This window comes from Barbus barbus (genome assembly GCF_936440315.1).
Source record: "Barbus barbus genome assembly, chromosome: 43".
NCBI lineage: Eukaryota > Metazoa > Chordata > Actinopteri > Cypriniformes > Cyprinidae > Barbus > Barbus barbus.
Genome location: NC_136721.1, coordinates 12,444,002 through 12,696,536, shown reverse-complemented (window position 1 = coordinate 12,696,536; position 252,535 = coordinate 12,444,002). Strand labels below are relative to the sequence as shown.

The 252,535-nt window shown below is 39.1% G+C and overlaps 1 protein-coding gene across 1 annotated transcript; it reads right to left on the bottom strand.

Annotated features, from left to right (window-relative positions):
* Positions 1–50,282: 50,282 nt before the first annotated feature.
* Positions 50,283–173,630, bottom strand: LOC306862838 (protein turtle homolog B-like; the record flags this gene model as incomplete). The annotated part of the gene is made up of 21 exons (XM_079405853.1): positions 50,283–50,497; positions 52,360–52,451; positions 55,446–57,089; positions 61,118–61,204; positions 73,456–73,501; positions 73,808–73,969; positions 75,143–75,227; positions 75,656–75,882; positions 76,939–77,114; positions 85,124–85,247; positions 86,884–87,034; positions 87,120–87,236; positions 87,342–87,482; positions 89,056–89,198; positions 95,082–95,227; positions 96,928–97,069; positions 100,064–100,181; positions 114,562–114,713; positions 130,958–131,104; positions 138,467–138,658; positions 173,567–173,630. The coding sequence occupies 21 exons, from the start codon at positions 173,628–173,630 to the stop codon at positions 50,283–50,285; spliced, it is 4,371 nt and encodes a 1,456-aa protein (XP_079261979.1).
* Between the last annotated feature and the right edge of the window lie 78,905 nt (positions 173,631–252,535).

The window sequence follows — 252,535 nt, the reverse complement described above, 5'->3', positions numbered from 1 at the left end:
AGATGAAAAAAAAAAAAAAAAAAAGCAAGACCCGACCAAAAACTCAACCTTTCATTGTCAATGAAAGCCATCTGTTTATTAGCATGGTTTATTCTGACAAGTTTTATGAGTAAAATCATTAGTTTCTCTAAAATCAAATACATTTTTGACCCCACAAGAGCCCCAATGTGGGTGACAAACCAAGCAGTCATAAATTTTCTTGCAAAATAAACAAAATAAATAAATAAATAAAATAAAAATAAAATCACAAAATTAACAATGAGAACAAATTTTGGTGTAATTGCATTTAGTTGTTACTGAACTTTGATTTGTTAACTTTTTTGGTGCTGATAAAAATCATATTCATGTATATACATAAAGGGTAATTATTAATAGCTTTTTTATGTTATATATTATACTTTTAATGTACAAGTATATTAAAAAGTGCCTCATGTCATCGGTCACGTGTTGGTTTCTGTTTAGTTCCTGTTTGCCCTTATTTGGTTTTCCTGTCATTAGTTAATCATTGTTTATTATATCCACTTGTTTTGTATTAATCATCTTGCTTGCTCCTTTGGTCCCATTCCTTTATAAGTCCTCAGTTCTCCCCTTTTCATAGTCTCTGCTTGATGTTAATAAATGGATTTAAGTGAGTTGATGCTACTTCGTTCTCCTGATCGTTTGTTCTTTCGTCTACAACCACAATCCGTAACATCATGAATGCCCCATTTTTTATTTTATATAAATCTCAGTTTTCATATATATCATGTATTAATATAATTTCCTACATTTAGAGATAATGTCACTTAAAGTGCAAACTCTAAAACTGGTGTTTCTCAGTGTGAGACACAATACTGGACAACACTGAAGAGACTGAAACTGATACAGCATATTCACACTCTTGCCATCACACTGAGATTTTGTGTCATGCTTTTAGCACAGTTTCAATTGAGATCCAATTATGATACAGTGATGCATCACAACTGAATCGTGACATATGTATTGCGATGTGTATTGTATTGTCATCTGTCATCTGCAAGAGTGCTACTGCTGCTGTACCGATATTAAAATCACGTTGATCCTCCCTTTTCAAACCCCTGGAGCCTTGCATTAGAGACACGCTGCTGTCCCTCTCCCAGCTGTGGCACTTTGGTGTTATCTGCACACCCCTGACATTTCATTGCACAAACACGCATGCACATCAGAATTTAATCTCCCATGTGCCTTATTTTCAACACTGTCCTTTTCAAGTTCGGTCACTGAGATCCACTCTGTAGTTGAAGCAAGCTCACTGTTATTAAGGGCTTAGGGTCTTACCTGTATTGTCCCAAAGTCAACATTTTCATAGTGGAAGTGGGCACATTCGGCTAACTTTGGAAAATGGCCCTTCGTGAATGAGAGCCTGAAAAGATCACATGGCACTGAGTTCAATATTCAGCTATTATAAACATGAGTGATGGACAAACAGCATTCTGCAGAAGCCGTAGTGGCTTTGGCTGTGTGAACGTTTGACACTTACTTTTTGACATTCTTCACTTTCATGCTGGCGGTGCTGCTGCAAGAGCGCATGAGAGGCTCAGAGCTCAGCTCTGGAATTTCTGCACTCCGAGCCTGAAAGAAAGATACACATGCTTCTTTTCAATGCATGATTGGGACGTGACAGTTTATGCCCCTAGACACAATCCAATAGCCCATCCATCGTCAAATGGCATAGTTATGGCTAGGGCTGCACAATAATTCAATATCAATATGTATCGCGATATAATTTTTTTCAATAGCGGTGATATGAATTTTAAACACATTTCCGATATTTCGATATACATTACCAGTGTTTCTCATACATTGATTTATTTGTGGCGTTTGACTTTGCTGAATTAACATGAGCACTACACGTTTCAAAATCAAAACGCGTCGTGGGTGTTTTATATGAATGTATCTCTGAAGGGAACCGACTGTCTTCAGAAAAGTTTCGATGACATTTTCATTTGATCTGATAAAGTCCCGTTCATGAATGGAGCTGCTTTGATTACAGTCATTACCGGGGAAACCACTAGTTCTACCGCTCTAACAGCGCCTCCTGCTGGCAGAGATTCAGATTGCATTTTCAAGAATAAGCCCGTCTCAAGCAACATGCTTTTTTTCTTTTTTTTTCTGCAGCAACTCAGAGCACTATTCCTACTTTTTATTCTGGCTGAAGCACATTTGTTTCAATCTATAAGCTACCATTAAAAAGTTTTTGAACAGTAAGTTAACTTTTTTGTTTTTTTTAAGAATTCTCATCTGTTCACCAAGCCTGCATTTATTTGATCCAAAGTACAGCAAAAACAGTAAAATTTTGAAATATTTTCACTATTTAAAATAACAGTTTTCTGATTGAATACATTTTAAAATGTAAATTTATTCCTGTAATCAAAACTAAATTTTCAGCATCATTACTCCAGTCTTCAGTGTCACATGATCCTTCAGAAATCACTCAATATGCTGATTTGCTGATGATCAATATTTAAAACAGTTGAGTACATATTTTTCAGGATTCTTTGAATAGAAAGAATCAGGATTCTTTATCTGAAATAAAAAGCTTTTGTTACATTTATACACTATTCCATTCAAAACCTTGGAGCCAGTATAATTTAATAAAATGTTTTAGGAACGAAATTATAGAAATTAATACATTCATTTAGCAAGGATGTATTAAATTGATCAAAATTGATTTATAAAAGACATTTATAATGTCACAAAAGATTTGTATTTCAGATAAATGCTGTTTTTCTGAACTTTCTATTCAAAGAAACCTGAAAAAAAATTCTACTTGGCTGTTTTCAACATAAATGTTTTTTGAGCAGTATATCAGAATATTAGAATGATTTCTCATGTGACTGGAGTAATTTTTTACTCTTTGAAAATCACAGGAATAAATTACATTTTAAAATAGAAAACAGTTATTTATAGCAAAAATTAACATTAAAAATCATACTGTTCAAAAACTTTTGACCGGTAATGTATGTTAGCCTATAGTTTGAAGTTAAAGATATTAATATTAATAAGGTGAGTCTGAGATGTTTATTTGACAGTGATTTCACATTTCTTGTTTGTATGAAGGCTAAATACAAATAAAAGGTGAACATTATTTGTGCGGTTGTTATTTTGTTTGTTTGTTTTTTTATAAAATATATAGTTTTATAGGAGGTTTCGTTGACTTGGCAAATGAATTTTTCATAAGTTTGTAGGTACAGACATTTGTTGCTGCCATTCTTAGCAGTTTTTATGAGGCTTTTCATATCGATATCGGAATTATATTGTATCGACCGAAATTAAGAAATATATCGTTAAAATTTTGGCCATATCGTCCAGCCCTAGTTATGGGCTGTTCATACCAGGGCCAATGTGACCAAAAAAACAACAACACAAAAGTAGTGTATAAAAGATGTACAAGGTATTTGTTTTTACCTTACTTAGCATTCAGAATGAAAATAAATATGCACAAGTATATATATACACACACACACATACATATACACACACAAAGAAAAACAAGACTAAAAAACTATTGAGAATACATTTAGAAAAAGTCACAAGTCACTTGATACAGTCGCAATAATAAAAAATATTTTTTGCAATTGTGAGGTACAAACTCATTATGAGCAGGGATGCGCAATATGTATCGTCTACAATAATATCATTCTAATTGTTTCTAAACACACTTGCCCATGCAGCAAAATTTGATCTAATCATTATCGCTAAAATACTGAAATATAATTTGTCAATAATATTGCACACCCCCAATTGTGAAACTAAATCACAATAAATAAAGAAAAAGATAAAAATAAAAAAGCTATGCATTCATAGATAATACATAATGTTTTGTTCGAAATATTATGTGAATGAATGATTTCAGTGTAAAATTGCAACTGAAAAAATTGTTCAACCACTTTTTTTTTTTTAATTCAGACTTTGTGAATAGCCTTTTACAATACCATAAAGAAAACTTATGCATTACATTAAAATGATAAATCTTTCTGTGGAAATAAGAGCTAAAGAGAAATCTCTCTCCCATACACAAAACCATTTTTTAAAGTTAACAGCACGGTATAACAAGAATATCATTTAACATCAGCAACTACCTGTAGACACCATAAAACAGATCTTCTAATGGAAGGAGAGAGAACGCTACAACTGGGTCAAAGACAGGTTAAACGAATATGCCAAGAAGCTGAGAGCCCCTGAACTGTGGTTTCACAAAGGCTAAGGCCTGTGCCCAGCCTCTAAATCATTTGACAGCTGGTACGCTTTTATAAAACTCTGTTGCCAGTCTCTTCAATGCCTAGCCAAACGAGATACGTGCAGTCATCTGGCAAGGCCAAACAAAATATGCCAGTGATTCCAAACGTCCATGAAAAATTAATAATGCTTTGAAAGTGTAGCTCTTAGCTGCCAGACATGGGCTTATTAAAAGTCTCTTGACCTTCAAATGAACGTGCGGCCGAGCAGACAGTTTCTGCTGGTGTAAAACATGGTGTGAAAACTCGACTGGGTCCGATCCAAATCTGGTTCGGTTTCATTATTCTCAACAGACAGTCTGTTGATCATCACATTCTCACTTCACTATAAGTGACAGTGAATCTAGGTCATGACAGTGAAGAGACGACAGCCACTGGAGCGCGATGACCTTGACTGTACAATTAACAATTAATAATTAATAGCCTGGTACACAATAGAACCAAACCAAACCAAACCAAACCAAAGAGCATTAAATTAATTTGTCATACGAGTGAGCCAATACATGGAGATTCCCTTGATATGTCCTCGCTAATCTGTTTGTGCTCAAAACAACATCAGCCAACAGTCAGGTTGCCATGGAGACAAGTTTTTTTTTTTAATCAGCACCACTGAATGCAAGTATGTCAGTGCTGGTGAAATAATCATGAATTGAAACTAATTCACTATTGAACAAAAGCTGGAGAAAGAATGTTACAGATGTTCAGAGCAGCTTAATACGGTCACGGCTCTCTGGAACACTATTCTACTGATAGGTCAATCAGAGGACTTTTGCAATCAAATATGTCACTGCGCATTATTGCAAAATAATGTAAAGTCAGATGATGCGTCACAGCTGCTTCATGTCGGGGTGTATTTTGCAGTAAAATAGAAAGTTATTTAAATTGTAGTAGGGCTGTCAAATCGATTAATCACAATTAAATCTCATATAAAATAAAGGTTTTTGTTTACACATACATACATATATATGTGTGTGTGTGTGCCCAATATATTTATATGTATATATAAATACACTTACATACCAGTATACATTTTTAAAATATTTATATATAATATTCACGTATGATATAATATATATGTATATATATATTACATATATTTCTTAAATATATATAATGTATGTGTGTGTACTTATATATACACAGTACACATATATTATGCAAGCATATTTGGATACGATCAATCGAAATGAATCGATTTGACAGCCATACATTTCACAATATTACTGTATTTTTGTTTCAAATAAATGCAGACTTGGTGAGCATAAGAGATTTCTAAAATATTCTTAAAAAATCCAATCCCAAGCTTTTGAAAGGTAGTGTATATTATTTCTGCATAATATTTTTGATTTATTGCTTTAACTGGAGACACCTTAGCTTTCAGTCCTCCATTATAGGTTTAATGTTTACCATAAATATAAATCTTAAGTCCCTCAAGGTAATTGTTACTAGTCACTGAATGAATCGTATTCTTCGCAGGATAATGACCAGATCTACATTATCCCTCTGACAAGACCATGTTACCACACACGCAGGTAATAATGGCTGACAGTCTACAGCAGCAGTATGGGTCTTACGTAAAAGAATCAAGCACTCACAAAAAAAAACCCCATCTTATCCTTCAGAAATGACAGTTGTGATATTGTGCCTATCGGACAGCATGCAGTCGATCTTTAATTTTCACACCTTGAGGGTGTGCTATTTGCCCTCTTTACTACTGGCTTTGTAAACGCAGGGTGTGGGAGGGAGTCTCTGAGTTTGTGCGAGACTGCGAGCAGTTGGCTCCTCACCATTGCGCTGATGGTTTCCTCCCAGTCAGGTCGCTCTCGGGGGTGGATGCTCCTGGCAAGCTCTGGCACAATATCGTCTTCTTCCGGGTGCCGTCCAGGCCTCAGGCCCCTGAGGCGAGGGAGAGAAAAGAGACAGGGTCAGTCTGATAGCCTGTGAAATATACAGATATATGCCTTTGAATATTATGACAGCGGAGCAGAGTGGAATATCAGACAGGCAGTGTGACAGCAAAAATGAGTCCTCAATGTAAGGCGGTGAATTAGAACATCCCATCCTTCACAGAGGTGTTAATGGCAGCATCATTTCAATTAGGCAAGATGTTGAAACTAATCACAGTGACACGAAAGGGAAAAATTATTATCTAGCATGCAGAGCAATGAATCAAAATGAGATCCTTACAACAGCATGCAAGGATATCTGCCAATTTATGGGGGGAATCTGCAGTTTTCTTTGGAAAAGTCTGCCGTCTAAAAAAGCTGATCATAATCATATTGCCTTTAATGGGTGATATAAAAGAAACTGAAGATATTATGTCCTTCCAACCCTGCTGAATGAGAGGGTGGGAGAGACAAAGTGGCAGCCTGGCTCATCTCACATGGGCAAAATGACAAACCACCACTGATCAGAGATGAAAAGCGCCGGGCGGTCAGTGGTACGTTACACTTTCCAAAGTGGGGGATGTTCTGACAAAACAAAATTGTTTCCATAAAAAGGCATGGAACGAATTACATAAAAGTTATACTATATGGATTAAACCAATCTTGATGACCTGGAAAATGGCTTTGAATGTTTATTTATCTGCTTTGAACAGAGACTCTCACGTTGGAGTATTATATGCGACCCTGCATCTTACAACACTCACATCCAGCAAATGTTACTAACTGTGAGAGAGAGCGTGCTAGTATTTTATTTTAACTATATTTTGCCATTTTGCAATAAACAAGAACTTGACACCACCACACAAATCTGAGCTAAATTAATGACACGGTTTGCATCCTTGTAAGACCTTTAATTATGCTGCTGATTTATGGAGCACAGCAAAAATGGTTCTCGCCATAAGGAATGTGCAGGGAAGGCACTTTTAAGATGATATGATGAGCAGGAGTGCTATTTAAAATGATTCTTGTTCATCTGAAATTGATTCAACTTCTGACAAAACGATCTTGAAGATGGCAAGAAATTAACAAAGAAGAACAGTCCTAGCAAAAGGACATTAGACTACGATGCAAAAAAGTCTTGTTTTCAAAGAAAATTATATCTAAACATCTTGAGAACCAAACCTGACAAGATTTACATTGAATATATATTAAATTAAGTTTACTTTATGCCATTGGTAAATAGTTTTTTCTTAAGCACAAACCAAACTAAATTCTGTCAGATTCCTGTTTAAATCAAGAAAAAGAATTGCCTGTGGGGTAAGAAAAATAAACTTAATTCAAAATGTATCCTCTGAAAGCAAGTCTTAACACTGCACAATTTTACTGTGCAAATTGATCCAGCTTATATCTGAACAGCAAGGCTGTTTAGATATAGGATTGTTACTGAAAATAAAGATCAAGTAATTTTGTGCAGTGTATGCTTCAAAACAGGTCTCTGTAGCACACGTGCATCTCCTCCCCCCTTGGTGTCAGTTTCAGGCTCACTTGAACAAAGATCCAACATTTCAAAGCGGAATAGAGGAGGCTGGGTTATCCATACGTTGCCGACCTCAAACTGTCATCTGCTCCATGCAGTTCTGACACAGCAGAGTTTGCATCCATAATTACCAGGATGGAGGATGTCCAGAAAGCAACAGCGTGCTGCATTATGACACTGTGCCAGGACTCTTCGCTGATCCAGGTGCAACCAACTGCAGTGCTTAATCAATAACATGATTAATCACATTTACTTGAACTACAACGCGCAGCAGCCACGGGCCTATGTATTTTGGTTAGTGAATCATTCATGGGGCAAGAGCGCTCAATGAGGCATGGTGTGATGGAGCGGGAGATTCCATCACGTACATGTGAAGATAAGCAAGGTTTTCTGGGGTGAGGTTAGCGAGATATGCTATAATGTTAATGACAGGCCCACACGGAATCTGCACCCGCAGAACTTCGCAGTAAGCTCTGAAGAAATCTACCACCCCCTGCGTGCTTAATATATTGTATAATATTTTTGCTAATCTGATTATGCTTTTAGCTGCATATATGAGCATTGTACTATCAGGTACTGGCAATCTGACACATTACACCAGCTACAGACAAAAAAAATGACTAAATAAAATAAATGACTAGGAAGCCACTGGCTCCTAAAATGAACAATTTGAAGCCAAATAACTAATTACAGATATGCTCTATAAAGAGGGTTGTTCAAAACCAATTAAGTTCAATTAGTAATAATAGCTACCTGTTGGATCTCACATGCTTAACCAATAACAACTTTTTTTAATTAAATTTTTTAACAGCATTAGTATGAACAAAATGAGTCTCGGTAATGGTTCTGAACAACAACTAACAACTATCAATGTAAGGTTTCAATTAATCTTTTTCCTCACTAAAAACAAGTTCCTAAGAAAAATAAATAAATAAATAAATAAAATGAATGAGATGATATCTGAGAAAACTGCATTTCTCCTGACTTCATTTGTTGAGCATTTTTATTTTTGTTGCATTTGTGACTAATTTAGTCACAGTTTGGAGACCTTCCATGAATAATTTTTTCCTGTCAAGATTTTAATTGCATATCAATTTAATTACAAAACTCAAATCCCCAGATTTCCCCTCAAAATCAGCATAAAAAAAAGACAGGGGGTATAGGCAAGATCCAATACAACTCTTAATCACATTGCTTTTCTCTGTATCTCCACTCACTAATTAATTAAAGGTGTGAAAAACACCTACTTAAAAACTGAATATGGTATCATTCTGGCCTAGTGGATCTTGAGGACATAATAAAATCTGAGTATGGATGGTTGTGTTTCAGTCACTGCAGGACAACAGAGATAATTGGGATGTTTCTTAGGTCAAGATGGAGTGGTCGCCATTGTGTTATGTCACAATACTCTGGCCTCATCACATCCCAATGGAAGTCATTAACTCCTGGGGGCCAGTGCAGGTCATGCTGGGCTTTCATAAATCATGAAAGCACCTCTATTCTGAGTCAGCATTTCATTAACACAGATTATATGTGGAAAAATATGGTGTATCAGAGCTGCTCCTATTCTAAAGATCCTGTCTAAGCGAGCTCCAGAGACTTCAAAATGTTGAAGCAGGTCTCACACTGTCTGCTGCACAGATTCCCCTAAGGCAACTTCCCCTAAAACAAATTACTGTAAAACATTTTCATTAGGTAGCTTGTTCTACCCTTGAGAGAAGCCATCAGGAGGATCCCACTCGAAAAAAAACTGAAGTTATTTCAAATCACACACATTTGGGCATTTTCGAGTGGGAATGATCAAAACAACATCCAGCCTTGGAGAGCTGGTCTAAACGAATGCTCACAGAGGACACCGGCCCTAAAGCTTGCTGTCCCCTGCAGGGTACTTTCAGAGAACTGTCAGAGAAGTAATGCCAGTCAAAGCAGCCCACACAGAGTAACACTTTCCTATTAAACTCACCAAAGATGAAATGTGTTTTTAACACAAGAGGCTGCTGGCACTGAAATCAACAGCACAGACCATATGCTTCTGCGACTGAAGAGGGATTTTGGAGAAATGAAATGATGGTCTGTTGGAGGACTGGCACATCACAATTAGACGAAGTATTCACGTTTACTTTCACATCTGGCTTTCAATCAATCTGTGGGTTCACCACACACCGACTAGGAGATTGCATTTAAAGAAATAGTTCTCCCCAAAATATTTTTTTGATTATTTACACCATTATATGCCTTTTTCCATTTGTCATACAATGAGTAAATTTTCATATGCTCACACAAAGCTATCATATAACTCCTATGCCATTGTTTCTGGTGATTTTGATCTATGAAAAAGAGATAAACATCATTCTTAAATATACCTTTGTATCACAGCATAAAGGCTTGTGATGACATGAGACTAGTTAATAATGACTGAATGATGTTAATTTTTGAGAGAACTACTAAATGCTTCACACACAGCCCTTGGTAGGGGCAAGTTCTGCAGGAATGCTTCGTCACTGTGAGGACGAACAAATTGTCAACTGACAGGAAAATGCACTCTGTCAGCATGCAATATTTCAGGAAGCCGAAAGCTCTTTGCTGTTTGCTCAGTCTTACCCAATCACTGACACAACAAGATTCTGGTCTAACACAGATGTATAAAAACAAATCTGTGTGGTGTGTCTAATAGAGCACTCACACTTATGTGTCTAAATAAATCACGTCTTCTGCACCACTATGAATCTACAGTACAACAACAAACAAAATTATATTTTATCCGAGTTGTGAATCAAAATCTGAATTGAATATGATGAAAAAAAAAGAAAACACACAAACACAGAACAATGGAATCATACAGAGGGACAATAAATTGACAATTTGTAAGGCAACTTGTAATCACATTGCCTTCACTGGCTGCAAGCAAAGCGAACATGCAGCATTACCACAGCAGTTTGACTGGTGAAAATACTAATAATTTAATGAGCCACAGGCTTAAATGAGTCTGACAAATTACTCACTGATTAATTTGTAGTTACAAATCACAAATCTCAAAAGTATTTTGATGGATAAAAAAACTAACTCAGATTTTATTGATCATATGTTACTATGAGTATATTTAGCATTTGCACTAGAAAAGAAAATATACTTCAAAACTCCCATTTAACCTGCAATCACTTCAGCAGTCGGGTGTTGAGCTGGGAGAATACGAGCCTTGCATCGAAACAGTGACCTAACGATTAAGGATCTAGACTGCTAACACAAAGGCAGTGGTTTAAAAATCCAAGTAGCCTGAGATCACAAACCCGTTTTATCACTTTAGTGCCCTTGAGTGAGGCACTAAACCCCCAAGTTGCTCTGAGCAAACTGGCCCTGCAATCAGCGCACAGTAAGCCGCTTTGGATAATAACCGTCTCGTAAATGACCACACGACAAACTGATCTACTTTAGAGGTCTCACACTGAAACCTAGACGCCATCAATTAGAACAGTAACAAAGTTTGGTCTTCAAAATGGAACTATTTCGTATTCTGTTCTGCACTTTTAACAGCAAACTACTTGCCTAGCTGGAGGCTATTCAATGTCAAGAGTCCTACTCTAGAGGCTGCTTATTTAAGATACGTATGCAGTGCAGTGGCAGGACAGAATAGTGAAGGATTGCAGAGCTCCGGGTCATCGCAGTATCGGGGACTGTGGAAGAAAAGCCTCAGCACAGCCAAAGCATTCCCCTAGTGACTATATGAATCATAAGCATGGGTGTGTATGAAAGTGACGACCACATTTGGAAAGCTTTTCACAACAGCTGAGAGAGAGCACGCTGCCTCCCCTTGTCCTTTTCCTCGCCTTCCTTCACTGATGTTGTGCTAATATCTAATATATGCTAAGCTGTGGCTGCCATGGCAACCCTTGGCATTCCAGATTTGGACTGTGTTCAAGTGAAGTCGAGGGCTAAAACGGCTGGACAATAATCCTCAAAACTCAGGACAATCACATAAAAGCCTGAAACTGTCAGTGGGAAGGTGATAGTTGAAGGATTTAGGGCAGAATTTCAGAGTGGACGCTAAAGCATGGAGGCTCTCGTGAGCACTGCCGATCGTGTGACTTGCGCTCAGAGCTCAGCCGTGAGTGTGGGTGGGTGGGAGTGTACTGGCACAGTAACGCTTTTTATTGGCTGCCACGGCTTTACTACTCAGAATCATGGATTTTCATACAGGCAGTGCACTCAGCACCATGTCAACTGACTTCAAAAATTGGGGTTTGATGATGGCAGGGATATATTTATGAGAGGAATGACATTATTCCTAAGTGATTAATGACCTCAAGTTGGGTATTTACTCATGCTAGCAGCTTGGTGATGTTGGATATATGAATGCATCTCTCTAAGAACCTTTAGCCTACATTGTTTCGGCTGCATCTGCCTGTACCTCCTAGCTCTTGCACTTCTGACATTACTTCTCGAGCCCCTGGAGAGGAATAGTATGTACGTGCCCAAGCCTTTGCTGCGCACACACACTGCACACTGAAATAACCTCTACACTTATGAATGAAACAGCAGGGAAGCAGAGGGCATGCTGAGGCAGGGACACACACAATCACACAGAAGCAAGAACGCGACATGTAGAAACAAACAGGTACCTTAAATGATTCAAATATCCCAGGTGATTTAGGGGTCTGATTAGGAAGGATGGTGAGTCTTACCTGTCAGAGATGTCATGACTTCCTGTGGCTCCAAGCAGTCCGAGAGCTGCACTTCCCACCACTGCAGCAGCCCCACTGCCAGCCTCCATGATACTGAATCACTGCAGGAGCAGCCTGCCAGAGAGAGAGAGAGAGAGAGAGAGAGAGAGAGAGAGAGAGAGAGAGAGAGAGAGAGAGAGGGAGGCAGGGAGGGAGAGAATAAGAGCGAGGGGGAGAGAATCAAAAAAAGATGTAGAGTCAGTACAGAGTTAGAAATGAGAGACGAAACAAGATGGACAGGGCGAATGTGAGAGCAAAACAAGCAGAAGACACAAAATGACAGAGATTGTGTGTCTCTAGAGGATCGTGGAAACCTGGGCAAAACTCTGATCTTCATACTCTATTGAGCACTTTTAGGATGATGCTTAGACTTTAGGAAAATGTTATTCATCTTCTTTCAAATGGTGACAGTGCATTCATTTACCTTGATCTGATAATACAATTTTTAAAAATCCAAGCAGATTAATTAGGTTGTTATTTGGTATTTGGTGAGATTATCACATCAGCTGATACCTGTACGCCGATTTTTAGTAGGCCACCCTTGTCTCTAAATATCAGCATTAGCTACTGAAGAACCTATCAGTCATTCAATAAAATCAATAAAAACATCCAGTGTAAGACTGTCTAATGTGCCCTCCTCTTGTGCAAAAGCAGGTACTTAGTGGAGGTTATTAAATCTTGGTAACAGTACAATTAAAGCCACCACCCAATCACAAACAAAGCTAATAATTGCAATGCAGGAAAACTCCCACCCCAAAGCTCTGTGTGGATTTAATTGCAGAGACAGGAGATAAATGACAGGCTGAACAAGAGAACATCCCTCATCCATTAAAAAAAAAAAAAAAAAAACCTAATCCCACACAGCCATCCTCCTTTAGTAGCCATCAACTACCACCATGCAGCTTCCTTTGTGTCCTTTGAAGCAGACAGGGAGAAATTTATGAAAGACTGGCAGGCAGAAAAACTGTAGGAAGCGCCGTACACCCACGCACGCTCAAAAAGCAGCTACATGTCAATAAGAGGGAACGGCTGTTGTGAGAGTTTGGCACTGGCAGAGAGGAACTTATGGAAAGTTTCCTTTCTAAACGATTCTGTCAGCGATGTCCACGAGTTGAGCAACTGGTTAATGTGACAGTTTAGACCAACTGTATCATACAAGGCAAGTGAAAAATGTAAGCCAAACCATTAAGGATGTCATATTCTAAAATCTATCAGTGCTATGACCAGACCAATCACACAATAGTTGTTTTGATCTCCATGCTGCCTACATAGGCAGCTTCCTTCCTTCCTTCTATAGAATCTCATAAATGACAGAATTGGAACAGCGCTCCTGTGAGCTGCAAAAAAGCCTGGCTGACACTTGTTTCCAGTTCTCTGACATTAGCATGTTGCTAAGCTAACAAAATGATACTTTAACACAAAAACACCATGGCATTTGCGTTAAATTATATTGCATTCAATGTTTACATTATCATCAACGTTTTTAGTGTAAACTAAAACAAAAATAATATATAGTACCAAGCTGAAATAAAATAAAATGCAAATATTAAAAGAAAAAAATTAAATGAAATTTAGAAATATTGCCTTGGCAACTATCTGACATAAGTTTAAGTTGAGGTACTAATTACGGCTGTAACAAATGATTATTTTGATTATGTTTTACTCTATTGATTATTTTTTTGAATAATCTATTAAATCTATTGATTTTTTTTTATGTAATCTATTTATTATTTTCTGATCAGTCCATTAAGCCTTACCAATAGTCTCAGTTAACCTACCAATAAATAACCATAACTTCTGCCATTAATCTCTCAATGTTTTATTTAAACATTTTCTCATAAAATACTCAATTTTAGCAGAGCTGACAGTGGGTTAAATAAATTAGTCCAATTGAGGTGCGAGTTTATCCATCATACATTTTAAAGAACCAGCAGCGACTTGCGAAATGCTTTGTATAAGTATAGACGGACTCGTACCCACGGTAGCTCTTTTTACATTTCGTCTGTAAATACAGTGAGGAAGATTGCAGCAGCCAAGGCGAGCTGACTGACGTTAAGTATGCTGCTCTTTGCAGAATTATCGGACTTCCGTCGTTCCGTCCGCGGGAGTTCACACTCCCGAGTCTAACTCGTGAAGTACGAACTACAGAGGATGCAAGGCCGAAATTTGCGTACTTGGTATTGAGAAACGCATGCAGACTTAACGTTACGTCACCAGACTATTTGCCTAATCTTCTTGGTACTTTAGACCGCAATGGAAACGCAGACAGCAACAGGTCTGGGGGAAAAAAAAGTTCCTGGGACATATTGTTCCATATATATAGGGTCGTGTTTGTTTTGGTGATTTCAAATATCAACATTGGCTTGCAGAAATCGCTTACCCTGCCTTTAAGCATACAGGCCATTAGCATCTGCTCCAGTGAGTCTTGTTTTGTGTTAAACAGGTCAGAGGATTAAGATTAACGTAAGCATTGCAAAGCATTGACGCATTAAATGACACTAAATGTCAAAAGCCATGTCAGTTAGAAAAGGTGCAGCACTCACTCTTGTAGAGATCAAAACTTATTTTTATTATCAAGGCCTTCATCAGGCCATCATTCATCATTCATTTCTCCACATAAAATTACTTAGATGACTTAAACTAACATTAAAACAATCTAGGGGTGTCCTTGACTAAGGATTGTCATAGTCGAATCAGAATTTTAGAATCTTGCCGATAGTTGACTGATAGTTGAATCATGTGCTTGGGGCGGGGCAAAATACACTACCAAGAGTTAAGTCAGACATTCCATAATTACTGACGTTAACACATAGGGAAAATGTGTAACGGACTCCTCGCAGATACAAATGGGGTAAATGTTTTGATTAAAAGATAGTTAACATTAAACGTCAGCAAAGCCCTAAGAATTCACAACATTTTTTTACAATAGTGCTATCGTTATAACATAGTTAATGTTCTGCATTTCTGTTTTGAGCTGCGCACGCTGAAGATGACCATAGAATGAAGCATTTGATAGCATGTTTATAATCAATGGGATTTAACTCATAGTTAAATAGATACTTAATCATAGATATTTAATTATATAATATAGAATACGCTTCGTTATTTATACAACATAATATTAATATTAAGACTTATAGGCTATTTTCACAAAATGCCCCGAAGGCATGAATGTGTCTGCGTGGCTTTTTCACAGTGTTTTATTACAATAATGTTCTCATTATAATGTTATGTATATGACAGTCCCAGTCATAAATATTATTGTTGTTTGTCCTGCTCGCGCTGTGCACTGAAGAGATAATCACCATACAATGAAACACTTTACTGCAGCGTAACTCAACCAAATGCATCTTATACGTGATAAACAATATATACACGATACACATATAAACCAGCTGAAATGTTTTGAAATCGCTTGTACCCTACATGATCGAAAAAAGCCAGTCTTTCACTGCCTGTGTCAGTTTGAGTCGTGTTAAAGATTTAAATTCCTTCCCGCCAAGATGCTCCTCTGTCAGTCACGGATTATGGAAAGTGAAACTTAAATCTACAGGGGTGTTTGGATTTATTCATGCACATTAAGATATTTATTTAAAGCTTCTTTCTTTTCAGCTTATCATAATATGGTGTATATTAACTTATTGGGAGAAAACCCTAAAACCCCCTAAAACAATCCAATTCAAAATATTAATAAACTAAATAATAGCACATAAATAATATTAAAATAGCAGTTTATAATTGCATTGGCATTGCTAGCACCAAGCTTACTTACAGGAATACTTAAGAAGAATTTAACAAAACATCTGCATTTCTCTAGACTCCTTTCCTCCTACTGAACTCATTGCAATGCAGTTTGGAATTGGCAAATCTGTGAAGGAAACATGCAACGCTGCCTTAGATTGTGGCCAAAATAAGGTATTTTCTATGAGCCCATTGTCTGTATTGATCCTATGCTGGCAGCTCACTGGGTTTATGAACAGAGCTGATGTCTGTTGTACAGCAAGCAGTGCGTCGGGCAGGTTCCATTCAGAGTGTTTGTGAACTCAGTGAAAGACCTTTTCTCTACCTCCCACCATTATGCAATGGAGAAAAACTCTTGACATTTACATTGCATCATGAAAATTATGTGATTTATTTACTCAAAATTCAAATTACTTTACAGCAACCTAATATGTGAGAAACCTGGAAACATTTCAACGCTTGTCATTGACAAATTAACTGCTCTCTGATCAGTTATCACAAAATGTTTACTCAACCATTCATTCATATTTTGTTAACATTTTGTTCTTGGAATAGGTCAAGGCCATGAGAGGCTATAGTTTTTGTTGTTTTGATTTCATGCTGAAAATTGTACTTACAAATTAATTAATCTGCACCACTCCATTTTCAGGCTAGCTGCCAGGGAAGATTTAAATCTTACGGGCTTTGCAACAGCAAAAGGAGAACAAATACATTTTAAACCCACTGTTCCAGACCCCCATAATGGAGCATCAGCTTTGTGAAGATCTGGATGAAACATGATCTCATTGACAGGCAGACAATCTGTCTGGTGTACGACGTGGTGGCCTGCACTAATGTGAAAAAGATGGGGATTTGTTTACATGGCATTACATCAGAGGGCAAGGCCCTGCCTCTGCAGAGCATTACCTCAACAATTGTAACACGAGGACCGTCAGAGAATCTATTAAAATATCCGAAGAGATGCACAGGCGTTTAAAACTGAGAAATGGAGGAGAAACATTATTCCTACAGCTGTCAGACAACATCTCAATGATACAAGATTCATATCTTCGTATTGTCTGCCGCTAGCAATAGTATGCATTACTTCTGAGAGAAAATAATGTATAAGCATTAAAAAAATATAATATATATTAAAACATGGGGAGATTATGGGATTTGATCATTAAACAACAGCCTGAGATACTTAAGATGTGGCAAACAAATAAATCAACAATGCACACTCCAAGGTGAACATCTGTGAACTGTTTGATAAATCTGTATAAGCACAGAGTGAGATCTGGGTGCACTGCAAAAAGTATTTTACTTATTCGGTAATATATCGTTTTCCACAAAAATAAATGCATTAATATTTAATGAAAAAATAATCTAACCATCTTTAAAACAGTTTACTTAAGTTTTTTCCAGAGAATTTATCTAGTTTCGTAGCATAAACCTACATTTAGTCAGATTTATGCTTAAAACAACAATAAAATATATTGGGGAAATTTTTTTTACTTAATTCCGCACACTCTTTAAAAGCAAGTCTTATTTTTATTCTTTTTTAAATTGCAGATCATTGTCTCTTTTAAGCATGTTTACATGTTTTCTCCAGAAAACAGGACAAAAATAATTAAGAGAACTGTTTTTGCAGTGCAGCCCTGCAGCATCTCTATATCTCAAGATATGAACACTTGCTTTGACTTTTTACATCGACAAAAGAGATGCTGATGAGCAAACTTGTACTTAGCAAATAGGTAATTACCGGAGGTTGCGTCGAAGAGAAGAGCAGCTCTATAAAACCAATGAAAAGACCAGAGATAAGAGTAAACAGCATCTAGTCCATGAGAAACACTGCCAGAGCTCTGATGAAGCCCTGCCTCACTGAATTATATGCCAGGAATACTGCATCTTTGAACGGATTTAAACAGGATTTTCATAGTCAGATCTTACATCTAAGAAAGAGACAATAAGAGAAAAATAAATAAATAACAATCCATATTACCTGGGCGTCTGTTATTTTGAGCATCGCTGACCCTGTGAAAAATGACTGCGCTATAGGTCAGATAAGAGTACAATTAAGGTGAATACATCAGTTCAGACTTCCCATCTCCAACCACTGCACCATGACCATTGAGAAAAACAACCACTCAGCCAACACCAAAAAGGCTTATTTTCAAGCCCAAAACTTGAGGAAATGTGAACAATTTATCATGTGGCAGATACAGTGTGATGCATTTTGGAAATCGTGCTATAATATCACTTTCCATGAGGGGTGACTCAGCATGTCCTTCCCCTTTCATTTGGAGTTCGGGGAACTTCTAAAAGCCCTGCCAGACTCAATACTGCGACCTGCCAAACTGCCTTCGCAAAGAGAAAATATGTGCAGTCACCCGAGTAAAAAAAGTGAGCGTTAGGTAAACAGCAGCATCAAGGTAAGACCTGTCAGCGTGTTACAATCTACAAGGGTATTTATCATGCTACTGTCACTTTAGCCTGGAAATTTTAGACCTAATACCTGTGTGAGAATAATTAGCATGCTTTGAAGCCTGTCCCGAGGGTATCGTTATTTGATGGCTGTTCGTGCTTAATTATACTGAGAAAACAAAAGGTACAGTTTGTACCGTTAACCAACTTGAACTTACTATATTTGGAAATTATCCCTCTCCCCACCCCCTAAATATAAAGCAACACAAGTCCAAATAACTAATGAAAAATCCCAGCCATGTTATTTCCCATGGATGTTCTCCTTAAAGCAGGATGAGGTTGTTTGAATGGTGTTTAGACAGTGCTGTGTTATTTAACCATTTCAAAACATACGTTATGGCTGAATGGGTATGTCGCCCCGCATCAGTCATCAGTAATCAATCGGGCCGAATCTTGGGAGAAAAGGTCAGTGCTGATGAATAGCCCAGGCTCTGCTTACATTGCTGGCTTACATGGAAAGTGGGCAGCAGTCTGAATGAATGGGAACAGGCAGAGACTGCTGGGTAGGGAGACTCTTGAGCCTGCAAACAAAAAAAACAAAACAAAAAAAAAAAAAAACTGTGGCTCAGTGGGCTCACAGAAAAGACTCTCCGCTCCAAACAATGCCGGCCGGAAACCTATGGCTTCAGCAGATCTGCTGTATAAATGCAGCAGAGTGGGGTCGTGGAGAGAACAGTCCACTGTCCCACAACGCGGCCCCTGTGTGGGCTACAGGTCACTATCAGGCCTAAGACTAAAAAAGCTGGGAAAATATATTCTGCAATTGTTTCATGCATGTGAAACTAATACTGTACAGTGCTGTTATCTGTATCAGCGATACACAGAATAGAAACTAAGATAATATTTCAATATAAAATTCTAGAGTTATTACAATTTAAATTACAATTTAATATTTTTATATTAAATTGAGACAACAGGAATAGTAGCTTGAGTTAGGATGCAAATTTCTGTTCATTATCAAAAACAGTAACATCTGTAAAATTTGTAACAACCTCACTTTTATAAGGTAGAATGTAATCATTCTGACTGTTTGAGTTTCATTAAAGTTAACCATTGGTGGCATAGCCTACATGTAACCACAGCTAAAACCACACATATAGCACCTCAATACCATGGTAAAAAAAAAAAAAATTAACTATGGTTTCTAGGTATCTGTATAAAAAAATAAGTCAAAATACATTTAGTATAAATACACAAATCCATGGTGATTGATGGTGATTTGTAGACTGAAAAGCGTTCTGACTGTATCATTGTGAACAGGGGAAGTCGTGGCCTAATGGTTAGAGAGTCGGACTTGTAATCCGAAGGTTGCGGGTTCGAGTCTCCAGCCGGCAGGAATTGTTGGTGGAGGGAGTGAATGTCCAGCGCCCTCTCCACCCTCAATACCACGACTGAGGTGCCCTTGAGCAAGGCACCGAACCCCCAACTGCTCCCCGGGCACTGCAGCATAAAATGGCTGCCCACTGCTCCGGGTGTGTGTTCACGGTGTGTGTGTGTTCACTGCTGTGTGTGTGCAGGTTGGATGGGTTAAATGCAGAGCACGAATTCCGAGTATGGGTCACCATACTTGGCTGAATGTCACTTCAGTGTTTCCTGTTTGTCAGCATTGTTTCATCTGGCTGTAAATTAGTTTAAATCACAGAGTCATTCGTTTTCTTTGCTAAATTCAAGCGCTTCACACTGGATATCACAGCGCTGTTTAGTGCTCGCATGACCGACACTTTTGAGCAAGTAAACACATTTGCTCTAATGAGCTTGTGCTGCGCTGCTGTTTGAACTTTGAACCGAGCGAATAAATGGTCCGTGTTAACGCTATTTTGTTTCCGCTTTTGGCGCATAAACATTGTATCGAACATTTATTGAACTTTTGTTATCGTTTTATCAAGGAAAATATTGTGATAATTATCGTTACCGTTTTATCGCCCAGCCCTATATTATAATATATTATATTAATGACCCCAAATGGGAGTACACCACAGTAACCATAGATTTTAACCCTCTGGGGTCAACAAACGTGCAAAAGTTTTGGTGCATTTTTTTGTAAGCCCCTAAAAGGAACTTTAATTACTCAGTGAGTTTTAATTGTACAGATAAGAGTAATACATCAATCGAATCTGTAAAGCATCTACTTTTATTTGTATACACTCATAATAACACAACTTTGTAATTTTATAAAATAAAGAAATCAAACAGGGTGTGCTCTGTCTTCTCCATCTCAGCGAACTGCATTTAGAAATGCATCAATAAAATGAACTGTAACTCAGCAAATACTCAACACAGAGACATGAGTTATATCTATAGAAAGCTTGAAGTGTCTCCTTTTAAATGAAGACATACTGAAAACAAATATTCTGTGATGAAGCAATCCATATGAAACAAACACGATGTTCAGTCTTTCCCGTCTAACTCATTATTTCTAATGCGATCCTGCCCCCTCGCGATCATATGTAAATAACCACGTGAGCCACGTGTACGTGGAGACGCCAAACATAAACAAAGAATGACGAGATCACCCATCGCGGCTACTGTTAGTTTCTGGAAGAAGACGCCCCGAGTAAAGGCTGGATTTCCCTCAAAAGAACAATATTTTATCCAGAAGAGAAGATCAATCTGACGAGTAAGTAATCTTTCTTTTTTGCATTAGTTAAAACCTGTTAACCCGCACCAGGACGCCGGCGCACTGAACGCTCTTTGTTTGCATGTGTCATTGTTTACGAATAGAATAAATGAAACGGGACAAAGTTAATCTTGACAAACTATATATAATTTTGAACATCTAAGCCTCAAGCTTTGATGATAGATCGCTGTTTTTCGATTGAAAACTTAAGGAATGTATTTGCTAAATTTGTGCAAGCAGTACACATCAAAACATGCAGAATAAAAATGCAGTACATACCAGATTCGTCTTAACAACGAGTCACAAACGCGTCCACTACTGAAATCCTGGTTTAGTTAGAAAGGCAAGGGTCCACAGAACAACATCGCATAGAGCACTTTTAGTCCAACGAAACAATAACGTTGTAATATGGTAATTCCTTTGTTATTGTGACAAACTTGAACACATTACCAGTTGGGTTTTTCCCAAACGACAACATGAATGCTATTTAGACCGTTTATTATTATAAATGCTGTTCACAAATAGATTATAATAAATGTACTAAACAATAATTAGTATCTCAGATATAAAATGTTTCTTTTTACGACAGTACAAAGAATGCGTGAGTCTATGGCTATATATATTAGGGCTGTCGCGATTCGTCAATTTTTAAAAATCGTTGACTTGCTCGCGTCGACTAACCAGCAAAATACCAGAAGTGGCGCATTTCACAGATGAGAATCCATAAAGCACATTATTAGACTATTTTCCAAAGCTGCATGATATATTAAACCCATTTTAAAAAATCATAATTAAGCATAATTGTGAATTCACAAAAGCTATGATTTAAATAATTATATGTGATGCAGTTCTAACACAGTATATGGGCTTTAATTATTTTACATGTGTGTAGGTTATCATTTACATGTGTAGAGCGTCTCAATCTCATCTCTGCATGTTATTGTGAGTTTGGGTTTATTATAACGTTCATCTGGGAACGCAAAATGTGCCATTTTATCAGATTTGTAAGGTAAATTTATAAATCTACACAAACACAGGAGAATACATCGCGATTTCAAAATAAAAGCTCAAACTCTTACTCTTGAGTTTACACGTTTTGATGTGTCTTATTTCTGTCTTAAAAAATGGCCAAATATTAAAGAACAAGCTGATTTTCACATAATATTGAAGCAAAAAATCTAGGCTACAAGATCCGGTTCTCAAAAGTCTTGTAAACAAATGTTCTGTATGTGTTTTATGGTCTTATTTCAGTGACTTCAAAATTTTTGTTTTTCACTAACCACGCATAAACATTGCTTTCTCAAAAACACAATCACGTACATAAATGCTGCTAACAAATTATTGCAGCCCAGTTGTTGCTGTTTACAGTGTTATTAGACTTTAGCCATTTACATTTTTATAAGCAACTGAAAAAAGCACAAATGTCGAAACTTCTCCAGGCCCCCAAAACACCCTCAGACCCCAGGGGGTTAATGCCAAAATAGGGTGAATAGGTAGCATTTTTACAGTTTTGGCATGGATTAAAACAAATTCTACACAAGAATGACACAATGTCTTGCAAAATGACGTTGTTGATTCAAACTGATCAATGCAGTGGTCTATTAAACGTCAAAGCTACATGCTTGCAAAAAATAATATGAGATTCAAAACAACAGGGGCGAAGCATTAAAAAAAAAAGACAAAAAAATGAGAATGCGAAATGACTCCGACTGAGCTGGGCACTGAGGCAAATTTTCTTTATGGCCTCTGCAGTGCTTCTGTGGAACGGTTTAGTGATTTCACTAATGTAGTTCATCACTACTTTCTGGAGCCAGGTTGAGAGCTAAATAAACTCTACAGAAGTTAAATGAGAAAATTCTGCCAGTCTGATGCAGTTTCACACTTCAGACTCCAAGGCTTGAAGGCCGAAACTCAGGAACCTTGTGGAGTGCTACAGAGAGAGATAAATGACACCAGTTAGACTGTTTATCAACTAGATAGAGAGCAAGCATATTACAATGGCCTTCGGAGGACTCTTAACTCAATGCAATAACTGATAATGAAGACTCCTTTGGGTTATTGTCCGTCTACTGGCCAGTTAGCATTGAGTGTCCTGTTTATCAAGCTTAGATGAATCCTAATCCTGAGTGGCTGTACATGTCACAGATTGTTTTGTTTCTGTTTCTGGTGTTGCGCTGCATATCCCCCTAAAATCACATTCATCCAAAATCCTGCTCCACATAACATCAAATATCTTTTGATTGGCTGTGACTATCAGCAGTATCATATTTGAACCAAGCGGCAACCTTCCTGTCTTTCTTGAAACCAACACGGAAGTGACTTGGGGTGTTTTCACACCTGTAGATCGATTGCTTTTAGGGCTGTGCGATTAATCGAAATCGAATTGAAATCGCAATTTGAGACATTGCGATTTGCTAAATCGCAAAGCCTGTGATGTAGACGCGATATTACTCGGTTCCAGAGCATATACATGACTGCCAGGCTTGAGTGGCAGTCTTACTAACCAATAGAGTGAGCGCACCTCCGTTCTCCCCAATCAGCACTGCTCTAGCCATCTGCGTAAACGCCCACCATTTAAAAAGGGTGAGATTGAAAGCTAGGCAAATTAAAACTAAAGAAAAACATATGTAACTTCAGCTTCGAAATGACAGACAACAAACAAAAAAGGTAATTTGCAAGAGCTGCGTCACGACACATATCAAGAGCTCATGTCACAGATACTATGTTCATGTTTTTATGCCGTTTATATGGTGTGAACATAGTCAATCAAAAGACCCGCTGGCCAACGGTGAACACAAACTGTGTGAGGGCTCCGCATGGATTAAAGTCTTTGTGAACTGTCTCGATCTCATCGTCATGCCTCTTACTTTGATTAATGAGGCAGAAATAACATGGCATGATAATCCTGTCAGTGCCATCCCGGTGCTAAACAGGAACAGCACCTCACACCTAAGCTGTTCCAGCAGAGATTCATAGGCCTGATAAGCATCCCTCTCTCATACTAAATGCAAAGAATTTTCTCCTCTCCATTCCAGCCCCAAAAAGAGAGACCGAGAGAAATCTAGGCCGTCAACCACCAGCATACGACATTAATATTCATGAAACAGAGACTGTGTGTTTCATCAGGGCCTCACTTTTATTTCACTGGCATCTTTGCTCAAAAAGACAGAATGATACACTGCCTCATTACATAGAGAAGTGAACCAAAAGCCTATTGCTTAAAGTATGTCTCCTTGCAAGCCCAAAACACAAAATCCTGCTCGGGCTCAGAGTCATCTGCAGCAAGGTTGATTTTGGGAAGTGAAGACCTCCATCATGTCTTTGTCATTTAGATGCAGTGCTGGAATGAAGGCACTAGTTGGCTTCAAATGCACAATCAGATCCATGCCCTGTGTCGCTGACATTAATTATCCCTCAGTGTGCAGGAAGAATAGGTTATGTCTGCATGCATGAATGCATCATTATGCTTAATCGCTTCATCAAATTGTGGCTAACCTCATTTTCGCTTCGACAGAAATTCAAGCTATGGCTATATTGAAAATAAACTTAATAATGAGCAAGCAAATACATACTTTTTCCTCCAGGAAGGGAAAATTTGAAGTAATAATTTCCCGAATGACCTTTCTTATGCATGCTGGTTCCAAATAAAGCTTTAAATAAAATTTCACAAACTACAAAGCAATATACTGTTACATGAAATGTAGGTAACTCGTTTGTTTCTGCTCGTTTATGCAAAGTGCAAGTTGGCGCTAATTGACAAGAATTTGCATACTAAAAGAAAGTGAACTGAAATGTTAAAGCAAAGGTATTCTCACATCCTTTAACACTGTTAAGGATCTTGCAAACCACAGCACTTTCCCTTTTGCAATGATGTCCAGGGATGACAGTGTTTAATGGCTTTGAATAGCAAAGTTGATCCTTGAATTCATCTTTTCAATTAACTACAACTACTGAGTCTCTCTGATATAGAGTGCACAAAGATCCACAGTGGTGTGAAGTTAGTAACTTCAACTTTTAAGATTACTTTTCAGTAAAAAAAGGTCAATAATTCTTTTCAGGTATACGAGCAGCTTATAAAATGTAGCTCCTACATCTCTGGATTTAATTGAGAACAACACCAGTCAGTACCTCAGGGTGCACATGTAGGAGCCGATTCTTCAGACTACTTGAATCGCCTAATTAGGACCCAGTAAAAATAGAAAAGCAGACTTTTGAAGAGCGCTGCATGTATAGAGGGGATAAAATTAGTGGCCCAACATCAGAGGAGTGAAATATGGCACCACTTGACTAACCAGTCTGTAACATGGAGACACCGGCTTGTCTCAAACCAATGAGAAGCAGTATGAAGCTACTGAAACAGAATGTCAAATAAGAAGCAGCTCTTTGCAGTGTGGGTTACCTGTTAAACCAATTACAAATTGCAGAATCGACTAATAAATATTCTGTAGACAAAAGTCTACAGAAAGCATGGGATGGCATACAATGGAAAAGACTACTCAAATGGAAATGAATTGGAGAGATGCATGGTTCCTGCATTGGCCAGAAGCTTCCACATTCTTATTTCAGCTGCACAATGACAGGATTTTCTCTCAGTGTTTGCACCATCTTTCTCATCAGACAGACCGGTTTGATCTCTTTTTCTAAAAACCCCTGACCCTAATTCAGTGAGTATGCATTCATGGAGTAATTCATAACGGAGCAGTGGAGGAAATAGGCCACCGCTCCGAAGACTGCAGCACATCTCAATGACAAGCCAGAGAGAGACAGTCTGGGTTTCAAATGGGCGAATGTCTGAGCCTAGAGCATGGACAAACAAAAATGTTATACAAATACACACAATAAAGTAGGGGTGGGCGATATGGGAAAAATATCATATCACGATTTTTTTTTTGAAATATCACGATTCACGATTTTATCACGATTCTTTGTCATGTTGGTTTTACAAGTTGTCTGAGCATTACAGCCAAACTAGAAAGACAAAGCCTTTCAAGGTAACAAAAAACAAACAAAAAGACATGGCAGATATTTAGGCCAAAGTGGGCGAAGATAAACATCTTCGTCATCATTTTATCTTTCTTATTAAAAAATAAGAACAAAGATACACATTACAAATACACATAATATACAAATAAAACAAACAGTGCTTTATTTTCAGGTACAATAGGTGTATTTAGCAGAGCATTCAATGAAATTGAATGAACAAATATAAAAATAAAACACTACATAGACTGATTCCTAAAGCAACGGTATTAAAGTTTTTCAGTCAAGAATAGTGAGTGAGTTTTCTCTGTGTTTTGTTGTTTTGTTAGCGTTAAATGAATAGTTCCCCCAAAAATAAATATTCTGTCATCTGTCAATTCTGTCATAATGTTTTATTTTTATACCATCATTTACTCAAAAGTTGTTTTAAACCTGAATGAGTTTCTTTCTTCTGCTGAACATAAATGCTATTTTGAAGAAGGTGGAAAACCAAACAGTTGCTGGTCGACTTCCATAGGATTTTTCTTTCCTGCTGGTTACCCTCATTCTTCAAAATATCTTATTTTGGGTTCAGCACAAGAAATTAATAGAGGTTTGGGACAACATGTGAGTGAGTAAATAATGACAGAAATTGAATTTTAGGGTGAACTATCCCTTAATGACAGTTGACAGCACGTTTAGTGTCCTGTCCCTTTAAGAGCTGCATGCACGCATCTAATATACAAGCACGTATCCGTTTCTCTCTTAACTATTTACTTTCATTTTAGAGATAACCAACTCAGTCTGTATGTAAACCTTGTATGTTTTGACAGTATTAGCGCAAAAAATAAGTTAGTTGAGTAATCAGGCGCTGTTAGACAGGCCTTTTAGTGCGCGTGCTTCAGGTGTATGCGCTCAGAAAAAGCGCACGTCAGACCAGCGCGCGAATTAAACATTTAACCAGCAAGGCTTGTGTGCAAATAATGTACTTTTGCGATCGCGAATAAGTGCAGTGTCCTGTCAGAGTAACTCTACTGCTGTATGTCATGTTGTACAGTATATAGAGACGGAGGCACCAGAACTGTATTTGATATAATGTGTGCTTTAGCACGATACTACGATATTTCTTCAAAAGCAGATCGTGGAGACATTTTTATCATCCACGATCAAAAATCGTCATATCGCACACCCCTACAATAAAGCATGAGGTGGGGGGGGAAACTGTTTTAGAGGATCACAGTTGAATAAAACAGATTTTTTTAAGCTCATACATATGCATTAGTTGCATTACCAGATATTAGTTTATCAACATGATTAATGTTTTGACTCCACAGCAATCGAAAACTTCAGCAGTAAGATGGAGTGTAATGCATGTTTAATTTTTGACAAACGCATACCAGAAATGCCAAAATATGATAAAACTCTCTTGATAAGTTCTTTCAGACAAAATAAATCTATGTTCAGTAACTCATTTGGCTCATCCGTAACCTTAAGCAAGATCCTCGTGTCCTTCTGTCTGACTACGAGACTCGCATTAGATAAAGGGACCTTGAAGATCCTGCTTCCAACCATTCCAGCTGCCCCACAATTTGACACTAAATCAATACCCCTGCACCCATGAGGAGAAATCTGATCTTCCCTTCTGGAGTCTCGAGGGAAGGAACATTACACCTGCCCATAATATCTAAATTCATCCTCTACCAACCAGCCAATGGGCACAGCCATGTGTTTGTAAATAACATTTAGCCATTCCAACTAGAAAGAGGCTGAAGATACAACAAACATGAACTCCACTTGACGCTTGTCAAAGAGTGAATTTACAGCTTAAAATGACAAAACTACATTTATTAGCACATTTCGTTCTACAATACGGGCAAGCCAGTAAATCTTTTCCCAAAAGATTCACTGCTTAAAAGCACAATGTGACTGTTTGATTGACAGGTTGTTTGACACATGGCTGAGGAAAGTCTGTGCCTCGGTAAGACAGCACAAGATATCGCACTGATATCAGAGGATGAATCTAAAATAAAAGGGAAACGCAGGCTGGTGACAGCACAGGTCATTTTCTTACAACAGAACTGGCTATTATGCACATTAGAACCTGAGCACAGTCGACCCTGGAGTCCTCGCAAACATCACATTCCTTGTTCAAAGCACTGTTTTGAAAGTTGGCAGCAGGACGTCCTACCGAGGGAAGTCTGAACCACTGATAATTCACTATAACTGGCACTGGGATCCTAACATTGAAAGAGTGAAATATTAAAGAAAAAAAAAAAAGTCCTAACCAGGAGTGATGTGACAAAGCAACAAGCAACAATCTCTACTATATAAATGTGATTTTTTTTTTTTGTCCCAACCATAAAAAGCAACAGGACATATCTATTTCTGCAATGTTGCTATAGTTAGCCCCACCCACCATGCATCTAATTGGTCCAAAATCCTGCTCCACATGTTGCTGTAATGGAATTTGGCTCTTTTTTTATTTTTGTCTTTTCCAAGTCATGACTATGAGACTCAGTATGTACTGCCAGTGTTTGAAAACAGAAACAATTTTATCTGAAACTAACTCTGAAATGATCAGCTGTCATTATGCAATATGAAAAGCTAAACCATTCCAACTCGCTGATTATGACTTCCCTTCCCCCCATCATTTGAGTATGTTGATTCCTGAATAAAATTAAATTTGTTGCACAAAGATTTGTTATTAATATTCCATCTTTATATTTACACAAGGTTCTGCTTTGTTTGCTTTTGCAAGCAAACAATTCCAAAAGCAGATTTTCATCCAGCATCAATAAATAAAGCCACAAACGAAAATCGCTGTTGTGAAAAGGCTCCACGGGATCCAGAAACAAGCAATACAGATCCTGTGTAATCACTCTGAAATACTACACATTTATCTCCAGAAGCTGGAAAAGATAGTAGGTTCCAAAGCATCTGAGAGAATGAACAAGCTGGCTCATTTCACTGGCTTGTTCCAAGAGTCACAAAGTCAATGTTCCTGACAAAATACCAGTGCTTTCCATTCTCTTTTGACCAGCAACATTTCTTGCCCTGTTTGAGTCTTTAAGTCTTTGCTTGACCTTTAGTTGGCAAGAGATTTCTTGAAAAAGGAAAAGAAATAACTGCCTTAGAAATACAGTTCAAACATTCGGCAGATAAAGCGGGAATAATCTGACATTAATTTACAGCAAACAGTATCTCTATGAAAGCTGTTGATTATGAATGTCTGATGAGCCAGTTCTTGACGGAAATGAACAGGAAGTCTTCTCTTTACAGTGTCGGTTTAAGTTCCAGGTTATTATTTGTATCCAGAGCTATGCAGATCAAACTGACATGCCCGCAGGGTCCAGGTGCGAGTCATGTCCAAGGACAGGTCATTGTTCATTAATTCAGAGCTGCATCTGAGAGCTGACAAATACCAGCATCTATACCTCCAAAAATAACTTTGCTTTGCAGATGGTTAGTCAAAATCACAAAAATATAAAAAAGCCCATAATAAAAAAACAATGACAAAGATATGCTTGCAACAGCAAGTAAGTAAAGCAGAGCTAAAATGTGTTTTCAGGTTGACCGTGCAGCATGATAGAGATCAGACCATCACTCGGCAGAAGTCTCGCAACACTTAGCCTACAAGAGACTTTTCCCTGACCTCCTCAGCGAGCAAGAAAAACACCACGAGATGGCCTTGAGATAGGCCTACTGTTGAACAAACTAGCAGCTTTCTATCTCCAATGTACATCAAAATATGGGAAACACATTTCACGGCCTTTGCAGTTTCGCAAAAGAAAAACACAACTTAGTGTGGGTGAGCATTCAAGTGAGGTTTGAGAAAGGCGTGGGACAAGAAGAAGAAAAAAAATGAGGACACTGCAAACCCTATCAATAAAGCTCTTGAGAAATGTCTGGAGGTCCTGCATCTATCAGGAATAGAATGAAATCAGTCTGATGCTCCTCACTCACCCCGGGCAGCTGGCTGGCAACGGCCACAATCACTCAGTGCCAGTGTCAAGTGCCAGCAGCTGATCAAAGAACATAGGGCAGCCTGTGGCATTAGGATGCACTCCAGAAGGAAAGTAAACTTTACTCAAGTGTACTTCAAGAGCAAAGAAAAGAGACTGCAAACAGCAAAAAAAAAAAATCTGTATTAAGACAGTATATTGGTCTTGCTTTCATAATATAGCAGAGTATGGCTGTGTTCCAAACCCTAGCGAGCTCCCTTGCTGTTTGCTGCCTACACTAGCAGCCTCCGAACTTAGCGACAAAATTGGAAGTCTCTACATAGGCAGTAGAGTTAGAAGTTAGTATACTGCTAAGCTAAAGACACATTAAACAAATACAGCATTTTTCACCTCGTCCACCATCTTTGATAAGTTAAGCTCAGCGCAGTGTATTCTAGGTTGTTACATGCATGCAACCTTCAAATTTGTCCAGAACAAGTTATCCTGGAACAACATTCATGTCATAATTACAAATACACTATATATGGTAAAGGTCAAAGGAAGAATTCTACCGTGGAATACCTGACACTTTAAACCAGAGTGGGCCAATGAGATTTAACTGATGGCTGTTATTGCCTGAATATGAATAATTAATACATTCAGTTTTTAATGATTAATTTATGAGTCTCAATCCATAGTATCACAGGTCTAGGCACTCAGGAAGCAGTTCACTGGTGTGGCGCAGAAAGCAGATGGTTTCTGCTTCTGTGACATTTATTTTGAAATTCAATCCAACAGTCTTGGGAAAAATAACAAGGGCTAATCAGCTTGATTAGAACGAAAATGCACAACTTACCTAACGAAGAACTTACAAGACTAATTTTGTTAAACAATGTCTTCAGAGTGAACCAAGAAATATTTATAAGGAATGGTGTTTTTAAAATGCAACGTTAGATGAAGGACAAAAAGGGCTTTGTGACAAATTTATGTCCAACAACAAAAATATAAGAGCAATCTTCTCTGTCAGACTGATAGATCTTGCAGTTTTAAAAGGGCTCAAGTCAGACGTGACCCAGAATATCCTGAATATGACAAAAACACCTCTGGCACTCGGAACTCAAACTAAACTCATAAAGTGTGGAAAAGGCCATTCGGCAAAGCAAGCCAGAACATTTCACCTTTAATGAAGCAGCTCCTAACAGATAGCAGATAATATCAGTGTTGGTCTAGGAGGTTCTTCGTTGTCTTCCAATCCTAAATTGCTCCGTGTGTCCCAATTCTGTCAGGCGTGGTTTCACTCAAGATTTACAAAGGTTTGGAAAAATCCTAGATCACAGCAAATGCTCTTTACTACATCACTCTAACTTAAACGATCACATTTTACAAACCCGATTCCAAAAAAGTTGGGACACTGTACAAATTGTGAATAAAAACAGAATGCAATGATGTGGAAGTTTCAAATTTCAATATTTTATTCAAAATACAACATAGATGACATATCAAATGTTTAAACTGAGAAAAATTATAATTTTAAGGGAAAAAGAAGTTTATTTTAAATTTCATGGCATCAACACATCTCAAAAAAGTTGGGACAAGGCCATGTTTACCATTGTGTGGCATCCCCTCTTCTTTTTATAACAGTCTGCAAACGTCTGGGGACTGAGGAGACAAGTTGCTCAAGTTTAGGAATAGGAATGTTGTCCCATTCTTGTCTAATACAGGCTTCTAGTTGCTCAACTGTCTTAGGTCTTCTTTGTCGCATCTTCCTCTTTATGATGCGCCAAATGTTTTCTATGGGTGAAAGATCTGGACTGCAGGCTGGCCATTTCAGTACCCGGATCCTCCTCCTACGCAGCCATGACGTTTTAATTGATGCAGTATGTGGTCTGGCATTGTCATGTTGAAAAATGCAAGGTCTTCCCTGAAAGAGACAACGTCTGGATGGGAGCATATGTTGTTCTAGAACTTGGATATACCTTTCAGCATTAATGGTGCCTTTCCAGATGTGTAAGCTGCCCATGCCACACGCACTCATGCAACCCCATACCATCAGAGATGCAGGCTTCTGAACTGAGCGCTGACAACAACTTGGGTTGTCCTTGTCCTCTTTAGTCCGGATGACATGGCGTCCCAATTTTCCAAAAAGAACTTCAAATTTTGATTCGTCTGACCACAGAACAGTTTTCCACTTTGCCACAGTCCATTTTAAATAAGCCTTGGCCCAGAGAAAACGCCTGCGCTTCTGGATCATGTTTAGATATGGCTTCTTTTTTGACCTATAGAGTTTTAGCTGGCAACGGCAAATGGCACGGTGGATTGTGTTCACGACAATGTTTTCTGGAAGTATTCCTGAGCCCACGTTGTGATTTCCATTACAGTAGCATTCCTGTATGTGATGCAGTGCCGTCTAAGGGCCCAAAGATCACGGGCATCCAGTATGGTTTTCCGGCCTTGACCCTTACGCACCGAGATTGTTCCAGATTCTCTGAATCTTTGGATGATATTATGCACTGTAGATGATGATAACTTCAAACTCTTTGCAATTTTTCTCTGAGAAACTCCTTTCTGATATTGCTCCACTATTTTTCGCTGCAGCATTGGGGGAATTGGTGATCCTCTTGCCATCTTGACTTCTGAGAGACACTGCCACTCTGAGAGGCTCTTTTTATACCCAATCATGTTGCCAATTGACCTAATAAGTTGCAAATTGGTCCTCCAGCTGTTCCTTATATGTACATTTAACTTTTCCGGCCTCTTATTGCTACCTGTCCCAACTTTTTTGGAATGTGTAGCTCTCATGAAATCCAAAATGAGCCAATATTTAGCATGACATTTCAAAATGTCTCACTTTCAACATTTGATATGTTATCTATATTCTATTGTGAATAAAATATAAGTTTATGAGATTTGTAAATTATTGCATTCCTTTTTTATTCGTAATTTGTACAGTGTCCCAACTTTTTTGGAATCGGGTTTGTAATTTAAAGTATTATTTACCCATTTCACTTGATGTGCTACTCTAAAAGGATTTCATATAACAGCAGCTCTGTGGAATATGATGAGTACTGACACAAAAGCTACAGTAAAATGACTATCCTTTATACATACATGCATGCACAGGTGTAACAGAGTTACACCTCTGAATGCTTTGAGTAAGTTACCAATTACCAGTGCAACAGTAAATACAATAAACTCAAATGCCTAGGTTGCCTAATAAGTTAAAACACTGCTCAAAGAATAATACAAACATTGTGTACACACATCACTTAAGCCCAGGATAATGAGAATGCCTTGAGTGCAGCTAGTCCGTTTTCAATTTAAACATTTACATATTTCAGCCAAGTTAGCTGTCATCAGCCCATTCATGACTCCTCAAACAGTTTAACACTTAGAGCATGACCTTGTTTGACCCAATCTTCACATCCCAATCCAATTAAAGGTGCAAGAGATTATCTAAAGCGGCGCATACTGTTTGAATTGAAGCCTCCCTGTTCAAATTACTCAGCAATCCTTCAGAAATGACCAGCGATTTGACAAAGGGTGAGAAACAAAATTTCAACATTTATTCCCAATGCCATCAGTCTCAACGTTTATTGGCGATCCTCATATAGGGAAGTCAGTAAGAATATCCTTCAGAAAGGTACTGGAACTATTTTTTTGGCTAACTGCTTGTTGCTTGAATCAAGTCTGACAAAAGCCAGCATGTTGTACGCTCTTAATTCTACAAACACTAAAAAGACAAAAAAAAAAAAAAAAACATGTATGCAGCTTCCATTTGCATTTCAGTCAAATTAGAGTTAACAGGAAGAATGAGCTGTCAGAACTGAGACTGAAGATTCTCCACAGATGAGTCATCCCTCAAATTGCTCTTTCCCACAGCTGGAGCATCAAGCCATACGCTTGCTGTGCTTTGGAAGGTTGCGCTGAATACGACAATCACAGAGGCAATTTATATCAATAGTGATTTCAGGAGCTGATCAAGGCACAAGATTGTTTGAATAAATTAAAGAAGGTGTTATCAATAGCAACAGGTCTAGTGACATGACAGAACGTAGAGTCTTCAGCAAACAGTCTCTGTGGCTTCTGTTTTCTACAAGAACCAATGAACCCAAAATATATGATAAACAAAAACCAAGTGCAATTTTAGCACAAACACTGTACTTTACACTACTTTAAAAATAAGCAGCTACATATTTTCTAAGAATTCATATTCATATACTAAGAATTGAAACTACATAAAAACCAATGTTGAAATAAATGACCTCAAATGCTTTCTTAAATAGTAAAACAGCTGCTAAACCAATAATTTCAAATTAAATTATATTGCTCAAAAGGGTTTGTGAGATCCCAGCAAGCACTGCTACATGAATACATTAAGCTGTAACTGCTACTGGATTGTTTTGCTGTTTGTTGTTTTGTCAAATTGTTATTTATTTGTTGTGTTATGATGTTAAGAGCTCATCTTTTTACATTTGCCAATTGTCACCATTTTTACGGTTTGTGTGTCAAGTGTTGAGGTCTATCAACATTCTTAAACTATCCCAGATATCTTTGCTTTGTAAAGTGACTGTGACTTCAAAAACAAAGATAGCATAGTTTACTTCACTTATTGTTTTATAAAACTATAACGCCATATTTATGGTTACCAAAATGATAAATCAGTTTATTATCTGCAAAAAGAAATCTACAGTTGCTTTGATTCATTTATTGGCTGAATGAAGCACTTGGCATTAAGTGAACAAACAAATTCAAACTGATAAAAAAAGCAGGGTTATTCGGGACAAATTTTAAGACAATTGAGGGAACCTAAAAAACCGAATACATCAGGTTCCATTTTTGTAGATACACTCAAAGAGAACTGTAATAAACTCTGCGAACATTCCCAAGGTATCAGAGTTTTGAGCAGGGGAGCTCCTTTGCACACCATGTTGCCAATTGAATACCTAATGAGAACTTCTTTTTGTCAAGGCTTCCTCATTATCCCCCATTGTAGGAATTCCCTGGCTGTTCTCCAACAACCTCTTTCAATGTGGGAATTGTTTATACGCAAAGAATCCATAAGGAATTCCAAAGCATCTCTACATAGTGCAGACCAATGGAGATGCTTTTCATGTTCCGTGCACACTCGCTTGCTCAGCTAGAGTGTGGAGGTCAGGGGACGAACCGATGTATGAGATTCCAGCAGTTAATGGACATGCAGCCTGGAATGACAAAGCCCTCATTCCTGCACAATGCGTCCTTAGCCCTCGGAGCTGGGGGTTAGAGTTCAGCCAAGGCTTTGTGTGTGGCAGCACTGATTGTCTGTGTACAATGAATCCTTTGATCGAATTGCAAACTTTTCAATTCGCTGAGAGGATGAGTTGAAGTATGGTTTCGTTTGCCAAATATATGAGGTTATGTAAGCAGTAACAACACTTCAGAACTTTTAGGAAAATACAGAATGCTGCTTTTTTCCAATTAATTGCATAATATTGATGGGTATATTGTACTTTGGAAAATAAATATAAACTACTGAGGTTGGTAAGATTTTTGTTTGATCAAAAACACAGTAAAACTATTATCTCTTTTATATTTGAAAATATAATTTATTCCTGTAATGGCAAAGCTGAATTTTTAGCAGCCATTACTGCAGAATTCTAATATGATGATTTGGTGAAATTTTGAATATTTCTTATTGTCAACATTGAAAACAGTTGTGCTGCTTAAAATATTTGTGAAAAGAAAGAACCCTGAGAAGCTCAAAAGAAATGCATTTATTCGAAATGTATGTGTGTGTGTGTGTGTACGCACAATGTACATGACTTTTAATCAATTTCCTTGCTAAGAAAAAAGTTAATTTCTTTCAAATTGAAGTAAAACATTTACTGAAATCCAAACTTTTAAATGGTAGTGTATTATTTAATATGAATTTTCCAAAAAAAGGGTAATTTTCACTATTATTTGGCATTACCACTACTAAGGACTGTAATATAGGCTAATAATTATATTACATTACACTCCATTACATTATAGTTAGAACAAACCCATTCGTCCTGAAAATCACTTCTTTGCAAAGGTTTGTAAAGGCAAAACATGATGAGTAGCACATAGCCGTCACACCAGTCAACTAAGGCTTTTACTTACACAAGCGTTTTGAGCTAAGCATCCACAGCTATTAATGAAACTGCTCTGCAAAGTGCTTAGAATGCTTCTCCCACCACATGGACAAAGTGTTTTAAAAGCTAAACAGGTAGACAGCATGTTTAACTTACTGACACAACGTATCTTTAGGGAGGAAAGGAGGAGATAATGATAAGGTTGAGTACAGTACACATTTCCCAGTAGTTAAAGGTGAGTGGTTCTTTGCACAGCGCATTGCTCGACGTCTTTTCCTCATGTTTTCTCAATGCCAGACTGATTTGTCTGTTTAGTTAAGCTGCAATGCGTCTGCCTAATTCAAACATCCTTCAGCTCTGAGGTTCTCCTAAACCCTCTCAAATAAGCAGCCCAATTACAGCACTCATATTCCCTGCCAAGATTACTCTATCTTCAGATACAGTATGCTTCTTCAAGTCCCTGTCAGAAAATTTTAAATCTGACCGTGACCGAGCAGAGAGCCCTGTACAATTAAAGCAGAACTAATTGGTTAGTTGTTACACAGCGAACAATATTTTTTAGTACAAAAAGGTCTGGCGTCTGGAACATATATTACTGTCTTCACTACAAAATCCAAATTTCTTATCCAAACTTCCACAACAATGTCAGAATACCCTAAATGGAATTTAAGCCTTGCAGAAGTGGGCTAACTTTGCATTAGCCTTGCTCTCTAAGACAACATGCCCATTCAACTGAAAATATCAATGAATTCCTATCTAAAAGAAACTACTGTTTGTTCCAGAGAGGTGGATCACATTAGTAAAGCCACCGAGAGGGAGGTTTGTATAATATCTACCTCCCCACAATGGCTGTCTGAACAGCACTGCCTAATGTCATACTGCTTTGCATGTGTTTGCATAGACTTACAAAGCAAACGCTGTTCTCATCCAGAGATTCAAGGCCATTAACTCAAATTTCAAATTTACATTATCAGCCACTAATGTACGTGAAGAGAGAGAAAAATATGAAGAAACACAGACGCTTTGATATTTCAATGGGAAGATTTAAATTCTTTCCTCATTTCGCAGAGCAGTGTGATAACCTGAAGGAATTCACCAAGTACACATGAAAAAATGCAAACCCCTCCACATAAGGAAAACAGATGGCTGCTGGAGAGAATCGAATGCTAATATTACAACACACCCCATATCATTCTGATGTGGCTGACACTGTATCATGAATCACATTTGTTTCATCACACTGTATCATGAATCACACAAATTAATCTTAAACCCTATTCGCACGGGATTAGTATTACCTGGTGACCTCCAGTCATTTGTAATAATTGCGGAGGTTGTCTGTGATCTTAATCCCGTGCGAATCGGCCATGTCTGTAATTTGTAAAGTAAAAATTCCCCCGCAAATGACCTACCATATTTCGCCGAACACTAAGGTCGAATATGTGATCATTTTAGTCCTATGCGAATCGGCATCTCTGTGATTTAGCCAGCATTTGGCAGGTCGTATCATTTTTCAAGGTTTTTGTTTCCTGTGCGCCTTTTTTATCCATCTTTCGCGAAGAATGGAGCTGCGATGGAGTGTTTGATAGTATTTTGGGTGCTGTCATATCGCTACACCATACAATTTGCAGAAAGAGAAAGCTGAAAAGGTTTAATGTGTAACAAATAAATCAAGCATAAAGCTTGAGATATTATTTTAACCTGGTGAAATGTAAATGACATTTACATTGGGCACAAAACTTTTTTAAATCCATCTAATTGGACCATAGAACGGGACTCTCAAAGCCTTGACATCCGGGTATCTGGGAGATAAGTCAGTAATTTCGAGTAAAATCACAGGCTTCACTTATCCCGTGCGAATGCACCACACGAAATTCAGATGTGGGGGGGTAATTTCAAAATCCCACATGGTCCCTAGATAATACTAATCCCGTGCGAATAGGGCTTTAGTCTACTGAGAGGGATTCTTTTCCATTTAAAATGGTCTGAGGATATTACGGAAAACCTAAACTTGCTGGATTTTATTCCGAGCATTCATTTTAGCTCATGACAAGCATTTATGAATGGCTGAATGTTAATCAAATGGGATCCTCTTCAGTCAAAAGACTAAATGACATCTGCAAATATTAAAAAAGAAAGGAGGGAGGAAACGTGAAGTCACAGGTATTAGAAAGCCAACATAAACTTGTAATAGCACACTTCCCATCTTCTACAGTGATGCATTGCTCCTAATACATAAACACCTAACAGGAAGACTAATCGCATGTCTGGATGGAAACGTACCAAACCTTTCCATTTCTCCAACAAGAGTAATACATGCAGAACATTTTGTAATGACCTTACAAATTTGTATTCATGCAGGGAGTGTCTTCAGTAGTTATGTAGGTCAGATATCAATATCTTATTCCACACTGCCTTTCTGAGTTAAAGAATAGATGAACTAATGAAATCAGACTTTGATCTCATGCCTTTTGGAAAAGAAATGCTTCAACAGTGCGTTACAAAAATGAATTCAATATGAGAGCTTTTCTATGAAGTGGCTGCTTTGGACCCAGTGGGTTTATACACAATAATAATTCAGTCAAATCACATCCAGGCAACGTGCAACCTGTGTACAAGCACATGATGCTTATCTTGCACCGTATCTTCAATTATACTGTCATTTCTGTGTTAAAAACTTAATGTATTATTGCTTGTTATCAAAGTTTAAGTGAATATATGACAATTTCAAAGAGTTGTGCATCAATGTTCTCCAAATAATTTATTTTAGAGTGGCATGAAATTTTCATGCTAGCTGATGCAGGAAATTTGAAAGATGAGAGGAAATATGAGCAGCATACAACCACTGTGCCAATCAATAACAGCTCGTTGATTTAGCAGCTATTCAAATCTTCATGACAACACATGGGACAAAAAATGCAATGGAAATGCAAATGCAACTTTTCAGACGTGTGTGTGTGTGTGTGTTCAGCACAAGAATGAAAGTCGTACATGTTTGGAACAACATGAATGTGAGTAAATGAAGAAATAAAGAGTTTCAGACCAGATTGGATGTGGCTGCCCTTAGTAAGACTGCAGAAAAATTAAATTAATGAAAGCTGTATCACAACACAGACTAGAGCCCAAGCTATACATATACATAATGCTGTAATTTTATCACCAAAATCAATATTTTGAACAGCACCAAGAGCACAGAGCTGCTTTAATATGCACACAGATGCCTCCAGCTGACTCTACAGGCTTAAGTCAAGTCTGGGAATCTTTCAGAGACTGTAATACAATTTAGGATTCACATCATTTTTCTAAAGCAAAGTGGCCAAGAGGAGAGCATTTTTCACTGTCTAGCACATGTATAACAATCAGAGTTCAGTTTAAAATATTGATTTGGGAGTGCAAACCCCTTCAGCGCAAAAGCCAGATCTGAATGTAAGGGCACACGTATTCTCTTTAAACTTGAGTCTGGCTGCAAGAAAGGAAATACTGAGAGAAAAAGTGTAAAGTGTATGTATATGTGTATATATATATATATATATATATATCTCTACTCATATATACATCTCTGTATGTATCTCTGATTAGTATAAATACATACAAAATTACAATAAATACAGCACTATAAAAATACAGAGCTGAGTTGAATGTAACTTACTCAAAACTAAAAACATTTTCTATATATTAATTTAGATATTTGTAAAAGAAATTTAAAAGCCTTTTAAATTTTAGGATGTGGGTCCCAGTCATCATGAGTGATCAGATTTGCTGGCGTCTAATAGATTGAAAACCCATGATCTATAGTAGACCAAAGAAAACAGTACACGTAAAACCTCAATTGCATGTTTTAATCTGCATCCTAAAAGAAAAATAAATAAATAAACCTCAATTGCAATTATCATTAAGAAAGACGAAACGTACGGTCTTTACGAAAGACAATTCGTTTTTTGACTCCGTTTCTTTGCATAACTCATCTTAACGGGTGATTTAACGACAGCATCTATCGAAGTTCTACTAAGTTTAAGCACCCTTAAAAGTAGGCTACAGAATAAACAGTCCATCTACCAGAGATCGTGAATATTACAACTTAATCGATTCCTACATCCAATGCACACCAGTATATTGACACGTAACAGAGCAAACTCCAGATAGAGCCACTCTGCAAACATTAGCTATTTAATGTACATCTATTTAGTGGAATTTATTATAGGAGAGCGCGCGCGCACACGCATATTCTAGCCGCTCCACTTTCCCCGCTCGTGCAGGCGTTTCACTGGCAAGTTATGAATAATAATAACGGTAACCAGCTATGATTTTGTACTTACCGGTTGTAGAATACTGTAAATAATCGAGAAAATTGATATTGGCGTGTCAGTGTGGCTCAGCACCGCTCTCTCCAGTGATCCTCCACGAAGACCGCAGCGAGCCAGCTGAGAAACCCGGTGCCAGAGAGTCGCATCGTGAAATTAAGAGATTTAAACGAAAAAGAGCAAAAAGTCCACACGAAACTGGATTGTGCTGCAGAGAACTGCACTTCGGAGAGATTAAATTATGAAGGTTCATTAAAAACCTCCTAGCGGGGAAGGGGTTTGTCGAGCTAGCTTTGCTGCTAGCTACAACCAACCAGCTGTTCGCGCGGCGTTCCTGAATAAACTTTACAAAAATATGACTGAATACGGAACTACATCTGTCACGTATCTGCCTTCCATTTTAATGTTTGCGAATTTATGAAGAGAGGTGTGCCGTCCACGCGTCCCGCCGCCACTTACCACGGGAGACTTCGGTTCAACATTCAAAAGCGTGAGCGCGCAGTGCTGTCCCATGCGCGTCACCGTGACCACATAAGTGCGATTGGCGCAGAAGTCCAGATGATATTATCAGGGCAGCAGCACTGTAGCAGTAATTATTTCCCTTTTTATGAGTATTTCTTGTTAGGGCTCGCTGTATGGCGTTTTAAGATCGTGAAATTGTAGTATTGTGCTTATTTTCTTAATCTCAGTCGGCCTCTGACTGTTACAGTAGGTAGCCTACTGATACATTAATTATGCAATACTTCATATAGCCTACATTGGCCCTATAGTGCAATATATGCAGTTAGTGTAAATCATGATTGTAATAGAAAAAATGATTTACACTAACACTATAGCAGTCTGTTATATCCACCGGCAACAAGGAGCAAAATTAACACACAAATCACTTATTTTTGAGTAGCTACTGGACTAAACAGGCAAGAAACCTGAAAGAAATATCAGATACATAAATAACGTGTTAAATATTTATTATAAATAATAGCAAATCTAGAATTCACTAAATGAATGAATAAATGAATTGGGTGTACACATTTTAGATCTGATCTTCAGCTCCACCTATTGAGCTGTCAGGCATACATTAAATGTTGCTGTTCTGTTTAACTGGTGTTGGTAATAATGTTACCAACTTAAAATAAGCAAAATTATGTATAAATCCCAAGCTATATCTTTATACTCTGACTGAGAGCGTATCATCTGTTTATGATGTTTTTGTCTGTCTTGTCCACTTGTTTTTGTTTTTTTTACCACAGCCTGTGAGTCGAGATACTCATAGTATTCAGGTATTCATAGTAACTTCAGTGAAAAATCTTTTTCAGAAATATCTGACAATGTTGACCAAAAGAAAGAAGACAGCCTTGAAATATAAGAGTTAAAATAAACATTGTTCTCCTGTCAGGACATAAAAATATTTCTTTAAAAGATTGCAGATTTATTCAGCTTAATATATATATGAAGTATTGAGTTATGATCTGAGAACAGTGCAGTGACTGTTAATTTCATAAAAATAAAGTGGAAAAAAAATAAATATTTTAATTTGTGTGATCACCTCATTAATTTCAGTCAATTTCTTTCACTACTGCCTTTTTGAAAACAAATTTAAAGGGTTAGTTCACCCAAAAATGAAAATGCTGTCATTATTTACTCACGCTAGTTGTTCCAAACCTGTAAGAGTGTTTTTCTTCTGTTGAACACAAAAGATATTTTGAAGAATGTAACCAAACAGTTGACGGTAGCCATTGACTTCCATAGTATTCTTTTGGGATCAACAAGGTTAGGACAACTTGGGAGTGAACTATCCCTTTAAAATCTATAACATTATATTAAAATAAAAACTATTTTAATATTACTATTATTGTTGACACTTTTTTTAAACACCAAAATATAACATAGTATAAAGAAAATGCGCAATAGTATCCCCCAGTCTTTTACATATATAAGCAAGCTCACACAAGTATACTGTCATTTTCTTGTCTCTTTTATTATATCAAAATACAAAACATTTTTGAAGCAGGGAAAAAATTACATGGGTCTAGCATCTGAAAATGTCAATGAGCTGTACCAGTACTGAGTGATGTGAACTGTTGAGGGTGAGGTCAGTATCTACCACTGTAGTCTTTTTTTTTTTAAATAGTTATTATTATAATTGTTTTCTTTATTTATATACTTGGCAGCTCCACGTGAATCTATTCTATCTGAACTATATATGTAAAATCTATAACCTTAGTCTTGATGAAAAAAGCAACTCTGATTCTCTTTTTTTAAACAAACACCACTGTGTCTGAGGTTGTGTAGCTGTTAGAGCTTTACATTTACTGGAAAATGAAAAACTGTAGCACTCAAAGTATTGATTGAAACTCATAATGTAAGGGCAATCATTACAGAAAGGTGCAATTAATAAGAGCACTGTACAAGAGAGGTAAACAGAGTTAACCCTATGGGTGCCGCTTCAAATTTCATTTATCTGAAACATGAAAGCACATCAAAACAATACAGCAAAGCTATTGAACAGCAGTGACAACAATGCAAATGAGATTAAATGATACAGAACCAAATGGATTAGCACATTCCTTAATGTGTTGTTCAGCAGATAATAACATTCATCCGGTAATATAGAATAAGAAATGACACTTTTGAAAAAGTAGTTCACCCCACAAAAAAATGTGTCCTTTATACACATCATAAGCAAAATGAATGATGACAATTTTATATGTTTGGGGGATGAACTATACATACATTATATATATATATATATATATATATATATATATATATATATATATATATATATATATATATAGCAAACCATTTGAAAACAAAATCTTTATTTAAAAAAACAACAACACACTATAAATCCTGGTATTGCCTCTCAGATTACAATTTGATGTTTAATTCATTTTAGTTTCTGTGCAGGCAAATGTTGAGTGTACAGCATATGGATTGAAACCCACATCAATGGACAGTAATGGAATATTAATGCCATTTAAATTGACTCTGAATGAGGTTGTATTGTGATGTGCAAATCTGCAAATAATTCTACAAATGAAATTTAAAGACACTGTGATGGTGCAAATGCATTACATCAGTACAACCTATGTTGAAGCTACCAAAAGGGTTAACATTGTCATTATTAACATCATTCTACCAAAAAAAAAAAAAAAAGCAAGGAAATGATAAAATAACAAATAAAGGCCCACGACAAAAATGCCTTTTGAAAAAAAAGAATAAAAAAAACAAAAACAGACCAAATTAAAACTGCCAAAACTATGTTGCACCGTATTCTAACCTCTTATCGTTTGTTTTCCTGACTGCCAAGTGTCTGGTTCCAGTATTTTCTAAATGCCAAAGCTCATCTCTAGTTTTTGGTAGCACATTCATGTAACAAAGTACTTTTTTCAGGTATTCATGTGTGGTTTCTTTCATTTACTCTGTAAATCTACAGGAAATATGGTGAGAAATATGAGGCGTAGAGTTATCTCTGGTCTGCACCACAAAATAGATCAGCAATAGCACCAAGTCATGATATGTTCAATGGTATGGCTGCTTACACACCACACTGAGGTCTCTAGAAAAGATTACGGTGATTGTTAGAATACATACCTACTACAAAAGCAGTTCGCATCATTTGCTATTTGCTAATGACCACACCTTGCTACCATGAGCATCTAACAGCAGAAAGAACATATACTGTATTTCTCCATAAACAAGACAGCTAAATTGGAACAAATCTTCTCGGTTTTTCTTGCAGTACAAAATTAAAGATTCCCCAATTCGCCTTTATTACGTAACTATAAATATCTGTTATTTATACATACAGTACACTGTCAAAATATTTCTACTGGTACAGTCTGTTGACTATAAGAATACAGAATACATACGTATATCTTGGACTGTGCTGCTATACATACTGCAGGTGCCACACAATCTACCCACACAACAGACCATCAAACGCCGTTTTAGTCAGCAGACACAAGATCTTGTGCTGACTGGTCAAACAGCACTGTAGCTGGACTACGTAACAAAAATAAAGAAATCAAATCCATCTCTGCAAGTATATTTGACTCGCAAAATTCAGTAACTGGTCATTTGTGAACCATTTTTTGATGCAAATTTCTGTTCTTTATGTGCTAAAGTAATGCTAATGAGAATACAGTTAATTTTACATAGATAAGATTCTCTAAAAATGAGCATGAAATAATATTCAGCACATGCTTCCTTTGGAAATGAGAATTGACATTGATAATGTGAGCAGAAATGCCACTTTAATATATGTTTTATCTCTCATTGTATATTGTGTTGTCACATTTTTCTTTATATTTTGTATTGCTTGAACCAGAGCTGTACTGTATGACAATGAAACATGGAAAAAATGGCAAAAAATAATAGATAACACCTACCACTTTGGTTTGCAATTCTAATAGCATGTGTAACTTTTAATGTTATTCCATATACTGTATATATATATATATATATATATATCTGAAGGCCTGCTACATATGTCCATAAACCACTGAGACAGACTGTAAAATGACTATGAGCACTCATCCATCAACAGCCACAGTGTACCACATACTCTCATTTACAAAAAATATATATTGCATGACTTGCATTTTTTACTTACACCTTGTGGTAGTTCTGGTATGTGTGTCTGTTGTGGAGCTGGTGTCCTGAAAATCCCTATTTGTTTCCTGCAGGCTCATGGTGCACTAAGTGCCACGTGAGGACATGACCGCCACACTCTCTCGTCCTCTACATTGTGCTGATTCCATGCTTTCTCCCTCTTGATCTGAGACTGTGTACCAAAACGATGAGCAGCATGATTATTCATATGCTTTTTGTATCCCTGATGTACTATAAGAGGTCATCTTTTGAGAGGTTAAGTTATAGGTTAGTTTGTTAACCCAGTGGCATCAATAATCAGAAAAGAGTTGTATATTTGTACATGGAACTGTCATAAAAACAAGGAAATGAATGAACACACAGTTTTAAGGGTTAAAGCGCTCTGAATTTCATCTGCTCAGACTGTTAAAACTGTATTAAAGGATGTGTTAGGTGTGCAATGCATTGTGTTTGCGTCACATTATTTTTTACAATTATTTTTGAAAGTGCACATGAATTCATGTCATTGCTCTATTCATCAAGCTATCATATATATGTTACTATTTATTTTAGGGTGGTGAAGAAAAGCTTGTTTTTAACCACTGTTAAGTGATGTCATTGTGATGTTAAAAACAAAAAGTCTGTCATCATTTACCCATCTCATGTTTTTTTACATTCTTCTGTGAAAGCAAAATATATATATTTTTTAAAATGCTTTCACAATGAAAGTCATTTTGGATTCTGCTGAACAGAAACATTCTTCAAAATACCTTTTTCTTTTTTTACTGGAACAACATGAAGGTGAGTAAATGACAGAATTATGCATCCATAAGTGGCAGTTTTTTGTGCAATGTTTGAAATGAAATAATAAATATAATCAACAATTATAATTAAATAATAATATTTCATTATATGATAAGTAAATAAATAATATTATCTTGTTGCACCCATATTATGATTGATCGGTTCAGTAGCATTCAGCAAAATCCCAAAATCATGCTAAAAAAGGTAATAAATACAAATCTATTCTTTTATTATGTAAACATGTATATAATAAAACAGGGTTAGACTCTCGAAAACTTCTCTAGATCTTCATAAATTTCATTTCAAACATTTTAGCTCTTTTTCTGGGACTGGAAGCAAACAGCTCCAATTTCGGCATAAATCAGCATCCAAACAGACTAAACAATCAACAGACCAGCTAAAACCGGTTTGCCTATGAGTAAAGCATCTTCCATTCCAAGATGAAGTAATATTCGGGCATTTGTACAGTATAATAATAAATAAACCAACTAATGCTTGAATGTATCTCTACCATGCTATACTGCTACTAAAAAGATAAAGGTTCATTTCAGAATCTCATCTTACACCGCCCATGAGTCGAATCGAGTTAGCATTAATTACCTCTCAAAATCCCCAAACAGCTCATTTATCCGGCCGCTCTAGAGTTAGCCAATCTGTTCAACGATTGATGCTACAGTAGCAGAAGTCCCCTGCAAAGCAGAATGTGAGCTAGACTGGTATCCAAAAAACGTTCACCGACAAAATAAACAAGTTGCAAATCCAGCGTGAGAGTGAATGCAAGTGGATTGAATCATTTACAACACGTAAATAGCTCTTTTGGCTCAAAAATGCTCTCATGCATTTCAACCCTCATGAAAAAGTAACATATTAAAAACTGAATCCAAAATATGACAATATGTTTTATATTAATATATTCTGTTGCGTGCATATATTGGCCAATTTATTCAAAATTACTAAAATTTTATAATACATTGTGCAATATATGCTATTATATTATATACAGTGTTTTTTATTACATATTACAGTACATTCCTAGCATTTTGGATATTCATTTCGATATTTTTCTCTTGTATGAAGGCTTTAAATAAAAAAAGGAACACAATATTTAGGTAATTAAATAGTTGTATATTTTTTTTAGAAAGCACCATATTTGACAATTTCCCAGTGAAATGGATCAAAAATACTTAGGATAAGCACATCTCCCGAGAGAACGAGATGATCAGTCGCCTCTATATCTACCTAAGACAGTGTGTTTTGACACACACAAATAGAATACCTAACTTTAGCAAGTAGGTCTCATCTAATCTGGTTACTTGATTTACAAATAAAACTAAATTACAAGTATGAACAATCAAGTCTTTGCTCAAAATGTAAAGCCATTCACACGACATTCAAATAACGGCTCAATCACGGTTCGGGAATCTGAGCAGGTCTCACGGCGCAACGCTAAATAAAACGTGTCGAGCTCAGAATCGCTAAAAGCTTAAAATGGTGTCTGACTCTTTGACAATCAATCCCCTGATCTAAATCAACACCTTCCACAAAGATTGACCTTTTCTGATGCCTAAAAGGTGCAAAGGAGCACTTGATGCGCTGGTCTGTCATGTATAAGCTAACGTTACATCCAAACAAATGAATAAAATCTTCACCACACGGCAGCTGCAACAACAAGTAGCTTCTCCAACCGACATGTATGCTTCCCAGCTCACAACTCACGCTCGCTAATATTTAACGCTCCGAGGCTAGTCAAGTATGAATGTCAATATCATTGATGACCCTCATACGATCACATTAGCAAAATTTGGGCGAAATTTCTTGTCTATCGTCAATAGTGAAACAATGTATGAAGAACAGCTCACGCAGAAGTCTCTTTCAAACCAAACAGCTTTTTGTTGGTCAACGCGTCAAATCTGTGAAATCTAATGTGGGGAAATGCGAAATTACCAAATGTGTAAATTTATTTTAAAATTACTGCATTTTGCCTTGTGAAAACTCGCCTAAAAACATTAAATGTGACCGCAGCTTAACAGAAAGCTACTTGGTTTGAAAGTAACTTCAAATATGGCAACACTATTGATAATAGACAACAAAACATTTTTGTGCACAAAATTTTGTTGAAATGTGACGGCACCTATAAGCAGCAGCCATTATCTGCTGGAAGATCAAATTAATGATGTATTATTAACAGAGTTCAGTCTGAAAACTTTTTATAGCACCTTATGTAGGCTGTTAAAATGCCTTTAATGTGGCGATTGGCCATTGGGAGGGGCTTAGCCATGAACCACGCACCCATAACTCCTTTAACCTGCCATCTGGAGGTCAAGGGTTCACCTTTACTTGCGTTTCGATTTGAATTTGTTTTCCAGGCTGAAGAAACAGTACAATTATCAGCCATTTGCAGTTTTAGACATTTTTCAAATGTACAAGCTGACTGCACATCTGTACAAGTGATAAGACACAGAACATGCCACCTCTCGTCTGACGGCCATTACATCCCCCTTGGACAATGGCTAGCATGCTAAAATGTACATTTGCCCAGGTATGTCTGTTCAGACAGTGAAAATACATGTCTTTCTGTAGAAAAGAAGCACCGTTGGATGATAGAAACACAATAAAAACCTTTGGCCGCTGGGAATGACCCTCTCATCCCAAAGAGATTTTCCCCAAGGGTCTTCACAGAGGAGAGAGACAGGCGCTGGGTTGTCATTTCTGGTTTAACCAAAAAACAAAAAGGCTCGAAAATGGCCTACAAAGGCAGTAGAATTCTTTTTTTGTCACTTAAACGAAAAGAACTAAATAAAACAAACACAAGACGAATAAGCATTAAGGAGCCCTATTGAGGCCAATGTATGCCTTTTTATGTAAGGGGGCATCGCATGTTGATGACAAAAATACTATAGTTTATTATGGCACAAAATCCTATCCTCCTCACAGTACAGTACACTTTATAGTTTTATTGATTAAGGAAGCTGTAGTATTTTTGGCATTACTATAGTACTTTCTGAATAGAGCTTGATAACTGCGAGAAGTGAGGTTGGCGTAAACAAAAACTGTCACTCACAGTAGTCACCAAGGTTTTGCTTCAGTGCAAGTTTGTGTTCAAAAAGTGTAGAAGGATATAGCAGCTTCTGTACGTATGTTTATCAAAAATGGCATTGGAATGAAATGTTCCCTTATTCAAATGGTTGTCATTGCTATTCAAGCCTGCGTCTCTGCCTGTACTGTAGTTTTAACAGATGAATTGTTGTGCTTTGTAGAAAAGTGTTTCCATTTTCTCCTCAAATGTGGAGAAGAAGTATTAGTATTAGTGTGTGAGTAGACAATGCTTGCAACATCTCAAATGCACACATAATCATGCGTAATACCATCACTAACAGCCACGGTGCTGATATATGTTAAAAATTAATATGCTACCATTTAAAAAAAATGTGGCGTCAGTAAGATTTTTTAAAGGAAATCAATACTTTTATTTAGCATGGATACATTTAAAATGATCAAAAGTGACAGGTATTTATTATGTTACAAAAAACATCTAATTTAAATAAATGCTGTTCTTTTTATGATCAAAACAATTGAGCAGTGCAATTGTTTTCAACAATAAGAAATGTTTCTTAAGCACCAAATCAACATACTAAAATGATTTCTGAAAGATCATGTGACACTAAAGACTCCAGCAATGGCTGCTGAAAATTCAGCTTTGCAATTGCAGGAATAAATTGCATAATAAAATATACTAAAATAAAAACTAAATAATATTTTTGTTTTTACTGTATTTTTTATTAAATAAATGCAGTCTTGGTAAGCATAAGAGATTACTTTCAAAAACACTTGAAAATCATACTGACCTCAAACTTTTGAATGGTAGTGTACATTGCACTTTTCATGGATGGTTTGCTAATATGGAATGTCATATTTGAAAATATAAACAAATGTTTGGATTGTTAACGTCTACTGTGTTTGTCAGTATAGCAGCACTGAGATTGTGGTGTGTTTGAGGTATACCTGTGAAAACCCTGTGATCTGCTAGATATGGTTGAGGCTGTTGGCAGAATGAAACAGAGGCTTGACAGCTGTGCTCTTATCTGACGCACCATCTGATAAGAGTCACTAAATCCCAAAGATAAATTGAGGCATATAAGATATTCTTTTTAATCTGCTCAAGATGACAGATCCTTCCAAATTTGAGGTAAATGGACTAGAGCAAAACCTTGGAGCACAAGCATTTTCTTGTGATACATTGAGTGTAACGGAAAAGAGAAGAGGAGTAAACCATTGGAGGCAGGTGTGGACGTGAAGACGTTGGCTGGCTGAGCAAAGGTGGAAGGAGCTCAGAGTTTGAGGAGAGTGTGGCCTGTAAACTCTGGGACTTCAGAGGAGAATGGCGTGGTCTGGGTCTGCTGTGTCCATACTAGCCAAAATGGCTTTCTGGTCTTCTCGGGGCGGGCGGCGGTACAGCAGAGCGGAGAAACGGGCGTACGGGTCCTGGCGAGTCAACTTTTTCTTCTTCTTGCGGAGGTAGAGAGCTTCTTCTGGCTGGAGGACCTGAGAGGTGTGGGGCTGCTGGGTCTGAGAGGGGGGCACACCTGTACAGACAGAAAGACTGATGAGCACACGAGGACAGGTGTGCTAAAAGTAAGGCAAGAGGTGCTAAAGAAACCAACCAGTAGCAAAGAATTTCAGATCTCTCCGAGTGCCTTATATACACTATATTGCCAAAAGCATTGGGTCACCCCCTTCTAATGAACAGGTTTGAATACTTTAGTAATTTCCATGAGTACAAATCTTAATGTTTAAGCATATAATGATATTCTAGGGAATTGTGTGCTTCTAATTTTATAGTAACAGTTTGGACAGAACCCTTTTCTAGTCTAACATGACAGTGCCTCTGTGTATAAGGCAAGGTTCACAAAGACATGATTGATTGAGTCAGTGTGGAAGAACTTGACTGGTCTGCAGAAAGCAAAGTCCTAATCCCAGCTGAACTCCTCTGGTGTGACTTTAAATGCAGACCTTGAGCCAAAAACTCATCACCAAACACCATTACAATACCCATAAAATGAACTATTGCTGGAACTACCTGTGACGGAAGGAATCTGCTGGAACATTGAAAATGATCGACTGGCCCCCTCAAAGTCCGGACCTCAACCCCATTGAGCAAATTAGGGGCGAGTTGGAAAATAAACTGGACAGATCTATTGTACATTCAACGGAAAGCCTTTGTCTTGAGTTGCAGAAGGCATACCATTAGTGTTGAAGTTTTATTAGTGTTGCTGCTGTAATTGCTGCAAAAGGTGGACATACCAAATAATAAAGTTAAAAGTGGATGAAAACAGTACGACTCACTTCATCTGATATTTGTTGTGCTCAGAGCAACTATCTATGTTTAACTAACATTATGAAATGAAATCATGTTTTGGAGGCAAAAAAGGTAAATATTTTCAGATCTGTCAGGTGTTCTAACAATTTTGACCACCACTGTGTGTATATATATATATATATATATATATATATATATTTATATTTGAATTTCATCTATAACTTGGTAAAATGTTGTGTATCTAACCCTAACTATGAAGGTTAAAGAAAATATAGATCACATTACATTATTTTACGATAAACATTTTATCAATAAACAATCAAATACATTTTATATATACATATAAAAAAATTCATAAGCAAAACAATGGTATTGCTGTGTTAAGGACTGCTACTTGATAACAATGGAAAATCTAGGTTGAAACCAGTTGAAAACCACTGCATTAAAAAAAAGAAACAAAAAACTTCAACATTTTTAGATAATTAGAAAAAATTGCCAAGTATAAAGTCTTTGTGGTATTTCTTTGACACACTACACATAATGAAATGTTATAATGTGAGCATAAAGTATAGCATAAACTATCATGAGTCAGGATAAATGTAAATAAAAGTGGATAATTTTGTTAAAAAGCAGTATACAGCACAGATCGTTATCAGTACAGTGCCAGTGACCACTTGTATTCAAGGAAAGGTTTTTATAGTGTTAAAGGAAGCACAGAGAGCACTTCAATGTGGAGAACCATTGTTATGAAGAGTCTATCTCAACACCACCTTCTCACACCTCAGTGCCCTACAAAAATAAAATGCATAACTGACTTCTGAGGACAATGACCCTTTTCCCTTAATATATGATGCTCACACATAATAAATATGTTGACTTAATAAAAATGCACATAGACAGCATTTTAAGGCATATGTTACTGACAATGCTGCTCCAAAGCGACCCAACTCAGTCACTTACAATGTTCCATTTCAGTTAGCGTGCTTCTACAGAAGGTAGTATACAACAAAACAACTCACTAGGTTTTGGAACAGAGCTTACAGTATGTTTATGAGAAAATGGACCTTAATATTTTGTACAACAGGCGTATAGTTTATGAACTAAAGTAGCTTGTGAGTTGCTTCTCACCTGTCTTTCGTCTGGTTTTTTTCACTCGTTGATATCTCAGTGCTTCTATCCTCTCAGACCCTGCAGAGCCACTTGGTGCACCTCGACGTTTTCTGTGCAGGAAGCAAAGACAGGCAAAGCCATCACACAGGGGAAGGGTAGTGCGGTGGCTCGCCATGTATGTTAAACTGGTCATAGTAGTGACCACATGGCACTTTGCTTAAGTTACTGTTGCTAGTACAGGCCTACAGGCAACTCAGATTACCCATGAATCTCTTACACTCAAATGATCTTAACCAGGCATGGTCCAGTTTAGCATGATGCAAAACATTTATTTGAGTGGAAAGAGAGGTATACTTGTAATTTTCGGAGAGGAATTCCTGAAAAACTTTATTTATAACTGCAGGTTTTTCAGTAATTAGAGATCAAATCAACAATTAAACAGAAAAAAATAAGAATTTTGCTTTAAAATGTATACAATACCTCAATATGGCAACATTATGTATCTGTTTAAAGAGAAATTTTGAGAAATCATGACATAGATTGGGGTAATTATAATGGATGAGCATACTTAAATACATATTAGAATAATACTGTAAAGGTAATGTACTTTAAAATGTTACTTATGGAAACATTTATTTATAAAAACTTTATCAATCCATTCTCAGACATTTAAGTTTGTATGTACAGTCTTCCCATCCAAATACAGTATGGAGGCAATTCAACCGGCAGCCCGCATACTCTGCCCCACACACTCGCACGCTCGCACACACACACACACACACACACACACACACACACACAAACACACACACACACACAGCTCGCATGAGGCACAATAAAATAACAGAATAGCATTATAGAGGGGCCATCCTTCTGCTGAGGCTGCCGAGAGAAATTAAAGGCCATTAGTAGAGGGGAAAATCACAGCTCAGCGACAAAGCATTGTCAGAAATGTGCTCATAGACATGAATACTGTCTACAATGGGCTTCACCATGCTGACAGGGGGAGAGATGGCGGGAGGGGAAAATGGCTACTTGGGAACAGTCACATAATGAAAAATAAAACAAAGCACTTGGACAACAAATGTAACAAGAATTTAATCAGATATTTGTTGGTTTTTCAACTGAAGAGCAATATTTAGCAATGGCATGCATGGCAATTTGCACATGGAACAGAACTTTAAAGGGGAATACTCTGGAAAAGCACTTCATTGGGTGAAAGCAACAACTTAAAAAGGAGCATTTTCTGATGCCAATAGTGCTTTCCCCATTGTAAAGGAAGCGCAGGAACTGTTTTGGAAGAAAACTTGCTTCGCATGATTGTGAAATGTGTTCTGCAGTCCAAACAAGTGCAGTTTTATGCATACACTGCATGTACATTAGATCAACAATGATTATACAAAAAATGTAGCATTTTATCATACACGGTGTCTGTACAAGGCTCATGGTTTTTAAAACACTCTAATTGGTTTCAAGTAATAAAAAGCACCTACCTAAAATGGAGTAAAACATGCAACTCCTGCTTGAGACGATCCCTAACAAATGGTCACCTTGATTCAGGTTGAGTTCAAATTCCCAGCCACTGCAAGTAGTGTTTGTGTTGTCATTTAATATATAAACCTTCATTTAAAAGCACATTTATTTTATAAATAGCAAGTTTACCGGGAAGGTTACAATGAATCAAAACGTGAGGACTTTCTAAATGGCGGATTCTCATAAAATCAATATTAAAGCTCGGTTCTTGACATATTTTATTTTTATTGCGTCTCAAGCATGAGGTTGTGTTGATTAAATGAAATGTGCTGGGTTTCCTAATCAATAACTGGGAAACGTACATATGCATACTAAGAGCAGAATGCATATAGGATTCAAGACTGCAGAACTAAAAAATGTGGCTATCTGAAAATAAATATAAAAAAAAAAAAATCTGTAAACTTGGTAATAAACGAAAGGAAAGCAAGACCCAAAGACTTGTATTCCCCTTTAAAGGACGAGGTGAATAAAAGCCCCACCTGCTGCCCCCCCCTTTCAGACATGGATCCAACCCTTACCTATTGCGGTGTAGAGGACCTGGTCACAACAACGCTGCCCAGATAGCTGAGATCAATCAAAAACAAAGCAAGTAAGACTCGAGGAGTCATCAAAAATGACCAAATGCCCTATTTAAGATGATGGCGACATTGCAAAAAATGAGAGCAGACAGTCCCTGCAACACGATTCGCCCAACAAGCCTCCCCCTGGCAGTCAGAGCTGGGGTAACCTGGGTGACAGGAGGCAGGAGAGAGGGGGGAGTGTGGAAAAGGCAATCATGCGGTCAGGTTACTTTGGAACAGGAGAAGAGCCCTGTCCCTGTTGTGCCGGACACACCAACCTCAGCCTCCACATCATACATTCTGAGAGTCATCCTAAAAAGCCTGGAGTTAGTCAAAACGGTGGGCTTCATTTGGACTGGGATTGGTCAATTTTATTGCACATGTGGGGTTCCTCCTGTTGGGTGAAAGGCAGGGTAAAGCATGACGGTGGATGGAAAGGCTGAGATCCTGTGGTGGTGTACCTCTGATTCCAGGCTTTTTAGGGGCTTCGTTATTGCATTTTAAATCAACTTAAAATGTAACTTCTCCAGACACGTAGCCCTAAAAGGTCTGTCACCACGTCTGTGAAGCAAATAATTCATCTTGACTTGGAATCTGTTACCCCACAACCACATTTGGTTAAAGTCGCTCGCTTTTGATTGAAGACAAGTGCTTTAAAGTGCTTCACAGACCTTATGAATGAAATTGGATGTCTGACATGAAAAGCAGAATCAGTGGCATAGCACTATAGCACAACTTGTCTATGTAGAAAATGGCTTTGCATGGTTTTGAATTATGCGAGGCATTTGGTGTAGTGTATCTATGAAAGCATGAGTTCTAACATTACTAAAACCAGCTTAAGGCAAGCAGCAAACATAATTTTGCCCATGTGAGCAAACTGTAGCTTTAGACTAAAATCAAAAGTGTGGTTATTTCTGCACTGAGAAGACCCCTGAAGGGTCCTAGATGTTACACTTTGGCCAGATGGTACATGGTTGATCAATCCACATTCTGCAGGCCTAGTGCACCTACCCTGAAGCTGATAACTGGGGTGGAGAGGGTTCTGATGGAAGGATCTCCTCCTCAGTCCTCCTCTGGGTTGGCATCTGCCCGAAAATGTTGCTGCTTTCTAGAGGAGGTGAAGGGGACTGTGACGGATAGCTTGCTGCTGAGGTGGCAAATGCCATGTGGGATCGGTAGCTGGGACTTGCCCTTCGGCTGCCTTGGCCTTGAGCAGGAGAGGAGGAGGGGGAGGACCTTCTAGAGAAACTAGCTGAAGAAGGAGGTTGAAGGGTGATCTCAGACATCTCAGGAGGGATCGGGGGCTGGATGACACTGGGACGGGGCCTGGGGCGCACTACAATCTCCGGTGAGCCTTCGTGAGAGCTAATAGGGCTCTGAGTTAGAGGTGAGAGGCGGGATGGTTGGAGAACTACCATGCTGGGTTCCATCCTGCGGGGCTGCCTTGGGCTAAGCCTGGGTGTAAGCTCGTACCATCGCGTATCCAGGCTTCCGAACGAGCTTGGGCCAACCATGTGAGACACCGGGTCAGGGTAAGGCAATACCGGTACACCCATACCGTGGCTTGTGTGTCTTAGCTGCCCTAGACTCTGTGCCTCTTGCATAGGTAAACGCTTGGCTGGAAGGCCCTGAGGCTTGACCTTGCTGGGAGACTTGCCTGGGCGGATCTTTGGGGCCTCCAGCTGCAGGATACCAGGGTACGGAGATACTTGAAGGGTGGAGGGCTGGAGGGCACTTGGAGGAAGAACAAGAGGGGGAGGAAGGGGAGGTTCTGGATGAAGATGCAAAGGGTGTGGGGGTGGAAAAATAAAGTGAGGACGCTCAATTGTAGCAAAGGTAAAATCGGGTCGCTGCCAGATGTCTGGAGAGCGCGAGGTGGAGGGGTGAGCCAAGGGAAGGGTGTAGCCAGAGACTGCATAATGCTGAATATCTCCCTCACCGATTTCCTCCGGGATGGTGGGATGACCGAAAGGTCCCTCCAGGTGGTAAGGAGGAGAAGACATTACTGAGCTGAGAGGGCTGGTGTCTGGCATGTAGAAGGGAGGCGGAGGCTCAGGTTCCCCTGGACCTCCCAAGTAGCTGTAGAACTGGCCATGGGAAAAGGCTCGGAAGTGAGGAGCACCACGAATCTGCCCTGTAGCCTGGAGTCGACTGGTTTCCATGATAGTCATGCCTTCCATGGGCCTCTGGAAGCGGGGACTGTAGGCTGGGGGCTGCAAGTAAGACTCCTGGCTAGAAGAAATGGGCGAGATCTGATGGGGTCTGAGGGTAGCCATCATAGGCGGCATGGGCCCCGGATCATCATTCTCCTCATCTGACTGTCGAAATTCAGGGTACAGGTCAGACTCCTCCACGAAGGGGAAGCCCTCGATGCGCCTTGCCTTAACTGGAGTTTCCACATCCGTAGATTCCATGACAAAGCGCCCATCTGGGCCACGACTGATCAATTCAATTGGTGTGGTAGCCTCTGCCTCGTGCTTAGAGACGCTATATTTCTTGCTAATTATTGCTCTCTTGGTCTTCTTGTATAAAGACAGCTCCTTCTCCTTGGCAGGACTTTGAGGAAACTTCTTAGCTCGTAAACCATCCTCGGAGGACTCTGAAGGAGGTCCTATGGAGCGGACACTTTCTGGACTAACCTTTCCAGAAGATGATCTATAAAAGCGGGAAAGAAAAAGAAATAAGAATTAATAATGAATTACGTCATGGTAATTGTAGTTTCAGGTAAAACTATATCTTAGACAACTGGTTATAAATCTGATGTTGTTTATCACTCATCTTTATGCTCTTATTTGATGATACCTGTGATTCAAATATACTTATAATAAACCACCAACATACCAACACGCACTGTGAAAGATTCTTTGACAGTCTCGCACCCAAAGTATTTCAAGGTATCCTACACCCACACCTCTCAAAGTGACAGCTAAGGTGAGCATGACGTAAGCTAGGAAATCTAACAGTGCATATTCACGTCAGCAGCTGAAACTTGCTTATTTACTTGAAATGATTGCTATCATTGTTAGTAAGTAAATGAACTGTTTTCTGAAACTTTTCTGACATATATTTGAAAAATCTCTTAAGATAACCAGTTGTCCTTTCAGTGCAACATGCTCTTTTAGCATACACCAGAATGATTGCTGAAGTGGTTTGTTTACTTTAAAGCCATAATCACGTTAGCTAAACTTAACCTATGATATAGATTATTTGCCAGTTTATCTTTTTGACATCTTTATGCTACTTTACATATTAAAATCAAATCAGTTATCTTCAAATCAGTTTGAAATATCTAGGACACAGGACTAGAGAATAATTACACGATTATTTAAGGCCCTATAAAGTAGCACCCTGAAACCTAATAGAGATGACTACATATGATTACAATGAGTTTGATTGCTGGTTGTAATTTTCACAGTTTTTTTCTGGATATATCTTGTCATAACTCATCCTTGTTAAGGCCTTATACTCTCCAGTCACCACTTTTTGAATGTCACAGCTAATTCAGTTTTAACAGTATTGTTTTCTCAAGAAATGTGTTTAGTGTGTGTGTGTGTGTGGTAGACATCACAAATCCAAAAACATTAGTCCTCGTTAATCATAAATGGTGACATTGTCCAAGACATTCAGCTGAGAGTATTTATGTGACCAAACAACAAGAAATAACAAGCATAGTCCAGAAAAGAAGAGAGAAAATCAGGAAATGTTGGACCCATAATACTTTATTCAGTAACAAATATACATGTAATGGCTGAAGCTTTGTTTTTGCTGAATCATTACACCATGCACTTTCACTTGTAATGGCTGCGGTGACTGAGCTTGGTTTCCATGGCAACTGCCTATTGATGACCACCATTCAGATGCAATGACGTTATGCCTGCTCCAAGCAACAATACAGTGCACCATAAAGGAGGCTTTTCCCCAGCCAAGCAGAGGGAACACACAATACACACTCTTTAGCAAAAGAAAGCCCCCACCAAAGAAACTTCCCACAATTGTTCTCACAAATGTTTAGAGGCATAATACACAACACGTCTGTTAAGAGAATGAAAAGAAAACTAAACACACAGACAGGTTGGATCGGATATTGGCTCACTAGTCAACAAGGCTGTGCTTTCATTTTGCAAGAGTAAACATGTTTTGGATAAAAACATTGATAAAACATCAAAGATTCAGTGTGTTTTAGTTGCAATTATCCTTATCAGCTGATCATGTCAAGTCGTTGTCCTGCTAAATGTTGTGATGAAAGATAATGCCCTCAGGATTGCTGACAGGAAGATGGCATCAGACCTTATAGAGCCCACCAAAATAAACCTTTTCTGGCTTTACTTGGCTTTCCATTCTAATTTCTCCTACAACTTTATAATACAATCTTCAAACAGATTCTACGGCACATGGAAAATTCATGCAAACATGGTGTTGCTTTTTAGGTCACAAAATTCAAAATCTTCCTGGACTAATCAAGTTGAGCATTTAAGAATGATTGTCTGGCAATATACACTAATACCACAGTTAATACAGTTTTTGGCACAGAATATCTCATTAAAAGCTCGATCTACTGTTACCATTCACTGTAAAAGTGCTTACAAGTAACAACACAAAGTGCATAAGCTTCACAAAATACCAGAATTGTGCAATGTTTACTATTTATATAAGATAAATCCACTAACAAAACAATAAATAACAACAAAAAGTAATCTGAACGCAAGAACACTAGCTGCTGCACGTTAACCTCTGGTGTGCAAGGGTGTGTTGGTGACATACAGGCAGTGGTTCAGGTGCTTGGGAGGGAAAAATCTGAAACAAACATTATGGGGGTAGTTAAGACACATGAAAGAGAGTGAAAGCCACCCCTTGGCAATTTGTGCAGTGTTATTTAAACTACTGTAAATGTGTGGAAGCACAACATTTCACATGCAATGCATTATGTAGAATACAGCAACTAAAATATTTTAATATTATTACAAAACTGAAGCTATGATATATATATATATATATATAATTAGAATGATTAATTTATCATGAATGTTATTAGATAGATAGATAGATAGATAGATAGATAGATAGATAGATAGATAGATAGATAGATAGATAGATAGGCTACTACTAAAAACATGGACCTGTGGAGGAAAAAATATTTGGCAGACAGAGAGAAAAAGTAACAGATCACCCAGAGAGACCCATCAAGAGTGAGAGAAGAACTAAGAGTAAACTTGGGTGGCTTAACTAAATGAAGAAGTGACTGCATCACAAGAGAATCAAAACTCACATCCACACCTTCATCTTACAGCAAAGGTCTAGTCATGTAATGGGTGACTTGATGAGAGTTTGGGGAGCTGTATTAAAATTGATTCAGAGATGACTGTGTGTGAAATATATATATTTTTAAATTTCAGTAAAGGGATAAATTTGATTTAAAGTCTGGTTGCTTGCTTAATTTCATATAAAGCAAGCATTAGGAAAAGCCTTCATGACTAACTTGACCCGGTTCTGTGAGGAGGATTCCACAGCACTTAATGCACTGCCTCATAATCAAATTAAAGGTCCTATGTCGCCCTCTGCAGGACACATGGAAATAAACTAAGGCTTTAATCAAATTAAAGGTGCACACCAGGTTATTCACAACTTAAAGTCTATGGACTGCAAGTTTGGAACGCCCTCAGTCTCACAAACAATTCTGAGTCCCTTAATTTATAAAGGTAAATACACTTCCTAGTAGGCAAACAGGTTTATGTAGTATGTAGGCCTACGATATGATATTAAACTATTTTCTTCTTTTATTTTCAAAATGAATGTACAAAATTAATGTGATAATTTGTATTTTGTGAGGAAATTAAAAAGGAGGCAATAGAGATTCGCTATACACAGTAGTATATATAATTTCATATGAATTTCATGTGATCAAAGTTGGATATAATAAAGTGGTCAGAAAAAGTATGTGAAACCTTTGGAATCAGTTGGTTTTCTTCATTACTTGGTCATAGAATGTTATCTGATCTTCATCAAAGTCAAAAGTATTGACAATAATAATGTGCTTAGTGTGTGTGTTGTTAGCTTAAGCACACTGTGTTTGCCATTTTATGTCCAATTAATGCAGAAAACCAACCAATTCTAATGGGTTCACATATTTTTATAGAGAGACAGACAGACAGACAGAGAGCAGTGTGATAATACAGTTTTTTTTCATGTAACGATCCTTATACTTCTATTTTATTTAACCAATCAGAAGAATTATTTTTGTAATACATAACCAGTTGCTCCACTATGAGAATAATTGCCATCTTAAAATAAAGATGATAACTTCAAACAAAAAAACATTTACTTACACTCTTGTAGGTGTTTAAAAATAATACAAGCTTTACATTTCTGATGTGAAACCCTCTGGCACACTTTCCTGCTTCTATTATAAGTGTATTAATGTAAATGTTTCTTTATACAAACATTCACACACACTAAAATACAAATTAAGTTGAAAATAACCCAGAAAGCGCCTTTAATTTCACGGCCCTAAGTGTAAATATGTGAGTTGGCTGGATGCCAAAATGTGACAAAGTCTTAAGCTTCGGGTCCCCTGTGTGTATAGCGCATGGGTTCACAGCCTGCCAAAACAACCGTGCCCAGCAGCGCACATGGGGCGCATGCAACATAAGGCAGTGCACACTGCTGAACAAGGTGCAGGCACTCACAGAGGACTGGAGGGCGGAGGCCTGTAGCTGCTCCTTTCCTGGCCTTCCCAGTAGGGTTCTATGCCAGGTAGAGGGGTAAGAGGACTCCTGCGGCAGGAAACACAATAGAGATGGGAAGGATGGGGAGGGGAGGGGTCATGTTGGCAATTAACGAGGCTGCTTTCCATACAAACAACATAGCAGGAGAAAAAAAAAAACAGTGACATGGAGAGATAGAATTGAAGGAAAGAGGAAGGGAGAGTTTGAGGACATAAGAAAGGATAATGATCGAGGGCACTGGATTGTTCATTTATTAAATGACACAGTTTATCATCTTTCACTCATTTCAGGGCCTATGCATGCAGGGATGCTTGGATCCATGCAGCATCCTTGTTTTGATATATTAGTAGACATTCAGAGGTTTATTTGAGGTTCCTGACAAAAGCAGCTGATATACAGTGGAGTGCAAAGATCTGAGACTAAATGCTTCGGTCTGCAGTTTTGAAATAATTATATTCCCAATTTAGATTTTTTTTTTTACACAAACTTGTGGAGTTTGTTTTCCAGCATGATTTGATGTTCCAAATAACATCTTGTGCTTCAGTGGAAACTATGTTGATTATTACACAAATTAGCTTATTTATTGAAATAGTACAGAATGTTAAGCATTTCTCATTCATTTGACATTATTAACATTTCTTCATTTTATATGTTCAAAATCCTAAAACTAACTTCCTTCCTTCCTTCACAATGAATACCACATTTTCAGTGACATCAAACTTTTGCCTCCACTGTAAAATTTTGTCAAGCACAAGCCTACACTGTTAGAAATCGCTGTAGATTTAGCAGCACAGTACTGTAAAAACCTACAGTACAATACCACATTTATACAATACAGTAAAATACTGTAATTTATATTGCATTCTGGGTAATTTTGACTTGGCAGGAATATTTTACAGTATATTTTAGCGTTGCTGTAACCTTGCTGAAGCCTGACTGTAATACACGGGGCAATAATACAGGACTGCTGTAAATAGCGCACCACCTGACGTCACATCACAGACAACACAGCTGCTGCTGACCGGAGAGAAACGCAGAATGGAGGATTTATGCAAGTTCGGTAAATTAATTTGATTATCATGTTTTTATTATATAGTTTACATGGTTTTTAGTGTGGAATGAAACTGTTTAGCCGTGAAGGTTATAATCTCCTCCCTCAAAGCTGTAGTCGAAACTCCGTGAGTTAACTTGTGCGCTCTTTCACTCGCTGCTCTCCCGACATTTTCACATCTAGTGAATTAGATTATGGTTCATTTAGACCAAAACTAGAGTTGATGCTTGTTGGAATTGTGTCCCTTGTTTGTCCTGAACAGTTAAACTGCCTGCTGTTCTTCAGAAAAATCCTTCAGCTCCCACAGATTCTTTGGTTTTCCAGCATTTTTGTGTATTTGAACCCTTTCCAACAATGATTTTGAGATTCATCTTTTCACACTGAAGACAACTGACGGACTCGCAGCTATTACAGAAGGTTCAAATGCTCACTGATGCTCCAGAAGGAAAAACGATCCATTAAGAGAATTTATAAAACTTGAAAACTAAAAAGGTGAAATCTTTTGAACAGAATGAAGATGTTCATTTTTCTTATTTTACCTAAATGTCTTTTTTTTTTTTTTTTTTTTTCATTTAGTACTGCCCTTCAGAGGCTGCAGAAGATACTGTACTTACATGTTTCACAGAAGACAAAATAAGTAAAATTTACATTGATCTCCAAATTCCCCCCGTTCCCTTCCAGGAACTTCGAGCTGCGTCGAAACGCATATGGGAACGCCTTCAGCGTGACCAGGCTCTGAATATGATGTGTAATCAGTCAAACAAGGGCGAGGCGTCACGGGCGGGGTGACGTCACGACCAGGAAGCATATAAGCACGTGCGGCGGAGCCGGCTTCAGCTTTTTGTCATTCAGCGAAGCGCTCTGTGTGTGTCAGTCTTATTTACTGTTGTTTGTCCTAGTTTTAAGTGGAAAGCATTCAGTATCATGCCAAAGCCAAGGGCAAGCTCAGGGGTGAAGCTTTCAGACCATGTTTTGAGTCGTGTGTGCATCCTTGCCCTCACTATATCACGAGCGAGGACACACACGATTTGCGCGTGATCTGCCTGGGTGCGGAGCACGCAAAATCGGTCTCCGCACCCGGAGGGGTCTCTTCGAGAAGGGAGCCTTCGCGAGCTCCCCACGCGGTGCCGGTCCCGCTGCTGCCGAGGCAGAGCGGCGGCTGCAATCGTGGGGCTCGCAGGCTGATCTGGCTGGCGAGTGTGAGACGGGCATGTCCCTATCTCCTCCCGTATCAGCCAGATCTGGCGCCCCGTCTCTCGGTGTGGAAGCTGTCTCTTCCCCCGAGACGAGGGCTCAATGCTTCGTCTCTCTTCCTCTGAGGAGGTTGATGTGACAAGCGTTCACGAGGTTTCGCCGCCTCTGTCACCCCAATATGATATAACTATGAAAGCTTTGTAAGCTGCAGTGTTTGCACAAGCATAAAATGAATAAAGCCGGTCCCGCTTCTGCCTTTAAATCAGAGAAAAAAAAGGCAGAGCGGCGGCTGCGCTCGCGGGGCTTGCGGAGAGAAAAAAAAAGAGAAAAAGGTTGATCTGGCTGGCGAGTGTGAGACGGGCATGTCCCTATCTCCTCCCGCACCTGATCTGGCGCCCCGTCTCTCGGTTCGGAAGCGGTCTCTTCCCCCGAGACGAGGGCTTGACGCTGCGTCCTCCGAGGAGGTTGATGTGACGAGCGTTGACGAGGTTTCGCCGCCTCTCTCGCCCCAGAGAGCTACTTCTACACAGGAGCCTTCCGTTTTCCCCGATCTCCTCACCGAGGTGTCGAGATCGCGGGTGAAATCTTTTTGTCCCGGCCATTCATTCCCGCGGGAACTGAATGAGCGCGGGTATGCGGCGATGCCGCGGGTTGAACAGACGCTTGCGAGCTATCTGTCTCCCTCTACGCCATCGCCTTTGAAGGCTCCTGCTCTGCTTACAACATCTTTGGTGGGCAGAGGGTATGCGCTCTCTAAACTCAGGTGGCTGCTGGGCGGGCGCAGCCTCCTCCGCATACCAGCTCCTCGCGCAAAAGGTCCTGACGGGCGAGCCCCAGGACCGCGGAGGGCGACCCCTACTGGGGTGGAGTGGCTTGCACCGCGGCACTCGGTGACCACTTCCCCTCGGTGCCCTCCAGGGACTTGTCTGCTGACCCTGCCGCTGTTCCAGGGCACAGCCGGTCCCAGCGAGTATATTTCTCAGGTTTGTCCGCCCGGCAGCGCGGAGCCGAGAAACTCACCTCAGCCGCCAGATTACGCGTCTCATTCCGGTGCGCTGCTTCGAGACAGCGGTCTGGCTGCACCAGAGGTCAGTCTCGAGAGACTGATTCCCTTAGTAGAGCATTTGACAGCCTGGCAGCGGCTGCCGAATGTGTCTCCTTGGGTCCTGCAGACCGTAGCGAGAGGCTATCGTATTCAGTTCGGCGGGCCACCCCCGCCGTTCTGCGGGGTTGTTATGACTGCGGTCCGCCCCGGGCTGGCTCTGGTTTTGGAACAGGAAGTTGGTACTCTGCTGAGGAAGGAAGCCATCGAGTTGGTTCCTCGTCACGAGACCCAGTCCGGTTTCTACAGCCGGTACTTCATTGTTCCGAAGAAGGATGGAGGGCTGAGGCCCATACTGGATCTGCGTCTACTGAACCGCTCAGTCAGAAAGCTGAAGTTCAGGATGCTTACTATCAAGCAGGTCGTGACTCAAATCAGGTCCGAGGACTGGTTTGTCACGATAGATCTCAAAGACGCATATTTCCATGTTTCCATCCTTCCTTCTCACAGGAAGTTCCTGAGGTTCGCCTTTGGGGGCAAAGCGTACCAATATCGGGTTCTTCCCTTCGGCCTAGCACTTTCACCCCGCACTTTCACCAAGTGTGTGGATGCGGCACTGGCCCCGTTGCGGCTTCAGGGTATCCGCATACTCAATTATATCGACGATTGGTTGATCCTCGCTCAATCAGAGCGGTTGGCGGTTCGGCATCGAGATGTCGTTCTCGCCCACATGAAAGAACTGGGGTTGAGACTGAACGCCAAGAAAAGTGTGCTTTCTCCGGTTCTGAGAATCACTTATCTAGGCGTGGTGTGGGATTCGACCACGATGCAGGCACGATTGTCCCCTGCTCGGATCGAGTCGATCCTTACTACAGTCAGGAGAGTGCGAGAAGGCCAGTCACTCACTGTCAAGCAGTTTCAGAGACTGCTGGGGCTCATGGCAGCTGCGTCCAGCGTGATACCTTCTGGCCTGCTGTACATGAGACCCCTACAGTGGTGGCTCAAGACCAAGGGGGTCTCCCTGAGGGGAAACTCACTCCGCGCTGTCAAAGTGTCACGCCGTTGTGTCCGTGCCTTCGACATGTGGAGGAATCCTTGGTTCTTGTCCCAGGGCCCGGTGTTGGGAGCTCCTTGTCGCCGCGTCTCGCTAGCGACGGACGCTTCCCTCACCGGTTGGGGTGCGGTCATGAGTGGCCACCCTGCCCGCGGTCTGTGGAGAGGTTGCCACCTGACGTGGCATATCAATCGGCTAGAGATGTTAGCGGTGTTCCGTGCACTCAAGCACTTCCTCCCAGACCTGAGAGATCACCACGTGCTGGTGCGCACCGACAGCACGGCAGTGGTCTCTTACATCAACCACCAAGGAGGTCTGCGGTCGCGCCCCTTATACAAGCTGGCACACCAGATCCTTGTGTGGTCCCAGGGCAAGCTCTTATCTCTGAGAGCTATGCACATACCTGGGCATCTCAATGTGGGAGCAGACATCCTGTCGAGGCAGGGGCTGAGGCCCGGGGAATGGAGGCTTCACCCCGAGGTGGTGAAGCAGATTTGGGGTATTTTCGGCCAGGCCCAGGTGGACCTCTTTGCGACTCAAGAGTCAGCACAATGTCCTCTCTGGTTCTCGCTGACCCCTCCAGCTCCTCTGGGACTGGACGCTATGGTACAGACGTGGCCGAGGCTCCGTCTGTACGCCTTCCCCCCGATCGCTCTGCTCCCTGGAGTTCTGGCGAGAGTGCGCCGGGACGAGATCAGTCTACTGTTAGTAGCATCATTCTGGCCGGGCCGAGTATGGTTCTCGGACCTGATATCTCTCCTCGACGGCACTCCGTGGGAAGTGCCCGTCAGGAGGGACCTCCTCTCACAGGCCGGGGGCACCGAGGTGCACCCTCGCCCGGAGTGATGGAAGCTGTTGGTGTGACCCCTGAGGGGGCACAGCTCATAGCTTCCGGTCTGTCAACCGAGGTTGTCGAGACCATCCTCCAATCCAGAGCTCCCTCTACGAGGAAACTGTACGCCTTGAAGTGGAGGCTCTTCACTTCTTGGTGCGGGGACCGCCAGCTCGACCCAGTCAACTGCCCCGTTGGTGCAGTACTGGAGTTCCTGCAGGCCCGTTTCTCCGCAGGGGTAACCCATTACACTGTTAAGGTCTACGTGGCAGCTATTTCGTCATACCACGCCCTTACCGGTGGCCAGTCAGTGGGTAGACACCCCCTGGTTACACGTTTCCTCCGCGGTGCGCTGAGGCTGAGGCCTCCGGTACGATCTCGTCCCTACGTGGGATCTGGCTGTGGTTCTGGAGGCTCTGTGCAATGCACCTTTCGAGCCCATTCAGGAGATAACTGAGAGACTCCTCACTATCAAGACCGTTTTCTTATTGGCTATCACCTCTCTGAGGAGGGTGAGTGACCTTCAGGCCCTGACTACGGCCTCTATTCACTTTGCGCCCGGTTCGGCGAAAGTATTCCTCTACCCCCGCGTGGGGTATGTTCCGAAGGTCCCATCGGTCATTCCACAGCCGGTCGTACTGCAGGCCTTCTGTCCTCCTCCCTTCGGGGAGCCAGACCAGGAGAAGCACAACCGTATGTGTCCAGTGCGAGCACTAGACGCATACATCCACAGGTTCTCCCTGTGGAGAAAGTCGGACCAGCTGCCCGTGTGCTATGGTCCGCCTAAGAGGGGTCTTCCTGCTACGAAGCCCTCCTCTTAGTAGGTGGATTGTGGGTGCCATGGCTTTGGCATACGAGGCCTCTGAGCTCCCCCCGCCGGTGGGAGTCAGAGCGCACTCAACCCGAGGTGTGGCGGCCTCCAAGGCCTTCTGGGCAGGTGTTCCATGCAGGACATCTGCAACGCAGCTGGGTGGTCCACGCCCCTGACTTTCGTTAGGTTCTATGACCTCGACATCCGAGCCACTCCCGGCTCCTCTGTCCTTTCGTCCTGACACCAGGCAGGGACTTGTCAGTCTGGCGGCGTTGGTATCTCGTTCCCATATGCGTTTCGACGCAGCTCGAAGTTCCTGGAAGGGAACGTCTCAGGTTACGTATGTAACCATGGTTCCCTGAAGGGAACGAGACGCTGCGTCGCGTTGCCACACTTCCGGCATCCCTGCCAGCGCTTGCTTCATGACTTGAAGCTGAAGCCGGCTCCGCCGCACGTGCTTATATGCTTCCTGGTCGTGACGTCACCCCGCCCGTGACGCCTCGCCCTTGTTTGACTGATTACACATCATATTCAGAGCCTGGTCAGGCTGAAGGCGTTCCCATATGCGTTTCGACGCAGCGTCTCGTTCCCTTCAGGGAACCATGGTTACATAAGTAACCTGAGACGGTTCTTGATGCATGGTTTTTCCTTCTGGAGCATCAGTGAGCATTTGAACCTTCTGTAATAGTTGCATATGAGTCCCTCAATTGTCCTCGGTGTGAAAAGAAGGATCTCAAAATTTTACAGTCATTGTTGGAAAGGGTTCAAATACACAAAAATGCTGGAAAACCAAAGAATTTATGGGATATGAAGGATTTTTCTGTAGAAAAGCAGGCAGTTTAACTGTTCAGGACAAACAAGAGATTCATGAACAACTATCACTAAATTAAAAAACACAGCTGTGGACCATTCAGGTAACAGCACAGTATTAAGAATCAAGCGTATGTAAACTTTTGAATGGGTCATTTTTATAAATTGAACTATTATTTTCTCTTGTGGACTATATGTAAGCATCTTTTTATGTAGAATATCTTATTCAGGTCAATAAGAATATCTTCACCCTGCATGTCAACAGCTTAATTCAGTCCAAAATTATGTTTAAATGGAGGACTTCACAGTGAGTGTCAGTGGCCTGTTTGCCACCACCATGCCCTGCATTTAGGGATGACAGTTATGAGAAACTTGTTATTGTTTTTGCTAATTTTAAGATAAATTTAAGATAAATCAAGTTCTCTCTTAGGACATTGATTCCAAATCCAGCCCTCAAGATGCATGTGTTTATTTCATTTATATTCTTGCACACTTAAAATTCTTTCATAACTGTAAATTGTTGATGCACCATACTGAAATGTTTTGAAATGTTTTAATAAAAATACTTTTGTAAATATGTTTGGATTGTCTTTTGATTTGTAATGTTATTCTGAATTATAGTAGTATCACAATTTTACTAACTATATGTAAGTACTTTTCCAGCTACACAATAATAATTTCATCTTACTTGTTTTTTACATATTACCTATATATTACAAATACAACAATAATTGCAAATTATAGTAGAAACAAAATGACAAAGTACTGTAAAAATACAGTACAATACTGTTTTGTAGTTATACAGTACATTGTTCTACATGCTCTAAAGTTGCATTACAGTACATTGCTGTAAAAACAAAATACAGTAACTTGCTGGCAACCGTGCTGCCAGTAACTTACTGTGAAAATACAGGAACATTTTTAACAGTGTATGTAAAAAGAACTACAATTGCTCAAAGTATATTTTGTGAAAAATTGATGCCATAACAGTGTTTACCCTAGGGAATATTTTGTTTTGGGGGGGGGAGTAAAGGGGATTTAATATTACAATTAAAACATTGAAGACATTTTATGATAACTGCAGGGGAAACACTGCATAACAATACTGCAGATGAAAGCAGTTACATAACTAGCTAAAATACTCAATTCAATACTACAGCACAACCAAAAGAGATACCATATCCCAGCATATCATGAAATAAAGTGAACTGCAATAGCAGCATGTTTTTAAATGTCACGACTATGAAGTTTATGACTGACATTATACCATAGTTAACCCACTTAGTTTAAGATTACTGAAAGATGCATGTAGGAGGATCAAGTAATATAAATGTAATATGAGACATCACTAGTCTAAAAATATTATTATAGAGAAGCACTGTTACATGTTCTCTAGTCGCTTAAATTTCATCATTTGGGTTTCTGAAGCATTAGAGGACATCAGAGGATGCAAGTAAATTAGCTTCTTTTTGCTTCATTAAAGCAGTATGCAATACTGTGATAGGATAATACTTTAAATATTAGATTATGAAGAAATAATATGAATAATTACTATTGAATGTGTAAATATGAAAATCCCAGTCACCGATGTCCACTGTTATTAGCACTGGGAAGAAAGATAAACAACAGAGTTAGTGTAAAATGTAAGTTAAGGCAAGTCGAGATTGTTGCAGTGGTATACTGGAGAAATAAAGTAAAATACCCTCCCTGTTCTTCAGTAGTGTGTTAGTATACCATGGTAAATGCAAAATAAAAATATGAACGCATTGTAACAGGCATTCTTTGAAGCAGAGACAACACAGCATGCACATTTACCATGCTAGAGAACCCACAAATATTGTTGTTATCACCCAAACTCATTACAGTTCACCCCAAAAAAAATCTGTCATCTGGGCTTTTCATACTACATTAACTCTGGATTATCGTCTTTTTAAAAAACGGTTTTGACATTGGGTTAAGCTACTTGTCACACTAGTAATTTTGAAAGGCGATTAGCACTGCTTTTAATGGTAAGTTATGATTTACTGCTTAATGTTCAGGGAAAAAACTACTAATCATAAAAGACTCAATGCTTTAAATATTCATGTGCTTATAAGCAGTTTTAAGTTAATATTCACTGAAAAATTGTACATACAGTATCTATCAGTTTTGAGACACAAGAACAAATTTTGGGTGAACTGCAGTGACTGCAGATATTCTGTGTGTTTGGATTATAGCAAACAAAATCACTTTTAACACGACTGCACTTTAAATCACAGTTGTTGCATATCATTTACAGTGCTTGTACTGTACAAGCATGTTTTACACTCTCTTTTCAGTGTCTGATTGTTGCCATGGGAACTCAGAAGCAGCAGGTCACTTTAAATCAGTGTCTGTGCAGAAACCAATTACTATGAGGCTGAGCCTGACCCTAAACATACAATACTTTCTTTGCTAGGGTAGAAAGAGTCATCAAAACCATAAACATTCATAGACAGCAGGCCGAAACCACAGTCAATTTATCAAGGAGGAATACATGAATACATTTTTTTCCTACAATAACTTAAATTGCTAGTTAACAGCCAAAACACACAAGTTCAGTGGCAGAACAAATAGGAATAAACTTCAAATACCATTAATAAACAGTGTTGGGAAAAGTTACTTTTAAAAGTAATCTATTACAACAATATTGCGTTAAGGTCCTTACACACTGACTCTGAAATTTTCATATGCGTATCTTATTTTAATTTTTTTTCATATCTGTCATCCTTTCCTATGAAAATGCTTGCTACGGATGCAAAAATGCAGAAAATCAAACCTGATCCAAATTTTTTAATGACGGACGAAAGTTTCGGAGGCAGTGTGTAAACATGATTGATACAAAGTGAGGTTGTATTTATTTTTTAACGTGCAAAAATGTCGGTCTCAGTGTGCAATGACCTTAACTCCCTAAAAAAGTAACTAATTACGTTATTTTATGGAAAGTAATGTGTTACGTTACTTTTGAGTTACTTTTTAAATCAGGGCAGGGCTTGCTTGTTTGTTTTTAATATAAAAAGTTATTTTACATATGTAAAAGCCCCTTCACACCAAAAGTGAAATGAATATGCCTCAGGCTGAAAGAAATGTAAATTTACGTCAGTACAGTAGAGGGCGCAGCTCAAACAAATTCCATGAAGAATATGACACTGGAGAAGTAAGTTCAACACTATTCTGAAATAACAAAAATTAAACACTAATGTCTCATTTTTGCTTAGTAAGGTTGAATTGGAACATCGAAGTAGCAAAGATACTGGTTAATAAAATGGGATTAAATACATAAATTATATATTTTTATTTAATATATTTAATTATTGGTTTGTATAATATTCTGAGTTTGCATTTAACTGTTTTTATACATTTGGAGGAATACTGAATCTGTTTTTGTGCAGGTGAGATGAGTAAATCCACGTTCACATTTAGTCTAGAACTACAGTAACATCATGTTTACACACAGCACACACAACGCCTCTGCACTTACTCCCGATTTCTCTCAACATGTCAGTCAATACATGGGAAACAAAGTAACTGGCATTACTTATTTGAAAAAGTAACTCAGATATTTCCTTCTAAATTAAAAAGTAATGTGTTACTTTACTAGTTACATAAAAAAGTAATCTGATTACATAATGTGTTACTTGTAATGCATTACACCCATCACTGTTAATAAATGCTGTAATTCACCAACAAGGGATGCAGTTTTGAATTCAGCTCTCATTTGGTAATTAATAAAGTGGCAGATAGATAGATAGATAGATAGATAGATAGATAGATAGATAGATAGATAGATAGATAGATAGATAGATAGATAGATAGATAGATAGATAGATAGATAGATAGATAGATAGGATTCAGGTCAGGTGATTGACTTGGCCATTGCATAACAGTCCACTTCTTACCCTTTAAAAACTCTTTGGTTGCTTTTGCAGTATGCTTTGGGTCATTGTCCATCTGCACTGTGAAGCGCCGTCCAGTGAGTTCTGAAGTATTTGGCTGAATATGAGCAGATAATATTGCCCGAAACACTTCAGAATTCATCCTGCTGCTTTTGTCAGCAGTCACATCATCAATAAATACAAGAGAACCAGTTCCACTAGCAGCCATACATGCCCACACCATGACACTACCACCACCATGCTTCACTGATGAGGTGGTATGCTTAGGATCATGAGCAGTTCCTTTCCTTCTCCATACTCTTCTCTTCCCATCACTCTGGTACAAGTTGATCTTGGTCTCATCTGTCCATAGGATGTTGTTCCAGAACTGTGAAGGCTTTTTTAGATGTCGTTTGGCAAACTCTAATCGGGCCTTCCTGTTTTTGAGGCTCACCAATGGTTTACATCTTGTGGTGAACCCTCTGTATTCACTCTGGTGAAGTCTTCTCTTGATTGTTGACTTTGACACACATACACCTACCTCCTGGAGAGAGTTCTTGATCTGGCCAACTGTTGTGAAGGGCGTTTTCTTCAACAGGGAAAGAATTCTTCGGTCATCCACCACAGTTGTTTTCCGTGGTCTTCCGGGTCTTTTGGTGTTGTTGAGCTCACCGGTGCGTTCTTCTTTTTAAGAATGTTCCAAACAGTTGTTTTGGCCACGCCTAATGTTTTTGCTATCTCTCTGATGGGTTTGTTTTTTTTTTTCAGCCTAATGATGGCTTGCTTCACTGATAGGGACAGCTCTTTGGATCTCATCTTGACAGTTGACAGCAACAGATTCCAAATGCAAATAGCACACTTGAAATGAACTCTGGACCTTTTATCTGCTCATTGTAATTGGGATAATGAGGGAATAACACACACCTGGCCATGGAACAGCTGAGAAGCCAATTGTCCCATTACTTTTGGTCCCTTAACAAGTGGGAGGCACATATGCAAACTGTTGTAATTCCTACACCGTTCACCTGATTTGGATGTAAATACCCTCAAATTAAAGCTGACAGTCTGCAGTTAAAGCACATCTTGTTCGCTTCATTTGAAATCCATTGTGGTGGTGTAGAGAGCCAAAAATGTTAGAATTGTGTCGATGTCCCAATATTTATGGACCTGACTGTACATACATATATATTTTAATTCTAATTATACAGTAATTATTTTAGTTACAGAAACTGAGACCTGAAAATAAAACTAAGGCTAGGGAGCCTCTAAATATTGTTGTGGACAATAGGGGACCTTGGAGTCTAAAAGGTTGAGAGCCATTGATCTAAAGTGCAAATCAAGGCAAACACACAAGATAACTATTTAGAAACCCAGACTAATGAAAAAATGAAGAAACTGCTCTTTGATGAAATTAATTTAGACCGTCCAGTCCATGAACACACTACATCACCGGCCTATCACTGAGCAGTAATTAATGGCTCTTCTAATAGGATCTTTAAATGAGAGGGCGTGCCTGTCGGATGCCTTGATTTATGAAGCACACTCCACTATCTGTCTGAATAAACTGAGGTGCGAGGGGAGAAGGGGGAAGTTCTTAAAAGACATTACTTACGGAGTCTCCACGCTCTTTCTGCAGTGTGTTATAGACAGAGGGGGATCTGTTAAAGAGAAAACCAGATTAGAGATTTCAGACACGCATAAAAAAACTCATGACGAAAAGCATCCTGAAAGCGTTCTGCATCATCTGTTGTGTGATTGTAGCAACTGTCTGTTAGTTAAACCTCTTCAAACTGTAAGAGAGCAAAACTGTGCGAATGTCTTGAATGTTAAACATAATGGAAAGATTCTCAGTGTTTTCCAGAACTCCTTAGACAAAAAAATGAACAGTCTGTGGGGTAAGATGTGAAGGGCATGGGGTTGCATGAGAAAGAAGAGGGCATTCTGACCGCGAGGGCACCACTGACCTCGTCTCCGCTTGAGCTTACGCCGTCTCTGTTTGTTGACGAAGCAGGCCGCTAACGTACTGAAGAGGACGGCTGCTGCCAGGAAACAGATGGTGGCCACAATGCCTGCCACCACCGGCCGCGCCAGCCCCTCGTCTGGCACCTCAGGCAGCGGGAAGTAGTCTGAAAGATACAAACAAGCTCGCCTTCAGCACACACACAAGCGCTTTCATTCTTGGTGTGGGCTGTTTCAACAATAAACCACACAGCTCATTCCGAATGATTTAGTTAATAGGAGGGAAGATTTGAAAGACTGAAACAGAATGAAATAGTCACCATTCAAAATCACTGTGGGATGCTTTGAGAAATAAAAACAAAGCCTGAATGGCAGCCCCGTGTTTATTTTGACCAAGTAGTGATTGAATTCTGACTGCAGTGCATAAACTATCTATTTAGTAAATTCAATCATTCGGAGGTGACTGTCAATCACTGGAAAGTGGTAACAGAACAAGGACTGTCAATAAAACTGAAAATAAAATAAAATAAAAACCCTAACACTACCGTTACCATTAAACTGATAAGAAAGTGACAGTAAATTTGATATATGTTACATTTATATGTTACAAAAATTCTATTCTATTCTAGTTCAAATAAATACCGTTCTTTAGAACTTTCATGCAAGAATCCTGAAAAAAAGCATCAGTTTCTACAAAGTTATTAGGCAGCACAACTGTTTTCAAGATTGATAATAAGAAGAAATCAGCATATTAGAATGATTTCTGAAGGATCATGTGATGCTGAAATAATGGCTGCAGTCTTCATCTTCAGCTTTGCCATCACAGAAATATATTAAAATAGAGCAGTTATTTTAACTTGTAATAATATTTCATAATATTACTGTGAGAGACTTGTTGCACAAAGTCCAAAGTCTTCTTCCAAAATTTAACATACTTTCTTCGGACAATATTTATTCTTTGATTTAAATTTTCTGTGGTTTGAGACATTGAAACATTTGTACACAACTAGACTAATTATACAGTCACTGAAATAGAACTTTTAGAAAAAAACTTATATTAAAACAAAAGAGCATAATGCACCAATATTTCTAAAAATGGGCATGTTTTAATTCCCCCCAAAAAGATGTTCATTCAGGTAAACTGTGTGTGATTCATATTAAATCCAGCAGATGGCAGCAGAGTCTCATCAGACCATCACTATTTCAGAATCGACTCACTCCATTAATGCTTGTGTGGGCCTACACAAAAATGTCACAGTATAACATGATATTACGTGCAGTAAATCTCACAGTACATTTTCAAAACCCACATGGACTATAAAAATCCTCAGAGCACTGACCTGTGCTAGAGACTCCCACTACATTACTGGGCTCACTGACAAGGCCCTCCATAACCGCCGTCACTCTGAACTCATACCAGGCCTCCTGCAAAACAATGCAGACACATGTACAGGATGTTTCCTTTAAATAGATGACTAGAAAACTCAATCATTTTGAACTTTAGTTTCAGTAGATTAGAAAGCTGTAAGGAGTGTGAAGTAATTTGAATAAATTTGCATCTAAATGTGACAAATATCCAAAAATAAACATTAGAAATAGAGATATTGTTATCTTCTTAATCTTTCATTAGTGTAAAACCTTGAGGAAGATTTTCCCACCTTTTTGCTTTTTTCCCCCAAATATACACTTAATAAAATAAATGTCGACGAAATATTTATTGTTGGATGAATTATCCTTTTAGAGCTACAGCATTAAAACCTTAGTTTATAGTTTACGCTCAAACACTTTTTCAACAGCAGGAATGTCAATACAAGCCTTATGTCAATCTTTTGAAATGGTCATCACAGGCATACCTGAACCAAGTCTCTAGCCAATAGCTCTGTCTCTCCAGCAGGGATTGCATCATCAAGAACATCCCACCCCTCCCCGAGACGGAACTCCATGATGTAGTGATCAATTGGCGATGTGTGATTGGCTGGAGGGATCCATGTGAGTAGGACTCCATGCTGTGTCCGGTTGGCTGTGAGGCACCGTGGTGGGGTAAGCAGCACCAGTGGTTCAGGGGTACTTATAGGAAATACTAGAGGGAACAAAGCAAACCACTGGATCACAGGCTGATTTGATGCTCAAGAAACAGTTGTGCCCTTTATGGACAATTTTTACTCAAAATTAATATATATATATAATATATATATATATATATATATATATATATATATATATATATATATTCAAAATTACAAAAAACAAAAACAAAACAAAACAAAACAAAAACACAACAAAATTACTAAAACCTGACCTAAAATTGAAATTAATAAAATTATTACAATTTTAATAAAAAACTATAATAGTATCTCAGTTATACTAAAAACGTACTGTTCTATGTTCACTTTTGGTTAACTTGATTAATGTTTGCTGAATAAAAGTATTAATTTCTATAGTATAAATAGTATAGTATAAATCTAACAAAAAAAAATTTGAATCTACAGTTGAGATGTTTGCTGACCCCAAACATCTGAACTGTAGTGCTATATAAGTGATAAATTTGCTAGTATTACAGTACCATATCATTTATTATTATTATTTTAATCACTATATGCCAATTTTGGACACTTGATTATTTATGGGTATCTAATGCTCAGTTCAAAACAATCCTAAAAACACTAATAATTTTAACCTTAAATGTAAATTTCAAATAAAAAAAAATCTCAAAATCTCAAAATAAATATACACATTATAAACATTTACATATAAAGTTATGGTGCCTAAATTCACTTGTAGAATTTAAGTTATTTTAATGAGTTATTTTATTTTAAGTTCATTTAATTTAAGACTAGTTTTCAGTTTTTGGTGCATTCTTTCCCATTTATTTAGACAAAATAATATTTGAATACTATTTCATAGTATTTGTAATACTAATATCCATTTAGAAGTTGACAATACCATTAAAATTATCAGCTTATCAGTATCAGCCAGATCATGTATTTGGAGCTTATTCTAAAGTACTAAAAATTATTACAGGGATCAAAACTACTGTAATCCTTAAAATCTGCCATTCCCAACCCTACTATAAAATGCATTTCTGTCAGGCACAGATGATCTTGTCTTTGTAAGTTGTATTGTGCAGGTGGCCAACCTAGTGTGTTCACAGTGACGACCTCGCTGAACGGGCCTGTCCCCAGCTTGTTCTGGGCCAGGACACTGAATTGGTAGGCCGTCTCGGGCTCCAGGCCTTGCACCAGGAGCCAGTGCTGCCCGCTGGGCACAGGCATGGACAGCCAGTCATGCGGTCCTAACTGCTCCCTCTTCACCCTGCAGGAAGAGTCACATGCACAGATGGAGAGAGTTCAGCAAGGCACAAGCATACATGCACATACGCTCCGATAATGATTGCCATGTCGCTCACAATACTGATGAGAGCACTGCCTGCAGCTAGATGTAAAAAGACAGCTTGTTTGACTCAGTGTGAGTGCTCAGTGATATCCCATAACACAAAACTGTCTCACGGTTTCCCAGAGGAAATTATGAAGAATGCATTTTCGACCGCTGATCTTTACAAAAATATCCTCATAGATCTTCAGTGTGTCTTGTACACCCTACAGCCCTTTTCCCTGGATCTCCTGAGAATGACCTATGGCTTGAAATGAGTCTTGTGGACAATACATCTCCTATAGAAACCACCAGAATGGCTACAATGTTGTGGATAAGTGGAGTAGTGATTTTTATATGCTGATAATGTATTGTTTTTTTAACTACAGAAGCCCTGGACTGTCACATCATGTCCTGTTGCACATATTTATTGCAAGTTGTTTTGCATGCTCAAAACTTTGTGCAACTGCACCTACAGCCAGCATGCTTCATTCTGATAAACTGCTGCCTTAGGCATGCATGAAACGACTCCCACTGAACATCCTGACTAAATTCAAGCTGAATTTCTTCGACCTTCATAGTACACAAGTAAACGAGGACACCATGCATGCCCCCTTTCAGTACAGTATTATCATCCTCATGACACTTTATTTCCTCCATTTATTATATATTTATATTTTATTTAAAATAAACCGCCTATCCAAGGACGGACTATGGTGTCTTTGTTCACCATAAACTATAAGGGGTGACAACTGACATTTTTTTTTACTTTTTAATTGATCTTACTATTCAAACTATCAGTTTTAAAATATGAAAATCCATCATAAAAATAAGAATATCTGCTAAAAACGCTGATCAGCTAAACAAAAATGAAATAAATAATATGTATAATATACAAACTAATATAATAATAATAAATAATAAACATACAGTGCCCTCCATAAGTATTGGAACAGTAAAGACAAAATTGCTCTGTAGGCTGTGGAGTCAAGACATTTACAAATATGATTAAAAGATGAATATGAGACAAAACTACAGAATGTCACGTTTTATTATTGAATGATTCAACACAGATGTTTTACCTGCATTAAAGGCTGGGAAAAGCCTTTCAAAGGATGAGACCAAGAGTCTGGTGATGTCTATGGGTCACAGACTCACTGCTGTGATTGTGCGCAAGGGATCTGGAACTAAATAATAGCTTTTAATCTTTTATATCTGCCTTATGTTCAACTGTCCTAATACTTATGCTCACATCAATGAGTGGGATGAACTCTAAAAGTGCTGTTCTTTTTATTTGGTAAAACGTGTTGAAACGGCTAATAATAAAATGTGACATTCTGTAGTTTTGTCTCATATTCATCTTTTAATCATATTTGCAAATGTCTTGACTCCACAGCCAACAGAGCAATTTTGTCTTTACTGTTCCAATACTTATGGAGGGCACTGTATATATATATATATATATATATATATCAGAGCTGGGTAACGATTAATCATGATTAATCACATCCAAAATAAAAGTTCTTGTGTATTTGTACGTGTATGTTTATGTGTTTGTACTGTGTATATTTATTGTGTATATATAAATACACACACATGCATGTATATATTTAAGAAAAATAAGTTATGTTTATATTAAATATATATTATATAATATAAATCATATAAATATATACATGTGAATACATGTAAATATTTTCAAAAAATAAAATTAAATAAGTGTATATATATATATGTAGTTATACATTTATTTTAATATAATATTTATGACATTAGAAGTCTATGGAAGCCCGTTTCTGCCCCTGAATAAAAAAATTAATGTAATTGTGACTTATCTCACAATTCTGACTTTTTTTTCCTCACAATTACGAGTTTACATCTCACAATTCTGAATTATTTCTCAGAATTGCATACTATAAATTCGTAATTCTGACTTTTTCCCAGAATTACGTGATATAGACCCGCAGTTGAGAGTTATAAGTCAGAATTGCATGATATATAGCTGTATATCGCAATTCTGACCTTTTTCTCAGAATTGTGAGATATGAACGTGCAATTGTAAGTTATAAAATCCAATTCCGAGGGGAAAAAAGACTGATATGTTCTCAGAATTGCGACTTTTTATCTCACAATTCGGACTTGATAACTCGCAAATGCTTGAAATAAAGTCACAATTGCAAGATATAAACTCGCAGTTCTGAGGAAAAAAGTCAGAATTCTGAGTTTATATCATGCAATTCTGATTATTTATATCACCGAATTGTGACTATTTTTTTTACATTTGTGACCAAAAAAAAATTCAGAATTGTGAGATATAATGTCACATTCATTAGAAAAAAGTCAGATTTATTTCCAGCAATTCTGACTTTACATCTTGCTATTCTGACTTTATAATTCAAATTTGTGAGTTAATCATGCATTTCTGACTCTCAGAATTGTGAGTTTGTATCACGCCATTCTGAGAATAAATGTCAGAATTGCGAGGCGTAAATTTGCAATTGTGAGAAAAAAGCCTGAATTGTGAGATAAAAAGTCGCAATTACCTTTTTTATTTTTTATTCAGTGGCAGAAGCAGGCTTCCATAAATATAAAATGTATAACAAATGTTTAAATATTTTATAATATATGTAGTTACATCATTCTAATGCAAGAACCAAAAAGTTCAAAATGTCATCTCTCCCACAGATTGCTGTGCTAAACACCAGACATCCTTTGAGATATTGGAATTACACTGTGTTAGGAATATTAATGACTTTCAAAAAGAAAACAATAAGGAATCAGGTGTTTACGTCATTCGACACGTTCCTATTGGTGAGTCATAATATTCCATTGAGGTCTAATTGATCACTTCCTTCATGCCCTTATAGCTTGAGAGTTCACAGGCTCTTGAGATGTGTGTTATTCACAGCATCTCAGCGGTCGCTCGGCACCTCTCCTGCAATGCACAGGAAGTAGCAGGAACACGCCAACTATGTGCGTCAATGAGGCTGACGGGAGTTGTTTAATCTCACGTGGGTCACCTTTAAAGGCCATTCATACACAACCTTTAAAGCATGAGTCACACTGCCCAATGTTTCAAATGACACCTTTAGTCAGGTCTTGGCACAGGTCTCCGATCGCTGGCCACACATCAGGCCAGCGGATAATGATGATCTAAGAAGAAGTCGGAAGCAGAACGGTGAGGAAGGTCTGGCCCTTGGGTGAGGATTAACATGCTTTCATCCTTCATGGGGCTTCTATTCTTCTTTAGCTTTTGCATGTGTGGACTACTGCATTAGTGGGAGGACTCAAGTTAGTACTGGGTACAAACTGTGAAGAAATGCTGAGCGCATACTGACACGGTTCCATTATATGAGACACAAATCAGTCTTGGATGACAATGTGAAAAGCAAAAAATCACATTGAAACTAAATTCAATTCCAATCTGGGCTTGGAAATAAATACGATACATCTAATTTTTTGATGAGTTAACAGCCGGGTGAGAATTCATGTCAGTTTTTTAGTCTGAAACAACATATTCAATCTGAAGCAACATTTTTTGTATTATTTTTTATTCACCCTTAGCATGAAGAAGATGGAAAACAACAATGAAAAATATATATTAATATAATAATATGTGCCGTGATTCCTCTGTTCAGTTAAAACTGCTAGTTTGTATATATATATATTTATACACAGTCATGGCCAAAAATATCGGCACCCTTAGTAAATATAATGAAAGAAGGCTGTGAAAATTAATCTACATGGTAATCCTTTTGATCTTTTATTGAAAAATTCACAAAAATCTAACCTTTCTTTGGATAATAAGAATTTAAAATGGTGGGAAATATCATTATGAAATAAATGTCTCTTATGAGTAAAATATCTCTGAAGTATATTCCCATTCATATTCACAATTTTGAGCACTCCAGGGTGATTATGAACATGAAATTATCCAGCCATGGCTTCCTGTTTCACATAAATATGAATAGGACAGAAAACAAAGCCCAAATTCCCTTAATCATCCATCACAATGATAAAAACCAAAGAATATATTTCTGATGTGCAGCAAAAGATAATTTTTACTGCACATCAGCTTCACAAATTAGTTAAGTGGCTTTAAGAAAAGAGCTAGAGCAGGAGCACTCAGAGCTTCCCATTTACACCATCAGGGCAATAATTAAGAATTTCCAATCAACTTAAAATGTTAAAAAAACTGTATGGAAGAGGACATGTGTCTATATCGTCCTAATGCACGGTGAGGAGGAGAGTTTGAGAGGCTAAAGACTCTCGGACCAAAGCTGGAGAATTGCAGAAAATAGTTGAGGGTTCAGAAAACCTTAAAAATAATTGTCAAATAGCGCCTACATCACCACATGTTGTTTGGGAGGATTTCAAGAAAAATTCTCCTAGCTCATCCAAAAACAAACTCCAGCATATTCAGTTATCAGACACGACTGGAACTTCAAATGGGACTGGCTTCTATAGTCAGATGAAACAAAAAAATGAGCTTTTTAGCAGCAAACACTCAAGATGGGTTTGGTGAACACAGAGATAAAAAGTACCCCATGTCTACAATTAAATATACTGCTGTATTTTTTATGTTGTGTGCTGGAGGTCCTGGACATCTTGTTTAGACACATGGCATCATGGATTCTATTAAATACCAACAGATAAAAAATCAACAAGTGACTGATTCTGTTAAAAATCTTATAATGGGCCGTGTTTGGATCTTCCAACCGTACAATAATCCAAACACAAACCTCAAAAACAACACAAAAATGGGTCACTGAGCACAAAACCAAGCTTCTGCTATGGCCATTCCAGTCCTCTGACCTGAACCCTGTAGAAAATGAGTGAGGTGAACTGAAGAGGAGAACCGCCAACATGGAGCTGGGAATCTAAAGGGTCTGGAGTGATTCTGGATGAAGGAATGGTCTCTGATCTCGTCAGGTGTTCTTTAACCTCATCAGGCATTATAGGAGAAAATTTAGAGCTGTTAAACTGACAAATGGAGGTTTCAAAAAGTATTGAATAAAAGGGTGCCGTTAATTGTGGCCAATGTGTATTAGAGAAAAACATTTATTTCATAATGATACCCCCCCCCCCACATTTTAAATTCTTCTTATCCAATGAAAGGTTAGATTTTTGTGAATTTTTTAAATAAAAGATCAAAAGGATTAACAATGCAGATTAATTTTCACAGCCTTCTTTCATCATATTTACCAAGGGTGCCGGTATTTTTGGCCATTATTTTGTTTTTTTTTAATTAAATTAATACTTTTATCCAGGAAAAGATGCATTAAAAGCGAGAGTAAGGACTTACATTGTTACAAAATATTTCTGTTTCAAATCAATGCTGTTCTTTTGAACTTTCTATTCATCAAAGAATCCAGAAATATTAAGCCACAAAAATGTTATCCACAGAAATATTAAGCAGCGCAACTGCTTTCAACATTGATAATAACAAAAGTTTTATATATAAGTATAAAATCAGCAAATTAGAATGATTTCTGAAGGATCATGTGACACTGAAGCATAGAGTAATGGCTGAAGAAAAATCAGGCTTACCATAACAGGAATAAATAACATTTTGAAATGTATTAAAAATAAATAGTTATTTTTGATTGAAAATAATATTTAATTTTTTTTCCTGTTATACTTTATATTTAATCAAATAAATGCATTTTTGGTGATCACAGGAGACAAAAAAAAAAACTGACTGACCTGAAAACTTTTGAAGGGTAGTGTATATAGATCTATACTATCCTATAAGTATATAGACCTTCCTTTCCCAGGCCATGTAATCCTTACACTTTCCTCTACTTTTTTCTCCATATAACATCCATGTGTGTCTCTAAACGCTAAATTAAATTTCATGACTATTAATATCTCAAAAAGGAGTGAAATCTGTCTCCAGGGCTCGCAACGGGCTAAACCTGCTCATGCTACATTCCCATGAAACACTGCTGCCTTCTGTTACCTGGTGTGACATTGCAGAAATATGTTCTAAAATTAGTAAGTCCCAAGTAGTCACAGCTTTAAAAACATACGATTTAAATGTTGTTGTTCGTATCCACCGAAGCAGCAAACAGACAAAGGTTGTTGCGAAGCATGTGTCATTCTATAGGGGCAGGAGCACAGAAAGCTATAGAATGCTGATATTCCAGGTGAATATCGCAGAGGACAGCGCCACACAGGGAGCAGAATCACAGGGATGCAGAAGCGCTGGCATGGGCAGCAGAGAAATGAAGAGAGGCAGAAGAGACGACTGAACAAGGAGACGAATGTGCTGCTGATTAAGCCAGAAGCGAGAGTTTGCCGTTATGGATCAAGTCACTAACAAAAGTACCTCAGGAGCACCTCTTTAAATCCTGGATGTCACCTTACCGATGCAAGTAATGAAAACTTTTTCAATTATGATACTGTAAATACTTACTTGCAATAGTTGGTTCTCTGTGTACCGTTAAAATATCAAAAACTGTTTAGCACTGAACTGCGAGAAGGCACAAGACATTACATTAATCTTTACATTAATAAATACTTTTCATGCATAAGAATCATCAGAATATCTCAGGGCTTCATACTGTACTATATGTACAAACTACAGGTTCACATCTGAGAAGTTCTACTGTACTTCTAAACATTCTTTAGAAATGTCATTTGATGTTCTCTATATTGTCAGGATTAATATCTACAGTATGTTGCTTCCATAAAATTTTTTATCATCATTTACTTACACTCATGTTACTCCTTTCTATGCACACAAAAGACATTTCTAAGACATTTCTAAATGTGCTTCTGTTACAACGAAGAAAAGAAGTCATACAGGTTTGGAAGGACATGAGGGTGAGTAAATGACACTATTAGCATACATTAACATTTTATAACTATTAAAAATAGTTTTTGATCATTTAAATCAAGTTGAAATTAAATAAATATGACAAAAAAAACCTTACATTTCTTTTAAAAAACAACTTAGAAATATGTCCTTGGAAGCTAACTGAAATAAGTTGAAGTACTAAAATTACGAAACTTAAATTAAAAAATAAAAATAAGTTAAAGCTAAATAGAATGTTAAGAAAATATATAATAAAAATGACAAAAGCACATAACATAATTACTAGGACTTAAACTAAAACAAAAACTATATAGTAATATATAAACAATAAATTTAAATAAACTTTTATATATAATTTTTCTCACAGTATGAACAGGTCTGTGTGCATGAATGTATAAATAAAAATATAGAGCTGCCTTTATATTTTAGTAAAGGGGATCTTGACAGTTCTTGACTATAATAGTAAAAAAAACCTTACCCTAACATAAATGTGTTTTCCATAACAAATATTACAACCGATGGCATGCCACACTTAGCACCAGGCTGTTTCTTCTAAATCCCATAAATATGTCATTATTTTTAGTGTGCTGAAGTGTTTAAAAATCAGTCGAACTGCACACAACACCAAAATTGTCTTGTCAACTTAATAATGCAGCTCGACTCATAACGACTCTGTGGAGGGATTTTACTGCCTGATCATTCCATTTCAACTCTATCGTTATGAGCCAGATTAACACAGCCAACATGCTTGCTAACTGCAGAACCTTTGAACAAAAAACTCAAAGAAAACAGTGGGTCAGGATTACTCACAGAATGATTATCTAAGTTCAAGACTTTCCAGTATGAAGTTATTTGGAAGTTATGAACAAGACATACATCAAACTAGACTGTATTTTATTAATTATATGCCATATAAAGAGTCCTGACCCTGATATTATACACTTAACATTTAATTTTAACAATGTGTCCGACTCAATATTGGAGGGTCCTGCTGGCCATCTCACCCCTAAGGGAAAAGGTTTTGCCCCATCCCACCCATTGCCCCCAGATGTAGCAGCCTCACAGCAGCAGCAGAGCTCAGGTCAACAGTTAGGAAAAGAAGCAGAAAGCAAAGCATGCTGGGATGACTCACACATGGCCGTACCAGACTGAGAATGTCTGCTCAAAGCCACCGTCGTAACAGGGTTCCCACGAGACGTTGGCCGAGGTCGTCGAGACAGAAACGTGGACTTTGGCAGGGGCGTGTGGGCTTGTGCCTGTGGGAGGAGGACAACTCGTGTCACACTCAATATAAACACACACTTGTAAAAAGCTAGGCCACACGTATTTTATTTCCCTTAAACTTTGTCTGTAAAAAGCCCTCGGTCAAAGCGATTAGCTCATTTGTCTTAACACAAACACTAGCGCTAAAACAAACAAACAGACTCTGTGTGCATCATTTATCCTTTATCTCTTATTTAACTGTTAGCCTGTGGGGACGCTTTTGACAAAAATCCCTCTATACTAAGACACTGCAACATTTTTAGCAGTCCGCTCACAGCATATAATATCCCTCAGAGATCCAACCTACCAAAGGACTTGTGTACAGAGAGTTTTTTGAGAGGAATTCACTGAATAGCTAACAGTTTAGCCTAGCAACTGCTGCTTGGCTGCTAATCAGAAAGTTTCTTTAACTGACAAACAGTGCCCAATAGCACAGTGTACATGCCAAAAAAGCGGGCAGCAATATAAGGACTAAGCTGGCAGTGTTTGTTTACAGCTGCACTAGCCACTAATAGAAGAGACTATGAGGACGTTAGCCTTTGCGCTACTTTCCTTTATTGAATTTCTAAGCTATATCCTATAAGATTAGAGTGTAAGTCTGTGTATGAATATGCTTCAAAGTATTGAAGCAAGTAATCTTTACGCAAAAATTGAAGACCAGTTACTGTTAAAAATAAAACTATACATAAAAAAACACTAACTGAAATAGATGAAAAATAAAATAAATTCTTAGTGTTTAAAAAAATACTACATGAAAAACTACACCTAAAAAAAAATGAAAATTAGAAATTAAATGATATTTATACAGCTAAAGTTAAAGTTAAACAAAAAGCTTTAGCTATTATAGAGGATTCACTACACCCTTTGCACTGTCAGTTTCAGTTGTTGCCAAAGACAACCTTGGGCAGGTAAAAATGTGTATCAGATGTCATTTGTACCAACTGCAGTTAGAATTTTAAATGCTGAGATATGAATATTAATATGTATGCAGATATATGTACATGTGGGAATGTATATATGTGTATGCTAAAGTGAAATAAAGTGAAGTAAAGTGTATTGTATGGTATTTTATTCTGTCTTACATTTTAGAGCTGTTGTGTAAGTGTATTTTATTGTATTGGTCTTGTTATGATGTGTTGTGCAGCCAAAGACAAATTTCCACAAAAGGAAAGAAAGCAAACTAATAAAAATTACATAAGTACATAACCATATTACTAAAACTAAAACTTGCTAAAAAAATTAACTGAAAATATAAAAAATAACAGGCAATTCAAAATATTTATAATAGTATTAAAAAGCTAACAAATATATAATAAAATATACTAAAATAACACTGCAGCACAGAAATAATAATTAGTCAAAAAAGTATTTTACATCAGAGTAGAACTAGAAAATTGAAATTTCCTTGTCTTTTTAAATATTCCGTTTTGTTAGATTTTCCATGACTCTCAGAACCCTGAGTCAAAGATCACTGTTGTCCTGCAAAATATAAACTAAACTTTTTGTGCACTTTTAACGAAAATAACACTCTTTAATCTAATATGATCAAAATTCATCGCTGTATACCACTTTATCGCAAATCGTGTTTGTGCATCATGAAGTAGCGCCATTTGTCTCAACGCCTCCTACCGATTACTAGGAGGTGCGTGCTGGCAGTGATGCTCGTGGCGACATTGGAGGCGACACACTCCCACTCCCCGTGGTCCTCCTTGCTGAGAGATTTGAACTGTAAGCTGCCTCTCGGTAGGACGTTGTGCTTGCTTCTGCTGGGCTTCCCTACCTTCTCCAATAAAAGAAAACAGTTCTAGCAAACACGTCAGTTGGGTTGACAATGATACAGGATCCTGCTTAAGGATGCGGCTTACCTTTCTCCATGTAATGTTGGGGAATGGGTCTCCTTCTGCCTCACAGGGGATGACCAGCTCTCGACCAGCCTCCTGCCTGTACTCCCCTCCAGGAACCACCAGAAATTTGGGTGGGTCCTATCCACCGCCAAACACCATGTTATATTGATGCAAATAGATGATATCAAAAAGGTAAATAAGGAAAAGGAAGCTCAAATAAAACCTACAAGTTTCATTCTTTACCTTTAGCACCAGAGGGGCGGGAGGGGACTGTCCCATTGTACCGAGGCTATTGTAAGGCACGCAGGTGTAGGTGCCGAGAGAGTCCTCTGTCACCTCAGACACTCGAATGCTCCCATCTTCCATTTGGCTCCAGCCAGGGTACTGCAACAGAGAGAAACATCAGCACACACACAATCAGGGAAATTGTTTCCTGTTTCTCAAACAGTAGAGCATGACAACGTTTGATTCTCTACTGAACGAATTGAAAGAATGATTTTGTACACTACCATTCAAAAGTGTGTGGTCAGTAAGATAATAGTTTTTTTTTTTGAAGTCCTACGGCCACAAAAGCTACAACTAAGTATATTTAAAAATACTATTATAATTTAGAATTACTTGTAGATTTTAATATATTTCAGCCAAGAGATTCTTCATAAATCATTCTGATGTCCTGAATTGCTGCTCAAGAATCATTTTTAATTATTAGCAATGTTGAAAACAGTTAATTCTTAAACAGTTGCTGCTTAATATTTTTGTGGAAACTGTGATACAAAAATATTTTTTCAGGATTTTCTTTTTGATAATTAAGAAGTTCAAATGAGTAGAATTTATTTAAAATATAAACCTTAACATTATCAATGTTTTTACAGTCACTTTTGATCAACTGTTTGGGACCTTGATGAATTAGAGCAGTGCTTCCCAAACCTGTCCTGGAGGACCCCTATCCCTGCGCATTTTGTATGTCTCCCTTATCTAACACACTGATGAGTTGAATCAGGTGTGTCTGATAAGAGAAACATACAAAATGTGCAGGGCTAGTGGTCCTCCAGGACAGATTTGGGAAGCACTGAATTAGAGTATTCCTCTCAAAAAAACTTTTTGACCCCAAACGTTTGAATGGTGGAGTATTTTAAAAACGTAAATTGTTCTGTATAAAATTTTTATTAAAATTATACAATGTAAAAAAAGGCATTATGTAAGAAATTACATAAAGCGCAAATTTAATGATCGTAACTCATGCCTCTCTGAGAATGATATGCAATCAGTTTGAGGCTAATAGACACTGAATAAAATCACTTATGTATGAATGAACTAAAAAAGTGAAGGGGACATTTTATACACCACATCAGCTTGAATCATGATTATTAATTAGGTGATTAGCAATCACTAAATCGCATAATAAAATTGCTGAAAAGCAGATACAGTAAGTGGGTGTAAACCATAACCAACCAGCAAACTGTTTCTAGTAGTAGTAGTCTAAAGCTCATCATTTTACATAGCTGGCTACAATTATTTCTACGTACTGCATCCTACATTTTTAAAATCTTATGATTTTTTTCACAAAAAGTGTCTATCAAGCTTTTGAATTTATTAAAACCCTGTTATAATGGTTGCTATGCACCTTACAAGCCATACAACTATTGCATTGACTGAAATGAATGGAGTGGATTTGCTCTCAGCGCACATGATAAGCTTATATATTTTCAGCTGCATGGTCACTATCCTTAAAAGCCAACTGCACTGAGGAGGAACAGGGTTCGAGAATGAAACTGATATCCTGTTTCTTCGCTAAGGTCAGTTTTTCCCCATTTGGCTTTCTAGTTGAAGAAGAGCCAGTACTCTTTATCTGTGTGAGACTATGAGATCAGTGTGAACTGTGAATGAAACTCATCTCACACAGGCCCATGTGACAGCATCTGTGAAAAAACTGAGATCATTGTCCAGCTGGACTCACCTTCTCTATCCGCAGAGGCAGGTTGTCTTTTTTCCACTTCACTGAAGTGACAGGCGGGTTGGCATCCACCGGGCAGCGGATGTACCCCGGCAGTCCAATGGCCACGTAAATAACGGGCGGCATGTTTACCACACGGGCAGGGTCTATGAGACACAACAAGAGTAGAAAGAAATAATACAGCATAAATGCTGAGATGTTAGACATCTGAGTTAGACATGTAAGATTTTGTGCATTGTTAAACTGTCAGACAGAAAGAGCAGAGTTTGTACCGGATGTCTCTCTGAGTCATTAGTCTGGAACATTTAGCACAAATACTCTGAATAAGTCGACTATTGATGGAGAAGTACACTAAATGATGTTTTGCTCTCACATGCCTGAAGTGAGAGTCTGAAATCAGACAAAAAGGTCTGAACTAGCTCACATTGAGACTATTACTCAACTAATCATAGTACAGCACAGAAAGTGCCTTGAAAACACATGGGGAAAATAGCTACAATCAGCATAAAACTGAAATAAAAACTTAATTTTTATATTTTCTACAGAAAATGCGAGTTGTGTCTGCCCATGCAAAACTATCCACATCATAGGCAGTAGAAAAGACATCGGTAGGGTATTGTGGGATGATTTTAATTGAGAGAGCTCCCAAAAAATATCCCAAATCCCAATTAAATTTGTGTCAATAAATATGGTTTGCCATTTCAGTTGACTAAGCAGGCAGTGTTTAGTGTAAGAAAGTATTTACAAAGCAAACACGTCTAATGATATAAAACAATTTCAAGCTTTAGAGATGTATAATATTTTGTGACTACAATATTTATTACTGTACAACTGAAGTCTTAAATTGACTCATCGTTTAAAAGTTCAGGGTCAGTGAGATTTTCATATATATATATATATATATATATATATATATATATATATATATATATATATATATATATATATAGATAGAGTCATGGCCAAAAATATCGCCACCCTTGGTAAATATGATCAAAGAACGCTGTGAAAATTAATCTGCATTGTTAATCCTTTTGATCTTTTATTTAAAGAAAATAGAAATTCTTATCAGTAAAGTATCTCTGAAGTATATTTATATTTCAATTTTGAGCACTCCAGGGTGATTATGAACATGAAATTATCCAGCCATGGCTTCCTGTTTCACAGAAATATAAATAGGAGGTAAAACAAAGCCCAAATTCCTTTAATCATCATCACAATGAGAAAAACCAAAGAATATATTTCTGATGTGCAGCAAAAGATAACTGAGCTTCACAAATTAGTGAAGTGGCTTTAAGAAAATAGCTAGAACACTGAAAATTCCCATTTACACCATCAGGGCAATAATTAAGAATTTCCAATCAACATAAAATGTTAAAAAAACTGCCTGGAAGAGGACGTGTGTCTATATCGTCCTAATGCACGGCGAGGAGGAGAGTTTGAGAGGCTAAAGACTCTCGGACCACAGCTGGAGAATTGCAGAAAATAGTTGAGCCTCGGGGTCAGACAACCTTAAGAAAAATTGTCAAATAGCGCCTACATCACCACATGTTGTTTGGGAGGGTTTCAAGAAAAATTCTCCTAGCTCATCCAAAAACAAACTCCAGCATATTCAGTTATCAGACACGACTGGAACTTCAAATGGGACTGGCTTCTATGGTCAGATGAAACTAAAAAAATGAGCTTTTTAGCAGCAAACACTCAAGATGGGTTTGGTGAACACAGGAATAAAAAGTACCCCATGTCTACAATGAAATATAATGCTGTATTTTTGATGTTGTGTGCTGGAGGTCCTGGACATCTTGTTTAGACACATGGCATCATGGATTCTATCAAATACCAACAGATAGAAATCTTATAATGGGCCGTGTTTGGATCTTCCAACCGTACAATAATCCAAAAATAAACCTTAAAAACAACACAAAAATGGGTCACTAAGCACAAAACCAAGCTTCTGCTATGGCCATTCCAGTCCTCTGACCTGAACCCTATAACAAATGAGTGAGGTGAACTGAAGAGGAGAACCGCCAACATGGAGCTGGGAATCTAAAGGGTCTACAGAGATTCTGGATGAAGGAATGGTCTCTGATCTCGTCAGGTGTTCTTTAACCTCATCAGGCATTATAGGAGAAAACTCAGCTGTTAAACTGGCAAATGGAGGTTTCAAAATGTATTGAATAAAAGGGTGCCGTTAATTGTGGCCAATGTGTATTAGAGAAAAACATTTATTTCATAATGATACTTCCCCCCATTTTAAATTATTATTATCCAATGAAAGATTAGATTTTTGTGATTTTTTTAAATAAAAGATCAAAAGGATTAACAATGCAGATTAATTTTCACAGCCTTCTTTGATCATATTTACCAAGGGTGCCAGTATTTTTGGCCATGACTCAGCATCAGAGGAATTAAATTCATTTTAAAATACATGAAAATTACTTTTAACTGTACTTTTGATCAAATAAATTTTAATCAAATAAATCTTGGTGAGCATAAGCTAATAACCCACACCAAACATTTAAATGAAAAATTAAAACATAAATATAACAAATAAACACACCATAAATAACAAACACATTATTTGGTCAATAAACTGCATGTACAGAATTGTGCAATATCACAGGCAATGAAGGAAACATATATGCTAACTTCAAAAACCAACCAAATGTTGTGAAAAGCCACTATTAACTAGATTAACCAAAAATAAAAATTCTGTCATTAATTACTCACCCTTGTGTCGTTCCAAACCCGCAAGACCTTTGTTCATCTTCAGAACACAAATTAAGATATTTGTGACCCTGGACCACAAAACCAGTCTTAAGTCACTGGGGTATATTTGCAGCAATAGCCAAAAATACATTGTATGTGGGCCAAAATTATAATTTTTCTTTTATGCCAGAAATCATTAGGACATTAAGTAAAGATCATGTTCCATGAAGATATTTTGTAAATTTCCTACTGTAAATATATCAAAACTTAATTTTTGATTAGTAATATGCATTGCTAAGAACTTAATTTGGACAACTTTAAAGGCGATTTTCTCAATATTTAGATTCTTTTGTACCCTCAGATTCCAGATATTAAAATAGTTGTATCTCGGCCAAATATTATCCGATCCTAACAAACCATACATCAATGGAAAGCTTATTTATTCAGCTTTCATATGCTGTATAAATCTCAATTTAAAAAAAATTGACCCCTATGACTGGTTTTGTGGTCCAGGGTCACATTTTTGATGAAATCCGAGAGCTTTCTGACCCTACATAGACAGCAATGCAACTGACACGTTCAAGGCCCAGGAAAGGTAGTAAGGACATTGTTAAAATAGTCCATGTGGCATCAGTGGTTCAAGCTTAATTTTATGAAGCTACAAGAATTTTTGTGTGCACAAAAAGTATTCTCATAGCTTCATCCGTTGCCGTCTATGCAGGGTCTGAGAGCTCTTAGATTTCATCAAAAATATATTAATTTGTGTTCTGAAAATGAACAAAGGTCTTACGGGTTTGGAATGACATGAGGGTGAGTAATTAATGAATTAATTAATAAAATTAAATTAATTATTTTGTATCGCAAAGCATAAACAACAGTATTATTTCTGTTAACTTTTCCTTTCTTTATATTGTATAAACTACATCTAAAGCGAAGACTATCAATAATGCTGTAAAAGAGATTCAATTGCGTGTGACTCATAAATCACAGTCTCTCATTAGCGAAGACATCAGCCAACCGCAGCATCCTGGAGAACGAGAGGGAGCGCCTCTCGTTCTCCAGGGAGAGGGAGAAATGAACACTTTGAAGAAATACACTGCTCCATCTTAACGCTTAGCAAAGTGCCAGGGTCTATTTTTAGCACAAGTGGAGCTGAGGGACAGGACGATGGGAGGAGTGGACCAGACTTGAGAAAAGAACAGAAGAAAAGCGAATCATGAGGATGAAGCACATGACTGCAAATGAAAAGGAAGAAGAGGAGGAAAGAAAATAAAATAGGCAATGTCGATGCACAGAGCAGAGCTGCAATGCCATCAGCCGTCCAACAGGGGCGCCATCGCCCACACTTCCAGCCTGCCGGAGTGTCTGCAGGTGACGTCACTGCAGAGAAGAGGGTTTCCACACAGGATGATGTCATCCTTTTACAGTCCCCCTCCTTTTTTTCTCACTAACTGTCAAATACACGTTCTCTGCGCCTCTGCTTGCTACACACATGGGTGGCCAGAATACATGAGACTGTTTTAGAGGACAGGAGAAAATTTCTGCAGTCTGGGAATTCTGCTATGATGTAATCCCTTTCCGCCACTTCAACCGAGCCAAGTTGGTCCGACACAGGCTTCCTCCGAGCGAGGGAATCTGAAATGTCTGTTGCCTTGGATACCACAGCCACTTCTGCAGCATTCACTCCTGTCACTATTTACTGCAAATGCAACATGTTTGGGTTCTGTTGGTGTGTTTTTTAACAACGTCTAGAAAACCCATGTTCTTTGCATCAATCTATTGGTGTGAAGGATGTGAGCCATTACTGAGTGATCTGCTAGCTTATTGATTCAAGGTCACTGTTTTAATTCAGCTCCAGACTCTGGGGACAGAAGGCCATTCCAATCTCTCAGCTGCAAATAGAGAGCGTCAGCCTGCCCAACAGGGGCAGTTGAAGCTAATACGCCCTCATGCCCATGTATTGAGACAGAATATGCTGGGAGACTAAAGTAACCCTTTCATCAATTACAAAAGAGCACTGTTATACCACCGTTATTCTGCATACATGATCTCAAAAAGGCATAATCTGCTGGTGAAGGTTGTTACTTAATATTCACACTCAATCCAGTGAGACCAATGTCACAGATTCAGGATGAAGGAGAATTCCTCCTCTATTATGTCATGTACTGTATGATATTACATAATATAACAGGCAATTGGGAATTACTGCTTCATTTAAAAATAATTTGTTACAGTGAAAGGTTGTCATTGTATCAAAAGTAATACAGGATACCGCCGTTCAAGTTCAGGAAATCACCTTCACTGCCGTTAAAGTTTTAATTTTTTTTTTAATGGAGTCTCTTATGTTCAACAAGGCTGTATTTATTTAATCAAAATACAGAAAAAAACAGTAATATTATATATATATATATATATATGAATTATATTTCAAAGTATATTAAAATAGAAAACTGTTATTATAAATTGAAATATTTCACAAAATTACAGGGTTTTTCTTCTATATTTTTGATCAAATAGATACAGCCTTGATGAGCATAAGAAACGTCTTTTAAAAAAACATTAAAAACCTTACGGATCCCAAACTTTTGAACGGCAGTATATATCAGGAAGTCTTATATCACTGTTTATGCATTGGTGTTTAAACATCTGAGACCAGAATGAAAATCTGGGAATAAAAAGTCTAATTTGTAACGTATGTATGCATTTATTTAATTTATAGCAAACTGGAAGAAAATGTACATTATCATTAAATTATTGTTTCATTTAATTATTTAGTTATTTGTTGGCTTATTTGTTCAATTATTTATTTTTTCATTAATTTATTTTATTTTTTAAATGTATTCATTAATTCACAACAAATTGGAGGAAAATGTATGACACAATGATTACTTTAGTCTTTATTTACAACAAAGTGGAAGACTACTTCATTATGATTACCATGTCACTAATCAAATATAAGCACATTTGTGACACTGACCATGTTCACAAAAGGTCAGATGTTCTTAGTTTTAGAAGCACAAGATGTTTTGGATCAATCTTAAATCATGCTGGATAAAATACACGTTCATCATGTTCAACAAAACAGAAGCTTTTCAGATTTTTGAACTCCGCTGTATGATCAGCAGCATACTTCAATAAGAAGTAAAAATACCAAATGGATTCTATTCTGGTGGTTTCTCGCCTACATACTGCAGCTGTAGTTCAGCATCTGCACTGTGCAATGTGGTGAGAATTTTTAGGGGCATCAAAAAAGGACAAATGTTTTCAGATGAAAGACAAAGATGTAGTGTGTCTAGTTGTGTATCAGCAGACTGACTCACAATGCACGGTCAGGTACGCTGATGCAGAAGGTGGGCGCCCAAGGCTGTTACTCGGGCTGCAGGTGTATTTCCCAGCATCCTCAGGTTTCACCTGGGAGATGATGAGTGAACCGTCGATCAGAATACTCACTCTGCGCTTTAGATCACTGAAGAGAGAAAGAAAGATTGACAAAGAAGTAGTTGAATTAGCATCAATAGTATTGATGATTCCAACAGCCTACACTACTACATACACTACCGTTCAAAAGTTTGAGGTCAGTAAGATTTTTTTTTTAAAGAAATTAATACTTTTATTCAGCAAGGACTCATTAAATTGATGAAAAATCACAGTAAAGAGAATTATAATGTTACAAAAGATTTCTATTTCTATTAAATGCTGTTGCACTGTTCGTTATTTTGCATAAAATAAACACAACCTTGGTGAGCATAAAAGATGTCTAATACATTAAAATAATCTTACCAACTCCAAACCTTTGAACGGTAGTGAACAATATTTTTTAATGTTCCACTTACTTAAGCGACATGAAAATTTGTAAATACTGACTTTTTTTTTCTAAGTTATCCCTATAAATATGTATGCCTACGTGAATTCATTTAAAGCCAGAGAATAAAGCACAATTCAAAGCCTTGTGAATTACAGTATACTCTTTCAACAAGAACAGATGGAGTGTCCGAGGCAGAGATCAGAGAAAAAAAAACGCTCCAGTGGACAAAATGCCTATGTGGCCTCTATTCTTGCCTGTGCTTCCACCTGTCCTACTGCACAGAGCCTCAATTAGAAAAAAAAAAAAACATAATATCCTTTTTCTATAGAGTGTACAGGCCACGCATGAGGGCATCTTGGATGGCTTAGGGCACTGCTACTTCTAATCAGTGCTAGCGGAGCGTATGATGACACAAGCGCCATGTCGCTAGATATTCTTTTCATGGGGAGAGAAGGAGAAGCGTGAACCATGAGAATCTGTGAGGGTCTATATGGTGAAGTTGCGTTTGTCGTTTATCGTGATAATAGTGGGCACTCACCTAGTCTGACCCCTTTCCTATTCAAGCTCACTATAAAGGACAATAGATGAACACTACCATTCAAATATTTGGGGTTGGTAAGATTTTTTTATCAAATAAATTCAGCCCTGATTTTAGAATTTAAAAGAACTGTTTTTTAAGAAAGCACTTCTGTTTATTTCGGTCACAGAATTTAAAAATAAAAAAGGTAAAGGACTTTTTATCTCACAATTATGTTTTTTATTGCAGTTCTGGGTTTACATCTCACAATTTTTGTATTCTGTGGTGGAAACAAAAAAAATGAATCGAGATATAAACAGAATTTTAAAAAAGGTAAGAATTACAAGATGCAAACTCCGAATTCTGAGAAACAATGTCAGAATGGTCAGCTGAAAACAGTTGAAACAGATGAAAACAGTGCTGCTTAACATTTCTGTGTAAACTGTGATACAATTTTTTTCAGGATTCTTTCAAAAGAACAGAATTTACTTTTTTGTATCATTATAATATCTATAAAATATCTAAAAAATATATCTATAAAAAAAAAAATCTAACTGACGTCAAACTACTAAACAGTAGTGTAATATCAGTCGTGGTGGCATATTTAGTAGCATTTTGTGCACCTACGTATGACAACATTTCCGTTTTCTATGAAAATGTCACAAAAATGTTTAACCAAAGCCTAAAACAGTATCACAATGGCCATAGTCCCTAAAACTCACTGATGCCTCAATGATGATGATGAAACTACATGGACTGTGACAAACTCCACATGGACACAGGACAGGACACAGGACAGGACAGTGGGGGTATGGTACAGTAATGAACCCGATCATAACTTTACTTCTTGAAGAAGACGTTATCTTCCTCCCAGAACCAGGTGTACGTTAGGTTACCAGGATACGCCTCAGCCTGACAAGTGAAGAATGCATCCTGGGATATGTTTACGGTTATGTTCTCTGGCGGTGAGACAATAAATGGGGGTCCTGAAATAGAAAAGAGACACATAATAAATCAGCATTACATATCAGGATGTGTCACATCCTATTGAAGCATAAGCAATCTCAGTCCTCTTCAAGGTTAAAAACAATACCGGAGAAAAGATTTAATATAAGTGTTTCCAATCAAATATATTTTCATGTTGTTATTTGTATTCAACAGATCAATACATAATTTAAAGTCGTGTACACACTGAATAACGAATGATATCATACTGAATGAGTTAATATAGGTTTAAGGTACCACTCCGCTGTAACACACATATTTGGATCAGCCGTCTCATCTGAATATCATTGGCCAAGATGATAACAATTCTACCCAGTGTGAGAATCTGAAGCAGCCTACCCACAGATCTCACTCTACCGCCCACTGTGGGCATCACTTCAGCTGGCAGTGCCAGTGTAAAGAGAGGGCTCTTCTGTGGAGAAAGCCTGCAGAGAACTCCCCGTGCAGACACGGACTCTACAGATGCTCTCCGTCCTGCTCGACAGCACACACACATTACAGTACAAAAACAAACTCGCTAGACAGCCAACGTGTCTACAAAACTGTGTTTCTGCAACTTGGCACTTTATGTCTCAGCAGTTGATTTTTATTTAAACTAACAGAAAACTTTTTCTTTTTGTTAAGTGAAGATTAAACCTTTTGTTTAATAAGAATTTCTTATTAAAACAGAAATTCTTTCACTCATTTATTTTCTAGAGTTTAGAGTGTCCTGTCATTCTTGATCTGGTCCACAATGCTTCTTCTGGTAAAGAACCACCTACTCAAATGGGAACGGATCATATGATCAACGTAAAGTTACCAAAGGTTTTATGTTCATAGAAGAAAGTCTAATTTATATAATGCAATGTATCTCATAGGGGTGTAACATTACACATATTCGAAAATTTTCGGTACAGGTACCGAACTAATTTTTTTCAGGAAATTCAGACAGTGAATGCTGTTTTGGTGCTCTTTGATGTGGTGCGACAGCTTTATAAACACCTCAGTTCAAATGGCAGCGTGCGCTGTGAGTGAACACGATTATCCCTTCCTATTTACAACTAGATTTAACACAAAATAAACATGAATGAACATCTCACCCCTCATGTAATCACTCAATTAGTGTTTCAACTGCAGAAAGACGTCATTAAAACAGCTTGTAAACAAATCGTCACGTAGCATTTCATTTACCTCAGGCAAGTCATCAGTGTCTACAGCTCGTGATTTGCTAGAGAAATGAAGTCTAGTAAAGAGCATTTTTCGAAATATTAGACTATATACGTAATTATATTTTTCTTTACCTGTTAGTGATGTCTTAATTATTTAATGCATGTTTAAATAAATCTTTTATGAAACAAGTTATGACAGCCACTCTGTAAATTGTTATATTTCAACAACAAATAGAAATGATATATTTTAGAAGTTAATTTAAAAACGGCATTATAATTGAATTTATTTAAAGAAAGAGCAATTTGTTCAGTAAACTATTGTTTATTAAAAAAAAAATGTATTTTTTTTTTATTACAATTTTAATACAATTTTTATAATGAATGTTTAGTATATCCTAATAATGGGAACTTTCTAATAATTAATGTTTATTATTATTATTATTATTATTACTATGAGTTGTTAAGTCATTAAAATAAGAAGGTTTCTCTCTTTACTGTGAAAAAGTTTCTCATTATTACAAAAAGCTTCTCATTATTGTGAAATGTCAAGTCATTATTGACTAATTTGATGGTTAAGCGTTAGCTTAAAATAAACCAGACCTGTATGCATATTTAAATTTTCATATGGTTGCTTACTAGTAATTAGGATTGGAAGAGTCTATAAAACTAGGTGCATGTGTTTGTTCTGTATTCTGTTTGTAATGCGTGAGGATTTTATATGAATGGTTTGTTTACATTAGCTTTTTGGTACAGAGAGTTATTTATTTTATTATAATAATTTTGGTTATTTATACATGTAATGATTTTTTTTTAGAAAAGCCTTTCTAGGGACATGAGATGCAAATTAGCACCTGCTATAATCTCCATGTGCAGTGCATTTTTTCCAGTTTGTGACTGGAATCATGTTTATTGTATTGTCCCTATCCAAATACACGTATAAATAAATAAATAAATATTATGAGAATGTTTCTCATTATCATGAATTACAGAATTATTATATTTTAACTTAACTATGGCAGAAACAGGCTTCCATACCCCCTCATTAACACCAAATATTATACAGGATATAATTTAGCATTATTGTTATTAGAATTAAATGGCTACTATTACAATGATTCACTTTTGAAACATTCAATACAGTGGGTAAAAAAGAAATTCAAAAGAAGCCGAAAAATGGAATGTCATTTTATGACTGCAGTTTGATACTGGTTTGATTGGCATTTGATGGGAAGGGGGGCTTTATTGTTGTCTAGAATGCTCAAAAAGGTAAATAAAGAACACTATTGCACTGAAATCTAATTTTATCTTTTGACAGCTCTTATATTTGTTTTAAAATCTCTCCAAGTAAAGTATATTTAGGATTATGGGTAGGCTACAGACATGCAGCTGAGCGTTGGTTACATTTCTTTTTAATTAACACACAAAAAAATGTTAACAAATAGACAATAAAAGTTATAAATCTGTTGCGTTATTGGGTTACATGCTAACATGACATGCTAAAAGCAGCAGACGCTAAATAGATTAGGGATCCCAAATGGAAAAAGCTTCTTTGGCAGCAATGTGGTGAAAAATCTCTCTGACAGTGAACCCATTACTGCTTTATAGTGTACCAGACAGCCAACATATGGAGTCCAATTATCTCTGTAGCTCTACAGCATGGGTGCCATGCAGCATGCAGCTTTGCAAGCATGTGTGTCACATACATAGACACACAGAGGACTATTCAAACACACCACACAGCACTCCAACAATAGGATAGTGATATCATTCAGTTAATAGCAAACAATAAAGTCCTGTAGAAACAGTTTAGTGTAGTTATGGTGTTACCTTGGACGAGTAGGCGTGTGGTATGGATGGCCTCTCCCTGCTCGCTGTACGCTCGGCATGTGTACGCTCCCCTGTCCTCACGGCTGATGGAAACAATCGTCAGGCTGCCATCACTCACCTGTGAAGAGAGGTCACAGCATCACCTACTAAGAACCAAATTCTAAATAATCTCATTAAAGCAATAGTTCATCCAAAAATTACAATTCTGTCATTAATTACTCTCCCTCGTGTCGTTACAAACCCATAAGACCTTTGTTCATCTTCGGAACACAAATTAAGATATTTTTGATGAAATCCGAGAGCTCTCTAGCTCTGCATAGACAGCAACGTAACTGAATGTTCCCAGGCCCACAAACGTAGTAAGGAGGACAGCAGGGGAAATCTACCTACAGAGGAAGCATCTACATTTCTTATTTATATATTAGTTTTATTTACTTTACACAAATTATAAGTCATTTAAAATTATTTGTGGATAAACTAATTAATATTCATGAGCTAAGCCTTTTGTGCAACAAATGATCCCCACCCATATATTATTCTGATGTTTTCTTTTGTGAAGGCTTTTGTTTTTAGTAAAATACTAGGCCAGCCTGCTCCGTGTCTTGTCTTTATTCTGAAATGATATAAAACATGCAAGTCATAATTCATTAATAGGATCCTGTATGAACTCTGAAGCTCTTTCAAGCTGTGATGGTTAGCTTGCTGGCTCGGTTTCACAATCATCCTTTCGAGACAAAGCCGCACTTATAAGAGGAGAGCGTCTCTGCTTGTTTTTTGGCCTTGAATCGTGCACATGCTCTCAGAGAGTGAGCTGAATAATTGATTTACTCAGTACAAGAGTGTGTGTTTGGTGGCAGAGGGGCAGGTAAGGGGCGGGATGCTGATACTCACTATGCATGATTCATCAGTACAAGTTATTGCAAAAGAAAAAAAAAAAACAATGTTTGTCTTTGTAATTTTTCTTCAAAATGTAATAACTTGCTCCACCTTTGAAATAACTTTCTTCTTAGCTGACATCACTGGGCAATGAAATAATGCAGCCTTTTCTAAACTTTAACTGTTAGGTTATGGCAATAATACCAAATAACAATAAATAAATAAAAAAATTAAAAATAAATTTCTAGCATTCCCATTGATACAAGTCAAGAGGCTTAAGGGTCAAAAGGTCAGAAATCCTCCTCAAAAAAACAGTTCATTCTCATTTTCAGAATCATTTCTCATATTCTTGTTTTTGTCATGTCCAGTGTTATTTTCATAAAACAACTCATTCCAAAACATTTTTGTAAACTGAAATAAATGTCAAATGTCATAAATGAAAAACTAGAAATAAATGAAACTAACATTTACTGAAAAATTAAACAAAATAATTATCAAAAAGACTATTATTTTTATTATTATATACAAAAATAGTTATACTGAAGGAATTAGTAAACCATTTAAAAAAAGAAAAAAAAAGTTTGTGAAATTTTACAGAAAAAAGAAACGTCTTGGTTACATACATAATCCTCATTCCCTGATGGAGGGAGCAGAGACATTATGTCGTGACGACATTAGGGGATTCACCTGGGAGCCCCAATCACCTCTGATAAGAGAAAACGCCAATGAAATTGGCTAGTGGATTTTGCATACCTGAGCCACTCCCTGTGCATACGAGTATAAAAGGGCGACAGGTGCATCCACTCATCAGGTTTTCCGCTGAGGATCCAAGAACGTGTCCCTGGCAACCAGCGATGATTCAAGATTGTGGCATGGGGACATAACGTCTCCGTTCCCTCCATCAGGGAACGAGGGTTACGTACGTAACAGAGACGTTCCCTATCTGTCGGTCACTACGAGTTATGTTGTGACAACATTAGGGGTCTATGGAAAGCGCCACAACCTGAACCCCATCACAACCTTGTGGCATGCAGATGTTGACAGACAAATGCCATGCAAAAGGTCGCAACTTTCCCATCGCCCCAGCAAAAATTTGCTGACCTTGGTACCCGCAGGGACCACAGGTAAGTACATCGCTGCTGGAGATAGCCAAGTCACTGTTCCTTTCCCCAAGAATTTTTGAAGGGATTTCGACCTTCAAGAAAGAATGCTTCAAGTCTTTCCTATTAGTTATAACAGGTTGGCAGTAACGATAGGGAAGCGAGCCTTCTGGAGAAGTGCGCTACGGAGGCCACATCCTGCCCGAAGGGAGGTAACATGCGGAGACACTGATATGGACTGACCCAGCTTGGGGCAGTACTACATACAACTGGACTCAGGGGCAGATCCTACCTAGGCGTAGAGAGGAGAGCTGCCAGTAGAGCCCGACAGAGTACTCTGTCAAAGGGAAGAAAAGGGTTTACCGTGAGGGAAACCTTACTGTGGAAGAATACACATATGGGATTATCCGAAGAGAATCAAGCCATATGGACACCTAGTCCAGTACAAGGGCTGACCGGAGACCCGGGCAAGCTAACACCAGTACTGGGCCTGGCGTCAGGACTGCTCTGCCCAGTCTGACTGCCGAGGGTGCTGGAAGAACTCCACCAGGGTTCGTCATCCGGGGAACTTACTGGAGGAGGAAAAAGGCGCTCACATCCCCGGGTGGGGGGGAATGGCGCAGCAAGCATGACACCGGTCAGCTCTTCCCGCCACTTACCTGTTACCCAACACACGGGAAGAAACTGGCTCAACGCGGAGATTGTAAAATCTTGCAAACGTGTTCGGTGTCGCCCAGCCTGCAGCTTTACAGATGTCTGCCAAAGAGGCGTCGTGCACCAACGCATAGGAGGAGGCAACACTCCGTGTGGAGTGAGCCCTCACCCCGAGGGGGCACGGCTCACCTTGGGATTGGTACGCCAAGGCGATGGCATCCACTATCCAGTGGGCCAACCTCTGCTTGGAGACAGCCTTCCCTTTCTGCTGATCTCCATGGCAGACAAAGAGCTGCTCAGAGCTTATGAAGCTCCGGGTGCGGTCCACGTATATGCGCAGCGCTCTTACGGGACACAGCAACGCCAAGGCTGGGTCTGCCTCTTCCGAGGGCAGTGCTTGCAGGTTCACCACCTGATCGTGGAAGGGCGTGGTGGAAACCTTAGGCACGTATCCAGGCCGGGGTCTCAGGACAATGTAAGAGTAGGCCAGCCCGAACACAAGGCATTCTTCGCTTACTGAAAATGCTTGGAGGCCCCCGACCCTCTTGATGGAAGTGAGCGCGGTCAGGAGAGCTGTCTTAGCAGACAGGAACTTCAGCTTGACTGAGTCCAGCGGCTCAATGGGACCCCTCTGTAGTCCAGCGAGGACGATAGAGAGATAGATTTAACCTCCTGGCACCCCTCAGGAACCTCATGATGAGATTGTGCTTTCCCAGGGACAGGCTGTCCACTGCATCGTTATGAGCCGCAATAGCGACCACATACACTTTCAAGGTTGAGAGTGACGGCCTACGCTCCAACCTCACTGACGGCCTACGCTCCAACCTCACAACGCCACTCAAGTCTGCCGCGGGTGCCATATGGTGATGAGCCCCTGAGAAAGGAATGCACCAAGGAGGGGCTGTTGCGAGGAGCATGAGTTCCAGAAACCAGGTCCGGGTGGGCCAATACGCCGCAACCAACAGGACCTGCTCCTTGTCCTCCCTGACCTTGCACTTGCGCACTCTACTTGCGTAGAGCCCGAGGCCAGCTGTGAGCCAGTGCGTATGCGCCGGGGCCTCGGTCAGGGAGTAGTACAGCTGGCAGTGGGAGGACTCGCGGGAAGCGAACAGGTCTACCTGAGCTTCCCCGAATTGATTCCAAATCAACCGGATCGTCTCGGGATGGAGTTGCCACTCTCCGGGGAAGGTGAGCTGTCGTGAGAGCGCGTCGGCTGCATGATTGAGCTCCTCCGGAATGTGGATGGTGGGTGCACAGCGACTTGAGCTGTGTCTGACTCCAGAGGAGGAGATGGTGGGCGAGCTGTGACATGCAGTGTGATCATAGACCTCCCTGCCGGTTGATGTACGAAACAGCCGCAGTGTTGTCCGTATGGACCAAGACGTGCTTTCCAAACAGCAGTGGCCGGAACTGCAGCAAGGCTAGGTGCACTGCCAGCAGCTCTAGGCAGTCGATGTGCCAATGCAGTCGAGGCCCCGTCCAGAGCCCAGAGGCTGCCTTCCCGTTGCATGTAGTGCCCCAACCTGTGCTGGAGGCATCTGTTGTGACAACAACATGCCGGGACACTTATTCTAAGGGCCCGTAGAAAAGCAAGGTCCGACCAGGGGCTGAAAGAGTGGCAAAATTCAGCACAGTTCAGCACTGATTGGGCGTGAGACGCGCCATCATACTCACCGAGTCTAACTCCACACTGAGAAAAGAGATTCTCTGCACAGGGGAGAGCTTGCTCTTTTCCCAGTTGACCCGAAGCTCCAACTGGCTGAGGTGCTGCAGCACCAGGTCCCTGTGACCGCACAACTATTCTGGAGACCCGGCCAGAATGAGCCAGTCGTCGAGATAGTTGAGGATCCTGATGCCCACTTCCCGTAGCAGGTGTAAGTGCGCCCTCTGCGATCTTCGTGAAGACACGGGGTGACAGGGAGAGCCTGAAGAGGAGGACCCTGTACTGCCAAGCCTAACCCTCGAATTCAAACCGTAGGAATGGTCTGTGTCGAGGAAGGATCGAGACATGAAAGTAAGTGTCCTTCAGGTTGATTGCTGCAAACCAATCCGCTGGATGCTGGATGCATTTGATAATGTGGTTATCTTAAACGGAAGCTTGTGCAGGGCCGATTCAAGACTCGCATATCCAGGATTGGTCGAAGGCCACCGCCTTTCTTGGGTATGATGAAGTAGGGGCTGTAAAACCCCTGCCTCATCTCGGCTGGAGGGACCGGCTCAATTGCATCCTTTGCCAGAAGGACAGCAATCTCCTCGCGCAAGACATGTGCATCTCGGACTTCCACCGAAGTCTCGAGCAATGACACTGAACCTGGGAGGTCACCTGGCGAACTGAATGGCATAGCTGAGTCTAATTGTGCAAATGAGCCAGCGAGACGGGCGTCGCACACTGTCAGCCCGCGAACCCAGAGGATAAGGAAATTGCTCTTTTTTTGGGAAGGTGGGTACAGAAACAAAAAGAAACACAGGATTCTCCACCCGGCCCTCCTCCGGGGGTAGGAACGATGCTGTCCCCACCGTCTCCTGGGAAAGAGCAAAATTCCACATCTCCGGGTTGCCTGCGTAAGGGCCGCCTCGTCGTCTTCCTGGAGGACTTGGGGGCTGGCTGAGGCGCGGGGGACGCCGCACTCCTGCGAGAGGCTCGATGCCCCAGCCTAGATGCCGATTCGGCACGGGGCTGAGCGGCTCTGGAGGATGCAGGAGGGCATCCCTCGGGGCAGCGGTGGCTGACGGTGCATCACGCCGGGGCAGGATGTGCTGGATCGCCTCAGTCTGCTTCTGCACTGCCGAGAACTGCTGGGCAAAGCCCTCGACAGTGTCGCCGAACAGCCCCGCCTGAGAGATGGGAGCGTTGAGAAAGCGTGCTGTGTCGACGTCCTTCATCTCTGCCAGGTTGAGCCTGAGATGCGTTCTTGGACTACAATGGTGGACATCACCTTCCCGAGGGACCGCGCCGTGCACCGCAATCGCTCTCTCCACCTGGGGAATGTCCTCATACCCCCTGGCTGCCCCACCCTCGAGGGTAGTGGGGACTGAGGAGGCAGACGAGTGGCTTCTGGCCTTGAAAGGGGCCGTTCACGACATCGTCAGCTCCTCATGTACCTACGGGAAGAAAGGCACCGGGGCAGAGTGCGGTTGTGAGCCATGTCCCGCATCGATAAACCAATCATCCAGCCGCGAGAGCTCGGGACTGGGTGGTCTATTGACTTCCAGTCCGATCCCCGTAGCTGCCTGAGCAAGCGTGGCCGTCAGCTCCGGGTCCGTTCAGTAGTGGCGACCACACCCGAGGGGGGCAGCCCTGCCGAACTGTCATCCTCGGAGGACGAAAGCCCATCCCCTGATGCTGCGATCGACATCGCATCCTCGGGCGGCGCGCTAAATGAAATGCTGGCGGTTCCGCGGGACGGACCAGCGAAATCACCCGACAACCGGACACGACGATCACTGCGTGAGGAGTAAGATGTCTGTGGGGACGTACCTGGCGGAGAAGCTCTTACTGTGACCCTTAGATCTCCCAGAGCGCCAGAGCGGTCCTTTGCTTGAGTCAGAAAGACTGGGCCGGGTGGCAGCAGAGGGTGCCAATCTTTTCAGAAAAGAATGGCGAGATCGCAGCGCCGTCATGTTCATACGCCCACAACAGGCACATGAAACATCCACGAATGAGTCTTGCCCAGATTTTGTCCGTCATCCGCGGACAGGTAACGACCGCAACCAAGAGGATACGGATGGAACGGCATCTTGAAAATTACGCGAGCCATTCCATGATTTGCTCTTTTAGAATTTGCTCTTTCAGTTGAAGTGCCCAGGGGAATCGCTGCTGCGAGGGACTCCGCTGATCGCACCGTAACGCCAACCGGGAAAATAAAGAGGTGGAAAGGCTTTGTGGAGATCAGCACTCTTCTCATCCACTCGGCTCCGAATTAAAAATCTGATGAGTGGATGCACCTGTCGCCCTTTTATACCAGTATGCACGGGGAGTGGCTCAGGTATGCAAAATCCACTAGCCAATTTCATTGGCATTTTCTCTTATCATGTCGTCATGTCGACATAACTCGTAGTGACCGACAGATAGGGAACTTTCTTTAATAACATCCATTTAAAAAAAAAATTGTAAAATGTATTTAAAGTTAATAGTATATTCACTATAAGTCAGCAAGGTAAGGAAAAAAACCCTTTCCTCACTTTTGAATACAATTCGCTGCCAATCATAATCTCATGGGAAATACGTGACCGGATACAACTAGTCTTGGAACAGCATAACAGTTTTACTGCTCTCCGTAGACAGACCTGACAGGTAAGGGACTCGACAGAGCATCTTTTCTCCCCGGCCTGTCAGAACTGGATGGTTAACGATACATGAGGGTCACTTTACTGCTGCCGGCCGAGCAGGTGAAGAGTACTTTGAGAAAAAAAGTGCAAAAGTGGAGATAGATGACATAGATTCATGGTAAAGTAAAGGCTTCGCTGAGGGGGTTCTCTGATGAATTATTCAGCATTCCATCAGACGGGGTAATAGCAAGACCTACTAGCAAGCATCATCATCACAGTTCATGTGATATCAAGCATGTGTGACTTTCTCCTTAGAAGACTTTCACCTTGAGGCAAATATTTCTTGGATGTTAGACTTTAGCTTTTGATTTGAAAAATCCCAAAACATGTGCACTGCTAAGAGCCAGTTAAGTAATACTAAAACTATGAAAAATAGTTTTTGGTATTTAAATAAATAAAGCTGTAATAAAATAAAATGAATTAAAATAAAATAAATTCATTCAAAATAGTTCATTCAAAATATTGTCCGACCCGAGCCTGTCTTTTTTTCCCCCTTCTCCCAAAACAGCTTATATTGTTTCATCTATTAAAATACTTCAGTTTTGTATGAAATGGCAAAGTGATTGTATTTTGTTTCGTTATTTTATTAAGTTAATTTAGAAAAACGTTTGGAGCATTTTTTTATTTGTTAAATGTAAGTTTTTGTTTTTTTAACGTAACGACCAAGCGGCCAGCGGCAGACAGTGAGTTGATCATAGCCTATGTTTGATATATTTAGCCTTCTCAAATTATCACGACTTGTCTAAAACTAAATCTATAGTTATAAAACAGCTCCACAATGTTAGTTTAAAGGCTTAACCTAGGTTAATGTGCACTGATGCATATCCAGTCCTTTGTGCGAAGAGTGCAAGCTGAAGCGCACTTTACAGCAGGGTGTAAAGTGCTGAAGCGCACTTTACAGTACTAATTTCACTCGCGCCCCCCCTCAACCCCCCCCCCCCCCCCCCCCCCCCCCGAGCCCAAAGTGTGCGAACATCATTCACATATTGTTTGCTGCGATTCCAGTGAAGAAACACAAAACATATAACCAGCTTACCTGATTCAGTGTGATGGCTGAGCCTGTTTCTGAGATAACAACATGCCAATCCGTGGTTGGATTTCTGACATGACTAACCGTAAATCATTTTACACCATTCTCACTGTCACCTAACAGCGGGAGTCAGATTGCCCCCTAGCGGATGGCTGAAGATTTGAAAGCTCGTATTCATAAATCTTCAAGGCAATGTCTCTGAATTAATTGATGCTCGCGCCCCCCTTGACAGGTGCTGGCGCCCCCCACAGGTTGAAAACCCCTGCTTTACAGGACATGGACGCGCCAGAGCGATCACTTGCATTGGAAATATTTCAAATACGTTGTCATTTTTGCTCATAACGGTAAGAGTAATAGGCTTCATTGTTTGGAACTGTAAAGGGCCTACTTTTATTTGTGTGCACTCAAAATATCAACAAAGCATGCAATAAAGACATTAAATAAAGGGGAAAAAGCAGTTTCGGTTTTGAGCAGGAGCGCTTCTGAAAAACTCTAAAGGCGCATCCATGAGGAGACAGCGAGTCAGGATCATCATCGAATGCATGGATGATCCAAAATGCAGCTTTTCCCAAAGCATTGGAAACTTTTATTAGTAACCACGCCCCAAATTCTTCCTGATGCTCTGCATGGTCAACTGTCACCTGTATGCTAATGCGTGCGAATATGCGTTGCGAATAAGGCGATGTGTAATATTTATAATATAATCAGTATTTCATACAGTCGCCATGTGTGCTCTGCGCGTAATATGGGCACAGTTAAAGGAGAGAAGCTAAATGAGCCTGACCCGAGCCCGATCTGTAAAAAAAAAAAAAAAAAGGCCCGAGTCCGGTCTGAATGGACTCAGCAGGTCCCGACGGGCTTGCAGACCTCTAGTTCCTAGCCATATCAGCCTAGAAAATCGCAACTTTTCATTTTCCGTCGGTCTTAGTGCACGATGTAACTACAGAAGAGTCAAGTTTTAAGTAAGAAAATTATCGAAACTCTTTGGTCATTTTTGAGCGAGATGCTAATGGTCTAATCCGATTCAATGATCTATGCTAAGCTAAGCTAAAAGTGCTACCGCCAGACCCGGAGATCGGCTGAATGGATTCAAAAACGGTAAAACTCAACTGTTTATCTCTAGGGGAGTTGTAAAATGAGCCTATTTCCAAAAAAAGTGGAGTGTTCCTTTAACAGGAAAATGCTAACCAACCAAACCTTGACCCTTTGACATGAACATACACACTCTGCCGCTGAACATACATGCCTTCAGTCTACAAATGGGCAGCATGAGGTTAAGCGGCTAATTTATTCAACAAACGGCAGCAGCTTGAGACTCCGCTGTGGATCCCAGACTCCATAATTACGCTAATTACACAGACGGAGATGCATGGCCATGCTATGGCAGACCCAACAACAACACACATCTAATAAATCATAGCACACCACTTCAGAGTAAATAAAAAACTATTTCTATGATTTATATCTATTATTTAGCATTATTCAAAGACTCCATCCCACCTTCCATTTATAATTAACCCTGATATTAGATAAATTAATCTCTATTTAAGGAGTCACTTGAAATAAAAATGGTTAAATCTCTGAAATACAATCACATTATGGAAGTAAAGCAGGCTTTAAAATTCATGACTTAAAAGGAACATTATTCTGATTTGTTGTCAGTAAAACGATCATCGTGTATATTTGTCCAGTTTGTCCGATTTTAAATTTTTTGGCATCAAATCAAGTTTTAGACATTCTTCTATTTGCCTTCTCACTAGTTTGTTGGTTTGATGACTTATTACTCTTTCACAAAGACTTTTTGAAAATCTCTATAGGAAAAATGAATGGGAAAATGAAGTATCCTGAAAAACTGGGCCAGCTCTGTTGAACTTTATGGAAGTACATATGACAAAAATAGGTGTTGATTTAGGATGGGATTAAAAGAGGTAAATATGTATTAACCTACCAAAGAATTACACTTCAAACACATTCAGCAAAAACAATAACCAATTGTAAGCAGAACTTGTCTTCTTCCCTCTGTAAACAACATTAGAGATCTAGTCAGTCAAAACAATGCTCTATTTCGACTGAACAAAGAGCTCGCCATCATTCAAATTAACAAGCAACGAATACCGTTGTTCCTCTCCTGATGTTATCTCACCTTACTTCAAAAGTGTTCAATCACTAAACAAAGCTTGTCGCTGACAGGCTGTCATTTTTCTGCTGTGTGTGAGGAGATGGAGATCTCTCGATGGGCTCTTGTAAATCAATCTTTTTTCAGGCAGAGAACTGAGCCATCCGTTCCTGTAGGAATCGCTTTGCTTAGTCTTCAGTAAGCAGATGGTTTATATTCTGGAAGCATTTGATGGTTAGGTTCAGTATGTTTGGTTTGCCAGTTTTGATGAGCCACAATCAATGGATCGCTTGTGAGAAAAGAGCTTGTGTTTTTTTAGTCGCTGTTTTTGACAAGGGAATCTAAAAGTCTGTTTCATATCACAGGCGGCTCAATTGATGAAATATAAAAGATGTCACTCGAGTCGAGAAATTCCAGTAGTATTGAAATACTAGGATGATTTATTTGGTTGCTAATTACACAGCACTGTGAACATAATAGGCCCAAGGGACGCCTCTATGACACATAGTTAAAATGAGCACAGTTACGAGCACCGAGATGGACATTGGGCTAGTGCTAAATGACTAGGGAATATGACAGGGTTGAGGGGGTTAATTAGCTCTTCCTACAGGCCGTGTGATTACCGTGTTAAAACTGCTGCTTCATTTCTTCAGTCTAACAGAGGAAGTTTAAAACATACAGCAGGGAAACTGAAATTGCTTTGCTTAAAGGCACTTTTAGACAAAAGTATGGAAAACCATCTGAAATATGACTAATCCCGATTAGACTAATGACTAATTATTAGGGACAGTCTAAATGACCCTGGTGGCAATTTTAGAGGCAGTCCCTCAAACCCAATGCAGCTTCAAAGGGCTCTACACGAACCCAGCTGAGGAATAAGGGTCTTATCTAAATAATTGGTCATTTTCTTAAAAAAAAAAAAAAAACATTTATATACTTTTTAACCACAAATGCTCATCCTGCACTAGCTCTGCAACGCACATGCGCAACTTCACGCATTACATAATCACGTTGGAAAGGTCACGTGATTAGTTCTTCGTCTGTGTACTTCGGTTCAATAAGGAAGGGTACCCTTACCAAAAAGTAGTATACTTCAAGTTTATTTTATTAAGTACACTTAAAGTGCAAGTATATTTTTAAGTATACTAGCAAGTATACAAATATCAGTGTACTAGTAGTATACTTGTAAGTGTACTATTTCAATACACCTTGGGACTAAATTGGCCCACTTTCTAGTATATAAAAGTACACTTTTAAGCATACTTAAGTATAACAGTAGTAAACTTTGAGTAAACTAGTTTACATCAAAGTTTTTAGCTTGTACTGCAACTATACTAAATGTGAACTTATAGGTATACTGATAGTTTACTAATTAAATACTTGTAGTAGCATTTTTAGTACACTTTGAAGTATAGTCTCAGTAAACTACTAGTTAAGTAGTTTTATACTGCAAGTATACTCATAAGTTTTCTTTAAGTGAACTTTACATCATACTTTAAGCATACTACTATGTGTCTATTTAGGTATCAATTTGTATATATTTTGTCGTATGAATAGACCTATCTGAACATACATTTTGCTTGTAAACAAAAACATTTTATTCTAGTTTCATTCAGTCTTTTTTAAACACTTGAATGTGTGTAAGTTTTATAAATAAAAAATAAAGAAATAATATTGTGAACAAAAAGCTGAAAAAAGACTATGAATTGGTTATGATTCAGAATGATAATCAAAACGTAGATGGAGTCGATCAACACCCCAACTTGACAGTCATTACTACCTCTTCATTGGTCGACATTTTATTCCATAATGTTACTGTCAATCCTTGTCTTGTGTTTCCCCTCCTCTCGTGTCCCTATTTGGCCATCCTCGTTCCTTTCATGATTAGTTGATTTGTCCCAAGCCCTGCGTTTGATTAGCCCTCACCTGTTTCTGTTCTTCCCCGTTAATTTCCCTGTGTTTATAAGCCCTGTGTTTCCTAGCCCCTGTGTCCGGTCATCACGTCAGATGTGTTCGTCTCTCCCCATGATCCCTGTTTGTCTGCTGGATTCTAATAAAGAACCTTATAGGAACCTTCACGTCTCCGCACCTCCTTGTATCCCGAGAGGGAACGTGACAGTTACACAGTTTTGATGCTGTTTAAACACATGGAAGCATCTATTGTAAAAGTAGACAAAGTATACTGTCCTATTTTTTGTTTAAAAGAAGTATACTAATAGTGCACTTGAATAAACTTCTTTTTCATAAGGGTAGGGTGAAAAACTCGATCTCATTTTCCCCTCCAACTTCAAAATCGTCCGACATCGTTGTTTTACCTTTTTTTTGTAAAGGCCGTTTGATTTTCTTTGCACGTTGCATGAAGACGAGCTAGTGCAAGATGAGCATTTGTGGTTAAAAAGTACATAAATTTGTATTTTTCTTAGAAAACGACTACTCCTTTAAATCTGGTTATTTAAATTAATAATAATAATTAAATCAAACCTAAACAAAAATCTTTAAAACTGCAAGTGAGCGCTGCATGTGGCACTTTCTCTGCACGTCACTTGTTTGTAGTTTAAACACAGACGCAGCAATTGAATTGTACTGGTGGGCCACTGATAACCTCATGGAGGGCTGGATTTGGGACCGTGACAATGGTAGATGGGACAGAGGAAAGGAGGAAGAAGTAACGATAGAGGAAAAGAGATGACAAAGTGCCTTTGACCTGTCATTTCCACTGTCATCAAATATCCTGAGCCCTCACTGTGACAACTCCAATCCTGTATTTGTGCAGAGAAGGATATCAATCAAACACCACAGGAACTCTTCAGGATCCACAACACTATGTCTGTCACATACTAAAGTGTCACGATTTCACATATCACAGCAAAACCAAATATGCTTTAATACAAATACCAAAAACGCTAATTTAAAACCATGGCAAGTATTTCTCATTTAATTAAAAATGAATTTCTACAAGCTTTTACACAATATTTATTTGCTGCTCTACACAAACCCATAGCACACAGCCATATGAACATCTCTTCTAACACCTATATATCTCTAATATATAATCACTGAGAGACAGAGCTCAAACACAGTTAGACATGACTCAATGACTACATTGACACTAATGGATGCTGGACCACTGAAGCGCTGGTGTCTTCAACGTACACAATCACACACACAGACAGAACTGTCCCAGCTGAGAGGAAGTAAGTTGATAATAGCACAATGTTTTCTTCTCCCGGAGTCGATAGTACAAACATGTATCATTTTTTCATCTGTCAGAGCTCTGTATTCTGAACACAGTCTCTGTCTGTCATGTATAACTTCACTGTCCTGTTCGCTCAATTAGGTAACTGACTGACAGTGTGCTTTTTTGAGGCCAACCTTGGCTCTGGCTCATTACTAATGCTAGAAACCTTGACCTTAAGCTCTAAATTGGCTGCAATATCTCATGATGACTTGATGGAACATATAGCATTAGTAAATGCACTAATGATGGCGCCTGTATATTGTTTTAACAATTACAACAAATATCTCTGAGGTCAAATGAGTCTAAGGTCATGGTCTGATGTTACACAAACAAACTATAACATCTGCTTATCTTCATTTTTTTCTGCATTTATTAAATGGGACAAAACAAAAATCACGTGACACTGAAGACTGAAGTAGTGGCCACTGAAAATTCACAGTAATAAATTACATATAAAATACATTATAAAATTGCACTAATATTTCATAATAGTACTGTTTTTACAGTAATTTTCTTTCAATAAATGCAGATTTATCTAAAAAAAAAAAACAACATTAAAAAATCTTACTGACCCCAAACTTTGAACAAACTAAGCTGCAAAACATGGCCATTCCGAACCGTGAGCACATTCATTTAAACGGAGAGAGCAGTGTTGCCAGATCACACTAGAAAAATTGGTATAAAAAAAAAAAAGACTCAAATTAAGTGGCTTTCCACACCAAAAATAGACTAATGAATATGTATGCAAATAAAATGCTTAATTTCATTAATCTTATTGCAGCATAAATTTGCATAACATGTATGATGAAAAAAGCCACAGATAAAATGTCTTGCATGAAGTAACAAATGTAATTTAATTTAAATCTCTCACGACCGCATTCTGGAAATATCCTCTTTTTTCCCCCTCTTTTTTAGGAAAAATCCTTTTACTTTTTTTTTTACTTATAAGCACTTAAAAAAAAAAAAAAAAAAACCCAGAAAAAAACAAGGCCAAAATCATTTATTGTAAGGGAATAGGGCAACACAGCACATGACATATTTAGTATTAATTAACATGCACTGCCCCGATGAAGGTTCGATATTTTTTGTTTTTGCTTTTTTAACTAGACATCTGGGGGACAAACACTTAACATTCCTAGAGATGTGTTTGCTCACCTTATACTTGCTGCTGTCCTGTACGGGGTCTCCCTCCCTGAGCCAGCTGACTGAAGGTTTGGGATTCCCGAAGGCCGTGCAGCTCAGAGTGATGCTGCCCCCCTCTTTGGCCTCCACATACTGCGGTGGTGTATCCGTGAAAGTTGGGGGAGCTGCGACACAGAGAAACGATGTGAAAATGTCTGTTCTCCATTATTCCCTGAAATAAATCAGCCTGGCGATAACAAGACAGGTTCATTCAGAACAATATTATGTCCTGTGATATACAGTCAGGTCCATAAATATTGGGACATCGACACAATTCTAACATTTTTGGCTCTGTACACCACCACAATGGATTTCAAATTAAACGAACAAGATGTGCTTTAACTGCAGACTGTCAGCTTTAATTTGAGGGTATTTACAAAATCAGGTGAACGGTGTAGGAATTACAACAGTTTGCATATGTGCCTCCCACTTGTTAAGGGACCAAATGTAATGGGACAATTGGCTTCTCAGCTGTTTCATGGCCAGGTGTGTGTTATTCCCTCATTATCCCAATTACAATGAGCAGATAAAAAGTCCAGAGTTCATTTCAAGTGTGCTATTTGCATTTGGAATCTGTTGCTGTCAACTGTCAAGATAAGATCCAAAGAGCTGTCACTATCAGTGAGGCAAGCCATCATTAGGCTGAGAAAACAAAACAAACCCATCAGAGCGATAGCAAAAACATTAGGCGTGGCCAAAACAACTGTTTGGAACATTCTTAAAAAGAAGAACGTACCGGTGAGCTCAACAACACCAAAAGACCCGGAAGACCACGGAAAACAACTGTGGTGGATGACCGAAGAATTCTTTCCCTGGTGAAGAAAACACCCTTCACAACAGTTGGCCAGATCAAGAACACTCTCCAGGAGGTAGGTGTATGTGTGTCAAAGTCAACAATCAAGAGAAGACTTCACCAGAGTGAATACAGAGGGTTCACCACAAGATGTAAACCATTGGTGAGCCTCAAAAACAGGAAGGCCCGATTAGAGTTTGCCAAACGACATCTAAAAAAGCCTTCACAGTTCTGGAACAACATCCTATGGACAGATGAGACCAAGATCAACTTGTACCAGAGTGATGGGAAGAGAAGAGTATGGAGAAGGAAAGGAACTGCGCATGATCCTAAGCATACCACCTCATCAGGGAAGCGTGGTGGTAGTGTCATGGCGTGGGCATGTATGGCTGCCAGTGGAACTGGTTCTCTTGTATTTATTGATGATGTGACTGCTGACAAAAGCAGCAGGATGAATTCTGAAGTGTTTCGGGCAATATTATCTGCTCATATTCAGCCAAATGCTTCAGAACTCACTGGACGGCGCTTCACAGTGCAGATGGACAATGACCCAAAGCATACTGCAAAAGCAACCAAAGAGTTTTTGAAGGGAAAGAAGTGGACTGTTATGCAATGGCCAAGTCAATCACCTGACCTGAATCCGATTGAGCATGCATTTCACTTGCTGAAGACAAAACTGAAGGGAAAATGCCCCAAGAACAAGCAGGAACTGAAGACGGTTGCAGTAGAGGCCTGGCAGAGCATCACCAGGGATGAAACCCAGCGTCTGGTGATGTCTATGCGTTCCAGACTTCAGGCTGTAATTGACTGCAAAGGATTTGCAACCAAGTATTAAAAAGTGAAAGTTTGATTTATGATTATTATTCTGTCCCATTACTTTTGGTCCCTTAACAAGTGGGAGGCACATATGCAAACTGTTGTAATTCCTACACCGTTCACCTGATTTGGATGTAAATACCATCAAATTAAAGCTGACAGTCTGCAGTTAAAGCACATCTTGTTCGTTTAATTTGAAATCCATTGCGGTGGTGTATAGAGCCAAAAATGTTAGAATTGTGTCGATGTCCCAATATTTATGGACCTGACTGTACGTGTCTTTTACAGAACCTATTGAAGTATGACTCAAGCCTCATCACTAATGGGAGCCATAGGAGTTCAGAAAGCCATCGGAGCTGTTAGCTCATACCTGTGAATAAGAGGGACTCCTGGTCATAGTTCTGCCTCCTGCATACATATGTGCTCATTCATGAGCTCTTAGTATACAGTATATGAGCTCTCTGCCTGGCATCTCTCTCATTGTTAATAATTCTGCTCCTGCTTAATGGTCAGTTGATTTAGGAGCTAAAATTTCAATATCTAGCCTGGGGTGGCCATCATGTTCGAGCGCTGGACAGCACAGCACTGAATGACAGAACAAGTACAATTCAACAGTTCTTCACAGTTTTGCTAATTTTTTAATGTATTAAAGGTTTGAAATTAATTATTTGCCACAACTGCTAATGGTGGATGATCAGAGAACAGTTATGATTACTCTAAATGAATAAATAAAACCAAATAATTGCAAATAGATTAATAAAACGCACGGCAATAAAACACTTAGATTTTAATTCATTTGTGACCATTTACATCACAAAAAAACTTTGCATAAATATTAATTTTATTAAAATATTAAATATTCTTAAGGCATGCATTTTTATTGTAGTATATGAATATTTGTATTTAATATACAGCAAATGAATGGATCATTAAATATTATTATGTACTTTTTTTATAAACAAATCATATACAACAGTGAAATTCATAGCTGGACAGAAATATTTTATTGGAATTTGTTTATATATATATACACACACACACACACACACATACACACACACACACACACATGCATATTTTCTTTTATGGAATACCACTTAAAGAGTTTTTTATTATTGCACAATTTATTTAATATATCAATTTTAACATTACAAATAATTTAAACAATTATAAACATACACATACATTATAAAGCTCAGATAACAGGCTATCAGACATAAATATGGAGTAAAGCAAGCATAAAGTGGCACCATACCAATTTTTGTGAGATTGCCTGGTTACAGTGTGCAGCTCAACGTATCTCTTGTGTGTTATAACTTGAAATGGGTCTAGTTTTGTGACACACAAGGGGGAATTATGTTGTGCTGCATGATATGTTATTCAAAACTATCAAAATACTGGTGACTCGTTGCACAACTGGTCATATTTCTTATTGTGTCTCTTGAAATTAATTTGGTGGTTACTCAATTATTTCTAGGCACAATGATAGACGTTTGAGCAGAGGATGACAAAGGAACACTAGGGAGAAACATTTTTTGACTCAAACTTGTTCAAATATTTAAGACAGCACTGAGACAAGAGGGTCACACATTACCACAGAGATCACAGGAACATCTTGCTCTCAAGGAGCACAGAAGATATGGGTTTACTGATATCTCTGCACTTACAGAGACCTGGACTGAACCTTCTCAAGCCAAGCATCTATTATACATGACTCTAAATGTCAGGCTGTCTGTGAAACCACCTTGATCCAGCCTTCTTGATTTGAACTGGTCTGATTATAATACTAATTTCCATACCTTGTTTTTTTTAGCACTGCTTTATTAAAACTTAAGTGTTTTCAGTTTTTTGAAGGAACCCCCCAGATCTGATGGCACATGACCAGAGTGCTAAAGGCAACATTTCTGAGGCCAGCCGCTAAGACATCTGTGCAAAACACGCCTCCATCTGCTGCGAGTCTCCATTTACTGCCTTACACACTCTGACACACTGCTGACCTGTGATGTTGATTAAACATAAACACACACCCAAGAAATCCTGAAGGCACAAGCACTCTATAGGCTAATGAGGAGGATGTGTGCCTTACATGAAAAAAACAGCCTCATCTGTGATTGTCTCATGTTTCATAGTCACAGAGAGCAGCTAATTGATATGGGCGTCTAAGTTTGCCTTTGCTTTTCAATCTAAATTCCCATTAGTGGCTAAACATTCAGGTGAATCCACTTGACATTAGTTAAATGCCTGCCACAGCACACCAAATGGAGGGAGAGCAACTGCCCAACACCTGCTGTGTATACAAATCACTGAGAATATGTCTCACCAGACTGAAATGCCTTGCTCTACATATTACTGTGATTTAGCGAATAATTCAATATGTTTAAGATTATCATTCTGTCAATATGAAATTAGGCGACCTAGTGAATTTTGAAATGGTGTTTTATTTGGCCATCATGATTTGTTCCTAAAATATTGGAGCTCTAGGGCATGTTTATGTGTGACAAATTTTAAAGTGAAAAAAGACAGACAATGAAAAACTAAAAAGGAATGTAGGGGAAGACTTGTTTTATGAATGAGGAATTGATGGGATCATGAGAAGCGTATGTGGAGAATATTAGGTTTTTGCTTTTTTGTTTGTTTGTTTTGATTTTGTCATAAAACAATGCATTTTGTAAATTTTGTTTTTAGGGTCACTTCAGTAGCAAAAAATAAATAAAAAATGTGTGAATTGGTATTCAGTTCATTTGAAAACAAGATTCAACAATGAATTTGCATTATTTACAACATGACATTACCATTGAGACGTTTGGGGTAATCAAGGCTACATTTATTTGATCAAACATACAGTAAAATAATAATATCATGAAACTTATATTGCTTGTATTTCTTATTAATCATGCAATTCTAAATATTTTTTTTCTATTTTAATATATTTTAAAATGTATTTTTTTCCTGTGATGGCAAAGCTGAGTTTTCAGCAGTGATTCTAATATGCTGATTTGCTGCTCAAGACATTTTTCTAATTATTATCAATGTTGAAAACAGTTGTGCTACTTAATATTTTTGTCGAATCTGACAAAATCTTTACAGGATTCTTTAATGAATAAAAAATTCAAAAGAACAATTTATTTGAAACAGAAATCTTTTGTAATAATGTAAATGTTTTTACTGTTATTTCTGATTAACTGAATCTATCTCTGTTTTATATATATATATATATATATATATATATATATAATATATATAATACAATATCTTAAAAATAAGGCACAATGAACTGCATTATTTTGAAGGAGTTTTCCTTTGATTTTACCTGTATTTTTAATTTTGTACTGCATTGCATTGTGTTTTCAAATGAATGGAAATGTCCATAAAATTAAAGGATAATGCCCTGGTAGAAAATCACCTGTACATTTTTGTTTATTGGGGGGGATTTATTGCCCAGCTATAGTGTTAACACAACCAGTATGTAGTAATTCACAGTCCTGCTAGGCTTGAGAAACACTGAGTGGACAACAGAGCCCTTCAACAGGTTGTGTTTATCTGTGCGGCCATAACAGAAGCTATTTCTCCTGTGAATGAAGCACACAAGAGCCTCTCACTGAACCCCATTACAGCGTGAAGTTGTGTCTTCATAATTATGTCCTTTTATTATTTCAGCTAACACACAGGCAAACAGTGAGAGTCCTGGAATAGAGCTGTTGAATTTGCCAAACGATCACCTGCTCACCCTCTGCGCATACACACACACCTTTACGAAAAAACATGCACACACAAGTTTTGTCTTCGACGCTGCATAATAATCCCTCCGATATTTCCAGGGCTTCGAGGCAAGATGACATCATCTCTTTTGCAATCTCTTTTGAGTGTGCGTGTCAGCCGGCAGCCGGTGATAAAATCACAAGCTCTTATCACAGGCACAGATTGTGAGAAGAATTCAGCTATAATAAGGCTCTGTGGTTACACCGGCCACACAGGCAGATGTTTTAGTGCACACACACACACTAACAACACACGCATTGCACCAGTGAGAGCTAATTGGCAGGAGAAGCATGAAGAGCAGGCTGCGTGGAGCTAGTCCCACAGGTACATCTTCATCCTGCTCATCTTCTTCTCAGGATCCTGTACTGAGTCGAGCATCTGTGTGAATGCTGCCTGCTGGATTACACCTCATCAGATCAAAAGACCTGTTTACACACATGCAAATATACGTGAACCTCACCAGCTGTACACACCGGAATGAAGCTGTTAACTGTCACATATCTGAACCTCAGGGAGAACCCAAGCAATGTGAGAGTTTTGAATGTAGAAAGGTCTAAATAAGTTGGAATTTACACTTAGTATGAATCTACATGTCATACATTGAATAGAATTTCAGGATAATAAAATAAAATATATATATAAAAAAATCCAGAGTTCCACAAATAAAATGTTAAATATGTATTATTATTTATTCTGTATTATATACTGCTATTTTAAATGTGTCATATGATGCAATTTCAAGTTTTCCTTTCTCTTTGGAGTGTTTCAAGCTGATTATGCATAAATAAGATCCCTGAAGTTGCAAAGACTAAAGTCTCAAAACCAAAGAGATATTCTTTATCAAAGTTAAGACTCTGCCACACCCCCCTAAAACGGCTCATTCAAACACGCCCCCACATGTCTACGTCACGATGTGGAAATATTTGCGTAATGCCGCCCAAATGTTCACACAAAGAAAGAAGGCTTGGTTTCAGTAACCACAGTAGAGTTGATGCAGACATGACAGGGAGACGCTGTGTGTTTCTAGGCAAAAGCACTTTATTTGGCCTTCCGAAAGTAGATGCATTTAGGAATCATTAAGATTACTTACAACTAGGGCTGGGCGATATATTGCATGCGCATCTCGTCAGTAAAGCCGGTTCCTTGATTAGCGCTAAATCTCCATCAGCTGTTTTCAAATGAAGCGGCATTTAATACACGGAGGCGTAGTTCACTGACAAGCTACGTAATATCAATTTCATTATCGGTGTTCGGCCAATCACAATGCACTGTGCCAGTTGGCCAATGAGAGCAGACTGCGCTTGTCGGAAGGAGGGACTTTGTAGAAAATGACTGGTTTGAGAGAGGCGCGGCTTAGAGGGCCTACAATAATGTACAGTATTTGAAAAATAATGTGTTTTTTTAAACATTAAAGCATGTCAACATATTCTGTTACACCAAATACACAAAATAATGATCTTTAAAAAAGCTTCATATAGCCCCTTTAAATTATGTCCTTTTATTATTGCAGCTAGGAGCTATTTTTAATTTATTAATTTATAACCTATTTTTCATCTTAATAATTCACAATGGTACATTTCACAGGTCTAATCTGTTTTAATCTTTAAATTATCTTAACATCTTCCTTCTGCACTTGCATAGTGCTAACACTTGCTATGTGGCACTATCCGAAAATTCAACCAATGACATGTGTTTGGGGCGGGACTATCTGTTTGCCCAACCAATGGCAGATGGGAGTGTTCCGGAAACATCATTTAAATGAAATAAAAATTAAATATATTAAATATTTAAGTTATATTGTAAACTTTTAGTAAATAGAGGAAGATACTTGGTTATCACCACCTCTATCTATCTATCCATCTATCAAAATAAATACCTTTATCTGGGTAACATTAGTAGCAAACTGCCGAGTGTAACACTCAACCATTAATCGATCTGTGTTTAAAATGCATGCTACAGTCATGTGACCATGACAGGAAGCTGATTTTAATTCGGCGGCTGTTGCTGCTGTCAAGGTCACATGATCTACTCAAGTGAATCAATAGAGACATTCAATACAGCACTTCACCTCATTATTACATATTACGTCTATGCAGAAACACACAGACTCTGACAGACCTGTACCGTTAGATCATGCTGCTCATATGCTCCTTCAAAAATCATTTAAGCAGCTGAGGTGTTATTCACATAACAGATCCCTTTTTATGATTCATTTCTAATATTTAACAAAAGAAACACACTTGAACAAAAGCATAAAATTGTAATGGCTCAAACGAATGTAGTGTCTTTGTTAACGATGGAAGATAAGAGGCAATTCAAAGAGCCAATTATAGCTGCAGCAAAGCACTATTCCACAAAAGGAAACTGTCTTTTTTGTATTTGGGAGGTTATGTGAATGTAACCAAATTTTAAGTCTAGTCACATATGGAGGGCCCATCGGTGAGCAAACTTATTTTCTTATCTCTCAGACACTCTTGGTCAAACACAGATTAAATGTGAGCGATGCATACTGAGAAGCAGGCATGTGCACACATAGACATAAAAGGGGGCTTTTCCCCACCAAAAAGAAACATGATTACAAATGTGATATTGATTTTATAAAGCAGTTAAATAAACAAGAATTTAATATTAACACTGTTTTTGCTCTATTTCGCCAACAAATATAATTTCAATTTGCGTCTCTGAGCAACAGCTGTTTTGTTCCTGAATGAATCAACCGTTTAAATGATTCGGTTCAGTTGCAATGACTCACTTTTTAACAGTGACTTGCTGCCACCTACTGGCAGTTTTAATTTCACATTTAAAGTATCTATTCATTTGTTTTTTATCAGTATTCAATGTTTTATGTTTAAAATATCAAAACAATATTAATGCATTTGTAACTGCATGTTAAATGCATTCATGTCCTGCATTAAACAGTGTGTAAATGCATCTAAATGCCACTTCTAATGCAGCTTCTGTGTTTTCTCTGCATTGCAAAGATACTGATTTCACTTGCTTGGTAACAGCTTAAATGACAGCTCAAATTGACTGATTAAATTTAAGAATTTGACCGAAAATATGATGCACACTCATGCAGGGCTTTATAAAGGCAAAAATGCCCATAAAAGGTAAAACATCAATTTAAACTTATTGGAAAACATTAATTTCTACCACTGCTGTGAACTGATCACCACAGAATTTGCAGAATATAAAAACTTTAGGAGTCAGCTGTCCACGGTAGTCCTTAAGATATCAGCACAATAACACACTCAGCAAAATATTGTCTAATTATCGCTATCGATAAAATCCCAGAAAATATTGATGCATTTTTATGTCAATATCGCACACCCCTAATATATTTAGCGTTTTCTTTAGAAAATAATTAAATTAATATATGAGAAGTGCCCTTTTTTCCACTTGAGCCCCTGCCCCTCAAAATGTCTGTGCACGTCCCTGCTGAGAAGAGAGGAGCCTCACTGGAGGCTGGAAGGGGAAACTGAAAGCCTGGTGGATGAGGGGCATTTCAACAGAACCCAAAACGAATACAAACAAAGTACAGAGCATCACTGCTCTTTCTGCAAACCAAACCTGCTGTCCCTGCTGAAAAAAGCACTGACTCAATTGGCCCAGGAGGAGAACTGACCCTCATTTCCTGTTTCTCTGTCTCTGTTACTTCCTTGCACATCAAATGTCCAGATTTCGCTCACCTCACTGCTACAGGATGTAGATGTGTTTTATTCTCACATCTGCATATACATAGCTGTGATAAGTCTGATTCATTTAAGTGAATCAGTTTGTTCACTGCAGTAAATGATTCATGGTTCAAATAAAGGAATAGGATAAAGGAATAGTTCACACAGAAATTAAATTTAACTGAATATTTATTTATCGTCAGATGTAGATGAGATAGTTCCTTCACCAGAATTTGGACAAATTTGTCATTACATCATTAACCAATGGATCCTCTGCAGTAAATGGGTGCCATCAGAATAAGAGTTCAAGATGATAAAAACATCACAATAATCCACAAGTAATCCAGAACGACTCCAGTCCATCAATTAACATCTTATGAAGCAGAAATCAGCATGTTTGTAATAAACAAATCCATTCTTAAGACGGTTTTATGTTCAAATTGAGTCCTCTATGCATAATATTGCTTTCTCCAGTGAAAAAGTCATCTTGTGTGAATCAGGAGAAAAATATGCACAGTTCAACATACAATAGTAAATGATCCAAACTGTTCTAATCAAATATGTCAGTGGATTTTGATGTGAGAGAACAACAGAAAATGTACCTTTTCACTGAAAGAAGCATTATTATGGATTATGGACCCATATTTTGACCAGAAGTGACAGTTTAAAGTTAATACATGCTGAACAATGATGGATTTGTTTCTTTCAAAAACACAGCTTTTCACTTCACAAAATGTTAACTGATGGATTGCAGTCATGTGGATTACTTTGGATTGTTGATATGTTTTTATCAGCTGTTTGAACTCTCATTCTGACGGCACCCATTCACTGCAGAGGATTCATTAGTGAGCTAAATTTCTCCAAATCTGTTCTGATAAAGAAACAAACTCATCTACATCTTGAATGACCTGAGGGTTGGTAAATTGTCATCCAAAATTGTCCCTGCATCTTTTTTGAAGCAAAACATTTAGTTAAATACTGCTCGTCATCACTGTTACGTACAGTAAAAGAGTATGTTTTCTATTAGTGTGTAAGTGTGTGTTTCAAAGTAGCTTCGCACACACTGTCATACGCGGCTAATAAATACAGGTTGCATAAACCACTCCAGCTGTGAACTCTATTCAGGTTTATCTTTATTTATTCAGGTTTTAAGTAGAGTGAAATTTATCAAGTGGTTAATATGGTACAGGGCCATCAATAAAAAAATATATTATCTTGCTCGCATCGCAGTATACACTAACAAAGAAGCCTGAGGTAGAAATTTGTAATATAAAACCGCAGGGGCAAATTTCTCTCAGTTCATATTGTGTGTTTATGTGATGATGGTGCAACTGTGAAACATGAAAGAAGTCAGCAAAATGGAGCCGGTGAGGAGTTTAAAGGGAGATGGAGTGATACTCAAAGCTAATTAAGCACAAACATAAAAGCCAGAACAAGCCCCCAGACCGCTCTTCTGAAACACTAATCATAATGTAAAAATCCTCTTTATATCACGCTGATGGAGATCTGCAAGATGATCCAAAAGGCTCTAGAAACTACTGGCCCCTGGCTCCTGCATCTACTTCACGCATGCATGAGAGAATGACTCATGCAGATTTCAGGCTTTAATTCTCCTTTTTCATATTACAGACATATATAATCACCTTACACACTTTGATCTTCTTACACATGTAATCCTTGGCTTTTGTCCTCCTCGGTTATCTTGTGAATATCCTTCATGATGTATAGTGCACTATGGCACCATTCTTACCACTATGGCACCCGAGGGGTCGGCATGCTGTCAGCTTCATTTAAACCCAATGACAACACACCAAGGGCCATCCCTCAACTAAAACTGAACAACCAGGCCTGTCGGCTGCCTGTAGCTAAACCCACACTTCCCATTCCCATTAACAAACCAACAAACATGCTGCAGGTCAACAGACTGCCACAATCAGAGCTGCAAATATCAGTTCTACCAGTTCTAGAATTCTGTGCCTACCGCCATGCTATCGTTTAAAAATCTTTATCTCATGCCATGATGCCATCTGTGGTGTTTCTGAAGCATATGGCCTCGTGGCGCTGAGCATTCAGCACCCACATGAGATTGCAAGGCCATCGGGACCATGGACAGCTCCCTGGCCCACAGACATCAGCACAACGGACAGCTCCCTAACTCAACCCTGTAGTGATTCTGCTATAGGGTAAGTCTGACTCGTCACAGACCTGATAATGAGCCAATTAGAATGGCAGCATAAGCAACAGTACGCTTCACCCTGAAGATCAATGAAGCCTGACAGAAAACCTACAAAATTGCTGTGCTCGTTTGTCTCTGTGGCTTTATCTGGGTTTATGCTCTATTCGAAGGGGCTGCAACTTCATTCACTTAACAAGCTTTGTGGAAAAGAAGATTTGTAATGGCATTATCAAAATTGCAGTTCATCTAAGCCGATTGATATATAACGGTGCTTTTTTGAACTCTAACTTCTACGCTGTGGATGAATTCACCTGCTCGAAGAGGAATGAGCCTTTTATGTCACAAGTCTCTAAAACAACAATGCCCGCTCTTAATTAAACACAAAGATGTCTAGCAGGCAATTAGCACCTGTTTAAATGACAATGACTTCATCTTTCAGGCTGAACATAAGAGTCAGAGTAACATCAGCATGCTTATATCCTTTTGCTTTGCATTTCAGGCTACAGAGGAACACTGTGGATGCATTAAAAATAGAGCAGTCAGCCACTTGAAACACTTCAAAATATGGTTATTATTAATATAAATATAAACCATTAAGATGGATTATTAGCCTAACTTTTGGAAGGCTGACATGTCGTATTTAATCTTAAAAATTTCAACAGCAATTTTCAGGTGTGTTTATAATTATTATGCATGCAGTTTATAATTATTGTGCATGCATCTCATATTGAGACAATATTTGTACATTTAAAATAAACTAACAAACAAATAAATAAATAAATAATCACAGACATTTGGTCACATCCCAGAACCATTGAAAAGGAACTGATCTGCCACCAGCAATCATGAAAAGTCACAGCATGTGAGCGGAAATGCAATACGATTTTTGGACTGCCCTGAGACTAAGCAACAGACGTTCTCTCCTCATGCGGGTATCTCATTAAATCCCACTGGATTAGCGTTAGCTCACAGTCAGGATCAGGGTGAATAGCAGCTGTCATTCAAACTGAAAAAGGCGGGACTTGTATTGAGCATAAGAGCATGTATGTGAGGTCAAATCAGGGGTCACCAGCAGACACTGATCACAGAATGGGCTTCATAAAAGAGACGTTTAAGTGCACTTGATGAAAAATGTAAAAATTAACACCCTAGAAACCTTAAAATGTCTTTTGGATAAGGAAAAACCATTTACATTACCTGCGAAAATGTAACATTTATTTTTAATAGGGAACATTTAGGATTTTCTGTTTGGATTTCAATGAGAGTTTTGTGCTTCCTCTCTCTAACTTTGCAAGAAATTTAATCTGAAATCCAAAGGATTAGTGCTAGCCAGCAGTGGAGTGTAAATCTGCTGTAAGATCACAGAGAAACAGAGGATATCTAGTGCTGCTCTGTGCTGAAGTTTATTCTCTCCACACACACTCAGCACTGCAGAGGAGAGCAAGTTATTTAAAGAGCCAGACCACCTATTAGAGATCTTAGTTACTGTAAATAGTGCAGCAACAGAGATGTTAACAATACCAAAAGATATATTTAAAGAAATAACTTGCAAAAACATTGTCATAATTCCCTCATGCCATTACGAATCTATCAACACCCAATTACCAATACGCAGAATCAATGTATTTATTAATTAATTTAATTGTTCATTTAAATAAATATGCATAAATTAATTAATTAATTAATTAAAGAGTGTTTAAGAAAATTCATTTTATGTTGATTTTCATATGCTTATGGGAACATGTGGAGCAAAAACCTTTTTTGCTATGGCTGTGTGGGACGAAATGGGTCTGGGGCCTTAGCCTAAGATGTATGGATGACAGGGGGGTCCATAAGGGAATATTGGGCGGGAGATCCAGACCATTGGAGACGGGGGAGATGCATGTTTGTGACCTGAAAGGTTATTTGGGCCCTAAATCTAAAGGGAATAGGTTTTTACTGCATGATATAGTGGAATGTTATTTGTTTTCTCACCAAGTATGGTGCCCTGCGGTTTCTGATTGTGTTTGCCCCTGCCTGGATTATTGCTCGTGTACTTGGATGATCTCTCTTTGCCTTGCCTTGTTGGATACTGTTTGCCGATCAAAGACCCACGCTTGTCTAAGGAACACTCTTTGTCTTGCCTCGTCTATGTCTGTTTGCTGTGTATTTATGCTTGTTTATGACCACTCTTTTTAATAAAGCTTTGCAGATGGATCCACACACCTCACGCTCCTGTCACTCTGTTACAATCACAAAACAATTTAACATTATTATTATTATTACTGTTGTTGTTGTTGTTATAATTAATACTAAAATATTACATACAGTATATTTATAATGTATATTACGTATATATTATTGTAGTATAAATATTTATGTAAACATTTGAAAATAAATAGCAATTTTTTTTTACAAAAAAGATTATTTAAAAAAAGACAACGATTGGTTGAATCTTGATTCTGGAACAAATTTTAAACCTCTGTAAAACAACAACAACAATAATAATAATAATAATGTATTTAAAAAAAACACAAAATATACTGTAATATTTTGCCAGCACATTATCCATTCATTTTACAGACATTTCCGTTAACTCTAAAACATATAATACAGTACAAAATTCAAAATACAGGTAAAACAATGTTTAAAAGCTAAGAAAATAAATCAATATGGGAAATTCCTTCATATTAATACAGTACATAATACCCTATATTTTTTCCCAGTAGTGTTGCTTCTGAAGGCTTGAAATATAGTGCCACCTATTTCTTTCTTATGTTGTGTTTCACAGCAGAAAGATGATAAAGTGATACAGGTTTGACAACACGTGAGTAAATTAATTTTCATTTTTGCTCGAGTTACTGCTTAAAACACACAGATCAAAAGATGTGCACTCTAGTGTGTCGCTTCAACAAGCACCTGCATGAGTGAGCGCTCAACCCTGCTGCATTGATGAACCATTACATCACTTCCTCTCCCCCTGCTTAGCACTTTTGACATGTGCCTCACACCTCAAGTGACACAAGTGTGAGTGTGTGCAAAAATATCACAAAAACTGTAAAATAACAGCTCAGAGGCACACAGTGACAGCAGCTAACATAGAGCTAATTTCTTTCCTGAGAGCCACTCACTCACCGCGCTAACCGCCCCTTAAACGGTCCCAAACATGCCAGCACTCCACACAATACCCTTCAGAAAGCACTTCATCAGCTGGCCCCATGCATATATTCATAGAGATATGCTAGGCAAAAAGCTTTATGCTTGTGAAGGTTTTTTCACAAAAGAAAGCAGGAATTGCTAATGAGGGGCGAAGACCTGCCCATCACACAGATGAGATGCAAACATATTACAGTGCACCCTAAAGTACAGTTTAGTCTCTGATTGAACTGTGTAAAAGAGAATGGTATTGTGCGCTCTGAATACCATGCTGCTTTTCTCAGCTCTGGACAGATTGGTTGTGGTCTCATAGAAGAAGCACTGCTGATATTAGTGTGTTAGTCACATAGGGCCGCAAGGCACACAGTCACACACATGCACACGCAGCTGATAAACTGGCCTGTCAACACTCCAACTTGTGTGCTGAGCTGCTGGATTTGAGACTAGCAACAACACAAATGGATACACACATACACAATGTCACGGAGCGACATTGCAGCAGGAATGAGGGAGGACGAGAGCCCTTTCATCCTCTAAAAACTTGAGAGTCAAATAAAAAGATTCACAGAGCTGCGCATTTGGAAGGGTGATCTGATTCACAGCTGTTGTCTATTAGAAGAGGCTGAGCGTATATCACACAGCAATGAGCTGGAGTTAATGTGCTGTAACCGGTTTGGGGATTTGGGTGTCTGCTACCTAGGCAACGGAATCTAGAAGGCACAGTGACAGCGTTCACAGGAAGACTGACACTGTGTCGTATCAGGCATGATGCGGCAGCAACAGCCAATCAGAACAGTGCATGGGCGGGTTTTCTCTGTTTGATTGTTCCTCTGTGTTTCACACTTACAATACGCGGCACAATGTAAAACACACACTGGACTTTTCCCATTTAGACACTTCAAACAAATGACCAACACTTTTCAAGCAAAACATTACACATTTAAGAAGAACTATTTAAAATGACCTTCGGAACAGTTAAAAGTAATTGAAAAGCGGCTCTGATAAAGGAAGTTGCCATTCAATTTTTTTATGCATGCATGTATTTATGTATGGATGGATGGATGGACGTATTAATTTATGTATGTATTTATTTATTTATTTTTAAGAATTTTTTTTGTCTTTTAAGACTTATTTTTGGCTTTTTTGCCTATATTTTGATAGGATAGCAAGTATCTGACAGGAAGTGAAGTGGGATAGAGAGCAGGGACTGGATCAGGAAAGGTCCACGAGCTGGGACCCGAACTCGGGACACCCGTAGCACAATAGTGCTAAATGTCAGCATGCTTCCACAGGCTATCAGCGTTAGCAACTGTAATATTTAAAAAATATTGTAATATTTAAATGTGTAGTAAAAGCACAAATTTTTAGTCATGCATTAAATTGATCAAAAGTGACAGCAAAGATACATTTTTTTTTTTTACTTTCTATTAATCCAAGAATCTTACAAATAAAAAAAAAAAAAAAAAATCTACAATGGTTTCCACAAAAATATTAAGCAGCACAACTGTTTTCAATACTGACAATAATAAGAAATGCTTCTTAAGCACCAAATCAGTATATTAGAATGATTTCTGAAGGATCATGTGACACTGAGGACTGGAGTAATGATGCTGAAAATTCAGCTTTGCCACTACAGAAATAAATTACATTTTAAATTACATTCATATAGAAAACAGTTCTTTTAAATTGTAATCATTTTTCACAATAATACCATTTTTACTGTATTTTTGATCAAATAAATGTAACATTTTGTGCATAAGAGACTTACTGACCCCAGACTACTTCTGAGAAAAGCATCATTAGGGCTATGCCTCAGAATGTAAAATCAAATAGCCGACTTTCTGCCAAAAGACAGACTTGCAGCTAGTTAGGACAACTTTTTTTATCACAACACATCTGGTAAAGACACTTTCAGGATGTTCTGGCATGAACCTGACTTTCTCAGTCTGATCCAGGCTCATGTTCTTCAGGATAAAAACCAAAACTGACCCCTATAAATGACTATCAGAGACTCACCGTTGACTGTGAGGTGCACCCAGCTGCCGTTGTGAAAGGTGTGGTACTGTTGTTCCAGCATCAGGACCTTGCACTCGTACCAGCCCTGGTCTTCCGAGCGAACCCTCTCAATGCGTAGAGATGACTTGCCATGCAGGCTGGCTCGGCCTGTGGAGTTCAGAGACACACAAAAGATATGAGAGATGCTCTAACGGGATCTAAAACACCCGTCTACCACAAAACAGCAAGTAAACTGTTTAAATAACATTTGAGACTCAAATATTACTTAAAGGGACAGTTCACACAAAAATGAAAATTCTGTCATTAATTATTGTCACATCTGTCATTAATCACCCTCATGTTGTTCCAAACCCGTAAGACCATCGTTCATCTTCGAGTTGTATTGTATTGCTCTTAGGGGTGTGCGATATTGAAAAAAAAAAGATATCTCAATATTTTTGGGGATTTTTTTCGCTAACGTGGACAGCTGCAGTTTAAATAGATTTTTACCTTTTATGGGCAATTTTACCTTTAATAAAGCCATTGTTTTCTAAAAGTATGCATCTTTTGAGTCAAATTGTTACATTTAATCAGTCACTTAGAATAATAAGACATTTGGGCTGTTACCAAACAAATGAAACCAGTATCAACAAAATGAATCTTTGCAGAAGTTGCATCTGAAGTGGCATTTAGATGTATTTACACACTGTTTAATGCAGCTCAGAGGGACATGGAGTGCTTTAACCTGCATTATACTACGGGGCCGTTGAATGCTTGAATCTGATTGGCTGACGAACGTTCTGAGGTGTGCAAATATTTTCAGGGAAACGCACGGCGAACGTAGTTCCAGGCAGCTTTCTTGACCGCATTACAGTTCCATATCACTTCGCATCGTTGTCAGCGCTGCCCTGACGATTTTATCAGTTAGCCTAGTGTAGCAACTTAAAGGCTACACATGACATTTCTCACTAGCGAGGTAATAACAGCGCTGCATCTTAAAGCAGACTTACAGTTTAGAGACGGTGCTTCAGAACACTGTTGAGGGACACACAGAGGTAGCCTAATTCATACAAGCTCTCTCTCTCTCTCTCTCTCTCTCTTTGTTTCTCTTTCTCTGTGTCTCTGTCTCTCTCGCTCTCTTTCTAATAACTTCATTATTAACTGCATTAGTCTGCTATCAACGGCTCAAGCCTCCATTGCCAGCTTTAAAATGACGTTTTGGAACTAGCAAAAGAGTCGTTGGATGAGATGCGGAAGAAATAATCCTACTCACAATAGCGATTTAAGTAGAAAAACCGGACGAATCCCTTGAAATATATAATCTGATCGATGTCTTGAGGTGTGGCAACCGTAGTATAAGCGGAATAATTGACTCCGGACCGTTGAATTATTAGAAAAATAATGCACACCCGAGGTGGTGATGCGGCCACGACGCGAAGCGGAGTCGTCAATTATTCCTTACGTAACAAATGCATAATGTTTTGATGTTTTAAACATAAAACATTGAATACTGATATTTGAAATTATTTTAAAATGAACAGATATTTTGTATGTGAAATTAAAACCGGCAGTAGGTGGCAGCAAATCACTGTTAATAAATGGGTCATTGCGACTGAACCGAATCATTTAAAGGTTGATTCATTCAGGAACTAAACATCATCTTGTTGCTCAGATGCAAAAATGTTTGGAATTATTTTTTGTTGGCGAAATGGAGCAATAACAGGCAATATGGTGTCTAAATCGTAAGTGTCTTATTATTAACTTATTGTTTATTGAACTGTTGTATAAAATCAATATCACAAACATGCTTATTTTTGAACTAAAAACGGCACGCTTCGGGTAATTGTAACTATATATAATGATATATATATATATATATATATACACACACATTTTCTGCCCCCATATCTTGAATATTGTGATCATTTTTAATGCATTTTAATAGACTGAATCATGCAATGAAAGAAAACTCTAAATTTGTTTGGTTTTTGCAAAATACTTGTTAATGTCAAATTGCACATAGTTAAAACAACAATTACGATATTATCGCAGACAATATATATCGCACACCCCTAATTGCTCTGTTTCTTTCTTTCCCTGTCATTCTCTTCTTTGGTCTGCTCTCTCATAGGTTGCATGAGGCTGTGGTGTCGTCATATAATTGGTCGCTCTATTAAGCTGGAGTCTTTTAAGAACACTGCTTGCCAGCAGTCAGGGAGCTCTTTGTTGGTGCAAACACCAACGGGTTCGGAGCTCCTGGATACCTCCTTCGGCCTGTGGCCAAACTAATGTCTAACAAATGTTTTGTGGCTAAAGCTTAGTTCTCATTTTTGTTAAGGATACAGCACACTTTGTGAAATAGAGCGAAGGGGTGTCCTGCCCTTTTATTTTGTGTGAATTTGTTTGGGTTTTGTTTCTTGGTTAGGTAGTTAGGTAAGCTGGCTGTATTTTATTTTACAATGTGATCAGGTTATTTAATTTCTACTTTTTACGTTCTAGATTCGTTTTGTTTGTTATGTTTACCTGTGGCCACCCCGAAGAGATGCTCTCTATGTTCCACCAATAATCTTTGATAAACATCACAGTTTTGTTTATGTAATCAGTGTGCTTGTTTGGTCCCCGACTGGAGTGATTTCTTCTTCTTTTTTGGGAATCCATCACTACCAACTTATTTCTATTATGCCCTTATTGTACCATAGACCCGGGGCATAATACACGTTCAAGACCCAGAAAGGTAGTAAGGACATGGTTAAAATAGTACATGTGACATCAGTGGTTTAACTGTAATGTTACGAAGCTACAAGAATACTTTTTGTGCGCAAAGAAAACAAAAATAATAACTTTATTCAACAATTCTTCTGCTCCGCATCACCATCTGCCACCATTCATGAGAGTACCACGACGCATCTCGTAGCTTCATAATTTTATGGTTGAACCACTGATGTCACATGGACTATTTTAGCGATGTCCTGACTACATTTATGGGCCTGGGAACATTTCAGTTACATTGCTTGTCTATGCAGGGGCAGAAAGCTCTCGTATTTCATCCAAAAAATACCTTAATTTGTGGTCCGAAGATGAACGAAGGTCTTACAGGTTTGGAAAGGCACGAGGGTGAGTAATTAAATGACAGAATTGTCATTTTTGGGTGAACTATCCCTTTAATTTTCATTCCAAATACCATTTAAAATTATAATTAACAGATAATTGAAACATTTAATTTAATTTATTTTATCTAAATTGAATTTATTTAAAAAAAAATAATAATTTGTATTTATTAAAAATTATTTGTATACTTTATAATTTTTTTTTTTTAATTCACACCACTCTAAGCTGGTCTTTCCAGCAGCGACTTTTAAAAAATGCAAAAACTTTATGGTTTGGTACGTAAAACAAAAAAGCCGTAGGTCATTTACACATTTAATTCAAGTTAATTAAATCTAATTGTTTATCTTTGCTCTTGCAATAATGTACACAGCCCGGGTCCACAGCCGCATCACTCATGAATGTTATTTGGCGACAGCAGTGTCAGGTCCAGAGGCCGTGATGGCTGAAGTGAGAGCCGAAGTGGCCCACAGTAATTTCAGACACTCCCGTGAGCACATGGAGAAACACACATCTCTAACCGTGCCAGACATGGGCAAATCCATCATGACACTATGATATAGCTAGCAGGCTGTCTTCGAGGGTCAAGCAGAAAGGGGGGATTTATGCCTTTTTCTCTATATTCTGGCAACAGTGCTGGACAGATGGCAGGAAACAATATCAGCACAGGCAGAGGGATTGCAAGACCACAGCGTTAAAGGCTATTAAGGGCCTGTGTTTGTCCTCAAAAACCTTTTTTTCAATACAAATGGCATTGCCACGGACAATACACAGTCTGATAGGAATTTTTTATAGTCCCACAGAGTGAAAATAAAAATATTATGCAAATGTATTCAATAGTATAGTCAGGAAAATAAAATCTTGTGCATTAGTTAGACGATCAGAAAAAAAAGAAGTTTTTGTGTATAATTTGAGCTGAAGAACAATTATTTGTCTGAAATAATGTTACATTGACAAACAGTTTCAGACATTTGTGTCTTTCTTCATTCAAATAGAAAACAGCACTTTTGGAAATAGTACGTAATTGTGCCCACTGAACACCAAGGTTACACAATCAAAAAACTTCAGAACTATTCCTTATATACAGCAGCTTCTGTGAGGCCCTGCAGATCAATAACACTGAAGAACCAGAAGCAAAACGAGAGCGGTCAAACGCCTGGCCTATTTTTACAGCTGTGAGAGAGTGTTCATGGGAGCAAGAGAAAGAACGCTGATGTAGGGTAAAGAAGTGACACGCTGGAGGTCAATACAGTGAATCATGAAACTGCCTCTCCTACTTTCACATTCTTTTAATTTTTCCTCTTTCTCTCTCTCTCTCTAAAGGCACAGTTCAATCCTGTACGCAGAAGACAAAAGCAGACTTTTTTGAAGAATTTTGAAAAATTTGACCCCACTGACCTCCATATGGTCAAAAAAGAGGAAAAAAGTAAGTCATGCAGGTTTGGAACGACATGAGGGTGAGTAAATGATGCAGTGTTATTACAGTTAACTAAATTAACACTATTAAAAATAATTTCCATTCACTGAAATACAGCTGAATTAAAATAAAAATAAAACAAAAATACGACAAGACTTAAAAACATACTAAATAAATACATTTAGGTCGAAAGAACTTACAGTACTAAAACTAAAACTGAAATAAAAATAGCTAAATAGAAATATATATTAAAAAAATTTTTTACAAAAGCTAAAAATGACTAGGAATTCAACTGAAATTAAAAAGAAAATTATATAATAATATATAAATTAAAATTAAAATAATAATAATAAGGTAGTACAAAAATATAAAAAAATTAAATAAAATTAAATATTTCATACATTTGAATTAAATAGTCATGGTTTTGCGGTAAAGCTGTAATTAACGTGATTCAGACATGCTTCCTGCCTCCAGTATTGCAGGCTTTTTTTTGTGCAGTTCCTGGGTAAACGAGCCTAAAACTTTTAAAGCATCGCTATTTCAGCTCCATCTAGCATAATGAATAATACATTGACTCTCACATATGTGGCCACTTTATCTTTTCTCAATCTCATGCTTACACAAAGACCCAATACATGGGATTCATATAGAGTCATTTGGTGACAAGCAGGCTTTTTGTGGTGGACATCGGATATCTATGTCTGACGTATGCTGGATGTGCACAAGTTACCATTATAGCAGGGGTCTCACACTCTAAGACACAGAGCTACTGTACATGTGCTGAGTAGAGCCATTAATCTGGAGGAGGCAGTGCCCAATATAAGGCCAGAGGTCAGAGGAAATACACTGCTGAATGAGACCTCATGCAAGAACTCATGTAAATACAGGTCTCAAATTCATCCATGGCAGGTGTGGATCCTGCTCAGTGGAACAGATAAAAGACATGTGTGCATCCTGTATGGAATGATACAAACAGAACAGTATGTACAGTACATATTACTGCAACAAAATAATATGTAACTAGTATGTGTACTACACAGATATTAAAATTGCCCGATACTGTTAAACAAAAAAATATTTTAATTTAAATTTCAAATAGTTATGTATTTTTATACACATCAAAAAGCAATAAATGACCATTATTAAAATTGCAATTTATGCAAATTATTATACTATTAATTATAATTAAAAAAAAAATTGTGTTTTATTATTATTATTATTATTATTATTATTATTATTATTTTCAAATAAGATTTCAAATCACTCACATCCCAAGTTTCAAGCACCAGCAGAGCAACTGCCAACTTCAAGATTTTTTTATATCTTAATCTGTTTAAAAATACAGCTCAGCACTGCACAATGTGTTAAAATCACTGCTGGAAATTCAGCTGAGGATTCAGGATGAGAGAAAGTAAAAAAAAAATTCCAACTCATTACCATTCACTCTGAGTGAGAGCCATTAAAAATGCATGTCTTGCCCTGAGCCACGTCTGATAAACTATCACAGTTTCTTTGCTTTTATAAATATGACATGCTCTTAAATTATGCCCTTTCTGTTTCCACTTCTTATCAATGATGTCATTTCCAATCTCAATTAGGAAGAAAAGGATCATATTTGATCTCCCGGCCTCCCCTCCACCCCATCCCAAAACCTCTTTCATCTGTTCAGCTGATGCTTTGCTCTTGAGATCAGCACCTCTTCCACCTGTCCACAGATCTGGACCGCCAGATACACTGGAGCAAAAGATAAGAACTTTTTTCAAACCAACCCTCCTGTTTCGATTCATAATCTGTTGACACGGCCGGCTCTTGCCCTGTGATAAAGCTTTCAGCATCTATGAGTAAGATTAAATAATGTACTGAGATCTGGACTGGGCTGATTTCAGAGACAACAGTGAGATATCTCCGTTTCACTGGGTCAAACATATGACTAAGTGACCTGCTGCAATTCCATACATATGAAAAAAAAGAAACAGGTGAGCTATCCATCACTTAGAGATACAGACCAGCCACCTACAGTACACTTATACTGATGGGTTTGTAAATAAGACAAGACATGGTTGTAAGATACTAATTTTTTTATAAATGCTAATAAAAAAAACTTAAAACTAATAAAAAAATTTAAACTAATAAAATAAAATAAATTAAATTAAACAAAATATAATAAAATAGTTATCTTACAGATATATATATATATATATATATATATATATATACACATATATACATATATACATATACATATATATGCAAGAAATTTAATTTCTTAGTCTGCATCCAACTAATAGATCATAAATCACTCTTGTATTTCTTTGTAGTTGTGTATTTCATTGTGTTCATTTAGTATAATTCATCCGTGATCTGAAAAGCAAAGTTACGCTTAAAGTCAATACCAGCTTGTAGTTTAACTCACAATTTGATTTGGTACATCACAACCTGCAATATCCACAAATGCTGTTCTTTTAGATTATAAACAGGACGAGATGCAGAAAGGCAACGTCCCATGTTTAAAGCAGGGTTCACTTCAGGGTAATTTTGGGAGAATCACACTTGAGATGAAACAATCCAAGTGTTGTTTGGATATAATAAAAAAAACTGTTTTATCTGGCGAAGATATGCAAATAATGACCTTGGACCAAACAGGCATTTACTGTTCACTAATTGCATGAGACAAGTCAGAACCAAATTTTAAAAAACAGTACTTATCTGTTTTTTAAGACAAGGCCAAATTGTTTCAAATGTTTCAGCGCAATTTAATGTGCATATTGGTGCATGAAAAAAGCTTACTTTATGAGAAATGGAAAAAAAAGAGAAAAATGTCCCTACCAATGTAAAACACTGCCTGAGAAAAATAATGTCTAAAACAGATATAAAATGTGAGTTTCTTGTATTAAATGTAATAATTAATCATTTAATTAATAAAACTCTTTATAGTTCTGTCCAAATGATAAAAAGTGGCTATATTTCTGTGGAAAATGTAATCCAATGAGGTGGAAATCCGAGCTCACCGGCGTACTCAGGGTCCACATGAGGAGGGTAGAAGCGGAAGTTTATGAAGAAGGGGATGGGCACTCCGAACTTGAACCACTCCACCACGTAGGGCTGGCCGTTGAGTGGATGGACCACGTCACATCCCAGAATCACAGTCTCCCCTGCACGGGCCGTCACAAACTGGGGCTCTTCTCTGACTCCGTGGGCACCTGTGAGAACATATGGACTTTGATGAGCAATCACACGCACTTAGGATTGTACAAACCACGCACTGGAACTGCTCTGGGGAGCAATGATTCATTGAACAGCTGAAAATAGATTTTGGTTAGTAGATCAAGTAAGCCTGCAGACTATGTGCTCCACTAAAGCATTGATTGAAGTTCAGTTCTGCATAAATTAACTATACCCGGATATCCCTAAACTATTTTACTAATCAATATACACACACTCATTCATTCTCTATAAACTACAAAACCAATGTAAATGGACTCCAAAAGAAAATACTGATTTTTTTTTTTTTTTTTGGTCCCCTATTTATTAAACTGGAAGTAAACAGAAAGTTGTTGTAGGGTTTTGAATAAACATAAAATAAGAAATATGTAAGATTCTGCATTAGGGTCACTAATCCAATTATCATATTTGTGTCATTGATCGTATATTTCTTACAGATGGTCAGTTGTTGCTTTCGTTGAAGTATAAAATGCTCTTTGCATCATGCTGGATAACATAATTCAGCTTAAAATTAAAATTAAAATGTACAATGAATTAAAAAGTATTTAACAGGTCATGAAAGGTGGGTTTTGAGATTGGGTTTGTCATCTCGCTAGAGTGCAGCTGTGTTGACAACAAATGCAATGTCTGATTCAAATGACTCTTATGAACCAGTTCTTTTTAATGAGCCAGTCAAAAAGATTCCCAAAACACTCATAATTTACCAGTCTGAATCAGATTAACCAAGCGAGTGAATCATTTAGAGCCATGAGTTCACAACTGACTTCATCACTAAACTAGAGTCATTACAGTCAGATTTAAAAAAAAAAAAAAGAAATCTGAAAATGTTGTTCATATGAAGTAAGTACTTAAAGATAAATATTCACACACACAGTTTGGTTAAAATGAAAAATATTAAAAAAAATGTAAAATATTTGTAAAAAGTATTCTACACAATCATCTCTATAGAGAAAATGTGTAATTAAAAACTAAATTTAAGCTTTAATATTGAAAATTTAATTTTAATAAAATTAAGCTCTTAAATTTATCATTTTCCTTTATCAAATAAAAGCAAACAGAAGCAATTTCACCAATGGTCTCAAATTTTTGGACCCCACTGTGTGTCCCACACACCTGAAAAGCTGAATATTTTGTTTACAATAACCATACTGAGTTTTATCAAATGACAATTTCCTAGAAAGCTATATAAGCAGTGAATGACACAGTATCAACTGCTATCAGACACTGCTATCAACCTTTCGACCTTTGCTACAGTAACCGGGACATCTGAGCTTATCTTGCATGCAGCAAATAAACAGGTAATCAAAAATGATTCATCAAATATAATATGTGACCCTGGACAACAACATCAGTCTTAAGTGTCAATTTTTCAAAATTGAGATTTATGCATCATTGTTAGGATCAGATGATATTTGGCCGAGATACAACTATTTGAATATCTGGAATCTGAGGGTGCAAAAAAATCTAAATATTGAGAAAATCGCCTTTAAAGTTGTCCAAATTAAGTTCTTAGCAATGCATATTACTAATCAAAAATGAAATTTTTATATATTTATAGTAAGAAATGTACAAAATCTTCATGGAACATGATCTTTACTTAATATCCTTATGATTTTTGGCATAAAAGAAAAATCAATAATTTTGACCCATACAATGTATTTTTGGCTATTGCTACAAATATACCCCAGCGACTTAAGACTTTGCATTAGATGGGATACAAATCCAAGTCTTGCTTTCCTCACGAGCAAAACTGACCTTGGCTTAAGGTCAGTGGCCAATGAAAAACTGTCATAATCAGTGTATGATAGCTACCATAAGAGGTGCCTGAGATGACAGATAAAACAGTCTGGCTTAATCCAAGCCAAGGTGGACAAAAATTGATTTATTCAGTATGTAATTTCCTTTGTGAGGCACATCACATCAAAAAGCTGGGGAATCAAATGACTGACTCACGACTGTGATTAGATATTCTCAGCTGCTGCTTTTCCTCCCTCTCTCTCTCTCTCCATCCTCATAATGATGTGATGATGAGAGCCAGAGAGCCGTCGGCGCGTCCCCGTGCATATTCCCAAGACTCCCACTGCACCCACTACCTAATGCAGCAGCGCCTGCTGATTGGCTGCTGGTGACATCACCGGTGAGCAAAACAAGCCTGGGAAGGTATGACTTCACTGTTTGCACGGCTGAGAGCAACAAGCGGTTAACAAGCAGCTCTCTCTCCTCTCCCCTCCAGATTTACTCCCGTTTACAAAGAAAGACACAAGGGATCAAGCCAGTCAAACCACTTGAGCCCTGAGAGAAAAAAGGATGTGCATTTACAACAGAGAGGACTCAAGCATTCTGTGCACTAAAAATCCAAACATCATTTGTTTGGTTTTGTTTTGTTCTTCAAAAGCATTTCATTTGGCAGAAGACAGTTGCGTGTGCCCCTTTAAAACTTAATTAAATACACAAATAGAACTTAAGTTGCCCAATTATTAACATTTACATATCAGTGTGTGGTTATTATTATAATTAGCAATAGCAGTAGTAGTAAAAATAGTGATGGGAATCTCGTGCATTCAAATGAACTAATCTTCAAATGTCATTTCATTAATAGAGTGGTTGTTATATTTTTGTTATATTTTCAACAGCTAAACTCCCTTAACACATACACTTATGGAATCTTGATCGCATTTCAAATTAGGAAATCACTGTAATGCAACCAAAAATAAATTATATAAAATATTATAATAATATAATATAATATAATATACCCTTGGTAAAAGATGGCAAACTGGTTTTCAGACTTTTTCAAAAGGTACAACAATCTTATAAATTTGCATGAATATACTGATGGAAAGCATCAATATATTAGGCATACATTAACAATCTAGCAGCATATCTTCATCTTCACAGATCTTGCTCAACATTATAAATGTAGCAGAAGGCTGGAGGTACTGTACTTCCTTTGAAAATCCCACTTAGGAAAGTAGGTCAAAGTAACCCATAAGTGCTCCGAGATTGTGAAGGATTCGTTTCAGGACCATGTGCTTCTTCTGAAAACACTGAATCAACACCCAAGAGTCATAATATTGCCATCTATTTACGCCAGTAACAAAAATCAATATGGCAAGACAAATGAGAAATCTTAATAAAAAAAAATAAAGGAAATGCTCCAGTAAGTGTCTTTTTCATCATTGTGCCAGACCTATAAATACACAAATTAAAGGCTATTCAAAAAAAGACAAGCCTTTAAATATGTCCAGCGTTAGAATTTTGTTTGAATAGGCAGAAACTGGGACAGTAAAATACAATCACACCTGCTCAATTAACATAATCTGTTTTAAAACATAATTGTTTTAAAAGTTTATGTTCGAAAAAATGAATTAAGCATCTGTGTTAACATCCATCAAGCATCTGACTATTTCAGAGGGAATCTTGCCAGACTGTTGCATAACTTTAATTAGCGGTGATGAGAATTTCTGATTTGCAGTGTAAAAACTGCACAAAGCAAATAAACAGGATGGATCCTGACTGTGCAATTACATCTGGAAGAGTTTATCACCTGACAGAACAACCAGACGACAAGTTAAAATGGTTTGTGTATGACTTGGGAAGAAAAGAAAAGGTGTCAAGGCTGCAAATGGGCAAACACAAATAAAAAGAATAAAAAGCTCAGCGCTACAGTGCAAATGAAATGACATTACCTCCCCTTGGTGAACAATAGACTATAGCTTCCCCATTCATCTGCATCAGACGATTCTGACAAGGCTGATAAAAACCAAAATACCATGGTGGCTTTGAAAACTAATGACGCTCTAATGGAAGGGAAGGACTTGACCTAGATCGGCTGGATCACACCACTCCTGCCATGGATCACTCAAAGAGTTCACACAAAACCCTCAGAGGTTCAGGCTCTCTGTTTTAGAGTCCCTAGCCCTTGTCTCCCCTAGCAGAGCTGCTCTCTGATTTCAGGTGACTTAATCATATGATTACAGCTTGAGCAGAATAAACAGACACTTGAGCTAAATAGCTAATGATTCTTTAGCTCATGATACAGATTCATTCAAATGTGGATAATTAGATTATTTCATGCTACAATGTGTGCAGGCCAGAGATAACTGAAATTCCGTCTCCTTTATGACCATTTACTGTAACTATATTTATTGATAAGACTAAGTACACATACAATGGATGCTATGGGAAGACCCACACAAAATCTGCACTTCTTTTGTCATGTATTTTATGCTTATCGTGAAGGAAATCTTTGGATGGAGTTAAATTAATAGTTATGATCATTATAAATATGATAGTTTTTTTTAATCGTATGAGTGTTTTTAAAGTACTCAATCAGTAATCAGTTTGTTGCAGTTCTCAAGTTCAAATCACTGATTCAACTCTAATGGAAAAGTTATTATAAAAATTTACTTTTGGTCTGTTACTAACAAAAAGCTATCAAATGACTTAGAATATAGAATGAACTACTTTAGCAAATTTGAAATAAATTAATTCTTTAATTCAGCAGGGACGCATTAAATTGATAAACAAAATGTTACAAAATATTTCTATTTCAAAGAAATGCTGTTGTTTTGCCTGACAAAAGTGAGTTTCCACAAAAATATTAAGTTGTAAAAACTATTTTCAACACTGAAAGTAATAAGAAATGTTTCTTGAGTACCAAATCAGCAAATCAGATTGATTTTTGAAGGATCATGTGACACTGAAGACTAATAGCAATGAATGCTGAAAATTCTGAATGAATTTTAGGATGTATTAGAATACAAGAAAATATTTTAAACTGTAATAATATTTCATAATATTATAGTTTTGATTGTATTGTTTTTTCATCAAATAAATGCAGCCAGTGTGCATAAGTGATTTCTTTCAAAAACATGGAAAAAATCTTAAGGACCTCAAAAAGGATCAATATATACAACTATCTATGGGGAGTGAAGACTGTATATCTCAGAAAATCACAGCCAAGAAACTACCTCAATAAAAGATGACCATTCCACCACAATTTCCATTCCAGCTCACCCTGAATCACTTTATCAATGTTCCTATGAACAAGTACTGAGCTGTAATGACCAGCCTCGTAAAAACCACCTCTGAGCAGTTAGTTTTGCGAAGGATGAACCTACTTATGCCTGCTTCTATAAAGAACTATAAATTACTCCTAAGTAACAACCACAGAGTAAGATGTTAGAGTTGATGGACCTCTAACTGCAAAGGAGGAACTGGGGGCAGTACATAACAACCGGCTGTCTCACGTGAGCACAATCTTTAATGAATGCGCTGATTGCTGCACAGTAACCTGCCACAGATACTCTCATATTTCAAGGTGAATATCACATCTGACAGTTCCCTAAATGATTTGACATGATTGATTGATACTTAATGTGACCATTTACTATGTTAATGTCACTGATTTATATCACATACACTTTTGAGGCATATTACGTCATAGCATTTTTTTTATAATAATATTGGTCACACACAATACACATTTTAAGGTCCAACTCTCACTATTAACAAACCATGAACTGCGACATTTGCCTCAATAAACTCCTAATTTGCTGCTTATTAATAGTTTGTGTGCAGTAGTTGTTAAATTTAGGTATTGGGTAGGATTAGGGATGTAGAATATGGTCATGCAGAATATGTGCTTTAAATAGTAATAAACAACCAAGTTGATAAATAATAGGTATGCTAATAAGCAACTAGTTGTAATAGTGAGAATTGGTGCCTATACTAAATTGTTATCATACTATTAATATAATACTAAAATTATTTAAAATTATAAAATAGAAATACTCTGTTATATAAAGATTAAATATTTGTAATGTAGTTGATGTATTCAAGCATTTGAATATTCAGAGTCAGGAAATATAGATTCAGTATATATATTTAATATATATTTAGTCATATTTTATAACTAATGGATGAATATTACATTACCTAATTAATATTCACGAGCCAGACTGATAAGGTTTAGAATGTGACCCTCCCACTTATTACAGGTCCTTCTCAAAAAATTAGCATATTGTGATAAAGTTCATTATTTTCTGTAATGTACTGATAAACATTAGACTTTCATATATTTTAGATTCATTACAACACAACTGAAGTAGTTCAAGCCTTTTATTGTTTTAATATTGATGATTTTGGCATACAGCTCATGAAAACCCAAAATTCCTATCTAAAAAAATTAGGATATCATGAAAAGGTTCTCTAAACAAGCTATTAACCTAATCATCTGAATCAACTAATTAACCTTAAACACCTGCAAAAGATTCCTGAGGCTTTTAAAAACTCCCAGCCTGGTTCATTACTCAAAACCGCAATCATGGGTAAGCCTGCCGACCTGACTGCTGTCCAGAAGGCCATCATTGACACCCTCAAGCAAGAGGGTAAGACACAGAAAGAAATTTCTGAACGAATAGGCTGTTCCCAGAGTGCTGTATCAAGGCACCTCAGTGGGAAGTCTGTGGGAAGGAAAAAGTGTGGCAGAAAACGCAGCACAACGAGAAGAGGTGACCGGACCCTGAGGAAGATTGTGGAGAAGGACCGATTCCAGACCTTGGGGGACCTGCGGAAGCAGTGGACTGAGTCTGGAGTAGAAACATCCAGAGCCACCGTGTACAGGCGTGTGCAGGAAATGGGCTACAGGTGCCGCATTCCCCAGGTCAAGCCACTTTTGAACCAGAAACAGCGGCAGAAGCGCCTGACCTGGGCTACAGAGAAGCAGCACTGGACTGTTGCTCAGTGGTCCAAAGTACTTTTTTCGGATGAAAGCAAATTTTGCATGTCATTCGGAAATCAAGGTGCCAGAGTCTGGAGGAAGACTGGGGAGAGGGAAATGCCAAAATGCCTGAAGTCCAGTGTCAAGTGCCCACAGTCAGTAATGCTGGTGTTGGTCCACTGTGTTTTATCAAGGGCAGGGTCAATGCAGCTAGCTATCAGGAGATTTTGGAGCACTTCATGCTTCCATCTGCTGAAAAGCTTTATGGAGATGAAGATTTCATTTTTCAACACGACCTGGCACCTGCTCACAGTGCCAAAACCACTGGTAAATGGTTTACTGACCATGGTATTACTGTGCTCAATTGGCCTGCCAACTCTCCTGACCTGAACCCCATAGAGAATCTGTGGGATATTGTGAAGAGAAAGTTGAGAGACGCAAGACCCAACACTCTGGATGAGCTTAAGGCCGCTATCGAAGCATCCTGGGCCTCCATAACACCTCAGCAGTGCCACAGGCTGATTGCCTCCATGCCACGCCGCATTGAAGCAGTCATTTCTGCAAAAGGATTCCCGATCCAAGTATTGAGTGCATAACTGAACATAATTATTTGAAGGTTGACTTTTTTTGTATTAAAAACACTTTTCTTTTATTGGTCGGATGAAATATGCTAATTTTTTGAGATAGGAATTTTGGGTTTTCATGAGCTGTATGCCAAAATCATCAATATTAAAACAATAAAAGGCTTGAACTACTTCAGTTGTGTTGTAATGGATCTAAAATATATGAAAGTCTAATGTTTATCAGTACATTACAGAAAATAATGAACTTTATCACAATATGCTAATTTTTTGAGAAGGACCTGTAGATCATTTTAATGTCCCTGGTTATCTCAAGTTGATTTAACAAAAAGTATGAGATGGAATGTGTGCAGACATGAAAACTTAAAATGTTTTTCATGTTTGTTCATGGTTGTCTGGTTTATGAAGTATGCTTATGAGTTCACAAGCTAGAAAGAAATGCAATGTTTATGCATGCAAAAGTTGTTCTGTGTCAAAGTTTACAAAGGCAGATTGGGGTCATTTTGGGTTAAAGCAGGGGTGGGGAATGTTGATCCTGGAGGGCCGGTGTCCCTGCAGAGTTTAGCGCCAACCCTAATCAAACCAAAACAATCAAGGTCTTCAGGATGCAGTTAGGTATTTTTTCCAGGTTTTTTCAGGGTTGGAGCTAAACTCTGCAGGAGAGTGGCCCTCCCGGATTAACGTTCCCCACAGCTGGGTTAAAGGCTGCCAGGAGACACATCCCTGGTTCAGTTACTTAATCAGAATCAGAATCAGAATGAGCTTTATTGGCCAAGTATGTTTACACATACAAGGAATTTGTTATAGTGACAGAAGCTCCACAGTGCAACAAAAAGACAGTAACAGGACAGGACACAGATAATAAAAACAAAATAACAGGAAATAGCCAATAACGTACCAGGTTACGTATGTAACCCAGGTTCCCTGAAGGGAACGAGAGCTACGTCCGAAGACGCTATGGGAATACCATCAGCGTAACCGGCACTCTGAATATTGTATACAACCAGTCTAATGAATGGGCGAGGCGTCACGGGCGGGGTGACGTCACGACCAGGTATATAAGCACGTGCGGCGGAGCCGGCTTCAGCTTCAAGTCATGAAGCAAGCGCTGGCAGGGATGCCGGAAGTGTGGCTCGGGACGTAGCTCTCGTTCCCTTCAGGGAACCTGGGTTACATACGTAACCTGGTACGTTCCCTTCCAGGAACTTCGAGCTACGTCCGAAGACGCTATGGGAACGCAATACCAACGCCGCCAGACTGACAAGTCCCTGCCTGGTGTCAGGCTGAAAGGACGGAGGAGCCTGGAGTGGCTCTGATGTCGAGGTTGTAAAACCTGGCGAATGTCAGGGGCGTGGACCACCCAGCAGCGTTGCAGATGTCTTGCATGGAGACACCTGCCCAGAAGGCCTTGGAGGCCGCCACACCTCGGGTCGAGTGTGCTCTGACTCCCAACGGCGGGGGAAGGTCAGAGGTCTCGTACGCCAGATTGATGGCATCCACCATCCACCTACTAAGCGTGGGCTTCGTAACAGGAAGACCCCTCTTAGGCGGACCAAAGCACTCGAGCAGCTGGTCCGTCTTTCTCCACAGCCATTCTGTGGATGTATGCGTCCAGTGCTCACACTGGACACATACAGTTGTGCCTTTCCTGGTCGGGCTCCCTGAAGGGAGGAGCTCTCAATGATAGGAGCTTGCCCTGGGACCACACAAGGATCTGGTGTGCCAGCTTGTACAAGGGGCGCGATCGCAGACCTCCTTGGTGGTTGATGTAAGAGACCACTGCCGTGCTGTCGGTGCGGACCAGCACGTGGCGATCTCTCAGGTCTGGGAGGAAGTGCTTGAGAGCACGGAACACAGCTAGGATTTCTAGCCAGTTGATATGCCACGTCAGGTGGCGACCACTCCACAGACCGCGGGCAGGGTGGCCACTCATGACCGCACCCCAACCGGTGAGGGAAGCGTCCGTCGCTAGCGAGACGCGGCGACAAGGAGCTCCCAGCACCGGGCCCTGGGACAAGAACCAGGGTTTCCTCCACATGTCTAAGGCACGGATGCAGCGCCATGATACCTTGACAGCGCGGAGCGAGTTTCCCCTCAGGGAGACCCCCCTGGTCTTGAGCCACCACTGTAGGGGCCTCATGTACAGCAGGCCAGAAGGAATCACGCTGGACGCAGCTGCCCTGAGCCCAAGCAGCCTCTGAAACTGCTTGACAGTGAATGGCTGGCCTTCTCGCACTCTCCTGACTGCCGTGAGGATCGACTCGATCCGAGCAGGGGTCAAACGAGCCTGCATCGTGGTCGAATCCCGCACCACGCCTAGATAAGTGGTTCTCTGAGCTGGAGAAAGCACACTCTTTTTGGCGTTTAGTCTTAACCCCAAATCTTTCATGTGGGCAAGAACGACATCTCGATGCCGGGCTGCCAGATGCTCTGATTGAGCAAGGATCAACCAATCGTCGATATAATTTAGTATGCGGATGCCTTGCAGTCGCAACGGGACCAGGACCGCATCTACACACTTGGTGAAAGTGCGGGGTGAGAGTGCTAGGCCGAAGGGAAGAACCCGATATTGGTACGCTTTGCCCCCGAACTTCCTGTGAGAGGGAAGGATGGACACATGGAAATAGGCGTCTTTGAGGTCTATCGTGACAAACCAGTCCTCGGACCTGATTTGAGATACGATCTGCTTGACCGTCAGCATCTTGAACTTCGGCGATCTGACTGAGAGGTTCAAGAGACGCAAGTCCAGTATGGGCCTCAGCCCTCCGTCCCTCTTCGGAACAATGAAGTATCGGCTGTAGAAGCCGGTGTACACTTCGTGAGGTGGAACCAACTCTATGGCTTCCTTTTTTCAGCAAAGTGTTGACTTCCTGTTCCAGGACCAGAGCCTGCTCGGGGCGGACCGTAGTCACACAGACCCCGTTGAACCGTGGGGGTGGCCCATCGAACTGGATGGAATAGCCAGCCTCTGCTGTCCGCAGGACCCAGAGAGACACGTTCGGCAGCCGTTGCCAGGCTGCCAAACGATCTACTAAGGGAATCAGTCTCTCGAGACTGACCTCTGGTGTTAGAGAAGCGGCCAGACCGCTGTCTTGCTGCGGCGCACCGACAGGAGACGCGTAATCTGGCGGCTGAGGCGAGTCTCTCAGGCCCGCTGAAGTCACAGACGGTAGAACCTGAGAATAACGCTCGCTGGGACCTGCTGTGCCCTGGAACTGCAGGGTTGGCAGACAAATCCCCGGAGGGCACCGAGGGGAGACGGTCACCGTGAGCCGCGGTGTAAGCCGCTCCACCCCAGTAGGGGTCGTCCTCCGTAGTCCTGGGGCTCGCCCGTCAGGACCTGTTGCGCGAGGCTGCGCCCGCCCAGCAGCCACCTGAATTTCGAGAGCGCGCATACCATCTGCCCTCAAAGATTCCACCCGCGATCTCAACACCTCGGTGGAGATCGGGGGAAACTGAAGGCTCTTGTGGCTCCTCACACTGGGGCGAGAGAGGCGGCGAAACCTCGTCAACGCTCGTCACATCACCTTTTCCTCGGAGGACGCAGCGTCAAGCCCTCGTCTCGGGGGGAAGAGTACCGCTTCCGAACCGCGAGACGGGGCGCCAGATCTGGTGGATACGGGAGAAGATAGTTTCTCTTCTTTTCTCTTCTATATGCCCGCCAGCCAGATCAGCCTTTTCTCCTACGAGCCCCATGAGCGCAGCTGCCGCTCTGCCTCAGCCTGCGAGTTCCACGCGTGCAGCCGCCGCTCTCGAGAGCTGATGCCGCATGCTCCGCACCCAAACAGACCACGCACAGGTTGTGTGTGTCCCCACTCGTGATGTAACGAGGGCAGGGACTAACACACAACCTGAAACGCGATCTAGGATCGCCCCTAGTCTTTGCCTTAGCTTAGGCATGTTTCTGAGACAGACAACACCAAATAAGACTCACAAGACAAAGAATCAGACTGACAACACACAGAGCGCTTGCTGAATGACAAAAAGCTGAAGCCGGCTCTGCCGCACGTGCTTATATACCTGGTCGTGACGTCACCCTGGTCGTGACGCCTCGCCCATTCATTAGACTGGTTGTATACAATATTCAGAGTGCCGGTTACGCTGAGGGCGTTCCCATAGCGTCTTCGGACGTAGCTCGAAGTTCCTGGAAGGGAACCAATGTACAAAGCAGCAAAAAAAAATAAAAAAATACACAATATATAATATAGGCGACTATGTATGTACAGGTCAAGTATGTGCAAATTAGAAATGAGAAAATAAAATAAGTGAGTGTGGTGAATGGATAATGTATTAGTTGTGTGTTCTACATTTATTTATTGAGTTGTTGGATTACAAATTTATAAAATGATAAATCTAGGTTCCAATGTAATAGTATATAAACTGAAACAGTGTGTTTTACATTTTGAGGTACAGATGATGACATTCTAAGATGAAGTCAGGCAGCCCAGGTGTCTGAGACATTAACCTTTTGTCTTTAGGCACTTCCTGACCATTTGGGTGATACTGTCAGGCTGATTGGATTAGCACCTATGCATTTGAATCACACTGTTATGCTGATGATGTCAGGGCTAGGGAAATTCTGGTAATCGGCCGATTCCTGTACTGTGTTTGCATGCTTTGTTTAGATTGTCTCCACCTCTGTATCCCTCCCCCTCGAAATGTATATAAACTACAATGTATACTGTTTGAGTCAGACTTGGATGACTACAGCGACTACAGCGAGTTCTCAATAAAGAGTAACTTATCCCAAAGTCTCCTGGTCTCTGCTTTGAAGAAGGAAAAAGTTTCCAACAGAGTGTTCATGAGATGTATTGACTGAGGGAAGAAACTGTTCCTGTGTCTGGTCGTTCTGGTGCACAGAGCTCTGTAGCGTCGACCAGATGGTAAAAGTTCAAAGAGGTTGTGTGCTGGATGTGAGGGGTCCAGAGTGATTTTACCAGCCTTTTTGCTCACTCTGGATAAGTACAGTTCTTGGAGAGTGGGGAGGGTTGTACCAATGATTCGCTCAGCAGTCCGGACTACCCTCCGTAGTCTTCTGAGGTCAGATTTGGTAGCTGAGCTGAACCAGACAGTTATTGAGGTGCAGAGGACGGATTCAATGATGGCAGAGTAGAACTGTTTCAGCAGCTCCTGTGGCAGGTTGAACTTCCTCAGCTGGCGAAGAAAGTACAACCTCTGCTGGGCCTTCCTGACAATGGAGTCAATGTGAATATCCCACTTCAGGTCCTGAGAGATGGTGGTGCCCAGGAATCTGAATGACTCCACTGCAGTCACAGTGCTGTTCATGATGGTGAGTGGGGGGAGAGCAGGGGGGTTTCTCCTGAAGTCCACGATCATCTCCACAGTTTTGAGTGTGTTAAGCTCCAGGTTGTTGAGACTGCACCAGACAGCCAGCTCCTTAACCTCCTGTCTGTAAGCAGACTCGTCACCGTCCTGGATGAGGCCGATCAGTGTGGTGTCGTCTGCGAACTTCAGGAGCTTGACAGAGGGGTCTTTAGATGTGCAGTCGTTGGTGTAGAGGGAGAAGAGCAGTGGGGAGAGTACGCAGCCCTGAGGAGCTCCAGTGCTGATGGTTCGAGTGCTGGATGTGAATTTGCCAAGCTTTACTAACTGCTGTCTGTCTGTCAGGAAGCTGTTGATCCACTGGCAGACGGAGGTGGGGACGGAGAGCTGAGTTAGTTTATTTTGAAGGGTTTCCGGGATAATGGTGTTAAAAGCAGAGCTGAAGTCCACAAACAGGATCCTCACATAAGTCCCTGGTCTGTCCAGATGCTGCAGGATGAAGTGCAGTCCCATGTTGACTGCATCATCCACAGACCTGTTTGCTCTGTAGGCAAACTGCAGGGGGTCCAGTAAGGGTCCAGTGATGTCCTTCAGATGAGCCAGAACCAGTCTTTCGAATGATTTCATGGCTACAGACGTTAGGGCCACAGGTCTGTAGTCATTAAGTCCAGTAATTTTGTGTTTCTTTGGAACGGGGATGATGGTAGAGCGTTTGAAGCAGAGAACATATATAATAATTAATAAGAACATATAACTTCATATATCGTTCTAAAGTGAGAACTGGCAGTTGTGTTATTAAATTCAAACTAAAATTTCAAATTTATTTGTCACATACATATACATACATAGTATGACATGTAGTGAAATGTATTGTACGACTGTCCAACAAATTGTCCAACAAAATTAAGAAAACCTCAAGCTTACAAAAATACAAACAGAAAAATAAGTACAGTAAACATATATAGAAATAAACTAGCAATAAAATCAAATAGAATAAAATAAAAATAGATATGAGAATAAAAATAGAATATGATTCTATATAGATTCTATAAAATGATGTAAAGTGTATGTCAGTGATAAAGTGTCCGTGTGCTGTGCAGTGCAGTAAAGTGTATAAGTGAGTAAAAGGAATACTAAAGACAAATGGTATGTAAATCCCACTGATTTATCCTCACATAACCTTCTACAACTGAGACTGACATTAGTGCAGATTGTAGTTGAAATTGTGCAAAGTGAAGTGTGGGATGATGTGATTAGAGTGGAGAGTGGTTAAGACTCCGAATGGCCTGCGCGAAGAAGCTCCTCCTCATTCTCTCTGTGTTCACCTTCATGGAGCGGAAGCGCCTCTCTGAACGCAGCAGAGAAAAGAGTCCATTGTTGGGATGGCTGAGGTCCTTCACTATCTTCCTGGCCCTGGTCAGGCACCGCTTGCTGTAAATCTCCTGCAGGTCAGGGAGCTCGGTGTGAATGGTACGTTCCGCTGAACGCACCACCCTCTGGAGGGCTCGTCTGTCCTGCATAGGGCAGTTCCCGAACCAGGAAGTGATGCTGTCCGTCAAGACGCTCTCGATGGTGCAGGTTTAAAAAGTCTTAAGCACCCGAGAGGGAAGTCTAAAGTCCCTTAAGCGTCTCAGATGGTACAGACGCTGCCTGGCCTTCTTCACCAGGGTGCTGGTATGACAGGACCAAGTCAAGTCCTGCGTGATTATGCAAATGGTAGACAAATCTGGCCTTCAGGTTTAAAAGGCCACTGCAGATGTGGGTCCCAAACCAAGCTTCTTACCCCCTGCTGAATGCTAGTATTAGGGGCAGATGGCTAAGGGTGGATCAGCATGCTCTAGGTCTACTGAGAGGACAGTAATGGCATGCCAGCCACATTTAGAGCTTTACCCCTGCATGTATGACATTAACCTAATAGGTCAGCTGGTGTTTAAGACTTAAATCAGAATATAAGCCCCAAATGAACTTTTCTTCTGGCTTGAAGTTTTCAGGCTTACAGGTGCATCTCAATAAATTAGAATGTTGTGGAAAAGTTCATTTATTTCAGTAATTCAATTCAAATTGTGAAACTTGTGTATTAAATAAATTCAGTGCACACAGACTGAAGTAGTTTAAGTCTTTGGTTCTTTTAATTGTGATGATTTAGGCTCACATTTAACAAAAACCCACCAATTCATCTCAACAAGCTCAACAAATTAGAATACTTCATAAGACCAATAAAAAAAAACATTTTTAGTGAATTGTTGGCCTTCTGGAAAGTATGTTCATTTACTGTAATGTACTCAATACTTGGTAGGGGTTCCTTTTGCTTTAATTACTGCCTCAACTCGGCATGGCATGGAGGTGATCAGTTTGTGGCACTGCTGAGGTGGTATGGAAGCCCAGGTTGCTTTGATAGCAGCCTTCAGATCATCTGCATTGTTGGGTCTGGTGTCTCTCATCTTCCTCGTGACAATACATAGATATATAGATTCTCTATGGGGTTCAGGTCAGGCGAGTTTGCTGGCCAATCAAGCACAGTAACGCCATGGTCATTGAACCAGCTTTTGGGACCTTTGGCAGTGTGGGCAGGTGCCAAGTCCTGCTGGAAAATTAAATCAGCATCTCCATAAAGCTTGTCAGCAGAAGGAAGTATGAAGTGCTCTAAAATTTCCTGGTAGATGGTTGCGTTGACTGTGGACTTCAGAAAACACAATGGACCAACACCAGCAGATGACATAGCAGCCCAAATCATCACTGACTGTGGAAACTTCACACTAGACTTCAAGCAACATGGATTCTGTGCCTCTCCACTCTTCCTCCAGACTCTAGGACCTTTATTTCCAAATGAAATGCAAAATTTACTTTCATCTGAAAAGAGGACTTTGGACCACTGAGCAAAAGTCCAGTTCTTTTTCACCACAGCCCAGGTAAGACACTTCTGAAGTTGTCTCTGGTTTTTCCTGAAGACGTCTGAGCGTGGTGACTCTTGATGCACTGCTTTGCTTGACCGTATTCTCAAGCTTGCGGTCATCCCTGTTGCTTGTGTACCTTTTCCTACCCAAATTCTTCCTTCCAGTCAACTTAGCATTTAATATGCTTTGATACAGCACTCTGTAAACAGCCACACCTTTCAGTAATCAAAATTTCAGAATTAAAGTTCAATTCTAAGTATCTTATAGGTTTGGAAGCTACAGTTTTAAATCACTTTAGAGATACAACTCTGTCACAAAGCTTTGATATTGTATGAGATTTCAACATTTCAGATAATCCAAGTGGTCATTAACACTTACAAAGTAACTTTTACATTTCATTGTAATCCCATAATAATTTCATTCTATTTTATAAATATAGAATATAATTTTCATTCTATTCTTCTAAAGTGACAAATCTTTCTAAAATGGTTTGACAAGAGGCAGGACTCGGGATCTTATCAGTCTGTAGAAAATGTTATTTACATACGAGACAAAGAAAAATAAAAGGCAATATAGTAGTTTGATGGGCACATTAATGATTTAACATTATACATTTAACTTTCCTTTCCATTTGAAATGGTTTTACACAATTGACTTTAGCACCACAGGCCAATTGGCTCAAGAGTATCAGAAAAATACAGAGTACTTAATCTAGACAAATGGTTTAATCCATTTTCTTTCATTAGGTTCATGGACTTTTCAGACTGAACGACACAGCACTTTTCATGGTAGACCAGCACATATCACTTAATAATTCCCTAATACATGTTTTTTTTCTGTTTAACATAAGCCAATTCAAAATGACTACATTGTATGCAGTAATGCCTAAAACCATGTTTTCAAGGTATTAGAATTTGGATGGCAGTGCAAAGTAAGAAGCAAATCAAAGCAAATTACTAGAAATTACTTCGGCAAATCTCATCTGCATTTGACCTGCATTGAGAACTCCAGACTATGTCTCAGCTTGCAGAAATGCTAAATGGATGCTTTTCCCTCCCATTAAAAACAACAATGCTAAAGACCTGACACTTAAAATGCAATGAGAGGAAATCACTTAATTGGCTGTTTCCTTCAGCCCTCTAGCACAGCTCTTTCAAAGAGATGGAAATAGAGAATATAATTAATATAGTGTTCGTACAATGTTCTCTGAAGGGGCACAATCTGAGGTCTTTTCAGAGAGGCTGGTGGCTTTGTCAACAGTGGAGAAGAAACACAGGAGACAACAAAGACAACTGAACCAGGTTTATATATGTGACCCTGGACGATAAAATCAGTCACAAGGGTAAATTTTTTTAAAACTGAGTTTTACACATCATCCGAAAGCTTAATAAAACAGCTTTTCATTGATGTATGGTGTGAATAGTCGTCGGCAGGACTTCAGTTATTGGACAGTTTAAAAACCTTTATTGTATTCTGTACCTTCAAATTTATCTCTATTAAAACACCATAGAAACAGCCACAAACATTCACCCAATCCAATCATAAAACTATTTTATAATGTGGTGCTACATATGAATTTGTACAATGTGACTTGTACAGAAATGTGTTTTTAAGACTTAAAACGGTCTAAACTGAACCATCTGTGGGGCATAATACACAAATGAGAAAAACATATGCAAAATTATACAAATGAGATTTTATATGAATAGCCACCAATTCCCCAAAATGCTAAATTGTTACAATCTGCCAAGATTGCGTTGCAAACAGTTTTGGTGTCTTTTGCTGTTTTTGTTATTTTCATTCCATTTAGGGACAATGTAAAGGTTAAAACTTTTTTAAAAAACATCTTAAAACTTCCTTTCAAAATTTTGTCATGAGAGATTAGTCAGGTAGTGGCTCTAGTCAATTTACTTACTTACTTACTTTTGTCATTTAGCAGACGCTTTTGTCCAAAGCGACTTACAAATAAGAAAAAGTAACTAAAACTAAAAGTTACAACTCTATAAATACTATATACCCACATATTTAAGAAAATAAAGAAATTAAATAAAATTGACACATGCATATAACAACATTTCAATAATAAATATATAAATGAATAAACTAAAATAAAAAGCGATACTTCTATCCCTTTAGATCCCTTAATTTAGCTGACATATGTAGACTAGCACATCCCTAAATAAGACCTTGATTTCACTGAAGCACTAAATATGCACAAAACTGATTTGTGTTTATTGTGAAGGGTCTTAAGGGTGACACGCTGGCTGTGAGGTCGAGAAACCTGTACTTTAGAAAGCTCAGCATGTGCTGTAGAGGGCCAAAAAGTCTCATCAGCTTAAAAATGTATAGTAAACAGCAAAACCACTCCCTATACAAAGCTAAAATAATCCACAGATATTTTGTGGTCACATGGTGCAGCAGCACCATATGGTCAAATTATAAAATACAGTTTAACACTTAATAGTCTTTTTGACATTTGTGAATGAGAAGCTCTATACGCTGAAAAATAACATGCAAATCTTATGTGTTAAGTCAAAACATATTCTCTTGATTTTTTGATGTGTCATCTGTTAGACGCGTCTCATTTCGCTGCAAATTCTCTTTTCAATATCCCGCAGCTGTTGTGAGCTTGCGTTGTCAGGGCTACAGAGGTTAATCTATCCTCTAGATAGGGGCCACATGATTAAGATCCAGCTCCACAAACTCCTCTGAGGATAGTCTGATTTCCTCCCCAACTCTTCCAGGCAGCGTTCACTCCTCCTTTAGGCATGTGCGTAAATGACTGTGTAGTAATGATGTTAGAGGCTGACTCAATAACAGGCTAGTCAGAAACAGAAACAAAACATTGGTTTCCACTAATGAGGTCTTAAAGATTCTATGACAATTGCCTTTTTTTGATTCCTGGCAAGTAACCAAAAGCCAACAGACTGACACATACTGGTTTAAATCCAGGAAAATGATTGATTGATCATATTTCAGGTAACTACAAAGTTTAAAAGCCAGCACTGTTGCCTTTGGTGACTGGATTACTTTCTTGCATCTATTTTTATTCTGAATTATAACCAAAATCCATTTTAACCATCTATAGCTGTCATTACTTTGCACAGAATATGTTTCTCATTCATAGCTGAAAAAAAAACTCAGATTAATTCTGTACTGGTTTGCTATGCTAGATGATTCATAGTAGTTCAATAATTAGATGCGACTGTCAATAAAGGGAAGTGGAAAGTGATTATAATTCCCTATCTGTCGGTCACTACGAGTTATGTTGTGACGACATTAGGGAATTTACCTGGGAGCCCCGATCACCTCTGATAAGAGAAAACGCCAATGAAATTGGCTAGTGGATTTTGCATACCTGAGCCACTCCCCGTGCATACGGGTATAAAAGGGGCGACAGGTGCATCCACTCATCAGATTTTTGCTTCGGAGCCAAGTGGATGAGAAGAGTGCTGATCTCCACAAAGCCTTTCCACCTCTTTATTTTGTTCCCAGTTGGTGTTACGGTGCGATCAGCGGAGTCCCTCGCAGCAGCGATTCCCCTGGGCACTTTAACTGAAAGAGTAAATTCTAAAAGAGCAAATCACAGACGGCTTGCGTCTTTTTCAAGATCTGTCCGTTCCGTCCGTGTCCTCTTGGTTGCGGTCGCTACCTGTCTGCGGATGACGGACACGATCGTTGTCTTCAGTGTCTGGGCATCCAACACGCTGAAGACGCATTCGCGGATGATTCATGCGCCTGTTGTGGACGTATGAACATGACAGCGCTGCGATCTTGCCTTTCTTTTCTGAAAAGATTGGCACCCTCTGCCGCCTCCCGTCCCGGTCTTTCTGATTCGAGCAGAGGACCGCCAGCTGGTCACAGTAAGAGCTTCTCCGCCGGGTACGTCCCCACGGACCTCTTACTCCTCACGCAGCGATCGCCCCGTCCAGTTGCCGGGTGATTTCGCTGATCCGTCCCGCGGGACCGCCAGCATTTCTTTCGGTCATTTTTCGGCATTTCACCGCCCGAGGTTCAGATGTCGATCGCAGCATCAGGGGATGGGCTTTCGTCCTCTGAGGATGAAGGTTTGGCGGGACTGCCCCCCTCGGGTGTGGTCGCCACTACCGAATCGGACCCGGAGTCGACGGCCATGCTTGCCCGGGCAGCCGCGGGGATCGGGCTGGAGGTCAACAGACCACCCAGTCCCGAGCCCTCGCGGCTGGATGATTGGTTTATCGGTGCGGGACACGCTCACAACCGCGCTCTGCCTCAGTGACTTTCTTCCCGGAGGTGTATGAGGAGCTGACGAAGTCGCGGACGGTCCCTTTCACGGCCAGAAGCCGCTCGTCTGCCTCCTCCGTCCCCACTACCCTTGATGGTGGGGCAGCCAGGGGGTACGAGGACATTCCTCAGGTGGAGAGAGCAAAACGCCACCACTTGGAGGAACCCTCGGGAAGGTGATGTCCACCATGGTGGTCCAAGAGCGCCATCTCTGGCTCAACCTGGCAGAGATGAAGGACGTCGACAAAGTAGCTTTCTCGATGCTCCCATCTCCCAGGTGGCGCTGTTCGGCGACACTGTCGAGGGCTTTGCCCAGCAGTTCTCGGCAGTGCAGAAGCAGACTGAGGCGAACCAGCACATCCTGTGATGCAACGTCAGCCATCGCTGCCCCGAGGGCCAGGCCTCAATCTGCTCATCGCCGTGGACGCACTCCTGCATCCTCCAGAGCCGCTCCGCCCAATGCTGAATCGACACCTAGGCCGGGGTGTCGAGCCTCTCGCAGGAGTGCGGCATCCCCCGCGCCTCAGCCGGCCCCCAAGTCCTCTAGGAAGACGACGAGGCGGCCCTGACGCGAGCAACCTGGAGATGCATCCACTTCGCAAACCTGGAGCCTTGGCGTTGCTGTGTCCCGTAAGAGCACTGTGCATATACGTGGACCGCACCCGGAGTTTCAGAAGCTCTGAGCAGCTCTTTGTCTGCCATGGAGGTCAGCAGAAAGGGAAGGCTGTCTCCAAGCAGAGGTTGGCCCACTGGATAGTGGATGCCATCGCCTTGGCGTACCAATCCCAAGGCCAGCTGTGCCCCCTCTGGGTGAGGGCTCACTCCACACGGAGTGTTGCCTCCTCCTATGCGTTGGTGCACGGCGCCTCTTTGGCAGACATCTGTAGAGCTGTGGGCTGGGCGACACCGAACACCTTCGCGAGATTTTACAGTCTACATGTGGAGCCAGTTTCTTCCCATGTGTTGGTAAGTGGCGGGAAGAGTTGGCCGGTGTCACGCTTGCTGCGCCATTCCCCATCACCCGGGGATACGAGCACCTTTTTCCTCCTCCAGTTAATTTCCCTGGACGGCGAACCCTGTTGGGAGTTCCTCCAGCACCCCCGGCAGTCAGACTGGGCGGAGCAGTCTGACGTCAGGCCCAGTACTGGTGTTAGCTTGCCCGGGTCTCCGGTCAGCCCCTGGACTGGGCCAGGTGTCCATATGGCTTGATTCCCTTCGGGTAATCCCATATGTGTATTCTTCCACGGTAAGGTTTCCCTCTAGGTAAACCCATGTCTTCCCTTTGACAGAGTACTCTGTCAGGCTCTGCATATTTCTATATATATTAGGGCCGGGACTTTAACGCGTTAATTTAGATTAATTAATTACACAAAAATAACACGTTAATTTTTTTTTAACGCATTTTAATCGCACTTATTTTTGCACCGCGGAACGTTTCTCACTGGATGAGTTTCGGCGGACCGATTATACTGGAGCACCAACTAGCGTTCAGACAAAAACAAACCACAGTGAACATGGACAAAGAAGCTGATGAGACCGCTTTGGTTGGCCCTGTGGATGGGAAATTTAAAAATCCATATGAAAAAACTTACTTCTCACTGTTCTCAGGTCAAATATTTATATGCGATTAAAATGCGATTAATTTCGATTAATTAATTACAAAGCCTCTAATTAATTAGATTATTTTTTTTAATCGAGTCCCGGCCCTAATATATATATTATATATACAGGTGCTGGTCATAAAATTAGAATATCATGAAAAAGTTGATTTATTTCAGTAATACCATTCAAAAAGTGAAACTTGTATATTAGATTCATTAATTACACACAGAGTGATATATTTCAAATGTTTATTTCCTTTAATTTGATTGATGATTATAACTGACAACTAATGAAAGTCCCAAATTCAGTATCTCAGAAAATTAGAATATCAATTAAGACCAATGCAAAAAAAATGATCTTTAGAAATGTTGGCCAACTGAAAAGTATGAACATGAAAAGTATGAGCATGTACAGCACTCAATATTTAGTTGGAGCTCCTTTGGCCTGGATTACTGCAGCAATGCGGCGTGGCATGGGGTCGATCACTCTGTGGCACTGCTCAGGTGTTATGAGAGCCCATGTTGCTCTGATAGTGGCCTTCAGCTCTTCTGAATTGTTGAGTCTGGTGTATTGCATCTTCCTCTTCACAATACCCCATAGGTTTTCTATGGGGTTAAGGTCAGGCGAGTTTGCTGGCCAATCAAGAACAGGGATACCATGGTCCTTAAACCAGGTACTGGTAGCTTTGGCAGTGTGTGCAGGTGCCAAGTCCTGTTGGAAAATGAAATCTGCATCTCCATAAAGTTGGTCAGCAGCAGGAAACATGAAGTGCTCTAAAACTTCCTGGTAGACGGCTGCATTGACCTTGGACCTCAGAAAACACAATGGACCAACACCAGCTGATGACATGGCAGCTCAAATCATCAATGACTGTGGAAACTTTACACTGGACCTCAAGCAACGTGGATTATGTGCCTCTCCTCTCTTCCTCCAGACTCTGGGACCTTGATTTCCAAAGGAAATGCAAAATTTACTTTCATCAGAGAACATAACTTTGGACCACTCAGCAGCAGTCCAGTCAAGACGCTTCTGACGCGGTCTCTTGTTCAAGAGTGGCTTGACACAAGGAATGCGACAGCTGAAACCCATGTCTTGTATACGTCTGTGTGTGGTGGTTCTTGAAGCACTGACTCCAGCTGCTGTCCACTCTTTGTGAATCTCCCCCACATTTTTGAATGGGTTTTGTTTCACAATCCTCTCCAGGGTGCGGTTATCCCTATTGCTTGTACACTATTACTTTTCTATTACTTTTCCTTCCCTTCGCCTCTCTATTAATACGCTTGGACACAGAGCTCTGTGAACAGCCAGCCTCTTTAGCAATGACCTTTTGTGTCTTGCCCTCCTTGTGCAAGGTGTCAATGGTCGTCTTTTGGACAACTGTCAAGTCAGCAGTCTTCCCCATGATTGTGTAGCCTACAGAACTAGACTGAGAGACCATTTAAAGGCTTTTGCAGGTGTTTTGAGTTAATTAGCTGATTAGAGTGTGGCACCAAGTGTCTTCAATATTGAACATTTTCACAATATTCTAATTTTCTGAGATACTGAATTTGGGACTTTCATTAGTTGTCAGTTATAATCATCAAAATTAAAGGAAATAAACATTTGAAATATATCAGTCTGTGTGTAATTAATGAATCTAATATACAAGTTTCACTTTTTGAATGGTATTACTGAAATAAATCAACTTTTTCATGATATTCTAATTTTATGACCAGCACCTGTATGTATATATATAGATTGCGAAATAGATTGTTGTTAAAAAAAGCACTCTAATGATAAGCTAATTGCATTTAATATAAATCTAAAATAAATAACATACAAATAATATAACGCATTTTCATTTAATTGCAATTCACATGCAATTAAGTCCCAGAAAACATTCAGTTTGCACATATTTTTTTAAAGAGTAATATTTCAGTAACAAATACTTCTTTTAAAAGTACCTATGCAAAATTTTACTTATTTTTTACAAGAGAAGGTAAGAAAGTTAGGCAGAATTTGTACAATATTTAAGCACTTGTGAAATTCCATTAAGCTAAACTGTGCTCATTTGCCAGCAAAGACAGCAAATCTGACAATCGTGGGCGCACTGTAATATATGAGATTGTGAATATACCCAGGCATCTATGGCAGGCGCTGGCTGCTAATCCTATATTGTTGGGGAAATGTTGACTGTATTCAATCCTCTTAGTCTGCAACTTTTCATGGCTGAAGAGTCAGTGATTAATCTGCAGCCTTCCAGCATCACTTCTGCAACCAAGACTGCAGATCCAAAATCATTTCCTGGAAAATTTCTGCACATTACTAATTACACATGCTCTGCATAGCAAACAGGATGGAACAGAAACATGAGCTGTTTCAAAACCTTAATAGGCAGCTACTTTCGGCAGCATCCAAACTGTCATGCTACCTCCTAAATAAAATCGATTCTGAAAGCTAGTACATAGGTAGAAACTTTGTAAGCCTCACAAATTGCTCTCTGCATGGGAAACTCATCTTACAACTGATTTTAACAGGGTTTGATATTAGCATGTCGCTAAGCTAATAGCACATTACGCTAATACTTTTCAATATTGAACCAAATATGTTTATTTATAATTAGAATTTCCATGAAGAATAATATATTTGCCAAAATGAGGTGTCCTAGATGACAGCACAATTAAGATATCTATGCAAATTTCCAAAGAGAATAATTGTCTCAAAGTGTTATGGCTTTCTTTGTAAGGAAATTCTGAGGTAAAATGTCCAATAAAGAAAATTTGATGGCATAATATCAGAATTGTATTTCACATGACATTTGAGTGAATTTAATAAAGAGGCAGAGAGTATCCAAATCACAAGATGGATTTCTCAATCATGTGCACTCTGTAAAAAAGAGAGGGATAACTGTTCTTCTGGGATTGGGCGATTAAAACCTATTGTCTTAAAACCTGCACATGCTAACACCATCTCACTGGTTTTGAATGATTCCTCAAAAGCAGGATTTCAGTTTTAAGCTAATCCAAATTCATATTTTACTACAATAATTATTGTAATTGTTTTATTGCCATGCTAAATATGGATTTTGACCGGAAAATGTGGATTACAACAGTACAGAGTCTCAATTAAAAAAGACCAAGACTGGCTCATTTATACTCAAAGAAAGCAGTGCTAGTCGCTACAGCAATTCCCGGGAAACGCCTTTCAAAGTATCAGGTCATTAATTCAATCAAATATAAGAAAAACTGAGACAAAAACAGAATCTGTATCTAAATATATTCCCAAACACATGCACATTTGGGTTAGCAATGGCAGAAGACACCTACGATTCTCTGCACTGGCTAGCATTATATAAGCAGCAATTGGATTCTCTGGTAATATATCTCTCTATTTCTATCTGACAGCTATTCCCTGTTTACCTCCCCTTCACCTTTTCACGGTGTGCACCTATGCTTTTCGCATGCTGTAGTTCATTCCACTGCACTCTGGAGAACAGGAGAGCCCAGAAAACACGCTAACAGTAGCAAGCTAGCCCAGCAAACTCTTTTCATTTGTAACAGCGACTGGCTAAACAGTCAATATCAAACCGTTTCTTGCCTAAATTGTTTGTTAGTGCAATGAAAATAGTACAAGTATCGGACAGACGCATGTCTCTTAAATTTCCATGTTGCTAGTTTAGTGCTGGTCTGCCTGGTTGGGTAATGCTAGGTTGGTGGTGTTTGACCTGGTGCATTGTGAGAACTCATCTGCATAGTTCAACAGAAATTAGCAATGCAGCAATATGTCTGTTCCAGTCTGCCCCAAATTAAAACACACAGAACACATAGTCAGCTGCTCTTAAATTCTTAAATCTGCCAGTCTTTTTAAAGAAAACAAATTAAGCTTAATCAATAGCATTTGTGGCACAGCATTAATTATCATTTGTAAAGTAGTATAGCCAAAAATGTCTTAATATTATTTTAGTGTGAAAAAATGCTCACATACTATTCTTTTAATTTATATCTTATATTAAAATATATTACATTTTACAACTTCATTGTAATGACAATATAATGCCTAAAACCTTAGAAAGAATTTATGTACACGTTTTTATAAAATTATGTTTCACATTTGTGCTTTTAAATGGCATATAAATTGGCCCCACTTACTTCCATTGTAAGTGTCTAATCATAACGTAACCACACTTTTTTTAAACAAATCAACAACATGTAACTAAAACCCAAAGTATCTTACAGTTATGTGTATACTAGGGTATGCGTTAAGTAGAGCTTGTGGCCTAATGGTTAGAGAGTCAGACTTGTAATCCAAAGGTTGCGGGTTCGAGTCTCGGGCCGGCAGGGATTGTAGGTGGGGGAAGTGAATGTTCAGCGCTCTCAATACCACGACTGAGGTGCCCTTGAGCAAGGTGTGGCCAAAGTGCACGTTTGTTTTGGTCCGAGAGGCGGTGCTCCCATGCGACATCTAGTGCTTCAAAAATCATGTGTATGTATGTATGTGTATATATATATATATATATATATATATATATAGCCCCTTTAATTAGCATCCTTTTTATCATCTGGAAAATACCTTTAAATCTTATTAATGGTCTGGCTGACCTCTGAGTGAAAGAGGCAGGGCAGATATGATTGGGGTGGAAGGTTGGATAGTTTGGATTTGAAGGGGAAAGTTGATCGAAGGTAGGCGCCATGCCACGAGAAGGAGAGGAGGCAGCACTGGAGGGCCTGATTCATCACAGCCAGTCAGCATCCTGCCTGCATCACGTCCCGTGCCAGGCGTCCACCGCAGCACACAGTGAGCAAACACATGGACTCATGGCAAATGATGAATCTAATTTGAACAGATCTATAGCGCAGCTAGACAGATTGAGAGAGATGGATGCACAGATAGCGATCACTCAGAATTGATTGCCTTCTGAGGGATGGTGGTGAAGGAGGAGAGGAAAATGAAGGCTGGGGAGAAAAGCGAGAGGGGCGGCGATAGCGAGAGAGAGAGTATCCTGGGCAGAGAGCCTGGGGTACAGTACTGAAGTATCTCATGGCCAGAGTATGAATGTTTAATGGACGTGGTGGAGCCGGGCGGGAGGAAGCCGAGTGCGCTGCATCAATGGACAGCTGAAATAATGAGACGCGAGGGGAAGCGGTCCAGTCAGGAGGCGGGGAGAGAGGCGATCAACACGCTGCCTAGCTGCCTGCCTGCCAGGCCCCCGCACGTCAGAGGAGTCACATGCTCACACGCGTTCTCTACATCTCTGTCAATTTCATTGTGAAGTCCAGCTGCCTTTCCTGAAACACACGATACAGCAGGATCTGAAAGTGTGCATGCAGTCTGGCATCTCGATCTCAGCGCTGACTGATGATGATAGTGTCCTGTGTTGCGCTGTTCTCTGTGGAGACGTGAAGTGGTAACATGATAAAAAGTATCTCTTCCATACTTCTCAGACTTTTTGTCCTAATCAGCCACGGTTACTGCAGCCTCATGCTTGGTAGCCCCACCCACACTGAAATCTCATTGGACAGAACTACCACTTCTCATTAGGGAGGCACCAGTATTTTTATTCTATACTATTCTGACTAAATAAATAAATCACTAAAAACTAAAATCAGTCATTTTACTAAACACAGTCATCAATGCTACAAGTGCATTTAGGCATTATAGCATTATAAAAGTACAGTATAAAAAAAAAGTTATTCATTTTGAAATTTGCTAAAATGTACATTTATTAAATTATAAGAGTTATAAAAATTAACTTAGATTAGGAAATTAGCCATTATGCAATACTGATATACTGTCCATTCTGTTATATTGTCAATGTACAGACAATATAAGACTGATTGTTAAAGTTTAGAATCAGGCCTTATACGGAGTGTCTATTTACACTAAGTGCAAATAGCCCATCTTGTTGGCAAAGGCTATTTACACTAACTCCGCCCACTAACGTGTGATTGGGTTAGTCAACAATAAAAAAAGAAATTAGTTCAACATCAGTTTCAGTGGCGTAGATGGTTGATTGACACGATCGACCCGAGTTCGAGCCCACCTTTTGTCAAACATTTTTTTCTCCCTTTTCAAATCTCATATCGCATCAGAAAGGCATTTATTTTCAATAAAAATGAAGGAAATAATCAAAAAGTTGAAAATAAAGTATCAGGTAGGGTTAGGGTAGGTGTAGGGAGGGCTTTATTAAAAAGTCATAAAAAGTCCAAAATGTCACAAAATGCTCTTTATCTAAAAAATCCTGGCCCAGATCCACCACACGGATATGTTTTCCATATTTATTTACACTTTGATTTGAACGAAAACAGCATATCCATGTGGTGCGGCTGACACAGAACAGCGTACGCTGTTTGCGTCCAGCGGATACTCTCCAAAATGGCACTAAGGTGATTCAGAGGAGACGAATTGTTGAATAAAGTTGTTATTTTTGTTATCTTTGCGTACAAAAAAATATTCCTGTGGCTTCGTAAAAGTACCGTTGAACCACTGATGACAGATAGACTATTTTGACAATGTCTTTCATGCTTTTCTGGGCCTTGACAGTGTTAATTGTTTGGCATTCAATGGGACAGTCACAAGCCTCCTGGTTTTCATCCAAAATATCTTAAATTGTGTTCCGAAGACAAACAAAGCTTTTATGGGTTTGGAACGGCATGGAGGTATGTGATTAATGACAAAATTTTCATTTTGGGGTGGAGTAACCCTTTAAAAAAAAAAAAAACTTTTGTAACAGTATAAATCCCTTTAGTGTCACTCTTGATCAATTTAGTGCATCCTTGCTCAATAAAAGTATGAATTTCTTTAAAAAAAAAAAATCTTACAAATCCCAGACTTTTCAAAAGTAATGTACCAACCCCAACATCGTACCAACATCGTTCATACTGCACAAAACCCAAATTCCCTGTTGAAAAAAACAGCATATGCTGGTTAGGTATGTTTTTAAACATGGCCGGTCATGATTTGATTTAAGCTGGTCATGTGCTGGTCCTAAACTGGTAGCTTAGGACCAACACATAACCAGCTCAAACCAGCAGGCATGCTTCAAAACATACCTAACCAGCATATGCTGTTTTTTTTCAACAGGGTTGACTCCTATTGTAATCCTAATATTCCACTGACTCAAACTCTGAACCACCAAAGAATTTCTACCATGTTTCTACCAAGTGCTGAATCATGATTCTTCCTCTGCTTCCCAGACGCTGACTCAGACTGAACACCTCCACCCAGCATCACTCCTCCATTAGTCAGCAATCTAACCCCACTGCTGGAGTACCATCTTCCAAGCGTCCTTGAGTGTAATCATTTTCAATTGTGCCAATCAAAAAGGGACATTTCTGTTTCTGAAATCAAGAATACCACTCCATTATAGCATCATCCACAAACTACACAAGTACTCCACGCACAACGGCCCTCTAAGATTACTGATGATCTTTTAGGTGTGCTGAAGGCTGTGGCCACATCACAGATGCAGATCTGAACAAGAGCAAAGAGTGTATCGATCAATAGGCCTATGCTCTCAATTCTTTAAAGATCAAAAGACTTTCTGCTCAGTGATTTCCACGGTGCTAAAGCAGACGTAAAGCTGTAGCTTTTACTTAGACCAAGAGTCTGCTTTCCACTGAATAAACACACAGTAAAATGAAAAAAAAAAACAGTCCTTTCATTCCCAGTGTGGACGATACATAAAATAACCCAAAGAGAAGGTTAAAATGTAAACAAGGTTCTTTAAGTGGAGGTAGCAATGTAAAAGTCACATTGGATAATAGTGTCTACCAAATTCATACATGTAAACTTGATAGTTTTACACGGCTGTTTAAAAACTAGATCTTTGATGACACTTAAATGGAGTCAGTGAGTACCTTGACATAAATAAAACAGACATCTGGCATGTTCTCCAACATGGGAGGGGAGGTTTTCATCTGTTGATGAGCTTGAATTAGAAACATACTGTCTTTACTTCAACGCCAGTGCTAAGTCATGCATAATTAACCAAATTCCACAGGGCTCTTTTGAAGGTATCTATATTTGGAACATCTTCCACTAGAGTTGTCTTGCATGCATCTATCAGACAGAGGAAGCGGAAGACTGCATTTGGGGGAGGGGGACCTGAATCAATGCTGGCCCAAATACCAGCTGATTGACATATAAGGGTTAGTGACTTTTATGGAACGAGCCCTTCACCCTAGGCCATCGGTGGCCTGTTACTTCCTATTCAAATCAATCGGGACGCAGGCCTACCTTTGATGAAAAATTGACGCTAGAGCACTCAAGGTTCACAGGTTATCTACAGGATGTGTTTGGTGAGTGATTTCATTGAGGAAGATATTAAGAAAAAAAAATGTTTTTTCAAAAGGGACTGAAGTTATAGACCTTAGGGTAGCGCCATATTTAGTTTCTGACAGTAATAAAAACGTGGGTGTGAGGGATAGAGATGTACAGTGCGTTTAAAAAACTGTACTGTTGTTTAACAACATACCGATTGTTGAACTGACGAAATGTCTTTACGAAAAAAACTAGCCTATCATAGACAAAACTCCACAAAACAGTGTAGAAAGTTCCAAGTTGTGAAAATTATGTGATTGACAGTTCAAGACATTGTAAATATTACATTATATTATACAGTTTGATAATATACACATAAATATACACATATGTATACATTATTTTTTAAACTAATAATGCAATATTTTACAATAAAAGGTTTTAATCATTTTTATAGAACAAAATATATTTTTTTAAATGTTTACATTACAAAATATTAAAAATATATTTGTGAAAAAATAGCAAGTTAGCCTTTTAATATTCAATATATAACCATTTTGAATACACTAACCATGATTGTACAGTGAGATATCAACATAACATCATACCATTCCCACCAATAATGTGTTTAGGGAAACCAAAAGTGAAAAACAACAGAGGCCGTAACTCAACAACAAAGTTACAGAAATCATTCTATGCTTCCATTATTCTCCCCAGAAAGACTGAAGCTCAGATAATGGCCAGATTTTATATCCAAGTTCCTAACAGCTGAACGAGTCTGTGGATAACAGAAACATCCTGTTCTGAAAGGCTCTACCCACAAATTTCTGAATGAGACAAAGTCTTCTTGCTTCAGCAGGGAGTCTGTTTGGGCACATGCTTTATATCTGGCTGTGGTGGCAGACTAGACTGAGAGTGTCGAGGAGAGAGAGTATCAGAGACAGGAAACAGCCTTTGAAGTGCTGAGAAAGTAGAAATGGAATCCATCCACAGACATAGATAAGACATTCACATCAGAATCTACAGTGCTGGGGAGCTATTTGAAGATTTTTGTCAGTTTTTTCCTGTTTAAAACTGAACAAGATATCCCAAGTGTAAATGCAATAAGACAAAACATGATGATTCACAACCTACTGCACTTTACAGTGCCCTAAAATATCTCTAAGATGACCATATCCTTACTAGTGTGTGTGTATTTATATACAATTGTGGTTAAAAGTTTACATACACCTTGCAGAATCTGCAAAATATTAATTATTTTACCAAAATAAGAGGGATCATACAAAATGTGTTATTTTTTATTTAGTACTCTCCTGAATAAAATATATATAAATATACACAATACAACAATTTTTATTAGAAAGAGAGAGTCCAACTTGCCTGCCCTTCTACTTTTTCCTAGTTTCCTAACTCTTTTCAATAGAAAGGCAAAAGCCCAAAAACAAATAAAAAGTAACTGTATAATAATAATAATAATAATAATAATAATAAATACTTTTTGCGTTCTAATAGCTGTAACTCCACTTTGTTCTTTATTGCCCAAAGCATTACCCCTCACTCAGAATCACTGGAGCCAACAAAGTGCATTTGGAAATTGGCTGCCTCAGCTGTGCCCTCTGTGGTTCGCATTCCATGCAATCAGTGCAAGTCAGCTGCTTTTCATTGTTTGATTGGAACGCCTGCAATGGATTTGGCTGGATTATAGCTGACATTATAAATCATAATTACAAGACATTGAAAGTATTGGTCAAGAGATCCAATGAGTTGAAACATAGCAATTTGAGGGTTCTTTCTTATTTTTTGCAATCCAAAACAGAGAAACTACATGAAAACGGCATGCTCGTGTGAATGGTGTTGGAAACTATTCCAGATGTGATGGCAGGCTGCTTGTTTGTTATATAAACAATTTAAATTTTTCCACAGGGAAGAGGCCGACACGCTTATCATTCTGCTGGATGAGGATCAAGCCATCACAGCCTGAGGATGAAAGAGAAGTGATGCCTGTTGGAAAACACATCCAATGTTATCCAACACCGCTTAAAAATGAGCAGCTGTCAGGTCCCCTGCTAACCCTCCTCTAACAGGCTTTCCATGAAACATAGACTCCAGTACAAACCTCCAGAGCAAGCTTTCTTTAGATTCTCCATTTCCAGCTGGCAGCTACATCAACAATGCCTAAGGGTTAAGAACCCTGCAGAATCTAGTCTGCTAGCAGGTGCTAACTGCTAAAACAAATCACCATCATTTCGCATGTATCCACATCAGCTCAAATCACATCCTGTCTGCTCAAATCAAGGAGTGAAGATTTGGCTGGTTAGCATGGCCTGTTAGCACCTTCTGGTAGATGCTGTAACTATGGCACTGTGGAGAATAAAAGGTAATATTTAAATAATATAATATAATATACATACGGAAAACGTCGCAAAGTTTGAGGTCAAATTTTTTTTAAAGAAATGGATACTTTTATTCAGAAAGGATAAATTAAAATAATTAAAAGTAACAGTAAAGTCACTTATAATGTTTCAAAACAATTTCACATGAATGCTGTTCTTTTGTAATTTCCATTAATCAGAGAATCCTGAAAATATATTACACAGCACAACTGTTTTAAACATTGATAATAAGACGAAATCAGCATACTAGAATGATTTCTGGAAGACACTGAAGACTAGAGTATGGCTGCTGAAATTTCAGCTTTGCCACTGCAGACATAAATTACTTTTGACAATTTATTCAAATAGAAAATAGTAATTTTAAATTGTAATAATATTTCATAACATTTCTGTACCTTTACTGTATTTTTGATCAAATAAATGCAGAGAATTTGTCTATATTATAATTTATACAACAGTTTGTTCCGGATCTCAGATCTGATTGGCCGAGAGCCCTTTCCAGTGGTGTGATATTTCAGTAGTATCAGCACTCTAACTGTTTCACTCTTTGTATCACTCCGCTTGTTGTCGGATACTGGCAGAATTTATCTCAGTAAGCTTTAATGGCAAAAGAGCAAACCCACTATAATTTTACAATATTATTACTGTTATTGTGTCACAGAATGTAGTTTTAAATGTGAACATAGTTGTTTAGACCTCAAATATGTGATTTATATATAAAGATAGCGAATATTTGACAATTCGTTTAGACGTTTTCAGAGATGTGAGCTTCAAGCCGATAGCGGCCGTTCAGGGCTCAAGTACCCACCGAGAACAGTTTTATCTCGGCCAGTCCTTCAGGAATTTGCTGCTGGCTCTTATTTAGATGGTGCTACATTTAATTCATTTTGGTTATATTAAACTGTAAAACTTTGGTCTTATTAATCTATTACTTGTTGCAGAGCAAATCAATTTGGCATTAGGGTAAAGTTAAGTTTCATATCTTTTCATTTGTATGTAATAAAATCCTGTACTAAACAGAGCGCTGATTTCCTACTTATGACTGAATTGTTTGCTTGTGTTTATTTACAAACTTATTATACTTTTATAATGGCTATTTTTGTTCATTTATATATTATTGTTCAAAATTATAATTTTTTATAACTAATATGCCTGCAGCCTTGTGCCAATGGTCAAATCACAGCCGTGCTGATATACAGCTACATTGATCAGCTCGTGTGATATTGCTCATATATTATATTATATTATAGGATTATATTATATTAAATTAGTCACATGTCATTTGGGCCTCAGGTGATTGGCTCAAAACTCTTGACATGAACGGTAATGCTATCTGTATTATTATCAATATTATAAACCTCCTTTGTGCCAATCTTGATAAATTTAGATAAAAAGATCAATTTGAGCACCTGCCAAAATGTCGATTTGGCAAAACAAGTTTAAAGGGGACAGATGTTAGGCACAAGCTCTTATCTTGAGGGAAGTAAGCCTGTTCCTGAGGTGGACTGCTGGAGGTCTCAACAAGTTCAGTGTGGTCAGCTAGCATTAAGCCTCGAGGGCCTACCCGGAGCAGTGCATCAGCTCATGTCTCTCAGTCTGCTGTCTCCCAGTCCTCTGTTTAGATAGAGCAACAAAGTAGAGATCTGGCACCTGGCCAGGTTTGTAGCTGGTGATTGTGGGCCTGTTTGCCAGCTGACAGCTTGAGACGAGAGGGTGAGGGCCAGGAGAGAGCTGCATTGGGGCTGGGATAGTGCAGCGTGACTCTGACACACAGGAGGGAGACACTGAGCATACGTAGCAAAGTGCACAGTCAGAACAGCAAGGTGAAAAACATCTCACTGTCAGATTAAGCAGGTGATACAGCTCAAGTTTAGCAAGGTAAAATGATCACGTTATGCTTTATGTACATAAAAATTAGTGTTAAATAACACCTACATCTACAGCCATATATTGAACTAGGTATAGTGTCTCTCTCAACATGGGAAATGTGTAATTATTCATAGTGCATGCAATGAAAAAGTTCTCATGTGATTCAAGATTGGATGTTCCTTGCTATTCTGGTAGCAGCCCTCTAGTGGATAAATTAGAATTTGCAGGGCTATATAAGTCCATGAACCCAACATTTGAAATAAAGACACACCACTTATTTACACTAGTCTGAAGGTCTGAAGGTCAGTCAGATTCACAGAACACATTGAATTACAATTATGATGGCTCCTTTATAGTGCTCACGTGTTTAAAAAAAAAAAACTCTAAAAAGAGATCTAAAAAGGCACAATATTCAAAAAGTGAATAACTAAAACTGCATACAGCCAAAAACACTGATACTGTATAATACAATACTATTGAGCACCATACCAGTTATACATATCAGCATCTCCATTAAAAGCACCTTAAGATGTGTAATTAAAGTTCACCATGTATATTTTCAGAGCTTAAATGGAATTTCACCCAATTTGTCATCATTTACTCAACCTCTTGAGGTTGCAAACCATGTTAGCCAAAATGACAGCCTCAGTTACCACAAATATGCAAAGATATCATCTCCTTTTGGTGGGTAAATCATGACAAAATGTAAATTTTTGGGTGATCAATCCCTTTAATTTGATAAAACACACTTAATATGAAGTATACAAGCCCAAAGTTTCTCATGGGATAGAAAAACAGGTGAAAATGGTTGGAATAAAGAGCACCAGCTCAAACCCTTCAGTTTTGCAAGACCAAATTACTTAAAAACTAGCAGTTGAACAGAAATGTCATTAACCAATGACACAGCAATAATATTTATAAATAAACACAAAATTATAATCCAAAATAATTATAATATATATATATATTAATGACTGGAGAAGAAGAAAAAAACTCAGCAAACTTAAGGCTGTATATAAAAAATTGCACTTCAACTCACCTTGAGCAGCTGTTCCTCTGGTGCTGAATACACTTGCTATCAAAGTGGCCACATACCAAATCATAGTACTATTGCCAACCAGAGAGAAACCTCATCATATCTCAAAGTGCCCCTTTCAATAAGTCATTCTTAGCCGAGCCCCTGGACGTTAGACACACTGTCAACTGCTGATACCCTTTTATTCATGCCCTGCATACTTTACTCCAACGGTTCCCTTCATTCTTTCCCTCCCCTTCTTTCCTTTCGCATCCTCTCTCGATGAAACAGAGCACCTGCACCAGCTCACGGCAGCCAGACGCGGCTTGATGGCAATGCCAGCGTAAAACCAAGCATGACCATTTAGCTGTTAGCTCCGCCCCCGCTCAAATTTCATTGGCCAGTGGGGGAGGCGTCGGGGCGGGGATTGGTCGCCTCTCTGTCGCTCTCCATGTAAAAACTGAGAGCACCGCGTTTCAAGGTGAGTTGGAGCGTGAAGTGGCGTCGGAACCGCAGTATCATGCGCAATAGCGAAGTCGTGGATGCCCTGTCGGATGCCCAGCGTAGGTAACAAGGCTTCTCGTGTTGTCAAAGTTAAAGGTGCGGAGGGGTAGACGACACACTTTAATGTGTGGGGAGGAAATCCTCAACCTGTATGCGTCATTCGCATTTCACCCCATCTTTTAGTATTGAGACATGAATCTGGAGCCACACTGAATTCTCCGGTAGTAGTGATGTCACTTGTTAGTGACATCATGGTTGAACCAAATTTCCAGCTCTAAACTAGTTCTAAGAAAAGGCAAGTAACTAGAGCACTATAATGATATGACACTGAGTAAATTCAATCTAATTAGCATTGCTGTTCACAAAAAAAAAGAAGTCTCATTGCCCAAAATCAAGCTTCAATGCCCCCAATGAGTCCAAGATATCTTTATATGATTCAGATAAAGAATACAACTTTTACCATTTAAAATGTATAAACTACTCTTAAAGGGATAGTTCACCCAAAAATGAAAAGGTTATTTATTTGTCCTCAGATCATTCAAACCCCCGTGCTGTTGTTTTTGTTCAGTGGAAAAAAGGAGAACTTTTAAAGAATTTTAATACAGCTATTTTCCATATAGGAGCTCATAATGTCTAAAAGTTATGTTATCAGAAAACTGATTACCAAACTTTAAATATCAACAGATAATTCAAGATTTTTTTTTTTTCCATTTCGGTCATTAGTTTTCTGAAAAGTTATCTTGTCTCCCTAATTTAGAAAATGCTAAAAGGGATGAGCTGTGATGCTAAAAAGAGAGAAAATAGATAATTTTTTTTTTTTTAGACTTTATGCGATATTGTTAATTTAACCTGGCTGCAAGACCACAGTGCCGGTTGCCTTTTTCATGTTGCAAAAGCAATTCAAAAAAAGAGAAGGGAAAGATCTGGCAACCCATCACTTTAATGAGGGTTACAAATAGGACTTGATTGAAAATTTACCCCAATCTAACTCGTTCTGTCAAAGAATGGGTAATGGTCACTTGTAGCCCAATCTCTGACAGTAACATCTGAATAAAGTAGTCCATACAACGTTTTATACAATAGCTTGTTATTTTCCTAAATATCATTTTGTTATCCATGTCCAGATAAAAAAATGCTTATTTTTAGCATTTCAGTGTGTATCAGCAATATATTTAGATATTTTCCTTATTTGTTCCCCGGGGAAAAAAAACAGCTTATGGGTTTGAGTAAAATAACAGAATTTTCAATTAAAGCGCATTATTTTATACAAGGATTTTAACTGATGCAACTGTCACTTATCATATATTGTTAAAATGGACCTGTAGGCTGTTTTAAGTCTGAATAAAATATGTTTAAAAAGCACATTTCCAGGAATACAGAGGTGTCAAATAATTACAGTGTACAGGAGCATAATGTCTAATGCATGCTGTGATCTTTGCTAAATTGGTCGTTTTTGAACATCCACAAATCAGCCAGATATAAGAGACAGCTGTAAACTCACATATAGCATCTCGCTTCCAATTTAAAGAGCAGAATCTGCTATTCAGTCCATTTGAGCAATGTTTTTAATGGCACTTCTGGTGTTCTGCCAATGAGTTTATGGTAAACAGCTTGGACTGACAGTTCTCAACCGTCTTTCATGTTCTCATAGACTTCAGCACAAGAAACTTCCAAATCATAAAGCTACGTACATTTCTTATTCAGTAAAATCGCAAGGATTATTGTTTATGAATGCTGGACTAATTTACTTTCTAATGCAGTTTGATAATGTTTGATGTCATACAAAATAGAATAGCAGGATTTATTGATTACACCATTAATATCATTGTGCTATTATAAAGAAAAACTCTTTAAAATCCTCCAGAAATGCCCATTCAGACTGTATTTAGCTGATGAGTGTACCATCCTTGTGTATATAAACCCACATTCAATGACACACACTGTTCAGAGGCATCTTAAAATAAAAAAAAAAAAAAAAAACCTCCCCAACACTTGGAGGTTTTATGAATTCTTATAACCTCTCACTTATCTGTCTCAGTATGTACATTCATTGCCAAGTTTTATGCCACCCACTCACCCATATGAGTTATTAACCTGCTTGTACATGCAGTCAATATGTAGGTATTTGTACAGCTGTATACATTACTTCACACAAAAATGTGTTTGTTTTCCCTCAGGTAAAAAAGATAAAGATATGTTTTCCCTCAGGTAAGAAATACACATCTGTTGGGTTTGACACCAGCTGCAAAGTGCTGCGCTATCATCTGAACTGAAAATAACACAGGCCTCAAAATTCTCTTGATTTCCTTTACCATTTTAGAGCTGAAGGGCAGATAAAGATATTTAGCTGAGACCTACAACTCACCTTCAGAAACCATGTGTAATGCTGTTATGGTAGATGTACAGAAAAAAACTTTTCGCTAAGATGCACTATATTTTTTTGGTGTATGTTATACTGTAGTTGTCTTGGACTTTTATTGATTGATTTGATTTATTCTACAATTCGGTAACAGGGGTTATAAAGTAGGGCTAGGTATCGATTAGCATTTTCAGATTCAGTTTAGTTCTGATTTACAGCTTTCAATTTCATTCAGTGCTGATTCTTTATAGGGTATATTTCAGTTTTTCAGTTATTATGTCCAATTCATTAAAATAATCAGCTTATAAGAGTAATTTGTTCATGAATTGGTTTACTCTGGTCGAGTTTGGTACTTGTTGGCATGGAAAAAGGACAACTATGTTGTTGTGGTACATAGTTTTTAATCGCATCACATTTGATACAGGTTATGAACTCGCATTCACAATTCAAGTAAATTGTGATTTATTTTGCCGTGGCGCTGAAAAGCGGTTCACACAGCCACTGAAAATAGTATAGAGATTGATCTGGGATATTAAGGACCTGTATCAGGATTCAAATGAATTAATCAGAAAATCTGTATTTTTTTATCCATCTATAAAAGTGAGTAGTATTTGGCTGATCATGGTTATCAGCCGCTTATCGTGCTATTGATATGACTGGATTCTCATGCAAGTATGTTTTTAAACATCTTTTGGAAAAAAAAAGATACTATTCGTTTCAGGGTTAAAACTGCTTTGAAAAGGAAACATTTTTGAGAGCACTTATAAGAGTGAGAAATCATCTTGAACTGGAGAGTTCACTGGAGCATTGTATCACAGAATAATAACAAGGCTAAAATGCAAGACCTCCAATCTTAAGCTTTGACTGCCTGAATGACCACAAAATTATAATCAAAACACTCCAGCCATATGCGAGGGATTTCAGTGCTGTTATTTTTAATGGCAATATTAGCAATTTTATAAATATATTTATACTTCTCAGTGGGTCACCTCTCAATTGAACAGAGGTTAAAAATTTGAGCGATATTTTATTTAGCTTGTATTCATTCCATCTTATATTTCACTGAACCTTGTTTGCAGAGCTCGTCACAACTCTCAAAGCTCTCTTTTAATTGGCCAGAAGCAGATTGGATCTTATTTTTTACCCTGAATGTGTGACATGCAATTGTGACACAACGTGTAACCTGCATAACATATAGGCAAAGTCTTGGTTTGTGATTTTTTTTTCTTCTTCACTGAAGAATGAACTGTCTCCTGATATTGGATATAGATGGGGTTAGACAACTCCTTACCTTTTCAAATCTATCTGCGCTGTATGCAGGCAAACTAGAAGCTTCAAAGCCCTTAAAGGCCATTAGAGTCAATGATTTGCCTGTTTACATAAATCGCCTAATGTTATAATGGTACCGATATACAGAAAAAAAACACAGGCAAGTGTTGCAGTCATCTTAGACTTAGCAATTGATTTGACTTATGCCTCGAGTGAACATGTTCAATAACGGGAGTTATCAAGATAAAGTGAGTAGGACTGGGAATCAGTCAGCATGTTCAGATTTAGTTCATTTCTGATTCACACGCTTTCAATGTGATTCAGTGCTGATTCATTAGGGAATATTTTCCCCCTCATGTCTTTCCAAAAATGCTGTTCTTTAAAGTTTCTCTTTATCAAAGATTCCAGAAAAAAAAATCATGATTTCTACAAAAATATTAAGCATGACTGTTTTCATCATTGATGGTAATAAGAAATGTTTCCTGAGCAACAAATCAGTATGAATGATTTTAGAAGGACCTTGTGACATTGAAGACTGGAGTAATGGTGGCTGCTGAAAATTCAGTTTTTCCATTGCAGGAATTAATTATATGTTAAAATGAAAACAGTTATGAGACATTTAAGAGACATCTTTCAAAAAAATGACCCCAAAGTTTTGAACAGTTGTGTCTATGTATATGAAAGTATGAATTTTCACTAGTTTCAGAACTTTGTAAAATTACAAACGTGCTAGGAATGTGTGTGCATAAATGTGCAGAGTGCACACTCACCCTTAGCACATTTGTAATTGTATCTGTGTTTACCCGTTTTGTTTAGAGTGCCATGAATGTCATGTTTCCAAAAACTGCATCCACAGTAAGCTCTTTCATTTCCAAATGACCTCTCTCTGTTTGCTGTAATCTATACTGTACAGGCTGTTTAGAGCGGTTGATAAGTGGTCAGCTGTTTCATTTCTACTAATTTTTCAGCATGGCATCTGTACAATAAAGGGCACCTTTAAAAGCACCTTTCAAATGAACTAGCCAAAGTAATCCCCATTCATTCTGGTCAGGGTTGAGCAAATAATTGCATAGCTGTTGGCTGGCACTGCTCCACCCCTGTGCCCATGGGAAGTCTGGCATACACGCCTGGCCATGGCACTTTGGATTTGGGGATGGTGCGGGGTGGAAAGTAGGTCGAATGGACTCCTGTCAGCTACAGTCTGCCTGTGACCAACACCCCCTACCAGTAATTCACTAGCCCTACTCAAAACCATCAGCTCTCTGGATTTTAGTTGGAAAGTATTGGGACTATAAACATAGTAACTGTAAGTACTTGTGGTGAAAGCACAGAATCAGCCCTAATGATCAATATGTCGGGCCGTTAGTGTGTCGACTGTCCTCTTGTTATCACCAGCATGTAAGATTTTACTCCAGCAAACACAAACTGTAAATATGTGCATAATTCATGGTCACTGCGGTTACTGCTGTCACATCGCATATAAATATGTCATCTAGCTCAAGTGTGTAATTCACCTCCAAACTATTACAGCGAACAGACTTTTTCTAATGATTACACTTGAAAAAAACAGACATCTGTTTCACAAGTGAGCAACAGGGAAAGATCTGCGTGCCATATTTGTACAGTTTTGAGTGAATTATGCTCTGTCGTCCACATGGCAGACTGGAACATAACATCTGAAAGATGTAATGGAATTACGTGATACAAAATCACAATTACATTGAGTCTTACGTAAGATTTAACACTAGAGATCAGTTTTAAATGTCAATGTCCTATCAGACACAGCTTATGATATTTGTCTGGCTTATTCAGAATTTAATTTAAATAACAGAATTTATATAACAGAATTTAATTTAAATAACAGAATTTATATAACAGAATTTAATTTGAATTGAGGTAGCAAACATGATACAGATTTGCAATTCAAATTTGAAAGTTTGTTTTTGAAAAGATGAAATTGAACTTGTCAATATGAAATAACTTGTCAAGACCAACTGGATGGATGGATGGATGGATGGATGACAACTTATTTACATTATGTGATGTTTCTTTTGTAAGCTGTGTACATTTTGGGCCTTTTTTTAGAAAACAAAAAGGGTTCTTCTAGCTACAGAAGTCTATGGAATGCAAAAACTTTGAAGCTCAATATCTCAAAACTGTTCAGAATGCAGATAGAAATAATTCCAAGGTGGCAATATGGGTATAGTCATTTAGACACTTCCAATATTGTTGCAACAGAGATGGAAATACAATTTTTCTGTTTCCATCATTGTTGCCACAATTTTGGAAGTACCTTTTTCTGTTCTAAAGAAGGGGGTGTCCCAGTACTTTTGTCCATATAGTGTATGTACAAGTCATTGGTGTTTGGTGTTGAGTTTTTGGCTCAAGGTCTGCATTCAAAGTCACACCAGAGGAGTTCAGCTGGGATTAGGACTCGGCTTTCTGCAGACCAGTCAAGTTCTTCCACACTGACTCAGTCAATCATCTCTTTGTGAACCTTGCCTTATACACAGAGGCATTGTCAGGTTAGAACAGAAAAGGGTCCTGTCCAAACTGTTGCTATAAAATTAAAAGCACACAATTCCCTAGAATATCATTGGCCCGGTTTCACAAACAGGTCTTATTTTAAAATGACTAGGCCTTAGTTAAATTAAGATTAAATTACTTAGTTAAATTAATTATTTACAAAAATGCCTTACAGGTGTGCATAACATTACAGGTGTGCATCTTGACACAGAACAATGACACTGACATATTTTAAGATATGTCAAAGCAAGATATTTTCAGTTGAGACAGCTCAAACATGCATTTTAGTCTGGGACTAGATTAAGCCTTGTCTGTGAAACCGGGGGATTATGTTTTAACATTAAGATTTGTACTGATGGAAATTTCTAAATGTGTTTGCCAAGTTGGTGCAGCTCAACATTACATGTCACCCAAAGCCATGAAGGCATGCTACAGAATGTGTAATGGAGAAAGGCACAAGCATTTGCTTCGATTATGTAGAATATTTCAGATGGCATATACAGCTATGCCGTATTCCTTAGGGAATAAGATGCATTTCTCATGGTAACAGTTTGAGACAGGCTTATTGGAGATGGAGAGCTTTACGTGATGTATCTCAGATTCATGAATGTGTAAAACTATTTATAATGCACATATCGAATGCTTATGTCACTCTACTCCGTGTATGAAAGTTTGAGTTACGAGGTGAATATCCTGCTTGTGGCACATTTTTTAGAGCCTGGCTGTAATGGCTGTGGGATGACAGAGTGAAATGAGGGGCCTGTCAGTTGGCTTCTGAACGTAATCCTATCTAAAGTGAAGTGTAGTTATTTTGAGTACTTAATGCGAATCCTGATCTTCCAGGGCATCCGTGTGTATAAAACAGCCCCTCACACTGTGTCGGACCACAAGTGAATCTAAATTGACATTTTCTTACAGGGCTGACATTTTCTGAGTCACAGATTTTCAAAAAGCACTAGAACTTTTTACTGTTTGAATCATGCTGCTTGTCTGTTTGCACATTTCAGACAGACTGCCAGTCTTTGCATTATCAGTAGGGATTTTTTATTCTGCCGATTACATTGATATGCCATTAGGTGGCTACAAGTGATAAATTTAATCATTCACAGAAGTGAAAACACTGATTCATTCAGGAATATAGTAGGTTAAAAACAGTATATGAAAAGAGTACATCCAAATTCACAGTATTCGTAGATGAAAAGTACCCAAATGATGGTGAGAACTTAAAGTGCACATCTGAACAACACTTTCCTATTCCATACGGCCACAGGAGAATAGGAATGAACTGACATAACTGACGCTGGTAGGTCACATGACAATATGATGGATGTAGTGTCTAGATTTTATTCATACTACACATTTTAAACAGCCACTGTTTTTATGAGTGAGTCATTGAATCATTTACTCTGCCAATTCATTCAAAGATCATGATATATTCAGTAGCATCACTGTGTTTCTCAGACAGTTAGTGGAACAAAAATATACACAAATTAACTGGCAATATTGTGTGTAAAATGTGAGTAACTCCGTATTAACCTGTTCATTGAACTGCATGTGTTTTATACCAAACTCTGATTATTTAGTACAAAACAAGCTTTCTATTATTCATTTATTTATTTTAGCAAAAGAGTTTCCTCGGCTACAGACACTTTAACATTTCTTCTTGTTGTCTTCCAGGTGTCAACCTCTAAAGATGAATAGGTGGCTCCTCTAGCTTATATTTAATGTAGGTGCCAAGACTAATTGGTTTTTATTTAGAAGGAAGAAACTGCTGAGCCACAGAAAGATTGCAAGGGAAGTCTGAGGAAGGAGTAGGAGGGAAAATGTGTGCAATAGAGAGAGAGCGAGAGGATAGGTAATATACTATACGTCAGTGAGATTACCTAATGAAAGCTTAAAGCAAAGAATCTGGGCCAAAAGGCAAAATGAGTCCCCTGTGAGCACATAGAGAAGTGTGCTAGCATTTTTTATTCATAAAATCCTACAATGTGCTAATTAAAAAAAGGAGGGAGGGAAATCAACGGCCCTGGAATAATTGCCATGGATCTATGAAGCAATGAGATTAATTACCTTATGATAAACTATCCAAAAAAGAGGTCCGTGCAATTGAATTATGAAATACATCAAATATGCCCCAATGAATAGTTAACAGATTTTATACCCTTGTTCTTGTAGTATGTACATGATGGCAGTATTTCCATTGCATTAACTTGTTCTGCTAGCATATATAATGAGAGTATATGTTCAAAGGTAATTGTCACAGAGCATCATTCAGCAAACAGTGGAAAGCTCTGCGGACTATAATCGGATAAAGCTCAGTGGCAGGGCTCATTGCGTTTTTAAGCCATGAGCCTGATTCATTGCTTTGGAAACACTGTGTATCACACAAGCCTGATAAACAACTACTTTTGGGGACAGTTTGAATGATGTGGAGATGCAGCCAAATTAGAAAATGTGTGAAGCCGCAGATCATCAGTTGATGTATTGTAGAAACATAGAGAGTGTTTTGTGTTGCTCTCTAAATGCAGTTTTTGAATAGATTGTCAATTTAGAAATGTATGGCTTTTTGAAGCTCATTAATTTTGACATATGTAAACAAGGTAATCATTATTTAAAAATGACAGTATCTTTATATCTTATTTATTTTATCTTATATATTTCTGTAATATTTAAAAAAAATATTTTATTTAATTTTGTTGCACTTATCTTGTTCCTTTTTTTATTTTATTAAGAGGTCCTTTGTTAGTTAAACAATTGTTTCAGAATATCTCATATTTTAGTTTTAAATGTATTTGTGGTACATTTAAAAACAAAATTGTCATAAATCGCTCAGGTATATTTGTAGCAATAGCCAAAAATATATTTTATGGGTCAAAATTATCGATTTTTCTTTTATGCCAAAATTCATTAGGATATTAAGTAAAGATCATGTTCCATTAAGATATTTTGTAAATTTCCTTGTAAATATATCAAAACGTAATATGCATTGCTAAGAACTTCATTTGGGCAACTTTAAAGGCGATTTTTTCAATATTGCCCCCTCAGATTCCAGATTTTCAAATAGTTGTATCTCAGGCAAATATTGTCCTATCCTGATAAACCGTACATTTATGGAAAGCTATTTATTCGGCTTTCAGGTGATGTATAAATCTTAATTTCAAAAAAGTGGTTTTGTGGTCATGGGTCACATTATATTTAGTATTTGGACCATTTTCCACCCTCTTAAAGTGCTGTTATGTTTACCATTGTTTGACAAAACTGAGTAATTTCAATAAGAATCTCTGCGATAGGGAGTTTTGTATGAAGACTAAAAGAGTTCCCTACGCAGATTTCGCTCAAGTTGGTCATTTAAATGTACAATGCTGACCAACAGAAAGCTGCTTGATTTTATAGTGAGCTCTGTGTGATATGAAATATTGCTATTGTGATGCTGCACCTTTAAGAACCTTATGTAAATATCCGTTTGCATGTGAAACCAGCAGCAGAGCTGAGTGCTGTAATTCATTGCTCACACACCAGCTTGCAGGTTTGCTATGATGTCCATTATAGTTTATAACTGCCCGATCTTTCAATAACAGCCTTTTCAGAGTCTGCATTACATTTGCGACAGGTTCATAAAACAGCCTGTGCTTTCATGTGTCGCACAAGCTCTTAAGATCAAACTGAAATTATCAGGGACCTTAAAAATAAACCTGTTTTTAACATTGGGATCTTTTAGAAGTATAAATACGGAGTGGCAAATGATAATAAACAGCCAGAAATAGTTTGAACTTTCACATTTTATTGCTAGTTCATCTAGTGTTGTGACCCGCAAGAATTTTTCTCTTTTCTCATTTTTATCTTGCTGTTTGGTGAGTTGTTTTATTCTCATTCTTTCTCTTTTTGTCGATGTAATTGCAGAGCTTCACCAGCAGAGGATGTATAAAAATTATTGATGCCTTCTAAGGACACTCTGGCGACACAAATGGCGATGAGCAAGACATCCATAAACCCACATGAGTGACTCAGCTTTGAACAGTGTGAAGCTCCTAAATACAAGAACACCATTAAGCGACTGCTTAGAAAATGAGAAACATGTCAGTGGCATAAAATAGACATCAGTAAACATAATAAAACATGATGAATTGTGAGTGTAATAGTGTAATAGTGTAATAAGCAGCAGGAACTGTCAGTTTATTTTTACCATCCTGTTATTCAGCATTTAATAACAGTATACTGCAGCACTCCTGTCTCATCAGCAATAAGATGCGTTCTCCTCCTGCATATAAAACACTTGATTACATCATCATTTGCTGCCAGGATAATAACTGTACACACTGTTCTCCACTAAATCTTTGTCATTGTGTTGTGATTCAGTTGGAAGCACAGAACCCACTTCTGTCCTCAGTGTCAATCTTTAGCATTGCCATAGTTACTATCTTCCCTTAACTGAAGGTGATGCTTCAATATGATTGTAAATTTCATACTGCTCACTCCTAATAATGCTGACACAAATGCTAGCCTTTATGGATTCTTCCTCAGTAATATGCCCCTGGGCCTGGATTACAGCCCTATTATTCTTATTTACAGGCCAAAGGTGCAAGTGTGATTTATTACAGCGAGCAAGAAACATCCTCAGACAGCCCTGCCACAGGCACAGAGATTCTGGGAAGTGTATAGAAATCATAAGATAAACAAATCAGCCTACCCAAATTATACAGTGATATCCAATAGTCTGAGACAACTAGTAAAAATTATTGTATTTAGGATTATTGTTATTATTATTTTAGGACTCTATGTACTTATTTACTTAAGTTATATGCAAGTTATATATAAACACACGCACACACACAAACACACACACACACACAAACGTATGCGCACACACAAGTGAGCCCACTCCCACTAGTATTTGTAAATATTAAGCCGCAAAACGACTATTTAAATATGACTTCTGCCTGTCTCTGTGTTAATGTAGGGCGCAGACGCGCGGTTTTGTTTGCTACTCATAGAGAAGCGCGCGTGAAACTTGCGGTGATATTAATGTCTGCCGCTTTAAATGAGGACATGAACAACATCTCCAGAACTGCTCTGAGAGTCACTTCATGAGCATTTGACCATTTAATTTGAGTAAAAATATCCTCATATCATATACTCACAGAAATGTAAAGGTATTCATGGCAACCCGTCAAAATAAAAGTTTCAATTGTAGACATTGCGGCAGGAATATATTCCTATTGTTCAGTAGAATGTACGTAATAGCCTACGAAAATGATTCAAACCTTAATTTTAAGGAATAATAATAAAATATGTCTTCAATGTTTTACTTGTAATATTAAATCCCCTTTATTTAAAAAAAAAATTAAATAAAGATTTGTTTAATTTTCATTAATTAAAAGATAAATTAAATTAATGTTTTTATGTTGGAAAAAAAAACGGAACACCCCATTTTGGACTCGTCTGACCATAGAACACCTTTCCACTTTGAAAGAGTTCATTTTAAATGAGCCTTGGCCCACAGGACACGACGGCACTTCTGGACCATGTTCACACATAACTTCCTTTTTGCATGACAGAGCTTTAGTTGGGATCTGCAGATGGCACGGTGGATTGTGTTTATTGACAGTGGTTTCTGGAAGTATTCCTGAGCCCATTTAGTAATGTCAATGACAGAATCATGCCGATGAGTGATGCAGTGTCGTCTGAGGGCCCGAAAACCACGCGCATCCAGCAAAGGTCTTCAGCCTCGTCCCTTACGCACAGAGATTTCTCCAGTTTCTCTGAATCTTTTGATGATGTTATGCACTGTAAATGATGAAATTTGCAAATGCATTTGCAATTTGACGTTGAGGAACATTATTTTTAAAGTATTCTTTCACAGATTGGAGAGCCTCTACCCATCTTTACTTCTGAGAGACTCTGCCTCTCTAAGACATCACTTTTATAGCTAATCATATTACAGACCTGATGTCAATTAACTTAATTAGTTGCTAGATGTTCTCCCAGCTGAATCTTTTCCAAATGTATTGCTTTTTCAGCCCTTTGTTGCCCCCGTGCCAACTTGTGTGAGACCTGTAGCAGGCATCAAATTTGAAATGAGCTCATTTAGTGGATAAAAGTGTAAAATTTCTCAGTTAAAATTTGTTATGTTCTCTATGTTCTATTGTGCATAAAATATTGGCTTGTGTGATTTGAAAGTCGTTTAGTTTTCATTTCTGTCAGGACCACTATCGTCAAAGATAATTGACAATTAGCATACAGTTTGGATTGGCGGTATAGTTCTGTTCTGGGCAAGAACTCCCTGTGCATCCATGCAGCCTAGCATGGATGAGAGCAGGGAGAGCAGTAATAACCCCCCAGGGTAAACAGAACAGAAACAAAAGTATTGCAGATTTGTTAAAGTTCAGTAATTTTATGTACACATTTTAAATTTGTCTGATTCAAAAGAGAATCAGAAGGCTGGATCCTGACTGACAGAGGAGGAGTTGGGGATGGAGGATGGTAATTAGCTATTGAGCAATGTGAAAACTACTGATAATACTGACCACCTTATATATGGATAATTAGATAGGTGTCTTATTCCTATAGGCAGATGGGGATCAGCTGAGAGTCAGCTGACGCAAGCTTGACTATCGTGACCTGCCAGAACTAATGCTACGCTCAATTTCTGTCAGGACCACTATCGTCAAAAATGATTGACAGTTAGCATACAGTTTGGATTGGTGGTATGGTTCTGTTCTGGGCAAGAACTCCCTGCACATCCATGCAGCCTAGCATGGATGCGCAGGGAGTTCTTGCCTAGCATGGATGAGAGCAGGGAGAGCAGCGATAACCCCCCAAAACAAAACCATATGCTGATATCCCCCAACAAAAACTGATAGCAAAATCTCAAAGCCTTTAGCAACAGAATGTTCCCCTTAACCAATGATCAAATCAAATATTTTACAAAACCCACATGACCTGTAGCAACAAGCACGTTGCCTTAAACAGATGGTCCAATGAATGTTGCCAATAACTTAAAAGCTTAGCGATATGTTCTCCATAACACCTGATATGGAGAAAAAAATGTTTCCAATTCAACTACAGCTTTAAGAACAAGCATGTTACAAATAACAACCGGATTGCTCTGGAACAAGCATGTTCCCAAAAACAACCAGGCAGCTCAAGAACAAGCATGTTCCCAATACAACTACAGCTTTTAGAACAAGCATGTTCCAATCAGAACCAGATAGCTCTGGGACAATATAGATACAACCAAGATCAAGCATGTTCCCAATACAACCAGCAGCTTAAGAACAAGCATGTTCCCAAAATGTCAGAACAAGCGTGTCTGATACAAAGTAGAATCAACGCTGAAATGAAAATGCTGCCTTTGAAAGACACATTTCGAGGAAGACATGTCGAATACAATGTTAGCCTTACTTCCTGCCTCCTGAGATACCTTCATTTGGTCGACAATTAAAAGCAGAATAGATGTATCCTTCGCTGCCTTGATACCCACAATCCTGTGTGGTTGAGCAAAATAAAGATGGTGTCTGAAGTCATTTCTAGTGAGTTGTACAAATACATCTCCTGATGCTACTGGACACATCTTCAGTGATGTTCCTGGAATCATTGGGTGTTTCAGGTCTTTCAACATCATACACCCTCATCCAGGCGACCCAGCTGAGGCTGATCAGACCCCAACTTGTGTCCAGTTGGCAAATCTAGCTACTTTGCCCCCATGGATCTCCTCTCTTGAGCCATAGCCATCTTGAGGCTTTCTCTGCTGCTTCGGTGATATAACAGATTGATCTTCTCCTCCTCACTCCATCGATGCAGACTGAAGGCTCTGCACAGAGATCGGGCCGCAAAGCCCCTGCTTCCGACCTCGATTGGGAGACATCTTGCTCTCCATCCGGCTTGTCGACACTCTCTGACCAGTCCCTCGTACTTGGCGAACTTCCTTTCAAAAGCCTCTTCCAAGCGATCTTCCCAAGGGACTGTTAGCTCCAATAGAACCACTTGTTTGGTGGACTCAGACAAGAGAACAACGTCTGGTCTTAAGGTAGTAGTCACAATGTGGTTGGGGAACTTGAGTTGCTGCTCCAGGTCCACCAACAGCTGTCAGTCCCTCGCAGTAGCCAGGATGCCTGCAGCTGATCTTGGCTGCTCTCCAGCTCTGATGAAGGTGATTGCTTGCTTGGAGGGGCGGGAGTGCTTGGCCCACTCGACTCCTGCAGCAATGGCTTCAGCGATGGCCTTCAGCACCTGGTCATGTCTCCACCTGTACCTCCCGTCTCCCAGTGCCTTTGGGCAGCAACTCAGAATGTGCTCTAGTGTTCCATGCCTGGAGCACAGTGGACATGCCGGTGACTCCACTCTGCCCCATATGTGAAGGTTTTATGGGCTAGGAAGCACATCATATACCGCCTGGATAAGAAACTTGATCTGCTGCGGCTCTGCCTTCCACAGCTCCACCCATGTCACCTAGCCGTTTCAACACATACATGTTTTACCAAGTAAAAAGAACAGCACTTTTAGAGTTCATCCCACTCATTGTGTTATGAATCCGGTTCATGGTCTTCCGCACACTCACCATCAGAGGTCATCCTTCCATCATATTGACTCTTGCACCACACTACTGTTGCTCTTCACCCACGGACTACAATTCCCATCATCCATTGCACGACACACAGCTGTCACCAATCTCACATTGCTCTGATCACACAGCTGATTCCACTGATTACACACGCTTTATAAGCCTTGAACGTCCTCTCTGTCTTTGCCAAGTATTGTTCTGCGTATAACACTCTCCTAGTGTTAGCTGCCTTACCGAGCCATTCTGTGTTTTCTAAGTCTAAATTTAGTTTGTTTTGTTTATAGTCTCATTTTCTGCTTCTCGCCCTTGTATCGTGGATTTACCCTTGTCTCACCGTTTCGGACTCTGTGTATACCTCGTTTGTATTATTGCTCAGGTTATCGGACTACCCCTCTTCTCAAGCCCTCTGGATATTGTTCGCCAATCGAGGACCCACGCATGCCCTAGGATTACTCTTGTGTCTTGTCCGTGCCATACTCGTTTGCTGGTGTTTTGACCCTGCCTGTTATTTGACTGTTTATTAATAAAAGTTTGCAAATGGATCAGCACGTCTCTCGTCTCGTCGTGAGCATTGATGTGAGCATGATGGTCGCCCAAGTCAATCTCCAGATTTAAATCCAATTGAACATGAATTTCACCAGCTGAAGAGGAGAGTAAAGGCAGAAACTCCCCATAACAAGCAATAATTGGAATTGACTGCATTAAAGGCTGGGAAATAAGAGTATTTCAAAGGATGAGAACAAGAGTCTGGTGATGTCTATGGGTCACAGACTCACTGCTGTGATTGTGCGCAAGGGATCTGCAACTAAATAATAGCTTTTAATCTTTTATATCTGCCTTATGTTCAACTTATGTCTAAGACTTTCCATTTTGCCCTTATAAATTCATTGACTGAACTGTCAGGGTGTTTTGGGTCATTGTCCTGATGCAATATGAAGCACTTCCCAATGAATCTGGTGGCATTTTTTAAATATTGGTAGGCAAGATGGTTTTGTACCCTTCCAAATTCATTCTGCTACTGTCATCATACATTAAATCATCAGTAAAGTTGAGAGGGCCTGTTCCAGAGGCAGCCATACATGCCCATGCCATGACACCACCTCCACCATGCTTTACACATGAGGCTGTATGCTTGGGATCATTTGCAGTTCCCTTTTTTCTCCACATTTGTGCTTTCCCGTCACTTAGATAAAGGTTCATCTTTGTCTCATCGGTCCATAAACACAGTTCCAAAACTCTTCTGGCTCACCTTTGTGCTTTTTTGCAAACTCTAATCTTGCCTTTCTATTTTTGGTGCTGGTCAGAGGTTTGCATCTTGCTGTGGAGCATCTTTAATTCTGTGTGAAAGTCTCCTGAGGACAGTAGATTGACAGAGCATCACCCCAGCTTTCTGGAAGTTGTTGGTGATTTTACAGACACGTCTTTTAGGGTTCATTTTCACAGCTTTTATGATTTGTCTGTCATCAACTTTGTCATATTGTTGTTTTCTCAGCCGATCAGGTCGTTGTTGGTTGCTGGTGTCGCTGGTGGTTTCCAAACTCATGATTTCTCCATGACCTTTGTTTTTGCTAGAGCTCTAATTGACTTCCTCTTTTCTTTTAGAATCCAAATTGTTTGCTTTTCTCTCAAAGTCAGATCCCTCATCTTCATCCTGGTTTGTGTGTGTCATCATCGAATGCAAGATTCAGAATGCAGAAGTAACAGATATAACTGATACGACACATTCCCTGCTTTTAATATCTGAAGAATTAATGCAACATGAGACAGCTGATCACTTAGAAAGACCTGTGAGGCAACTGTTTCAATACTTACGCTCACATCAGATAGGGGGATGAAACTCTAAAAATGCTGAACTTCTTAGCTGGTAAAACATCTATGTGTTGAATCACCCAATAATAAAATGTGACATTCTGTAGTTTTGTCTCATATTAATCTTTTAATTATATTTGTAAATGTCTTGACTCCACAGCCTACAGAGCAATTTTGTCTTTACTGTTCCAATACATTTGGAGGGCACTGTATATATATATATATATATGTGGCGTACCGTGGGGTTTCAGTCAGGGCCTTCAGTAAGCAACTGTAAATTACATGTACACATCTTACACATCTCTGTTACAGCTAACGCAGCTGTATGCATAATGCACATATTATGCCTCACACAGGCTCTCAACAACAATGACGGCTGATCAAATATTTCAACAGTAGGCTAGATAGGGGTGGGTTAAATGCAGAGTTAATTTCCCTACATGGTCAGTAAAAGTAATCCACCAATACACGGGTCATTACATTCAGGTCACTCTAAAATGACGACGTGCCCAAAGCAGCAAAACTGTACAAATGCTGGACATCCACACACCGCACCACAGTATTATCAACGCACCACATACACCTCCATAACAATGTGCATGATACAATACTCATCAAATTATAAAGCACTCACCTGTCACTTGTTAATAAAGTCCATGTCCCTTTACTCGTATTAAAAAGTAAACACGGCCAACAAAATAACTTGTGCTCGGTGCTAGCTGTTAGCCACTCATAGCATTTATAATTGCAATCTTTGAAATGGCGCATAAAAACTTTGCTGGCCTTTGTTAGTGAATTCGGTTTGGGTGTAGGTCTTCCTTTCTCAGTTTTTCTCTTTTCTCTGCAAAAGAGCGCCTTGAAAAAGTGGTTTTTAGTAGATCGGCAACAAGATCTGGTGTAGGCGCCGATGACTGCAGCTGTAATTTTCTTTTCATTGAATTTCACTTTCGTTCCTTGGAAATCCCTGACTGAAGGGGCAGTCTCTCTCTCTCTCTCTCTCTCTCTCTATATATATATATATATATATATATATATATATATATATATATATACACTCACCTAAAGGATTATTAGGAACACCATACTAATACTGTGTTTGACCCCCTTTCGCCTTCAGAACTGCCTTAATTCTACATGGCTGCTATTGATTCAACAAGGTGCTGAAAGCATTCTTTAGAAATGTTGGCCCATATTGATAGGATAGCATCTTGCAGTTGATGGAGAATTGTGGGATGCACATCCAGGGCACGAAGCTCCCGTTCCACCACATCCCAAAGATGCTCTATTGGGTTGAGATCTGGTGAATGTGGGGGCCATTTTAGTACAGTGAACTCATTGTCATGTTCAAGAAACCAATTTGAAATGATTCGAGCTTTGTGACATGATGCATTATCCTGCTTGAAGTAGCCATCAGAGGATGGGTACATGGTGGTCATAAAGGGATGGACATGGTCAGAAACAATGCTCAGGTAGGCCGTGGCATTTAAACGATGCCCAATTGGCACTAAGGGGCCTAAAGTGTGCCAAGAAAACATCCCCCACACCATTATACCACCACCACCAGCCTGCACAGTGGTAACAAGGCATGATGGATCCATGTTCTCATTCTGTTTACGCCAAATTCTGACTCTACCATCTGAATGTCTCAACAGAAATCGAGACTCATCAGACCAAGCAACATTTTTCCAGTCTTCAACCATCCAATTTTGGTGAGCTCGTGCAAATTGTAGCCTCTTTTTCCTATTTGTAGTGGAGATGAGTGGTACCCGGTGGGGTCTACTGCTGTTGTAGCCCATCCGCCTCAAGGTTGTGCGTGTTGTGGCTTCACAAATGCTTTGCTGCATACCTCGGTTGTAACGAGTGGTTATTTCAGTCAAAGTTGCTCTTCTATCAGCTTGAATCAGTCGGCCAATTCTCCTCTGACCTCTAGCATCAACAAGGCATTTTCGCCCACAGGACTGCCGCATACTGGGTGTTTTTCCCTTTTCACACCATTCTTTGTAAACCCTAGAAATGGTTGTGCGTGAAAATTCCGGTAACTGAGCAGATTGTGAAATACTCAGACCGGCCCGTCTGGCACCAACAACCATGCCACGCTCAAAATAGCTTAAATCACCTTTCTTTCCCATTCTGACATTCAGTTTGGAGTTCAGGAGATTGTCTTGACCAGGACCACACCCCTAAATGCATTGAAGCAACTGCCATGTGATTGGTTGATTAGATAATTGCATTAATGAGAAATTGAACAGGTGTTCCTAATAATCCTTTAGGTGAGTGTATATATATATATATATATATATTAAAATGTGATTTATTCCTGTGATGGAAAGCTGAATTTTCAGCATCATCACTCCAGTTTTTATAAATAAGTTTGTTTTCAGTGAATAATAAAATGGAAATTGTACAGTGTTTTCTCTGCTACTATTCATCACTTTTATTCCAACCTTTTTGTTTCTTAAAGCCGACATCTTATCACACACAACCTCTTTCAGTTGTTATTTTAAGATATTGAAGTCTCTCAGTGCATTGATCCTCAGAAGAACACAAACATACTTGTTTCTGCAGTTTACAGTATCTAGATTAGTTTTTAATTGCTGTGTTCAAAGCGATACTCTGCTCTGAGATTCAAACAGGCCCTGAGCGTTGCTGCTGTTTTGTTGGAGTAAAAAAACAGTGAATGGGAGTTAGTTTACTTGTTGACACATGTCAACAACAGCATCTACAAATATACAATTAATTCATAAGATGACTTTGAGTCTTTAATGAAGGATAAATGCACAATGGATGAGGACCCAATGAAAGCAAATGTTGTGATTTAAAATGACGAGACAACTTCTTTCAAATCAATATTTAAATTGAAATCAATTGTGTGCATAGTTTAAGACTTTTCAAGTCTTGTCAAACATTCTAAATGGTTTCTTAAGTAACTTCAAGATGTTTTGTACTTGTGTGTACCTAATCTCAAAAAAAACTTCATTATTAAGTATGTTGAAACTCTCGAATACATCTTCAATGATGACATTCAGAGAGTGCGGCTTTAGCTAACTTTCCTGTGCATCAACTCATTTTGTTCATTTTAATTTTTTTTCTGTTAAAGATCAATTAATATGTTTCAAACTTTGTTTTTGCTATCATTTCTGAGGTGCGATTTGAGATCCCACACTTCTGACTAAGAGTTAAAGGTTAGTGGAGCCAGGCACAGCATGTGTGATGGACATACTGTCGACAGACTGTGCTGTGAATGTGTCACTCAGAGTCATGATGATTAAACCATTTGGCCAAGGTTTATTTGGAAAAGAACAGCCTCTCTAAACATCTTGTTCGGAGATGCGTCATCAAACTATGCCAAAGTTTTTTTTACTCTGGGCATAAACATTTAAGACTTTAGGACGTGTTTTAAAAAGATTCAAAAAGTTTCAAAACTGTTCAAAACTCAAAAGTTCTGAACAAGACAACACCCTCTCACCAAAACTCCTCCCTCCAAAGAAAGACTGACAAACATGAATGCGTAAAATTATTTAAAGCTTGTTTCTGATTAGGTAGTTCTCTGATTGGCTGAAAAAGGACCTGACTCTAACTTAAAAAACAAATTAACTTTAAAGAACCTATGGATTTGACATACAGATAAATGGGTAAAAAAAAAATAAAAAAAGATAATTGTTAAATTAAGTTTAAAATGAGGAATAAAGTCTCTTGTGTGAGATAAAATGCCAAATACAAAGTCATACTTGTGAGATAAAGTCAAGGTGTGAGATATAAAGTTGCAATTTGCAATATAAAGTCATAATTACTACTGTATAAACAAAGTTCCAGTTGGGAGATATAATGTCTTATTTGTAAATATAAAGATCAATTTGTGAGCTACAATTCTAAATTGTGATGTAAAATACATGTGTGAGATGTAAAGTCACAAGTGTGCAATATAAAGTAGCATTTACTACAAAGTTGCAATTTTGAGATATAAAGGCCAAACTGCCAGACATAAAGTTGTAATAGAATTTGAAGTCTCAATTGTGCGATATAAAGTCGCAATTTCTAGAAACAAAGTTGCACTTTTGAGATATAAAGTCTAATTTGTGAAATATAAAGGCTAAATTGTGAAATATGAGTCTATAGGTGTAAGATATAAAGTTGCACCTGTGAAATATAAAGTTGTGATTACTAGTAACAAATAAAGTCACATTTTGAGATATAAAGTTTCATTTTTAAGTCATAAAGGCCAAATTGCAAGATATGAGGCTGTAGTGTCAGTTTAAGTCTGAGTGTCAGATATAAATTCGCAATTAGAAACAAATTGGCAATTTTGAGATATTAACTCACATTGTGAGATATAAAGACCAGACTGCAATGTATAAAGTAGCAATTGCAAGATAAAATCTAGGTGTAAGATATATATAAATAATAAATAAATAATATAAAGTCACACTGTGAAATATTAAGTCAAACTATCAATTTTTATTATTATTTTTATTCTGAAGTTACTGGGTTCAATAGATTTTACATGTGCAGACAAAAATGCCAACAGTGCTTTTAACAGTTATCCTTTTATTACTTGTAACACAATTGTTCTTAAATGTGTCTTCTGGCAGATGTTTTGTTCAAATACTAATCATTATGTTCTAAAATTAATCTTTAGGTTAATTAAAATGTGAATTACCCTTTATAAAGTACCCTTTATATTCTAGAGTGAGTCAGCAAAATGAGCTCTAAATAACTGTTCATTGAGTTTGCACCTTGGAGAGATTATACAAAGGGACATGTGTGAGATGCTCTAAATATAAGTCTCCCCTGTGCTGGAACGGGCCAACTGAATGAGGAAATACTTTCTGGACCGACAGTCAAAGAATGGCCAGTTGAGACTAGGTTAACCCTGCTTGCAGCTCTCATAGAGATATCAGGAATCAAGTACTGAGTGACACACTAGAACATTCGTACTGACTCTCTCTCCCACCAGACAGGGTTTTGCACCAGGCCTCAGCCAAAAGTGTTGCTCACTGCCGTCAGTCAAGCTCAGATAGATACATACACGTCACCACATGAGTTGGATGCAATAGAAGAGTTTGAAACGTTGGTTGTTTCAGGAATGAAGATGAGAGTAGTTTTAAAAGCGAAGAATCCAACAGCAAGATTTTAAGCTGTATCTAAATCCAGCCCCGTCACTGAGGTAGAACTTGTTTGGTCACTCTGGGCCACTGAACTATGTAATTGAACTGAGCTGTCCTCTCACCAGACAGCTTTTAAAGTCTTTAGTAATGCTCAACATCCAAGTGCATAGCATTCAGAAAATGGTTTGCCATTATTTCTCCTTAAAATACTGTATTAAAATATGGTATTTTCTTGCCATTTCAGCATTCCTGTGCTCACTGTTAGTAGAAAAAAAGGCCAATTCTCTCCATTTGTGTAATCATGGAAGATAAATTGCCCAATTTTATTCCTTTTGATCCATTCTTGTCTCTTTCTTTAAAAACAGTATTTGTGTTATGAATCTAGTGAGATACAGTATGTTTTAAATCCTCATTGCTGACAACAAAATGTATCAATCTAAGCAAATGAGATTGCTCTCGTAATTTGCTTGTCACAATTTCTTTATTGGCCACCTGACAGCTGGTCCAGGATCAGTGTTCATGTTACACTGCCAAAATTTCACTGACCCATGAGAGTGTCAGACTGGTCTTAACTGTCACAACCACTCAGGAACAGGGAAACGCGGAGGCGGGTAACTTCTTAAACTCAGAACTTTATTTATAAAAAAATCACAGGAGACACAAATAAAGACGATCGAGACCGGACACAGAGGCAGGGAAACACAGGGCTTATAAACAGAGTAAACTAGATAATTAACAACACATGGCTGGGGACTAATGAACTAATTGATGACAAACGAGGACAGGAACAGGAAAACCAAATATGGGGACGAGAGAAGGGGAAACAAGACACAGGACTGACATTAACAGTACAGAAGACATCCACAGTTATTTCACATGACACATGCCATAATTAGCATATTAGGGAGTGCAATATGGATCTTTTTACCCTGGAGAAAAAAAAAATGAAATAAATGGTCATAAATATTTTGATAAGACATTGTTTTTCTTTTGTCAACATGATTCGTTAAAAGGTATGGTAACACTTTATTGTAGGGTCTCTGAATTAGTTGCTTATTAGCATGCATATTACTAGAATATTAGCCATTTATTAGTAGTAATTAAGCACATATTAATGGCTTATTCTACATCCCTAATCCTACCCAATACCTAAATTTAACAACTACCTTACTAACTATTAATAAGGAATTTATTGAGAGAAAAGTCGTAGTTAATAATGAATAAGTGTTCCCTATTCTAAAGTGTTACCAAAGGTATAATATGAGTATCCATAAATGAGTAGGAAGACGTTTATTAATAAGACCATCTGAACTCTTCCATAATCATGATCTTTGTTACTCATCTGAATTACATGAAGTCTCGCTGACCAGGGATTGCAAGTTACATCAATTTGCCTCCTCCACAGCAGCTGCTTCTATGCTGAGTCTTCACAACTCTTGTGTATGCACTATTATCTGTGCAACTGTAAAGTGCGTAGAATTGATGTCATCTCTGGTGACACAAAAGAAATCATAAAACCCTTACCAGAGGAATATATGCTAATTGTGCTATATATTGTCAACAATTTCACAACCAACCAGAAATGCAAGTGTTGGGATGGATTAAGAGGATGAAACCAGTATAAACTTAGCTTCATGAATGATGAATTCGTATCTATAAGCTTTTCATGGTGCTCTAGATCTGTATGTTAGCTGATGTGATCACTACTAACCCAATATGTTTTATATCAGTTTAGTAGGACAGTAGTCTGACTACTGTAAAATGAAAAAACTGAAAATGCTCAGAATCATTGCATACATTAAATATTATGGATTATTCATAGCATGGAAGTCATAGTTCTTGTTCATTAATACATATCTTGGAAAACGTGTTCTAATTATTTTAAAAGGCAGGAGGCATCAGTGTAAAGATGTCATATTTTAACATAAAATTAATGATATATAAATATAACATAAAATACAAGTCACCTCATAATTTACAGAAAAATACAGAGAAAGGATTTTCCCAGAATTCACATTTAATCATAATGTATTTAAATTATGGTTTACATTATTATTCATAGCAAGGTCATAGTTCTTGTCTATTAATGGATATATTGAAAAAAGCCGGATGCTATAAAAATGTCATATTTTTAAATACTATAAGTTACCTTACCATATGTAGTGAAAAAATTATACTACACTTAACTAGTTCACCTCAAGTCATCTCTTAACTTATAATAGTGCATGATAAGAGTGCAATATTAGAGTGATAACAGGGCTCCTCCAACCACTTCACCATTTGTATCACGTATCACTCCGCTTGCCGTATTTCTCATAGCGAGTGTCACAGCAGATGCCCAAATCCTCTATAATTTAAGAATACTGTTTTTGTTTCACGGAATGTTACCTTACCATATATAGTGAAAAATTATACTACACTTAACTAGTTCACCTCAAGTCATCTCTTAACTTACAGTAAAATACAGTAAAAGATTTTCCCAGAATTCATATTTGATTATAATTCATTTACATGATATTACATTAAAATTTTAATTATATAAATTTTTTCATGATCATTTGATCATTTCATGATATGTAGTTAATGTTAATTGTGGTGCCATGTGTGCTGATAATGTTTCATTTTGTCATTGTTTATCAGTGATTGGTCATTGACAAATCTGTCATGTGGCTTTCAGTTTAACCACCTGTTTTATTGTGGTAATTATCAGTATTTCTCAAGGTATAACAGAAGCAGAGCTATTCTTAAGCTGCTTTATCTGTGAATAAAGCAAAAATGACTAGTTTACTGACGTTTTCTATCATGAGTCATTCTCATCTACGACAGCATTCTGGGTGGCCTGTAATCAAGTTAATGTTTCATTAAAACATTGCCTTCAGACAAGATTACACAGAATACAGTGCATTAATGTCACAAGGAGCCAAGGTGCATTAAAAATCATCGTTCAGTTCTTTTATTGAGGAGAACATTGTCAAAAATGACTGATTATAAAGCTGATTATAACTGTAAACAGAAAGTAATTTACACACCGAGTCAAGGTTATTGCATGCACATCTGTTCAGATGCACTCCAGAATCGGGACATTCACGGCAGCACTTTTGTCCGGCAAACAACGGTCCATTCGTTTTCTAATGTGTCAGCTATCAGGCTTTACTTGTACCATACTAAAGCCAGATAACTGAAATAAAGCTTGAGCCTTAGTCAGCAGTAGTGGAGTGAAGCGGGAATGCTCTCAATAGATGGCCCGATGCTTGGAGGAACAACTACCTCATATACATTCTCGTTTTCTCAATGGAGACGAGCCAATAAATCAGAGTGCAGCGTGCTTCGACTCCACGGTTAATGCTTTATAGCGGTGCTCAGGCTTAATTGTCAGCATATTGAGGGCCTCCAGTCCAGCTCAGTCACTTCCTGATGTGGAGGCATTTAAAAGCTTGAGAAATCAGCATGCTTACAGTTTGTTTGTGCAATGCAGTTCAAGAGCAACTGTGTTTAATTTAGATTACAAAGCAGATGTGTTAAAAATGCATCAAAACGTCAACATTTTTAAATGGCACAGTATTTCAAAGAGCTGTCAGAGAAAAAATTGGCACACCAGTTGAAGGAAGTCCAGACACAGTCTTAATTATATATGCGAGGCAATGCAACTAAAGTTTGAAAAGAAGAAGGTGATTAATGAAACTAGATATTAATTTGTATTTATTATATGACTCTCTGGGATATTTGACTCAGATTGGTCTATCATGGTGTTTTATTTTATTTTATTTATTTATTTTATTTTAGCACAATATATTTGCATACCTTATCAGTTATGTGTCAGCATTACAAAACATTTCCTCATCATAGTCAATAATCTACTTGTGCAGGCTTATTTGTGGTATTTTAAACTGAATGATTTTAGTTTTTAGTCTTTTTAATTTATTTAGACCAAATATTATAGAATTTTAGTCCATTTTGTCTGCTTGTCAGTTATTAGCCATACACTCTAAAAAATGCTGGGTTAAATACAACCCAGTGCTGGGTAATTATTGGACAGAACACATGCGGGGTTGTTTTCAACCAACAGTTGGGTTAAATGTTTAACCCAACACTCTGGGCAGAAACCCAACCACTGGGTCTTACCCAGCATTTTTTTTACAGTGTAACATGAAAATAATTATTAATTTATTGTTATTGACCAGAAACATTTTTATATTTAATTTGATATGTATATATACATATAAAACATATATGTATGTATGTGTGTGTGTGTGTGTGTGTATATATATATATATATATATATATATATATATATATATAGACTGAACAAAATTATAAACGCAATGCCATCAATAAAATGCACCTGTAAACATTCCAGTTCTTGCCTGGCCAGCATACTCACCGGACATGTCACCCATTGGGCATGTTTGGGATGCTCTGGATCGGCGTATACGACAGCGTGTTCCAGTTCCTGCCAATATCCAGCAACTTCGCACAGCCATTGAAGAGGAGTGGACCAACATTCCACAGGCCACAATCAAAACCTGATCAACTCTATGCGAAGGAGATGTGTTGCACTGCGTGAGGCAAATGGTGGTCACATCAGATACTGACTGGTTTTCTGACCCCCCCCAATACAGTAAAACTGCACAGTTTAGAGTGGCCTTTCATTGTGGCCAGCCTAAGACACACCTGTCTAATCAGCATCATGATATGCCACACCTGTGAGGTGGATGGATTATCTCAGCAAAGGAGAAGTGCTCACTAACACAGATTTGTGAACAATATTTGAGAGAAATAGGGCTTTTGTGTCCATAGAAAAAGTCTTAGATCTTTGAGATCAGCTCATGAAAAATGGGGGCAAAAACAAAAGTGTTGCGTTTATAATTTTGTTCAGTGTATGTATGTATGTATATTAAATTCGTATTATATTATATTAAACTATTATATATAATAGTTTTCAAAGTAAAAAACACTTTGTAAAAAACTTCTTTATGACCTCATATTGTATTTTATTAGGCCTATATTTAAACAAACGTTCTTTCTGGTCCTCGAATCTGATTGGCTGATAAGAGTGCAATATTAGAGTGATAACAGGGCTCCTCCAACCACTTCACCATTTGTATCACGTATCACTCCGCTTGCCGTATTTCTCATAGCGAGTGTCACAGCAGATGCCCAAATCCTCTATAATTTAAGAATACTGTTTTTGTTTCACGGAATGTAGTTTTAAGAGCTTTTTAGGCAAGAATGTACTTGTTTGGACTTCAAATATGCGGTTTGTTAATAAAGATAACGTCTACTTGAAAATTTGCTTCAAAGTTTTCGGAGATGTGAGCTCTAAGACGTCAGTGGCCGTTCAGCGCTCATAAATAAAGCATATGAGCAGCTCTAAAGCATAATTCCAGATCTTCTGGAATTTACCGCTGGCTCTGATGTCTCTATAGTGGTTAAACATGAGATATATTTCGTTTTTGGGTAAATCTAATGGGCAGTCTTTGGTCTCATTAATCTATTATTTGTTCCAGAGCAAATAGTTTTGGCAAAAACTCTCCATGTTTATGTAACTTCAATGCTATATATCAGAGCGCTGCCTTTGTACTTTTAACTGAATTGCCAAGCAACTTTTATGATGGCTGTTGTTGTTGTTAATTAAATATTACTATTCAATAAATAACATTTTATATAAATAATAGTAGTATTGACTATTAGGAAACTGTATGTGTGTGTGTGTGTGTACCTACTTAACCATATTTTGGGGACGAATTTGTACCCAAAAGTGAGGTAAACCTGACAAAATCTCCAAAAACCTCCCTTTGGGGACGTCCTCATTTGTAAAACGGGTTTAAAAATAAACTAAACAAAGTTTTTTTGAAATTGTAAAAATGCAGAAAGTCTCCTGTGAGGGCTAAGTTTAGGTGTTTTAATTTTTCTTCCTAAATGTTTGGTTGGGCTGGAAGGAGTCCAAGGAATCACCTGCAATCCCGATAGTGCTTTTGCTTAATGAGAGTGCACAGATAAAGTGAGAGAGCAACAGAGAGGGCGGCACACATTAGAGAGAACACTAGCAGGCACTCACTCTGTTTAATTACGCAGAAAACAAACAGTGCTTGCAAGATTATCCTGAGACATAGCAGGCCTCCATTAACATGTCAAGCTACACCATGCTATCTTCCATATATTCATATATCAGATACAGTGTGAATAAGCACTGCCTCCGCAGAAGATGATCAATGCCTGCTTCTGCATTGCTGCTAGTTTAGCCCCGCCCACTGTTTTGTGCACGTAGTGTTTACGAGAGAGGCGAACACGCAGGTCTACGCAGAAACCAAACGATAAAGATCGTTCTGAAGACATGACGCTGTGCAGTGCCAAGTTGTGAAAAAACAGTGTTTGCGTTGCCTTCCTTCTGATTCAAGTGTCAGGAAAGAGTGAACTGAGCTTTATTTTTAATGAAGATCCTGACTGCGTCAGTAAGAACTCGGTCCTTTGTTCACTTCATTTTTACCGTCGATTCATTTACAAACAAAGCACAATTCAATTCAACATTTTCAAAAAGATTGAAACTAAAAGATGATGCTGTGCCGGCTATATTGGATCTGACAGTAATTAACACAAGTGTGATTAACTGTTTTCATTAAGTGGTCTCTATTGCTCTGTCTCTTCTTATGGATTGTTTGATATGTATTGAGTTATGCATTTTTGACCTAAATCACAGCAGCGTGCATCTATGAGGAGCGTACGCTGTCAAACATACACAACTATTATGGCTGCCCACTGCTCCGGGTGTGTGTTCACGGTGTGTGTGTGTTCAATGCTGTGTGTGTGCACTTTGGATGGGTTAAATGCAGAGCACAAATTCCGAGTATGGCTAACCATACTTGGCCACAGGTCTCGTCACTTTTACTTTCACTATTAGCCACTATTACTCCTGATTCTACAATTCGCCACGCCTATTCAAACAAAGAGTTCTGATGAGGGGGGTTGAAAACAGGACAGAAAATAGCTCATTACCTCTAAATTATGTTTTTTGATGTAAAAATCTTGATAACATTATAAGTGGACCTCAGAGAACAGTACAACATTAAAAAACAAAGGCAGTTCTTGACCCCTATTAAATTCAGATTTACATAAAGTTATTCTTGTAAACTATGTTTGCCAAAACCAATAGGTTTAAGGATATGTAAGTCTCTTATGAACCCGCATGCAAATGCTTGTGAAGTGAGCACTCTACTGGGAGTTTAACAATTGATTTTAAGTTGGCTGACACTCAACAGAATTTGCATGGAGTTTAAGGACACAGTTCTTTGCGCAATAAAAAAAATCAAGAGTAAGCACAATTTGTGATTAATCCCTTCACTAATAGCATATTTTGCTATTTTTGTTATATTTGCTCAAAAGTAAGCACTATCAGTAGTAGTATACAATACAACATTAATATGTTTTGTTAAAATGACTCCTTGTAGCATATTTCTGGGGCCTTTTTTGTCATTTCTGGGCAAAGTTGCACCCTTTGTCCCACCCACCTCAACCGTACAGGGCACTCCCATCCCGTACAGACTTCTGCGGCAAAACTTGTTTACCTGGCCCACAAGGGCAGACTCTCCCTAATTGTACAGGCAGTTAACTTACAGGTTTCTGGTGCAGATTGTAGACGCTTTCATCGGGTGCACGCACCTGGCCCTAAGTTAACTTCTGGTCTGTGTAGGGTTGGGCAATTAATTCGATAACGATAATTATCACAATATAATTTTCCTCGATAAAACGATATGAAGAGTTTGATAAATGTAATGTGATATAATGTTTATGCACCAAAAGCGGAACGAAACAGCGCGCCTTGTTTGAATCGCGCCACACAGACCGTTTATCCGCTCGGATCACAGTTCAAACTGTCGACCGTTGGCTAAACGTCTGATGCATATAGCACACTTTTCTGGAAACACTTCAGGAATGTCGAAGTTGTAATCTGACTGGTTGAATTAAACCGGATTTCCGGGAGACGCGAGTGTTGCGTTTATATTCGGTCCGCCGGGAAACAAAGATGCGGTGGCGCCAAACCCTCTGACGAAAGAAGAAAGCTGTCGTGTTTACAAATCTGACGACGAGCAATTATCAGGGTCAACTAAACGCTGGATTTTCAAAAGTATGTGAAATATTTAATGTTTATGTATATATATATGATTTTATTTTATTTTTTTAGTAACTGTATCTGAGTATTAGTTATTAGTTTTGCATCTATATATATATATATATATCTTTGATATCTTTTCTTTTCTAGTTTGGCAAACTAGGGTGCGCCCTGTGTCCTACCCACCACAACCTTACAGCAGGACACACCCTATTCTAGGACTGCACGATTTAATCAAATGAGATTTACATGCGCATTTTGTCAGTAAAGCCGGTTCTGTAATCAGCAGTAAATCTCCATCTCCTGCTTTCAGATGGAGCAGCATTTACTACTCAGAGCTGTAGTTCACTGACAGGTAACTCAAAAAAATCGAGTGTCGCGTTTATATTCGGTCCGCTGGGAAACAAAGATGCCGTGGTGCCAAACCCCCTCACGAAAGAAGAAAGCCGTCGTGTTTACAAATGTGACGACGAGCGATTATCAGGGTCAACTAAACGCTGGATTTTCAAAAGTATGTGAAATATTTAATGTTTGCTGCATATATCTTTAAAATACATCCGAGAGTTTCACACATCGGTTTGTTATTGTGGCAACATTTCCACACCCCTAAACGTGACGCTAAATGAAACGAATGATGATTGGTTGTTTGACATGTCAGTCAAACGGCCTCATGGGCGGGCCATCAGTCTGAAGGTCTAGCTACGAGAGACTAATTTACTTCTGACCACAGAAACGTGCTTCACTGAAAGATCAGCTTCTGCCTAATTGTGTCTAATTCGATTTCACTTTGATTTATCGTGAAGCCCTACCCTAGTCCTAACTCCAAGTGGTCCTGAGGTGAACTGATGGCCTCGCCTAAACTTCACCCTCTTCTCTGGCCCGTAAGGGCAGCCTCTGCCTAATTGTACAGGCAGTTACATAGCTGGTCTGTCCCGCCCAGAGTTCTGCACCGGACCTAAGAACCAATCTGACATAAAGGCCAGATTTGCTTAAATTATTTAAAATTTTTAATTATAGCATATCGCTGTAACATTTTTTGTCTTGTCTCCAAAAATATTCTTTATCGTTGTTTAACAATCTAGGATGCGCCCTGTAACCCACCCACCACGACCCTACAGGTCACAGCCTAGTACTACGTCAAAGTCTTTTTTTTCAAAATAAATGAATCGGGGTTTAGCTTTTTTTAATTTTAGTTTTACTTTATCATTTGAAAATTTGTTTGTATCTGTGTTCTTAATTTACAGAATTATATTGAAGAGATTCACGTCGTTGTTTGAGAGTGGTCTGAGAACTGGATTCTCGGGGATCGGGATCGGCACTTCTGGCCGTGGTCTGGGAACTGGGTTCTCGTGATTCGGGATCGGCACTCCTGGCCGTGGCTTAAGAACTGAATTCGGGATCGGCACTCTTGGCCGTGACTTGAGAACTGGACTTTCTGGGATCGGGATCGGCACTCCTGGCCGTGGTCAGTGGCTGGTTTGATGGAGTCTCGGAAGGTGGAGGGCTTGGTTGAGACGGACTGGAGTGAGGAGCGGTCGATGGGCTGGGATCAATGCCTGAAGGATCCTCCTCTTTCCATAAGTAGTATGAAGATCCAGCAATCCACAGGGCGAAATTCAAATATTTAGCCAAACTCCAATCGGTTACCTGATGGCATCAGCAGCTGAATCTCCTCGTCCAGTCCGACTTTAAAACCCTCCATTAAGGTGAGGTCACTGCATAAGGCCTGGTAGCGGGTGAGTATGAGCAATGGAATTCTTGGCAGGGGTGAATCGGAATGAACTTGCGTAATGCTTTCTTGCAGGTGATGCCGCACACACGGAGAGGAGTGAAGAGAGCACACACACCGCCGACTGGGAGCTGAGACTCAGGAACTCTGGAGCAGACGAGGAACTGGATCCTGAGGGTACAGAGTTCAAGTATGACAAGTAGCGGGTAAGTAAACTTCGTAGCTATACACACAAAAGCTTGGAGTAGCAGAAGTAGTCCTCCTTTGTTAAACGAGACCGGACGTCGAGTGTCAGGCGGTGTGTGGTTTTATGGGGAGCAGTAACGAGGAGCGTGACGAGGAACAGGTGAGTGTAATCAACACAGGTGAGAGTATTGCTGTGGTAATGTGGTGGCAGAGCCTGGCAGATCTGTAACAAATACAATTTGAAATGACAATTTTCATATTTGAATACATTTTAAAGTGTAATTTATTCCTGTGATGCAAAGCTGAAATTTCTGCATCATTACTCCAGTCTTCAGTGTAAAAAAAAAGTTACTCTGCAGTTTCATATGCAGTTTCAAAATGTCTTCTTGTACTCTGTAGGAAATCAGCACTTTCTGATAAAATAGAAGGATTGATAGCCGTGTATTTTGTGCTTCAGCTCTGGGCAACTATATAATGAAGACAGTTGAGCAGAGGATGTCCACTTGTATGTAAGGTAGGGATGTGCATCTCATGACTGAGGCTGATACGATACACATCTCGATGCATAGCCAATGAAACGATACATTAAAGATACATAAGAAGCAGCTACCGATGCGATGCAAAATTTATCCCTAGTACAATGCAGTGCGATCCGATTATGATTCGATTCGATTCAACACAATGCGATTCGATGCAATACGATGCAAAGGAGATCACTTTTAATGCCTCAAGGCCTGTTTCATAAAACAAGTTAACCAAATAAGCCAGGCTTATTTCAGTTAGTCCGACTCATTGTCAAATGATTTGATTCCATAAGGCAAATTTAACATAGGCCTAGATCAAGCTTAGTCACTGTGGCAACTTATGCTGGGAAACTAGCCTGGTTTTATGACAGCTGTACCTTTTATAGTTTGCAGAACAGATAGCAGTACATTAGAACGTTACAATCTAAAATTGCTCTTTAAAGCATTAAAATAACTAAATTAAAAGTTAAAATCACTGAATTAAAAATGAAAATAAATAATAAAGAAAATGACTATTTTAACTGCTATAAGAAACACATTAACTCATTTGAGCTTAGTAATTAGTACTGTACTAGCTTACATTTGATTTACCCATTACAATAGTCCCTTTACAGTTACTGCTATCATAAAAATGCACTTATTTGTAGGTTTAAAATTCCACAAAAGACACATTTAATGTCCAACAATAAATATTTTAGCCAAATGTATATTTTACTCAGAATTATTGTGCTCCTACTATTCGATTGCACTCCGTCTGTTTAGTGCGCACGTCTCGTTCACTCGCATCAGCCTTGCCCACTCTTGACAGTAAAATAGATATGTTTGCATGACTTTCTAACATTTACAGATGAAAAATATACCTATGACATGTCAGTTATGCACTGAGGAAAACACAATGTCTCAAATGCATTAAACAGCACAGATATAGGCCTATTCGCTGTTTGCCATGGTGGATCGATCTGATCCATGATCGACATTAAAGCAGTCATATGATGCGATTTCAAGTTTTCCTTTCTCTTTGGAGTGCTACAAGCTGTTTGTGCAAAGATAAGATCCCTGAAGTTGCAAAGACTAAAGTTTCAAAACTCAAATAGGGATAAATTTGCATCGCATCGGTAGCTGCTTCTTATGTATCTTTAATGTATCGTTTCATTGGCTATGCATTGAGACGTGTTTCGTTGTGAAAGAGATAGTACTGTTTTGGGCTTCCAAAAGAGGAAACAACTAGAAATCAGTGGTTAAGTTAAAATTAAAAAAGAACAGTTCAACCCAAATATTAGAGTGTGTGCAGCGCATTTTTTACGGAGGACTTTTTCCTGAACCTGGGAGTAGCCTGCCAGCTATGCACAAAGGCTGTTTCTATAAAGTGGGGCAATTCCAACTTTGCAAGGACAGTCTGGCGCTTCTGAGTCACTGTTTTCTTATTTAAAGTATGTTTTCTTATTTAAAGAATTTGCCACTGACGATTCAAGCGTGAGTTTTGAGCTGTGTAGAGTAGCGCTTGTTGTTTGTAATTTCTCCGATCACAAATGCAGATGTAGTAATGTTTACGCGGCACAATGCAACGCGGCGCATAAAAAGACAGTATAAGTAATTATAATCAGTAATTATCTCCCCACTGGATGCAACAAATGCCTCGTTTATAATTGGTTTTATTGTTTTAGCCTCATCGCGCTGGGACACAGCATCACAATACGGTAAGGGGCATAATCACAACGCACTGTATAGCTGGCCAATCAGAGCACGCCTCACTTCTCGTTTCAGAAAGGCGGAGCATAGAGGAGCAACAATAATGTACAGTATGTGGAAAATAATGTGTTTTTTTTAACCTTAAACCACATAAACACATTGCATTAAACCAAATACACAAAGTAATGTTCTTTTTAGCAACGTCATATGACACCTTAAAGGCTGCTTAAGAATAAGTGTGCACAAATTAGCGAGATTGTGTGATTTTAATCAGTCATTTATGGAACCGCTTTAGCCCCGATTGATTTGTTAGGTTATTTCAAGTAAGGTTTTGGACTTTAATCCCCATTTTTTCTCGGGTCTTTGTGGTGTTGTGATTCGTCATATTCACACAGCAGTGGTGATGAGAGAACGCGCTTGAGAAACAGTTTAGAGAGGAGAAAACAATTTACATATAAAATACTGGTCACAGTTTATTGGGGTCACTTTCTAAATAATAAAAGTATAGCACATCCACTAGTAATAGTTTTTTACCAATGCAAATATGTAGTAAAATTGTAATTGTAGCCGATGCACACTTTTTAAACTGATGCATCGCATCATTATGCCGATGCACCGAGCGAATCGGGGAATCTTCCCATCCCTAATATAAGGACATACTTCATGGCTCGCTGGGTCAGAACGTCACAATCTGTTCATCAAGAGGTATACCCTAATGTTGATCAGCTGTGCTTTGACTTAAGTTACTACTAGTAATTAAATAAGGAAACACTTTAAGGTGTCCATAATACAGAGTAATTACTTAATTAAGTACTTAGTAATAGCCGTTGTACAAAATGTACTTACCATGTAACTAAGTTATGGAACAGCCTGTAATTACAGTTTGTAATTATGTTGATGTAATAGGCAGCTACTGTTACACATATGTAACAGATCGAGTCTGTTACACAGCTACTTATGTAACCAAAAGATTGTTACATATGTGTTGCAGACTTTATACAATGTAATTATAAATGTAAGTTCACAGACATAAGCTACTTAAAATAAAGTGTATCAAGATTGTATTTAAGTGTACTTCATGTGTATCTCTATACTGTCCACCTTATCCAGCTGCACCGTAGTTTGATTTATCCCACCAGTAGCTACACAGCTTAAATACCTATCTAATTACATTAAAATTACAGAATATTACACAGGCATAAGCTACTCAAAATAAAGTGTATCAAGATTGTACTTAAGTGTACAAGTAGCTGTGTAACAGACTCGGTCTGAAAAACTAGTGTAAACAAACAAAGAAGAAGAGTATCCCGGTTGCTGAGTTCTTGTTATCATTGGTATTTGAGAACAGATTTATTCTCACATGTTCTTCATACAGAATATAATTTCTAATAATTCTCCTCTGAATCATGTGATCTGTTGAGCACAGTCCATTTTCTTCCACATGCGCGAGTGTTATGAGTCAGAGTGAATTCACTCTCTAGATCTTCCGTATTAAAATAAAAATAGAGTGAAACATTTTTCTACACATGAAATATGAATGCAAGTAGACATGATTATGACGATATATTTTCTGTATGTGTTTTGTATGCAGCTAATGGTATTTTTTTATAGCAATAAAGGATGTTTATGACTAATATTAGCAGTGTAGCGTTATTAAACATACAAAGAGTGAATGTGTCTGCTTATTATAAAATCAAAATCAACTATAAATCACAATCGGAAGTCATTACAAGCACTCGATGATGGTTTAAAGTGGGTAAGCAAATACATTAATAAATTAAATACATTTTCAAGTGTAGCTTGATGCTAATTGTACTTCTAATTATATTTTAGGATGTAGCCTATTCTTGTAAGCATTATAGATAGCTTGTGTTTCTGGTGTAGAACCAAACTTTGTTTATCATAATTTAGATGTTAAATCCATATACGCGGATGCATATCTGAGGAAAAATGCATTGTTGGTCAGCGCCACCTAGCGTGTGTCACGTTCCCTCTCGGGATACAAGGAGCGCGGAGACGTGGAGGTATCAATAATCCCTTTTATTGAAGACACACACAATGAGACGAGGAGCTTGGGGAGAGACGAACATCAATGACGATAAGACCGGACACAGGGGCTAGGAAACACAGGGCTTATAAACACAGGGAAATAAGGAACAGGTGTGGACTAATCAAACACAGGGCTAGGGACTAATTAAACTAATGAAGACAAATGAGGACAGGAACAGGAAGGCCAAATATGGGCACGGGAGGAGGGGAAACACAAGACAAGGACTGACATTACGCCCCCCTCCGGAAGGCGTGTCCTCACGCCTAACACCATCCAATGGGGAGGGGGGGTGGGCGCTCTGGAGGCCTCCAGGGCGGTGCCCGTTCCAGGGGCCATGGCGGGTCAGGGGACTCGGGAGGCCATGGCGGACCTGGAGACTCGGGAGGCCAGGGCGGGTCAGGGGACTCGGGAGGCCAGGGCGGGTCAGGGGACTCGGGAGGCCATGGCGGGTCAGGGGACTCGGGAAGCCACGGCCTATTTTTTTCAGGCCCGAGGGGTTCTGTGGCCTTGGCCCTTAGCCCGGCCACACAGGCTGTGACCCCCCCCCAAAATTTTCTTGGGGAAGCTCCCCCCTGGGAGCCACAGAGGAGCGGGCTCTGTCGGGCGCTCTTGCAGCGCGGACTCTGTCGGGCGCTCTTGCAGCGCGGACTCTGTCGGGCGCTCTTGCAGCGCGGGGCTGGACGGAACCAGCGGGAACTCAGGAGGGCTGGACGGAACCAGCGGGAACTCAGGAGGGCTGGACGGAACCAGCGAGAACTCAGGAGGGCACGTGCGTGGAGCCGGCACTTGGGGGCGCTCGGGAAGCGCGGACACTTGGGGGCGCTCTTGCAGCGCGGGGCTGGACGGAACCAGCGGGAACTCAGGAGGGCTGGACGGAACCAGCGGGAACTCAGGAGGGCTGGACGGAACCAGCGGGAACTCAGGAGGGCACGTGCGTGGAGCCGGCACGGGAGGGCACGTGCGTGGAGCCGGCACGGGAGGGCACGTGCGTGGAGCCGGCACTTGGGGGCGCTCGGGAAGCGCGGACACTTGGGGGCGCTCTGGAAGCGCGAGTTTGCGGGGGCTCTCTGGAAGCGCGAGTTCGCGGGGGCGCTCTGGAAGCGCGAGCGGCGGCGGGCTCGGGAGAGCCGCTGACGAGGACGGGCTGACACTGGCTCGGGCCCGGACATCTCCCAGACACCGGCAAATCCCTCCTCTCCAGGTTAATCCCGTGGTGTCTGGGAGGTTCATGGGGCGGTGGTGACAGGCCCCGAGCCGGAAGAGCTGGAGGATGACGGCGTCGTGCAGCTCCGCCTTCCTGGCCAGCCCGCAGAACTCCTCCGTGTACTCCACGAAGGGGAGGTCCCGCAAAACGAGGGCGCCGAGGCGGGCGGTGAACTCCATCGCCGTGGAGGGAGCGGGGAAAAAGGGGCAAACAAAAAACTTTCAAAAACGGAAAAAAAAGGCGGGGGTGGAAAAGCGCCGCTTACTTCTGTTTGGTCCGGTCTTCTGTCACGTTCCCTCTCGGGATACAAGGAGCGCGGAGACGTGGAGGTATCAATAATCCCTTTTATTGAAGACACATACAATGAGACGAGGAGCTTGGGGAGAGACGAACATCAATGACGATAAGACCGGACACAGGGGCTAGGAAACACAGGGCTTATAAACACAGGGAAATAAGGAACAGGTGTGGACTAATCAAACACAGGGCTAGGGACTAATTAAACTAATGAAGACAAACGAGGACAGGAACAGGAAGGCCAAATATGGGCACGGGAGGAGGGGAAACACAAGACAAGGACTGACAGCGTGCAGGCGTGAATTAGCATAAGGCGAACATTCGTTTCGCGCTCGGTGTGAAAGCAACATTCGCGGGTGATTCGCCTCGGTTATTCGCATCGCGCTCAGTGTGGAAAGACCTTTAGAAGTGCGTTACCGCCACTCATCTGTCAAATGGAGTGTGAACTATCCCTTTAAGTGTTAAATGGGCGAGCACTTCATATCTCAAGAGCCGTTTCCAGGCTCTTAAGGCTATCCAATTATTTAGGCTACTTTCTTATTTAACTGTATTAATTCTTTGATAGCCTAGTGTTTTGCAGGCTGCCTGTTGCCATGTTCACTGACGGAAGTGCTAAAATTAACACGTACGTTTCTTACGTATGCTCGCTTTAAGTTAAATATGTGCAGTTACTTACCTCAAAGCTGTGATGACTTTTTTTTTGCCAACTTTACTCAAGCCTAATCATGCAGTAAGAACAGATTTTTTTCAATTTTTTTCTATTATATTTTCTAATATTTTCCCATTTTTCGTATCTTTTCTCTTAATGGTTTTAATGTTCAGCATCAAAAACATTCATGTCTTGATCTCAAGTCATGTAGTTAAAATGCTATGCCACGTTTCTCCATACAGTATGCCACGTTTCACAATAACTGTCTTGTATGACAAATGATGTTAATAATTCAGTTGATACTGTTGGTTTGATGGGCCTGAATAAAACGACTTAAACCGTTCACACAAATGGAGAGAACGATTCTGACATGGAGTGAAATTAGAGGAATAACAGGGCTGGATGTGCCCTTGACCTTTAACACCCCCCTGTCAGACGTAATGTGGGCCTTCGGAAGACTGTCACACAGACTTAATGCCCTTATTCGCTGGTTATTACACTCTGAGTCACATCTGAGTTGTCCCACATATCCACAAAACAAGCCACCCTGTATTGTGCCAGTGTGGACTGCTTGTTTCTGAGACAGTGAAATGATAGGCTGACTTGTCTGCAATCCAACTTTGCCTCAGACATAGGAGTGTCACTTCCTGGTGAAGAGGAATTGGTTGTGTTTTCAGTGTGGTTGTGGGACGCTGGGTTGTGGTAAATTGTGTCATTGCTCTTGAGGGTCAACCCCTTCTGGAAATGGACAAATAAATAAAAAAAATTTTAATGCTTTATTTTAGTGTATCAAGTTAATCTGATCAAACTTTCAGGACCTGACACCTAACATATTTTTGGGCATTCTTATGATCTATAGGAATTTTACAGCGTGTAGTTGGGGCACATTTAGCAATAGTGCTTGTTCTACAGAATGACCAGAATTCCCATGCTGGAGTAAATTAATTCATCCCTTTAAATAAATCTATTAAAATTTCAGCTATATGCCAGTGGATATTTCACCAGGAACAGGGTCTCATTTGGTTCCATTTCAGTTACTTATCTCAAAGCTGTGATGACTTCAGCATATTGTTTGCCAGCTTTACTCAAACCTAATCATGCAGTAAGATTCTGATTTTTTAAATACTGTGCAAGGGCAATAATAATCCCCCTTCCCCCAATATTTTCCGATTTTTTGTATCTTTTCTCTAAAGGGGGTCTGGAACTCCTCAGTTTGAACACTGATTCTAATCCAGCTATTTTATCTGGTTGTTCTTTTCAGTACTGAACAATAGCTTTGGATCAGCTCTAGATTCTTTGCCAGTAGATTGGTAAATTAAACAAGTTCTGATGTTGTCAAAACAATGTAGGGCCACTGATATCTAGGGATGTATTTTCAGTCTGAGAATAAAATTTGATTCCATTTGCTTTCAAAGTACATTTGAATCAGTTCCAAGATGGGCCCCAATAATATTAAAGTACCCATATTTTGCCATTTTTAAAGTTCCTAATATTGTTTTGGGAGTCTCTTACGATATGTTTACATGCATGCAAGGTCAAAAAACACTTCTTCCACTTCTAAAGTGGAAATTTAACTTTTAATCATTAATTGAGGCATCCTATTAGTGAGATAGAATGTGCATTTTGTGTGTAAATGGAGCATGGGATAATGAATAATATTTTTACACTAAAAAGTCAGTCTGAACCAATTTTCCAAACAACTTTTAGTACTTTCTAGTGTACTGTAATTGCCCCTGTGTGCATGTCTCATTTGCTATGCTTTGTGTTAAGAAAGTTTTCTAACCATCCTTATTTTAAATTGTGCTTGCATGCTCAGCTGAATGCTGTTTGAAACACTTAAAGGGCTTTATAAGAGGAGTGAGAAGCTCTGTTGAAATTCTAATTTGGCAACATGGTGGTTTTTGCAATCATTGGTCTCCATGTGTACTTCCCAGCAGGTTCAGTGTAATAAAATTGTGGACTATGGAGAGCGTGAGGGTGCCAGACTCTCCTCAGATTAGTGCTGAGGAGAGGAAAACGTGAGAAGCCTTTCCCAAGAAGGAGGGAAAAAAGGAGAGGACACTGCCAAGGAGAGCAGTCATCTTCATTATCCCACAACCCTGTTAGTGACACAGCACGTCACTTTTACACAACGCTGTGCTTCATCTGCTGTAATCCCTCACAAGAGTCTGACCACTGAGTGGAATATTAACAAGGCTTTCGCATATCTCCCCATAGGGCCCAAGTGCTTCAGTAAGCGCCGAGCAAATATTGTCCTGTCATTCCTGCAAATGAGGCCATTGAGGTGCTTGCTTGAATAAAGAAAGTCATTGTAGAAATAATTACATGTCTGGAGATCAGAGATGGCCTAAGTCAAAGGGGGGAATGCACTGTTTGAAATTATATCTTAAACACAAGCTGTGTTCCAATCGGCAGGGCCCCTACGCAGTGTCACTGCTCCCTACTACCTGAACACGAGATCAGTTGAAGTCCACTTCATTTAACAAAACGTGTTCATGCGAAACACTCTGAAATGTCATCAAACATAAAGAAACTGTCAGTCCTGTGTCTTGTTTCCCCCTCCTCTCATGCCCATATTTGGCCTTCCTGTTCCTATCCTCGTTTGTCATCATTAGTTAATTTGTCTCCAGCCCTGTTAATTGCCCCGCACCTGTTTCTGTTCTTCCCTGTTGATTTCCTAGTGTTTATAAGCCCTGTGTTTCCCTGCCCCTGTGTCCGGTATTGAACGTCATTTATGTTCGCCTCTCCCCAAGCTCCCCGTCTATCTGTTGGCTCGCCGTCGTCCGCAGCTCTCCCGAGCCCTCCGCCGTTCGCGCTTCCAGAGCGCCCCCGCAAATCCACGCTTCAAGAGTGCCCCCAAGAATCCACGCTTCCAGAGCGCCCCCGCGAACCCGCGCTTCAAAAGCGCCCCCCGCGAATTCGCGCTTCAAGAGCGCCCTCCTGGGCCTGCTCCTCGCAGGTGCACTCCTGCATCTCCGCTGGTCCCGTCCAGCTCTCCTGCATCTCCGCTGGGGCCGTCCAGCTCTCCTGTGTCTCCGCTGGTCCCGTCCAGCTCTCCTGCGTCTCCGCTGGGGCCGTCCAGCTCTCTTGCGTCTCCACTGGTGCCATCCAGCTCTCCTGCGTCTCCGCTGGTCCCATCCAGCTCAGCTCCTCATGAGCGCCCCCAAGTGTTTGCGCTTCCAGAGCGCCCCCAAGTGTCTGCGCTTCCAGAGCGCCCCCAAGTGTCGGCTCCCCGCACGTGCCCTCCTGCGTCTCTGCTGGTTCCGTCCAGCTCCGCGCTGCAAGAGCACCCGATAGTGTCCGCGCTAGGGATGGGTACCGAAACTCGGTATTAAATCGGTCTCGGGGCTAAATTATGAAAGACCGGAGTATCGATAAGCTCTGACGTTATTCGGTACTTCTGTCGGTATTGGAGAAATTAAGAAAACACACATACATTTATTGTTGCTCTCTATCTCTCTCTCTCTATATATATATGTAATGTCGCCAGCTGTTTTTATGTGCAATAATATTCAAACATTTGTCTATGATGCATTTTTGCTATTCGCAATTCAGAAGCCAGATCGTGCTCACGCGGAGGAGCTTCAGCACACGCAACATGAAAGTCCTGTTTAATTATGATAGAAGAGAGAACTAACTATTCAAACATCTGCTCACACTTTAGGCCTGTGGCTGTTATATGAAGCTAAGTATTTTTTTTTTTTTTCGATTTTGGCTTCCAAGGATTATAGCCGCATTTCTTCTAGCACAACTCCCTTCCCTTCATAGCGGCGCGGATTCGTTCCTCCGACCCAAAACTTAACATCTGAATCAGCTCAATCGGTGATTGTTGTAAAATGCCGTCTTTACTGTTGCTACATTGCAGGACATATTTGATAGTAAAACGTTGAGAGTACAATCTGAACAAGTGATGCTGTTCCCCAGGCTGAAATGTGTGTGCGCACTTACCTGCGTGGCGGCGTGCTCCAAAACGGACAAGCAAAGTACACTTTGAGCTTCGGGCGCGTCGAAATAACACACAAAAGTATGCCAGAAAATACACACAAGTTGTGTCAAAATGGCCGGTTACGAGAGTCTTCACTTTTATGTTTTAAGTGGACGAGAACAGCTGGGAGAAAATCCGATGCGTGTCAGTATATTGTCTTAAAGTGTCAGACTGGAGCTTGAGCCATCAATGTTAATCAAAGAACAAAATGCAAAGAGAAAATCACCCACAGCTCTTAATCTGAACAACGTTATAGCTTTAATAAACATGAATCTATCAGTACAAACAGTGAAAACTATGCAGTGCTCATTTACATCTGATTACTTTTAGATTTATTTTGTAGTTATTACTTACCTGAACATTAATATTAGTAGACCTTCATGGAAAAATGAAAGCACTGTTTATTTCATTTCGTTTGTGTGTTTGTTTTATTGTATTTGTCAGTTTGTTTTACTTTGTTTCTTTGTTCATGTTGTTACTGTATCTTATCTTATGTATATAAAACACTAGAAATACCTGCACACTGGTGCATTTACAAATTGATGAAGTGCAGGCATTTTTAGTGTTTTATATACATAAGGTAAGATACTGTAAGAATATGAACAAAGAAACAAAGTAAAACAAAAAGTACCGATAAGAATACCGTTAAAGTACCGGATCGATAAGCAGTATCGGTAGGAGTAGTAATACCGTTAAAACCTTGACGATACATATCCCTAGTCCGCGCTGCAAGAGCGCCCCACAAAGCCCGCTCCGCAGTGGTTCCCAGAGGGGGACTTCCCCAAGAAAAATTTTTTTTGGGGGGGGGGGGGTAATAGGGTCACGGCCTGTGTGGCCAGGCTAAGGGCCAAGGCCACAGAACCCCTCGGGCGGCCCGAAAAAGTAAGGCCGTGGCCTCCCGAGTCCCCTGACCCGCCATGGCCTCCCGAGTCCCCGGACCCACCATGGCCTCCCGAGTCCCCAGACCCGCCATGGCCTCCCGAGTCCCCGGACCCGCCATGGCCTCCCGTGTCTCCCGTCCTGCCATGGCTCCGGGAACGGGCCCCCGCTCTGGAGGCCGGTAGTCCTGCCCCCTGATCCCTGGAGGCCTCCAGAGCGCCCACCCCCCCTCCCCGTTGGATGGTATATGGCGTGAGGACACGCCTTCCGGAGGGGGGCGTAATGTCAGTCCTGTGTCTTGTTTCCCCCTCCTCTCGTGCCCATATTTGGCCTTCCTGTTCCTGTCCTCGTTTGTCATCATTAGTTCATTGTCTCCAGCCCTGTTAATTGCCCCGCACCTGTTTCTGTTCTTCCCTGTTGATTTCCTAGTGTTTATAAGCCCTGTGTTTCCCTGCCCCTGTGTCCGGTATTGAACGTCATTTATGTTCGCCTCTCCCCAAGCTCCTCGTCTATCGGTTGGCTCCAAAATAAAGGAATATTTGGAATTCCCCTGTCTCCGCGCTCCCGTGTTTCCTGAGAGGGTTCTGACAGAAACTTAGTAGTAGCACATTTTATATTTACATTTTATGTCTACTGTAAATAAATAGAATATACAGTGGGAGGGGGGGGGATTATTTGATCCCCTGCTGATTTTGTACGTTTGCCCACTGACAAAGAAATTATTAGTCTATAATTTTAATGGTAGGTTTTTGAACAGTGAGAGACAGAATAACAATAAAAAAATCCAGAAAAACGCATTTCAAAAAAGTTATAAATTGATTTGCATTTTAATGAGTCAAATAAGTATTTGACCCTTTTGCAAAACATGACTTAGTACTTGGTGGCAAAACCCTTATTGGCAATCACAGAGGTCAGACTTTTCTTGTAGTTGCCCACCAGGTTTGCACACATCTCAGGAGGGATTTTGTCTCACTCCTCTTTGCAGGTCCTCTCCTAGTCATTAAGGTTTCGAGGCTGATGTTTGGCAACTCGAACCTTCAGCTCCCTCCACGGATTTTCTATGGGATTAAGGTCTGGAGACTGGCAAGGCCACTCCAGTACCTTGCTTCTTCTTGAGCCACTCCTTTGTTGCCTTGGCTGTGTGTTTTGGGTCATTGTCCTGCTGGAATACCCATTCACGACTCATTTTCAATGCCCTGGCCCTGTCCATCGTCTCTGATGGGGAGGGTGTTCTTGGGGTCATATGACGCTTTTCCACTGCGTGGTACGACTCGGCTCAGAACGGCACGGCACGGCACGGCTCAGTTCAGCTCGGTTTGCGTTTCCACTGTAGTTTAGTACCGCTTTAGAGTGGACCGGGATTATTCACATGTCGTTATAGGCCTTGTCCCAAATGGAACACTTCATGTGCACTTTCGGTCTTGCGAACTTACAGTGGCTGCCACGTGCGCGTGTCCATTAAGTCCACGAGACCGTAGGGTGTCCTATTCCTCATTTTAGCATTCAGAAGGGTGCTCGCGAGCACCCCCTTTGCGGCCATTATATGCCCTTGACCCGCACTTCTGCCGAACCCACACTGGGGCGAGCTCTGCGGCAGACTTCTACCCGACAGTCAATGCGGAATTATGTCACGAACGTGCAGACTCAGAGGAAGACCGCGAGGGTTTAGGGTGCCATTTGGGATAGGGCCATATGGCGCTTTTCCAGCAACTCGACTAAGCTCGGCAGTGATCAGTTTACATGTCACATTTTGGTAACGGTACGGCTCGCTTGGAACCTTGTCCGAGGTGGTACTAAAAAAAGTACCAGGTACCAGGTACTGTAACCAGTGGAAATCCCCCCAAAAGTCTACCGTACTGAACCGTGTCGTACTATGCAGTGGAAAAGCGCCTCTACTGCCATGACTCCTGAAAAACGTTTTAATTCCGCATCATTCCAGTATCAAGCTCACGCTGGATCTGCTCCTCGGCTATCAATGAGAGGACAGTCTGTACTTGCTCAACAGACAACAAAACAGACATTATTTGGTTGTTAAAATAAAGGTGCACTCATTCAAAACAGTTGCGTTCGACGCTTCGCTGACTGTGCTGATTTAAATCTTGCGGGTCTGTTGTGTCTAGTGCAGTAAGTTCAATGACGCAGGCAGTGACAATTCTCAAACGTGACAAACACGTCACGTTTTGGTAGCGGTATGGTTAAGACCCTTAACGGTACGGTTAAAGTACCCTTTAAGAGAGTGCTCCTAATCTCAGCTCCTTACATTCTTGCTTTACGATGTCATAGAAGAACCTTTTTGTCTAAATGGTTCAGTAAAGAACTGTTAACTTCTGAAGAACCTTTCTGTTTCACAAAACGTTCTTTGTGGTGAAAGAAGGTTCTTCAGATTATAAAAAGATAAGAAAGAGATGACTCAGTGGCTCTTTGTGGAAGCAAAAATGGTTCTTTTATGGCATTGCTGTGAAGAACCTTTTGAAGCACCTTTATTTTTAAGAGTGTACCTGTAGAAAAGACACCTGGGAGCCAGAAATCTTGCTGATTGATAGCGGATCAAATACTTATTTGACTCATTAAAATGCAAATCAATTTATAACTTTTTTGAAATAGGTTTTTCTGGATTTTTTTGTTGATATTCTGTCTCTCACTGTTCAAATAAACCTACCATAAAATTATAGACTGATAATTTCTTTGTCAGTGGGCAAAGTACAAAATCAGCAGGGGACCAATACATTTCTTCCCCACTGTAAATTAATTTGATATACGTTTTGATTTTAATATATGTATGTATGAAGTATGCTATATCCATGTGTATTTATATAATTATTAAGTTATTGTCAATTTAAGAGTTCATGGCATGATTTAAAGTGCTGAACTGAAAGATATATAAATATTGTGATGTTAACATATAAAACATAATTTGGTTATTTTAGATGTGTATTTTACTTTATTTAACCATAATCATGATAGTTGCACTGTAAAGGCCGTTTCACACTGAGCGCGAAGCGAAAAAGTGAGGTGAATCGCAGACTAAAAGCCTTTCCACACTGAGCGAGAAAAAGCTAAATGAATTTCGTATGCGATGACGTGCTGGAATAAAACAACAGCTTCCTATGGATGCTTCCACATAGACATTTACGCAAGCAAAAACACGGGCTGTTCAATAAGATTTGAGCATTACATCACGTGGCCAAAGCAACTACTGTTACCCAAAAGGTCGACGCGGTGACGCTAAAAGCTCAGAAGACTTTATTGAGCACGAGCATAAAAATGTACTCGGTAACTTACTTAACCTCGGTTCCCTGAGATATGGGAACGAGTACTGCATTGCTAGACACTATGGGGAAAAACTCCTTTTTCTCTGAGGACTGAAGACTTTTTCAATCACGCAGTGTGACTGCACGGCCATTGGTTCGTACAGTAAATAAAAACGAACCAATGGCTCGTCAGTGGCGCTGCAGGAGCCTATGGCGGCAAAGCCCGCCAGAGCCTGCCAGAAAGGGTGGGGCCATCTGGCTATATAAGTGGGTGCTTCGCCATAGGAAATCAGGCCAATTCGACTGAAGCGATGACCTGAGTCGTGCAGCGGAATGGCATGGCACGGTACGCAGTACTCGTTCCCGTATCTCAGGGAACCGAGGTTACGTAAGTAACCAAGTACGTTCCCTTTCGATACTTCACTCGTACTGCGTCGCTAGACGCTATGGGGAACAAATATAATCCCGCCATGCCATGAAGAGGAACAACTGATACAACTAGCCTTGAGCAATAAAGTCTCAAAGGGACCGATTATGAGCAGGAAGCATCCTGCAGGAGGCATGAGAACTGAACTCGTAGAGGTCAGCCCGGGCCTGGATAATCATTCCAACGGTCATAAGTACAGCCTTAGCACTAGCAATAGGGCCAAGAGCGTTCTGAGGAATCAAGCTATGCCTGAGAAATAGGCCGCTTAGCCGCAAGCTGCTGTATTGCCAGAGCACAATCTGGCGTGACTATTACTCTCATGCGGGCTGAGACGAAAACTGTCCCGAGGAACGCAGTTCGTTGGCTGAGGGACAGAGAGCTCTTGGCAAAATTGATCCTCTGTCCCAGGCACTCTAAAGTGACTGAGGAGGAGGGACCTGTGGGCTATTAGCTCGGCCGTCGACTGCGCTAGAATAAGCCAATCGTCGAGGTAATTCATGACACAAACTCCCATCTGTCTAGAGGGGAGAGGGCCGCGTCCATGCACTTTGTAAAAGTGCGAGGAGCCAGAGCCAGCCCAAAGGGCAGGACCGTGTATTGATAAGCTACTCCCTCGAAGGCTAATCTCCAGAATCGTTTGTGACGGGGGGGCTATCTGGATGTGAAAGTAAGCATCTTCCAGATCAAGCAAAAGGAACCACTTCCCTGAGCGAATTTGCGAGAGAATCTGCTTCAGTGTAATCATTCTGAACGGCCATTTCATGAGGGCACAGTTCAGACGCCTGAAATTGAGGATGGGCCGCCTCCTCTTCTCGTTTGGCTCTCATCGAATGCGAATGCGGCGGTCGCATTTTTCTTCCCTCCCTGCCCTTATCACCCCTGCTTGCTCTCTCCTGTCTTGTCCTTGCCTGACACTGAAGAGACTTTCTCCGCAATATTCTACAAAACCGAAATTATGGATCTGATCAACTGGTCTCTTAATGCAATTGACACCATCTTGGGATCGGGAGAACCCAAGTGTCCTGCTGGGACTTTCGCTGCTGGCTACACGATGGACGCATGGGAGAGGTGGCGGGTCGTGTGTCTGGCGGCTCTTTCCGTGGAGGACATTGAAGACATCTACCTATTCGGAACCATGATAACTGGGTTTCTGCTGTTTGGATTAGGTGTTACCCTGTTATCGGAGAATTCAGGAGACGGGAAAAGCTGTCCAAAACCTCACAAGGCTGCCCGTCATGATTGAAGCAGTTGGCAGCGGTCAACTCTGAGACAGAGACTATTAACCGCAATATGGATTCGATCACGGCTAAGCTCTCGGCTTTGGAAAGGAAAATTGATGGACAAGGAGATCAGAATGGACAATGAGAATAAGCTGTGAAATTAAAAGGCAGCTTTTCGCCCAAAGACCAAACAATCTTATCTCTTTCGGCTTCCCAAAACAACAGAACAGCTTGGCAAGGTTGTTCTGGAATCTAACTCCCTGGATGAATACTATTCATTCACCTCCCTACCCCCATCCAACGCCTTTGACGCTTCTTCCCGTCAGACTGATAACGGGTCTGGGTTAGCGCTGTAATGGCTGCAGACCGGATGGCTGGTCGCCTGAGCTGGATTATCTTGCAAGTGTTCCTGTATTGACTGTGCTCTATGCTGAGGTTTTTTGTCTGTTCTCACACTGTACTCCCGTTCAGGAGCATAGTGTGAGGATTATTTTTTTTCTCCTTTCCTTCCTCATGTTGTGCTGTATTCTTCTTCTCTATTGCATTTCGTTGACTTGTTACATGTGCAATGACAATAAATTGAATCCAATCCAATCCTTTTGGGGGACGTGGAATAACGGCTGCAGAAGCCTGACTCACTCTGAGCTGGAGGAACTGTTTCTACAGCCCCCTTTTGCCAGCAAATTCTTCACCTCGGCTCGCAGGACGTGAGCGTTGCTGCTTAGCACTGAGGTGGAGACCACACCGCTGAAACGCAGGGGTCTTTGAGCGAATCGAAGTGAATACCCTCATTCTATAATCCCCAGAACCCAATGAGACACTCCGGGGATGGCCCGCCAGGCCTCGGCCCGTGTGGCAAGGGTGTTGGATTAATGCGGGTGGTGAGTCGGCTGTGTGGGCGCTATTTGAACGGGCCCAGTTCACAGCAGTATGTACACAAACACATTGCCGTAGACACCCGAGCTAAACGGGGTGTTCGGAGGCGTGACAGAGGCCGCTTCGGGGTGCTAGACCCGTGGGCGTGGTCTAGAGTCTGAAGCTGACAGATAATCATAATGACAGCCTTTTCTATCGATTTGCCTAAAAAGATCAAACCACTCAATAGAAGAGGGGTACCGATGATCTTTGTGTGTGAACACCCTGGCAGATCAAAAACTGATGCGCGCATCCCATCAGATCCGTTCGTAGTGGACGAGGGGAGGCAGGGCAAGACACAGACTGTCACGCTGTCAGATCAAAGCTGTATGGAGAGTGAAACACGGGGCTTTGGCCAGCGTAAATTCACTCAAGCTTGAACACTCAAACCCGCGATTTGATATTTCTTCTCTGAGGTAACTGGGAGAGGAGAAACACGAGAGCAGGGGAGGCGAGGCCAACTTCGTTGAAGTGGGATAACCGCGAGCGCAGCAAGGACAGCTTAATGGTGAAATTAGCGCTAGCAGATCAAAGAGCTGCAAGAGGCACTAATCCTTAGTGTAAACACACCGTCAGATCAAAGCGCTGTGTGCAGAGTGAAACACGCGGACACTCCAGAGAGTGACGTGTGGAAGGCGGGGCCAACCAGCGCAGTATTGTAAGATCTGTATAGAAGGATTGTGCCACTCAATACGATGAGGGGCGCTGATCCTCACGTGTTAACACACTCTAGCAGATTAAAGTGAGCACACATGATAAGCCGGCATGCAATCACTCAAGCCTGATCACTCCGCACCTTATAGCAAGCGAATCAGAGGCGGCTTTCAACATCTGTTTGTGAGGGAGCAGCTTCAGCGACTCAAATGCACACGCAAAGCTGTCAAAGATAGCTTTCTACTCTGGTCCGCCCAAGAGGATACAGCCGCTCATGTAACGAGGGGCGGTGATTCTCACGTGTAAAAACACCGGCGGATCAGAGCGCTGCATTAAGAGTGAGCACGCGGGCTCTTGAGCCGGCATGGGGTCATTCAAAACCAGTTACTTAGCCCCGTGGCTCTATTGTTTCATTCTCCGAGCTTGCTGGGAGAGGAGAAACGGAAGAGCGGAGCTGCCTTCATAGAAGGCCAGCGAGTGGAGAAGAGCGAGACTCATACTCGAGTTAGCATTCTGTCTCAGTGAACGCGCAGTCTGTTATTAGGAAGTTATTACAAGCACTTGATGATGATTTAAATTGGGTTTTGAGCAAAAACGTTAATAATTACATACATTTTCAATGTAGCTTAATGGTAATTGTATCTCTAATTATTTCAAATGTATTCTTGTAAGTGTCATGAGAGGAAACCATATAATAGTTAAACAGGTTGCATTTATTTAACAGATTGCATGAACTGCACTCTTGCGTGAACTGCATAAATCTCTTCCGCTTTTTCCATCTCCATAGGGGTGGAGTTCCCTGCCCAACGGGTACAATTTGATTGGCCAACTGTCACGAATCTGGTCCGTGCAATTCCATTCATTCACCACCAGAGGTCACCCGCTCACCACATGGACTTTCACACTACACAGCACATTGAACTCCATTTCCCATCATACATTGCACTTACGACACACAGCTGGCACCAATCTCTCATTACCCTGATTGCACTCACTAATCACTCACAGCTGTGAACTATCACCCAATCACACACACACTTTATAAGCCTTGGACTTTCTCTGTTTCACTGCCGAGTATTGTTTAGCCCTGCTACTCTACGAAGCGTTCTCTGTTCATAGTTTTCCTAGTTAGATTTCCTGTGTTCTGATTCCTGCCCGGTCTCCTGGTTTATTCTCTCTGTCTTGCCCTGTTTGGACTCTGTTTGCTGCTCGTTCGGATTATTGCTCATTCTCCTGGATTATTCTCTCTGCCTAGCCCTCTGGATACTGAATGCTGATCGTCGACCCACGCTGCCCTTCGGATTGCTCTGTGTCTTGCCTCTGCCATACCTGTCTGCTGTTTATTGACCCTGCCTGTCTTGACCATGTTTTATAATAAAGCTTTGCAAATGGATCCGCACGTCTCACGTCTCGTCAACCCCGTAACACCAACATAATAAAGATGGTTCCCACATCTCCCCTCTTTTGAAAAGAACATTGTTTTCTTTTAACACAAAACAAATTAACCATGTTATAACACACATTCCCATTTGTTTCCTTCTAAACAGATTAAACAAATTAAAGCGCAACATAATGTAATGTTATTTTTCTTTTTCTTTTTTCTAATAGGAACATAACAATTAACTTAAACTCAAATCTTGTGTAACTGAGACAGTCAATTTTAGTCCAGGTAACGTTTTGGTGTTTTCACAACTCTTCCACTGGAAGTCACAACTGGTGGTTTACTGTCCAGTAAAGGTGCAGCTGGGGGAACTGCATGAGTATTTAAATGTTCAGTTCCAGTCTCAGGAAGAGCTTTTCCTCCCTGAGGTGCAGCACAGGTTGTAGCATCTGGTTGCAAAGGTATTGCTTGCAATTGTTTCCTGTTTCTGCGCAGAACAGCTCCATTTTGAGTTTGCACTTGCACATGTACGATCTTGGTTCTGATGTTTTGTACAGCACAACAGCTGGAGTTTTCCAGTGTCTCTCGCTGTCCAATTTAAGAAGGACCTTCTTGCCAGGATGTAATTCAGGCAGTGCACGAGCAGAGTGTCTCCGGTCATAGAAAAACTTCTAAGACCCCTTTGCGGCTTTATCCTTCCTCTCCACTGCTTTACAATCATGGGGTTGAAGTTGGTATTTTCCCTCAAGCATTGGCAGGTTGGTTCTAATCTGCCGACCAGTCATTAGCTGGGCTGGGCTCAGTCCGGTTGCAGCTACAGGTGTTGCACGTCGATGCCAGATGAGGATCAGGTTGGCGTAGAATCCGTTTAGCAGTTTGAACTGCTCTCTTCGCAGCTCCATTGGCTTGGGGAAAATGAGGACTTGAGGTTGTGTGGTGGAAATCATAGTCTGTACAGAACTGCCGGAATTCGGCTGAGGCAAACTGTGGGCCATTGTCTGATACAAGCTCCCTGGGAATACCCCACCTCACAAACATGCACTTCAGTCTGCTGATAACATGGAAGCTGGAGGGTGTCTGCAGGTGAGCTATTTCGATGTCACGTGAGTAGTAGTCTACAACTATTAAGTAGGTTTTACCATCCAACTCACATAAATCTGCTGCAATCTTACACCAGGGACCAGTAGGCAAGGGAGTAGTAATTAAGGGTTCTCTTCTTTGCGTGGGTTTATAGGCCCTACAAAACGTGCACATTGAAACCCTCCTGTTAATGTCATTGCCTATTCCTGGCCACCAAACTGACATCTTTGCCCTCTGACGACACTTGGTGAGCCCCAGATGCCCTTCATGAATTTGGCTTAACACCTCCTCCCTCATTGACTCAGGAATGATTATTCTGTCCTCATACAAAAGCAGCCCATTGACAAAAGACAAGGAAGCCCTGGCTGTATAATAGCAACTCAGCGGGAAGGGTATATGCTTTGGACAACCCGTACTGAGAAAGCTTATCACTGCCTGGAGATCTGGATCTCCCTCTGTGGCCACCCTAATGACATCTAGCTTGGATTGTGACACCTCTTTAGATGTGACCACTGCTTCAACATATGCCTTCACCTCATCTTCCACCTCTGACTGGCAGTGCCCACTCAGGGGTTTCCGAGAAAGTGTGTCCGCCACCACCAAGCATTTACCAGGAACATGCACATGCTTTCACATTGAAGCACATCAGGCGCATTAGTAAACGCTGACGCCTTAATGGAGCACGATCAATATCATACGAGTTGATGAATGGCACTAATGGTTTATGATCTGTCTGCAGGCAAAATTCACCCAACCCTTGCAGGTAACGGGCAAACCGTTCGCAGGCCCACACTCCTGCCAAGCACTCCTTTTCAATTTGGGAGTATCTGCTTCAGTCAAAGTTCTGGAACAGAATGCACGAGTTACATCACCATGGACTTGAAGCAAGGCAGCTCCTAACCCAAAACTGCTCGCATCAGCGCTAACCATTGTGGGTTTCTCAGGATCATAATAGGCAAGGGCAGGAGCTGTGGCCAACATTCCTTTTACTTTGTTCAGTGCCTGCTCATGGACCTCTGTCCAAAACCAGACTGCATCCTTTTTCAGCAGAGCTGTAACCGGTTGAAGCTCTGTTGAAAGCCCTGGCACAAATTTGCCTAAATAATTGATCATTCCTAGAATTTGCCTGAGCTCAGTCACATTAGTGGGACTAGGCATATCAATTATTGCCATTACCTTTGCTGCATCAGGCTTGATGCCGTCCTGACTGATGGTGTGCTCAAAATACTGCAGCTTTCCATAGACAAGTATGTCATCCATGACAACTACAGTGCCTTTGTGCCTAATTAGAAGTTTACTCATTTCCCTTTGAAAAATTTCAAGTGCTGAGGTAACCCCAAATGGTAATCTATTAAAACAGAACCGTCCTACAGGGGTTATGAATGTAGTCAACTTCACGCAACTTGGGTCCATTTGCCAAAACCCTGAGGACGCATCTAGTGTAGAAAATACACAGGCACCTGAAAGTTTGGGGGCAATGTCCTCTAATGTTGGGAGAATGTACCACTTGCGCTTTACAGCCTGATTCAACCGTTTCAGGTCTACACAAATCCTGACCGAACCATTCTTTTTCACTACAGGCACCATTGGGGCACACCATTCAGTCAGATCTGTGACTTCTGAAATTATCCATAAGGACTGCATGCATTTGAGCTCCTGTTCAACCTTAGGCAACAAAGAAAAGGGAATTCTACGAGGGGTGGACAGACTATAAGGAGTAGCATCTGACTTTAGCTCAATTTTCACTGGTTCACAATTAAGCAAGCCAATGTCTCCATAGACATCATCTTGGTCTGTAATTTCATCCACCCTCTGTACTAGGCCCATCTTTCAAGCAGTGCTACGGCTGAGCAAATTGTTGGCTAATGGCCCATCAATGACAAAAATCCAAAATTCAAACTTTCCTCTTTTCTTTCAGTGTTTGCCAGACATTTTCCCATGCAACTTATTTTCTCCCCAGGACTCCGCACATTTATACTTGTTTTGACCAGCGGAGGGCGCTCTTGTAAGCTCTCAAATACTGAGCGCGACATGATGGTGATGTCGGCCCCAGTATCAATTTTGAATCTGACCGACCTGCCCTGAATAGGCAGAGTAACACACCATCTGTCCTCTGCGGCAGACTCATTCATTACAGACCCTAGGAAAAATGCATCACTAGTTTCACTATCACACACTACAAGCTCTTTGACATTCTTCGTTTTACATGCAATTGCAAAATGTCCCAGTTTATTGCATCTCCTACACCTTTTGTTTCGTGCGGGGTAATTATTCTCATTGTGTGTGTGATTACAACGTGTGCAGTCCACGATTTGTTTTCTTCCACCGCCCTTTTCCTTTGTTGCTGGAACCGTAAAGCGCTTTGAGCTTTTGTGACATCCGTGCTGTACAGCGCTCACTTCAGCGGCCGCTCCACCGCTCGCATTTTGCGTCTTGATGAGCTCCGACTGCCAGGCAATCTGGACCGCTTTGTCCAATGTCAACTCGGGTTCCATTTGTAACTTCTGGGAAACTTCACGATCTGCAATCCCAATAACAACTCTGTCCCGTATTTGTTCCTCTTTGCTTGCACCAAACTCACAGTATTCGGCCAGTTCATAGAGGCATCTCACGAAAGCCTCGACAGTCTCTGTGTATGCTGGTGAAAACAGGCTCTCTCGTCAATAACATTCCTTCTGGGCACGAAATGGTCATTAAATATGACGACAACAGTCTCGTAATTATTTGCATGTGAAGCTTCAGCAAACGTAAACTATCCGAATATCGCTTCAGCATCCTTGCCCATTGCATACAACAAAGAATTGATTTGTACTTCCCCGCTTTCCTTGTTCAGCTTCGTCGTGATGCGGAACCGGGAGAACCAGGTTGCAGGCTGCGCAAAATCAAAGGACTCTGGTGGGTTGAACTTGGACATTTTCATTTCCAAAACAGGGCGATCTTGGTCGTGGGTATCGTGTACGATTCTGACACCATATCATGAGAGGAAACCATATAATAGTTCAACAGGTTGCATTTATTTAACAGATTGCATGAACTGCACTCTTGCGTGAACTGCATAAATCTCTTCAGCTTTTTCCATCTCCATAGGGGTGGAGTTCCCTGCCCAACGGGTACAATTTGATTGGCCAACATAATAAAGCTGGTTCCCACAGTAAGCATTATGGATATTTTGTGTTTCTGATGAAGAAACACAAGTTATTTATCTTAATTTAATGCTGTATATTGAACAGCGGACAATGTAAACCAATGTAAAGACCATCGACTCTACCGTGCGACTCCACCGGGCAGGGACACCGGCAAAGGATAGTAGTATCGCTTTTTATTAAATTTTTTCATTGATATGTTTATTATTGAAATGTTGTTGTTATATGCATGTGTCAATTTTATTTAATTTCTTTATTTTCTTAAATATGTGGGTAGATAGTATTTATAGAGTTGTAACTTTTTAGTTTTAGTTACTTTTTCTTATTTGTAAGTCGCTTTGGACAAAAGCGTCTGCTAAATGACAAAAGTAAGTAAGTAAGTAAGTAAACCACACAAGATACATACACTACATGAAGAAAAAAAGGATTGTTGGTTGGCACCACCTAGCGTGAAGGCGTGAATTAGCAGAAGGCGAACATTCATTTCGCTCTCAGTGTTTGGGGGCGATTCAGATTCGCCTCGCTTTTTCGCAGCGCGCTCAGTGTGGAAAGGCCTGAATGTTACTTTCACACCGACCGCAAAACAATTGATCGCCTTCGGTTAATTCATGCCTGACCAACAATGCATTTTTCCTCAGATATGTGTCTCGTAGGGATTTAACATTGTCCGCTGCGCAATATACAGCATTAAATTAAGATAAATAAAGTTTGGTTCTATGCGAGAAACACAAACTACCTATAATGTTTACAAAAATCTTAAAATACAAACAGAAGTAGCAACAAGCCACATTTGAGGCAGACAAGCTCTCTTTGTATGTTTAACAATGTCACAAACATTGTCATAAACATCCTTTATTGTTATAAAAATACCATGAGCTGCATACAAAACACATACAGAAAATACATCGTCATAATCATATGTCTATTTGCGTTCATATTTCATGTGTAGAAAATACTCTTCTTCGGTGTTTGTTTATACTAGCTTTCAAAACAGCGCCACCACTGGGCAATTTGGCTTAACAAAACTTCTTGGCAGAGCACGATGCTAGCTCAGGATTGTCGGACTGTGACTTTCGGTTTGCTGTCTGGTTCGCTGATCTGGAACAAGTCTGTTTGTGCAACAGCAGGTGCTCCAGTCACGTGATCTAAACTCAAATCTGATTGGACGGCCAGTTTCACTTTCGAGCGATGGGGGAAAAAAATTGATATACAGGACAAAACAAATATTTGCTTTTTCGCACCACGAATGATCGCGCCTGGTGTGAATAGCCCCATAGGGATCTATTGTTTCGATTCAAAAACGTCATCGCGCCGAACATTCACACCGAATTTTCGCGTTCAGTGGGAAAAAAACCTTAACAGTCACCTTCAGTGTTGCCAAGATTTTCCCACAGAATTGTGCTACTTTAACCCTCTTTCCATGGGATGTTTTTCATGGACGTGGTTTAAAGCGACCCCAATAACTAACTGATATTTAGTCCCTGGAATGCAACTTTTATCAGGGGTTCCCCCCTGAAAAGCAATTGAGCTAGTTATAGGCTAGTTTTGAGTAGCAGTTGGGTGAATTTTGCTGTCAAAACCTGGCAACCTTGCACACTGTGAAGTGCACTTCGCATGGCACTTACTGTCGAGTGGAACGCACCTTTGGACTCAAAGGTCTTTGAAAGCTCTCCAAACTGAAACCAGCATTACTTTACTGTGTCTTGTATCACACTGTGGACTTGCTCTTTCATTTCATACAAACGAAACTGGTGTCATTTTGTGTTTCAGTTATCAATAGTAGTAAAAAATACTTCAGAGTGCATGATGCTGCTAGGCCAATTGTTTTGTTGTAACAGACGTTTTTATTAATTTAAAATTTATTTAAACTCAAAAAATATTTGGTAACACTTTATTTTAAGGTGTCATAATACAGAGTAATTACATAATTAAGTACTTAGTAGTAGCTGTTGTACTTACATGAAGGAAAATGTACTTACCATGTATCTAAGTTATTGAACAGCCTGTAATTACAGTTTGTAATTATGTTGATGTAATAAGCAGCTTCTGTTACACATAAGTAACAGGCCGAGTCTTTTACACAGCTACTTGTACACATAAGTACAATCTTGTTACACTTTATTTTAAGTAGCTTATGTCTGTGAACTTACATTTATAATTACGTTGTATAAAGTCTGCAACACATATGTAACAATCTTTTGGTTACATAAGTAGCTGTGTAACAGACTCGATCTGTTACATATGTGTAACAGTAGCTGTCTATTACATCTACATAATTACAAGCTGTAAGTACAGGCTGTTCCATAACTTAGTTACATGGTAAGTACATTTTATTTCATGTAAGTACAACAGCTACTACTAAGTACTTAAGTAGGTAATTACTCTATTATGGACACCTTAAAATAAAGTGTTATCAAATATTTTATGTCCATGTTATTATTTATTTGATAAGTAGCCAAGTAACATTAATGTGCAGCAAACTAGTATTTATCGCAGAATAAAGCAACATGACTCAAAGTGTACATGATCACTTCAGTTACATGTATTTGAAAAAGATCCAAGCTATAGCAGGTTGTGCCGTGATACTGATATTTTTGTTACAATTTTAATATCTCTGAAATTTTGCAATAATTTTTACCCATAAAGAATTTGCTTTGGCAAATATTGCTCTAAAATGTCACATACTCCCATAGTGTTTTTTAATGTAGTTTTTGTTGTTGTTGTTGTTGTGGGCGGTGGTGTTAGGGTGTGTTTGTAATCTGAAGACATAGTGGACATTAGGGGGTCTTTGTGACTCATTGAATGACTGTACTGTCCATGTAATTCTCTGCCCACAGACATAACCTCTCACAGTGGGGTCCATAAGAGGACTTCATGCATACAAACTGCCTGATATGAGAAGCTAGTTTAGTTCTGCTCTCTGAGAAATGCATTAAACACCACAGAGCAGTTTTATGTTGTGATGATCAGTAAAGACTTAATGCAGAACGTCTCAGACCTTTTTTTACAATTAATGAACTGATTAAATTTTGTCTTTTAAAATTTGTCATAGCTTGTTTAGTTTGATTCAAAATTTATACTCTGATGAAATCCCTATCTGCTTGTGAAGTTGTAATGTATTAAATACTGTAAATTTACTTACCCTCAGGCAATCCAAGATGTGGATGAGTTTGCTTCTTCTTCAGAACAGATTTGGAGAAATTTGGCATTACATCACTTGCTCACCAATAAATCATTTGCATTGAATGAGTGCTGTCAGAATGAGAGTCCAAACAGCTGATAAAATACTCTTTCTCCAGAGAAAAAGTAACTTTGTCTGACTCAGGAGAGAAATATGTACAGATCAAGATTGGTTGATTTTGATGTGAGAGGACAACAGGGGATGGACTTTTTCATTGGAAGAAGCATTATTATGGATTACGGACTTGTATTTTGGCCAGAAGTGACGTTTAAATGCCTTAAAGGGGTCATCGGATGCCCATTTTCACAAGCTGATATGATTCTTTAGGGTCTTAATGAAAAGTCTGTAACATAGTTTGGTTAAAATTTCTCAGTGGTAAAGAGTAAAGAGTAAAGAGTAAAGAGACTTTATTGTCATTGTAGTTATACAACGAAATTTGTTTGGTAGCTCACAGAGGCCAGCAGCAGTAAAACAAGAAAGCAGCACACAGAACATAGTAAATGTAGTAAAAGTATAAAATTACTGTATAAAATAAAATAAAAAGGCACTTAGTATAATAATAGACAAGATAAATTTAAGGATAGAAATGTAACAATGCAAAACAACTATCACCTTGCCCCTACCTGCTCACTTTGCCAACTACCAGCTCACCTTGCCCCTCTCTTCCGACCCGCTCTCTGAGAGACGGTAAACTTTTGCCGCATTCATTGTGAAACATGCTAATTAGGATGTTATCAGGAAAGGCAATTTCCAAAGATTCATTAAAAAACCTTTCACTCACTTGTTCTGAAGGTGAAGCTGGATCACGAATGATTCGCGCGAAGATAGACGCATTTAGGTAGATCGTGGGCGCATTCCCTTCAGAAACAAAAGTAATCCACTGCGTCTTCAGTGGTTCAGATGTCTGGAGTAAATGACGACTGCTATGTTCATTATTACATCCAACAACAAAACACTTCAATTGCTTTGGAGTCATTCTTGTCTACATCTTCTCCGGTGGTGAAACAATGGCTGACTGATGACAGCTCACTCGGGCAGGTCTAAGGTAAGACACCAGTCCAGTCTGTGCTGAAACTACTGTCAATCAAACAATCGTGGGAGGGGCCTGTCTGTGTGACGTTGATGTGAGATCAGCTCGATTTGAGAAAGGGGTAATGATTTAACGAGATTAAAAATAAACACTGGGTGGATCTTTATCATTATAGGGTGGTTGTGTACACACACTGCTAACACACATTTAGGTTCAAACTGTTTGTAAAAGTGCATGTCACATCCAGTGACCCCTTTAATGATGGATTGGTTTTTACAAACACAGGTTTTCACTTCACAAGATGTTAACTGATGGACTGGAGTCATGTGGATTACTTGTGGATTATTGTGATGTTTTTATCAGCTGTTTGAACTCTCATTCTGACGACACCCATTCACTGCAGAGGATTCATTGGTGAGCAAGAGATGTAATGCTAAATTTCTCCAAATTTATTATGATGAAGGAACAAACTCATCTACATGTTGGATGGCCTGAGGGTGAGTCAGTTTTTAGCAAATTTTCATTTTTGGGTGAACTATTTCTTTAACAAGCAGAAAAAATACTTCCAAAAGTTGGTTCGTTGGAAAAATGATCATTGTTGCGCTTAATCACATTGGCTGCCAGTTCTTCAGTAAGATTTTTGGCTGCAATTCCAGGAATTTTTCTTAAAGGGTCATGAAACCCCCTGTTTCAGCACTGGCTAGTTCTCACCACAGTTTTAAAAACGCTAAAAAAGTGGGCGTGGTGTGCTGCGAAGTGGAGGGGGAAGAGGGGAGACAGAAAACAGACAGACAACTTCAGTTTCAGACAGTTTCATTTCACTCTCATCGAGTTACAAACAAAAATAAATGCACAGCCATTTGCACTCTGCCTTGAAAACACATATATGAGGCTTATTCTGCGGCGTTTATAAAAGCCTTTTGACATGTTGTGTCACGGAGTTGTAAAAACGGTTACACTCACTAAGTGAATGAATCACGTTGTGCCAAATTCTTATCACAAAGCAAAAACAAACACTCTCCTTCGATCCATGAACGTTAATGTGCACAATCTCACAGTCTGAAGCTTCTGTCATAGCAAAACAACACATGCTGGTGTGAATAATTAAGCAAAGCGTCTTCTCATAGGATAAGACACAGTCTCATTAATAATTTAATAGGCACCGACACGTCATCAATGTAGTCCTTTGCCACGTCACAAATTGTGACGTCAGCACGATGTAGATTTTAAACCCGGAAGCTGAAAATAGCGCAAAAAGCTTAAAATTAACCAGTTTTCTCCAACAATTAAAATTAACGGATGTTAACATGGCCTTGTATGATATGCAACACAAACACCTCTGCTAAAATCTCTGAAAAAGTAGTCTGGGGTTTCATGACCCTTTAATCTTGAACCCAATTTGAAAAATACTGCTTTGAAGTCAGTTTTCACTATATTACATTAAACAGTTTAAGATTTATAGCACTGTCTAACCTTATAGCTTTTTCAGTTTAGGTTCTATCATCGAAAAGCACCTTACGAATAATACAATAACATTTACAATGAGTCAAATAGTATTTAATACAATTTATTGGATAATAGGATGAAATAGCATGAAAACATGAAAATTGTTGAAAACGTGATTTCATGGTCGGGAGTGAGTTTGCAGTGTGTAGGATGATCATCTATGATCTTTCATAGCATCAGCACAATTGTAATATAATATAAAGGCCTCACGTTCCTGTTTGAATGACATGTTCCTCTCAGATTCCGCCCACGAACAACCCACACCTGACGCCGATGCCTCATACTACTTACCCCACTCTATCGTCATTGTTTAAGCATCCCTACGCCAATACGTGCTGCCCTTGGTACATTAAGTACTTACACTCCACCGTGAGTCAGAGCGCATCTCCTTGTAGCAGTCTGATAGTGACGGGATAGGGGTTGACAGAGAAACCTTCAGCTACCTGTTTCGGCTCCACTTTGTCCAGCATGAGTCAGATAGCCCTCCCTTCCCCCTCCTTGTACCGGACTCCCTCTCATGTTCTAAGGAGATGTTGAAATGAACACGCTCATTAGTCATTAGACCTACAGAGATGATTCACAACAATGAATCAAGCCGCCGACCCACCGTTAGCACTCTGCTGGTCAGCCAGACTGTCCTTCTGATCGTACAGCTGAAGAATGGCAAGCGGCTTGTTCCCTGCTGTTGCCATGGTTTCCTACTCATTCGTCACAGTGTATTGCGTGTGGCTCCCTGCATGTTAAAGTGAAGGGGAGGGAAGAGTTGCGAGCCAGACCCTCAAACAACAGTAGGCCTTACTAAATACTAGCAATGTAGGCCCAACCTTCAGCCTCAGAAATGAGACTGGATGGACTATATTTACCATACATTACGAATTCAGAAGTTAAATGCACCCATCAAAGTAGAGTTTTGTCGTTGTTAGTTCATGCTGTTAGCCTTTTATGCTATTGTTTCCCTTAACAGTTAATACAATTATTTTTTATCAGATACTACACTACCAATTGTCAGTCCTCTGTCGTGTGTTCCCGCCTCATGTTTCCTTATTTGGTTTGTTTCCTGTCCTTGTTTAATGTGATTATTAGTTCATTCTGTTCAGCTGTGTTTGTGTAATTAGCATGTGTATTTAAATTCCTGCCTGTTCAGTTTCGTGTCATCTGGTCTACTCATTAGTCCCCGGTGTTCCTGTCTGTGTCAGCCTTGCCTTGTCTTGCCCTCCCTTTTTTGGATTTGATTAAAGACTGTTATTTTGAGTTTACCCTCGTCTCGTGTTCCTGTATCGTCCTTGCTGTGTGCACCGTAACGCCAATCAAAAGTTTGCGGTCAGTAAGATTTTTTTGTAAAGAAATTAAGCAAAGATGCATTAAATTGAGTAAAAGAGACAGTAAATTACTAATGTTGAAAAGTATATGCTGTTCTTTTAAACTTTCAAAGAATCCTGAAGAAAGATGTTTTATCTTTTTATTATTATTGTTTTATTCTATGGCAGAAACAGTCTTTCATGATTTTTCTATAAAATTTCAGAATGCTTAGTTTACATCTCACAATTCACAATACTGTAGTTCTTTACTTGCAGTACTTTCTACTGTGAAAGTCTAGTGCAGACTTTTTTTCAGAACTCTTTTTTTCAGACACTTTCAGAACTATCTCACAAGCTCTTTTTATTTATTTGCCACAGAATAAAAAAATAAGGCTCACAGCATAATTGATTTTTTTATCTAACAATTCAGACTTTTTTCTATTTATATCTGACATTTCAGAATTTTCCTCTCAGAACTGCAAGTTTATATATAAAATGTCAGAATTTTGAGTTAGAAACTCAGAATTGTTTGGGAAAAATGTCAGAAATGTGAGATTTTTGCTGTTAAAATTCAAGCAGATTCTTAATGAGAATAAGAGACTGAATGTATTGATATAATGTATTATAAAAGTAGTTTTAATGCATTAATTATCCATTATAATAAGCCTTATAAAGCATTGTATGATCTCCTGAATAATTATAACCTCAGTTATAATCAGTGTTGGGGAAAGTTACTTTTAAAAGTAATGCATTGCAATATTGTGTTACTCCCTAAAAAAGTAGCTAATTACGTTACTTAGCTAATTTGTATGGAAAGTAATGCATTACGTTACTTCTGCATTAATTTTTAAATATGAGCAAGGCTTGATTGTTTTTAATACAAGAAGTTCTAATTATATCAAATGTAAAAGCCCTTTCAAACCAAAAAGTGTAATGAATAAACCTCAGGCTGAAGGAAAAGTAAATTCACGTCTGTACAGTAGAAGGCAGGAGAAGAAGGTTCAACAATCTTCAGCAATAAAAAAACAATGAAGCACAATTAGTTTAATTGTGTTAGTTTATCTAAAGTCATTTTTACTTATTAGTATGGTTGAACTGGATCATCAAAGGTCAGCAGCAAAGACATCGGTTAATAAAATGGGATTAGATACATTTGTGTTATTTAACATATTTAATTATTACAGGTTTGCGTCATATTCTGAGTTTGCATTTCACTGTTTTAATTCATTTTGATGAATACTAAATCAGTTTTTTTGCGAGTGGGATGAATTAATGCACATTCACATTTAGTCTAGAACTACAGTAACATGTTCACACAGCGCACTGTCAGTCAATTAATGGGAAAAAAGTAACTGGTGTTACTTTTTTGAAAAAGGTAACAGATATTTTCTTGTAAATTAAAAAGTAATGCTTACTTTACTAGTTACTTGAAAAAAGTAATATTATTACGTAACTCGCGTTACTTGTAATGCGTTACCCCCAACACTGGTTATAATTAGGGATGCACGATATTTATCGGACAGATAAATTATCGACCGATATGAGAGAAAATTACGTCATTTTTATTGCTCCGATAAATAAATTAAATCCGATAACTAGATCTGATAAAGTATGCTTGCTGGTAAATCAATCAATCAATCAGTCTGATTTATCTGAGATTCATCTTCTTTCCGAGTGCAAGTGATTGCAGCTTTAAACTGCAGTGACTGTCAGCATGAGTTGTGCTCATTGCGTCATCATTTGCGAACATGTCTTCGCCGGTCTGGAAGTTTTTCTTGGTGGCAGAGGAGGACAATGCCATTGCTATTTCCAACACATGTTCAGCAAGGATTCCGAAAGGAGGAAAAAAGGCATCAAGTAGAGTTGTGACAGTGAGGAAATTTTCCCACTGGTTAATCGACGTGTTTCAACACCTTACCACATCACCTCGGTGGATAGGGGGTGGACGTCGTTTGAGTCTTCTCTCTTTTCCTCGCTTTCCTTCGGTTTTAAATAGCTTGGAAGCTCTGTGCGCGTTTTATTTTCACTTTCAAATTAGTGGCAATTCGGCGTCAAGCAGTTGTTTGTTTTTAGTTAGCTTGAGTTTTCTCACTTTGCTTAAATAGCTTGTAAAAGCACCGTGCGTATTTTATTTTCACTTTTAAATTAACGGTAATTCGGCATCAATTGCTTGAATTCAATTCAAGCAACAACAAAATACAACATAGAACATATAGCTAACTTTTTTTAAACAAAATGAATAAAAATGCACCATGCTATATGCCTAATATAAAATAACAGATAACTTGCAAATTTTAAATATGCATGGTAGGCCTATACAAAACTGAAAATCAGTAAAGACTGAGGAACAAATAATTATAAAACGTAGAATGTTTATTAGTGAGATGGAAAGTTTTGAGGCAAGGACTGCATACACTTTGATGTAAAATAATGGGAAAAATATCACAGTTTAAATAAAATAAAAATCAGCAAATACTGTGGAACCAAATAGGCTAAATGAGAAACGAATGTTTAAAAAATAAATAGACCTTCCAATATCACCTTTGATAAATGGCAGGTCAACAGGCTTTTCAAAATCCCAAAATATTTTTAAAACAGGCGCTTTTACATTTCGTTTTGAAACTCTTCTGCCATCGTCTTGTCTTACTCTTGTCAGTCAGCTCGACTCACTCTCCTCAGGTGATAAATGAAATCTGATCTGTGATGCGCGACTGTCGTTCGTTTAGTGTGCTGCATTGAGCAGCCGCGTTCAGTTTTAATTGTAGTGTCTGTTCTCTAACTGAACTAAATTATTTTTATTACTATTAAAAAAATCTAAATGACAGTGAGGGACGGTGCTGCGGTGGGCAAGTGCTAACCGGTGTTGCGACTTAACAACCTTGGTATGAGGATGCACTTTATTTTTGTTGAGCATGCACTTTTGTTTTTCATTTTTTTCCAGGCTGACAAATGTCAATGCTTTTATAATGTATTTGAAAACACGTGACTTAAAGACTATATACCTTTCTCATCCTCGTGCACTAAAAACGTTGAATAGATGCATGACATATTTGAATATAAATTTGTTGTTAATGAGTTGTTAATTGCAGATAAACCATAGTTCTGTCATAATTCTGTTAAACCATTTCTGTTACAAAGTATTGTGGTGCCTTACACAATAATAAACATTTGAAGAGTCAGGACTGATGTTTGCTATAGTTAGGCCAGAGCTACTAAAATATCAGTTTAATCAGTGAATCTTAGATTTTGAATTCTCCTGGGTGCACAAACTGCAGATTATATGAAAATGATAATATAAAAATATGAACTTATTGGTATCGGCATCGGCCATGAGAAGGACTTAATTATCGGTTATCGGTATCGATAAAAAATTTTCATATCGTGCATCCCTAGTTATAATATATTATAATACTCGTCTATTCATTGTTACACCTATAGAAAATGTAATGCATTAAAACACATGACAAATTATAATGCATTTTTGGTTATAATTACTTATGCAAAGATATAATGCATTGCAACGTACATTATGACTACCTTTATAATGCATTACATAGAGGCTTTAAGTAAAGTGTTACCGAGGCTTATTTCAAAAACATGAATTTTTTTAACAACCTCAAACATTTGAATGGTAATGTAGATTTTTTAACAAACAGACAAACAATAAATAAATATATAAGTATTTTGAAGTTACTGTTTGACTCAATTTGGTGGTGACTCTGTAAATCATCATCACATTGTCTATTGTCATGGCTCCTATCAAAAGACATTTAAAAATGATACTGCTCAAAAAAAGTTGATTTCTCTGCAGTTTCAAGGTGTATGTATGAACATTTTATTGCTGTAAATTACACCTTGAGTGCCACAGCTGACCTGTACTTAATCTAAATTTACATGTGTTATTTAATCTCAATTCTCACCTAACTGTTAAAAATGCCAGGTGGGTGTCTCATTTTTAATTGACATCTAAAGATATAATCACAACATGTTACTGAGAACTCTCTACTCCTACAGTATGTAGGAACTCTTCTTCCCACTATTACTGCACTAAATATAACAACATACAACATCACACTCACGTCTCAGCACACTAACAGTTAGTATATTTAGATACTGTTTATCTCAGTTCCATAAATTACAAAAGAAAGAATACTTGCCTCTATACCTGCTATTTCATTATTCATTCTTAAATATGAATTCCAGGTTCCGGTTTGGCTTTGTTAAAACTATAAATCAGAAAAAAAAAGAAATGGGTTCCATGATTTTTTTCATTCCCTTTTAGAAAAGAAAATGTTTTTTGTACTAAAAAATGTTATACTTTGTTTGGCCTATTGTCCAGTTCTTCAGGTATCATGGTATTGCGTGTTTGTATTGCCTACATTATGGGGACCAAAGAACATTATTAGGGGCCAAGCACCGAAGGTGCGTAGGCACCTATTGTATGCGTTGGCGTTCTTATTCTTCTTCCGTTTCTTCTTCCGCCATTGTGTCTATGGCAGCCCATAGAACCGCTTGCGGGAAAATTGTAAAATTTGGCACACTGATAGAGGATGGTGTCAATAGTAACCACAGCATATTTGGAGTCTCTAACTCAAACTCTCTAGCGCCACCACTTGTCCAAAGTTTCACTCATGTTTATGTTAATAACTTTTGAACCGTATGCCACAAAATGAAAATTATTTTTTCCTCTGAATCCTTCGCTACAATAATCTTAAATTGGCTTCAATTACTAATTTCTGCAGTTTGTCTGATGCTCCGTACTATGCTTAGCTCCTCATTTTGCCGCTGATGTGCTTGGCCCTGTAATTGCTGCTTGCAGCTATATTTATTTTTTATTTGTATTTATTTTTTAGGTTCATAAAACAGCTTATTAATCATACATAAGTTGAAAATCTAAAAACTTATAAATAAAATATAATTAAAATATATAAAATATATAAATATATATTTTTCTACAAAGATAGTAAGCAGCACAACTATTTTCAACATTAGTAATAATAAGTGCTTCTTGATCAGCAAATCAGCATATTAGAAGATTTCTAAAGATTTCTGAAGGATCATGAGATACTGAGACTGAAATAATGATGTTGTGCCATCACAGGAATTCATAAAATTTTTACATATATTAAAATAGAAAACAGTTATTTTAAAATCCAATAATATTTTTACTGCTTTTACTGTATTTTTTATCAAATATCTACAGCCTTTTCTGACAATAAAATTTTGACGTAAAATTAATAATCTTACGGAGACCAAATTTCTGAAACTCAGTTGTGTAATAATTAATATAAGGATAATATGTAGCACAATGTAAGTTAATAGGAGCTAATTTCTGGTTTGTGTCATTGACAGGGTATTTTGAAAGAGTCCCATGAGGAGAACCATATGATGTGAAAAACAATCCAAGTGCTTTCATTCTTAGGCTCTCAGTAACGTAGGGTTCAGTGCTACGTGTAAGAAATGGGCGACTTAGGGGAGAGGCTTCTTATCCCGGGGGACTGGATTGCTTAGCAACTTTTGTTGGTTATGGCATCACCTGGTTGTGCTGTGACACAAGGGTGTAAGACCACTCCACAGCAGAGGACCCCTGACAAGAGATAGCATTTACGTTACTGTGTGATTCTAAATGTGTGCATGGTTGGTGGATTCATTATAAACTTGATTTGTTATTCCTGATTGTTGTTTAGCTGGGAGTCTTGATTTATATTCGATGCTGGATTATATTGGATTCCTCTGCTTCTTGTGACCGATAGACCATTGCAAACTGATGCTATCAGCCCCCCCTAACAGTTAAAACTAAGACGATGAGGATAAGGAGTGAACTTTAAAAAAAATGATATTAATAAATAAAACCTCTGTGCAGAAGTTGGCATTTGAAACAATCATAATAGCATATTATTGTGATCTTTGAGATCTGAGAGTGAATAAACTTTGTCTGTAATAAAGGAAAGCTTTAATCATCTTCTTATTCAGCTATATTTTATCACACCTCTCATAATAGCAATATAAAATAAAATGCACTGACTGGCGTCACAGAATATTTGTACCCTGCTGTTAAATATCCAGGCAGAAGGCAATTTAAATTCAATGTGATTTTACACTAACTTCATTATCGCTAACTATTTTTAATGTCTCATATAGAAACAGAAGCCTATGACGTAATCTCAGTTTGGGCATTTGGCACGTCTCCCTCAATCCTCATGTAAACAACAGGAGTCTCATCTGGTAACAGGTGATCATTTACTTATCTGGGACCTTTTGAAATTTTTTACATCTATGAAAATTTCAGTCTCCATTAACTGAAATAGGAGGCTTTAGTGTTAAGTATGAATGAATATGCTATGAATTAGTTGTTTTTGAGTGTGTGTGTGTGTGGGGTGGGGGGTGTTTACTTTAAAAAATAATTTAATATATTTATATATTATATGTGTTTCATTCATAAACATATAAATGGCTTACGCACAATATATCTATATTAGTGAAATATCACCAACTATAGTAATATATTAGAAAATAATGAGCTGACTTTACAGGACAATGATTTTGAAATTATGATTTTCCAGAATTAAAGATTTCTGCAGCCATTGAAAAAACCATAAAAGGACTCGATTCTTAATTTTAGAACTCCACAACTAACAACATTTGAAGAAACATCCAAGAAAGCAATTTATGTAATATGTGTGAAAGTGACTCATTACTCCTCTCTCTAAAGAAAGTAAAGGAATCAAAATGGACAGATATTTTTGGGGCAGATTCTTCCCCTAAGGGATGTTGGGGAAGTCTCTATATAAACCTCCCATAGAGAAACGTCCTGCAGATCTCCAGTGGAGAGTTGTTCACTGGGCAATAGCCACAAATAAACATGTGGCACATTTTGATCCCAATTTGGTAAAGGAATGTGTATTTTGCAGTGCTGGGGAGTCAGTAGATCATGTGTTTTTATATTATTTTAGATTAAGAAGAATATTTCAGACCTTGGAAGAGTAGGAGAAAATTAGGAGAAGTGTTCAGTCCAATTAATTTTTATATTTGTTCTTAAATATGTTGCTGCAAAGAAGAAAATAATGTCTTTGATAAACTTTGTAGTGGGTGAAGCAAAGTTAGCAATATGGTTGACAAGAAAGCGGAAATTAAAAGGTGAATGTTCAGTGGATCCTAAATTGATTTAAAGCTTAAATAACTGCAAGAATTATGGCAGAATTTGCTTTTTATGAAATGACAAATAATTGAATGTTTTTTTTAATGTTGTGTGTTGTTGATGAAGAGGAAAACTTAATAATTATTGTGTAATTTATTTTATTTAAATTATTTTATTTATTTTGTAGGAAAATGTGTAAAAAAAGACTAAATAAAACAAGAGAGTGGGAAAAAGAAAGAAAATGAATTGAAATTGAATGAGAAACTAAAGGAGTGTTTTTTTAATCTCTCTCTCTCTCTCTCTCTCTCTCTCTCTCTCTCTCTCTCTTTATTAGAAGTGAGACAAAAAGCTCAAAGCATAAATTCAGAATAAAATTAGCTGCAAGTCTAATGTTTACCGCTAGATGTCAGTGATCAACCAGTGTTTTTTAGATGCTGAAGCTGCTAAAATGCGTTTACCATTCATCTTTCATCTAGAACTTAGCATCTAGAAATCAATAATTCTGTCATGTTTTCAATTCATTCTTCTTCAGTTATTTATGAATGTTAATGTTGTAGATTTACAAAACTCTGCAGTGCCAAGAAGTATTTAATGAGTATTTGATATGTATTAATATTTTCCAATATCCACAATTTACAGCATTGTGGATATTGGAAAATATTAATACATAGGTGAAAACAGTATGAAAGTCTGCTTCTTCAAAACTGCAGCAGCTGATTTCGAAATCATCATGAGAATAGGGTATAAAGGATAAGAAAACTGTTCTAATGTACAGTTAATATTTTACAACATTACTTGTGTTATCATTATTATAATTTTTTTTAGAAAAATAGATTACAGAGTTACTAGAAGAAATTAAAAATGCATTTATATAGAGCTCCCAAGACTGGGAGAAAAGGTCAAAGGTCATCTCAGTGTGCTTTTTCCTTGTATTCCTGTGCTGTCAGAGCCGTTTTTCCTCAGTTCGCCTGCTGGCGGTCTTGAAACAGGCTTTTTGTTGAGGAGAGACTTGAAGTGACTTTGCTGTGGGCAGGTGTTTCCACTAACAGTTTCACCATGAGTTTCCTTGGATCTGACAAGACATTTAAGACCTCCTCACGGTGCTCTGCTGCCTCAGGCAGACCTGCCGCTTAAACATTTAGCATGAAAATGGCCCGGGATGTCAGAGTGGCAGTCTAGAGCATTTGCCTTTCTGTCTGATATTCCAAATGACTTACCTCATACAATTCATAAGTCATAGTCATAGATAGATAGATAGATAGTAGGGGTGTAACAGTACGCGTACCGAACCGAAACGATTCACATGGCAAATTCCAAATGGAAGTGATCATCCCTATCCCCTTGGAGTGGGGACTTTGGAGTAAACAGGGCATGTGCGTGGCATTATGTAGTCATTTGGAATGCACTTGGCAAAGGGAGAGACATAACTTCCTCATTATCTGCTGCTGGGATGTTCCTGTGACAACGCAGCACGGTGTGCATCAGCAGATGTCGCTGTTTTAATAGCATAGCATAAATGTCTTTTTAGTGTTGTTAGCATAACTGTTGCAAATGAACATGCATTTTATATTTTAAAACGTTTTTTAAATATATTTTAAAATTGTTTTTTTAAATAATATATAAATATATAAAATATAATATATAAAAACTCATATGTATAAAACTTTTTAAAATATAAAATGAATCTGCTCCAATATGTGATAGATGTAAAGTGACAGATGCCCTTTTTTTTCAAAGGTTTTTCAAAAGGTTTAGAAGCCTGATCCCATTCTAGCAATTTTGGGGACTTCTGAGGTACTGAACACTTTTTCAAACCCTCAGCAACAATCACTGTTGTTGGGTATGGTACTTGCCAAAAAGATCATACTTTTAAACTTGAAATCTTCAGATACCCCTTTTTTCAAAACCTGGTTGTCTGAGTTGTTCCATGTTATACGATTGGAAGGTATATTTTATTGGAGCCCAAACTACATTGTCGATTCCAAGCTGTATGGCAGCCCTTCCTTGATTTCCTCAAGCCTGTCTAATCTACTTTTATGTAAAACTGTCACGACACAGAGCGAGAACAGATGAGGGCTGGGTCCAAGATGCAGGTGAGTGCTATTTATTACGAATAATACAAAAAGCCAACACGGCAAAATAAACAAAACCAAAACATAACATCAACAGATCTCAGAACATGACGCAGGACAAGAATCACGGGAAACAAACATACGCAATGCAACCAGACAGAACATCGGGAAATGGGAACATATATAGTCCATGGTAATGAGAATCAGGTGTGTGTGTGTAATGAGATGCCAGGTGTATGTGATCAAACAGGTGTATGTGCATAATCCAGTGAATAGAGTCCGGGGGAAAGGGGAATAGCGACCTCTAGCGGGGAACGGCAAACCTGCAGCCCGGCCTCATGACAGTACCCCACCTCAAAGGAGCGGCTTCCAGACGCTCCATCCGTGATCCGTAGGGGGGTAGAACGGCAACACCGGGGGAGGGATGGTGGGCCAGGTCCGTGTGGAGGCAGAGAACCGGGAGACAGAGGCCGAGCCGGGTGCCAGGGCGGATCCGGAGGAATGGACCAGGGAGGCTCCAGCCCCACCAAAACCCCAGCAGACGGCCAGGGTGGGACCGGAGGGGCGAACCAGGCGGGCACTAGCACGCCCAGAGGTCCGAACAGAGCCAACATCTTGGCAGGCAGCCCCGATGGTTCCGGCATGACTGAGAGCTGGGGTGGAACCGGCGGAACAGGGAACTCAGGTAGAGTCGGCAGAGCAAGGAGCTTGGATGGAGCTGGCAGAGCAGGAAACTCAGGTGGAGCCGGCAGAGCAGGGAGCTTGACTGGAGCTGGCAGAGCAGGAAACTCAGGTGGAGCCGGCAGAGCGAGGAGCTTTGATGGAGCTGACAGACCTGGAAGCTCGGGTGAAGCCGGCAGAGCAAGGAGCTTGGATGGCGCCGGCAGGGCAAGGAGTCTGGGTGGCGCCGGCAGGGCAAGGAGTCTGGGTGGCGCCGGCAGGGCAAGGAGTCTGGGTGGCGCCGGCAGGGCAAGGAGCCTGGGTGGCGCCGGCAGGGCAAGGAGCCTGGGTGGCGCCGGCAAGGCAAGGAGTCTGGGTGGCGCCGGCAGGGCAAGGATCTTGGGTGGCGCTGGCCCAGCCTCCTGGCCAACCGTGAGCTCCTGAATGGCCTCCTGGCCCTGTGGGGCATGGGAGGCTTTCCTCCGCCTCCTCCTCCGTTTCTGAGAGCGGAATACAGCGGCAACTTTGGCTGCCACAGGGGGCGCAACTGCGGCATCCTCAGCCATCTCCGCTTCAGAAACCTTCTGAGCGTGCCCCGACGCTTCAGGAATCTTGTGAGCGGACACCGCCGCTTCGAAAGCCTCGTGAGCGTGTAACGACGCTTCGGAAGGCTTGTAATCGGGCACCGCCGCATCGGAAGCTTCGTGAACGTGCATCGCCGCTTCGGAAGCCTTGAGAGCATGCACCGACGCTTCTGAAATCTTGCGAGCGTGCACCGACGCTTTGGAAGGCTTGTAATCGGGCACCGCCACTTTAGAAGACTTGAGCAGATACTGTCGCTTTGGAGGAACCGCGAGCGGTCAATGCCGCTCGCACCGACATCAATGAAGGCTCCCACACACTGCGTCTTAGCTCCAAACACTCCAGACGTGGACCAGAGGCACTGAGCGCGGCCACCGCCATCTCCGCCACTAACTCCACTCTGAACGTTGAGCCGCTCAGCTGTAAAACCAAGTTGATGTAATCCTCCAACGACTTCTCTGGGTCCCAATATGGTACCCAAGACTTGAAGGATTCCGCCAGACCACCCCAGAAGAAGACCACCAGGCTCTCCTCATGAACCTCCGACTGTCGAGCCAATTTGGTGAACTCCCTGGCGTAATCCTCCATGCTCCGATCTCCCTGGCGGATGTTAAGCAACTTCCCCGCTGGACCCATTTCTGCTGGTTGCATTCTGTCACGACACAGAGCGAGAACAGATGAGGGCTGGGTCCAAGATGCAGGTGAGTGCTATTTATTACGAATAATACAAAAAGCCAACACGGCAAAATAAACAAAACCAAAACATAACATCAACAGATCTCAGAACATGACGCAGGACAAGAATCACGGGAAACAAACATACGCAATGCAACCAGACAGAACATCGGGAAATGGGAACATATATAGTCCATGGTAATGAGAATCAGGTGTGTGTGTGTAATGAGATGCCAGGTGTATGTGATCAAACAGGTGTATGTGCATAATCCAGTGAATAGAGTCCGGGGGAAAGGGGAATAGCGACCTCTAGCGGGGAAGGGCAAACCTGCAGCCCGGCCTCATGACAAAAACTGCTGTATTCCAATAATCCATGTTAGCCCATTCCATCCCTTGTTTTTTATTTTTTATTTATATATGTTTCCTTGTATTGTATTCTGTTGTATTATATTGTTTAAATATGTTGTTTAGTATGTTATCACAAAAAGCTAAAATAAAATATATATAAAATGAATCTGCACACCGTGCTGTGTTGTCACGGGAACATCCCAGCTGAAGAAGATGATGAAATTACCTCTCTTCCTTTTGCAAAGTGCATTCCAAACGACTACATAATGGCACGCACGTGCCCCGTTCACTCCAAAATCCCCACTCCAAGGGGATAGGGATGATAACTTGCATTTGGAATTTGCCCCGTGAACCGTGTCGGTTCGGTAAGTGTACCGTTACACCCCTAATAAATAGATAGCAAATGATTTCTCATCACTTGCCACCATATAACCTACTTTACAAAGTTTGCTCCTTTGCAACAGACAGTGAATGAGAGGACTATCTCTTCATCTTTTAGGGCGTCTTTAGTTGTGCCTGTGCCAAGAGGCATTTGTGCCTTGGCAGAAGCAACATCCCATAGCGGAGTGGCCCACTCATCTGTCATCACAGCTCCTCTAGACTCTGGCTGATGTTAACACACTTTGATGTCAACTGTACATTCTGATGACATTCCTTCTCTAGCGTTTCATTTACAACATTAGAAAGCATTTGGCAGATCACAGAATTACAACAACTGACAGTCTGGAGCCTTTATGACATGCTGCTAAACAATTGTCATTGCTGTGGAAGCTATGCAATGTCTGTTATATAGTGCGATAGAGCTGTAAAGCTGAAATCCCTCTGGTCTCAGTATTTGCTCCTGGGGTAAACAATACAGCTCTGCTTTACTGATTTAACTGCATTATTTTATTTCAATTCATATTCCTTTTTTGTCCTATTTATATATACAACCGATTTCCGGAAATGTTGGGGGTTTTTTTTCCAATTTGAATAAAATTAAAACTATAAGACTTTCAAATCACGTGAGCCAGTATTTTATTTACAATAGAACATAGATAACATAACAAATGTTTAAATTGTACACTTTTATCTACTAAATGAGCTCATTTTCAATTTGATGCCTGCTACAGGTCTAAAAAAAGGTGGCACGGGGGCAACAAAGGGCTGAAAAGAATACGTGTATTTCAGCAGGACAATGCAAAACCACATACTGCAGCTATTACAACAGCATGGCTTCGTAGTAGAAGAGTCCGGGTGCTGATTTAGCCTGCCTGCAGTCTAGATCTTTCACCTATAGAGAACATTTGGCGCATCATTAAACAAAACATACGTCAAATACGACCACAAACTCTTCAGCAGCTGGAAAACTATATCAGGCAAGAATGGAACCAAATTCCAAAAACAAAACTCCAGAAACTCATAACCAGACATCTTCAAACTGTTTCGAAAAGAACAGGAGATGCTACACCATGGTAAACATACCCCCAGACCTGTAGCAGGCATCAAATTTGAAATGAGCTCATTTTGTGCATAAAATTGTTAAATTTCTCAGTTTGAACATTTGTTATGTTATCTATGTTCTATTGTGAATACAATATTGGCTCGTGTGATTTGAAAGTCTTTTAGTTTTCATTTTATTCAAAAAAAAAAAAAAAAAACATTTCGGATTGTATTTATGTATATTTATACTTTTTGACAAATATATACAAACAAAACAACAATACAGTTCAATCCATACCTTGGTGGGGTTTTTTTCTGATTTGTAATTTAAAATGCAATTCTTAAATCTAAGTATAATATAAGTATATACATATATTACACCTAAATAATTTTTATACCCTTTATGTCTCAAGTTTTAATTTTTATATTTTATTTTCATTATTTATATTAATATATTGTTTTTAATATTATATAATAGACTTTATATTATATAAAATATTTAGCTAATGTTTTGTAGTTTTTCCTTTTATTTAAGAAAGATGCTCTTTTTTCTTTAATAAATTTGTTCATAAGTAATTTTTACATTTTCTTTATTTCTTTATATATTTAATTTTCTTTACCTTAACTATGCCAATGTTAAGCACTTCAAATTATTGTAATGCATAAAATGTGCTTTATAAATACCTTTTCTTGCCCCTTGTATAATCTGTCATAGGGGTCTTTCAGAATGCAGTAAATACATTTGATGAATATATTAAAACTTTGTTAAATCGAGTAAATGCAATAAAATTCCTTATTCTATTAACCAAAAATATTCATAAACATTTGTATGTCTAGACAAAGGAACTTATTGTGGACTTCAGGAAGAAGAAAAGTGGAACGCATGACCCCATCCACATTAACGGGATGGTTGTTGAACGTGTCTCCAGCTTCAAGTTCCTGGGAACCCACATCTCGGAGGACCTGACCTGGACCACCAACACATCCAGCCTAGTCAAGAAGGCTCACCAACGCCTCTTCTTCCTTAGGACACTGAAGAAGAACCACCTGTCTCCAATCATCCAGCGGAACTTCTACCGGTGTGCAATTGAAAGCATCCTGACCAACTGCATCACAGTCTGGTATGGGAACTGCACAGTTGCTGACCGCAAGGCACTGCAGAGGGTGGTGAAAACCGCCCAACGCATCACAGGGACACCACTTCCTGCCATTGAGGACGTCCAGAGAAAACGCTGTTTACGTCGAGCTCGCGGCATTCTTAAGGACTCCTCTCACCCTGACCATAGACTGTTTAAATTACTGCCCTCTGGGAGGCGCTTCAGGAGCCTCCGATCAAGGACAAGCAGACTCAGGAACAGCTTTTTCCCTACAGCTGTTTCCCTACTAAACTCTGCCCAATGATACCCCCCTCACACACCACCACAAACTCTTCACCCCTCCCCATCATTAAAATCGGTTAAAAAACAAAAACAAAAAAACATCCACACACTGAGTACTATGCACTGGAATTTTTATTTCTATGCACTTTCAATGTTCATTGCACTAGTGTTTATATATCTTAATGTATAGCTTATTCATATCCATTTGTAATTATATTCATAGTTTTTGCTCATAGTGTACATACATTTACTGTACAATCCATCTGTATAGTATGTTCATATCACCCATCTGTATATCATACTGATAGTATTTAAAAATTTGTAAATTATGTCCATAGTACTACTGCCTTATCTGTATATTCTGTACATATGTAACTATTGTAGACACTGTATATCCTGTACCTCTGCTTATTGCACTTCTGGTTAGATGCTAACTGCATTTCGTTGCCCTGTACCTTACATGTGCAATGACAATAAAGTTGAATCTAATCTAATCTAATGTCTCTGAAGTTGATCATAAGTCAAATTCTTGTTCTCAAGAACAACACTTTATACTGCTATTCAAAAGTTTGAGGTTTGTGAGATTATTTATTGATCAAAATACTGTAAAAAACACAATTTTATAAATGATAACTTAAAATAACGGTTTTCTATTTTAATATATTTAAAAAAATATATATATTATTTCTGTGATAGCAAAGCTGAATTTTCAGCAGTTTCACTATCATCAGAAATCATTTGGATCATTTTCCAGGATTCTTTTATATATTTGAATAAATCTGTCAGAGGGGACTTTCTATGCTATTTTCATTAAAGACATTTTTACAAAAATAAATAAGTTTCTTTTTCAAATAAACACTAGAATGTTAATAGACCAAGGGAATATGTGGCTTGTTTTCCAAACAAATTGATGACGTAACCCACAAAGTAGGATGCAAGTCACAGAAAGGAGTTTCAATAATATATACACTAGCTTGTTTGCGTGAAAGCTTTTAGCATGAGCCCTGCTGAAGCATCAGCGCTTAAATCTGACAAATGTGACAGCCTCTGAAAATCTCATTAGAGGCCAGTCCAAACCAATAAAGGGCTCCTTTTATCAGAAGGTCACAAGATGCCGCTCAGTGTGACCGATGCTTCTCACAAACCTCGCTGACAACTTCTTTTAAATCTTTGAGTGTATGATGAAACATTTCCATAAAAGATGAAAGTGGTGAATAATGCACAAGACTCCTTCATGAAACATTGACTGTTCCTCTGATGTCACTTCTTGACACTTTTTGATGTCTCTCTCTGATGATCTTGTGATACCATGTCGTATGTATATTTGTAGTTCACTACTCATCTTTGATCTCTGATCTCGTTAGTATTCAAATTATTGTATGTAAAGTGTACATGTATATTTTTGTATGTTTGGATATATACAGGGACTTACAATAAGGATGTACTGACAGCATCTAAAATGTAAAAGTATTAGAAGTATTAATTAATATTTTTAGTGTAATTTCATTTGTATTGTTAAGTTTAACTGTTATATAGATTTTTTAGGCTTGAGTAAAAATGGAATCCTTGGCACTAGAAATCGCAGAGTACAATGAACCTTAAAAAAAAATTAACAATTCTGCTAAGAATGAGCAGAATGCAGTAAATATATTTGGTGGATTTAATCTAAATCCAGTAAATACAGTCAAATCAACCAATTACCTAAATGTATTCAGTATTCTATTAACCAGATTCATAAACATTTGTATGTCTCTGATGTTGTTTACATGTGAAATGCTTGTGTTGCTGTCAATATAGTGATAATGTTTCATAATGTTGACACTACTATTCAAATGTTTGGGGTTTGTGAGTTTTTCTCTCTTTTTTTGTCTTTTTTTTTTTTTGAAAGAAATCAGTAAAAACGCTAATATTATAAATGATCATTTAAAATAACAGTTATTTGAATGTATTTTTAAAATGTAATTTATTTTGGTGATAGCAAAGCTGAATTTTCAGCCCTTTCACTGTCACATGATCCTTCAGAAATCATTCTGACACTTTTTTTTTAGGATTCTTTGATATATTTGTACATATTTTTAAAAAGAAAATTATACTTTTATTCAGCAAGCATGCATTAAATTAATCAAAAGTGACAGTAAAGAGATTAACATTGTTACAAACTATTTCTAATTCAAATAAATGCTGTTCTTTTGGACTTTTG